The sequence below is a fragment of the Homo sapiens genome, chromosome 4, assembly GCF_000001405.40.
Source record: "Homo sapiens chromosome 4, GRCh38.p14 Primary Assembly".
Classification (NCBI taxonomy): Eukaryota; Metazoa; Chordata; class Mammalia; order Primates; family Hominidae; genus Homo; species Homo sapiens.
The window spans coordinates 67,798,785-68,047,758 of NC_000004.12; the positions used below are offsets into that span (position 1 = coordinate 67,798,785).

The 248,974-nt window shown below is 37.1% G+C and overlaps 2 protein-coding genes and 3 pseudogenes across 5 annotated transcripts, besides 4 other annotated features; 2 read left to right on the forward strand and 3 right to left on the reverse strand.

Moving 5' to 3' along the window:
• Positions 1-22,091: 22,091 nt before the first annotated feature.
• Positions 22,092-85,218, reverse strand: TMPRSS11D (transmembrane serine protease 11D). 2 transcript variants are annotated; one of them, NM_004262.3, is made up of 10 exons: positions 85,142-85,218; positions 60,773-60,894; positions 55,284-55,402; positions 43,774-43,841; positions 39,388-39,545; positions 36,299-36,337; positions 34,420-34,597; positions 28,477-28,736; positions 26,948-27,090; positions 22,092-23,714 (listed from the first exon to the last, which is right to left on the reverse strand). In NM_004262.3, exons 1-10 carry the CDS (start codon positions 85,147-85,149, stop codon positions 23,553-23,555), a joined length of 1,257 nt encoding a protein of 418 aa, NP_004253.1. In that variant the 5' UTR covers positions 85,150-85,218; the 3' UTR covers positions 22,092-23,552. The 2 variants fall into 2 exon arrangements, with proteins under 2 accessions (NP_004253.1, XP_016864340.1); XM_017008851.2 differs by lacking the exons at positions 43,774-43,841; positions 55,284-55,402; positions 60,773-60,894; positions 85,142-85,218 and having other exon boundaries at positions 34,420-34,556; positions 39,388-39,432.
• A 25,392-nt stretch (positions 85,219-110,610) lies between these two features.
• On the reverse strand, positions 110,611-164,709 carry TMPRSS11A (transmembrane serine protease 11A). 2 transcript variants are annotated; one of them, NM_001114387.2, is made up of 10 exons: positions 164,599-164,709; positions 147,666-147,787; positions 145,735-145,853; positions 133,209-133,276; positions 131,096-131,256; positions 125,344-125,382; positions 123,971-124,142; positions 120,189-120,448; positions 115,804-115,946; positions 110,611-112,719 (listed from the first exon to the last, which is right to left on the reverse strand). In NM_001114387.2, the coding sequence occupies exons 1-10, from the start codon at positions 164,607-164,609 to the stop codon at positions 112,558-112,560; spliced, it is 1,257 nt and encodes a 418-aa protein (NP_001107859.1). In that variant the 5' UTR covers positions 164,610-164,709; the 3' UTR covers positions 110,611-112,557. The 2 variants fall into 2 exon arrangements, with proteins under 2 accessions (NP_001107859.1, NP_872412.3); NM_182606.4 differs by having other exon boundaries at positions 145,726-145,853.
• Positions 128,198-128,698: an enhancer, noted in NCBI's record as "H3K4me1 hESC enhancer chr4:68792700-68793200 (GRCh37/hg19 assembly coordinates)". NCBI's record gives its function as "activates a minimal SCP1, AML or CMV promoter by ChIP-STARR-seq in primed H9 embryonic stem cells {active_cell/tissue: H9 hESC(primed)}" and the evidence as "EXISTENCE:reporter gene assay evidence [ECO:0000049][PMID:30033119]".
• Positions 128,699-129,199: an enhancer, noted in NCBI's record as "H3K4me1 hESC enhancer chr4:68793201-68793701 (GRCh37/hg19 assembly coordinates)". NCBI's record gives its function as "activates a minimal SCP1, AML or CMV promoter by ChIP-STARR-seq in naive and primed H9 embryonic stem cells {active_cell/tissue: H9 hESC(naive and primed)}" and the evidence as "EXISTENCE:reporter gene assay evidence [ECO:0000049][PMID:30033119]".
• Positions 173,865-174,386: an enhancer, noted in NCBI's record as "H3K27ac-H3K4me1 hESC enhancer chr4:68838367-68838888 (GRCh37/hg19 assembly coordinates)". NCBI's record gives its function as "activates a minimal SCP1, AML or CMV promoter by ChIP-STARR-seq in naive H9 embryonic stem cells {active_cell/tissue: H9 hESC(naive)}" and the evidence as "EXISTENCE:reporter gene assay evidence [ECO:0000049][PMID:30033119]".
• Positions 174,387-174,908: an enhancer, noted in NCBI's record as "H3K27ac-H3K4me1 hESC enhancer chr4:68838889-68839410 (GRCh37/hg19 assembly coordinates)". NCBI's record gives its function as "activates a minimal SCP1, AML or CMV promoter by ChIP-STARR-seq in naive H9 embryonic stem cells {active_cell/tissue: H9 hESC(naive)}" and the evidence as "EXISTENCE:reporter gene assay evidence [ECO:0000049][PMID:30033119]".
• TMPRSS11GP (transmembrane serine protease 11G, pseudogene) lies at positions 193,028-198,655 on the reverse strand (annotated as a pseudogene). Its single transcript, NR_033737.2, has 4 exons — positions 198,548-198,655; positions 195,738-195,802; positions 195,198-195,331; positions 193,028-193,061 (listed from the first exon to the last, which is right to left on the reverse strand). The product of NR_033737.2 is annotated as a transmembrane serine protease 11G, pseudogene (transcript).
• On the forward strand, positions 205,111-205,217 carry RNU6-95P (RNA, U6 small nuclear 95, pseudogene; annotated as a pseudogene).
• POLR2MP1 (POLR2M pseudogene 1) lies at positions 239,632-243,727 on the forward strand (annotated as a pseudogene).

Genomic DNA, 248,974 nt, shown 5'->3' on the forward strand with positions numbered 1-248,974 from the left:
TTATGTTTGCACATTGTGTGTAAAAATTAATGTCTCAATATTTCTATGGATACTTATACCCATGAAATGTTTTGTCCATTGAAAAAAACCTAAAAAAATCTCACTATGTAAGAACTTAGAGGAAGGTACTTTTTCAATCTGATCAACTCACTATTGAGTCTAGGATAGCGCTTAAAATTTTTGGAAAAAATATTGACTAAATGACATTGTAAACCTATTAAATCAATTTCTTAGGGGTGGGTATGTGCTGTAAAACATCCTCCTCTATACTGATTGGTATATATTTCCATAGTTTCCTCAACGCAGCTTGCCATGGGATAAGCCGCAATGATAGGGTAATAAATAAGTGTGAGATTTTATGTGGCAAGTATTTGGGTTATATTTTTCTATTCTTTTTAACTGTGTCCTTCTACTAGATTGAACTATTTAAAAATTGCTGCTTTTGTAGATGAAAAATTGAATAATGATAAATTTATCATAATTCAATCTATAGATACACAAATATCCTTCATTTATTTTTTCACCTTTGGTTTTGTGTACAAGACAATATAAAAGTGATTCTTGTGTGCAATAATTTGTCTAAGAGAGAGCATCATTTGTCTTCAAACTCCCATCGAACATAAATGTCCTGGAGTAAGAGACTCATAGCCTTTGAGAGCTGGAAGAAACTATGCTAATCACCCATTCCAGTTTTCTAATTTTAAATAAGGGAAACTATGGGACAGTATTTTCACTTTAGGACATTTCAAATCTAGAGAAGATTAGCATTTAAGGTAGAAATTTCTCCTTTAGTTATTATCAGCATATTTAAAGTTGGGATTAGAGTTGGGATTAAAGTTCTTCTTTCCTGATCTCCAGAAGGAAAATTAAACCATACAGTCATTTTAATTTGCAACTCTCACTTATCTTACAGCCCAAATCTAAGATCACTACAGTGACCTATCTATCTTGACTCGAATATGTGAAATTATAGTTAATGAAAAAAAATTAATTTTAAAGGTTGGTGAACTAAGTGTTTATTTCTGTCATTTTAGTCTGCATTTCTAAGATTCAGATGTTCTGCCTACTTGCAAAAGGTTTCATTGAGAAAGTAGTTATCCAGCATGTGTACATGTGTGTGTATATATACATAGATTCAATACTTATGTATACACATACACAAAATACATGTACACACAATACAAAATACATATAAAATTTATGTATACACACAGGAAAATTAGACTTTGTCAACATCCAGATTTTGTTTCTTTAAAGCATTCTCTAAAAACAATGTAATACAATAAATTATATTTTTCCAAAGTATTATTATTATGTGGAATGTTGGTTGAAAAATAGACTACCTATCATTCAACACAAATTGAGTCTTGGGTGGAAGTTAAAGTGAGGAATAAAAATCCTGCTTTGATTTTAGCAACATGCCTTAATTTTCCATATGTGTTTTATTTATTCACCAAGTATACTCTGAAGCCATTCAGATATAATAATAATACAGTGCTAATGATATAAAGGATTATTTAGATATTTCAGAAACTGTGAGTTGTACTTAAAATATTTATTATTCATTCCTTGAAAGGATGAAACCAGGGTCTGTCTACACACTCTTTCTCATACATAGTTTATGAAGCAGACGGAGCTGAGCAAGTTGACATGAAAGACATAGAACATACTACTTAGAAGCCAAGATGAAATATTTTAGCTAGTTTTGTTAATTAAATAAAAAATATTTTAACTTAATTCGATGGGAAATATTTCAAAGTTTCTCTTACAGCTAATTAAGCTAAGTATTAATGTGAATGTGTAAAGTGACTGATTTTTAAAGCTATCAGGAAATTACACTCTGCCAAATATTATACTGCAGCTAGAATCTAGATGATGGCAGGATATGAAAACCAAAAAACTGTCTAAAAATTTTATTAAAAATATGAGTCAGTCTCAATCGGTTTATCAAGGCATACATTTTGTTGGAGTGCCAGAAAAGACCATAATGTGTATGTGAACATTTGTCTTTGTGTTAAATTAATTAGCTTTAGAATAAAAATGTAAAAATTATTTGCCCACCTGTGTGTGCCATAGAACCAATCAGCAATTTGTTTGACTTTCAGGCCAATTGCGATTTAAGCATTAGGCATTGCTAATGGGAAGGAACTAAATACTCTCTAATTGTTGCTATTCTTGTTTCCAACCACAATGTTAAATCATACCACTAACAATGTATAGAAATGAAGCACTGCAGTGCTCCAATAATTAAAAATTAAGACCTAAATTCTGGCTCACCACTTTCTATAGGTAAAATAGAATAGTGCAAACATATCTATGAGTGTCTCTATATCAACATACATCATTAGAAATAGATATCTTGTGTCCTCTTGATTTTCATAGTATGATTATCTCTTTAAAAATAAAGGACATGAACAGATACTTTTCAAAAGAAGACATACTTATGACCAACAAGCATATGAAAAAAAGTTCAATGTCACTGATCATCAGATAAATACAATCAAAACAACAATGAGATACCATCTCACACTAGTCAGAATGGCTATTATTAAAAAGCAAACAAGTAACAGATGCTAGTGAGGTTGTGAAGAAAAAGGAATGCTTATACACTGTTGGTGGGAGTGTGAATTAGTTCACTCATTGCGGAAAGCAGTGTAGCAATTCTTTAAAGAGCTAAAAGCAGGACTACCATTGGACCCAGCAACCCCATTACTGGGTATATACCTAGAGAAATATAAATCATTCTACCACAAAGACACATGCACGCAAATGTTTATTGCAGCACTCACAATAGCAAAGACATGGAATCAACATAAATGCTCAGCAATGACAGATTGCATAAAGAAAATGTGGTACATATACACCATGGAATACTATGCAGCCATAAAAAGAATGATATCATGTATTTTGCAGGGACATAGATGGAGCTGGAGACCATTATCGTTAGCAAACTAACACAGGAACAAAAAAACAAATATAACATGGTCTGACTTATAAGTGGAAGCTAAATGATGAGAACTCATGAACACAAAGAAGAGAACAACAGACTCTGGGGTCCACTCAAGGGTGGAGGGTGGGAGGAGGAAGAGGAGCAGATAAGATAACTATTGTGTATTGGGCTTAATATGTGGGTGATGAAATAACATGTACAACAAACCCCGTGACATGAGTTCACCCATGTAACAAACCTTCACATGTATCACTGAACCTAAAATAAAAGCACAAAAATAATAAAAAAGAAATCTCTTAAACATCTTGAAGTTTCAGCAGGTACATACACACTTTACATGAATGCTCTAATTGTGATTGAAAGATTACTCACAAAAATGAATCAGCCAAACAGACACTAATAATTAAAATTTATCTTAATTACTTTTGTTTTTCTTTTATTTAGGATTTATAGTGCTTCTGTTTCCACAAAAATATTAAGCAAGCAACTCATTTTCAAGAACTTTAAAACACAAATTAAGTTATTTTTACAAATTTGGTCCTTTTAGAAAATTAACCTGAGAAGTAATGGCAAGCCCTCCTGCTATCACCCCCCTTGAGCCCACCTGTCCTACAGAGGTGTCCATGCCAGCTGACTCCACCAAGACTGACCCTCTGCCATCCTCTCCTGAGTGCTGAGTAAGAAGGTCATTCTCTACTTATTTAGTTTATGAGGTTCTGTGACTTTTGTGTTGTTTGTAATAATGACATAATAATACTTAGCACTTATACAACTTTTCATCTTCAAAGTGTTTTCTGAACATTTACTAATTAATTTTACATTAGTAAAACATGAGCTGTGTATATGTCACTCCATAAATAATAAATAATCATATGACCCAAGTGGAGGTAGAATTTAAAACTCAGTGTGAATGAGGAAACCACAGGGCTACCTGGTTTGAGAAGGACAGTGAGCCTTAACTCAGTTTCACATTTTTGTGAATTTGGAGACAAACGGCTGCTCTTCTCACTCCCTAGAATCCACTTCCAAAAATTATGGCAATTTTTTTTTGCTCCTATTTGATGAAAAGCCAATGACTCTCCAAGCTCTAACCCTTCCTTAGCAGCTAAATGTTCTTCAACTTATAATTCTCTTGCCTCCTTTCCTCCTTTTTTTTTTTTTTTTTTTTTTTTGAGACAGAGTCTTGCTCTGTTGCCCAGCCTGGAATGCAGTGGTGCGATCTCGGCTCACTGCAGCCTCCACCTCCTGGGTTCAAGCAGTTCTCCTGCCTCAGCCTCCTGAGTAGCTGCGACTACAGGCGCATGCCATCACGACTGGCTAATTTTTTTTGTATTTTTGGTAGAGACGGGGTGTTTTTTATTTTAAAAATATGGGTTTAACCAGTAATTTCCCAAAGTTTTGGACGGCATTCTGGTTTTTAGCAGCCAATTTTGATACTGCTGTAGAGACTAGATAGGTCATGCCTTAATGTTTAGCTACCTGGAAGGGAAAGAATTTGCTAGACGTCAGAGGCAGCAGTAAAGGAGAATTCAGTTATGCTAGGAGAAGAAGATTCTTGGGTAATAGTCTTTGTTAAAGAAACTCAAACTCAGTATATGATCAAGTAGAATCATTGTCCTACCTCCCTCCTTCCAAAAACATTTACAGGGGAAGATAATCAGGGAAGCCATATTTGCATTAGGATGAAAAGAACCATAATGTCAGTTCTTATATCAGTTATTAATAGGATCTTGATCAGATCATCTACATTTAAGAAGTCTACATTAATTGTATATATTTGAGCATTCCAGACACTATCCTTGGCATGTGTGCAAAATTCCAGTATATTATTCCCACTCTCTTTGTCTATGTAAATCCTGCTAATCCTTCGAGGTTAGCTCAATCCTACTTTCTCCATGTGGGCCTCTCAAAACATATTGCTTTATCATCTGAAGCTCATAAACTCATGGTATCTTGCAGCAAAATGTACACAGGACTTGGAGTGTATTAGACTAGGGAACAGGTGATAAGCTTCCCTAATTATTGTCCTAGAATGATTTTTGGGGATCAATGATCTTGCCACAGATTACCTTCTTCCTTCATTGACCAAAAAATATATATTGCATACCTGCTATGGCATTGATACTATGTTAGTTATAGAATTAGAAATAATACTCTAAGGTGATTACAATCTTATGATGAAAGCAATCAAATAAACTAGAAATTGAAACACATCAAAATAAACACTAGACAGAGCATATGTGGAGCACTATATGAACATAGAAGTGAAATCTAATCCCATTGTTCTGGGAGGGAGTGAGGAAAGAATACTCAGAACATGTCATATCTAACCCAACACCTAAAGGGATGCATAGAAATGTAATATTTAGACAGGTGAAGGTAATGAGTCAGCCTGGTAAAAATAAAGGGAGAACTGCAATTTGGGGTGACTGAAAATTACCCCAAGGTAACGAGCAAGTTGTAGAGGGTGCAGGAGTTTGTGCGTGTGTGTATTTGTGTGTGTGTGTATGTGTGTGTGTGTTTAGTGGATGGCAGTGGTGGAAGATGTTGACAGGAGGGAGGGTGATGGAAATCAGAAGTATCCAGATTCTGTAAGGCATGCTAGGCTACTTAGGGAGTTTGGACTTGATTTCAGAGCAATACAGTGCCAGCGAAGAGTATAAATATGATTAGATTGACATTTAATTAAAATAACTCTGGCTTGCTAATTGGAAATGCGATTGGAAAATGAAAAAACTGGAGTTGAAAGGGAACAGCTAGACAATCATTCAGGTGCTAGTGCTTTGAACTAAGATAGTGAAATGGAGATATCTGGACTTCATTGGATTTAATGATTAATTGGATATGGGGAATGAGGGAGTGGAGGAATCAAGAGCAACACTGATGAATTATTTCACGAAAGTATTGTTTTGACAGAGTTATCTATGGCATCCTGGTGAATGACATAGCAAACAATAAGCTGCATGATAATGCCTTGGTCAGTGACCAGCTTGCTAAACAACTCTATCCAAGTAATGTTGATCAGTAATTGGATATGAGTCCTAGTGAAATTACTTAGTACACACTTTGTTTTGGCTTTGCTTTATTCAATATTTTAATCAAAATTTAGGAAAGATAAAAACATTTAGGTAGGAGTAACTAATATGATAATATACCAGGTTGAGACTAAAAGGAGACATAATACCTGAGATAAAATATTTGAGACACCACTATGTTGACCTATTTTGTGGGGTTTGCCTTTTATAGAAAACAAAACAAGTGTTCAGAATAACATTTTGAAATGTTCTATGTTGTGTTTTTTTCATTTCTGGTAATTTCTTTTATATATATATATATTTTTTTTTTTTTTTTTTTTTTTTTGGAGATAGGCTCTCACTCTGTTGCCCAGGCTGGAATGTAGTGATGCAATCTCAGCTCACTGCAACCTGTCTCCCAGGTTCAAATGATTCTCATGCCTCAGCCTCACAAGTAGCTGGGATTACAGGCATGTGCCACCTTGCTCAGCTAATTTTTGTAGTTTATTTTAATAGAGACCGGGTTTGCCACATTGGCCAGGCTGGTCTCAAACTCCTGGCCTCAAGTGATCCTCCCGCCTCGGCCTCCCAAAATGCTGGGATTACAGGTGTGAGCCACCGTGCCCGGCCATTTCTGGTAATTTCATTTGATCCTATTAGATCCTATTGGTATATTAGATAAGAGACCAGGTGAGAAGCTTCCCTAATTATTGTCCTAAAATGGTTTCTGGAGATCAAAGATCCTGACACAGGTTATCTTCTTCCTTCATTGACCAAAAAATATATATTGCCACCTGCTATGGCAGTGACACGATGTTAATTATAGAATTAGAAATAATACTCTAAAGGCCAGGCACAGTGGCTCATGCCTGTAATCCCAGAAATTTGGGATTTCTGCTGAGGTGGGCAGATCACTTGAGGTCAGGAGTTCGAGACCAGCCTGGCCAACATGGTGAACCCCATTTCTACTAGAAATACAAAAATTAGCTGGGCGTTGTGGTGGGTGCCTGTAATCCCAGCTATTCAGGAGGCCGGGGCAGGAGAATCACTTGAACCCGGGAGGGGGAAGTTGCAGTGAGCTGAGATCACCCCATTGCACTCCAGCCTGGGTGACAAAACGAGACTCTGACTCAAAAAAAAAAAAAAAGAAAGAAAGAAATAATACTCTAAGGTATTAAGGGGAACACTTAATACCTTAATACATTACCCTTAATACATTAAAGATAAGAAGGGAACACTCTTCCCCTCACTTCGTGTTGTAGTTATAGCATTGAGTTCATTGCCATTGGGTAAGGCTTGTCATAGCAGACAATTTTAAATAGGCTTTTTAAGCCTATGGCAGAATCAATATCTTAAAAGAAAAATTTGTTTATTTTTAGTCAAAAGAGGCTGCTGTTCTAATTATCAAAAACAGCTTCTACACAGGGGTATTCAAGGCTATTGAAAATGTTCTGTTTCTTATATGCATTTCTGCTGCTTTGAAAAATTTTTCTCTTATATACATATCAATATAATATGCTTTTTGTATATGCATTATTTCACTACATATGAAATGTATATACTCTTATTTTAAGCTAAAACCCAACCTATACTATAGAATTGAAAAATACTTTCTTGTTCAGAGCCATTTTTCTCCTCATCTGACCAGACTAGATACATTTTCATGGACTGGAAGAGGGAGTAGAATGTCGGAAAGGAAAGCACTAGAGTGAGAAAAAGTCAATGACCTTTAACCCTTCCCATGCTTCTTCCCTAACTCAGAGTTAGTGCTGGAGAGTAGAGACAATAAAACTCAGTAAACATGAAGGGAAATGAAAGTAGAGAGGGCTTATGTCCCCCTTCACATTTGGAGCTGAAAAGTGACAAACTTGCAGAGTTCCTTGTACACCAATGGTGCTTAAGTCTTTGACTAGAGAGAGCCTCTAAGAGTATTGAGGCAGAGAGAACCCGAAATAGCCTTGTTGAGTTTGATGGTGATTGAGAGTAGTAGGGGTTAGTAGACCATGTGTTATATTCCTCTAAATAAGTTCAAGAGAAAGCTGGCAGACCAGTTGGGAGAATGTGCAGTGGTTAACAATATGATCTCTGAGTGAGAGACACGATGAGAACTCAGACTTCTGAGAGGATAGGTATGGAGGGTTGATCATGTCTGAAGACAAGACCAGACAGCACAATGTACATCTCAGGGGATGACAGTGCGAGCAGATGATGACTGAAGATCAGCCCCTCAGCCTAGTGCATTGGCAATGTATAAAGTGGGTCACTTGGAACTTAGAGAAGGATAAGGGATATGGAACTTAACTGAGAAAACCTCATACTGTCTAAGAAAACCCTGAATTGGCAAAATCTACCAAGAATAGAGTGTATATTTGCTGTCCTTAGGCAGAAAGGAGGCTTGAGAGATGTAATTTAAAAAGTTACTTTCTGGGGGGCTTGAGTTTACAGCAAGAAAATATGCCAGATGGAATAGAAAGTTTGATATAAGCTTAAAAAGAAGCAGCTTTTAAAGATCATATTCATTTTTTGTTTAAGAAAAGGGGCTTTTGGCTGGCCATGGTGGCTCACGCCTGTAAACCCAGCACTTTGGGAGGCCGAGGCGGGTGGATCACGAGGTCAGGAGTTTGAGACCAGCCTGGCCAAAATGGTGAAACCCCATCTCTACTAAAAATACAAAAGAATTAGCCAGGCATGGTGGCATGCACCTGTAGTCCCAGCTACTTGAGAGGCTGAGGCACAAGAATCCTTTGAACCCGGGAGGCGGAGGTTGCAGTGAGATAATCGTGCCACTGCACTCCAGCCTGGGAAACAGAGCGAGACTCTGTCTCAAAAAAAAAAAAGAAAGAAAGAAAAAGAAAAGAGGCTTTCATAAAAGTTTTAGTTTTTAAGCAATGAGATGTTTAGAAGTATTAAAAAAAATAGGAAGGTATCTTTAAGATATTCTATGGAAGAAGAATGCCATAGAAAGTTGTTTAAGGAAGTTATAATTCCCTAATATGTGTTTGAAAGTATCTTCTCTATACACCTAACATTTGTGATGATGTATCTTAGAACATTTTCAAAAATAAAAATAAAATATATATTTTTGTTGTTCATTTCTTCTTTTCCTTCTTATTACAATTTTTATGTCCACTTTAAAAGCTACCAGTAAAGTCAACCAACCAACCACTGGATTGAAATTTAGAAGGTTAAAAACCTATTTTCTATAGTATTATTATTTATTTATGTTTTTGTGAATTGACTGGTACATGTTTATTGAAAGGAAACGAAGTGGCAAAGTCTTCTGAATTCATTACTGCTACTAAAGAACATTCACAAAGTGACAATAAGCTCTGAACAGACCAACTTTAAAGTTTTATCCAATACACTGGAAAGCATGGACAGGAAGAATACCTCATCAATATCCCTTTCTTCAGATATGTTGTCAGGACAACATGAAATAATGAAAAAACTATTTTTAAATGAATATTAACTGATGTATTGACATATAATCTAAAAAACAATTTTGATAATTATAATGAAGCAGCAGGGAATGAATGTGAACATATATGAATATAAAGTGAATAAGGCAGAATGCAAATTTTTTTATGATTATAAACCAAGTAAAATTATGTACGTATTTATATGGGAACTGAAAGAGAATATGGAAAAGGAAAATTGCTGTGATTGATTGTTGGCAGTCATCAATTTTTTTTTAAGTTTTAAATTCCTTTCCATTATTATAAGGTTATTTACCCAACACTATCTTTTGAAATGAAGGAGCATTTTTAAAAATGTTGGCTTATTCATTTATAATCACTTTTGAACATTTCAGGTGAAATTTAAAAATAAATCTCTTTTAAAAGTAAGTATAAGATACATTTGCTTTCCCATCTAACTTTCAAATAGAACACTTTTTATAAAGAGAAAATTTGTTAGCAGTGAGGAAGCTACACAGAATAGAACATAAATATATTTCAATTTTAGAAGGCCCTTAGAAAAGAAGAAAATTTATCAGTTTTTAAGCATAAGCAAGCCATTTGAAAAGAAACATGATATGCAAAATTTTAAATTAAAATACCAATAAAGCTAATTTAAGAGTTAATTCTGGAATATATGCAATTCATAATTTGAGAAACAGTACTTTGGGTTTTGTTAACAAATATATATGTGTATACTCATTGTTGATAGTTCATATTTTAACTATTTTTATAAAAGTTACCTAACACGTAAAAAATAGTATTAGTCCAATTCTCTAGTTATTCCTACCTGAGAGTGCTTTCCTTGATTTTTTTAAGTGAATGTGTGACATTGTTGTGTTTCTATGAATACATATAATTCCTTTAAGTTCCATAATTAAAAGTACTATTGGGGGGCGGGGCCAAGATGGCCCACTAGAAGTAGTGGGGATCGGAGGTTCTTAGCAAAAAGAACCCTAACAGTGTGTGCATCCTGCACCGGCAGCCGAGGTATCCAGGTTCTGTCATCAGAACTGACTAGGAGGCTGGCATGACCTATGGAGAGAAAGGAAGAGCATTTTGGTGTGGTGGCCCACCCGAGAGCCACACACGGGGCAGGGGAGCCCCCACCCTCCAGCCAAAGGAGATGGTGAGTGAGTGTTCTACCTAGCCTGAGAAACTGTGTTTTTTCCATGGAACTGTGCAACCCACGGATTGGAAGATCCTACTCATAAGCCCACACCCACGGGGGCCTAGGGTCCTAACCACGGAGCCATGCAAATTCTCAACAGCCACTCAGAATCTGCTTAAGCCTGCGGAGCTCTAGAGGGGTGGCCAGCCTCTCAGCTGCTATTGCCTGCTGTCTAAGCCGTTTGAACTCCCTGGGGGAGGGGTGGTAGCCAACACTGGGATTGCTAGCTGCCTATCACACTAAGCTCCCAGGGCAAGGGAAGGGCAGTAACCATCTCTATAGCTCCAGGCTGCACTTTACCCCTGCTGGAGCCAGGGCGGCTGGACGGCTTGGTTCTAAGCGGTATCCTCCACAGCTCAAAACACTGGCTGTGGCAGACTGCAGTCTGCCTCTTCAGGCCTGACTCTGACCCATCCCTCTTCACTGGGCGGGGCCTCCCTGCATGAACTCCAACAACTCCAGCCAGGGGCTCGAGCTGGACTCTGATCTCGCTGGACCAGAACCCTTAGAGGTAGGGTGGCTGCAGTCTCTGCAGACCAGCAGACTTAGTCTTTCCTCCTGCTAGTCCTGAGAAATCTGTGTAGCCCAGACGAGCGGGTTTCCACCTAGCAAATCACAACCCCTCCACCAAGGAACAAAGTGCTTCATTAAATGGGTCCTACTACCCATGCCACCCAACTGGGTGAGACCCTCTAACAGGGGCTGTCAGACATCCTGTATAGGAATGTTCTTACTGGCATCAGGTCAGTGCCCCTCAAGGTCAGAGATCCCAGGGGCAGGAGTAGGCACCCATCTTTGCTGTTTTCTAGCCCCCTTGAGTGACATCTCCAGGTGCAGGAGTGAAGCAACCAGATGAATAGGGCCTGAAGTGAATCCCCAGCAAACTGCAGCAGCCTTGCAGAAGAGGGAACTGACCATTGAGAGAAAAACAAACAAACAGAAAGCAACAGCAACATCATCTACAGAAAAGTCCTCACAAAAACCTCATCCAAGGGTCAGCAGCCGCAAAGATCAAAACCAGACAAACCCATGAAGATAAGAAAGAATCAACAAAGAAACCCTGAAAACCCAAAAGGCTAAAGTGCCTCTTCTCCTCCAAATGATTGCAATGCAAGGGCACAGAACTGGGCAGAGGATGAGATGGACGAATTGACAGAGGTAGGCTTCAGAAGGTGGGTAATAACAAACTCCACTGAGCTAAAGGTGCATGTTCTAACCCAATGCAAAGAAGCTAAGAAACTTGATAAAGGATTACAGGAGCTGCTAACTAGTATAACCAGTTTAAGGAGGAACACAAATGACCTGATGGAGCTGAAAAACACAGCACAAGAGCTTCGTGAAGTATACACAAGTATCAATAGCTGAATTGACCAAGTGGAAGAAAGGATATCAAAGCTTGAAGACCATCCTGGTGAAATAGGGCATGCAGACAAGATTAGAGGAAAAAGAATGAAAAGGAATAAACAAAACCTCCAGAAATATGGTCTATGTAAGAAGACTGAACCTACAGGCCGAGCACAGTGGCTCACGCCTGTAATCCCAGGACTTTGGGAGGCTGAGGTGGGTTGATCAAGAGGTCAGCAGTTCGAGACCAGCCTGGCCAACATGGTGAAACCCCATCTCTACTAAAAATACAAAAATCAGCTGGGCGCAGTGGCAGGTGCCTGTAATCCCAGCTACTTGGGAGGCTGAGGCAGGAGAATCACTTGCCTAGATTGTGCCACTGCACTCTAGCCTGGGCAACAGAGCAAGGCTCCATCTCAAAAAAAAAAAAAAAAAAAAGACGGAACCTATGATTGATTGGAATACCTGAAAGTGATGGGGAGAAAATGGAACCAAGTTGGAAAACACACTTCAGGATACTATCCAGGAGAACTTCCTCAACCTAGCAAAACAGGCCAACATGCAAATTCAGGAACTACAGAGAACACCACTAAGATACTCCATAAGACAATAAACCCCAAGACACATAATCATCAGATTCTTCAAGGTCAAAATGAAGGAAAAAATGTTAAGAGCAGCCAGAGAGAAAGGCCAGGTCACCTACAAAGGGAAGCCCATTAGACTAATAGCAGACCTCTCAGCAGAAACCCTACAAACCAGAAGAGAGTGGGGGCCAATAGTCAACATTCTTAGAGGAAAGAATTTTCAACCCAGAAATTCATATCCAGCCAAACTAAGCTTCATAAGTGCAGGAGAAACAGAATCCTTTCCAGACAAGCAAATGCTGAGAGATTTCATCACCACCAGGCCTGCCATGCAAGAGCTCCTGAAGGAAGCACTAAATAGGAAAAGGAAAAACTGATACCAGTCACTGCAAAAACACACCAAAATATAAAGACTAATGGCACCATGAAGAAACTGTATCTAACAGTGTGGAAAATAGCCAGTTAGCATCATGATGACAGGATCAAATTCACACATAACGACATTAAACTTAAATGTAAATGGGCTAATGCCCCAATTAGAGACAGACTGGCAAATTGGATAAAGAGTCAAGACCCATTGGTGTGCTATATTCAGGAGACCCATCTCATGTGCAAAGACATACATAGGCTCAAAATAAAGGGGTGGAGGAAAGTTTATTAAGCAAATGCAAAGCAAAAAGAAGCAGGGTTCGCAATCCTAGTCACTGACAAAACAGACTTTAAATCAACAAAGATCTAAAAAGACAAAGAAGAGCATTACATAATGGTAAAGGGATCAATGCAACAAGAAGAGCTAACTATCCTAAATATATATGCACCCAATACAGGAGCACCCAGATTCATAAAGCAAGTTCTTAGAGACCTACAAAGAGACTTAGACTCCCACATAATAATAGTGGGAGACTTTAACACCCCACTGTGAATATTAGCCAGATCAACAAGACAGAAAATTAACACGGATATTCATGATTTGAACTCAGCTCTGGATCAAGTAGACCTAATAGACATCTGCAGGACTCTCCACCCCCCAAATCAACAGCATATACATTCCTCTCAGTGCCACATGGCACTTATTCTAAAATCAACCACATATTTGGAAGGAAAACACTCCTCAGCAAATGCAGAAGAAATGAAATCATAACAGTCTCTCAGACCACAGTGCAATCAAATTAGAATTCAAGATTAAGAAATGCACTCAAAACCATACAACTACACGGGAATTGAACAAGCTGCTCCTGAATGACTCCTGGGTAAATAATGAAATTAAGACAGAGATCAAGAAGTTCTTTGAAACCAATGAAAGCAAAAAGACAATGTACCAGAATCTCTGGGACACAGCTAAGGCAGTGTTAAGAGGGAAATTTATAGCACAAATGCCCACATCAGAAAGCTAGAAAGATCTCAAATCAATGCCCTAACATCATAATTAAAAGAGCTAGAGAAGCAAGAGCAAACAAATCCAAAACTAGTAGAAGATAAGAAATATCTAAGGTCAGAGCAGAACTGAAGGAGATAGAAACATGAAAAACCCTTCAAAAAATCAATGAATCCAGGAGCTGGTTTTTTGAAAAAATTAACAAAATAAATAAATAGACTACTAGCTAAACTAATAAAGAAGAAAAGAGAGAAGAATCAAATAAACCCAATAAAAAATGATAAAGGGGATATCACCACTGACCATACAGAAATACAAACTATCATCAGAGAATATCATAAACACCTCAATGTAAATAAACTAGAAAATCTAGAAGAAATAGATAAGTTCCTGGACACATATACCCTTCCAAGACTAAGCCAAGAAGAAGTCAAATACCTGAATAGACCAATAACATGTTCTGAAATTGAGGCAGTTATTAATAGCCTACCAACCAACCAAAAAAAAAAAAAAAAAAAGCCCAGGACCAGGCGGATTTATAGCCAAATTCTATCAGAGGTACAAAGAGGAGCTGGTACCATTCCTTCTGAAGCTACTTCAAACAATTGGAAAGGAAAGACTCCTCCCGAACTCATTTTATGAGGGCAGCATCATGCTGATACCAAAACCTGGCAGAGACACAATAAAAAAAGAAAACATCAGGCCAATATTCCTGATGAACATCAGTGTGAAAATTCTCAATAAAATACTGGTAAACTGAATCCAGCAGCACATTAAAAAGCCTATCCACCACAATCAAGTCAGCTTCATCCCTGGGATGCAAGGCTGGTTCAACATATGCAAATCAATAAACATAATCCATCACGTAAACAGAACCAATGACAAAAACCACATGATTATCTCAATAGATGCAGAAAAGGCCTTTGATAAAATTCAACATCCCTTCATGTTAGAAACTCACAATAAGCTAGATATTGATGGAAAATATTGAAAAATAATAAGAGCTATTTATGACAAACCCGCAGTCAATATCATACTGAATGGGCAAAAGCTGAAAGCATTCCCTTTGAAAACCGGCACAAGACAAGGATGCCCTCTGTCACCACTCCTATTCAACGTAGTATTGGAAATTCTGGCCGGGGCAATCAGGCAAGAGAAAGACATAAGCGGTATTCAAACAGGAAGAGAAAGTCAAATTGTCTCTGTTTCAGATGACATGATTCTATAGTTAGAAAATCCCATTGTCTCAGTCCCAAAACTCCTTAAGCTGATAAGCAACTTCAGCAAAGCCTCGGGATACAAAATCAATGTGCAAAAATCACAAGCATTACTATACACCAACAATAGGCATGCAGAGAGCCAAATCATGAGTGAACTCCCATTCACAATTGCTACAAAGAGAATAAAATACCTAGGAATACAGCTAAGAAGGGATGTGAAGGACCTCTTCGAGGACAACTACAAACCACTCTTCAAGGAAATCAGAGAGGACACAAACAAATGAAAAAACATTCCATCCTCATATTGATTCTCAGGAAGAATCCATATTGTGAAAATAGCCCTACTGCCCAGAGTAATTTATAGATTCAATGCTATTCCCATCAAACTACCATTGATATTCTTCACAAATTAGAAAAAAAACACTTTAAATTTCATATGGAACCAAAAAAGAGTCCATATAGCCCAGACAATCCTAAGCAAAAAGAGGCTGGAGGCATCATGCTACCTGACTTCAAACTATACTACAAGGCTACAGTAACCAAAACAGCATGGTACTGGTACCAAAACAGACATACAGACCAAAGAAACAGAACAGAGAACTCAGAAATAACAGCACACATCTACAACCATCTGATTTTCGACAAACCTGACAAAAACAAGCCATGGGGAAAGGATTCCCTGTTTAATAAATGGTGCTGGGAAAACCGCTAGCCATAGACAGAAAACTGAAACTGGGCCCCCTTCCTTACACCTAAACAAAAATTAACTCAAGATTGATTAAAGACTTAAATGTAAATCCCCAAACCATAAAAACCCTAGAAGAAAACCTAGGCAATACCATTCAGGACATAGGCATGGGCAAAGACTTCATAATGAAAACACCAAAACCAATTGCAACAAAAGCCAAAATTTACAAATGGGATCTAATTAAAGAGCTTCTGCACAGCAAACAAAACAAAACAAACAAACAAAAAACTATCACCAGAGTGAACAGGCAACCTACAGAATGGGAGAAAATTTTTAAAAAAATATTTTGTTTTAAATTATTATGGGTACGTATTTATAGGGTACATGTGATATTTTGATACAAGTATACAATGTATAATGATCAAATCTGGGTAACTGAAATAAGAATGGGAGAAAATTTTTTGCAACCTATCCATCTGACAAAGGTCTAATATCCAGAATCTATGAGGAACTTAACCAAATTTACAAGAAAAAAAAAAACCTCATTAAAAAGTGGGCAAAGGATATTAACAGGCATTTCTCAAAAGAAGACATCCATGTGGCCAATAAACATGAAAAAAGCTCAACATCACTGATCATTAGAGAAATGAAAATCAAAATCACAATGAGATACCATCTCATGCCAATCAGAATGGCAATTATTAAAAAGTCAAGAAACATAGATGCTGATGAAGGTGTGGAGAAATAGGAACACTTTTACGCTGTTGGTGGCCATGTGAGTTAGTTCAACCATTATGGAAGACAGTGTGGTGATTCCTCAAGGATCTAGAACCTGAAATACCATTTGATGCAGGAATCCCATTACTGGATATATACCCAAAGTAATATAAATTATTCTACTATAAAGACACATGCACACAAGGTTATTGCAGCACTATTTACAATAGCAAAGATGTGGAACCAACCCAAATGCCCATCAATGATAGACTGCATAAAGAAGATGTGGTACATATACACCATGGAATACTATGCAGCCATAAAAAGGAATGAGATCATGTTTTCTACAGGGACATGGATGAAGCTGGAAGCCATCATCCTCAGGAAACTAACACAGGAACAGAAAACCAAACAGTGTATGTTAGCCACCGTGCCTGGCCAGACTTCTTTTGTTTAATTTTATGATTTTCATTTTTGTTGTAGGGTGATATTCTATTGTATGACTATAACAAAATCTATCCATTCTACTGATGATGGATATTTGGTTGTTTCCACTGTTTGGCTATGATTAATAATGCTTCTTTGAATATTCCTGCACATGTACATACATTTATATCGTATTTACTTTAGCATGGAATTCCTAGGTCATAAGATATGTATATGATATCCTTTTTTAGATAGTACCATTTTGCAATTTTATTAAAGCAATTTACACTCCCCCATTCTTGCCAGTTCTTCATATTGGCAACTTTTAATTTTTACCCATTCTGATACATGTGTAGTGGTGATATATTACAATGGCTTTAATTTTCATCTTTCTTATTTCCAATAATGTTGAGCCTTTTTTTCTTACATTTATTGGCCACTTCTTTTTTTCTGATGTGCCTAATCCAACTCTTTGCTCATTTTCTATTATGTTATTGGTCTTTCAAAAATTTATTTGTAGTCGTTTTTCATGCATTCTAGATACAACGTATTTTTTAATTTATATATATTGTATAGAAATTAAAAATATGCTATTCTGGCATATCGACTATTTTTAGTTAAAGCCATTTGAAAACAGCAGGTACAAGATCACTCTGACCTTTGTGCTGTTTCTTAAAAGCAGATTACATTCCCATGTGAAAGATGTACTCCCTCAACCAAAAGGAAAGAACCATTTTATAATCAAGGATGGCATGCTGAGGCTGAGAACATTCTGCACAGATCTTGTTAAAATATCTTGTACTGTAATCTCAGCTCTTTGGTAGGCTGAAGCAGGCTGATCACTTGAGGTCAGGAGTTTAAGACCAGCCTGGCCAACATGGCGAAATCCCGTCTTTACTAAAAATACAAGAATTAACCAGGCATAATGGTGGGCACCTGTGATCCCAGCTACTTGGGAGGCTGAGGCAGGAGAATTGCTTGAATCCGGGAGGCGGAGATTGCAGTGAGCTGAGATTGCGCCACCGCATTCTAGCCTGGGGTATAGAGTGAGATTCTGTCTATAATAAAACAAAACAACAAAATAAAATATCTTCTAGCCTTCTCTTATAATTTACTTTTTTTTTTAAACCTTAGTGCTCTTCAATTCAGTATGTGTTATGTGTTCAACTCTTTTTTTGGCGGGGGGGAGGGGAGGGGACTGAGCCTCGCTTTATCGCCCAGGCTGGAGTGCAGCGGCGCGATCTCTGCTCACTGCAAACTCCGTCTCCCGGGTTCACGCCATTCTCCTGCCTCAGCCTCCTGAGTAGCTGGGACTACAGGCGCCCGCCACCGCACCCGGCTAATTTTTTGTATTTTTAGTAGAGACGGGGTTTCACCGTGTTAGCCAAGATGGTCTCGATCTCCTGACCTCGTGATCCGCCCGCCTCGGCCTCCCAAAGTGCTGAGATTACAGGTGTGAGCCACCGCGCCCGGCCGTGTTCAGCTCTTAACTGTATTTTGGGGTCTTCATTTTCTTATGAAGGCTCCTGTGCCATGTAGAACTTCTATTAACTTTGTATGATTTTCTCTTGTTGATCTGTCTTATGTCAACTTAATTCTCAGGTCTAGCTGAAAAAAACCCTAAGACGGTAAAAGTAAAATTTTCCCACCCTTACAATTGCAAATATCTTTTCTCACTCTGTTATTTCACCTTTTAATCTTACAATAGCGTCTTTTGAATAACAAAAAGTTTCTAATTAAGAAAAATTTAGCATTATTTCCTTTAAATCCCTTTTATTTGTGATACTAAAATCTGTTTTTAAATCATCTTTAAAACTTTTCTTTACCTTGAAGTCATCAAGATATCATCTTATATTATTTTCCAAAAGCTATATTTCCCATTCTCTCTTCTCGTCATTCCAACATGACTTTTTCCCCTACTTCACTGAAACTGTTCTTGTAAATGCCACAAAATTTATATTTCCTATCTCAATCCCTCCCCTGAGCTACAGATATATATTCACAACATTTTACCTGTTCTCATAGCTTGTACATTTCAAATGTATCAGATTCAGAAAGAAACTCTTGATTTTCTACTCTTCAAACTTGGTTCTCCTCCCAGATTTTCCTCTCTCAGTTATTTTCTATCTCAGGACCAAAACTTAAGTCAACTTGGATTTCTCTCTTTTCTTCAGCACCTAAATCTAATCAATTGGAAATTATTATTTTTTTCCTATGGGTATTTCCTAAATTTCAATATTTTCTACCATCTTCACTGCTAGCTCCTTAATCAAAGTCAAGCTCATCCTTTTCCTAGATGACTGCAATGGTCTATTGATTAGTTTCACTTTTACTCTTGTCCTCTGGTAGTTCTCTGTAGAGTAGCCAGATTCATCTTTAGAAAATGGAAAATTGATCATATGATTTCCCTCCATACTCATGTCCTCACATTTAGAATAAAACAGAAACTTAGTTATGTGGCCCACATGTCTATTTCTTCAGCCTCACCTAATACCAGTCTCCCCTTCATTAATTTTGTTCCAGCCACACTGGCTTCTTACTGTTTTCCAAACCCACCAACTTTGTAGTTACCTCAGGAACTTTATACTTGCTTTTTCTTTTGCCTGTCTTGCTCTTTCCCAGAATTCAGTTTGACTGGCCTAGGATAGTATCTGGCACATGGCAAGTGAGCAAAAACTATTGATAAATAAATAAATGGATGGTTAAAAAAATGAATGAATGGATAGATGAATAAATTTTGCAGAAAAATCTCTTTCTGAACATGTCAACCGTCTTAAAAACAATCTTAATTGATTCAGGTGGTAAAAGTATAGTTTTATTGTATAGATATATTGAGCAGTGGTGAAGTCTTGACTTGTCGTGCACCCATCACCTGAATTGTGAACATTGTAACCAACAGGTACTTTTTCAATCCTCACCCACCTCTCCCTTTTGAATCCCCAGTGTCTATTATTTATTCCCCACTATATGTCCATGTGTACCCATTGTTTAGCTCTCACTTGTAAGCAAGAACATGTGTCAACAGATTTTAATTGCACTAGTAATTTCAGTATAACTTGTATGGTTGGAGGTAGGTTAAATGTAATGGCATTCGTGGAAAATGCCCTGTTTGTTTTCTGAATCATCTCATCAATTTCATTTGGTTGCCTTTTTTCCAAAATGGATTGTTACTTAATTCACATTGTGATTGGTTTGATTTCTTTAGGTGATTTGTTTCATAGTTGAGTACCAGATTAAACAAACTAACAAATCGATATCCAAACTCTGAAATTCCTCTTCCTCTCAGAGATCTTATGATCCTCAGAACTGCTTATTATGGGTAGCATCTTAGACTGTGTAGCAGCCTTGGGAATAATCTGATTTTAAGCCCAACTCATTACAGAAATCTTTCAAAACATTTCCGCAAAATATCACCGCAGGTGATTATCCAGCTTCTGCTTAAAAATCTCCCATGATTTAAAAAATGCTCCCATGGAAAGAAATCTCTTTCTCCAAATGACAACTACTTCCTTTATAAATAACCCACCAAGCCTGATGCTGTGGTGCGTGCCTGTAGTCCCAGCTACTTGGGAGACTGAGGCAGGAGGATCACCTGAGCACAAGAATTTGAGGCTGTAGTGTGCTATCATTGCACCTGTGAATAGCCACTGTACTCCAGCCTGGGTAATATAGTGAGATCCTGTGTCTAAATTAAAAAAAAAAAAGACATGCAATGAAACACCAGAAATAGAGAAGGAGATAACCTGTTTCCCCTACAGAAGATTAATCAAACTGACTGTTTTGAAATGAAAAGGACTAGGTTTGATATCTGGATTATGTAGACATGTAATAAATATAAAGAGAAAAATCTATTTTTGGTCTCACTGAACCATTTCATATTTAGCAAGTTGGAAAGAAAAGGAAGTGAGTTGTGTAAACGAGAGCCTGTGAAGGATTTAGATTCATAATCTGAGAAGTTCTTAGTCTCCTTTTCCCTAACCACAGGGAAATTATCATGGTTTGTGGCAAATTGCTGCTCTGAAAGACTGTTTTGATTTTATTACAAATTAAACATATTTTTATTAGTCTTCTATGACCTTCCCATTCTTGTGTTATCTTGTCAGAAATGTTGTACTCTATCATTTCATCCTTTTTGTTATATTGCATAATGTGTTTGTCAACATCACTATTCTCTGCGTGTCTTAAGGGCAAGTATTATGTCTTATTTATCTTCGTTTCATTGGTTAGCAGAGAACCTCAAACATAGTAGGACTCAATACATTTATTAAAGGAACAGTTTACATTCTGTAATTAAGACGTTCAATTAGTGCAATAAGTAGTAAACTGTTTGCTCTAAACTTTCTTGGATAATTCTCTTTTCATTAGTTCTGTTCACTATTTTAAACTCAGGAGGATTCAGTTTTAGTGCCAAATATTCACTTCGTTTGACACATTTTTTAATTGATTAGTATATGTGCTTTTAAAAATTGATTAGTATGTATGCTGAACAGGATTTTCCTTGTTCAATCTTTCTACAACTGAATTAGGGTGCTAGAAAGTTTCTTCCAGAGCTCCCAGAATGATTTTTTAAGGACTGAAAGCATTTATAAATCGCCACTCCTCCATAACTACTCAAAATTACTTTCATGAAGCCATACATAGGTGTCAGGAAAAGTGAATTTATCAGTACATAAAAAAGAAGCTCTTAAAATAAATGCTCCCCTAGTTTTCAAATATCTTTTCACAAAATATGCATATTTTGCTAAATAATTTTTTGTTTTCAATAAATAATTGAATTTGCTCTATTTTCTGCTAAATAATTATCTTCTTTTATATAGCTTTCAATACATAAGAATAAACACAAATATCTCTGCTATTATATGAGGGCAGCTGCACACACAAACACACAAACACACTCAAGCACAAAGTCTCCCTCCCCTTGAGACTTACCCTAAATTACCAGTTCAATGTTGTCTTCACAGGGTGCAACTGAGGAGTGTCAAGCTGGACGCTTGCCTCAATTATAGCGCTGGATTAAAAGGCAGCAGAAAGTGCCAAGCCTTTAGTAGAGTATATGGGGCAGTTCTTTCATTGCAGAACCAATTAAATAAATGGTTTTGAATTGTCCTTCAAAAGTCATAACTTCCATAAATAATTAGGCAGGGAAATTATTTTAAAAAGAATTTATTTGAAATAAAGTATAGCAAAGATTTGTTTGTACAGTTCGCCAAGAGTTGGTTGCATTTTCAACTCCCTTTCCCTAAAAGTAGATGGCTTTATTGTAGGTGTTTGCACAATTTTACATCAGGAAATACAAGAAGTTTTCAGCAAATGTATGGAGCAGTCCTGATGCCCAGATGCAGGGAGTTAGCTTGTAGAAGGAGGAAGCTCTGACGCATAGATGATCATGCATAGGCAAACTTTAGCTGTACTAGGAGCTCATAAAAACTCAGGAATATTAGTGATTCAGACTACAGAGATTTTCATGCCATTACATTTTAGTGGATTTAATTTACATTATATTCTTTGGTGGGGGAGGCATGTGTATGAGAAGGGGAGAGAGAGAGAAAGAAAATGAGAGAGGAAGAGTGACAAAGTTTTTTCTGTCTTCAGGATCATTCTATTGATATTAAGCTATTTAAACTTTTCCTTTGCAAACCAACTCTTCCCCCTCTTTAAACTTTCAATTCGTTACTTAGATTTAGCGTTTGACGACCCTTTTACGCTCAAAAATATAACTGCCAGTGATAGGAAGTCTGTAGTGGGACGTTCTTCCCGATGATTAAATTTTTCATTCTTAAAATTATTATTTTGTTGTTAAAAAGTACTATGTAGTTGTAAAGCACCTGACAAGTTTGTGTAGGTATATTTCTTAGCTTCTCTATAAAATAGATATAGTCTCTCCTTTATGTAGATGAGTGATATTTTTCATGGGTCATCATGAAAAATATCTATAATTCTTTGGGTCTCAGTTGAGGAGTGAACTATTTTAGCTTTTGCCTTAAATAGCTGAAAATTATCCACTATTTCCTATGGAAGCATGTTCTTACAGAATAATTAAGGTTAGGTTATACGTATAGTACAACAGTTTCACATTTTTAATTTTAGGACTCATACTAAGTATAAGATATTGAGTAACCAAAAATTTTAAATACATATTATTTCTCTTGCCTCATACTGTTCTTTTTGTCTTGAATATTATTCTATCACTTTTTCCTTTGCATGTTTCCACAGTTTGCTTACTTCTCATCCTCAGTGAAACCCAGAGAAGACCCCTCTGACCCATCAGACCTGTGCAGGTTCCTCTACTATACATGCTCAAGGTTCCTGTTCTTCTCACTACGGGCATTTAGCACAACTGTAATGAAATTGTTAACTTTGTAATTAGTTTAGTGTGTTTCTTCTGTTACACAGCCACAGTACTATGCAACATTCATATAGTTCTCTGGAGAAAATAGAAAACCTTTAATAATAAAGAAAGGTTAAACAGTGTTTGTTAAACCATATTTATGTAACAAGATGTTAAATTAGGACATTTCTAGTTTCTTTTTCAGTTGAAATGTAAAGCTTTGGAATTTAAGACAGGCACACCTGCATACAGACTTTGCAACAGGGATGCACTTGTTGCACTAGATCCCAGTTTGTTGCCTAATCCAGTCAAGGTAGGCTGTCACTCGAGTATACACTCCTGGCTTATCCGGCAGGCCACACTGATCTCCCCAGCTTACTATCCCCACAATAAACCAAAGCCGCCGTGAGTCTTCTTGTACTAGTGGGCCACCAGAGTCACCCTGTAAAAAAACAGAATGACTGATTACTTAAGTGCAAAGACAAACCCAAAATATTAAGGAGTTTATTTCTATGGCAGTCGAGGAAGGAGTCACATTCATTATACAAATAAAGTCAGCCTATTTCCTTTTGAAATATTATACCAAGTCATGGAAAAATTACTGAAATCCTCAAAGTACCCAAGTCATTCCTTCAGCAAGTCTGAGAAGATGACAAATACATTTTTCAGATTTCCCTCAGTCACCGAGTGGTTGCCTCCTAATCATCCAGGCTTTCTCTCCTTCGGGAAAACTTCTCTGATCAACCTTTTTCCTTCACACTCTCACCCTTTCCAGCTTTGGGCTCAATTGTTCTTCATTGTGTCTTTATATCTTGTGTGTGTCTCTGTCACTGCTTCACTATTTTATAAAAGCATATTTGTGCATTTGTGTGCCTATTTACACTTAATCCCACTGGTCAGTTTTTGTTTGTTTGTTTTGTTCTGTTTTGTTTTGATGTAGCAGCTGCATGTCTCTGAAACACTCACTTGCATTTGTGATATTTATTCAATGTCTGTTTTCCCAGATATACTATAAGGTCCAACACGAAAGAGAACATACCTATTCTGTTCACTGCTGAAACCTAAGCTTCTAGCCCTTAGGAGATATTTGTTGAATGAATGAGTTTCTAGAAGTCTCACTTATCTTCCTAACCTTAGCACCCTGCGTGGTGTCTGATGCATAGTATATCATCAGAAAGTCTTCTTTTGGTGAAGAAATTTATATAGTCATAAGCAAAACACTCCTAATGACATACTTACCACCCAGTCATAATAATGAACCAACCAACCAATAAATATTTGTGCACATAATAACCTAGTTGGGGAGACAGATGGAGTATGTCTTATGTTCTGCACGATGGATTAAGTCTGTGGGTTCTGAAACTAGATAGTCTGGGTTTAAGTCCTCCACTTACCAGCTATGTGACCTTTGGTAAGCTGGTGAATAGCTCTCTGTACCTCTGTTTCCTCATATAATGTTTGTATCAGTTTAAAACTCAAAGCACTTTGAGTACAGCTTAGCATATAGTATAGTCAGTACTAATAAAAGTCAGCTATTATTACCAAGTGTGCTTCTAAGTTAGTCAGCTATTCAGTTGGCTGCTCTTAGTAGCTAGCTCATCCATACCTGTTTAATTACTGGTCTAGGTGGGGAGAAGGGTCAGTGTGTGAAGTGCCAATATGCATGGCAAGTACTTCATGAAGCTGGTCGTCACCTGCTTCTTTTAGATGACATATGCATGCTTCAGTTAACCAGTTCTCAGTTCTTTATATTATTGTTTTTGTAGTGTTTTTTTTTCTATAGTGAGAAATTATTTTGCATGATGTCTGACCAAATGTGGGCAAGCAAATGTTAAAGCAAGAGGGACTTGTAATTTTTCCATATCTAGCCAGCTTCACTGCTTGACTACAGACATTTGAATTTGTGTCCTCTCTTGTAGACCATAGACTTGCTGAATGCAGGGATAGTATTGTTGTGTTAACACAACGTCGGGTGCATAGAAAGTAATTAATATAATTCCTTTGAATTAATGATTGTAAAAATGAACAAAAGAATGGATAAAACAAATAGGATCCTGTAAGCTCTTATGTAAAGTGCTGTGTTTTTTTTTTTTTTTTAAGTGTGAACTATGCATTATAGTATTTCAGTTAAAAATCAGTGAGGCCTAGAGTGGAATATACATGGAAGGTATCATGGTGAGGTACGGCTTGAACTGGGCTTCAAGGAAGATAATAATTTGTATGCACTGAAGGACAGAAGGTAAGGGACGTTATAAATGGGAAAATAATGAATAACACCCTTTTAAAACTCATGTTTATTTTTAAGTCTTAATTAATGCTCTTAGTAGGTCTGGAATTGTCAGTGTCGAGTTGTGTTGCTTATTTGATTGATGGATTCTTTGGAAAGCTGTCATGAAACTTGAGAATTTGTTGTTTCAGGGCCAGTAGTAAAAGAGAAACAGGAAGGAGAGCAAGAAGGGTTTCCTAGCACAGAGACATCTCCACCAAAAGGAGATAAAGGACTGGGTAATTAACAGTATCTTGACAATTGAAAAACAAATCTCCACCTACACACAACTTGCAGTTGATAAAAATGTTTCATTTTGGGAAATGTGCTCATGGATTGGGGGCTTTCCATGAAATGTGAGAACTACTTTTTATCCACTTTTTAAAGACCATGAGCACTAAATATGAAAGTCAGTGACCTTTTGATGCGAAGAATAATTCTTATCCTTCTGTATACAATTCACCCATGAAAACAGCAACAAATTACTCAAGTAAACAGATTGATTTTTTAAAACTCCAGACTAAAAGAATATTTAATTTCTGACACCAGCTGTTCCTGCTACTGTGTGGAGTTGGATTTCAGATATGTGAACAAAACCTATTAAAACATATAACTGCATCAATTATGTTTAGATAATTTAATTTAAAATTTTAGAATTCAAATTTGATTTTAATCACTTTACAGTGAGAATTTCATATTTGTTGTTTGTTTTTGTGCATTTGGTTAAAAATTATGGGCTAGATCCAAATATAATAGTTATTTCTTTTCTTTTTCATTCATACTGTTTCATTATTGTAGGAGCTTTTGTGACTCAAATTACTAGGATTTTGTATAAATTTTCTATCTTCAAGGAGTCCATGAATTATTACGTATCTCTTAAAATTCATTTATTATATATCAATTAATTTTTATAATATAGTGATTAATTTTTTATTTAATCCTTCACAGCAGTTAAAAGGTTGAGGTTAAAGTTATTAACACGAGTGACCATGGTCTACATTAATAATAGTGAAATAGATGAGATTTCTTTGTTGTTTACCATGTGCCTGATATATTTAGTCTTCATTTAACTTTTCTTAGTACCCAAAAAGTTAGGTGCTATTATGATTATCCCCAGCTTTTAGTTAGAGACTTGGTAATAGAGGTTAAGGAATTCAAATCGAGGTCTTTCTGATTCTTGAGCTTTGGATGGTTAACTACTCTGTAATTTGGCCTCTCAGAGTTAATGCTTTCATGATAGATAAACTTCATTCATAAAAAAATTTATTTCTAAAATCTAGATTATAAATTTTAGAGGAACAGGGCTGTGTATTGTAACTGTTACACTTATGTCTATCACATTATCACATACTAGGAAGTGCTTATACACTTCTTGGATGATGACATGGATGAGATTGTCTTGAGCTTACCTGACATGCGTCCACTCCACCTTGAGGTACTCCAGCACACAGCATTCCAGACAAGATGGCTCCATTATAACTATGTGGTGCATTACATACATCATTACTTATTATTCTGACCTGTCCTTGCCTTAGCTCTGGAACTGTGTGGCCTGTTTGTTATAAAAGCAGGAAAAAAATGGACTTCAAGATGTGTACATTATTGACCCTATAATAAATTTGAGAAGAAATAAATGTACTCCAAACATTATTTCATATTTAACAATGAAGGCTTCTAAAGATTTACTTTGGAGTTTCTTCGCAGCCAAAATTCCCCAAGTAGATGAGGATAACCCCTTTCACAGATCAGTTTTTTTTTCTTTTTTTTCTTTAGCTTTGTGACACAGTGCCCCTTAAAATTTTAAGAAAACAAATATCTTAAAATTGACTAAAAGCTTTTAAATTATCCACTGACAGATTTTGGATTGGAAGATTACATATTGAATAACCTTTAACCTAGCAGCAAAAGAGAAACCAGTCTAGTTTCAAGGCTAAAGAACTAGTCTATTTTATATTGATGTACTCTCAGAATGACACCAATAGTTTTTCATGACTGGTGCAAATGTTATCTACTACACCAATTTACTTTGGGCCATAAGAACACAATAGAATGTGTTCTAGGACTATTAAGGCTTTGTATTATTCCTTGGAGAGACAATCTACAACATGGGTAAAAGCCCAGGGAAATTGTCAATGCTACCCTTCCACTCCTTCGCTGATACTCTTACTGGTTCTAGTAGCTCTTGTGCATTGTCCTCATTTTAGTTTCCATTTTATTCATTCAATAAACAAATATGACCAATGTTTATATACACATCGAGTTTTTGCCATATCCCAGAATACTTTAAAGGGCAGTTAATACCTTAAGGATTATTAAGCCCTCATACAATGTCTAATCTAAATCCTCCCATTGCTTTGGGAGGCCAACAAGGCAGGAGGATGGCTTGAGGGCAGGAATTCCAGACCAGCCTGGGCAACAGAGCAAGAACCTGTCTGTAGAAAAAAAAAAAAAAAGCTGGGTATGGTGGTACACACTTATTTATAATTCTAGCTACTTGGGAGGCTGAAGCAAGAGGATTTCTTAAGACCAGAGTTTGAGGCTGCAGTAAGCCATGATTGCACCACTGCACTCCAGTCTGAGAAAGTCTTTGTCTCTAAAAAACAAGCAAACAAACAAACAAACAAAATCTTTTTTATTGTTTATAGGGAAGCTATTTGAATCTTATAGAATCTCTGGATTATTAAAGAACTCGTGTCTTCATAACTTTCTTTTACATTTTCCTATTACTATATTTGAGAATTCCCATAGTTTCTGGAGCATTGCTTTGCTTTGCTAAGGAGACTCAGGGGTAGCCAGAGCTTGGGCTGAGCAGAATATAGAATGGTTCTGTCTGTAGAAGAATAGAAACACCTATTCCAGATGTTTCCTAATTTAAAAAATTACCTAATAGCAAATATAAGACATTTCTATTGTTAATTTTTTTTTCCGAGACACTTACCAGCATATTCTTGAGCGCCCCATCCTGTTACATAAGCAGTAGAGCCAGGTGGAATATTCTGGGTAGCAGCTGGGAGACACACACTATGGATATCTTTGGTAAAGGTGACACTGTTCTCAAGTCTCACAAGTGCAATGTCATTTTCATGAGTTGCAGATTTATAATTGTTATGAATTAAAATATTTCTTACTCTCATTCTTAGTTTAGGAAATGTTGTGGAAATACCAGACGTGGCAATCCAGTCACGAGGATTAGAGTTGCTAAAACATTATGAAAACATGCTATATGAGTAGGGAATTTGTGAACATTTCAGATATATAAATTCATCTTAGCCATCCTGTACCACTATCTAGAAACTATTGGATCCACATCTCTTTGCTATATTTTCCTGCATTATAAGCTGGCAAGTGAGTTTAATTCTTCACTGGCCGAATACATGGTCACTTGTCTAAAGAAATGGAGAAGATTTTAGAAAACATATCGTGGGGTGATCTTGGTGTTTTTCTATTCCAATGAAGTTATTCTGATACTTTAATGATAAGTAGCATAACACAAATATCTTTGATTTCTCTTTTGTCCATACCTCCCTTCCCATTTAAGCAACTAAGAAACCTGAAATAATAAACATTTTAGATTTAACTAATTTTTTTCAATCCCTGTCTTTTCCTTTAGCCAGGAGCTCCATTTAAATAGTAGTGATGATAAGGGGCATTCTTATCTTGTTAATGGATGAATAATTTTTCTGCACTAAGTCTGATAATGGTTGAAGATTTTGGTGTGTGTGTGTGTGTGTGTGTGCATATATATACATATGTATGTATGGGGTCTTCAAAAGTTCATTGAAAATGTATATTATAAACAAACTATGCATGGATTTCAAAGATTTTTGCATGCAGATAAACTCATACTAACTTGTCATACTGAACAAGATCTAGTTTGAGGCACTAAGAGGAATAAGACATGAATTTGAAAAGAGCTCTTATCAAAGCAACATGAATGCTGCTAAAATTGAAGCAAAAAAACGTCAAATTTATGGTGAAACTGGAAGAATGGTGAAATTATTTATGCCTTACAAAAAGTTTATGGGGACAGCATCTCCCCCAATCATCAGTTTACTAATGGATAATTTGTTTCAAGAAAGAAAGAGATGTTGTTGAGGGTGAAGCCCGCAGCAACAGATCATCCACATCAGTTTGCTAGGAAAAATTTCATCTTGTTCATGTCTCAAAGAGGACCAACAATTAACTGTGAGAAACAATAGACAACACCATAGACATCTCAACTGGTTCAGCTTATACAATTCTGACTGAAAAACTAAAGTTGAGCAAACTTTCTACTTGATGGATGCCAAAACTGTTTCGCCCAGATCAGCTGCACCCAAGGTCAGAGCTTCCAATAGAAATTTTAAACATGTCAGATCAAGATTCTGAAGTATTTCTTTGAAGAATTGTAACAGAAGATGAAATATGGCTTTACTAATACAATCTTGAAGACAAAGCACCATCAAAGCAATGGCTATAAAGAGGTAGAAGTGGTCCAGTCAAAGCAAAACCAGACTAGTCAAGAACAAAAGTCATGACAACAGACATTTGGGATGCTGAAGGCATTTTGCTTGTTGACCTTCTAAAGGGTCAGTGAAAAATAACATCTTCTTCTTATGAGAGTAAGAAAGTTAGCCAAAGCTTTAGTAGAAAAAGTGTCCAGGAAAGCTCCACCAGAGTTCTTCTCCATCACAACCATGCTCATGCTCATTCCTCTCATCAAATAAGGTTAGTTTTATGAAAGTTTCAGCAATAAATCACTAGGCATCCACCTTTCAGTCCTGATTTGACTTCCTCTGACTTATTTTTGTTCCCTAATCTTAAAACAATCTTTAAAAGGCACCCATTTTTCATCAATAAGTACTGTAAAAAAGTAATGTAAAAAAGACTGCATTGACATAGTTAAATTCTCAGGACCCTCAGTTCTTTAGGGATGGACGATATGGCTGGTATTATTGCTTACAAAAGTGTCTTGAACTTGAAGGAGCTTATGTTGAGAAATAAAGTTTATAATTTTTTATTTTATCTTTTAATTTTATTTTCCATAAACTTATCGAACTCCCCTCATATATAGGTATATGTATGTGTGTACAAGTATATGTGCACCTATATACATAGGGGGAGACAGAGAGAGAACAGTAGCGTTAAAAAAAAAAAAAGGACATTACCTTTATGACCTAGGAATGGGGACTTTTTGGCTAAACAACAAAAACACAAACTAAAAGGTAAAAATAGAATGAATTCTATTAAATCAAAATTAGATATACCATAGACAAGTTTACCAGATGGATGAGGAACCATGGGAAAATATTGGTAATGTTTAATGTCTAAAATTTTTGTAGAATATATTTTAAAAGTCTGTAAACCAGTAATAAATAAGCAGAAAAACCATTGTAAAATAGGCAAAGAATATTAGTGGCAGTTCATGGTAGGGGAGATCAAAACAGCTCTTAGATATATGAAAAGATACTCAAACTAGTAATCTGAGAAATTAAAATTATAAAAATGAGCATCTTGTGTACATTTAAAAGATTGATAAAACTTAAACAAAAGAATAATACTAAATGTTGATGTGGAGGGAAATGGGGCCTCTTTTGCAATACTGGTAAAGATTTAAGTGGCTGGAAAGTATTCTGGTATATTTAGCAGCCTGCATGTGTGCTTCTGAAATTCCTGAAGGTTTACAGAAAGATAAGTACAAATATTTTGTGTGTACTCTTTGTGGCAATGGGAAGGTAGGTCATGCAACCTAATTGGATGAAGGAAATATGGTGGCTGCATACCATGGGGTGCTATGCAGCAGTGCATCAGATGAAAATTCCAAGAATTGAGTGAAAACAGTAAGAAACAATATTAGACTTTTACACAATGCTACTTATTTAAATTAAAGACATATACATACAAAAAAACACTATAGGTTTTGTAGGTGCGTGCATGTACCTTTAAGACATGTATATTTCGAATATATTAGTATGAGGCATATGGGTGGAAGGAGGGCAGTGAAAGTGAAATCCAGGGATGACAGGAGGAAAAAAAATTAAAATGAGAGAAATGCCTTGTACAGACTGATGAAAATAAGGATCTGTGATGTGGAGGGCTGATTAACTTAACATTGTTCCTAAGGGTTGAGTAAAAACAAAATGTTACCGATAATACCAATTTAGGAGTTTTATGGAGATTAGATAGTGGAGTTAATACAGAAAATAAAAATTCTATGACCGGAAATACTTTTATAAGACACAGTAGTTTGTGTAAGAGTGAACCTGAGTTAAAAATTTTGAAGAAAAAATATTAGAAAACAAACAAACCTATGTTGTTTTTATATTCAACTTCTTTTGCTCGGAGTCTTTACAGTGAAGGTTCTGAAGAGACTCTTTTTTCTTTCCTTCCTTTTCTCTCTTCCCTCCCTCTCTTCCTTCCACTCGTTTATTTTCTTCCTTTCCTTCTTTCCAGCAAGTGAATTAGAGCATCATTTTGGAACCAGTAACATTTATATTTAAATCTTGGCTATGCCACATATGAAAAGTGTTATTTATGACAAGTTAATTAATAGCTCTGGGGTTTATTTACATATAAAATGTGATTGGTGATACCTTCTCACACAATTGTTAAGTATTAATGAGACAAATGTATTATGTCAACTATAGTGTTTGGCACAAAGTGAACTTTCATGAAGGTAGCTATTATTTTCATTAATTATAGTTCAACAAGCCATTGTTAAGTGTCTACTTTGTATAAGGAATAGTATGAGTCTCCAGGAATAAAAATATAAGTAATTATGGTCTCTTTCTTTGAGGAACTCTACACTAGTGAAGGAAACTGACAAGAGGTAAGTCAAATATCACAAATCATGAGGACAACTGTTAAAGGCAGATAAAAAAATTTCTGTGGAACTCAATGGAGAGGAAAGAGAGTATCAGGGAAAGCTACATAGAAGAGGTGATAATTCAATAATCCTCTTTGATAAGACCTCATCACTTCTATGTACTTTGATGTAAGGCTGGTCATGCCCCAAACAAATCCTCACTGATGGTTCTCAGTGACAATCAGGTCTTTAGGGAGGGGTCCAATACAAGGTTCACAGAGTCTGTTAGCTTTAGTGGATCAATCATGGTAATGAATAGAAGGATGTGGGGTGGCAAAATTCAAAGTTCCATGGATTCCTTTGGTAATCGTTGTCGATATTTATAACTGTGGCTTTCATTATAGTGATATCGTTTACTTGGTTTTTGGTGATTGGGACTGAATAGGGCTTAGAATCCAGGGAGGTTTCTATTCCGTTCTTGGTTATGCTAAGTGCCTGATAAGTCCAGGTATTTTAATTCCTGGTTCCCACACTCAAGAGTACGATTGAAATCAATGCGTGCCATTTCTGCTTTTTGGCCTTTCAAGTGGCAATGAAAATTGAAATGTTTTTGTGAATTTTGTCTCTTGGGTTATTTGGGATATAGTAATAAATTTGCCAATCTACATCAGAAAACTGATAATTCTGGGAGTATCTTTTAAAGTTTCAAATTTGTTCACTGCATATAAAAATATTAAGTCATAAAATTACCATAAGAAAAATTTGAAATAATTTGGGATTTCCTAAAACTTTAGTTCAGTAACTACCCTAGTCTTTTAAATCTTTATTCCTTCTAAATTTAACAAATACGTTTGTAACAGTCACTGTACCATGAAGTAGTGCCTATAAATCTGAAAAAACTACTTAGAAATTATCAAAAATTTCATAAAATTCAAATAGAGATGTGGTAAATATATTAACATTTCAAGGATAAGCAGATTGATCAGATACTCATAGGTAGGGAAATGTAGGAAGAGTCCAGGGGAAGAGAACAATGCTGTTTATCTGAAGCTCAAGGTACATGCTTTGAGAAATAAGACTGGATTGATCTGCCTATGGAAGGCTTTGTGTGTGTGATAAGGAGGTCCAGTTTAGAGTAAGAGTCTGAGAAGAAAATTGATATGGTCAGGGGCACACGAGTTCAAATCTCCATTATTTTTCTGGGTGAACTTTTTGAGTTAAGTTCCCAACAACTGTTGTGGTCTGCGATGCCCCAGTAACAAGGCAGGTTTGAAACAGATTTTAGTTATGCTGAAATCTAAAATCCTTCTTTTATGAGCAATGTGAACTTTTCTTTTTACCAATAAGGTAAGTTTATGCAACCTACTCGCCACTGGTAGCATATCACCCTAGTGTTGGCAATAGTTTAGTCACCTCAATTAAGAATTCTTGTAAGTTGCCTACATTAATTTTATTTATGCTACTCATTGTAATTGATCATTATTTTTGTGCATTCTGATTCCAACATTCGAGTGTAAGCTCTTTGAAGGCAGAGGCAATACTTTGTTTATACTAGTAGCTTCTACAATATATAACACTGTGCTCATACTAGATACTCAATAATCTTTATGAATGAATAAATTAATGGCATGGGGCAGTCTCTAGGTTAGCCATCAGCTCCCATGATATAATGTGCAAATCTTCCACAGCAATTCGTTTCGCTAACATTTAACGTATGTTTACATTAGTGTACTCAATGCTACCAGTAACACTAAGTCACAGATAACAGTGTTGTCCCTTAATTTGGAAAAAAAATAAAGCTTATGGAGATTTAGTAAATTTCTTAAGCTTTTATAGCTAGGATTTAAAAAACATTCTGACATATAAATCTTTGTTCTTTACTGTGCTAATATATTATTACCTGAAACAGAGAAATAGCACTAAATTAGCATGCTAAAGGGGAAAAATCCTTTTCCTTTCATGAATAGGAAGAAAATTCTTACTGATTTTTTTGCATTGAATTATTTCTGGCTCAATTCAATCCTAGGGTAGAGGGTGCAGTCTTCATGACCTGTCTATTCTAATTGTTCCCAGATGGGTAGGTAGTGGTGGCCTCACCTTCTGAAGCAGTGAGCTGCTGTCAGGATCCACATGTTATTGATCAGGCTGCCTCCACAGTGGTGGGCATTATTGAGCCGCAGACTGACTTGCCACGGCCAGCTTCCCTCCTCAGCCTCAGTGCCTCCAAGGATTCTCTGCTCAGACAATGTTATTAGGTCTGGACCGGCCCCACATTCTAATGAGAAAGGGCATTAATGTGCTGGGAAGATCATGATTCCTTTACATTTGGAAGAAGCTGAAGAGTCTTTCCATAATTTATGACTTTTATGTCTTATACATTCTTCCTCAGGACATGCTGGATTTTCCAAAAAGCATGATCGATATATTTCTACAATGCATTTGTGACTACTGTTGCTTATAGATAGCATTTTGGAGAACATTTCTGAATTTAGTTGGCATATAGGCTTCAAATTTTGAGCAGCTTCAGAGTTCCCTGGAATTCCTCATGAGTTGAGGTTAAGATAGGTCATTATTGGATGTGCCAGCTCAGGCCACAGACTCCTGGGAAATTTCCTTTTTCTCAATAGTCTTGCTATGCTCAGTGTGGTTTGTGGGCCTGCAGCATGGGCATCCCCTGGAAACTTATTAGAAGTGCTGATTCTTGGAACCACATCATGGGACAAATCTAAAGCTACATTTTGATGTGAGGTTCATGCACACATTGAAGTTGGAGGAAAACTGGTCTCATCCAAAAGACTCCTTAGTGACTGCAGTTCACCTTGTAGAATCCAGTCCACCTCCAAGACTGATGCTGTATTACCAAACATGCCCTCATAAAGGAGTCGCTATACCACAGAATATTCTTGAGGGTGACAGAGGGTTTCTAGTATCTAAATAAGGTTTATTTAAATGTTTTCAAAGAGCTCGTGAATAGTCTACTGGCCAGAGCTGAAACGGGCTGGGGTAGGCTGATCACCCAATTCCTCTCAACTCGCATTCCCATAATTTTCTTCTTTTGTGTGGTCTATTACTAAGAAATTAATGGTAAATCACACAACTATTGCTGGGCTGGCTTTTAAGTAGTGCCCTGGTTTAATAGCACAACCACCTAAAGGCTTTTTTTTCCTAGCAAATTTCCTGGATAAAGGAGGACCAGGCTTCCATTAAGAGATACATGTGTTCCTTTGTGGCATCTCCCAAACAAATACCCTAGTAAATTGCTTATCACAGTTTCATTAACAATAAGCATGAATTAAATACGTAGTGAAGCTGAAAAACACCCATAGGACTACCATCACTTTGTAAAATCACTGAAGTACCTAAGATAGGCCAGCTACCAGGTACATTGAACTAATTTTTAACTGCATTTTTTTGGTCAGAGAAGTAAGTTGCTGTTTTCTAGGGATTGCATTTCTGCTATCCTAGCCTGAGAGTACATAGGATGATGTTGAAGAGTAGTGACTTTTCCTTCAGGTTATAGACCCAAAGCTGGGAAGACTTCTGACAATTCTTTTTTATTATACTTTGTGATTAACCTGAATTCACAACAAAGCAAGCTACTCTGGTGGTTAGGAGAAGCTACATAAACGGTGTCATCAAACATAATTTGTAAGTCTACAGAAATGCCACCTTAGAACCAGGGCAGTAAAAGGTTCTCAAAGCTGCCAAAGAAATTTTCATGAGGGCAATTTTGAGTGCAGAGTGGGTAGTCCTCCACTACAACTTCTTCCTTTTTCTAAAAGGAAAGGGGAAACCTAAAGTCCACTCCATGGGACACTTGGGATCAGCACTGTCTTGTTTCAACACCACCTGAGCGAACTAAGAACAAAGACATCAACTTGATAGATACTGCCTTGGCCAAAAGTACACAAAAGACTTGCACTTTTACTCTTTATGATTTGGCAAATTACAGTTACAAAATAATATTAAAACTTACCATTAATAAGCCAATTTGCTGCAGCCTGGTCAGTAAGTGCTAGTATTAAAAAATGAGAATAAGATAAATACAATAAAGGCTGATATCATTTCACCATAATTTCTTAAAGTACAGTACCCAGACAACAAGAAGCAGAATTACTTGTTGGGGTTGGGAGGTGGTCCTCTAAAATGCAGATTCCTAGGCTTCCTTTCAGACCTGCTGAAACGATCTCTAACTCATGGGCCCTACAAATCTCTTTGTTTACAACCTTTTCCCAATTTGTTGTTATGCATACTAAAGTTTGTACTTTAATTTCTCATTAAATACTTAATAGATATCTCTTTTTTCAAGTTACTCAATTTATATGGGAAAACAGAAACATAAGCAAGTCATTGAGATGCAATGTGATAAATACTATAGGGGAAGTTAATTTATCATGTCCTCAAATATATGTATATTACTCTAATGATACCACTCTATAATAAGTGCTGCAGATTTAACTGCGAGCAAAATATAGAGGACCTGCCCTCACATAATTTACAGGTAGAAATTAATCAAGCAATCATTCAAATAAATGTAAGTGCAAAGTAGAGAAAAGAAAAAAGAGAGTAATTAAATTATATGGAGGAGATAATATTTGAGCTAGAAGAAATAGCATCTGCACTGTATTTTGAAGATCTGAAAGGAATTTTTCAGGCACACAAGAGGACAAAAGAGATTCCAGATAGAAGGTACAGTGGGCACAAATGCTTGGAGGTGTAAGATGTTTGTGGAGCAATAAAGTAAGGAGAGCTAGTGCATGTGTTGTGTTTAGGGAAATGGAGGGTGAGCCTGGAAAGGAAAATATGTCAGTATCAGAGGGTAAAGGTCTGTCTATTTCAATTTAAGAACAGCATACAAGACAGTTTTCTCTGCATGTCCAACAGCCATCTCAAACTCAGTGGGACCCAACTTTATCCAAAATTTGCTACTTATTATATCCTTTTAGTAAAATGACACCACTTCCAAAATCTGAAATTTTCTCAAACTCCTCCTTTCACATCTTATAATCTCCAGGTTCTGCACATCTGTCCTCTATCTTTTGAATTATTCCATCCTCCTCACTCCTTTTGGTACTACTTTAGTTCATGGTTTCATCATTTGACATCAGTACAGTTACAATAATTTTCTAACTGAATTCCACCACTTTTGCTCCTTTTCAGTTTATGCACCTCTACCTTACCAGACTGATCTTTTTAAAAAAATGTTATGTTAGCTCATATCCTTCCTTGATTGAAATTTTTAATTGAGAAACCCATCATTTTTATTTCCTGCAAGTTAAATTAAAACTTTTCAAGACAGGTTTCCACGCTCTCTCAAACCGACTTATGCAAAGTTATTTCCCACTAAAAGTTTCACAAGGTTTGGGTATCACATTTGTTTTGCAAACTTCAGTGGAGCCAAATCATACTTCTGGAGACAGAAAATTTTAAAAAGCTGGCCATTCTTAATTTTTTGAACAAACAGACTTAGTTTGAATCCTGACTGCCTCATATACTGACTGTGTCAGCCTAGGCAATTTATCTTTTCTAAGGGGGACAATAAAACTATCTATGGGATATGTTTGTTGTAAGGATTAATCAAGAAAAAAATTCATATAGGGCATTAAAGCCATGCCTAAAAAACAGTAAGTTCTCATTAAATAAGTGTTTTGATGATGATGGTGTGAATGATGAACACTGATCAATCATTCCAGCAGGTCCCTTTCTTCATTATTCTGTCAAAGCATCGCGTTCAGTACAGACTGTTTGCCTTTTCATGCTTTCCTTCTCTGGGAACTTTCTTTTTCTCATCTCAAAATATGTAAATCCTACCCATATTTCAAAGTCAAAGTCCATTCTCCTTCATGAAACTTTTGCTAGATATCCCAAGCACGCTGGTCTCTTTCTTCCCCAGATTCCTGCAGTGATCATTGCCTGGGCCTCACACTGGGCCCTTGATCATATTCTATCTTGATTGTCAACACTCTTGTGTTGGAATATCTTTCCCTTCAACTAGATTATGGGCTCTGGAGGTGGAAACCGCTATTCTGTGACCATCGTATCACCATATTGTCTAGTATAATGATAAATAAATAAACACTTGGGAAGTGCGTTCGGGAGCATTCCTTAATGTGTGGAAGCAGAGGTAATATTCAACTACCTAACAAACTGCAGTGCGTGAGCATTGGCCAGTCATAAAAGATGCAATCAGGCCATGGAGTTGGAGCAGTGTCTTAGAGTGCTTTGCTTTGCTAAGCATAACTCTTTAGCAGCAGGGGCAGTGGATTTGAAACATCTCGGAAGACAACTTTGTGGGCCTGATGCAGTAATTGTTTACCAACAAATAGGAAAGCATTTCAATATTTAACAGTTAGTACATCTGTAACTGGTACCTACCAGTCTAGTATGGGAATCATCAAAATCCTTTTAATCTTGAGCTCATCGAGAAGAAATAATGGCTTATTAAACTAGCAGAATGTAACCAACTTGGAGGAATGTCCTTAAATTCTATGCATATATTATTTCTTTTCTTTCAGTCATGCAAGAATTATTTATTGAATATGTGTTATATGATGGAGACTGGGTGGTAGGAGGGTAGTAGGATGAAGAAGGTTGACTGGTTCTTTCTTTTAGGATGATTACAGTGTAGGATGAAGCCAAACAATACAAAATTTACACAGATAACTTTGTAATTTCAATTGTGATAAATGTTACAAAGAAAAATGAAGAAGCCTCTGAGGTGGATCATTAATTAAATAGTTCTCTGACCTTGAGCATCTATGTACCCCTCCTATGGCCTATCCACTAATGACATCTGACAGTAACATCACTCATAAGGAATGTTGCAGGGATAATTAATGAGAATTTTTAGCAAATAAAATTTACTATATAAATGCCAAATGATTCTTTAAGTCTTAGAATGATTTACGTTAGGGAGCTATATGGTATATTTAGCTTTTTAATGGATTGTTTTCACAGTTTAGTTTCAAAGAAAGAAAAGTCAGCCTCTCAATTAAAATATGAATTTGAATTGGTAAACTTGAGGGATATATTGAAATAAAATTGTTTATGAAAAATTATACTTACATGTTATCTCAGTTGAAGGGTTTATTTCCAGGTTTCCAGAGTTATTCAGCATTTGTCGTAAAACAGACTCAATTCTGCTTTTCATTGATGCTCCATTGTTATTTCTAGTGAATTGAAATTTCATGACAACATCCGCTCTCACACCACTACCATCTTGCCTGTAAATCATAAAGATATTTTAAAAAACAAATAATATGACAATTTTTCACCATCCTGTTTATATATTCTTCTTGATTAAACCCTTTTAAAGAATTCATTTGTGGAATTTAACTTTAGACAGATCTCTGTAACAGTGTTTGCATACGTAATACTATATCACGATGCTATCTCACTTATTTGATTTCAATGCACAGAACACTGTACTCACTGTAGGATAGCTGATTTTGAAGTTATAATGCCAGAGTTTTACTGTGTAACTTTGGATAAGTTATGTAAGTTTCTTAATCTTTCTATATCTAAGTTTCTTCACATGTAAAATGGGTTATGAAGATTAGATGAATCACTATATGCAAAACTTCAAAGAAGAGTCAATAGCACACAATAAGTGTACTATAAATTTTAGCTATTCTTAGACTTCACCAGTGTTATTAAAAATAATCTCCTAAACAAATTCATAAAGTGATAGGGTTGTAAATTTGTGTGAGTTAGAGACTCAACTTAATTTTTTGATACCTAGACCATTCATCTGCCTGCAAAAGCAAATTTTAACTTTTGTCGTATATTAAGATTTCATCACTCATTTTAATTAATAATAAAGATTCCCCACAATAAACCTTGGTGACTTGATTAAATATTTGGATTATCTAAAACCTCAGTAATTTCTATTTTCTTCCAGGAAAGTTACCTCATAAACCAGTTCCTCCACCTGACATTGGCTGTCTTCTTTTCTGAAAAAGTACATTAAAGATATTTGGCTTTGAGGCTCTCATATTCTCTCTTGGCTTCCTCCTCTCACCTCAATGACCAGCTCTAACTTAATATTCATTCCAGATATGAATTTAATATTTATTTTTAAAAATGTTAGATAAACAACTTCTTGTGCTAGGCACTATTCTAAGCTTCAGAAATTAGCTGGGACTAAGATTCACAGTTGCCATATGGGTCTTGCAGTTTAGATGTAGAAACAGGCACTGAACAAATAATTACAACTTCCATGTCTAGCAATATGGAAGCCTAAATAATTTTAGAAAACACTTTCTGCATAAAACAAATAGAAAGGATAGATAATATATAATAAATTCCATTTCAAATGCAAGACTGGGTTCATAGAAAAGTAAGGAAAATCCTGGAAGACCAAAAACAAAGAAGAATGTGAATAGTATGTGGTGAGACTAGAATATTCCACAGGCTTATGTTTAGCATTTACATAGAGACTGGAGATGGGACCTTGGGCCAGTGCAAAATAGGAAGTTGAACTTGAGGTTTTAGAAAAAGGCCAGGAGTCTCAAAGAACTAAACACCCAATAACAGCATGAACTAGAATGAAAAAAATGCTCGTCATGTCATAAAAAAATAAATTTATCTGTTTCCGAGATCCAGCTTTAAATTAAGAAAAAAGAAAAAGAAGTATCACCTGAAAATTCATAAGCATGGGCCTGGCTGCACGATGTCTGAATCTTCATTAATACTACCTGAATACTCCCAGAACCTTTTTTTTTTTAATTTTATTATTATTATACTTTAAGTTTTAGGGTATATGTGCACAACGTGCAGGTTTGTTACATATGTATACATGTGCCATGTTGGTGTGCTGCACCCATTAACTCGTCATTTAGCATTAGGTGTATCTCCTAATGCTATCCCTCCCCCCTCCCCCGACAACAAATTAACAACAACAAAGTCCATGTGCTGCTGATTCCTCTAGAATGTCTGACAGATGTAACTGCTCTGGAGGTAGATATGTTAAGTCTAGGTTGTACAGGGTCCCAAGTGAGATTAAATTTAAGCATACAATTTCAGTGGTAAACAATACATCATGAGGTGTGTATTAGTTTTTTCTCACGGAGCTATAAAGAACCGCCGGAGACTGGGTAATTTACAAAGAAAAGAGGTCCTGCATGGCTGCGGAGGCCTCAGGAAATTTACAATCATGGCAGAAGGGGAAGCAAACACATCTTTCTTACATGGTGGCAGGAAAAAGAACAGAGCAAAGGGGGGAAACGTCCCTATAATCTAATCACCTCCCACAAGGTCCCTCCCACAACATGTGGGTATTATGGGAACCAGAGTTCAAGATGAGATTTTAGTGGGGGCACAGCCAAACCATACCAAGGTGGAATCAAAGTAACAAAAAGATTATCCTCAAAAACTTCACATAATAGAATCAACAGACAAGTGACTGTATTTGAAATGACAAATGACGTAAAAGAGGGAATCATAAAAATGAGATTAAGTAGAAAACATTATTTTTAAAAGATCACCTAGTATCTGATAGCACAACAGAGTCACTATGGTCAATAATAATTTAATTGTACATTTAAAAATAACTAAAAGAATATAATTGGATTGTTTGTAACACAAAGGATAAATGCTTGAGGGGATGGATACCCCATTTTACACAATGTGATTATTATGCATTGTTTGCTTGTATCAAAACATCTCATGTACTCCAAAAATACATACAACTACTAGGTACCCCCAAAAATTAAAATAAGAAATGTGTTTAAAAGACCAGGAAGATTCTCAAAAGAAACAAATAGAACTTGCAGATAGGAAAACATACTCATTGAAATTGAAAACGCAATAAATGGGTTACACAGAATACAAGTCAAAGCTGAAGAGATATTAGTTATCTAAAAGAGATGAAGAAATTACACAGACTCTACATACATAGATAAAAGATAAAATAGAGGTTGAGAGACATGATAAAGTTCCATGTAAAGCAATGCTAAAAAAGAGCCCAGAAAAAAATAAAGAAGCAGTCATACTGGAAGAGATCATGAGAATTATCCATGTGATGGTACCAAGTAGATGGCTGCATATATTCATGTTTGGAGGCAAAAGAGGACTGGCCTAGAGATACAACTTTGAGAGCACTCAGCATATGGGTGGCAGTGAAGGCCAAGGAAAGGAGAGAGTGTGACCTGAGAAGATGAGAGGCCTAGAGCACAGCCTGATGTTCAGCAACATTTAAGGAATATACAAAGAAGTAAGACCTAGTAAAGGAAACTAAGAAGGAATAGCTAGGGAGGTAAGGGGAAAATCAGGGTATACAAGGCCATGCAAACCAAGGGATAGTCCTATTTCAAGGAGTGACAGGCCAACAGGACCAAATACTGTTGAAAGGTCCAAGAATAGGACTGATGTGGTTTCTTTGGATTTTGTTATCTGGATGTCATTGTTGAATCGGCAAGAGCAGTTGATATTTTATGGTGGTATTGAAGCCAGGTTGCAGAGGATTGAGTGATAAGTGGGAAGTGAACAAAAGGAGAGAAAAGGCAGAAGGCTCATGTAGTCCTACAGGTTTTCAGGGCTTACTCACTTTTGAACATTAGTGGCTGATACAGATACTGACAAGAAAGTACTAAGTGAATGTGCACTGAATTGACCGAAAGGTGTTTTGGAAAATACCCTTCTCATGGACTCTTCTTATCCCTTTAACTCCTCATCAAAACTTACCTGACCAGACATCTGTGCTCCAGATACTTACTAGGTGACTCTCCAGAGAACAAGAATTAATTTTCTTGTGATGCTAGTATTTGAGAAAGAATTAGTATAATTCCTCTTCTACCAAAGAACTATTGCATATTATTTAAAGACTAGAGCAATGTGGTCATTTGAGACATTTGCGGGAGAGTCAGTAAAGGTGACTATTTCAGTTGGAAAGGCTGGTTTTATCACATCATATTTAACTAAGGCAGGAATGGCAAATAACTAGCATGCATGCTGCTACTCCTCCTATTATTAATTCATGATAGACATGCCTTGGATTTGGCCATAATACCCTTTTATTATAGCACATCAGGCAGATAAAACCAAAAAGCCACTTTTGATGTTGGTCATAGTGTCTTGATCTTGGATGGATACACCCAAACCACAGCATTGTACAACTCCAGGAGGGACTGTTTACATAGGCTGCACTGTGAATGATATCCACTGGAGTTTTACAATAGGATGGCCTTGTTACTGTACCTTCACCCCAACTCTCTCTCCACCCCTTCTTCCTCTTCCCAATAAGAATAGATATAATATGGTTATTTACATTAGTAGCTAAATAGATCATATGTTTGGCTTTTTTGGCATTGGTTTTTAAGCTGACTAAAATACTATTTTCATAATATTACAACAACTTATCTGAACATGTCATTTACTATTCATTCTGTGACAAAAAGTCAAGTATGCCACATTGTATCTATACTTAAATATTTTTTCTACAGTTCCACTCACCTCAGTTTGGCAACATGAGCTCTGATGAACTGATTTCTTAAATTTGATTCTTTGAATGTTTTAGTAATCTGTAGAAAGAAAGAGAGGGGGAATCTCTCTGTAAATACAGTTCTTCTTCTCCTTCCTCTCAACCTTGCAACATGAGACATGTTAATGAGGAGTAGAAAACTGAATTTTCACTTTAGTTCAACCTAATTCCATTGCAAAACACATGGGATTGATTTGGGCAGGTTCTATAACCTTTTGATGCAGTACCTATTCCTTTATCTGTTATACAGAGATGATGCTGGACAGGCTGGTTTTTTGCTAGAAGTCATTCTAAACACATCAGATGTTTTACTCAATGAGAGATTATGTTATATGGCTTGGTGGCTTTTACTAAGGGCTTGGGGCAGGAATCATGCCAGCATGAGGGAAGTCCACTGACACAACTCAAAATGTGTGATCCCAACAATTGCTTTTAATGGATGAAACCTGATTAAACCAGACTAAAATGAGTAGCAATGGAAAACTTGAAGAGAAGGGGAGAAGGAAGCAAAGGGCAGTCTTTTTTTTTTTTTTTTTTTTGGTCATTTCTAATTCATACCTAAGCATCAGAGACTATTTTTTTAGCATTAGTTGGTAATTTCTTTTTTATTTTTTAGAAATTGAGTCTCACTATGTTGTCCAGGCTGGCCTCTAACTGTTGTGCTTAAGAATCCTGCAGCCTCACAGGAAAGGTAGTGGGGAAGAGGGGAAAAGAGGTGATGGTTAATGGGTAGAAAAATATAGTTAGATGAAATGAATAAGACCTCGTATTTAATAGCACAACAGGGTGCCTATTCCAAGAGTGGAGGTGGAATGTTCCTAACACAAAGAAAGATAAATGCTTGAGGTGATGGATATCCCAATTACCCTGATGTGATTATTAAACATTATGTGTCTGTATCAGAACATGACTTGTACTCCATGGGTATGTACACCTATTATGTACCCATAATAATTAAAAATAAAATAACATAAAAAAGGATACTCCAACCTCAGTCTCCTGAGTATCTGGGACTATAAGTGTGTACCACTGTGCCTGGCTCAGTTAATAATTTATGGCCGGGCGCAGTGGCTCACGCCTGTAATCCCAGCACTTTGGGAGGCTGAGGCAGGTGGACCTTGAGGTCAGGAGATCGAGACCATCCTGGCTAACACGGTGAAACTCCGTCTCTACTAAAAATACAAAAAATTAGCTAGGCGTGGTGGCAAGTGCCTGCTGTCCCAGTTATTTGGGAGGCTGAGGCAGGAGAATCACTTGAACCGGGGAGGTAGAGGTTGCAGTGAGCCGAGATCATGCCACTGTACTCCAGCCTGGGCTACAGAACGAGACTCTGTCTCAATAATAAAAATAACACTAATTATTAATTTCTTGACTGAATCATAACTATCTCCTTGAATCACTACTCAGTCCCAGCAAGGATGTTTCTCCTGAGGCATAACATTCAGATTCATAGTCAACTGGAAGTGCTGTGGCTGATACAGTTCTCCTGAGATGCAGGGTCAGATGTATTGTGGTTTCATTGAGAAGAATGGATTATGCTGGCTTATACTGTGAGGTGGCACCTAGGTGGATGTGGATATGAAAAGGTGAAGACAAGAAAATTAAGTAGCATGCTGGATATTACATTAAGCCAGGATTTGGAGCAGATTCTTCTCAAAAATGGTAAAATTTATGCAATCTCGATTATACCACAATATATCTTACTTTTTCAATATTCACTCCTATAGGATGATTGATGTCAGACCAACATGATTCTTAACCAAATGATAATTTTCTTTTTTTTTTCCAGAGAACCTTTGAACAATTTTAAGAACAATGAGACTGTTGGTTTTATCAAAGTACTTTATGTTTCTTTTTTAAAAATTCAAGAAATACTAGTAAGTATTAAGAAGAAAGCAAAAAGTCAGGCCAGGCACAGTGGCTCACACCTGTAATCCCAGCACTTTGGGAGGCTGAGGCAAGTGGATCACTTGAGGTCAGGAGTTCGAGACCAGTCTGGCCAACATGGTGAAACCCTGTCTCTCCTAAAAATACAAAAAAAAAATTAGCCAGGTGTGGTGGCAGGCACCTGTAATCCCAACTACTTAAGAGGCTGGGGCAGGAGAATCACTTGAACCTGCAGGGCAGAGGTCGCAGTGAGTCAAGATCGCGCCAGTACACTCCAGCCTGGACAACAGAGCAAGACTCTGTTTAAAAAAAAGGAAAAAAAAGAAGAAGGCAAAAAGTCATTCTAAATTCTATGATCTAGAATTAACCATTGCTGTAATTCGATAAAGTAACTTCTAGTAATCTACTTAGAAGCATGAGCTTTAATATGTTTATTAATATGGAATGTTAAAGGAGATATTTTAATAAAAATATTTAACTTTAATTTTACTTGACTTTAATCGAAGTAGAAAAAACTGTCACAAAGCTGAAGGAATTGTTAAAATTTGATAAGTGGTTCTTGTAATTATATTTTAATTCATGATTTGGCATTGCACTGGCACCGGCTAGACTGGACTAAAATGTTAAGTATCCACCTTAACATTTCTGTTATGTGGACAACATTAAGAGGCAATTTAGTAAGGACTAAGATAATAAGCAACATAAAGAAAGCAAGTTGATTAATTGGTTGATATGCAAATACAAGAATAAAAGAAGAGGCCTATGAATAAGATTTCATATTTCACAGAGTGGGTGAAAATGTTACTACCAACTCTCATTAGAACTTAACAAATGCTTGGTAAGAAAATCAGTAAGGAGATGCTTGAAGAGTATTCTAATGAGATAGTGATAAGGGCAGTAGATGGAAAATACAGAGACAGGTTAGTTTAGCTTGCATCACAAAGTTTAATGAACCATATAAACTTTCTTCCTCTCAGTTTCTCCATCTGTAAAAGGAAAGTAGTTAACGTGTATTAAAATGATTCATCTGTATGCAGTTGACTACTGCAAATCATAGAGACGATGTATCTACTTTTCATAAGTTTTACATTCAATCTTTTAGCCTTTTCCCTCCCTCTACAATTATTAACCTGTTCAAATGAGTTTACTTTAATACACATTTTATTTTGTAACCTGTACTGCTGACACTTTCATTACATTGGACAAAAACTGAGTAAACATTGAAAAAATGAGAACTATTTAATATTTCCCTTCTGATTGAGGTGACAATATTATTTTTTAAATCTAGAATAGTCTAGAATCCTTAATATCCATAATATTCATAATCAAAAGACTGAAGCAAGTTATGGCATGTGTAAGAAAATTCTAACAAAGTGAACATCACTAAATCTGTTAGTAGAACAGGTCACATAAAGGTTGAAACACTGCACACAGGATATCTATAATTGTCACATATTTTTCATGGCTGCAATAGAAAGGTCTTATTAGTTGCCTGTGAATATATCAGATTAATCACCTTCTTTAGTGCATTATTACTTGATAGTTATAGCTTTGCTCATATTATTAGAATAGAAGTAATAGAAGTAATGCTTTTGTCATTTTAATCACTCTTCTGTTACAACTTTCTCTTTCGTTTCACCAGAAGATCTGGAAAGCTCAGTTGTCAAGGAGGAGATAAAATATGTGGCAATATGATCTATCTATTACTATAATGGTCTCCAGACATTTCTGATTATGTGCTCCTATGGGTGAAACATTTTATGCATGAGTAGCCAAAACATGTATATTTACTTATAAATTATATACATGTAATAATACTACATTACTAACAATATCCATTATAATATATTTATGAAATTAGAAATTAAAAAGGCTGAGTTATAAAATAAACACAGGTTTTTTTTGTAATGATATTTTTAATATTATAATATAAGTGGATAGAATTTATAATTTTTGAACATTGTCATAAAATGGTTCAAAGGTCTGATTCTAAGTTTAATTTCAATACTTGGCTTTAAGCATTGAAAAAGTTTCCACATAATTACCTGGCCCCATGTGCATGAAGTTTACCATTGGCATAATTCATTAAATCATGACACTAAGTTGTCAGTCTCACTCATCATGCAAATTTTTGTTAAAATTCAGCAAGTGAATTTCCATTTTCCATGATGTCAATTGGTTATTCTTGCAAACCAATTGAAAGGTGTTGTGTTTTATATATTTTTAAAGAAATGTGTACAAAATCTATTAAACATTATAGTTAATCTTTTCTCCCAAATTTTTATGTGTGCATGTCAGAGAACTTTTACAGATAACATACTTTATATGATTTTCAGTAAAACAAAACAAAAGGAAACTCAATCACCTAATGATGGACACATTGCTAAACATATTTTCATAGTCTTCTCTCTATAGCATGAATTTTATCTAAAAAGTGATTTTTTTTTTTTTGAGACAGAGTCTCACTCTGTTGCCCAGGCTGGAGTGCAATGGGTGATCTTGGCTCACTGCAACCTCTGCCTCCCAGGTTCAAGTGATTCTCCTGCCTCTGCCTCTTGAGTAGCTGGGACTACAAGCATCCACCATCATCCCTGGCTAATTTTTGTATTTTTGTAGAGATGGGGTTTCGCCATGTTGGGCAGGCTGGTCTTGAACTCCTGACCTCAGATGATCCGCCCACGTCGGCCTCCCAAAGTGCTGGGATTACAGGCCTGAGCCACTGCATCCGGCCTTAAAAAGTGATTTTCTGATACATACACCTTGAAGGAAAATGTTGTGTGTGTGTATGTGTCTAGTATGTATTAAATATCTTCTAAGAAGTGTACCACTGACTGGCATTGCTTTACCTGTTAATATGGCTTTAATAGATAAGGAAATATGTCAGTTCTGTCATTATCTTACTGTTCATTACTGTGATTACATATTAGGGTTATTACAAAGTGCAAGTTTTAAAATTTGTTTTTGTTTTGCAGGATTCCTCTCAGTTCCCTTGTTGCTTTTGGGAGGCTTAGTTTTCTTTTAGAACTAGATAATATAATCTTTCAATCTAGTTGTAAACTGCTCATCACTGAAATCTGCTGAGAGGAGGTAAAGGTGTGCTGAAGCCTGGTCAGTCCCACTGTATTACTGTCTACCCTTCCCTCAGATCTCAGAATGTCTTCACACATTTCATGTTCCCCTAAGGCATAAGACCAAACAAGGATGCTAGTGTCAATCCTGTTTAATGATTTAACTATTTGTTAGAAAGTAACAAAGCTAAGTTTCTTTTTTTGTTTTCTGTGTCTTAAGAAAAGTAATTTAGAGAAAAAATACATGTAAAATGACCTTTGAGTATTTTATTTCAGCACTCCAATGAATTGTTGGTCCTCCCTGGGATGCATATCCTCATTTTGGAGATGACTGTGAACTCCACCGTGACTGTAATCATGTCCTTATTTTGTGTTTCTTAGACACTTGCATCATTTATTCACTCAGTCAACAAATATTTGAACACCAAGTATGTGCCAAATTCTCTTCTAGGCTTTCAGTAACAATCAATTCTTGTTAAATGGATGTGCCTGAAAGGAATTTTACCCGAAATCCCTGATGGTATAAGTTATGTGATAAGATTAATTTTAAATTAATATTGCTTTCTTTCTCCTCCCATGTTCTAGTTTGTTTATGGAAATGCCATTCAATATATTTTGGGAAAAAAGTATTTGTTGTTTGCAGACATTTGTTTCAATGTCACTCCTGATGGCAAAGGAGAGATTTAATGACTCAGTTTATCCCAGGTATTAATCCTGATTGAAGTCTTTTGTTTTATTTGGAGAAAACCATGTAAGTAGAATGCATTCATAGTTTTGATACATGTACTTTGTAAACAGGTACTTTCGTTATTTCTAAATGGCCTCATTCATTTACTTATTCAACAATTGTTTTTGAGCATCTCTTGTGTGCCACCACCTCCCGCCCTCCTTCTGTCAGGTATTGGAATACAACGATGGATAGAAAACAGTAATCTGGCCATCATGAAGCTTATGTCTAATGGATGGAAATAGACCTAATCAAATAATCATTCATAATTAAGTAAAATTATAACTGTGAAAAGTGCAGCAATACAGTAGAGGGACCTGAGCCAATTAATGATATTAGAGACATTTCTTAGAGGAAATGCTTATTGAGCTGAGATTGTCAGGAAGAATCAGACTTAGCTGATTGAAGTGGAAGGAAAAAGGCTCCTCAGCAGAATGAATGGCACATGCACAGTCCTGAGGTGGGAGGAAACAGGTTGTACTTAAGGAATGAAAGAAAGCCAGTGCAACTGTACCATGGAGAGCAAGTAGGCTAGGGTGACAGGAAATTCCCAATCATGCCGGTCTTCGAACTTGAAGCATTTGGTTTTATCATAAACAATGGGAAACCATGGAAGTGTTTGAAGCAAGAGGATAATATAGTGGGATTTGCAATTTGAGAACAATCTGTCTTGCTACATATAGATAATCAGTTTTGGAGAAAAAATAATGCAAATGAACAGATTAGGTTTGTTGCTATTTTGGTACCCTAGGGTAGAGGCGATGGCTTGGATAGTCATGCAGCAATGGATATGGAGAGAGGTGAATGGATTTGAAGGAAATACAGGGGATTAAGAATACAGTGGCTGCTGATGGATAGGATATTTGGAATGATAGTAGAATTTTAAGGATGAATTCTAGGTTTTTGATTTGGATAACTGAATAAATGGTATTGCTATTAATAGGGATAGGTATTGTTGGTGGAAAGCTAGGATGGTGTGGGGACATCATGAGTTTGATTTTGAGAGATAATATATTTGAGTTGTTTTGAAACAGCCATGTAAGGATATCAAGCTGGTAACTAGAGTACAAAAGAATGTCTAGGCTGGAAATATAGTGAATCATTGGCGTATAAATACAGGTTGAAGTAATGGGCATGTATGTATGGGATCATCTAGACAGAATGATAGTGTCAGAGGAGAGGTGGACATAAGTAAAGCTTTGAGGTGTTTCAATATTTAATGGCAGTGTAGAGGAGGGGGAGCCTGTAAAGAACACAGAGAAGTAATGACCAGTGAGGCAGGCTGGGAAAATGAGGTGAATGAGTGCCATGAGTATATCACATTAAAAATAACAAAATCATAGATTTTTTGTGTAAGAATGTACTATAGAAATTATCTAGTCCAACTATTTTATTTTACTCGTGAATAAACTGAGGACCAGAAATGACAAGTGAATTGCTAAATAAAATAAAAAATTCTGAGACTATTTCACTGCTCATTCAGTGTTAACACTTTGTCTATGGGATAGAGATAACAATAATACTCATATTATCATGAGAAATGGTATGATCCTTAGATTTTGAGTCAAGAGACCCTGGTTTGAATTCTCATTATACCACTTTCCAGCTCAATGGCCTTTGATGCGTTTCTTAATCTCACAATCTTTACTTACCAGTCTATACAAATGATTTATAATTTTTATGGCATTGTATTAGAGTACTATTCATGTATCATTTTAAATGTTCAAAGTGTTTTTACAAAGGGATACATATGTAAGATTAACTAGGGAACTCATACATCAGAAGAATTTCATGGAAATCTTGAAATACTAAATATATTGTCAAGCCACAGTACTCTAAATATCCTACTGCTGCAAGCAAAGATTACTTACAGAAAGAGATTAGAGTACAGAAAAAAAGACAAAGAAGGATTTAGTGTATGATAAAGGTGACATGACAAATACATCAACTGCACTATTTAACACACTTAGTGTTTAATAGTGTGTTAAATAGGTGTTTTAACTAGAAAGCATCATCTACAAACCAGAAGGTGGCCCCTCAGACACCAGATCTGCTGGTGCATTAATCTTTGACTTCTCCTGTGAGAAATAAATTTTTGTCGTGCATATGCCACCCAGTCTATGGTATTTTGTTGCAGCCGCTCAAACAGATGAAACCAGCAACTGACAATAAACTTTGTGTGGGAAAAAAAGGGTCCCGAGTTAGGAAGAGATAAAACTGCTGGGGGTGGGTGGGGGGAAGGAAGTCCAAGGGATGTTAAGGCTCCTGCAGAGGGAGGAAACACCCTGTCAAAAGCTGACACCCCAGGGAAGCGCAGCAGCAAGGGCTCGGTGCCAGCTCTGGTGGGGTGACAGCCCCAAAAGAGAAGGAGGGTTTATGTAGTAAAGGAGTGCACTTGGACAGGCAGAGCCCCAGGTCTGCATGGTCAGGATATGCCTCCAACGGGAGCTGTGCAGTGTCAGTGTGGGTGTGCACTTGCGTGTGTGCCTTCATTTGTCTTTAAATCCCAGTCAATCAATCTTATATTTAAATTCCTTTCTCCACAATGCCTGACATTTTTAGCATTCAGCCTTAAATAGCCCAAATCCCAAAGTTTCACCATTTTCTAGTACTTTACAACTTATAGATGACTGCACACACACTCATTTCATTATTTACAGCTCAGTAGATCTCACTGGACCCATGTGGCAGGTGAGGAAAAAGCCTGTGAGCCTTCGAGTGACTTGCCTGGAAGTGGAGGAAATCAAACCAGGCCTTTGACTACCTGCCCAGGGCTATTTCTGCTGCCCCAGAGCAAACCTTTGTACACAGACTGAGAACTTTGGAAATGTACCGAAGCGGGAGCTGGTGCTGTCCTGACATTGACTCACCTCCCTACTACTGTATGTGTCTGGGAGGATGCACTGGTTTTAATGGAGATCTATTGCAGCCATTCCGTTCCCTCTGCACATTCACTTAGATGGTGGGTCCAGAGTCACAGATTCAAGAGAAGTGGCATCAATAAATCTGCATTACTTAAACCAACAAGTGGTTCAGAAAATATACTCCCAAACAACTGGGGATCCAGATCTCTAGGCATAATAAATTTCACTCATCTCCCAATTTCGGACTGCACTCCTGTGTAAAGGCAGGCAATGGCTGAGAGACAGCTCTGCAGACAGATGCTAGAACAAAAATTATCAAAAGATTTTAACTCCCTGGAGCCACTGGTGCTTTGCTGTCCTCCACTGAGGGAGGCGCACCTCCTAGCCTCACCCGGACTATAAATCTGAAGCAGCGTGTCTGGGGAGCATGGCTGAGGAGCAGTTCGTTAGGGATTGTTCATCTTGTATCTTTATTGCTGGCTCCAGCTTAGATCTTCCTCTGAGGTGGTCTGGGCATCCATTCCTTTCCCCACTGAATCACTCTGCTGAGATGTCCACAGTGAACTTTTGTCTCCCTGAACAACCTGCTTTCATTTCGGTTTCCTCTTCTAGCCAATGGCACCATTATCTACCGAAGTTAGACATTTCTGTGTTAGTGTTAACCTGTCACTTCTCATCCTGTCTTCTAATCCATTGCCAAGTTCTGTGGATCCTACCTTAAGCCCATCCTTTCCTCTCTATTCCCTGGCAGCACTTCTGGCGCCTGGTGTATCTCTGGTTTGGCCCTTGTAGGGGCTGCTCTGCTGCACTCCCACCCACCTTGGGACTGAGGTTACACCATCAAGGAGGTGGGGCAACTCACACCTAATGGTGAAGGATGGATGCTAAGGGCCCACCTCTACCCCCTGGCTCTGACTCCCTTCAGTCTTCTGTGCCAACAGCACTGTAGTTTGACTATGCCTCTGCCCAATGCTGCTTCCTTCTCTTCCTGAAGGTGTTGGTTGAGAGCACCCCAGAGACACTCCCTGCATGCAAGTCTCAGAGTCTGCTTCCCTGGGAAACTAACCTGTGATACTTGGTGCCTGGATAGCCCTAGGAAGCAAACTCTAAAACGTAGTTAGAGTTGGAAACCGTCCTGCCGGTTTCCATAGAGGACCCTGTCATTGGTGGGAGATGAGCACTGAAAGCTTTGAGTGGGGCTCCGAGAAGAAAAGGGACCAGGCTGCACTGGCAGGCTTGTTAAAACACAGATTTCTAGGCCCCAATGTCAGAATTTTTGATTTAGTATGTCTTGGTGAGCCCAAGAATTTGCATTTCTAACAAGTTTCTAGGTTATGCTAGAGACCATACTTCGAAAACCACTGAGCTAATGTTCAGTGAGAACCATCACAGCTGGAGGACTGAATCATAAGCTTATTTAATACATTTTTTTCTCTAGAAGCAAGCATCATTGAAACCAAGTTATGAGGAGACTGCAGGATGAGCATAGAATAAAGCAAGCGAAGTTAGATATATCATTTAAATGTTTAATGAGATCAGAATGAACAGTTGAATCAGAATGATTTGGGAAGAGACTCTTGGACAGGAACCAGATGTAGGGTTAACACTGGGGGAAATAAGTTCATTATGTCAGAAGTGGGAGACTCCTGTTCCTTCAATAAACATTTATTAAGCATCAACCCGACCAAATGTTGTGGATATATAAAAATGGAATGGATATGGAGCTGTCTTCATGGAACTTAGTCTAACATGGCAAATTAAACAAGTCTGCAAATATTTATAATATAAAATACATACAGGTATGTGGCATGAGATCAACACAGATACAATTTTGTGGCGAGGTGATGTGGAAGGAGGATTAATTATATCCAATCATGGAGAGCAGAGGTAGTTTCTTATAAAAGATGGCTTTTCAGGTTGGCTATAAGAATAAGTGGGGCACACGATGGCTGAAATATGAGCCAAAGCATAGACATGAGAAGGTGCTTAGCTAACAAGTTTGAATTTTATTTTGTAGGCAAAAAGTCTTGAGCTGGAGGTAACATGAAGGAAACAGGCTGTGAGAGATTTGTGTTCAGAAGTGTGTAAATTAGATTAGAAGGAAAAGAGCCTGCACACAGTGAGAACAGTTAGAAGCTCATTGCAGTGGTTCAGAAAAGCACCAAGGGATTAAAAGCCTGGATTAAGGAATATTCCAGAAAATGTAGAAATGCTGATAAAATTTTATCTTGAGCTCACCAAAGCAACCCTGCCAGGTGACTCAGTTACATGCTAAAATTGTAGAACCATTGAATTACTTTATATTCTTAGGACTTTTTTTTGAAAAGGTAAGGGTAAGTGAGTGACACTGAGACTGGTCAAAACTAAAGGGCAGCCCCTAGTTTGTGGTGACACATGAATGTTAAGGGTCCACTCGTGAGGTTTCCTGGCAGGCACCCAGAGGCTCTCTTCAAGTTAGAGCTCAAACTTGCTTTGCATATTTCTGTTCAAACTTCTATGTCTATCATTGAACCAAAGTGTAATGTTGTCCAAACTATGTTACTGCTGATATGGTAAACCTGTTTTTTAACACCTCCTGCTTTGCGTCTTTAGTTGGATAAGGAAGAGGGAAGAAGGTAAAATGAAAAGAATTTAAAAAGACAATGTCAATGCTTAATTAAACAAATAAAAAACTTTTAGTATTTGAATTCATAAACAAATAAAATGCATATTTACTCGTGGCCTTTCTAACACTTTTTACTCATGACAAAGATGTGAATAAGAACCAGTATATGAGTAAACTAACTGGATAAAAGCAGAGAGAAACACATGTTTCACCATTCAAGGAAGGAAAATATGTAGAGCACTTAGCAACTGAAAATATATTACAAAACATTAGGTTTATTATCATATTCATTTTATAATGGAATAAAGAGCAAAGACAAATATTAACTTACCAGAGATTCAATTCTTCCACTCAAAGTCCTGTATTCCTGTGTAGCTGGTGAATTTAACTGACTATTATATTCAACATTTAGGAGTTGAAAACTGCTCCTATAAAAGTAAGATTTTTGATCTGAAAAAGAAATAAAAGGGAAGGTCAGTCTTACTTTACTAAGTTGTTGAACCTTTAATTTATTCAGGATTATGGGAGGTTATATTATAGAATTTCAAAAATTTGCTTTCCTTGAAAGAAAAAGTTCTATGCTTCAGTGTAATTATGATAAAATTATTATCTTTTCAATTTTTAAAAAGATTGGCAAAGCCAGAGTGGTGTAGATGTTTAAAAATCAGAGTGGTATTATTATTTGAGAAATTAAAAATTGTCAGAAATAGTATAATTTTTATTCTTGCTATATTTTAAGGGAGATTTGTGGTGTATTCATTCAGGAAATATTAATGTATGTTTGTAATATACTATTATTTATTTATCATTAAGAAAGAACCCAAAGTAATTATGAAATTTCAAAAATTATTTCAAATAATATTCTTTATTGAGGAGTTAGTAATTCACCATTAGTTTTTCTGGAGTAAGCTAGAAAGTAAGTCATCTGACAAGATATCTAATCTAGTAATCCAATGTAAATTATTTTCATCAAAAGGCACCTTGCAAAATAAAAAACTTGACAGACCAATAACAAGTAATAAGATTGAATCAGTAGTAAAATATCTCCTAATAAATAAATGTCCAGGACCAATGGCTTTATTGCTATTCTACCAAACCTTAAAAGAAGAACTAACATCAATTCTCCTCAAACTATTCAAAAACATCAAACAGGAGGGAGTTCTCCCCAACTCATTCTATGAAGCCAGTATTATTCTGAGAGAAAACCAGACAAGGACACAATAAAAAAAAATACTACAGGCCGGGTGCAGTGGCTCATGCCTGTAATCCCAGCACTTTGGGAGGCCAAGGTGGGTGGATCACGAGGTCCGGAGTTCGAGACCAACCTGGCCAACATGGTGAAACCCTGTCTCTACTAAATATACAAAAATTAGCCAGGTGTGGTGGCAGGCGCCTGTAATCTCAGCTACTTGGGAGGCTGAGGCAGGAGAATTGCTTGAACCCGGGAGGCAGAGGTTAAAGTGAGCCAAGATCATACCACTGTGTTCCAGCCTGGGTGACAGAGCAAGACTGTCTCAAAAAAAAAAAAAAAAAAAATAGGCCAATATTACTGATGAACACAGAGGCAAAAATACTCAACAAAATACTGTCAAACTGAATCCAACAGCATATCAAAAAGATAATATACCACAATCAACTGGGATTTATCCCAGAGATGCAAGAATGATTCAACATATGCAAATCAATAAACTTAATACATCACATGAACAGAATGAAGACAAAAACCATATGATCATCTCAATAGATGTTCAATAGATTCCATATCCCATCATAACAAGAACTCTCAACAAACTAGGCTTAGAAGGGACATACCTCAACAACATAAAGGCTGACCAACCCACAGCTAACATTTTACCAAATGGGGAAAAGCTGAAAGCCTTTCCTCTAAGAACTGGAACAAGACAAAGATGTCCACTTTCATCACTCCTATTCAACATAGTACTGGAAGTCCTAACCAGAGCAATCAGGTTAGAGAAATAAATAAAAATGCATTCAAATTGGAAAAGAAGTTACATATTCAAATTGTCCCTTTTGCAGATTATATAATTTTATACCCAAAAAAACCTAAAGACTCCACCAAAAAACTCTTAGATCTGATATATAATTTCAATAAAGTTGCAGGATACAAACTCAACATACAAAAATCTATAGCATTTCTATACACCAACAATGAAATAGCTGAGAAAAAAATCAAGAAGGTAATTCCATCTTCTACAAGGACAACTGCAAAACACTGATGAAAGAAATGGAAGAGGGCACAAACAAATGGAAAGACATTCCTTGCTCATGGATTGAAAGAACTGATACCATTTAAATACTATACTCTTCAAAGCAATCTATAGATTCAATGCAATCCCTATCAAAATACCAACATCACTTTTCACAGAAATAGAAAAAGCCATCCTAAAATTTGTATGAAACAAAGAGCCCAAATAGTCGAATCACACCTGAGCAGAAAGAGCAAATTTGAAGACATCACACCACCTGACATCAAACTATACTCCAAGGCTATAGTAGCCAAAACAGAATGGTATTGGTATAAAAACAGACACATAGACCAATGAAATAGAATAGAGAGCCCAGAAAGAAATTCACCTACAGCCAACTGAATTTCAACAAAAGTGTTAAGAACAAACAATGGGGAAAGCACACTCTTTTCAATAAATAGTACTAGGAAAATTGGATATCCATTTGCAGAAGAATGAAACTGGACCCTTATCTCTCACTATATACACAAATCAACCCAAGATGTATTAAAGACTTAAATGTAAGACTTAAAACTATGGGAACTATTAAAAGAAAACATAGGGGAAACACTTCATGTCTTTAGTCTAGGGAAATAATTTATCACTATGACCTGAAAAGTACAGACAACAAAACCAAAAATAGACAAATGGGAATTAATTAAACTAAAAAGCTTCTGCACAGCAAAGGAAACAAGCAACAGAATGGAAAGACAACCTATTGAATGGGAAAAAACATTTGCCAACTGTTCATCTGACAAGAGACTAATATCCAGAATATACAAGGACTCAAACAACTCAACACTAAAAAAAAATAAAAATTCCATTAAGGAGTGGGCAAAGAACATGAGCGAACAGTTCTCAAAATAAGACATACAAATCATCAACAGGTACATGAAAAAATGCTCAACATTGCTAATCATCAGAGAAACACAAATCAAACCCACAATGAGATATCATCTCACCTCAGTTAAGATTTCTATTACCAAAAAGACAGAAAATAACAGATGCTGGTGAGAGTGCAGAGAGAAGAGAATTCTTATACACTGTTGGTGGAAATGTAAACTAGTGCAGCCATTATGGAAAACGGTATTGAGATTTCTCATAAAACTAAAATAGAACTACTATATGATCCAGCAATCCCACTACTGGATATTTATCCAAAGGAAAAGAAATCACCATGTCAAAGAGATATTTGTACTTGGGTGTTTATCGCAGCACTGTTCACAATAGCCAAGATGTGGAATCAACCTATGTGTCCATCAACAAATGAACGGATAAAGAAAATATGGTATATATATATATATATATATATATATATATATATATATATATATATATATACACACACACACACACACACACACATACACAATGGAATACTATTTGGCCATAAAAAGAATGAAATCTTGTCATCTGCAGCAACATGGATGGAATTGGAGGTCATTGTGTTAAATGAAATAAGCCAAGCACAGAAAGACAAAATTAGCCAGGCATGGTGGCTCATGCCTGTAATCCCTGTAATCCCAGTACTTGGGGAGGCAGAGCTGGGAAGATCACTTGAAGCCAGGAATTTGAGACCGGCCTGGGCAACAAAGTGAGACCCCATCTCTACTACTAAAAAAAGAGTAAAGAAGAAAGACAAGTATGTTCTAACTCATATGTGGGAGCTTAAAAAGTTGATCTCATCAATGTAGAGAGTAGAATGACAGATACTAGAGACTGGGAAGGATGGAGGGGTGTGAGGGGGATTGAAGAGAGGTTGGCTAACAGATATAAACATATAGTTAGATAAATGGTATAAGTTTTATTGTTTAATAGCAGAGCAGAGTGAAGTTAACAACAATCTATTATGTATTTCAAAGTAGCTAGAAAAGAGGACTTGAGTTGTTCTAATACATAGAAATGATAAATACTCAAAGGGCTGTATACCTCAAATACCCTGGCTTGATCATTACACATTGTATACATGTAACAAAATATCACATGTATTCCAGAAATATGTAAGATATTATGTTTCATTAAAACAACAAAAACAACAACGACAACAGGGGTCTTCCAGAGGACCTATTCAGCTGTGTGAAGGAGATAAAAGTCTCTGAAACATATCTGTACACAACTCAGAAATACTATGAAGATGTACATAACCTAATGGAATCTGTCTAGAATAAAAATGTCTACTTTCTTTTGATCGTTCATATGCATTACTTACGCAGACAAATACCTTGGTAAGGGGCAAGAGTTGGAGATCCTGGGGGAAGGGTGGTTGTTTGTAGTGGAAGATCAAGTCATTTGGGGGCCATAAGTGATCACTGGAACACAGTTTGCAGATGACTTACCAAGGGGCCTACTCTTTAAGCATGACAATGCCGTGTCATTAAGAGTGAAAATTCATTAATTTAACCTGAAACTCCATGTCTCTTTTTTCTACCTCTGTAGTTCACCTTAGGGGTAGGTGACTCCAGGTGATTTGATAGCAAAATGCAGTCAAAAGCAAAAATTTAGCCATAACCTTTACATTTGATTGGCTGAAATGATTGTGTATCATTATTGGTATTTCTAATGTTGGTAATTTTATTGCACCATTGGAAGTATTTCAATCTTTGCATAGTTAAGCATTTTTGCCTGTTTACAATTGGACATACTATAAGTTATATTCTTTCTCTTTTTCTCTTAACACTCACACATACCCATGTACACACCTGCACACCCGTACACATGATTTAAGTGATTTAATAGAATTATATTTGAAATAAAAATAACCTCAAAGTGTATTTTAAGTGAAAAAAATTCTAATATATGATATTATTTAGTAAAATTTGACACATTTTACATATCTATGTTAAAGCATCTGAAAGAGCCTTCACAGAGATTTTTAAGGAAAGTTGTTTATGAATGAGCATGATATGTGTATTCTTTACATTATTTTTTCTTGTCCACATTGTCTATTTTTAGTGATATAATAATAAAAAATTAAACAAAACAAAAGAGACAACTAAAGAACATAATGTTTTAAAAAGTTTGACTTTACCCCTTTTAACATCTCAACTGAAAATTTATCTCCTGACCATCCTAACTGTTAGGCTTGTAAGACACTGTTTTCAGAAGACAGAAGCATTATTTGTTAATAAGAATGGACAAATACTTAGGTACATCCAAATTTTAGATGTTGAAACTTAAGGTTCTTTGAAATATTTCACTGTTATGATTTTATCAGGTTATCAATGAAGGAAATCATAGTATTAATGAAAAACAAAATGAGTAAATTTTAGCATCAGAAAATTATTGAGAGTTTTTTTTTCCTTTGGATAGAATAATTCTTTTTTGAGTAACAATGTTTGGTATACTCAAAAGGTATGTTTGGGGCACTAAAAATGGCCAAAATAGGAAAGAGAAAAAATACTGATTCAGTAAAAATACAGATATGCATCTATATTTGGGGAAGAATTATAAGTAAGATATATAATCACATTATATTAAGAAATAAAAGCCATAGTAAAAGAAAGAATGCCAGACTTTAAATCTGAAATTGTATGTAGCTATTAAATCTGAAGAGTAATAATGTTCTGGTACTTACCAAAAGCTAAAAAGTAAACAAGTAGAGCTATGGTGACTGCCAGGATCACTACCCCTGCGACGACAATGAAACATACTACATATGGATTCAGAAATCTTGAAGTCGAAGTTACACGTGCTGGCCTTACAAGAGAGAGAGATCAAAGAAAGTCATTCATTTCACTGATTTCATCCATCATTTTAGTGTTCATGATTGTCTTCTGTCTTTCCCGGTCTCTTATCTGGGACATGGCTCTAGCCATAGAAACATATTCGTAGATATGAAACTGAACTTAACAAGGCTGTCCGTAGTGGTTTTTCTTTCAAGTTTTTTTTTTCAGCACAAAATGAATGAAATTCAAGTAGTCTGATGGAAGAAGAGGGAAATCTGACTTATGGTTTGGAGTTGCTTTCCTTTCTGCCAATTGATAAAGTTTTTGAGAATAACAACAAATCATTGTCAGTTCTACTGCAATGTCTTCCAAAATTCTATGCTGGACATTACTGTAGTAATCAACCTTGCCTGGGCACCATCCCCAAGGCTGTACTGAAGAGAGATCATTTGGGTGGGAAGAAGTGTCGAGGAAGATAAAGAAGCAGGGGTGGGGTGGTGAGGGGGTCAGGACGGTAGCATTTCTCATTGCAAGATTCCCCATATTATTAAAAATCGGCAGAGGCATAGAGCTAGGATCGGGGAGAATAGCAAGTAACTGAAATGAAACAGAACTGCTCCAATAGCCAATGATGTATTTGATTTATCATATTTTCCCCATGAATTTGTACTAATACATAGTCACACACACTGACACTGGGGAAGTCACCAGGGGAGCTGGATGTGAATTCCAGTTTTACCCTTTGTTTGCTTGGAGGTCATATTGTCATTTATCTGAGATTTTCTTTATCTGAAAAATAGGAATAATAATACCTACCTCAAAAGGCTGTTTTGAAGATTAAGTGGGTCATGTTACGTGTTATAAAGTATATATTTCTAGTTCAATAGGTTATCCACTTGGCTGTGAACACCTTGAAGGTAAAGATAATATTCATGCCTATGTTTAACATAGGCAAACTGTTTAACACTTTGCAGAATGCTTGGGTGATATAGGTGTTTTGTAAATATTTATGATATTTATAAATATTTATCGCCTGTGTTAATTCTTGACATGTTTCAGATTTAAAAGCCTCAATAGAGCTGAGAAGCAATTATATGTAGGCATATTCTAATTTTCATATTTTTGTATTTTGTTTTGCCAACATTCTGGTATAAGTGAGAAGGGTATGTTCTGAGGGTCAGTGCTGTGGGATACATTTCACTGCAATGTTGCCTGGTATTGTTTGGGCTCTACTCAACTCACAAGCCTATAATAGGGCACTTCTTGATATTTTGTATTGTGCCACCTGCACATTGTATGCTGTGGCACTGGAACTAGTAACATTTCAGAAGACTGTTGGAAGCAGACATAGACTTGCCAATTTTCCATTTTGTTGAATAAACACAGGACACTTTATAAAAATTGACCATGTTCAAGCATGATCACTTTTAAAAAGAGCATTTAAGTATATAACATAGAAAATAACCTCAGAAAAATTTATTAAATGCTATAACTTTATGATGTCTTTTTGCTATATTTGTCTTATTTGTTCATTTTGCTACACTAGTGAAAACTGGCTTTCCCTGACATGGGTTGAGAGTCCAGTGTTCAACAACCACTACTGTAGTAATTTTCTAGTTGAAGAAAACTGTCACTTTGACATTTGCTAACTATTTGAGTTTCAGCTTACCCATTTGTTACCTCATGGGGTTATTGTGCCTGTTACATGCAATCACAAATGCATAGTGTCTGGTATTTGTGATTTCAGTAATTAATAGTGGCTGCTGAGTAGTGAAAGAGTTAAAAATAGACAGAGTTGGAGGCAAATGTAACTCCAAAGGCTAAAGAAATCTCAAATTGTTCCTTTCTGCAACAATTAGGGATTGATTTTGTTTCCAGAGATGAGCTGATATGTCAGGATCTGTAAGCGTGGAGTGAGAAGAACTGTAAAGAAGGATTAAGTTGGAGGCTAAAATCTCCAAAAAAAGAAATCAAAAGGCTAGAGTCAATATGTGCTTTAACTTGGATGAGCCTCCCACGGGAATAACATTACAGCCAATTTTGCTTTCAGTTCACGAAAAACGTCTTGAACTCAATAACTGAAAAGCACCATGAGACATATGACTCAACAAACAAAGGGTGTGGAGCCCAAATTACCTTACGCTCACAAGCCATAACTAATTACATAAGAATGAATTGTTCCACCCTATAGAAACAACTGAGGAAATAGCATGTTTCAACTTTCAATAGCATGTTCAACTTCTAGTTGAACCTCTGAACGTTGCTAACACAAACTAAATTGTGTATAATATTTACTCTAAATATGTTTGTAAACACTGAATTTTCATTCATAATGCAATGGAAATCTGTGAAAGAAAATATATTGCTTTTAAAGCAGGGTCTTGGTCAGTTAGATTTTTAGTACTTGCATTTAAAACAGCAAAGCAAATATTCTATTGTGACCCATTTACCCAGTTTCCCTCTCACTCTTTCTCTTTTTTATTGACTTGAAAAAATTGCATGAGGGTGGAAAATTTATCTTTTTATACTTTTATTGTGAAAGCCTATCTGCCAGGCATTGTACAAGTACGTTGTCAATCTTCATGATCTTTTCATAGCTTTGTAAATTCTGTATTACGATTGCATTTTAAATATAGGAAAGGTGAGACTCAGAGAGTGAATAACTTATGTTTATTCAGGAGTGACAGAGCTGGAAACAGAAACCAGGTAAGTTTGAATAAAGACACATGAACTTCCGCTCACATACACTTTGTCCCTAAGTACATTGCTTCACACTACAGAGAATGGAAAAGCTTTGGGTTTCACGTCTCTCCTGACCTCACTTGGGGGAAGCAAAGGGAATCAATAGCTATTAATAATATATTTCTTAAGATATATCTTCAGCCCAGACCTCTCTCTTTGAACTGCACATCATCATTTCCAATTACTAATTGAACGTGTTATGGGTGCTTTACAACCACCTTAAATAGAAAAGTTCAAAACCACAATAGCGAAGACTTGGAACCAACCCAAATGTCCAACAATGATAGACTGGATTAAGAAAATGTGGCACATATACACCATGGAATACTATGCAGCCATAAAAATTGATGAGTTCATGTCCTTTGTAGGGACATAGATGAAGCTGGAAACCATCATTCTCAGCAAACTATCGCAAGGACAAAAAACCAAACACCGCATGTTCTCGCTCATAGGTGGGAATTGAACAATGAGAACACTTGGACACAGGGAGGGGAACATCACACACCGGGGACTGTTGTGGGGTGGGGGAGAGGGGAGGGATAGCATTAGGAGATATACCTAATGTAAATGACGAGTTAATGGGTGCAGCACAACAACATGGCACATGCATACATATGTAACAAAGCTGCACGTTACCCTAGAACTTAAAGTATAATAAAAAAATATATATAAAATAATAATAAAAAAATAAAAATAAAAAAAGGAAGTCACAGCAGCAAACTTAGATCTCAGTACAACTCATAACTCTTATGCTCAAACCATGACCTTGGGCAACTACACTGTGTCTTTAATTAATACATGTAAAAACTGATCAGAATGGAGCTCAGAACCTGATATACATGCAATAGCTGTTGGTTATTATTATTGCCAGTCATAGTGTTGGCAATTATGTCTCAATTTCCTTTTCTAACAAATAGAAAACCAAAACTGGTCTTGCTCAAAAAAAAAAAAAAAAAAGAAAAGAAAAGTTCAAAACCGAACGTGGTATTTTTTCTCCCATTGGACTATAGTGTTTGAGGATATGCCCAGGGTTGTATTAAAGAATTTTTCTGCAAGACATTTTTTCCAATTAAAACATGATCATTTCTTATTTATTTAAAATTTCCTTTGTTCTGATATCAGTCATGTCTTTCAAATGAAGGAAATGAGATATGAAAGATTTCTTTAATTGATTTTAAACTTCTAAGCACAGTGTTTAATTCCTACATCATAAAACACTTCTAAGGGGATGTGAAAAGGGAACTAGACTAGAGCTAGGAGATGTGGATTCAAGTACTCTTTCTGTCAAATATCAGCTATGTGATCTCACATTAATCGTAACTATTTTAAGCTTCAGATTTCAAAAAAATTTAAATGATAAAGACAATACCTTCCTCATAATTTGATTTTTTAAAATAAAATAAAATGGTGTATATACCAATGATTTGTAAACTGGAATTTAAGGTATTATTATAGAGGCAACTGAAGTATAACAGCAAGATACCTAGAACTGAAGATTTTTCTGCCAGTAACTGTTGTATGAGCTTGGATGAGTCCTTTTAACATTGTGGAATCTTAGTCCCCCTGCGACATGTTGGTGATAACAACAGTTATTGTACAGTATATGTTGTGAGAATTAGAGCAGATGGCATGCATGCTGTATAAACTATAAAGGGCTAAATAACCATAAAAAACTTTAGAGAAAAATAAATTTTTAATTAATTAGTTTAATTTATTTATTACTATTTTTATTTAAACTTACACTATCAAGAGAAAAAAGCGCATTTCTTTAAAGTATTCAGTATTACCTGTTTACCGATTTACCTATTTCACTTTTTCTCCACACTTTTTATTTTGCTCTATATCATTCTTATCACACAGGTAACTTTATAGTAAAGAAGAGGAATGTGTTGACACCTATCTCCATTGAGGTACTTTTGGAGTACAAGAGTCAATACTAGTTTTCTATTCTTCTGTAGTAATTAATTTCTTAACTCTCTAGACTGGCTCTGCAAGAAATGCTCAAAGGAATTCTAAACATGGGAATGAAAGATCGATACTCACCTATCATAAAAATACATGAAAGTATAAAACTCACTTGTCTTATAAAACAAAGAAATGAGAAAGAGAAAGAAACAAAATGGCAATATGACAGAACTCCACCAAACCATGGGGCTTATAAAACAATTACAGAAATGACAGAAAAGAAATAAAATGGCTGCATGACAGAACTCCTCCAACTATATGCTGCTTATAAAAAACTTAACTTACTGATAAAGGCACTTATAGACTAAAGGCAGAGGTATAGAAAAATATATTCCACACAGATGAAAACCAAAAGAGAATAGAAGTAGCTATGTTTATATCAGATAAAACAAGGTTTAAATCAACAGTAGTAAAAAAAGACAAAGAAAGTTATTACATGATAACAGAATCGACTCAACAAGAAGACATAACAATCCTAAATGTATACATATCCAACACTAGAGCACCCATATTCATAAAACAAATATTACCACACTTAAGAGATAGACAGGAATACAATAATGATGGAGAACTTCAACACCCCCATTGACAGTACTAGACAGATCATCGAGACAGAAAATCAACAAAGAAACACTGGACTTAAATTGGACTTAGACCAAATGGACCTAATAGACATTTACAGAAAATTCTGCCCAACTATCACAGAATATACATTTTTATCAGTACATGGAACATTCTCCAAGATAGATCATATATTAGGCCACAAAACAAGTCTGAAGAAACTTTAAAAAATCAAAATCATATTTGATATATTCTCAAATTACAATGGTCTACAACTAGAAATCAATACCAGGAGGAACTCTTAAAACTATATAAAAACATGAAAAAAAAACCCAACATGCTCCTGAATGATCTTTGGGTCAATAACAAAATAAAGAGGGGATTTAAAAAAATTTTGAAATGAATGAAAATGGAGACAAAACATACCAAACCCTCTAAAATATAGCAAAAACAGTGCTAAGAGGGAATTTTATATCATTAAATCCCAATGATGTACCTTAAGGAACTAGAAAAACAAGAACAAACCAAACTCTAAACTAGCAGAAGAAAATAAATAACAATGATCAGAGCAGAACTAAATAAAATTTAGACCAAAAAATTACAAAGGATCAATGAAAGAAAAAGTTGGTTACTTGAAAAGATAAAGAAAATTGATAGACCGCTACCTAGACTAGCCAAGAAAAAAAGTGCAGATTCAAATAAACAAAATCAGAAATGAAAAAGGAAACTACAATCATATAGAAATACAAGAACCATTAGACACTACTATGAACAACTCTATGCTCACAAACTAGAAAACCTAGAGGAAATCAATAAATTCCTGGAAACATGTAACCAGGTAGAAATCTACCAGGTTTAATTTACAGATTAAACCAGGCAAAAATAGAAATCCCAAACAGACCAATAATGAGTAGTACAATTGAATAAGAAAAAAAACATCTTTCAACAACAACAAAAATCCCAGGACCAGATGCATTCACAGCCAAACTCTACAAGATGTATAAAGAAAAACTGATGCCAATCCTAATGAAATTGTTCCAAAATATTGAGGAGGAGGGAATCTTTCCGAACTCATTCTATGACTCCAGTATTACCCTGATACCAGAATGAGACAAGGGCACACACACAAGAAGGGAAAACTGTAGGTCAAAATCCTTGATGAACACTACATAAAAATCCTCAACAAAATACTAGAAAACTGAATCCAACAGCACATCAAAATGGTAATATGCCATGGTCAACTGGGTTTTATTCCAGGGATGCAAGTATGATTCAACATACACAAATTGATAAATGTGATTCACCACATAAACAGAATTAAAAACAAAACCATATGATCATCTCAATAGATACAGAAAAGGTATTTGATAAAATTTAGCATCCTTCCATGATAAAAACCCTTACAAACTAGGCATAAAGGGAGCATACCTCAAAACAATAAAAGCTATATATGATAAACCCACAGCTAACATCATACTGTACAGGGAAAAGTTGAAAGCATTCCACCGAAGAATTGGAACAAGGCAAGGATGACCACTTTCATCACGTCTATCAAACACATTATGTGAAGTCGTAAAGAGCTATCAGGCAAGAGAAAAAATAAGATATCCAACTTGGAAAAGAGGAAGTCAAATTATCTCTACTGACAATATGATCTTATACCTAGAAAATCCTAAGACTCCTCCAAAAGACTCCTAGATTTGATAAATGACTTCAGGAATGTCTCGGGATACAAAATCAATGTACAAAAATCAGTAGCATTTTTATACATCAATAATGACCAAGCTGAGAACCAAATCAAGAAGTCAATCCTATTTATAATAGATTAAAAAATAAAATATATCGGAATATATTTAACCAAGGAAGTAAAAGATCTCTACAAGGAAAATTAAAAAACACTGATAAAAGAAATGGAGATGATACAAACAAATGGAAAACCATCCCATGCTCATGCATCGGAAGAATCAATGTCATTAAAATGACCATACTTCTCAAAGCAATCTACAAATTCAATTAAATCCCTATCACAATACCAATGTCATTTTTCACAGAATTAGAAAAAAAATCCTAAAATTCATATAAAACCAAAAAAAGAGCCAAAGAGCCAAAGCAATTCTAAGCAAAAAGAGCAAAGCTGGAGGTATCATATGACATGACTTCAAATTATACTACAAAGCTATAGTAACCAAAACAGCATCATACTGGCATAAAAATAAACACATAGATCAATGAAACAGAATAGAGAACCCAGAAATAAAGCCACTTACCTACAGCCAACGGACCTTTGACAAAGTCGACAAAAACATACACTGGGGAAAGGACACCCCATTTAATAAATGGTGGTGGTAAAATTGGACTGCTGTATATCAAAGAATAAAACTGGACCTCTATCTCTCACCATATGTAAAAATTAAGTCAAGATGGATTAAAGACTTAAATTTATGATCTGAAACTATTAAAATGCTAGAAGAAGATGTAGGGAAAACTTTTGGACATTAACCTAGGCAAAGAATTTATGACGAAGTCCTCAAAAGCAAATGCAACAAAATAAAAATAGACAAATGATACTTACTTAAACTAAAAAGCTTCTGCACAGCAAAAGAAATAATCAGCAGAGTGAACAGACAACCTGAAAATGGGAGAAAATATTTGCAAGCTATGCATCTTACAAAACACTAATGTCTAGAATCTATAAGGAACTCAAATAACAACAGCAAAATAACACAATAACCCCCTTAAAGAGTGGGCTAAGGACATGAATAGACATTTCTCAAGAGACATACAAATAGCCACAAACAAATGAAAAAAATGCTCAATATCACTAATCAGAGAAGTGCAAATTAAAACCACGATGAGATAAACTGTTACACCAGTTGGAATGGTTATTAGAAAGTCAAGGTATAACATGTTGGTGAGGATGCAGAGAAAAGGGAACACTTACACACTTTTGGTGGAAAAGTAAATTAGTAAAACCTCTATGAAAAACAATGTGGAGACTTCTCAAATAATTAAAAATAGAACTACCCTTTGATCCAGCAATCCAACTATTGGGTATCTACCCAAAGGAAAAGAAATTATATCAAAAATTACCTGTACTCATATGTTTATTGCAGCACTATTTATAATAGCAAAGATGTGTATTAAACCTAAGTGTCTATCAACAGATCACTAGATAGAGAAATATATATATATATGAATACTACTCAACCATAAAAGGAATAAAATCATGTCTTTTACAGCAATATGGATGGAACTGGAGGCTATTATCTTAGGTGAAACAACTCAGAAACAAAAAGTCAAATATTGCATGTTCTCACTTATACATGGGAGCTAAATAATGTGCACGCATGGACAGAGAGAGTAGAATAATGGAGACATGAAAGAGTGGGAGGGGAAAGAAGGATGAGAAATTACTTAATGTGTACAGTGTATCCTATTCAGGTGATGGCTACACTAAAAGCCCAGACTTCATAACAGTGCAATACCTCCATGTAACAAAACTGCACTACTACCCCTTAAAACTATTATAAAAATTCCTTCACTCGGAGGAGGGAGGAGGAAATGCCACCAATCTTCATAGAACATGTGACATGTGAGCTATGCCTTGAAAGACGGGTAGGCCCTCTGGGTAAATGAAGAAACGGGAACAGAAGAGGTAGAAGTGCAAAGTATGTTTGGCGAAAAGTAGTTGGCCCAGTGTGGTGGTTATAGGAAAGCAGATGGAAAATAATCTAGAAAAATAAGTCTGGTCAAGATTATAGAAGACTTTGTGAGTAATGGGTTTGGACTCTTTCTTGGCTTTAGGGTATCAATGAGCTTTTTGAAATGAGAAGTTAAAGAAAGCAGCAGTGTTTTAGAAAGGTTAATCTGGTGGCCCAGTTGGGCTGCAAGAGGCGGGAGTTATGAGGCAGGAGGTCTCATTGTGCAGACAAATTTATTAGTCCAGTAATGGGATATGAAGTGCTAAGGGCCATGTAGGGGCTATGTGTGTGGAAAAGAAAGGTTTGAGGAAAATATTGAAGATGAAAAATTAGAACCATTCCCTGCTAGAGAATTCAGTGCCAAGGGCAAGAGTGGAAGTCCAAGATGAAACTTTGAAGATTGAGCTTGCGTGACTGGGGATTTAGTTATACTCGTCACATGACTAGACAATTTGAGTTGTTTTGAGATGTTCTAATAATAATTTTCACTTCAGTAACTGTTAGTATTTTTGTGTTAATTCCCAGCAGTCAGCTGTTAAGATGGGTCTTGGCTGAGCAAAGGTCTTGGGACTGGAAGTGTTCTTTTTGAAGTCATTATCTTAGAGGTAGTATTTGAAGCTCTGAAAAAGAGTATTGGAAACCACTCATTTCACTGCCTTTGGATTAAAAAATACAGGCCTACAATATAAATCTCTAGGCATATTTGTAGACACACATGAATTTGATATAATAAAGAATTTCCCATTACTATAGCCTTAGGTATCTAGTAATAAGAAGAAACAACTGGCAATTATGATTACCTATACGCTATATAATTTATAATAATGTATGTAACCTATAATATATATGCAATATTACAAGTATATAATTTAGGCAGCTATCAATTAATATTTATAATCATATGATCATACCATTACCATAAGTGAAATAATTTTACATGTGAGACTAAAAACACAGACAGTGATTTATGACCGAGGGAAAATGAAACTTTACTGTGGCTTACAAATAGAAAAGAAGGAAATATGAAATTTGGTCTGTACTTCATTTACTAGCATATGCTAATTCTTCAAGAGTTACTAATAATGAATGAAAACAACATAAATAATTACTCATGCTGGCTGCTTGGGTGTGTGGTTATTTAATAAGTTGGTAGAAGGACCACACCTATTACATTAAGCCATCAATCAGTAGCTGGTTATTTTAGGTACTTACGACATGGTATAATGAGACCAAGGTCAAAGGTTTAATTTTATATAGATCTTCCCCATTAGTTCACAGATATAGGCTCAGCCCTTATTCTTATTTGCTATTTTGCAAATCTGTGCTCCTTTTTTTAGCAAACACCCTCCCCTGCCAAAAATGGAAGGAAGTCTCTAATTAAAAAAGATGGTTTTGGCACAAGCTACCCTACCTGTGGTGCTACACTGATCACCCACTAAGGACTTCATGCTCAGTTTCATACGCTTTTCTTGTGTGTGGCAATATCGTTTTTGCATATTTTAAGATTTTCTAGAATATTTAAAGTAAAATTTTTATAGTGAACATGTTTATTAGACATCCAGGATAACCATGGGTATTTATCTTGTAATATTTTGCCTCTTAATTTCTTGGTACTGCATCAAGACACTACTTCCAGGAATTTCTAATGTGGTTCCATATCTCGTTAAGTCTCTGACTTTATGTCTAACTTCACTCTACCTCCATATCCTATTCCAGACATCCTGGCCTCTCTGCCGCTCCTCAAGCACAATAGGCCCTCTCTACCTCTGGGACTTTGTGCTTGCTCTTCCGTCTGCCTGGAACACTCTTACCTCAGGTTTTCACAGGGCTTGCTCCCTGGCCTCTTGTATGTCTTTGCTCAATTGATGTCTTCTCAGTGAGACCTTGCTGACTACTCTATTAAAAATTGCACCTCCGGCCGGGCGCGGTGGCCCACGCCTGTAATCCCAGCACTTGGGGAGGCTGAGGCGGGCGGATCACGAGGTCAGGAGATCGAGACCATCCTGGCTAACATGGTGAAACCCAGTCTCTACTAAAAATACAAAAAATTAGCCGGGCGTGGTGGCGGGCGCCTATAGTCCCAGCTACTCAGGAGGCTGAGGCAGGAGACTGGCGTGAACCCGGGAGGCGGAGCTTGCAGTGAGCGGAGATGGCGCCACTGCATTCCAGCTTGGGTAATAGAGCGAGACCCTGTCTCAAAAAAAAAAAAAAAAAATTGCACCTCCTCTCTCTGCTTTATTATTATTTGCTTTATTATTTTGCAGTACACTTATAACTTTCTAATATACCCCACAATTTACTTATTTTGTTTGTTATCTGTCTCCCTCCGCCAGTTAAGAAGCTCCATAAAGGTGAGGATTTTTATGTTCCTTCCTTCCTACCAACTCATTAATAATGCCTTTATTTTAAAAGATGGTTGAACTCATTACTCTGGCTTCTAGTATATTTAATACATTCAAGAACTGTTCCTAGGAAGGCATTGGCTAGGAGCAGGAATTGATTCTCGTATTGAAAAGTCTATAAAGGAAGGTGATGAATACCAAGCCAAGAGTCTTTATTCATTAGTCAAGCTAATTTGTAGCCTTTTCAGGGAAAGAATTTCTTGACTGCAGAAGACTTATTTAAAGAAACTCAAAGTGTTTCCCTTTCAAGTCAGAGCTGTGATACAGCTCTGCACTCATAATTTGCAAGGCAAGAATTTTCAGATGCTGTTTCTGATCCTCATATGCTGTATATCTTATTTTAAACTGAAGGAGATGGTATATCTGTATTGTCACTCTCATACCTCATCTTCCTCCAGCAATGGTATAGCTAGGAGGATGGTATAGACTGCTGAGTAGGGTTTCAAGAATGCTGCTGACACAAGTCGGTAGTTTGCCATGTTTTCCTTCACTTAGCATATATCCCCATATTTAATAATAGGGTCAGCCTTGCATGATTATTAATAGATGTCTGAAGACTACTTGCCATTTCTGTGAAGAATCAGTTGAAGACTTAAAGACATATTCTGATTACTGCTGTCTTACACTTAATATACACTTACTTTGCTAAGGAAAGTAATCTTTTCTGGCATTTTACATCTGCCCAAAGTGTGGATTCTTGCTTCCATAATTCAGATTATGAGGCCTTTTGTGTCTGCAAATGAGCATGGTGGTAACATGGTAGGGGTGGCACCATCTACAAAGGTGAATCTGCCTAAATGATTTGAAAACAACAGAACAAAGGGAAATATTTTTTTCTGGAACTTTATGATGCTAAGAGTTTAAGTAAATTTCTCTAGGAATCACCAGATTTGCAAAGTGTTGGGAGCAATACTTTGTTGACTCTACTGGTGTTTAAGAACATGTACTGAGTGTTGGTAACCTGTTTCCAAGAATCATAAGAGAGAGAGCCCTGACAGGTTAGTTATGTCCTTACTGATTAATGTTAGTTAGGGATAGCCCAACATGTACTGTAGAGGGCACTGCTGTTCAATGTTAATATTTTTTTCTGAGTTCTACAAAGTGTAGTCATTCATAGAGCCATGAAGCCCATACTAGTTTCAAAACAAGAAACAACTACTTACAGACTTGCTTGCTTCCTTGCCTATTTCCCCCCAAAATGGCCAAAATAAAATTTTTCCCTGTCTGGATTTAGTTTCCAAATAGGTAGGTTTCCTTCCTCCTTTCTTTCATTCTTTATTTTCATTTTCTTTCCTTTTTCCCCCTTTATTTTTAACTAAAGATGTTTTCTAACCTTTATTGGCACAAAATAATTTTGCTGGCTACCGTAAATTATAAAAAAATACTCATGACAGTTTAAATATGTGATATTTTATTGTAAAAATGCTCTTTGGGAAATGAGTACTTGAATATCACGTATATTTGATTATCTTTTGGGATGAGGAAAATATTTTGAAATTGGATTTTGGTGATGGTTGCACATCTCTGTACATATACTAGCGATCATTGAATTGTGCACCTTAAACACGTGAAGTTTCTGTTTTATAATTTTATTTCAATAAAGTGGTTAAAATTAAATTTATCTTTTAATGATTGTTAACTTAGTGGAATAACAAAATTACCAAGTTTCCTGTGCGTAATTGACAATGAGGGTGGACTTAAACTTCCAGAACAGAAAAAGACTCAGCCCATTCAGTTCAGGTTTCAATGCTATTTCCTAGGTAGCAATTGTTAATGAGATATTGGAATACAGGAGTGTGTTAGTATTGATGGCAAGCAATTTGTTACACATAATGGTTAAAACACATCAGAGTTTTGAAATGATTTACTTCTTATACAATTTAAACTGCTTAATTCTGGGATAATATTTCTCCTACTCACTTGCATTTTTGTTTTGTTTTGTTTTCTGGGTGGAATTACAAGTAGTGCATTGGGAATTGCTTTAAACCTGGTTGGACTCATGGAGATGTGTCACATATTTTCATCAACTGTCATGTGTCAGAGTGGATAAAGGACTGAAAAAGCCTAGAGAAAACTTCATGTTTAACCTCAAGATGCCAAATGACAAAAAGCCAATTGCTCTTTGCACATTTCCAATTCTATTTCTTCTTTTCCTTCTGTAGCCCGAACTGATGAAACAGCCCAAACTTACCAAAACACAGAAACATTTATTTCTGAAATACCCAGCATTTTGAGGAGCACAGTATTCCCAGAACTCAGGAATGTGCTGCTCTGTGAGTTCTAACTTGCCAAGGCTTTCAGTGTTTCTGCAGGAGAGGAATGGGGAAATCTATTGCACACTCAGGTTAGAGACATGTTTATTCATATTTAAATACACAAGGAAATGTCTTGCTGTACCCATCTCTTCCATTCTGGGAATCTGGGAAACTAAGCCTGTAACTTGTAGCTTGTAGAATGAATGATAGAGTAGAATAAATAAGAAAGGAATATATCATTAAATGCACAGGTTAAATAAATAAAAATCTATTAATAAAGAGCCTAAAGAAAGAAAGATGACATTTCAGCACATATTGGGTGAAATAAGTTGTTTAGTCCAGCACTTCTCAATTTTTAGTGGATATGTGAATTGCCTATTAAAATGCAAATTTTAAATTAGTTAATCTGGGTTGGACCTGAGTCTGCGTTTCCAACAAGCTCCCAGGTGATGTCAATGCTATTGGTCCAAAGACTATGTTTTGTGTAGCAAGGGTTCTAGATACAATTACATTAGAAAAGATCAGAGAAAAGTGGAGTGATTGTACTGAAGGCATAATAGATCCTTCTCTGTTTCCTAAAGCCCAAGTAAATAGGCAATCCTCTTTGCTATAGGATTATTATGAAATGTTCAAAGCCTTAACTTATTGCTTCATCAAAATATACTGACCCTATTATAGAACTACAGTCATGAAACATATAACAACATCTTTGTCAATCACAGATCGCATGTATGACAGTGGTCCCATATGACTTATACACATTTTTAATGTACCTTTTTTATATTCAGATATGTGTAGATACACAAATATTTACTATTGTGTTACAATTGCCTACAGTATTCAGTACAGTAACGTGCTATACAGGTCTGTAGCCAAGGAGTAATATGCTGCATAGTCTAGGTGTGTAATAGGTTATATCATCTAGGTGCATGTAAGTATACTCTATGATGTCTGCATAAGGACAAAATCGCCTAACGATGCATTTCTCAGAATGTTTCCCTGTCAAGTAACGCATGACTGGTGGATCCATGTTTACTTTCTATAGGACTAAATCAGTGAGGGATTTAGAAGTTCCTATACACAGCTCAGTGTGATCTGATTTGTAATGCGCAATAGAAAGTGTCAAGATATTCTCCACTCATCGTTATCTCTACAAAATGTGTCCCAAAGTGGTGAGAAATTTGGTACATTACACTCTAATGGCAGTGTTTCTTGCTCCAAATGTGTGCATCCTCCAATGTTTGATTTTACCTCTATAGATAGACCTAAACCATAACATTGGTTACAGTGTTAAAAATGTTGGAGATGGGAGTGAGGAGGTGAGAAGGGAGGCACTGTGAATGATGGAGTAGAATAAATAAGAAAGAAATATATCATTAAATGCACAGGTTCAATAAATAAAAATCTATTAATAAAGAGCCTAAAGAAAGGAAGATGACATTTCAACACATATTGGGTGAAATAATTCAGAGGAGATGATAGAGTAGGGAATCCAGAAATTTACTGAAATTATTTTCTCACAGCAACTAGTTGAGGGTCATTTAGTAGAGAGGAGTGGATACTGGAATCAGAGCCTCATTTGTATTCATCATGGTTCATTCTATTTAACTATATCTACTAAATCATAATTGTTCTCATAGAAAAAAAAGGTGACTTTTAGTGAATCATGGACCAAACCCAATATTAGTTCTTTGAAATGTGCTTGAGTAATATTTAGTTGCATCAATATATTTTTAAAAACAACATCTTGCATTCAATCCCTTCTGAATTTAATCCTACTGGCTTCTTGCCTAGATTGTCTTCAGAAACACAGGAAAGAATCAAGCTTCTCAGTTTTATTTTCCCAGGAGGATTTTGTATTATAATGAAATGAACAGAGTTCCAAGGTCTATGGAATGAATACTTTTGATGCCTATACAATGTGTTCCTCAGAGCTTACGAAAGATGTTGCACATATATTCTCTTATCCAGGGAGGCAGTATGCATACTGGCAGGGTGAAAGGGGAAAGCTGTTGTAATCAGAAAAAGCTGCTCGACAGGAGGCAAATCCCTTCTTTGGATTTCAGTTTTCTTCCTTGTCATTGAATGAAGAATCAGCAAGTTTCTTCATCACCTTCACACCGTTCTCTCCATCCTCCCTTCTTAACAAGAAGGTTCCTTCTTCCTTCCCATGGCTAGCCCATGGATAGATCCTCCCACGACTCCTACACACTCTCAATCTTTGCAAACACTTTATTCCCCTGGAAGGTCTGTCTGCTCGTATATTTATTACCTGTCTCCCCATCCGCAACCCGTCCCTACAAATAAACTGTTCCGTGAGAGAGACAGCGCAGCTGAGAGCACAGACCCTGAGACTGGACTAATTGGGTTCAAATCCCATTTCTGCCATTTATTTGCTGTGTGAACCTGGGAAGTCACCTAACTCCTCAATTTCCTTGTTTGCAAAACGGAAGTGACAGTAGTACCCACCTCCTTGTTATGAGTCCAGTGAATTAAAAACTTGTTAACACAACTCAAATAATGTCTGGCATTTGGCCCTATGTCAGTGGTTGGTAAATCAAATAAATGAAAGCAAGCACTGACTGATTTGTTTTCTGCTGTATCTCCCAAAGTATTTAATGATCTGTTCATTAAGTGAATCTGTACAGTAAAAGGATAGGTTAGATGATGGAAGGTAGGCTCTGTCTACCTTGTGAATCTTGCCATGGAATCTAATACTGGCACAAAGAGTCACATAAAAAAGAGATTTCTTTCTGTCTCCTGAACAAATGTACTTGTTTACTCTCTTTCTTCTCTTTTTATATAAAGATTATTATGAAACACTAGTCCTGTCCAGGGGCCTGTGTTTTTAATTACTACACAGGCAATGCAGAAAGGTAATATATTACAATAGTAATAACCATGAGTTTTATAATCAGACAGATCCATGTGATCACTGGGAAGTAACAAAACCTCTCTGAACCTTAGTTTCCTCATTCATAAAATGGAGATAGTCACATGCCTCAGAGGGTTTTGAAGATTAAATGAGATACTGTTTATAAAGTACTTAGATTCTGTTGTATGTTCAATAAATTGTAAATTTGGTAGTCTTTCTATATGTAGAACCTAACTTTGGCTAAAAATAATATATATTTTTAACATACAATAGAATATATACATTTTATTTTTATTTTAAAATATTTAATTGACAAATACAATTTTACATATTCAAGGTGTACGACATGATATATTTTTATAATAACATTTTATAAGATTGACAGCATTTTGTGGAATCATAGCATGTTAGCAATGGAAGAGAGTTTCAAAAATATCCACTCTGACTTTGCTATTATGCAGATAAATAAAGTGATCTGCAGTGAGATTAAGTGGTACCACAGAGGGGCCAGCATTTAGACCTCTTGACTTTTTTGTCTGTGCTTTTTTTCTGAAGCCTTATTGTTTTTTGCAACCCAAGACATGGTGGGTGCTCTATAGATACAGTGCTTATTGAATGAATGTTGGAAAAACTAATAGCTATTGAATACTTATTGCAATATTCTGCCAAGCACTTAGGACATTTTTTTAATTGCCAAATAATTGTCCTTCCCTTGAAGTACTCATGTCTTACTGAAGAAGGATATTACATAGCCCCCTTAGCAGCATTTCCCACCCTTGAATATCCCTTTTTATTGAAACACTCTTTTTCTTTTGATTTCCATAATTCCATACTCTTTTTCTTTCTGACCCCATCTGTTCTCTAAATATCTTTTGGGTGTGGGTAGGTGACGGAGGAAACAAGACTGGCTGCTGAGGTGTGGTAACTTGAAACGGGCGATAGGTATGAGGATTCATTCTATTGTGCTCTGTACTTCGTTATATCTTTAAAATATTCTATAATTAAAAAAATTTTTTTTTAAATCTTTTGCTAATTGCATCTCCTCTAGTCAACCTAAGTGTCTGGTGTTGCTCCATGCTCTGTCCTGGGTGTTCTCCTTTCTCTAGTTGATCTCATTCAGTCAGTTTCAATTACCATCTAAGCCAATGGTTCTCAAATTTTTGTGTGCGTAAGAATTACTTGAAGACTTGGAAAAGTGCAAATTCCTGTACTGAATCCAGTACCCACCCAGACTATTTCAGTAGGTCTGGTCTTGCATCTCAGAGTTCTGCATTTTATACAAGTAGCCTGGGGGATTCAGAGAGAGATAAACCAAAAATTACGCCTGAGAAACATTGATCTGTACGTGATTTTCAGACTACAATATCCAGCTGTATCTTTCACATATCTCTATTCAGTGCTTAGAATTCAGCATTTGCAAAGCTGAATTGATCATCTTCTTTCTGATTCTCACAACCTTCCTTTGCCCCGTCAAATAGGCCCTTTTCTGGCATTTTCTTTCTCAGTAAATGATGCCAAAATTCACCAAGTTACTCATGTGAAAAACCTGAAAATTATACTTGACACCTCTCTCATCCCTCACATCCAGTTGAATGTCAAATCTGGTTCTTTCGACTTCTTAGACATATCTCAAGTTGTATTGCAAGTCCCACCACTTTATCCAAGCCACGTTTATCCTTTTCCTGAAATACTGAACTAGGCTCCAACTAGTCTCCCTTCATCAAAAGATATCTCCTTTCTCCACAGAGATTGTTCTCTATATGAAGCTAGAATCATCTTTTAAAAACCATCATGGCACATGTATACCTATGTAACAAACCTGCACATTCTGCACATGTACCCCAGAACTTAAAGTATAATAAAAAATGAAAACGGGGTAATTTATAAAGAAAAAAATTCTAATGTAGTAACATCTCTGCCCTGCTATGTCTTTAACAATTTTGTGTTTGAGGATGTAATGCCAGATTCTTAATATAGTCTTCAAAAACCAGCATGATCTGTTTCTTGCCTGCCTTTAAGTTTCTGCTTAAACAATGCTTCCTCAGAGAAGTCTTCCATGAGCTTCTAGACTGGTTTAGTTTTCACTATTATAATACTTATTTCAGTGTCATCGTATTAAACAAATCATAATGAAATTACATATTTCCATGTTAATCACTGGAACAGTTGTCTTTTGGATTGGAAGGTTTGTAGTTTTCAGTAAAGACTACCTTTTGCTCTACTGAGATTTCCACAGAGTAAATGTTTTCAGTGATGGTTGTTTCCATTTATCTTGATTACCCAAAGTCCTTAAACTTTTCTTCATAGCACCACAACTATAATTAGATAGGTATTTGTCTAATGTATTTTAGTGTCTGTCTTCCCAGCAAGCACCATGAGAAAAAGGTCTGGGCCTTTTTGTTCCAGTGCTGTATATCTAGCACCTAACAGCTCTTCACTCAAATTAGACACTCAATGAATGAATGAATGAATAAAGTATAATATAAGGAGTAATTGGCCAGGCACAGTGGCTCACACCTGTAATCCCAGCACTTTGGGAGGCCGAGGTGGGCAGATCATGAGGTCAGGAGTTTGAGACCAGCCTGACCAACATGGTGAAACCCCGTCTCTACTAAAAATACAAAAATTGGCTGGGCGTGGTGGCACGTGCCTGTAATTCCAGCTACACTCAGGAGGCTAAGGCAGGAGAATCACTTGAACCCAGGAGGCAGAGGTCGCAGTGAGCCGAGATTGCACCACTGCACTCCAGCCTTGGGGAGAGAGGGAGACTCTGTCTCAAAAAACATATATGGAGTAATTATATATATCATAAAAGATGTATAAGTAGAAATAAAGCACTAGGATATTTAGGATTCAAATGGTTTATTTTGCCATATGATATTAAAAGTTGCTTTGAAGTAAGAGCATTTTGTGTTTTCCAGTGAATGACAGTGGACTTAAGGGACATTAGGGACATTCCCTAATGTCCTAGGGAATCATTAGCTTATGTAATATTGCAAACCATGAGACTGGTGGAATCACACAGAATGTAAGAAGAAGAAAAACATTTAAGGCTGGGCGCAGTGGCTCACGCCTGTAATCCCAACACTTTGGGAGGCTGAGGCTGGCGGATCACGAGGTCAGGAGATCGAGACCATCCTGGCTAACACAGTGAAACCCCATCTCTACTAAAAATACAAAAAATTAGCCGGGCGCAGTGGTAGGCGCCTGTAGACCCAGCTACTCGGCAGGCTGAAGAAGGAGAATGGCATGAACCCGGGAGGCAGAGCTTGCAGATAAGGCCACTGCACTCCAGCCTGGGCGACAGAGCGAGACTCCTTCTCAAAAAAAAAAAAAAAAAAGAAAAGCACTTAAACTCTGGGGACAGGAAAATTAGTAGAATCTAGTAACAGAAACTGAGAAAGTTTGACCCATGGGATAAGCAAAAAACCAGGAAAGAATGGTGTTTTGGAAGCTTTGTGAAGATCACGTTTCAAGAAAAGAATGGTCTCTGGTGGAGTGATTATGTAAACTCACTGAGATCTGACCACTGGATTTTGCAATTTGGAGCAAGACAAGAGCTATTTCAGAGCTGTGAAGATCAGAAACTATTTGCACTGGGAAAAGGGAGGATAGATTAAAGATAAAAATGCATATACCATGTGACTCGGAAAATCTATTTCTAGGAACATATCCAAGAGAAACTCTTGCATGTTTGTACCATTGGACCCGTGTAAGACTATTCAGTGCTACATTATCTGTAATGGCAATATACTAGAAAAGTCGATATTTAAGTTATGGGTCAGGCTTACAAAGAAATATTATACAGCTATGAACATGAATAAGCTATGCACACTTTATTGTATATAACATATATAATATTGATCTCATTTATATGACTTTCAAAGGCAGGTAGAATTAAACCATAAGTTTTTTAGGAATATATCCGTGAATGGTGAAACCATGAAGAAAATGAAAGAAATTAAGATACCATGCCACGTAACAGTTACATTGTGAAAGGTGGGGAAAGGTCAGTTCGTAGACAGGAGGTGCCCATGGGGTCTTCTAAGATACTGGTGATGCTATTTTTATTAATAGATGTCTCGTACCAAGAGGTTCACTTTTTAAAATTAGACTTTAAATGTGATGTGTTTAATAATAAAAAATTAAAAAGCAAAAGGAGAGAATGGAGGAAGAAAATAAAAATAGAGGCAATAGGTTTAGACAGATCTTTAGAATAGTTTTGCTTTTAAGAGCAGGAGATGAGAAATGACACAATAGCTGGACAGGAGATATGGGTCAAGGGAGGGATTTTTTTTTAATTGGGGATAGTATGGCGTGTCTTTATGCTGACAAATATTCAGTAGAGAAGGAAACATTACATCTTAATTTATTCTTGCACTATTAAATTCAGGTAGATATCTTGGCTAAGAAGTAAACTTGTCAGAATAAAAACTTGTCTAGTTTAGGAAAAATATACTCGGTGGCTTTTATTTATTTATAATTTTTAATCTTTTTTTTTGAGACAGGTTTTTGCTCTGTCACCCCAGCTGGAGTGCAGTGGCATGATCATAGCTCACTGCAACACTGAACTTCTGGATCCAAGTGATCCTCCTACCTCGGCCTTCAGGGAATACAGGGAATACTTGTACCACCATGCCCATCAATGACTTATTGCTCCACTGTCTTGAGCCCTGAGTGCATATATTATTTTATTAATCATTGATACGCTTGTTCAAACCTCTGGCAAATGGATATTGTAAATATTCCATAGAATCTGCTTTTTCTTTCTGCTGAATGACTCATCAGTATAAACTTTTCCAAAGTCCATTTTTATTTACAACTATCTTAGGCAGTTATCCAATTAATGACTTTAGATTTGGGATGGTGCTTTTGTTTTACATGTCATGAGCATATACTAAAGCTAGAGAAGGAATACTCCCCAAAACTGTGAAATCATGCCAAGTCTTCTTTGCTCAAAAGAATGGGATCCTTCAAATGGGAGCAATACCTTTTAAGAAATTGGATTGGATAACTGTAGGTTCCCTTACAGCAGTAAATATTGAATGAATCCCTTCCTTATGACTTATTTTAGGGGTGCCAGTCATAGCAATTTGGGAGTTGCAGTAGTGTGTTAAGTAAGCAATGAATTACTGAGAAAATAGATTGGGAGTGCCTTCTGGAAGACAAGTTGGCAGTGGCATGGGATAATTTGCTAGAAAATATATAATCCCAGATGACTGACTGCAGCTGATCTTCCTGTATGCAGGCCCGTCCCACACCATCATTAGAAAAACATTTGGGCCAAATGCAGCAGCTGTTTTAGCATGTGGCTCAAGATTTTATAGGCAACAACTTGTACTAGAAATGCACTATTTTGGGCTTCATGACTGTAAATACAAATTGGTGTCCACCTGCCTAATTTCTATGAAGAAATATGTTCTTTGCCTAATGATTTACAATTTTAAGCATGTTTTTCTGAGTTCCTATAGCAGTTCAAAAACCAGGATTGAAACAACAGGCAGGATTTGGAATGCGTTTTTGACAGCGATGGCTCGTCCCCCCGCCAACTTTTGTCTCAGGTTCTTTTGGACTGTTGGGAGGCAGGGCATCTGATTGTCTTTGGCATGTCTCTGCAGTCAGTTAATCATGTCTTGAGCACAGACAAAAGGGAAGAAAATGGAAACAAGATTTGTTTGGTAGGAGGAGTCCTGCTAAGACTTGTCTGTCCCTGAGCTGAGATATGCTCATTTACCTTAAATCTTTCCATAAACTACATTCCAAATTCCAGTTTATAAATCTTTATCCTATTTCCCAAACCTCATCTCACACGTTTTCTGTAATCTGGTGGGCACAGATATTCCCTTGGTGAACCTGAGAAAATCTAGAGTGACCAAGGATCTGAAATGAGTAACACAGCTGTTCAGGTTCCTGGGCCCTACGGTAGGATTTCCTTCTTCAGACAAGGGAAGAAGGTAGATAAAGAAAGGAGCATTTCATCTTGCAGCAGCATGGAAGAGAGCTGGGAGTTTAATTTTTTATAAAAAAAGCAATCAAACCATCCAAGGCAGCCAATTTTCAACCAAAAGTATTTCAGAATTACCTGAAGATTTATCTAAAATTATGCCAAAATTACCTACAATTACCTAAAAAAAGTATATTGTACAATTTAATTTTCCTTCTGTTATTTGATATGAATACCTAGCTGCTATTTATTAGTAGTAGATACAGGCTATTAAAGAGATAAAATATTCCAAAAAGTGTGATCCTTAGAAACCAAAATTCCACAGAAGAGTTATTTGTAATTGGCAAGGTTGGCTCTGATTGAGTGTCAAATTTCCTGTACAATGATGGATCAACTTAGAAATTTGATTGATTCAAAGCCTTCTGAAATTGTACAACTCTTTCAGGATTTGTATCATTTACATGTCTTCTTTTATTATTTTCCATTGAATGATGTTTTGATATACACTTGACTGCTTATAAGGGCAATATTTTAAAATCAGAGTAATTTCTTTAAAATTAAAATATTTCAGCAAAATACATTTTAAAATGCACTATATTACCCAAATAATATTACACTTATAGATGGTTTAAGAACAATAAAAAATATAATTCATAAACTCACTGCTTTAGTATAACAAACCTGATTAATGTTCTATGTTCTTTATTAGACTTTCTCCCATGTATAGCTTTACAAAGTAGTAGTTGATGAGTAAATACAATTTTGTGATTTGTTTTTTTCACATAAAATAAGAACAAACTCAGTATGTAAATTACTTCATAGGTTTTTAAGCTACTTTAATACATTTCTTGTATCTATTACATGAATATGAAATGATTTTATTTCTTCTATCATTGGAAGCTTAGACAGCTATCCACTTTTCACTCATATATATATATTCAAGTGCATATAACTGTATATATATTTTTATTACTTAAAATGGTTTGACTTTTGATTGAATTTTCCAATGTTCAGGAGATTTAAAATAAATTCAGCTGCACTTATTATAGCTAACACATTGTTCATGCTTTTGTTGATCCTTTCAGCATGACTTATCAGTATCATGTTTTCCTGTAGTCATAGAAAAATAATATGCATAATATATACACTTAAGTGCACACATAAACATACCAAGTTACATAATTATTTCATTGTTTTGAGATGTTAACGTGTGACTTGATTATCTCACAACTTTTTTCTTTCTTTATGTGAAAGTATAGGAAAATACTTATTCATTAACTAAAAAGAAAACCAGAGAGAGATTATTTTCTCTTAAATGTTAGCAAGAACTTTCTTGAAAATAATTCTACAACTATATAAAAAGTAGAAAAATACCGTCTTTACTTTCTAAAAGTGTACTTTAGGATTTATGGCATATTTATTTAATAGCTAGCAATAAAACTGTAATGGAAGTCAAAACACAGAATCCTCGAAAAGTTCCAAACAACACAAGAATTGTTTACTGATTGCAATTTTAAAATCCACACACCACTTTTCGAAATGTTGCACATGAGAAACAAAACCACTTCCTTATTTAAAGATATGTTGTCATAACGCTAAGCTAAGTATTTTTGTGGTTGTTTTATAAAAAATTCAGTTAAGCAACTATGTACCTTATGAAAATAATATCAAGCATATTATCTAAACAATATCTAAGAGTTTCGATGAAGTTTTCAGAGAAGTAACTAGAAGATTGCTAGACACAGTCAAAATTTGCTAAGCTTCTTTATATTTTTCCCATACTGTAAGATATAGTAAAACTTTTAAAGCTACAAAGACAAAAACAGGACTTACCTATACATTTTAATCCTTAATGAAGAGGTTCTTTTTTCTGCCTACTCAACTGCTTTGAGATTCCCACTCAAATGAATGACTCTCATGTATTACGTGTGATCTATAGTTGAGGACAAAGGAGGAAATCTCATGTTAATTAAAATCTAACTTGTTAAACAAGTTTGAGGGAATCAACAAACCAATAGTATGACTTGTGGAAGATAATTGGAAATAGACAGGGAATTTCACAAATTAGTAAGAAATTTATTTATTCTGGTAAATTGAGATTAAACACAATTACAATTGACAGGTATTTTGTGAAAGCCTGTGACTACTTCACAACTGTAGAGTCACTTTTAGTTCAAGAGGATTTGACACTTATTTTGCTCATGTTATCATATTGTTATACACCTCATTCCTCAACACAGCCAGCCAAGATCCATCAGAACATACTTTCCGTACATTAATGGGCACTACCTCTGAATTCCCTCATCTGTATGATTAAATGCAGTTTTTCTCATAATATATGAAACAGAGCATAATTGAGTAGATGCACAAAGTAAGACAAGCAAACAGAATAGTTGGAACTAAAATCCACTTTGTTTTTTTCCAAATATGATCATTTGAAAAAGCTATTCTAACACACTACTACTAGAAGAGGAGCAGACAGAAGAAGACAGTATGAGTGTGTAGGGTGTTAGGGTAAGGATGGAGAGCTCAAGAAAACAGGCAAGACTAGCAGGGAGGGGAAAAAGGGCATTCCTGTCTAACATTGCAAAGAAGCAGGATATAAATTTGGAAGGTTATACTGGGGTTACTTTGTGAGAACTAATGAATGCTAAAGAATTGGAACTTGTAATAGAATTATTACAATATTATTAGTAGTACAATATGAATTCTAGTCTTAGCTTTTTCACCAACTAATTGTGTAGCTTAAGGGAAAAAATTTACTTATTTCTCCATAAGTCACATGTATCTACTAAGAAAAGTGGAAGCTGAATCAGGAGGTCTTAGAGGACTCTCAATTATAAAATTCTATGACTTCATCTTGTAAAGCACTGACAACTAATGGTTAAATTTACTCCAATACTGCAACTTCAGATGTGTTCAGTTACTTGACTTTTTCTATATAATGTGCAAATCAAACAACAGAGACAGGAATAAGTGGTTACTTATATGTTTTTTCCCAAATATATTTGGGAAATATATTTTTTACATACAGTATCTCATGCCTGACATTCTGCCATTGATTTTTTAGCAATAAATAAATAACTATAATAAGATTTAAAAGTTTAAAAAATAAAGTTACCTAAACAAACCATTTTTAAATTTTACATGTTAACTTCAAGTACCTTTAAATATAGTTATATCATGGTATATAATTTTGTATTATGCTTTTTATACTTAATATTATTTCACAAATATATCGCTATTACTAATTTTTATTTTTAGTAGCTATATATTTATAACTTTGTATTTTTATATAATTTAAAACACAAATATGGTACCAAGATTCATTAATTATTAGCAGTTTTAATGGTTGCATTTTAAAAGGTAAATCACATTACATTGAATGGACTTATCATAAAGCACCAAAGTTATTTTCTAATGTGAAGTATTTAGACATTTTCTATTTTTTTATTGTAGATGATTCTTTGAATGACCACCTTCACAAACATAGTTTTTCTTTGTCATCCTACAGTTGAATTTTTCTTCAGAATAAACTGAAGAGGCTTATTGAGCCAAGTGATTTAAATATTTTAATGGCTTATAAAATTATACTTTTGTTTTAATAATTTTTACTAGGATTTAAAGTGTTATTTTCTGTTTTTTGCTTACAGAAATTTTCTCTAATTATGCATGCTCTTTCTTGTATGTCTTTATTTCCTGGAATACTCAGCAGCAAAGGCCTTTTTACCACGTAGGTACTTACTCATCATATGTTGTTTAGATGTCTCATAATTAACGTATTAGTGCAGATCCCAGTGCCCTATTACTATTCACAACAGAACGTGGGGATGAGTCGGGGGAAAGGCATGGGGAAAATTGAATTCAGTCTGAAAGTGACTTCCCGCATGATGAGCTCAACGCAGAAAGGGAGGTGGGGCAGGAAATTATGGTTTGTGAGGCAAAGGAATTGTTCATAACAGGGACCAGTTTAAAGATGTTGACTCTTCATCTTTAGATCCTCAGGGAGTGGCAGGATAGGCCTTGACCTATTCTCTTTTTAAGAGATTGCATGAATGAGAAATGTAGAATCACGTTATACAAAAAATATAAGAGTCCTCTGCCTTCTGGTTACAGGCTGATTTTATTCTTCTGGTTGAACAGTCACAAAACCAAGGCAGCTAGACTGAGAACGAATGACAGGAACAGTTTTCAGGGACATAGCAGAGATCATTTATATTTCTGGAAGATGAACTATGCAATGTAAGAACTATTAAGATTGGTTCTTTTGCCTGCTGATGGAGAGAGAGTGTGGTTAAGAGACCCATGAAATCTTAAACTCTGGACATATTTCCCTGCAAATGTGTATTAACACACTTCGTTTAGAAGGAAGTATGAATCATTCAATGTAACCGTCATAACAATATTAGCAGAAAAAAACAACCAAAAAGCAGATGACCTGAGAAGGTGTGGGCCAGTAGTGTTTTTCTGAATTTGAAGTTTGTTTAGTCGTCAAGTCCAGGAAAGCACAGTCATATGGCTATGGTAGACAATATATTCGTCATGACCTCCCTCACAGAGTTACTGTAAAAATAGAAAAAAAAAAAAAAGATAATGGAGGTGCTCACCATATGAAAGCTATAAATGTTGTTTAAATGCAAGTATTTATATTTGTTATAAATGTAAATTTTAAAATTGGGTAATAATTGGATTTTGCAAGTGTGGCTAAATATAATTTTGTGGCTTATGACATGCAGGTAGTTGGAGGCAAAGGTACAAGTACATTCTATCATTTTTCAAAGGCATTTGTCTATTCAGAAGGCATGATGTAGTAGAAACAGTATTCTCCTTGGAGTTAGAGTACACTTTAAGTAAAATCTTGACTCTTCTCTTTACTACCCAGCAAGGTCAGGAAAATTATTTATCTCTGTAAGCCTGAGAGTTTTTTTAACATGTAAAAATTGAGTTAAAATACCATTCTCATAGAGTTGCAAAAACTACATTTAGTCAAATCAAATCAAATGAACTAATAAATGTAAAGCACTTGTCATGTTCAGTAGTTCGTAGAGTACTTGTTCCCAAGGCAGTGTGTGTGTGTGTGTGTGTGTTTGTGTGTGTGTGTGTAGGGGAGAGCTCATACAATTTGAAACTGGTCCTGGATGTTTCCAAAATACTGCCCCCACCCCCGCCCCGCTTAGATTGGCATGTTCTTTTGCTTCTACAAATTGGTCTTATTCCTAAAGCATTCATACAAACATGGTTTAAGAAATACAACACTCATTACAACCTGTGATGGCTTTCATGTTGACAGTTATTTTCTTATGTTTTCTACAAGTAATTTTTTTTTACCTGCACTTAACCATAGGAGGCCAAAGAAACATCTTGACTAGAGGCATTCTTTAATCTTGTTAAAGAAAGAAGTGTGGTTACTGTAGCCTTGTAGTATAGTTTGAAGTCAGGTAGTGTGATGCCTCCAGCTTTGTTCTTTTGGCTTAGGATTGACTTGGCGATGCGGGCTCTTTTTTGGTTCCATATGAACTTTAAAGTAGTTTTTTCCAATTCTGTGAAGAAAGTCATTGGTAGCTTGATGGGGATGGCATTGAATCTGTAAATTACCTTGGGCAGTATGGCCATTTTCACGATATTGATTCTTCCTACCCATGAGCATGGAATGTTCTTCCATTTGTTTGTGTCCTCTTTTATTTCCTTGAGCAGTGGTTTGTAGTTCTCCTTGAAGAGGTCCTTTATGTCCCTTGTAAGTTGGATTCCTAAGTATTTTATTCTCTTTGAAGCAATTGTGAATGGGAGTTCACTCATGATTTGGCTCTCTGTTTGTCTGTTGTTGGTGTATAAGAATGCTTGTGATTTTTGTACATTGATTTTGTATCCTGAGACTTTGCTGAAGTTGCTTATCAGCTTAAGGAGATTTTGGGCTGAGACAATGCATGGTACTGGTACCAAAACAGAGATATAGATCAATGGAACAGAACAGAGCCCTCAGAAATAATGCCGCATATCTACAACTATCTGATCTTTGACAAACCTGAGAAAAACAAGCAATGGGGAAAGGATTCCCTATTTAATAAATGGTGCTGGGAAAACTGGCTAGCCATATGTAGAAAGCTGAAACTGGATCCCTTCCTTACACCTTATACAAAAATCAATTCAAGATGGATTAAAGATTTAAACGTTAGACCTAAAACCATAAAAACCCTAGAAGAAAACCTAGGCATTACCATTCAGGACATAGGCGTGGGCAAGGACTTCATGTCCAAAACACCAAAAGCAATGGCAACAAAAGCCAAAATTGACAAATGGGATCTAATTAAACTAAAGAGCTTCTGCACAGCAAAAGAAACTACCATCAGAGTGAACAGGCAACCTACAACATGGGAGAAAATTTTCGCAACCTACTCATCTGACAAAGGGCTAATATCCAGAATCTACAATGAACTCAAACAAATTTACAAGAAAAAAACAAACAACCCCATCAAAAAGTGGGCGAAGGACATGAACAGACACTTCTCAAAAGAAGACATTTATGCAGCCAAAAGACACATGAAAAAATGCTCATCATCACTGGCCATCAGAGAAATGCAAATCAAAACCACTATGAGATATCATCTCACACCAGTTAGAATGGCAATCATTAAAAAGTCAGGAAAAAACAGGTGCTGGAGAGGATGTGGAGAAATAGGAACACTTTTACACTGTTGGTGGGACTGTAAACTAGTTCAACCATTGTGGAAGTCAGTGTGGCGATTCCTCAGGGATCTAGAACTAGAAATACCATTTGACCCAGCCATCCCATTACTGGGTATATACCCAAAGGACTATAAATCATGCTGCTATAAAGACACATGCACACGTATGTTTATTGCGGCATTATTCACAATAGCAAAGACTTGGAACCAACCCAAATGTCCAACAATGATAGACTGGATTAAGAAAATGTGGCACATATACACCATGGAATACTATGCAGCCATAAAAAATGATGAGTTCATGTCCTTTGTAGGGACATGGATGAAATTGGAAACCATCATTCTCAGTAAACTATCGCAAGAACAAAAAACCAGACACCGCATATTCTCACGCATAGGTGGGAATTGAACAATGAGATCACATGGACACAGGAAGGGGAATATCACACTCTGGGGACTGTGGTGGGGTCGGGGGAGGGGGGAGGGATAGCATTGGGAGATATACCTAATGCTAGATGACACGTTAGTGGGTGCAGCGCACCAGCATGGCACATGTATACATATGTAACTAACCTGCACAATGTGCACATGTACCCTAAAACTTAAAGTATAATAAAAAAAAAACATTAAAAAAAAAAGAAATGAAAAAAAAAAATAAAATAAGAAAGAAGTGTGTATCCTTTACCCCTCTCCTAAGTTCTCTGCATCAGTCCCCTTTGAGCTGCATAGAGTTGTTTTCTTATATGATGAGTAATTTTCACTTTCCTGCATGCATTCACAAATTTTACTCTTGTAATTTTCCTCCACAATGAGAAAAGCAATCAGAGCACATAAATATAATACATTTAGTATGCAACATCATACATTATTTCACCTACTGGAGGGTCTGGCTGATAAACTCTGTTATTAAAGAGATACTACTATGTATTAAAATAGATACTACATAGTATCTATTTTAAGAATTATTACATTATAAATTTATGACTATTGGTCTTAGCTGGCCCTTCAATACTGCCTAGCAATACAGCTAGGTTTCCCTGGTCAATGTCAAGCATAGGGTTTATTAAAACCATTTCAAATCTTTCTACTCTTCCCCAGTATGAATTTTCCATTCCTTATTCACTGCACTTGCTTTCAACAGATGACTTACCTTTCTACTATTGGAAAAACAAAAGAGAAGCCTTCAGATGGACACTCCCTCCACTTCCTGCTATCATGTCTACAGATCTGTACCCATCTGCCCATATTCTTCCTGTTTTAGCAGAAGAGGTTTTCTCATCCCTTGGGAGCCTAATCTTTTCATTGTGCTCTGTATTCACGTCTTCTTCTTTCGTTTTTCTAAACCTGTTTCTCCAGTATTCCCTATTTCCACAAGTCCACTCCCATTCACCCAGTTTTGAATCCCAGAAACCTAACAAACTAAGGTGTCATCCTTGACTGTATCTCTTTTCTTGGTGCCCTATATACATAAATATTTATTGAACCAATTTCTTTCCCTCTCATCCTCACTGCCACCACATGACTCCAGGCCACTGTAATCATTAGCTTGATTACTGTCACAGCCTTCTGATTAGCCCTTCTGCCTCTAATCCTTTTCCCACTCTGGTTTACTCAGCTGCAAGAATGATGATTACAAATTGAATTATGTTACTATTCTTTTAAAAACTCTTCAATAGCTTCCCGTACACTTAAGATAGAATCTGTTCTCCTTAACATGGGTGGCAACGCTCTGTAGTATCTGGCCCTTGCCCACCTTTCATGCTTATTCCCACCATACCTCTGATACTCTACACTCTATCCATTGAATTTCTTTTAGTTACTTTAATATGCTGTCTCTCTATCCCTTCCAGTTCTGTTCCTTTAGCTTGGATTATCTTTTCCTACCTCTTTCAATAATTTTTTTTCTTAGTTCCGAAATCAGAATGATCACTAAGGCCTACTTGTAGGCTTTTTCTCTTTGGGTAGGTTGGTTCCTCTGCAGTGTGATCCAACATCAGTTTACTTCTCCTCTTATACTCATTACAACACTCAGTATACTTTTTTATTTTATTTTATTTTGAGACAGGGTCTCACTCCGTTGCCTATGCAGGAGTGCATTGGCATGATTGTGTCTCACTGTAGCCTTGAACTCCTGGGCTCAAGCAATCTTCCCACCTTGGCCTCCCTAGTAGCTGGGACTACAGGTGTGCACAACCATGCTCAGCTAATATTTTAATTTTTGGTAGAGATGGGGTCTTGCTATATTGCCTAAGTTGGTCTTAAACTTTTGGCCTCAAGCAATCCTCCTGCCTTGGCCTCCCAAAGTGCTGGGATTATAGAAGTGAGCCACTGTGCCTGGCCTCAGCACACTTTTTTGAAATTTGTCTACACAGTAGACAATAGAGTCCACAAAAGAAAGGATTGCTATGTTCTCAGAGCCTGTCATCCCTATGTGGCATGGGGTTAATCATTCATTTAATAATTTAAATAATTTATATAAATTACTCAAATAATTTATTTGAATAATTTTTGAATTATTCAGTGAGTAAATAAAACGTCACTGCTTTCTGCATACTGCAACTGTGTTTCAGCTGTTACAAAATTCACTCTTATAGCAGACATGGAGATATCCTTCAGATCCTTCTTCAAGATAAAGCTTGGTGCTTAACTGCAAAGAGTATGAGTATCTGTCTTTTAACTGTAGATTTGTTTTTTATTTTGGTATGGTGAGGCTAAGCAATCAGGAGAAGATTGTCAATGAAAAGACAGTTTGTTACTCACAATTCCCAAGAGGAGGGTGCACACCATGCCACACAGTGAAGCACCAGGGTCACTCAGAAGGAAAGGGGTGAAAAAGGTACTATAAGGAAGAGCCTTTATCATTGTTTCTGTGGTAAGGAACAGGTGGGATAAGGTAAGCAGGCTTAGGATTGGCTAGTTTGAATAATTTCAGGGGCTCTCAGGTGTAGGGGCTGTCATTAGTTGCATGATACCTGGCCCTGGAGTAATTAGGGCAAGGCCCTAATAGTGGCTTGGAGTATAAGGGCTCCATAAGGCAGGTGGTAAGGGTTGGCTTGCATGTGACAGGCTAGTCCTAAGCAGTCATTTACTATCTTTAGGAATTAGTTAGCCCTGGGTGGGGCAGTCCCTCCAGGGTCAATAAGGCTGCAGATGTGAAAGCATCAGAAAAAAAAGGACATGCTTAGTACAACCTGACAGTCTAACTGATAGGTTTGTCAGGGCCTTCCTCAGCTTTCAAGCCAAGAACATGTTCTTTTCCCAGTGGCCCCCAAGCCAATGATTGAGCAAGGTGATGATACAAGAGTCTAGCTATTTCCACTCAATATGGATTTCTCTAACAAGTAGTATTTATTTCAGAGTTCCCTGTTGGCCTGGGAGAAATTTTGTCAGATTGTCACTGCTGTCTGACAGCTGCCCCTGCCCAGTCCTGCTTCTTTCCTTCTTCTTTAACAGGTGTTACTTTTCAATAAACTTTTGTACTTTAACTTTGTGTAAGTATTTGCTGTGCTGAAACCCAGCTTGTAATAGCTGATACCAAGACAACTCCAGGAAAACAGGCATCAAGATGAGATTTAGGGACTGGATTATTCACTACCCAACTGGAAATGAGGTAGGTGGCAAGCTGGCAACCTCTAACAAGAGGTGGTAGTCTGTTGAAATTTTCATTAGTAGTGAGGTAGGCCAGCATGCTAGTAGAGGTGAATGCACAAGCCAGTGTGATGATTCACATATTGAAAGGTATGGGGGCTGGGGTGATAAACATAACGAGATGAAATTGCATGGTTGCTACTTGGTTGTTTTATGCCCAACGGGTAGATAAGGAAAAGCTGAGGACAATGAACATAATTGAAAAAGCTGAGTATGTGATCCAGAGACTCCTTTTGGTAGATTATTAAGAAGCCCTAACCTTATTAGTGGGTGAGCAGGAAAAGATGAATACCAAGCACAGAGTTGGATAGAGTGGCTGAATTTCAATGATGGTTAAATGCTCAATTGAAATAGATCTGCTCTTCCGAAGTCAAGGCTCTAGTTAAGAAAACCTGGGACCTGATGCATGGGATGTGGACATCTAGCTAGATGTCCTTGAAGGTTTTGACTCTGCAGACTTCTTTTGAACCCATGGCCTTGCAGAAGTGGCCCCACTTTCTTCAACGAGAGCTGGCACTGTGAAGAGATACTGGGGAGGCCTTTTCCCCACAAGGCAATAGCTCACAAATTAGGAGCTGTGTGCCTCTCCTCTCCTGGTCACCGGGCCTATCAAAGTTAAGCTGGTTATTATCATTACCAGCTGGGAATGTGTCAGGCCTGAAGAGGGAGGAAAGAATCTACATCCCAAAGGTGCTGCATAAAGTAGCCAGCAGGCAGCAGCAGAGACTGTAGGAGTGCCCTCTGTGGGAATGGATCTTGAGGGTGCTTGGTCAAGGGGATTGGAACATAAGACTGGATAAGGAAAGTTTTGTTAATTTGGGAGTAGTCTCTCAGTATACAGGATTTAACACCTGACACGGTGCCCAGGGAATGGTGTAAACTTGCTGTTGGAGTGGCTCTTAGGAGTCTGGAAAAAGTGATGGCCCATGCTGAGCAAGGTTGAAATGCTAGGATTGTTATGGGAGGCAGTAGGGGAAGGGATTAAAGGATTCAGAGAAATGGACATGGTGTAATGTATAATATTATGTGATGCCAGAAGACCCATTAGAAAATTATATCCCCTGGGAAAGTCCAGATAATAAATGAAGACCATTAGGAATATGCTGGTGAGAGGGGCACTAGTAGGGGATCAGTTTGTCTCATTTTGCCTGGGACAATCCAGGCTTTGAAATGGAAAGTATAGCATCCTGGAAACCTCCTCAATCCTAGGCAAACTGGCAAAGTCACCTTAGAGCAGTATCATTAAGTGCTGGCAGGATAGGCACACAAATGATATGGCCACAGTGGGCAAGATGGAGGTCCTGCCTAGGCCCAACAGTAAGGACTCCCACTTACCAACAACGATGTAACAAATGCCTCCTCAGAATGCCAACCTGTCGTCAACATAAACACTACACCTACTGGATAGCTCTGTTACTCAAGGGGGCCAACTGGACAGTCAGTGGCAAGTTAGCTATATGGAATGCCTTCTATCCTGGAAGGACCAGCCATTTCTTCTCACAGGAATAGAAATCTATTCCAGGTATGGGTTTGTCTTGCCTGCCTAGAGGGCCTTAGCCAACAGCACTAACTGGGTTGTTGGAAACATTCTAACTGTGTAGATACCTTACAATTGAAGGGAGCCTCCCTTGTCTCCCAGAGATTTTTTTTAAATAACTAATTTTTTTTTTTTGAGATGGAGTCTCACTCTGTCGCCCACGCTGGAGTGCAGTGGCGCGATCTCCGCTCACTGCAAGCTCTGCCTCCTGGGTTCACTCCAGTCTCCTGTCTCAGCCTCCCGAGTAGCTGGGACTACAGGCGCCTGCCACGACGCCCGGCTAATTTTTTGTATTTTTTGGTAGAGACGGGGTTTCACCACGTTAGCCCAGATGGTCTGGATCTCCTGACCTTGTGATCCGCCCACCTCGGCCTCCCAAAGTGCTGGGATTACAGGCGTGAGCCACCGCGCCAGGCCTTTCATTGTGGTTGTTGTAAGTCATTAAAAATATATTGTCCTGCTCATTTGGAAGTGAAATAAATAAATTATTTTCACTTTTTTAACATGTAGAGACAAATTCCAAAGAAGTCACAGGTTTTTTGTTTGTTTTGCTTTGTTTTCTGCTATGAAATATGTTCTTTTCAGGTTATGACTAAGTATAATTTGAGTGTGACATAGAGTTGATTTTTTTTCCAGTGTCATAACATTTATACCTATCTTTTCATCTTAAAGGAATTCTTGAGCAGTAATAAGGCTGTATAATATAGTGGAAGGAAATCAATTATAATCTTTTAAAAGTCAGAGACATTGTCTTATTGTGTATTGATGTAGCTATATGGTAATATTTTAAAGTAGTTATTTTGGAAAAAAATATCTGTAACTGTGCAGTGTTGTAGTTTAAGGGCCTTAGAAACCATGGTATGAATTCTTATGGTGAGTTCCCCTTTTAGGAACCTAATAGGAACACAAACCAGGCCTCTGGCAAAGATGCTGCTTCGCTGGAGAGGAAGAACAAGAAGTGTGGAAGATAAAATTACATTAAGTTTTGACATAAAAACTGTTTTGTTGCCTTTTGTTTTTAGATGTTTTAAAGGAAGCATTTGTCTGTTTAAAATAGAGTGATTAGACTCTAACAAATAATAATAGTAAATGATAAGTAGTAAAAAGTCTCCCACCAAGGGAGGGAAGTACCTGGAAATATTTACTAAGGTTTCAGTTGCTCTGAGGATGAGTGTGTATTGGGGGAATAAAATATAGATGATTAGGAAGTTCTCAAGAAAATATAAAAAATAAATGGTAGAAAGAAATGTAATAGAAATATAATGTTGATTTTGCCAATATACATGAATTGTTTCAACAGAAATAGTAAGAGACAATAATTCTTCTAATGGTTTTTAAAAGAAGATGCAGTTAGCAGATAACTATGCATTAGCAGATACATAACTAAAACAAAAAAAAAGTTAAGGGTAAGAGGAAGAACAAAAACAGCAGATTACTACACAGACACAGTATAGGTAGAAGTCCAGAGCAACAACATTAATACAGATAAGAAGTACAATTTGTATTGATAAAAAGTACACAAAAATGCAACATTTTAAAAATGAGAAAAACAATGTAACACACGAGATAAGAAATGCTAACATTATGTGAAACTATGATAAAAATAGTGAATCTTAAGAAAATAATTTTATGAAACATAAAAATTATTGAAATTCATTAAAGAAGTAGGAAACTTGAAGTGAAAAATAACCATGGAAGAATGGAAAACATTATATACAATTTTTTTTTTCTAAAATGATCTGGACTCATAATGTTTCCAGAAATAGTTATTTCCTATTGTGTCCGGAATTGGTGGGTTCTTGGTCTCACTGAATTCAAGAACGAAGCTGTGGACCCTCGCGGTGAGTGTTACAGTTCTTAAAGGCCGCGTGTCCAGAATTTGTTCCTTCTGATGTTCACATGTGTTCGGAGTTTCTTCTCTCTGGTGGGTTTGTGGTCTCGCTGGCTCAGGAGTGAAGCTGCAGACCTTCCCAGTAAGTGTTACAGCTCATAAAGGAAGTGTGAACCCAAAGAGTGAACGGCAGCAAGATTTATTGCAAAGGGCAAAACAAAACACCTCCCACACTGTGGAAGGTTACCAGAGCGGGTTGCCACTGCTGGTTGGGGCAGACTGCCTTTATTCTCTTATCTGGCCCCACCCACATCCTGCTGATTGGTCCATTTTACAGAGAGCTGATTGGTCTGTTTTACAGAGAGCTGATTGGTCCATTTTGACACGGTGCTGATTGGTGCATTTACAATCCTGGAGCTAGACACAAAAGTTCTCCAAGTCCCCACTAGATTAGCTAGATACAGAGTGCTGATTGGTGTATTTACAAACCTTGAGCTAGATACAGAGTGCCGATTGGTGTATTCACAATCCCTTAGCTAGACACAAAGGTTCTCCAAGTCCCCACCAGATTAGCTAGATACAGAGTGCTGATTGGTGCATTTACAAACCATGGGCTAGACACAGGGTGCTGTTTGGTGCATATACAATCCTCCAGCTAGACATAGAAGTTCTCCAAGTCCCCACTAGACTCAGGAGCCCAGCTGGCTTCACCCAGTGGCTCCCCCATTGGGGTTGCAGGTGGAACTGCCTGCCAGTCCCCTGCTGTGCGCCCGCACTCTGGCGGTCAATGGGACCAGGCGCTGTGGAGCAGGGGATGGCACTCATGGGGAGGCTGGGGCCGTGCAGGAGCCCACGGTGGCAGGGGTTGGGGGTGAGGCTCAGGCATGGCAGGCTGCAGGTCCTGAACCCTGCCTCGCAGGGAGGCAGCTAAGGCTTGGAGAGAAATCAAGCACAGCGCCAGTGGGCTGGCACTGCTGGGGGACCCGGCACACCCTCTGCAACTGCTGGCCCGGGTGCTAAGCCCCTCACTGCCAGCGGCGGCAGGGCCGGCCGGCCACTCCAAGTGCAGGCCCACCAAGCCCACACCCACCCGGAACTCTAGCTGGCCGGCAAGTGCAGAGCGCAGCCCTGGTTCCCGCCTGTGCCTCTCCCTCTACATCTCCCCGCAGGCTGAGCGAGCCGGCTCTGGCCCCTGCCATCCCAGGAAGGGGCTCCTACAGTGCAGCGGCGGGCTGAAGGGCTCCTCAAGTGCGGCCAGAGTGGGCGCCGAGGCCGAGGAGGCGCCAAGAGCGAGCGAGGGCTGAGAGGGCTGCCAGCACGCTGTCACCTTTAACTATATTAACCATTTTTAAGAATAGAACACGCTGAAATCTTTACAGTTGATTTCATAATGTTCACATTATCTTGATTAATAAAAATCTTGTTAGAACACTCATAAATAGACTAATGTGGCTCTGAGGAATTATTAACTGCATTTAAGTATATACAGTTATTTAAATATGTACAGTTAATAATTGTATTTAATTATATACAGTTATTAATTTCTCAGAATTAATTATTTTCTCTAGATCAGGGTATGTAGGGTTGCTTAAGTGGACTGCAAGTCAAACACTGCAATTCAAAGTATTTGTCCTTATGATCACGTTAGTGTTTCTATTTGGAAATGCTGCCTTTGTTTTGTTTTACTAGAAGGACATAACATGTCCTTCTAGATCTTTAGTCATGTAAACCTTTCGTTGAACTTGGATTTTTCCTGATTTGGCTCTGGGGATCCTCAAGGGAAATTGTATTAAGTATGTTAAGGCAAACTATTTCAATAGCACCTTTCAAAGTTGGTGAAAATTTGCTTAGCTCTGTTTTTAAGGATTCATGCTATTACATTGGACCCACTCAGATAACTTAGAATTATCTTAACTACATGTTAATACTTAATAGCCTTATTTACATCTGCAGAGTTCCTTTTGTCAGGTAGCATAACACATTCATAGGCTTGACACTGGTGAAACTAGATTATCAGGAATTGGTAAGGGAAACTTTTCTCTGGGATATCTAACTTGAGAATTTGAGTCATTTTGCTCCCAGGCTCCAACTAATACAGATGATGCCTCAAAGGTAGCTGGAGAATTGCTATGGATAATAGTGTCTAACAGAATGCCAGAACCTCCTGCAATGGCCCTGGAGGGCCCAGAATTCAGAGGTGGTTTACTTCATGAGGACAGTAAGTCAGGGAGCTGCTCAACCTATGACTTTTTCTGTGCTATGATGCTACCATAGTTTAAACCACACAAAGTATTCAGTAAGTTATGCAAAGATTTTCAAAATACTACATAATATCATCTAATGTGCCCAAACCAATAATGCTTATGTCAAGGCTAAGGACAGATGAGGGTAATCTGAGAAATCACTCTCTTTTTCTGACTGCGGAAGCCTACTTGTTATCTTTGATTTTTCCTACTAACATTGGTATGACATTAGCAAGGAGGTCTCCAACATCCTCATGAAGCTATTAGATACTGCAGTGACCCTCTCTCTGCATCATCACCATCAATTTCCACAGAATTTTAAGCTACATGATATTCAGCTATTAAATTATTTAAGAAAAATACCTTTGGTTCCTATTCTCTGTTTATACCTATTGAACAAGAATTTCAATTTGATTATTACAAAAATTTCTGATTTTATGTTTTCTTTAACAATAAAATTCAGCCACAGAATTCTTCAGCTATAGAAGAGTTAGTTCCCTTATTCTAACTCCCTGCATGCCTTCATCCAGAACTCTATATTCTCCTTTTATACTCCTCTATATTCCACCACATCTCCAAGGGCCTTTAAGGATCTGGTAGCTTTTTGAAAAAGACAGATTTTGGCTGGTCGCGGTGACTCACACCTGTAATCCCAGCACTTTGGGAGCCTGAGGTGGGCGGATCACGAGGTCAAGAGATCAAGACCATCCTACCCAATCTGATGAAACCCTGTCTCTACTAAAAATACCAAAATTAGCCAGGTGTGGTGGCGCACGCCTGTAGTTCCAGCTACTCACGAGGCTGAGACAGGAGAATCGCTTGAACCTGGGAGGCAGAGGTTGCAGTGAGCCGAGATTGTGCCACTGCACTCCAGGCTGGCGACAGTGAGACTCTGTCTCAAAATAATAATAATAATAATAATAATAATAATAATAATAATGATAATAATAATAATAAATAGATTTTATTTTTCAGAGCAATTTTATGTATGTAGAAAAATTAAATGGAAAGTACAGAGAGTTTCCATATATCTTCTTACCACATCACATGCACAGCCTCCCCTACTATCAACATTCTGAACCAGAGTGGTACATTTGTTCTAATTGGTAAAGCTATATTGGTATCATTATCAACCAAAGTCTATAGTTTACATTAGGGTTCACTCTTGGTGGTGTACATTCTATGGGTTTTGACATGTGTACAATAACATGTATCCACCATTATATTATGGTACAGAGTAGTTTCACTTCTCTAAAAATCCCTGTGTTCCATCTATTTATCCTGCCCCACCCAGCAACCCCTGACCACCACTGATTCTTTTAAAATTGTCTTCTTTCACTTAGTAGTATGCATTCAAGGTTTCCATTGTATTGCCACAGTTATTTTTTTAATCCATTATCCTACTAAAGGACACCTTGATTACAACTTGTGATAATTATAATGGCTATAAACAACTATGTGCAGGTTTTTGTATGAACATAAACTTTCAACTTATTTAAGTAAATACCAAAGAGAGTGATTGCTGGATCATACATAAGAGTATGTAGGCCAGGCACGGTGGCTCACACCTGTAATCCCAGCACTTTGAGAGGCCAAGGCGGGTGGATCACAAGGTCAGGAGTTCGAGACCAGCCTGACCAACATGGTGAAACCCTGTCTCTACTAAAAATACAAAAATTAGCTGGGCATGGTGATGAGTGCCTGTAATCCCAGCTACTTGGGAGGCTGAGGCAGGAGAATCGCTTGAACCTGGGAGGTAGAGGTTGCAGTGAGCCGAGACTGCGCCATTGCACTCCAGCCTGGGCAACGGAGTGATACTCCATCTCAAAAAAAAAAAAAATATGTTTAGTTTTGTAAGAAACTGTCAAACTTTCTTCCAAAGTGGCTATGCTGTTACACATCCCCTTGATAGCTTTTTTTTAAGCACTTGGGAAATCTATAGCCCAATACAGGAGTGCCACCAGCATAGTCTCTGGGATACCAAGATGAGGTGCAAATAGCATGTCAATAGTGTGTAAATAGTGTGTAACCTTAGGGAAGACTGCTGTGTAGAGTATATTCTTTGAGGGTTCCTCTGGCCTTTGCCAGGGTCTAGAGGGCTGCTGAATCGGTCCCTCCTAAGTGCTGACAACTATTAATATTTCTCTTGTAACTTGGAGCTTCAGTTTCCACTCTATCCACATCTATTCATTCTTTCACAGTTCTCGCCTATGCCCAGTTCACTAAGAGCTCACTCTGAGTTATATCTACCTATCTCAGAAACATTAACCAGAGGCAGAAAATCCAAGTGTGAGTTAGGTTCTCAGCTAACTACTGTTTCTGCCTACTTGGAAGCAGAAGGGAGAAGTCACTGCAGTTTAACTCACTTCCTAGCTCAGAAATGTAGCAGACACATTTAGGTCTTTTAATGAATAAACCTAAGATAGTATCTTTAACTTTTCCATCCTTATTTTTTCCAATAATATTGTTACTTTATTATGCCTGATTTTACCATTTGTTGGTCTAAGAATTAGCCTTTAAATGCCCACATTCTTTTGAAACTATTCTCTAAGTGGGTTTGGATCCAGATTCCCTTCCCTACCAGTTACAATCTTCAGATTAAAAATGTGTAAAATGGCTTTTGATCGGGCTTCTCTCTAAAACTTGACCTCAGAAATTTTAACATTAGCTCAAAATACTAAGTTAATACTAGCTCAAAATACTAATACTACATTAGTTCACATATAAGTGGTTTTTCAGTTACCGAGTCTTTCTCTAAGTTTGGATGTTTCAGGCACCTCCTTATACGGAGAGTGTTGATACTCTCACTCACTGTTTTCCAGTCCTTTGTTAGCTCACAAGACCCAGATCACTTCCATTGGCATATTTTTTGGATTGACATTTAGTATTTTTCCGCTTTATTTTATTTAGTGACTTCTGGTGTAGGAGGAGTCTCTTGAGTTTAGAAAATATCAAAACAGTTTAAAAAGTTAGTTTACCAATTAAATCCTGATTACAAATGGAAATAAAAGAATAATGTGTTATACAGATAAGCAAAATCTATGAGCAAAATATCATTTTAAAAATCAATTTTAAAATACCTATTTCTATTAGCTTTTAAAAATAGATATCATGTGTTATTTTTAGTTTTATCTCTGTTGTCTCCCATTAGACAAATTCAACAAGGAAGGGCCTCAATCAGAGGAATATAATCATGGATATCGATCATGGTCATTTGGAAGTACTCAGATATGTGAAATCCATAAGAGAAACAGGAAGAAAGAACACTGGTAAATCAACTAAAACCAAAAAAGGGAATGTGAACTGTTGCAAGGCTGAGGTTTGCTTTTGGCCTTGTTTCCAAATATACCTATGGATTTGGAGTATGCTCATGTTAGGGTTTTTTGGGGAAAAGTTCATCAGTTAGAATTCCATGTATGAGTACCACAATTTTTTTTTTTTTTTTGAGATGGAGTCTCGCTCTTGTTGCCCAGGCTGGAGTGCAGTGGCACAGTCTTGGCTCACTGCAACCTGTGCTTCCTGGAGTCAAGTGATTCCCCTGCCTCAATCTCCCAAGTAGCTGGGATTATAGGCGCCCATCACCACGCCTGGCTAATTTTTGTATTTTTAGTAGAGACGGGGTTTCACCATGTTGGCCAGGCTGGTCTCGTACTCCTAACATCAGGTGATCCACCCGCCTCAGCCTCCCAAAGTGCTGGTATTACAGGCGTGAGCCACCATGTCTGGCCGAGTACCACATTTTCTTTATCCATTTATCTGTTGATGGACCCTTAGATTGCTTCCAAATTTTGGCTGTCGTTCGTGAACCATGCTACAACAAACATGGGAGTGCAGATATCTCTTTGATATACTCATTTCCTTTTTTTTTTTTTTTTGGAAGGAGGGCATATACCTAGCAGTGGGATTGCTGGATTATATGGTACCTCTATTTTTAGTTTTTTGAGGAACCTTCAAACTGATCTCCATAGTGGTTGTACTAATTTACATTCCCACAGTGTACAAGGGTTCCCTTTTCTCCACATCCTTGCCAGCATTTGTTATTGCCTGTCTTTTGGATATAAGCCATTTTAACTGGGATGAGATGATATCTCATTGTAGTTTTGATTTGCATTTCTCTGATGACCAATGACATTGAGCACCTTTTCATATGCCTGCTTGACACTTGTATGTCTTCTTTGAGAAATGTCTATTCAGATCTTTTGTTCATTTTTAAATCAGATTATTAGATTTTTCCTGTAGAGTGGTGTGAACTCCTTATATATTCTAGTTATTAATCCCTTATCAGATGGGCAGTTTGCAGATATTTTCTTCCATTCTGTGGGTCGTCTTTTCTCTTTTTTGATTGTTTCCTTTGCTGTGCAGAAGGTTTTCAACTTGATGTGATCCCATTTGTCCATTTTTTGCTTTGGTTGCCTGTGCTTGTGGGGTATTATCGCTCAAGAATTTTTTTTGTCACCGGGTGCGGTGGCTCATGCCTGTAATCCTAGAACTTTGAGAAGCTGAGGCAGGTGGATCACTTGAGGTAAGGATTTCGAGACCACCCTTACCAAAATGGTGAAACCCCATCTCTACTAAGAACACAAAAATTAGCCAGGCATGGTGGCGTACACCTGTAGTCCCAGCTATTGGGGAGGCTGAGACAGGAGAATTGCTTTAACCCAGGAGGCGGAGGTTGCAGTGAGCTGAGATCATGCGATTGCACTCCAGCCTGGGTGACAGAGAACGACTCTGTTCCCCCGCCCCACCAAAAAAAAGAAAAAAAAAACAAACTTTTTGTCCAGACCAATGTACTGGAGAGTTTCCACAAAGTTTTCTTATAGTAGTTTCATAGCTTAGAGTCTCAAATTTAAGTCTTTAATCTATTCTGATTTGATTTTTGTATATGATGAGAGATGGGGTATAGTTTCATTCTTCTGCATATGGATATCCATCCTAGCATCATTTATTGAAGAGACTGTCTTTTCCCCACTGTTTGTTCTTGGTACCTTTGTCAAAAATGAGTTTACTTTAGGTGTGTGGATTTGTTTCTGGATTCTCTATTCTGTTCCATTGTTCTATGTGTCTGTTTCTATGCCAGTACTATGCTGTTTTGGTTACAATAGCTCTGTAGTATAATTTCAAGTCAAGTAATGTGATTTCTCCAGTTTTGTTCTTATTGCTTAGGGTAGCTTTGACTATTCCAGGTCTTTTGGGATTCCATATAAATTTTAGTATTGTTTTTTCTATTTTTGTGAAGAATATCATTGGTCTTCTGATAGGGATTGCATTGAATCTACAGATTGCTTTGGATAGTATGGACATTTTAACAATATTGATCCTTCCAATCTATGAACATGGAATATCTTTCCATATTTGGTGACTTCTTCAATTTCTTTTATTAGTGTTTTACAGATTTCATCATAGAGAACTTTCACTTCTTCAGTTGAGTTAATTCCTAGGTATTTAATTTTATTTGTGGCTACTGTAAATGGAATTATGTTTTTAATTTCTTTTTCAGATTGTTTGCTGTTGGCATATAGAAATGCTACTAATGTTTTTGTGTTGATTTTTGTATCTTGCAACTTAACTGAATTTGTTTATCAGTTCTAATGGTTTTTTTTGGTGGAGTCTTTAGGTTTTTCCAACTATAAGATTATATCATCTGCAAACAAGGATAATTCGACTTCTTCCTTTCTAATTTGAATGCCCTTTATTTCCTTCTCTTATCTCATTGCTCCAGCCAGGACTTCCAGTAATATTTCAAATAACAGTGGTGAAAATGGGCATCCTTGTCACGTTCCTGATCTTAGAAAAGAGACTTTCAGTTTTTCCCCATTCAGTATGATACTAGCTATGGGTCTGTCATATATGGATTTTATTATGTTGAGGTATGTTCTTTCTATACCCAGATTTTAGATGATTTTTATTATGAAGGGATGTTGAATTTTATCAAATGCTTTTTCAGCATCAATTGAAATGATCATATGGCTTTTATCCTTCATTCTGTTGATATAATGGATCACATTAATTGATTGCATATGTTAACCCATCATTGCATCCTAGAAATAAATCCCATTTGATTATGATGAATGATCTTTTTAATATATTGTTTAATTTGGTTTGCTAGTATTTTTGCAGGATATTTGCATCAATATTCATCAGAGATATTGGCCTGTAGTTTCCTTTTTTTGGCTAGTCTTTGTCTGGTTTTGGTATGAAGGTAATTCTGCCCTTGTAGAATGAATTTGGAAGTATTTCCTTCTCCTCTGTTGTTTGTAATATTTTGAGTAGTATTGGTATTAGTTTTTCTTTAAGTGTTTGGTAGAATTCAGTAGTGAAGCCATCGGGTCCCAGGCTTTTATTTACTGGGAGATATTTTATTATAGCTTCAATCTCATTACTTGTTATTTGCCTATTAAGGTTTTAGATTTCTTCATGGTTCAATCTTGGTAGGTGGTATGTGTCTAGGAATTTGTTCATTTCTTCTAGGTTTTCCAACTTATTGACATATGCTTGCTTATAGTAGCTGCTAATGATCCTTTGAATTTCTGTGATATCAGCTGTAATGTCTCCTTTTTCATCTTTGACTTTATTTATTTGAATTGTCTGTCTTATTTTCTTAGTCCAGCTAATGGTTTATCAATTTTGTTTATCTTTTCAAAAAACTAACTTTTTGTTTCATTGATTTTTTTGTATTTAAATTTCATTTTTTTCTGCTCTGATCTTTATTATTTATTTCCATCTACTAATTTTGGGTTTGGTTTGCTCTTGCTTTCCTAGTTCTTTAAGATGCATCATTGGTTGTTTATGTGAAGTTGTTTTTTTTTGATGTAGACACTTATAGCTATAAACTTCTCTCTTAGTACTGCTTTTGCTATATTTTATAGGTTTTAGTGTGTTGTGTTTCCATTATCATTTGTTTCAAGAATTTTTTTTAATTTCCTTTTTAATTTTTAATTTCTTTAATGACTCACTGGTCATTCAGGAGTGCATTATTTACTTTACATGTATTTGTATAGTATGTATTTGTATAGTTTCCCAAATTCCTCTTGTTATTGCTTTTTAGTTCTATTCTATGGTGGTCAGACAAAACGCTGGATACTATTTCAATTTAAAAAAATGTTTTAAATGTTTTATTTTAAGCTGATAACAATTTAACACTGTTTTCATAAACAAACAAACTAGCCAATACAAAACTAACAAAGACTTTATGCCTTAATTTAGTTCCCCTGCTTTTTAACTTTTTATTGTTTCTATTTATATCGTATTGTACTGTCTTTGTCTTGAATAGTTATTGCAGTTATTGTTTTTGATTGGTTCATCATTTAGTCTTTCTACTTAAGATAAGAGTAGTTTACACACCACATTTACTGTGTTATAATATTCTGTGTTTTTCTATGTATTTCCTATTATCAGTGAGTTTTGTACCTTCTTGTCTCTAATTTTATTAACATCCTTTTCTTTCTGATTGAAGTACTCCCTGTAGCAATTCTTGTAGGACAGGTCTTGTGTTGATGAAATCTCTCAGCTTTTGATTGTCTGAGAAAGTCTTCATTTCTCCTTCATGTTTGAAATACATATTCGCTGGATATACTCTTCTGGGGTAAATATTTTTTCCTTCAGCACTTTAAATATGTCATGCTACTCTTTCCTGACTGGTAAGGTTTCCAATGAAAAGTCTGCTGCCAGATGTATTGGAGCTCCAATGTATGTCATTTGTTTCTTTTCTCTTGTTGCTTTTAGGATCCTTTCTTTATCTTTGACCTTTGGGAATTTGATTAGCAAATGCCTTGAGGTAGTCTTCTTTGGGTTAAATTGGCTTGGTGTTCTGTCACCTTCTTGTCCTTGGATATGGATATCTTTCTCTAGGTTTGTAAAGTTCTCCATTACTATCCCTTGAATGAAACTCTTCTACCTCTATCTCTTTCTCTGTTTCCTCTTTAAGGCCAAAAACTCTTAATTTGCTCTTTTTAGGCCATTTTCTAAATCTTGTAGGTGTGCTTCTTTTTTTTTTTTAATTCTTTCTTCTTTTGTTTCATCTGATTGAATTTTCAAATACCCTATCTTCAGGCTCACTAATTTTTTCTCCTGTTTAGTTACTTCTGCTATTAAAAAACTCTGATGCATTCTTCAGTATGCCAGTTGCATTTTTCAACTCCAATTTCTAATTATTTCAATCTCTTTGTTAAATTTACCTGATTGCATTCTGTATTCCTTCTCTGTCTTGTCTTGAATTTCTCTGAGTTTCTTCAACGTGGCTATTTTGAATTATCTGTTTTAAAGTTCACATATCCTTCTTTGTCCAGGATTGGTCCCTGGTGCCTTATTTTGTTCATTTGATGAGGTCACATTTTTCCTGGATGTTGTTAATGCTTGTAGATGTTCTTCAGTGTCTGAGCTTTGAAGAGTTAGGTATTTATTATAGTTTTCTCAATCTGGGCTTATTTGTACCCATCCTTCTTGGGAAGGCTTTCCAGATATTTAACAGGACTTGAGTGTTGTGATCCAAGCTCTATCTGCTTTAAGGGGGCACCCAAGGCCCAGTAACACTTTGGTTCTTGCAGATTCATAGAGTACTGCCTTGATGGTCTTGGAAAAGAGCCGAAAGGATTCTCTGGATTACCAGGCAGAGACTCTTGTTCTCTTTCCTTACTTTCTCCAAAGTGAATGAAGTCTCTCTCTGTGTTCTAAGACACCTGAAACTGGGGATGGTGTAACACAAGCATCTCTATGACCAACACTACTAGAACTGTGCTGGGTCAGACCCAAAGCCAGTACAGCTCTGAGTCTCACCCAAGGCCTGCTATAACCACTCCCTGGCTATGACCTATGTTCATTCAAGGCCCTGGGACTCTACTATCAGCAAGTGGCAAAGCCAGCCAGTCCTGTATCCTTCCCTTCAGGGTGAGTTCCCCCACCCCTGGGCATGTCCAGGGTGCCTTCTGGGAGCCAGGGACTAGAGTCAAAAATTTTAGAAGTCTACCTGACTTTCTATTGTACTGTGCCTGAGCTGGCACTCAAACCAAGAGATGCAGTCCTTCCCTTTTCCAAAGGCAGAGGAGACTCACCCCATGGCCATCACTATCACAGGCCCATGGGAGTACTGCCAGACTACTATTGATGTTCCCCTAAGGCCCAAGGGCTCTTTCGTCAGCATGTGGTGAATTCTGCCTGGCCTGAGATTCACCCTTTAGGGTGAATAGGCTCCCTTCTGGCCCAGGGAAGGTCCAGAAATGCCATCCAAGGGTCAAGTCCTAGTTGGAGACCCCAAGGGCCCACTTGGTTCTCTATGCCCCTGTGGCCAAGCTAGTACCGAAAGTGCAGGACAAAGTCCCCTTTGCTTTTCCCTCTGCTGTTCTTAAAGGAAAGGAGTCTTGTAGCCACCACAGCTGGGAATATGCTGAGTCTCATCTGAGCCCAGCCCATCTTAGAGTCTTACACAAACCCTTCGACACATTACCTAGGTATTGCTGCTGGTTCTTCAGGGCCCAAGGGCTCTTTCGTTACGGGGTGATGAATCCTGCCAGAACTGGGTCCTTCCCTTCAAGGAAACAGGGTCCCTTCTGGCCCAGGGTGTGTTTAGAAATATCATCCAGGAGCTAGGACCTGGAAAGGGGGCCTCGTGACTCTGACCCGTGCCCTATCCTGCTGTGGCTGAGCTTGTATCCAAGATGCAAGACAAAGTCCTCCCCACTATTCTGTCCTCTCTCCTCAAATGGAGGGAATGATTCTCTTTTGGGGCCATGAGTTGTGCAGCCTGGGCTTAGGGGAGAGGTGATGCAAGCACTCTCTCAGCTGGTCTCAGTAGGTTACATGTCCTCTCCAATCCACTCTCTCTGGGCCCAGTTCAGCACTGGGACACACCTAAGTGTTTCAATCCTTGTTGCCTAGCCTGCCTGTCAAGTTTATTTGGAACCGCAGTGCACTTTAGCCCGTGGTGGTGAGGCTCGCAGGAACACAAGGCTGGACCACTGGGGTAGATTATTCTCCTCTGGTTGTGGCTGGTTTACATACTCGCTCCATGGGTGGGTGTCAGCTGAGTTTAGTCTGTGTTTGTTTTCTGTTATAATAGGGCAGCACTGAGTTTAGTGCCTCAAAAATACTGTCATCTCTCTCTGCCTAGCACGCCAAAATATTCTTTGCACCACATCACTGCTTCCAGGGTACGGGGGAGGCATGGTGCCAGTGATTCAGGACTGTTTCTCCTACCTTTTCAGTGCCTCTTTCAGTGATATAAAGTTAAAACCGGATACTGTGAGTTCTCACCTTATTTTTGGTTCTTATGAAGGTGATCATTTTGTGTAGATAGTTGTTAAATTGGTGTCCTTTGGGAAGGGGGACAATCAGTGGAGGCTTCTATTCTGTTATCCTGTTCCACTCCTCCCCAAATGAATGTTAATAATACACTAAATGCTCAGACTTCACCACTGTACATATATCCATGTAACAAAACTGCACTTTGTACCCCTTAAATTTATACAAATAAAAAATATAATAGTGAATGATTATTTGAGAACATTTATTGGCATTGCCGGTCATGATTGATTAGATTGTGGAATCAATTTATTCGACGGGGTAAATGTTTTTTTAAAAGTAGAATAGAATTGAGCAGCATAGAGTACAATAAAGTAGAAAATATTAGATTTCCTTGCATTTTGTAATGGTAAGTATTGTTTTATGAAACTTCTGTTTCAATTTTTGTATGTATTTGGTTGTATATGTAGGGAGCTGTGATGTAAAATGTATTTCCTACTGTGGATTTTGGTCAAGGTAGAGGGTGTTTTTCATAAAGCCCTGTCTTCATGGAAAACTTTAATGGTGCTCTATGACTATACTCTAGTTCAGGCAGAAGCATAAGACAAATTCTTTGAGGACATTACGTGCGGGGAGATCAGTCTGTATTTGAAACAGCCACAGACTGAAGCACCAGTCATGTATTCTGTTATTTCTTTTAGGAACATGATAGTGAATGTTCAGCTTGATCAGAAAACTATAGTTTCTGAATATTTGATGTCATGACTTTGAGTCATCTCTCACATTTCTAAAAATGATCAAGTGAATCCAGAATAGTGGTTCTCAAAAGGGGACAATTTTATACCTTAGGGGACCTTTGCCAATGTCTGGAGATATTTTTTATTATAATAATTTGAGAAAAGGGGTATGCTACAGGCATCTAGTGGGATGCTGCTAAGTATTCTGCAATGAACAGGAGAGCCCCTTACAATAAAGCATTATCCAGATCAAAATATTAATAGTGCCAAGTTTGTGAACTCAGCTTCAGAGTGATCCAAACTAGTTATTTAAAAGAAATGTGATTTTAATGACAGTTGAAAGATTCATGATACTGGCCTAAAACAAACTCAGTGATATTGTTTGTAGAATGCTCTGATCACCAACTTTATTAGATTAAAAATGACATATCAATATCTGCTTACATGTGACCCAAAATGAAATGCTGCACCAAATAGTTTAAAAATACAAAGTTCATAATTCTAAGATCATTTCCTGAATCTGAACATCCAAAGTCAGCATTAAGTTTTACCACCATAATATAGAATAATTTATATGCCTATGTATATTTATATATGAAGAAGAAACTTTGTCTTGAAGTGAATTCAGAGAATTGGCAGCCAGCTGCCTAAATGAATCTCGTCATTTAAAATTCTTATCTTAAGAGTTTTCTATCTTAATACAGGTTCAATAGCTCTCACTTAAAATTTTACAGATCTGATGATTCAATAAAAATAGTTAAGAATTCAATAAAAATAGTTAAGAATATACTCATATTCTTAAACATAACATAAGTATATTGGCCTATGTGACATGCAATCTCTTCTCAGCTTTAAAATTCTATGAGTCTAAATTATGAATCAAGTGTTTTATGAGTGAACTGCATATCTCTTTTAGATATTTTAGGATTATTTTCATGCCTTCTCAATAGCATGTGAGGGAAATTATTATAAAGCAAGTTCATCGTTCCAATGATTTGTCTTATATTTGGGCTAAATGAGTAAATGACTCCCCAGCCTGCAGACCATAATATTTCACAGGCATTGCCAAGCAGAATAATTGCTTCCATAAAGCCTTAATTTAATTGTATTACGAAATACATGAGCCTTACTCTCCTAATGACTTCAGGAGACACGTTGCTGATGGAGTATGTTTTCTCTTGTGGACCACATATAACAAAGTGGTCCAAAAGAGAAAACATACTATATGTTATATGTTATAGCCCCATGTGTTATATGCAGTAGGTGCTCAAATTTTATATTTATTTTCAAATTTTTCTAAAACTAGGGTTTTATGATTGCAATAGTTGGGACATTGCCATAAGCCTTATAAGCTATTTGGCTGTAGCAATGCGAGGGCATAAAATTTTTCTTGCTACGGAGGAACATAATGTTCTTTGATTTTTCAAGGTATTAGTAAATGCTTATTTTTTTCAGGCATTTAACCCTACAATAATAATGCACAAAATTTCCCCCTTGTGGTCAAAATATGTAAGTGCATCTGTGAAATGTCAAATTTCTTATGCCGGTGTTTTGGGACTAATGAAATTACCATCACCTTCTCCCAAATTTTTAACAAATATATAGTTTTGATTAACTAATCACTCTATCTATCTATATATAATTCATTAATCGGGATTTTTCTGATTATATCTGTAGGATAAGAATATCTATGTGACTGTATGTGTGTGTGTGTGTAGAAAAGTCACCAAAAATTAGAGGTTTTATAACTAAAAAAAGTTAGAAGATCTCTGGCTTGTTTTACTATCAGACTTTGTTTCCTACATATGACTTTCTTTTATTGGTGTCTCTCAAATGGGTGTAGAAGTAGAAAATTCATTTCTTATGGTGGAAAGGTACTTTGGAAAATCTGATTGAATAAGGAAAAAGAAAAAAAAGTATTTGTGAGCTCGAGAGAAATGTAGGGAATTATACAAGGGTTTCTTGAACACTTTGTGAGTTCAAAAAGTTTCTCAGTTAAAAGGAGACCCTTGACAACGACATTCTAAAAATCCCATGGACTATCTTCAAAAATATGTATTGAGTCTCACTGGTACTTCAACATTCGTGATTTAAAGAGCTAAGTATCTCTACCGTATTTTTCAAGCCAGATCCATTACTTTACAAATAAAAGTCCCTTATAAATTGGCTAAGGATTATTGGTTGATTAAAGTGATTCTAAATAACTTACGTTGTGTGTTTCATGTTACTAGATCCAGTAATTTAATATCACTTTGTTGTACTACACCCACTAAATAGTTGAATTCTCATGCATATATGACCTGCATACAGCTTTCTTTGTTTAACTTTTATCGTGAATTAGATGCCTGTTTTTGAAGCAATCCAGTTTCGGTAATAAGTCACTTGTGTGTAGACTCCAGGCTTGTCCTTTTGACCACAGTTATCTCCCCAGCTTACAATTCCAATGAGATACCACGTATCTTTCAGATCCCTTGTGACTAAAGGTCCCCCAGAATCACCCTAAAAATAAAAACATAAGAAAAAAGAAAGAAAATTAGCTAAACATAAAGCTCATTATTTAAGATATTTTGATGAATCACATATTTTGTTACTAGACAGTACATGTATAGACTATCAACACAGAATAATTAATTGAGACATGGATTTTAATATTACAAAGAGCCTTAAGGTTCAACTTTCACATTTAAAAAATAAAATTTATTTTGTTAGAGTAAACAGCACTTAGTTAAAAAAGGCAAAAACGAAAAAACATGAAGAGGCTTGAAAAGCAGTTATGTCCCATGTTACCTCACGCAAGCTGTTCTCCAAGAGGTAGCCACTTCATGCTTGTTTAATGATTTCTTATAGTATCTAACTCCTTATCACTAGATAATATGCTCAAATTACAGCTTCTAGGTTTAGACAGTAAATATTTATTTTCTCTTACGTAGTTAGGGATTTAGTTGTTTTACAACTTCTTTGCAACTTTTCCACACCACATCTTTACATTATAGCATCTCTATTTTTGGTTAAATTAACAGCCTACATTTAGTACCAGTGTGTAAATTTTATTAATTGAAGAGTCAAGTAACATATTTGGATTACAGAAATCTTTTTTTGCTTTCCTAGAATTAATAACACAACTCTTTTTTTCATGTGGATAGTTTTCTATGTACCTGGTAAATGCTGAATGCTCCAAAAGATCTACCAACACCTCACAATAATGTTTACTAATGTTCAAGGACATCAGATAGCTTGTTAGTTCTTTTACTTCCTCTGAAGCTGTTCCACCATATCAACACACACACACACACACACACACATACACACATACACATACACATACACACAATCTTTTCTTACTTCTGCTCAAATTCGAGCTGGTTACTTTAAGCCTGGTGCAGAGCTATGGTGTTGGGATTATCTGATACCACTCTTTAGTGTTGGACTAACAGTTTCAGGTCTTACGTCTTCCACTTTCTTGATTTATTCCCTCATTTTGCTGAGGTACCCTCTCAAGTAGTTTCCTAAGAAGTAGGGTATCAGAAGTACATTTTTTTCAGTCATTGCTTGTCTAAACTTCTTAATTCCACCCTCACAGTTGATATTTAGTTAGCATGGGTAGGAATCTAGGTTGAAATAATCTTCCCTTTGAAATTTGAATGTGTTTTCCACCATCGTCTACCTTCTAGAGTTACTGTTGAGGAGTTCTATGTAGTTCTGATGGTTCTTCCTTCAAAGTTTTAAGATTGTTCTCCTTATCCCTGGCTTCTGACCCTTTATGATGGTATGTCTTGGAAAGAAGTACTTCATTTATTGTGCCCAGCACTACTTGGACCTTTTCTTCAATAGGATGCATGTAAGCTTCAGAACTAGGAGCATTCTTTATTTTTTTTTATATTGTACACTCGCGTTTTATGTTTTCAGAGCTCCTATTCATTTGGTGTTGGATCTCCTGAGCTTATCCTCTAGTTTTCTTAATTTTTCTGATTATTTTTCTCCTCTGTGTCTTTTTTGTTGTTGTTGTTCTTTCTGAGAGATTTCCTTGATTTTATCTTCCAATCCTTCCACTGGATTTTAAAAATTATGATTATATTATTGCTACATTTCCAGAGGTGATTCTTACTGTTTGGTTCTAGGGTATGGAGCTAGAAACCAGATTGGAAGCTCTGTGCTTTTGTGCTGGGTGGTGCTATGGTTTGAATGTGAGCCCAAGAGTTCATAGGTTGGGGAAACTTAATCTCCAATACAATAGTGTTGAGAGATGGGACTTAAGAAGAGGTGATTAGGTCATGAGGGCTCTGGAGAGAAAGACTTATGGAGAAAGACGAGGTGTTGGTGGTGCTTGCACTTCTGTTGTATCAGACTAGGCCCCTCACCATGTGCCCCAATTACAATCACTGTATTCCTGTCTTGGATCCTTGTACCTGAACCGCTGCCCTGATAACTTACTGTATTTTTCTATGACTAAAGCCTTGTTTTATCACTTACTTTGCACAGTTAGGCAGCAAGTTTACCTCTGCTCCCCAATCCAGTGAAGCATCTCTATGACCACCAATCCCTCCTAAGGCTTTTCAGTAATGTCATGGTTCACCTGAATTCCCCGGTCCTGTCTGCTCCAAGACTCCTGCACCTTCCACCTGTTCCCCGTGGTATGGACCTTTTGTTGGAATCCCTAAATTCTGCCTGCCTCCCTCCACATTATTAGCAACCGAGGCTGGCTGTGGACCAGATCCTGCTTTTGCCCAGCCTCTATGTCACATAGGTCCCTGCTCCTTTTCTGATAGAGGTCGCACATGTGGTACAGTTTGTGGGACTCTGGACAGGACTTTCTGCCACCTGATATCAATACCATTCCATCATTTCCACATAGAGTGGCCTCCTTAGAGTTCTAAAGTATCTCATGTTAAAAAGCAAGTGTCTCCAGGAAGAAACGTACCTTCGCTGGAAAACATCCATGTTAGAAGGCAGATGAGGGCACTGGGGAGGGCCCATGGAATCACAACATGGCCTAATCCACCTTCTCATGGTTATCTACTTGTTTCTCTTCTCATCCTCCTCATGCTGAGACCCAACCAATTACTTGGAGTTCCCTCAGATATGAATTGTAATTTCACACCTTCATAATTTTGGCTATGCTTTTTGTCTTTTCTATAACATTATTTTCTTATTCTGAAATTGGATGTTATTTATTCTTCAGGCCTTATTTACGTCTCATCTCTCTGATACTTGTTCCAAAAATGTTTCCTTCAAGAAAAATATTTGCTTTTCATTATATTATTCATAACATCACTTTATACTTCTCTGTTTATGATTATTTTCTTTCTTGAATGTGAGCCGCTTGAGAAAATAAACTGCTTTATTAATCTTTGGATTTCTGGTTAAGAAATTCTAATTTTGTTTGTTTGATAGCATCAGAGAAACTCTTACTTCATTTATCTTAATAAAACATTTAAAAGTATTTTGTGCTGTGAAATTTGCATTTGTAACTTTTTTGAGCTGACATGATATCTATGTTTTGTCCTTATGTAAAGAACATATAATATATTCTGAGCCAGATACAAATTTTTGAGTTAGTAATATAAAAAAATCCCTCCAACTTACCCTGCAGGCATCATAAATTCCTTCCATATATCCGGCACAGAACATTCCAGGTTTTATATCATTGCCATACACCTGTGGTTGCTTGCAGACATCATCACTTATGATTTTCACTCTGGCTTCTCGGAGATCATTTTGGGATTCCCCTTAAGGAAAAATAGAGTTATTCTAGTATTTACAATCAGCATCTTTGGCTAGAGTGAAGTGAGCAGACTTTCCTAATATTTTTTTCATGGTAAAATTGTCAATACAGAATGAAGTTAATATAAGCAGTTTCTAGAAAAAAGAATTTCTGGTTAAATCTGGCACATCTAACGATAATTATTGTCCAATCACATTTTTATAAAAACTTCTCAAAGCAAGAAAGCCATTTGGATTCTTTTTCCTGGAAAATCTAACCTTAAAAATAATCAGCTTATATATTTCAGGAAGGCCTTTTATCTTTTGTAAAGCTTTTATTTGTGGGTTCCAGATTGTTCCCAGAAACTCTGCATGCCTAGATGGTTTTCTCCATTGGCTTGATAAAATGCCTATAATACTATGTACATTTATTTTATTATTTAAAGTTTATGATGAGCTTTCACATATATAAGATATATGTGAAATATACATATATTATACATCATATATATATAAATGCATTAAACGGCAATGATTTCACTTCCAATGTATTACAAGTTGGTGGCTGCAGACTGTAAGCTAGGTTCTGAGTTTTAGAAACCATTATTATGGCAGGCTACGTAGAAAACTAAGAATAGCACAAGCATTCAGGGATTCTTTATACCAAACCATATATTGATTGGGAAACCATGACCCCATGGTTGGCAGAATTCTAGGATAGTCCCCAAGATTCCTGTGTGATTCCCCTCCTCCCAAATATGGGCAGGATCTGTGAATATGAGGGATGCCATTCTCATGATTAGGTTATGTTATATGGCCAAGATGAGGGAATTTTACAGATGCGATTAAGACCTCTAATGAGTTTGACTTTGAATTCATCAAAAGGAGATTATCAAAGGTGGGCCTGACCTAATCAGCTGAGCCATTTCAAAAAGGGCGAGCCTTGCTGGAGTTGAGACACTTTCCTAAAGAGTTAAAGCAGCAAGCTGGCATGCATTCTACAGCTGCGAGTAAAGGAATTCTGCCAGCAAACCTTGAGGAGACCTTCAAAGGAGCCACAGATGTGGCCACAACCCCAGCTGACACCTTGATTACAGTTTGGTGAGACCCTGAGAAGAGGACTCAACTAAGCTGTGTCTGAACGTCTGACTCATGAAAACAGTGAGATAAAAATAAATGAGTGCTGTTTTAACTGTTTGTGATTATTTGTTACACATTTATAAAAAACTAATACAAGAATACGATATATCATCAGCTATAGTCACCATGATGGATGAGAGATCTCTTGAACTTTTTCTTCCTAACTGCAAATATGAATTTGTTGACCAGCATCTCCCTAACTCCTTCCCCTGTAAAGACCCCCAGCTTCTGGTTGCCTACTGTTGATATATCGTATTCTTGAGAAACGCTACAAGAGTAGATATTAAGTGTTCTTGCCACAAAAATGATAATTATGTAAAATAAGACGCTTCTTAGTTAACTAGATTTAACACTCACAGTGTACATATACTATACTTCAACACATTATGTTGCACATGGTAAGTACATGCAATTTTATACATCAATTAAAAAAAAAACTAAGTACATTTGAAAAAACCCTAATACACCAGTTTCTTTAGAAGACGATTTCCAAGATTTATTTCTGAAGAAATGTTTGTAAACACATATTTAAAAGTGCTCGGAAGATTTAAGTGTGTAACTCAGAAATATGCTAAGAGATTTTTCAAATTATTCTGTTATTTGAATACAATTGGTTTATATATATTATACACACACACACACACACACACACACACACATTTATATTGCCTACTATATCATCAATTAAAAACATTCATGGCCTGGCGCGCGGTGGCTCACGCCTGTAATCCCAGCACTTTGGGAGGCCGAGGCAGGTGGATCACGAGGTCAGGAGATCAAAACCATCCTGGCTAACACGGTGAAACCCCTTCTTTACTAAAACTACAAAACAATTAGCCGGGCATGGTGGTGGGCGCCTGCAGTCCCAGCTACTCGGGAGGCTGAGGCAGGAGAATGGCGTGAACCCGGGAGGCGGAGTTTGCAGTGAGCCGAGATCACGCCACTGCACTCCAGCCTGGGAGACAGAGCGAGACTCTGTTTCAAAATAAAAATAAAAATAAAAATAAAAATAAAATAATGGTGAGAAGAGTAAGGTGAAACTGACAATCTAAGTATTGTAAGTAGGTGACAGTGCAAATCCACAACTTCTTCAGCAAACTAAACTGGTTGGTAAAATGTATTCCAAGTCATGAAAAGCATAGCCCATAAATTCTGGACATCCCTGAGCTATATCTCATCTTCTGTAAAAATGCTTAATGACATTTCTAGCAAAATATTGATTTTATCAAATAATCAGCTTTTTATTTATCAATTTTCTATAGTTTATTTTTAATTTTATTCATTTCTATTCTTATTCTTATTATTTCCTTCCTTATGTTTGTTTTAGGTTTATTTTTTATTTTTCTAGTTTCTTGAAGTGAGAACTTAATTATTGATTTGATATCTTTCCTTATAATATGCATTTTCTATAAATTTCCCTTTCTACACTATTTTAGCAGCATCTGGCATATATTTATATATTTTTGTTTTCATTTAGTTCTATTTGTTTTTACAAATTTCTTCGAGATATTCTCTTTATTTACATATGTTTTTTAATTGGTAAGCATTTGGGGATTTTTATGTTATCTTTCTGTTACTGATGTCTAGTTAGATTCCATTATGATCAGAGAATATACTTTGTACAATTTCAATTTTAAAAAACTTCTTAAGGTTTGCTTTACAGACTTGAATATAGCCTCTCTTGGTGAGTAACGAATGGCTGCTTTTAATCTATTAATGTACTTAACAGATTAAGAATGATAGGTTAATTTAATCTATTTAATAGATTAAAAGCACCTGTGGGTCACTCACCAAGAGAGGCCGTGTTCAAGTAGGGTGGAGTGCTCTATAAGTGTCAGATTCTGTTGCCACTCACAGCGCATTATGACAGGTATGTTTCTGTGCCAGTCTCAAACTCCTGAAAGTGATTTTTCCCACCAAGCCAAAGGGGATTTGTGATGTCTTTCCCACCACTATGAAGCAGAGAATGCAAGCCCTATCTTCAGAGAAAATCCATCCAAGAGAGTGCAGACCTAGGGAGGTGTCAGGCTTACAGCAGCACTAGATCTACTAGAATTAATAAACCATAGGTAATATTTTCTGTGATTGGTAATACAACCTTAAAGAAAGCAATGCATGTCTCACTCTGTATAAGATAAAACAAAACCACATGGGACATCTGGAAAAAATCTAGAGACCCTAAAACCGATTCCTGCCTATGTGAGTGAAAGGTTATTCCTAGTTCCTTAATGGTAGACTGAGAATCAAAAGCTTATTCTTTATAATTTCTTGTATGTAAATAAATTGTATAGAATCCTGCAAATAGATTTAGTCATTCTCAGAAAGCCCTTTTGCATTTTCTCAAGCCCAGTGTTAAAGAAACTCTCTAGCTTTTGTTATACATATGTACCTGGACCACATGGTAGAATCCAGAGCGTGTCTCACTAAGATTGCCTAGAACATTCAGTAACTAAATCATCATTATTTCTTACAAGACTAAGTTAGTATATCAAGTTGAATACTTTTAGAGGGGACAAATAGTTTGACAATTTATCTCTACACTATTCTTATTCACCATCACACTTAAATTAGCTTCTTCAGTACTGAAGCAAATTTTGCTACATAGGCATAAAGAATATTTGAGTTAGCCACTCAATCTGAGTCCTCCTAGACACAGCTGGAACAATAGAAATTAATGTGAATTCTGGCAAAGAAAAGAAATAAATATTCCTTTCTATGTATTTTTTCTTTGTTGAGGATGATGTGTTGAGGTGTTGTTAGCCACCTCTGACACTAGGTGAAGCTAGCATCCCTCTGAATGAAGACAATATAGAGAAAAGAAGGGGCAAAAAATTCAAATTCAGAGACACAGAGCCAGATGACATCATATAAACCCCTGTGTCTGAAGTGAAACTTACTACACTTTTTTGACTTCCAAATTACATGAGCCAAATTTGTGGAAGTTTTTGTTTCTTTGTTTTTTATTCTGCACTGGTTAATGTGAATTGAATTTCTGTCACACAAAGTAAGAACCCTAACTAATCCAACCAGACTGTGTGGAAATGGCTGTCAGGATAATATTGATGGAGATGAAATCACATTGCCTTAGACAGGGCTTAGCGCTCTGTTAGCTATCCTGAGATACCCACCACCATAGTAAAGTGCTCCAAATCCTGTGATGTGGACAGTCAAATTTGGTTGGAAGGATGCAGAGGCTTCTGGCAAACAAATCTGGCGTATGTCATCCGAAAAGGTGACTCTGGAAGAGACCTGCACAACAGCAATGTCGTACTCTCTTGCTGCAGAGCGGTACTTCTCATGGATAATAAATCTTCTGACATTTCTTTTCATTAAGGGAGGGTTGATTTTTGTTCCAAAACTAACAGTCCATTGATGTGGATTTTTATACCTGGAAAAGGTTAGAAATTAACAGAATATATATAAGCTGCCCAAAGTATATGAGCTAGATTAATTGCATTTAGGCTAATATAAGAGAAATACAATCCTGAGAATACTTGGCTGCAGTTATAGTTTTCTTTTATCATTTAAATATAATCTATTGCTAATGTTTTGAAAGATAAAATCATATAAATGCCATATTAGAACTGATATTTAATACAAAACTATTGAATTTTAGAACTGTAATACACATAAAATATCATTCATTTATCCCTTCCACAAATATTTACTGAGCATCTGTGTGCTGAGCCTTATCTGAACTGCTGGGGATAAAGTGATGAACAGGACCTAAGGTGCCTGCTCACAGGAGTATAAGATTCCAGAGAAGGAAAAGGATCAAAGCAAGCAAACAAATAGATAAATAATCTTAAACATTGATAAAGGCTATGAACAAAATAAAATAGGGTAACGGAATAGAGTACTAACAGGTCATTATGATTATTTTGATAACGCATTTGGGCTAAGACATAGTAAAAGAGGGTCAGTGTGAGGAGATGAGGGAAACAAGTTTCCAGGCAAAAATCCCAAGGTCTTGGGTTGGATGGGCTGCAGTCAGAACACAAGGGAAAGAATGGTTGGGGGTGAGCTTGGAGAGGTAAGCAGGGACTAGATTTTAGAGTGTTTTATAGGTCATGATAAAGTGCTTAAATTTTATTGAAGTGATATGGGAATCTACTGGATAATTAAGCCAGAGAATAATGTAGTCTCATTTACATTTTTAAAAAACATGTTGGTTCTTTCTGGGGAGTAGATTCTTGAAGGTCAAGAATGGATGTGGTAAAGTCTATTAGATGACTGCATAGTCCTTTGAGAGATGATCAAATGTGGTAAATGCGGTTGACTTCTAGCTTGTGGGCTTGGGCAATGGGTGGATTATGGTACATACAGGAATCGGAAAAATCATTTAGTAGCAATGAAAGATCATCTAGTAAAGACTGTGTTTTATACTTAAGGAAAATAAAGCCTGGATAGGTTAAACTATTTGATTCACATCACATATCTGCCTGCCTCTCTCTGCTCTTCCCTTTATAAAACACTGTCTCCCACCAATTTACATTATTTGTATTTTTCAGAAGACTTCCTGCTTTATTTTGTTATGTGTGACACTAGTCACACATCTGTCTTGGTGTATTTAGTTATTGGAAGCATATTTTAAGGAAGACACTGACAAAGTCTCGAATGTTCAGAGAATAAGAACCAATGTGGTAGGGCATCTGGAAGTTGGTTCTGGAAAAATGAGGTAATTATATATATATATATATATATATTTTTTTTTATATATACACACACACATATATGCATATATATACACACATATATATGTATGCATATATATGTGTGTGCATATATATACTTTTTTCAAAGTTCAGGGTTACATGTGCAGGTTTGTTACACAGGTAAACTTGTGTCATGGGGTTTTGTTGTACATATTATTTCATCACCCAGGTATTAAGCCTAGTACCCATTAGTTATTTTTCCTGATCCTCTCCCTCTAGCACTCTTCGGTATAGCAAAGACATAGAATCAACCTAAATGCCCATTAGTGATAGACTGGATAAAGAAAATGTGGTATACATACACCATGGAATGCTATGCAGCCATAAAAAGAACAAAATCATGCCCTTTGCAGGGACATGGATAGGGCTGGAGGTCATTATCCTTAGCAAACTAAAGCTCACAGTAATGATATTTATTTTCACTTATGGTTTGGATATTCTCCCTCATTTTATGTTTGGTCTGAAAAAGAGAAACTAAAGAATAGCTGTTATATGAATGAAGAAATAAAATTGGTTCCTGTTGTTCCAGATTAAAAGAAAAACAAATATTGATGGTAGAAGTTAATAGAGTATAGATTTGGTGTTCAATGCTATAAAGATATTTGCAAAAATAGAACTATCTACCACAAAAATGGCTAACTTTGGCAAAGTAAGTTTCCCATTACTTTGAAAAACCAGACACCAGCATAAGGGATTTCTGGCTTTCTAATATATCAGCTTACTGAGCTCTCACATCTTTCAAACATTAAGAATTTATGTAGATTATTTTTAAAAATATATTACTATTTTTTTAAGATGGGGTCTTGCATTGTCACTCAGGCTGGAGTGCAGTGGTGCAATCATAGCTTGCAGGAGCCTCAAACTCCTGGGCTTAAGGGATCCTCCTGCGTTAGCCTCCCAAGTAGCTGGGATGATAGGTAGGCACCACCATGCCCAATGGGGTTTCACTATCTTGCCCAAGCTGGTCTTGAACTCCTGAGCTCAAGTGGTCCTCTTGCCTCGGCCTCCCAAAATGCTGGGATTACAGGCATGAGCCACCATGCCAAGCCTAGATTCTTAATATGTATATTCTTTGGAATATTAAGAGTCTCTATAAAGATTTATGCTCCTAGGCAAATGAAATTTATTATAGTAACAAAAGTTAGAATTTTATAGGTCAAAAAGAATGTGAAAAGATCTAGCCTATCTATTACCTAATACACTAAGGTTCAATAATTTGCCCAGCTCTCCAACTGCCTGGGACATATTTTTCCCACTAAATCCTGCTGCCACCTATTATATAGAGATACTCAAGAAGTCTTTGTTATTACTGTAATAATTGGCAATGAAGAAGAAAGGCGATACAGTTAATCTACTTAGAAACAAATCTAAAATTCTAAATGTAATAGTGATAAAAATGACTGGTTATTATCTTGAAAAGTAAGATTAAAAGTTATAAAAAGTCATTTAATCATATATTTAATAAAATGTATGCATTCAGAAACAATTATAGGATAGCACAATTTGCTATTCTTCACTTCAGCTTTGTCTTTTGTGTCACTATTGTGAAGAGATGCTCTATTATGGGAAGGTCACATTGAGTGGCCCAAGGGCCTCTATGAATCCTTTGATACTCCGAGGAATCTCTTTTGAAGTGCCTGTCTTTATCATGCTAGCAATCTCTCATTTTGGTTGTAAACTGTTCTGATTCCACAGATCTTCATATGTCAATGCTCTAAATTTGATCTGCAGTTCTCCATCATCACGGTTACCAACTTCCGGCATTTATTGAAAATTTCCATTTTACTTTGGAATTAGTTTGATTATTTAAGATCAGTATGAGACTGGCCCAAGTGTTTGGCAGAAACAGACACTAGTTTTAAGTGGAGAGCATTGTTTGACAAAAGATTAATGGTACATGTTATTAGTGAATATTTTGTGTTAGGATGTCACAAAATAGTTCTGATTTCTTTACACAGTTTCCTTATTAAAAACTTTGAGGAAATGATTGATGGATACTAGGATAATGACTGTTACTTATTCCCATCAAATTTCTGATTAAGTATGCAAGTGTAACATTATTTTAGAAAAGAACCTGAAATAACTTTTTCTTATTTTACTTCAGTAATATTTGAGACATTAATTGTTACCAAGAATATGACAAAACTCAGGGCTTTTTAGCAGAAGTGGGTTCTAACTTAAGGTCAATAACTTACTTCTGGAAGCAGTGTGCTGCAGTGACAAGCCATGTGTTACTAATCAAGGTGGCCCCACACTGATGGATGTTATCATACTGAAGGGAAGCTTGCCAAGGCCAGGCCGCCTTGGGTGCAATGACTCCAGATGCTATTCTGTTGACGTTTAATGGAACAACTCGTTTACCACAACCTGAAAAAAGATGAGATCATTAAGTTATAAGAAACATCTTGTAATTACAGGAAATGACCCCATTCTTACTTGCCTGAAGACATTTTCGTATACTACTCCTCCTGCCCAGGACACTTACCCCACCTGTCACTGGATTCATGGCCTCTTCTCTCTCACATTTCAGGGTTCACTTTCTTACTGTGTGAGAACAGGTTAGCTGACTCTCTGATCAACTCTCATAGCACTATGCACTTCCTCTGTCATAGCATTAATCACATTATTTTCATACTTCCTGATTTATTTATATCTTTCTCTACTTTGGAATTCTAATTTTAGAGCAGGGATCATGTTTTATTCACAATGGTACCACCAACTCCTGGTCTAATTTCTGGCACTTGGTAGATGTTAAAAGATATTGTTGAATGAATAAACACATGGATAAAAATACTTAGGGTGTTTGCAAGTCACAGAGGCAAATGCATGAACATCATTGCTCAAATTCATCACTGTTTTTTGTAAAATCTTTCAAAATTTAGGCCACAGTGATTTGAAGTGATTTAATGAAGCCACTGTTAGCGATTAAGATGAATCTATTAAGCATATTTTTTTCTTCTTTTTTGAGATGGAGTCTCACTCTGTCGCTGAGGCTGGAGTGCAGTGGTGCAATCTTGGCTCACTGCAACCTCTGCCTCCCAGGTTCAAGTGATTCTCCTGCCTCAGCCTCCCAAGTAGCTGGGACTACAGGCACCTGCCACCGCACCTGGCTAATTTTTGTATTTTTAATAGAGATGGGTTTTCTTCTCCATGTTGGTCAGGCTGGTCTCGAACTCCTGACCTTAGCATATTTCACAGACAAATTGTCAGTCACAGACAATGGGTTTTATGTCCTTCCTATTGATTACTTTCTTATTATTTTATTTTGTAGCAGAAAGTACATTTTATGGCATTTTTAAAAATTAGAAAAACAAGTCCAATATTCCCAATCAAAAATAAATGCTTTCTTCAAATTGCCCCAGAAGGTTACCATGGCAATTTTTTTCTTGAACATGACTAAAAGATCAGTCCATGAGTTAGAAAAAAAATGTATTTAAATCTATCGTACAAATAGTTATTATCTCTCAAAGAAAATCTGGAGGACAGATGGGCAAGTATGAGCAAATATTTGAAAATGTCCTTTCTGATGTGAAAATTGAACTTGTTTATATAAGCTAACTTGACTTACTTGCTTGGACAGTTAACTCCCCTGTTGATGAGCTCATTGCTGAAAAAGAAGATAAAACAAATAGTGATAATTTGATATTTTCCTGGTTGGTCTCAATGACCAGGAATAATCAGAGGATACTGACCATATATGGATTCTAGACAGTTGAACATATAGATTAATTAGGAGAATGGCTATCTGATATAACAACATCTGTGTACAGTTTTTGTAGAGACTTATAGGCAGCCTCTAATTAGGTGGATACTATCACAAGCAATGGGTGAGTAAGGCACAAATAGTGGATGACTAAAGCCCACAAATAGTTTGTATTAATAGAGAACTATGGTTTTCCAGCAGTTCGGGGTAAAGCTTCTTTGCATTCCACTTCAGAAGATGGATAAATGGGACAGAGGAAACAGGTTATATTAGTTTGTTTTCACACTGCTGATAAAGACATATCTGAGACTGGGTAATTTATAAAGAAAAAGAGGTTTAATGGACTCAGAGTTCCATGTGGCTGGGGAGGCCTCACAATCATGGAGGAAGGCAAAAGGCATGTCTTACATGGTGGCAAGCAAGTCAGAGAATGTGAGCCAAGTGAAAGGGGAAGCCTCTTATAAAACCATCAGATCTCATTCACTACCATAGAACAGTATGGGGGAAACTGCACCCATGATTTAATTTATCTCCCACCAGGTCCCTCTCACAACATGTGGGAATTATGGGGGCTACAATTCGAGATGAGATTTGGGTGGGGACACAGCCAAGCCATATGGCAAGTAGACTGTCTTACAGGTCTCAAACTCAGCCTCAGCCAGAACAGATCTGCTTTGATCTCTTCTATTTACTTCGAATTTCACATAAATCTTTTTTTTTTTTTTTTTGGTTAAAGGGTTTAGAATGAAAAAACCTTGAAAACTCTTGCATAAATGATATTTAAAATGCTTTTTAAACACAGTTCCTAAATAGTAAAATTGCTTTTTTAAAGAATAAACTGTTATGTGTTTCTTATCCAAAATATACTGAATAGTGGTAAAAGCTAGTTATTGGACACAATCCAAGATTAAATTCTGTCAACTTCCAAAAAAGTGAGGAGTTTGACTAAGGAAACACAAATATTTAAACTTGTATACATGTATCAAAGCATCATGTTGTATACAGTATACAATTTTTATTTGTCAATTATATCTTACTAAAGCTGGGGAAAAATAAAGTTGGTGGAAGGTTTCATGAAAATTTTGATGATTTTCAAGTTAAAATGACTTAGCTTATTGAGCAGATGAGAATAAACTGTTTACTTTTTCCTACCAGTGCCATGTTTCTCAGACACATTCTCAGTATTCTATTCCTCATTATACAAAATAAGATTGTTTCATTCTACTAACTTTCTACAAATTCCACTGGGGAAACTAGTGATGATAAACTCTACAAAGTGGGAGCTTTTGAAAATATTCAATTCAAATATACCCTTAAAGGCATCCCAAATCATTGTATGGTGAAGAGTCAATTGCTCAGGACCATCGATTGCTGTTAGTGGTTATTCTATGGAAGGAACTCAGTTTACCGTCAAATGTAGTTTAAGGCAGTAAATTTATTTCATTTTTAAGAAAACTATATATTTTGTCCTTTGTAATGCAATAAAGTGGAAAATAGCATAAAGTTAGAATTCTTCAATTGAAACTTTGTCAACTTAGTCTGAGCAGGATGCAAGTTAGCCATTTCCAGGAATGATACCAGGATAAGTATAATGGTCGTGAATATAACCGGATTTTAAGGGAGAATGATTACACCTGGAAACAAACTGTCAATACACAAGTAACTAGTTGTTAAAGATTTCTAATTTTGACCAAAGATTTTTACTTTCCTGGTATAGAAATGGAAATAAACATTAACACTTTAGTTTTGAAAGCAACCACCTCCTAACACGGTTCTGAGTTGGGAGAAAGCTAGTTAATATTCAGGGCTCTATAGACTACAAGTATCATGATGAAAAATGAAGCAAAGTCATCTGACACATAGGCAGTGAGCTGCTTGACTACAGCCTTGGTGTTTGCAATGCAAAGAAGTTGATTTTAGCTTTGCTTTGTCACACTGTGTCTCCTGAAGGACCCACACCACACAGTTTTTTTTTGTCAAAACAAAATACAGATTCTTGACAAATTATAAATAAATCTTGGGCTACAGGATTATTTCTAGACTTAATCTAGAATCTCTACAGTTTTCTATTTATTGGTAGTCCATAAATTTTGTTTGCCCAGGAAACAATGTTTTTGCCTATAAAAAATTGACGTAAAGATTTTCCTGAGCTGTCCACTGAATGTGCCTTTCTTAAGTGCTAGTGATGGCAGCTACAGGCTGTCTGGAGCAGTGGTAGCAGGAGCGGATGCGGGAGTAGCAGTGATGGTGGTGGGTCCCCTGTGTCCCACATCCCTGAGGCAGCCGACTGTGCCACCCCCAACCTCACGTGACCAGGCAGGACCTGCTCCCAGGCCTGGAGCCTCTCCTGCTCCGGAACCTGGCCCCACATTGCCATTCTTGACCATGGCCACTGCAGGGAGGGCGTGGGGAGAAGGTGGACAGTCCTTGGAGCCCATCCCTGGGAGCCCCCCAGAGCCTGCCACCCTGGGAGCTACCACAATGGGGCTGGGCTGAGTTGCCCACTGGTGGGGGAGCAGCTTGGTCAGGCACGGAGGGGTGGGCAGAGAGGTGCTGGAGGCAGCATTGGACCCTTGCAGATGGAGAGGTGACTGGGAGACCATGGGACTACCTGCCTGCAGAGAGGAGATAGACCACTCTAGGGCCTACTGCCTACTGTGTGCTGAAAGCTGAACACTCAACAGGACAACCTGCCTGCAGAGAGGAGCTTCTACCTCCAGGGCCTCCTCTTTGCTAGGAGCTGGACACTTGTTGGGACACCCTGGCTATGAAGAGGAGCTGCCCACTGTGGGTCTCCTGTGAGCTGTTCTCTTGCTCAGTAAACCTTTCTTCGTCTTGCTCACCCTCCACTTGTCTGCATACCTCATTCTTCTTGGTCTCAGGACAAGAACTCAGGACCTGCCAAATAGCAAGACTGAAAGAGCTGTAACACAAACAGGAATGAAACATACCCCTTGCTGGCCACATTGTGGGTAAAAAGAGAGAAAAGCTGCAGCCCTTTAGGGATCCCAGACCTGGGAGCTCCCCAAGCCAGGGTTGTGACTCCCTCTTTGGGACCCTGCAGTTCCTGGCATCTCCAAGCTTCCTGGGTGCCACCACATTCCCAGGTGCCTGCCAGGGAAGCTGCTTGCAGTGAGCTTTGTCCAGCCACAGCCTCACAGAGAGACAGCACACCTGTGCCAGTGCCTGGAGCTGCCCGTCATGCTGCAGCCAGTGTGCCTGGCTGTGGGCAGTGGCCAGACCCTGTGCTCGCTCAGACAACCCTCACAGCTCCATGCCTGGGTTGGCCTTGGTGGGCATGGGATCCAGGCTGGTAGCGGAAGGTGGGCACAGTCTGCCAGGTCAAGTGGGCAGAACAAGCCCAGTGGGCCAGAGCAAAACTTGGGCAAAGGCACCAACCACTGGCCACAGAGGTTTCTGGCCAGAAAAGCAACACCCCCTAGGCTCCCATATCACTAACAAACACTGTTCTTTCTACATTGAACATTCTGAAACTTTCAAGGATCTATCTTTCTGCTACTAGTCAATCACTCAAATTAATGATTTCAGGTTTCCAAAGCATATGCACAACATAATAGTTTTCTCATTAGTAACAGCCTCTTTATTTCACATTGTGTTTTCTATTTCCTTGTATATCGTTATAATCTCTCTGTGATTTCAGGAAGAACAAACATTACCATTGGAATTTTACAGATGAGAAAATGAAGACAAAGGCATGAGCCAATTATTTGGGTGGTCCTGTGGTGACTTAGTGGAGTTAGAATTGGTCAGGTAACTCTTTTATTTTTTATTTTTTTGGAGATGGAGTCTTGCTCTGTCAAGCCCAGGCTTGAGTGCAGTGGCGCGATCTTGGCTCACTGCAACCTCCGCCTCCCGGGTTCAAGTGATTCTTCCCCCTCAGTCTCCCAAGTAGCTGGGATTACAGGTGCCCGTCACCAGGCCTGACTAATATTTTGTATTTTTAGAAGAGACGGGGTTTCACCATATTGGCCAGGCTGGTCTTGAACTCCTGACCTCAGGTGATCCACCCGCCTCGGCCTCCCAAAGTGCTGGAATTATAGGCTTGAGCCACCATGCCCAGCCTCAGGTGACTCTCAAATCAGGTTCTCCATTAGCATATCCTACCATTTAATTTAGTACAATTATTAAAATAAGCTGAAGTTTAGAAGCTGAGCCTACAAAAAACAAAAAGACCAGGCAGCCAATGAACAATTTATGCTTTACTCTGGTTTCAGATAGTTCAGGCTTTTACATTCCTGACAAATTAACTATTTATTGGAAATTACACAGAAAGCATCATGTAAATTATCAGAATGCCCATTGTTTCACAACTTCTATTCATTTGCTTCCCCATCTAACAAAGAAGATGGATTAAGCACTTGTCAGGTTCCTCCCTTCTGGCTGGGAGAGGTCCTCAGCTTTATTCCCTAAGTAGCTGACTCGTTCTCACATCAGCAAACATCTGCCCATTCCATTACCTCACATTTTTTACTTCCTTATCTGGTTTCCTCTTGAAGTGTCAGCTAGACCCTTACAAGGGCAGAGTGTCCTGTTTCATGTCTGATAAAAATCGCTTGCCCTGAATCTCTTCTGTAACACTTAGGTCTGGTATCCATTGAAATTTGTAGGAGAAATCTATACTTGTCTGTTGGAAGAAGATGCTGTGCAAACAGCTTAGCGGACGAGGGTAAACAAGTTTCTCTCTAGCTGGCTGCCTTAGAATTTTTAATATGACACTATAAGGAAGAATTTCCAAGAAACGAGTATCAAAGCCAGAATTTTTAAGATGTGTTTGACTATAGAAACCTTTTTTAATTGGAGCCTTTTAAGAAATTAGAGATTTAAATTTGATTCTTAGCTCCTTTTAATTACTGAATTCCTCAACTCTTTTTGTGTGAATTTCACTTCTATAAAGGTGAATTTGCGTACGTCACTGGAATATAAAAAGAAATTAGTTACTTAAGGTAAAGGCCATAGAGATAGACCTTGATAAAGGTTTGTTCTCCTTAATTGAGGGAAGTGATAATGGTATAATGGGCTAAGGGTGAACAAAAAAAAAGAGAAAAGTGGAACAATGTACACATAGTTTCAGTGATGTTTTCCTAGACTGTGATTTTTAAAGCATTAATGGTAAAATGACTCTAACAACTTCAAAGTTGGCTTGCCATTTTCCCAAATGCCCATAGGAAAAAAAGCTAACAAAAATTGTATATCACCATATATAGAAACTATCAATAAAAGTATGGCAACACATGAATTTGTGTTTTAGGAAGGTCCCACCCAGAAAAACAATTATTGCTAAACCCCTAGTATTTTCACTTGCTTAGTCATGGAGGCAGTGCCTGGGTGGGATTAACTCTCTGTTAGTTGTAAATGCTTGCCTATATTTTGGGATGAGTGCCAATCAATTACTGTCGGGAAAACCACTGGATGACTAACTTCAGACATGCTTACGTTAGAGACTAATACACCTTGAAATGTCACATCTTTAACTTGAATTTTTTCATCTGAATTCTAGCTATTATTTGAAATGGAAATAATGACAAATAAATTTGAGATTCGTCAAAACATGGACCTAATAGACAACTTCATATCACATAGAAGGGGACCTCCTTACCATTAACTTGAACTGATGAGGCATTTATTGGCAAGGCTCTTAAATTCCTTATCTTCTGATTTAAGATGCTTTGGATTTTCTTCTCTCTTACTGCCCTTTGTTCAGTAGAGGGGAACTGGAACACCATAATGACATCTACTTTCACACCATCTTCCTCTGGACTGTGACACACAAAAGAAAGGTACATTTTCAAAGAATACACCTGGAATTGTCCTTCAGTCTTACCTGTATCTTCCTCCCCTGAATGATCCCTCAGTTGCTGAGAGTGTCAAGTGCTGATCCTCTCATGTCATTCTGACCCAAGGTCATTTCATATGTTCCCTCTTCTAGCTTTCATTATGTTTTCAGTGCATTTCCCCCATTAATTTGAAGGATTGTTACAGCAGCTAGGAATGACAGATATAAAAAATCATCATCAAAATTACAAGCTCTGAGAGTTAGAAGAAGCCTTCATGTTTTCTTAGGCTAATCAATTGTATATTTGATACCTGAATCACTTCTACAGGGTCCATGACAATTGGCCCTCTAATGACAGTGCAGTAATTAAAAAGATAGTAAGTTTAATTTTCTAAAGAGGCTTGTTTCTCTTTGGTCAGCTCTGCTTTTAAGAGTTCATCATTTTGAGTTGAAATATGTCTCCCTATATCTCCCATTCCATAAGGCTTAGGTCTACCAGTTGGAACATACATAAAATAATTTCCTCCTCTAGCCCAAATATTTGAAGACAACAATATTGTGGTCCCCGAGTCTTCTCCAAATTAAACATGCCCAATTTCTTGAACTTTGATCATATAAACAGGTTCAAGTTCTGTTACCTGAGGAACTAAACTTTTAAATACTGTTAAAATAGGAAAAGCAATTACAGGTTTTTGTTTAAAAAAAAAAACAAAAAACCTTGAAACTAATATATATTGATCTGTTATCTCTCCTTTTTTTTTTTTTTTTTTTTTACAAAAAAAAAAAAAACTGTGAAAAACTCTAGAGGCCCATCTCCCTGAATCTTTTGGCTAAAAGGAAATTCTGAGACAATTTATGTATTTTTGTTCATTTAGGCTCTGGAATATAAAGATCTAAATAACTAGAATTTTATGTCAAATTGGCAAACAGATGACTAATTTTACTTCTTAAATCTGAGGAATTAACATTTTTACCAGGTATTATATAGTGATGGCTACCATCCAAAGGAGTTCACAGGAGTATAATAATGTTGCTACAATAATATGGTAAAGGAGAATTTGAAAACAGAAAACATGAAATCTAGAAAGTTCTAGCATTTATATGCTTTTTCCCTCCTAAGTATTGTAGGAATTACCCAATTTATGTTATAAAATCCTTACGGAAGTCACTAGTTACTCAGTCAAGACATAGAGAACTTTGAGTACACCTGCCAACAAAGCATTATTAGTCTATTGGTGAGAAAGGGATAATTATTTTCTTCAAATAAATCAAAATCTGAATATATTATTTTTCTTTATCTTTAAGAAATATGAGTCATACAGGCTCATGGATTTGTGTATATGACATGCGTGTTCTGCTATGTAGTTTTTCAAAATAACACAATTGAAACTTCTGAGCAATATCTGCAACTGATATGAGTCTTCCCCCTCCACCATGACAGAAAGAAAATTTATTACAACAGGAATATCTTTTTGTTTAGGCATGCCTTATGTCATTCGGTTACATTACAGGTAAAATTTGTGAACCCATTTTATAGCCAAGTTTGCCTGCTTAACGTGGTTGAAATAATATAATTGTCAACATAATATAACTTGGTGCATGCAACGACAAGCTGCTGGGTTTTCCCCACGTCATGGGTTCTGGTAGGTTCCAGGCCTCACAATAAGTTAATGGGGTTTGATTCCTGGTTCTGTCACTTTGGGAAACTGTCAGTTGGTGAACTTTGAACATATTTCTTACCCTTCCTGAATCTTAGTCTTTTTGTTGACAAAACGGTGGTCAGCCCTATACTTCAAGACTGCTTTAAAGGTAATGTTTATGAAAAATTCTAGCCAAAAGCCTAGTCCATGGAGACATACAATACATGAGAGTCCCTGTCTCCTTTGTTCCTTTTCCCTCCAGTCTTGTGATTCCACCTTTGCCCAAACATACATACGTCAGTCTGACTACTTGGTTCTTGATATAATTTTTCTTCCAGGCTGAATCTATAAATATCTCATCCACCTGTTACACAACAAGAGAGAAACTATGTGTTAATAATATATTTTATAATAGGAATATATCCTTGATTAAATGTTAAAGCAATCAAAAATTTTTTCACAGAACTAACATCATTATTTAAATTGGTGGATCTCAGCTTTCACAGTGCAACAGAATCATTTGATGAATTAAAAAAATTTATGGATGCCAGGGATCCTCTCCAAGAATTTTGGTTTCGATTGGTCTAGAGGGGACCTAGGCACTCATATTTTTAAAAAACCTACCCAAGTAATTCTACTGTGCTAGAGTAGGTTTCTGGAGTAGAAGATATCTTGCTAAAACACCATAGAAGGAGTAGCAGAGAGATACAGAGCAGAGATAGGATATTCAGAGAGGCTTTGAGTGGTGACAAAGAAAACCCTGCCTCAGTCCTGGATTTGAGCGTATACTACTTTTCCCAAACTGGGCAATCTTGGCAAAGTTACTGAATCAATTTGAGCCTCAGTTTTCTAACCTGTAAAACAAAGATATTGATCTGCTACTCATAAGGCTATGAAGGTTAAACAGATATAAAATGTTGGGTAAGTTTTGGTAGTTAATTGCTGATGGTCCTCTAGCCTCCATCCTGGCATTACAGGTCTTAGCTCTGCAGGTCTTTGCTTGTAAGGTGTAAGGAGGAGGCATTAGGGATTTAAGAGAGAGCCAAAATTTTTAAATTATTGTCAATTGTGGACTCTAGGGTAAATCAGGGAGGAAAAAAGAATTAGGTGGTATTCCAGTATTAGGTCAAATTTGTTACTCAGTTTATGTCACCAAGGTAGGAGAAGCAAAGCCACTGCTTTTAGTCCATATGCACAGCTTTAATCTACTGCCACGGTATTGTGATGCTGTGGTCTCTCACACCTGGCATTCGGCTTGCAGTATCCCCTAGCACTCACTTGGTAGAAATAGTGTCATCTCAATGTGGGTAAGGTACTACAGTTCATGTTGGACAGAAGAACCAAATGTGCGCACAAAATATCCTAAATTCTCAAGGAATGAGAAGAAAAACCAACTTGCATGACTGAAACACACACACACACACACACACACAAATATAGGGAAAGCTGTTTCAGGGATCAAGAAACAAGTTATAACTTCCTTAGCATGCTCAGGAATTCATAAATACCTCATCAGGAACCACATTATTTGTTATCTTCTTTAACTCTAATGACAATTCTGCGAAGAAGTATCTTCATTCCTGTTAGAAATCTGTGACTCAGAGGCATTATGTGAATTTCCCTGGCATCACGCAGATACTAGTAAGCTGGGACTGAAACCCAAGTCTTCTATCTGTAGGGTCCGCCTCTTCCCACTCAATCACACAACCACCCTGTTAAATGTGATGTAAATTTTACTTCGGTTTCTTTTGTAGAACACATAGTAATAAGTTATCAAGTAATTTATTGACCTAAAGTATAAAACTTGTAGAGATATAGATTTGGTAATAGCCTTAAACTTAAGATCAAAGATAGCATTTGGAAAATAAATTGCTAGTATCCAAAATATGTCTTTATTGGTACTTAAATAAAGAAAGCCCCATTTAGCTGAGGTGGTGTGGGGTTCATCTGCTAGAAACAAAATTCTTTTGGAAGACATGTTTTTGAAAGGGTGACTTTGTTATAACAATTTCTCTCTCATCACCCACAGCCAGCTCTACTACTCAGTATGGAGGTGAGGGATTCCAAAAAATAAAAAGGCAAACAAAATGGAACAGGGAGAGAAGTGATACAATTTAGAAGGAAAAAAGCAAATAGCAGTTGGGTATTTAAAGAAGTTTGTTTTGTAATTACCCTCTGAATAAGTTCAACCACATTTGATTCCTGGCCATTTGTAACTTTTTGGTGAAGGCATTGGATGAAGTTTTTGACTCTGGATGACATCATCAATCTGGCACCGTGCCTGCTATGAATGTCTAAACCAAGCACCAATTTTATCTTTGAATTGTTAGGTTGTCTGGGAAGATAGGAGCTGTAAAAATAACATGAGAAGAATCTAGGCAGAAGTAACTTTGGTGATCACAATAATAAAAAGGATCCTTCTTTATAAAATTCTAGGACTCTCTCTCTAGAAAAGTCTCATTTACTACATCGGAGGAGGCCTTAGAATCTTTAGGTGATACAGGTAGTCTGAGGACAACGCTTTGAGAAATGGGGCAGAGGGACTGGTAAAAAGAATTCTGATAAAATGAATTTACAGCAGGAGGAAAATCAGAAAAAACATGAACATAAGTTTTATTGTAGAATGGAGCTTATGTATAAACTAGCTTTCTAAAGACCCTGAAATTGTTTCCATGGCAGATGATGGCTTTCATTATTAGAAGCATTCTTTTTGCCAACGTTCTGGCATTCCAAGTTCCCAGAAGTTTCAGAGAAACTTATATATTTAAAGTTGTGTGCCAGGTTGTTATAAATCTATTGTTATCTATACAACCTAATAGCATTAGCAATTTGTAAATCTATCCTATCTCTCTCTTTAGGGCATTTCTAGAATTTTGTAGTTGGAGTTTGTCTCCTAGCATTGAACAAAAGACCCTCTTTCAGGGTAGTATCTCTTTCTGCTTGATAATTTTGACATGCTGGAAATTACACTGAGATTAAGTTCCAAGAGGGCAATTGAAGGTTAGTTGGATATTTAATGAAAGAGTGAGGGAGAGGCTGTCAACTCAAACAAACAGACTCGCCCAGCCATTCAGCTTTCATTCCTGAATTAACTCTGTTTATACATGTTGCCTGCTTTTCTCTGCAGGTGCTTCCTGACTGGCTCCCCTTACAGCAGTCAATGTATTCACTTAGGGAGTGTTTTGTGGCTAACACTGTAAACCTCAGATAGATATGTCACTGCAGACTGGCATATGGAATATAAATGAGATATAAAAGCTGTTTTTTCCAACGTAACACCAGGTGAGCTCCTTAGAATTAAAGAAACCAAAACCATGCTGTGAAAAAAAACTTTAGATCCTATTGCTTTCTCCTAATTACAACAAGAGTAACATGCAAAGGATATTATATAAGAGGGATTTTTAAAAGACACTTTTAGCCTTAAATAAAGCTTCACTGAGGTTTCATTGCCACAAGGATTGAACTCAAGGTAAAAATAGGGAATTTGAGCCTTTGAGCCTCTGTCCACAATGTTAGACATTCAAGGTCCTCTCCCTCTGTGACCAACTTGCCTGGCTCCATCTTCAACACCACCAGTACTTTCAGGCATGGCCCTCATTTTCCTGCATACTCACGCCTCTCAGGCTGTTCCTTTGGTCTGTAACAACCTTCTCATTCTGCAAGTTCTGTGTTCCTGAATCACAACTATCCTTCAAGGCCAATCTCAGATAATACCTTCTTTGGGGATATTCGTTAATCTCAAACTGACCTGTCTTCCCTCTGTCTCAATTTTTCTTATCCCTCTTATACCTTTTATTCTTTAATGTAAACATATATTATATATTTATGCAATATATTCACTATATATTTATGCAAATATATAGTCTCTTTTATTAAACGGCAAACCCTTTATGCATAGAGATGGCAATTTATCTTTTCATAGTCTATAAAATCTAACATAGTGCTTTGCATGCTGTTGGTATGTAGTATATTTTTGTTGAATTAACAAATTGATAAAAAGGTGAGAATTTATTTATCAGAAAGTTTTGCATTTACCAGGAAAATTTTATAAGACTTTTTAAAGTGCTTGCTTTACATCAGGTTGAGATCAATGCTCCTAGAGAAAAAAGAAAATTACACATGAATTATCGGAAGAGATTTTTTTTTCCTGTTTTTGGACATTTTAGGTAATTGATTATTTGTGGAAAGCTCCTCCTTGGTAAGACTGTAATAATTATAATAGTGGGAATCACTGTTGTCTGCCATATATGCACCAAGCACAGATGTCATTGTGTTTGAGCTCATTTGCTTTCAAATCAGCCCTCTAAGGTGAGTACTATGATTATTCACGTTTCATAGAAGAGGAAGTGACTTGCCCAAGTTGACACCACAGAGTTCACTGAAACCAGGGCCATGTAGCTTCAGAGCCTGTTAACGCCTTCACAGTGCCTACCTCAGGATGAGCATGCAGGTAGGTTCTCACTAAGACCTCCTACCCACTGATGGGCAGCAAGCAGTTTGTAAGAGGATCAGAAACTGTTGCACCCCTCTCCAAAGGCAGCCTATTTTCTTTACTCTCCAAAAATAAGAATCATAATCTTGGTAGTTTTTAGTGCAGTCCTTTTAAGTTCGTATCATATCTGTATAAAACTCTAGGTGTTTTTTTTTTTTTTGGATCCAAGAAGTCAGCTATGAACCATTCTCTCAAGCCTGGATAGAGCTTAGTCAACCTGAGCACTGAGTGATGCTCACAGAAGGCTTTTTGGCCTTCTTGGGGTCAAGCCTAACTGCCACATCTTTAAGTGCTGTGTCTATTGGAGAAAGCAGTTGGATCCAGTGTCATACAAGGTGTGTGGGTGTGGAGGGTGCCATGAAACTGTGACTTTCTGATCACCCTAAACAAAAAGGTAATCAGATCATCAAATGGGATGTGATATTTTGTGATGCCATCAGTCATTTCTTTGATTGCACTGGTCCTTCTTCAGTGTTTCTTTGTGGAATGTCAGAAAGAAATGGACAGACATCTGTCACTACTCACGTGTAACAAGTAGCAATATATTAGATATCCATATCCCAAATTGGCTTATATTTCTGAGATCACAAGGCAAAATATTTATAGAATTTAAAGATTTGCAATTAAGGATTTTAAAGAAAAAAGTATTAATTCTCAGTGTACAACAAAAACCTAGATCTTTGAATTGCTTTTGTAAAAGAGGAAAATATCTCATTTGGATCTATTTAAAGCTGTACTAAAAATATTTAAAACCAGGATACCCAAAGCAAGGGAAGGTCATTATTTAGAAGGTTCATGTCCTCTCCAGATTTGTTGTCTTCTAAATCTCTAAATTGGATTAGTTTATGAGAGAGAGAGAATCATTTTTCTTAGCCTTTTGTAGTGCCTAACATCATGCTGTATTTGCTGAATGATGATGATAAACTAAATAGATTCTCCTGTGAAGACTATGCTGTATTTACAACTTTATCAGGAAATTTAGAAATAGTTCATATTACTTCTTTTCTCAAAAACTTCCCTCAAAAAGCATACCCATCCACACCTTTCTTCCAACTATAGATTGTTCACACTAGATGTACATACACATGTCAATATATCCATCAGCTTCCTTCATCTTTCTCTATTACAGTTCCTCCTACCTTTGCCTTCCTCACCAAAAACTGATACAGGGAAATGAGAAAGAGAATATTTTTCTCTAATAAGTATACCTAATGTATCTGTCAAGAAAAAGTTAGCTAGCACAGCATAGAGGATTTATAATCTTCATGGATTTAAAAAATGAAATGAGAGAAGAATTGATTTAGATTTTAATAATTTTATCTTCTGTCTTAGCTGAGTCCCTTCCTGACAGTAGAACAATTTAGTGGAAAGAGCACATGTGTGGAGTTGCCTAGATGACTTCAAATCTCCCCTCCATCATTTTCCAGCTATGGACCTTAATTTCAGAAGCTTGGTTCTCTTACCTGTAAAGAGGAGATAAAAGTGCCTTCCTTGTGGTGTTACATCCATGTTGCTGCAAAGGACATGATTTCATCCTTTTTTATGGCTACATAGTATTCCATGGTATATATAGATATATATACATATATATCTCACAGTTTCTTTGTCCAATCCACCATTGATGGATATCTAGGTTGATTCCACATCTTTGCTATTGTGAATACTGTGGTAATTAATGTGAGAGTGCAGCTGTCTTTCTGGGAAAAAAGTTTATACTCCTTTGGGTATACACCCAGTAAGAGGATTGCTAGGTTGAATAGTAGTTCCATTTTAAGTACTTTGAGAAGTCTCCAAACTGCTTTCCACAGTGGCTGAACCCATTTACGTTTCCAACAGTATTTAAGCATTCTCTTTCCTCCGCAGTCTCATCAGCATGTTATTTTTTTAATCTTTAATAATAGCCATTGTAACTGGTATGAGATATTATCTCACTGTAGTTTTGATTTGCATTACTTGGATAATTAGTGATGTGGAGCATTTGTTCATATGTTTCTTGACTGCGTTGTATGTCTTCTTTTGTGAAGCATCTGTTCATGTTCTTTGCCTACTTTTTAATGGCGTTACTTGGTTTCTTTTGCTTGTTGAGTTGTTTAAGTTCTTTACAGATTCTGGACATTAGACCTTTTCAGATGCATAGTTTGCAAATATTTTCTCCCAGTCTGTAGGTTGTTTGTTTACTCTGTTGATAGTTTCTTTTATTGTGCAGAAGTTCTTTAGTTTAATTAGGTCCAACTTATCAATTTTTGTTTTTGTTGCAGTTGCTTTTGAGGACTTAGTCCTAAATTCTGTGCCAAGACTGATGTCTACAACAGTATTTCCTAGGTTTTCTTCTAGGGTTCTTGTATTAATTGTTTGTGGTCTTACATTTAATTCTTTACTGCATCTTGAGTTAGTTTTTGTATTTAGTGATAGGAGTCCAATTTCATTTTTCTGCTTCTGACTAGCTAGCTATTCCAGCACCATTTATTGAATAGAAAGTTCTCTCCCCATTGCTTATTTTTGTTAATTTTATTGAATATCTGATGGCTGTAGATGTGTGGCTTTATTTCTGGGTTCTCTATTCTGTTCTATTGGTTTATATGTCTGTTTTTGTACCAATGCCATTCTGTTTTGATTACTGTAGCCTTAAAGTATAGTTTGAAGTCAGATAATGTGAGGCCTCTGGCTCTGTTCTTTTTTATTAGGAGTCCTTTGGCTATTGGGGCTTTTTTTTTTTGTACCATATGAAATTTACAAAAGCTTTTTCTAACTTTGTGTGGAAAATTATGTTGGTAGTTTGATAGGAATAGCATTGAATCTGTAGATTGCTCTGGGCAGTAGGGACATTTTAACAATATTGATTCTTCCAATCCATGAGCATGGAATGTTTTTGCATTCATTTGTGTCATCTCCGATTTCTTTCAATAGTGTTTTTTTATTCTCCTTATAGAGATCTTTTACCTCCTTGGTTAGATGTATTCCTAGGTATTTCATTTGTGTGTGTGTGTCGCTATTGAAAATGGGATTGTGTTCTTGATTTGGTTCTCAGCTTGGACATTATTGTTTAGAAATGCTACTGAATTTTGTACATTGATTTTGTATCCTGAAACTTTACTGAAGTTGTTTATCAGTTTTGGAAACTTTTTGTAAAGTCTTTAGGGTTTTCTAGGCATATAATCATATTGTCAGTAAAGAGAGATAATTTGACTTCCTCTTTTCGTATTTGGATGCATTTTCCTTCTTTCTCCTGCTCGATTGCTCTTTCTAGAACTTCTAGTACTATGTTGAATAGGAGTAGTGAGAGTGAACATTCTTGTCTTTTTCCTGTTCTTAAGGATAGTGCCTCCAGCTTTTGCCCATTCAGTGTGATGATGGCTGTGGGTTTGTCACAGATGGCTCTTATTATTTTGAAGTATGTTTCTTCGATGCCTAGTCTAAGTGTTTTTATTATGAAGGGATGTTTAATTTTATCAAAAGCTTTTTCTACATATATTGAGATGATTGTATGATTTTAATTTTCTTAAATTTTTAATTTTTTTGAGATGGATTTTTGCTCTGTCACCCAGGCTGGAGTGCAATGGCACGATCTCGGCTCACTGCAACCTCTGCCTCCTGGGTTCAAGTGATTCTCCTGCCTCAGCCCTCCGAGTAGCTGGGATTACAGGCACCTGCCACCATGCCCGGCTAATTTTCGTATTTTTAATACAGATGGGGTTTCACCATGTTGGCCAGGTTGGTCTCGAACTTCTGACCTCAGGTAATTTGCCCACCATGGTCTCCCAAAGTGCTGGGATTACAAGTGTGAGCCACCATGCCTGGCTAATTGTATGATTTTTGTTTTTAATTCGGTTTATGTGGTAAATCGCATTTATTGATTTACATATGTTGAACCAGTCTTGCATCACAGAAATAAAGCCTACTTGATTTTGGAAAATTAACTTTTTGATGTGCTGCTGGATTTGGTTTGCTGGTATTTGGTTGAGGATTTTTATATCTATGTTCATCAGGGATATTGGCCTGTAATTTTCTTTTTTCATTCTGTCTTTGTGAGGTTTTGGCGTTAGGGTAATGCTGACTTCATAGAATGATTTAGGAAGAAGTCTCTTCTCAATTCTTTGGAATAGTTTCACTAGAATTGGTCCTAGCTATTTCTTGTACGTCTGGTAGAATTTGGCTGTGAATCCATCTAGTTTGGGCCTTTTTTTTTCCTTTTGGCTGGTAAGTTTTTTAAATTACTGATTTAAGTATGAACTCAATATTGGTCTGTTCAGGGTTTCAATTTCTTTCTGATTCAATCTTGGAAGATTGTGTTTTTCCAGGAATTTACCCATTTCCTCTAGATTTTCTAGTTTATCTACATAGAAGTGTTCATAAGAGTCTCAGACGATCTTTTGTATTTCTGTGGGATTGGTTGTAATGTTACCTCTATCATTTCTGATCGTGCTTATTTGTATCTTCTTTCTCTTTTTTTCTTTGTTAATCTAGCTAGCAGTCCAGACTGGTTTTGGCTGACTCACAGAGGATGCATAGTAAGGGTTTTGTGTCCTCTGCTTCACCTTTGAACATCAAATGGCTGAAAACTCCACCCTTGGATCATGCTAATGCCACCATTTTTTGAACATGCAACACATGAAGAGACATAAAGCTCAATTGCACATAGTTATGTTTCTCCTTTCATAAGTATTTGTGACTTCCCCTAGAACTTATTGAACATGTATACTTAGGCAGCTTATTCAGCATAAATTCCTGGCTTATCCTTCCCTCCCTCAAAGTGCATGCTGTCAGTTTCTGCTGGATGCCATGCTTCTCCACCTGCAGGATGGCCAGCCGGCAGTAATCAGACATCAGTAATGTCTGATTAATGGACCCTTCTCTGAAGAATGATATGAGAGATGAGATATGTCTGCTCCACTATCTCAGGGAACAGGGGCGGATTATAGCAATATCTAAATATGAACTCATTTTACTTTTGCATCTCAATTTGCATTCAAATCAGTAAAGCCCAATGTGAGGAAGAACAGGACGTGCAACCTGTCTTCCTTGGTTGTCTAATTAGCACCCATATAGGACAGAGAGAAGAATCTGGTTGTATTCATTGGGATTTAGCAACAACAAACAGGTGTGGCTCAGGATGAGGCATAAACTCTTCCTGTAATTCTTCTAAAGCTAACCTGGTGCGGGATGGGAGGAGAAAAACACCTGTCTCATTTAAACAAAGGTAAAATAATATAAAGCCTTTTCTGACCATGGGAACCCTTGTTTGGTTTTGAAGTTTTTCTGTACTTACTGTCCTCAACATGTAATTTAGCCCTTAATTATATCATGTCATGATATTCAATTCCATGTGTGTTACTCACATCTTTCCAAAAAGATTGGAAGCAATTTGAGGAGACAGATTCATGTTTCCTTTTCTGCAAGACCCAGGTGCCAAGAAATGCATGCAATGAACTCAATAATAATACCATATATTAGGAAAAGCCAAGATATTTTAACTAGTTATATTCAAAAACTGGCTCACTATATGAATTAAAAAACTGAATCTACCTAACACATCCAAAGGTGGATTCCACATGTATTGGAGACCTAATGTAAAAGATAAAACTATAAGGTTAATAAGTAACATAGTAAAATATTTTTATGTCTTAGAAGGGAAGAAGGACTTCTTAAAGAAAAGCTTCAAAATACAATCATAAGGCAAAACAGTGAAAAAATGATTACTTCAGTTACAGATTTCGGTTTCATAAAGAACAACACGGTCCATATTAGTAGAAGACAGAATGGATAAGCGCAGTGTCCACAACCAACACACTATCAATATCCAGAAAATGTAAAGAACTTCTGCAAAGCAATACAAATAAGGTGAAAAAGCAAGTTTAACAGAAAAATAGGCAAATAATATGTACAGGCAATTTATAGAAATGAAAGTCCAAAAAGTTAATAATTATACGTAACAATGCACAAACTCATTAGTAATTAGAAACATGCAAATTAAATCACAAATAAAATACTACTTTATACATATTAGGGTGGCAAATTTAGAAAGCCAAATAATACCAAGTGCTGTGGACTGAATGTTTGTGTTCCCCTGAAATTTATATTTTGAGACCTTAACTCCCAAACCGATGATAGAGGAGATGGGGCCTTTGGAGGATAGTTAGGTCATGAGGGTGGAGTTCTCATGAAAGTCATTAGTGTCCTTACAAAAGAAAGTTCTCTTATGGCTTCTGCCATGAGGGACACAGCAAGATGGTATTCTATGAACCAGGAAGCAGGCTCTCACCAGACATCTGCTAGAGCCTTGATCATCTTCATCTTGGAATCTTCAGCCTCCAGAACTATGAGAAATAATTGTTTGTTGTTTAAGATACCCAGCCTATGGTACTTTTTGTTGTAGTAGCCTAAACATACTAAGACACTAAGTGTTGGTTAGATGTGGGGACATAGAAATCCTCATGCATTGTAGATGGGCGTGCACACTGAGTCAGCCATTTTGAAGAGCAAACCTGCACCAATTGGTCAAGTTAAGTATATGTACATTCAATGACCTAGTAATTCTGCTTGCAGAAGTACTTGCATAGGTCTATAAGGGGGTAAGTAGGAGTCTGTTTAGTGTGGCATTTCTTGGCATGACAGGCAGGTAAATATGGAAGATACACACTATGAATTAGCAGCTAACAGCAATAAACTAAAGGTATATTTAGTAACATATATCTTTTAAAAAGTTCTCAGTAAAAAGAGATGAAACAAAAGTGATTTATAACACAAAATGTAAGTTAAAAGCAAGTGTACGCAAAATAGCAAAACATATTTTTGTAAGAATGAATACAAACAAAAGAATACCACATGAAACATAGAATGATTTCCTGCAAGGGGGGAGGGTAAGGGCTTATGCTATGGTGATAAAGGAGGATAAATAAATAATGACAACCAGAGAAGGGCCTTGCAGGTACCCATGATGATAATGTGTCCTTACTTAACTTAGCCTTAGCCTTTGAAGGAACACATGCTTAGGTGAAACTTAAAACTCCACTTTTAAATAGAGTTTCTGTTCAACATGCACCTCCGCATTTCTCTCACTTCTCTTAAGACCTATTGCATTCTTCTCCGTTTACTTCAGTAAAGACAGAATTGCTTAGTTAACTTACAACAACAACAGTAGCAGTAATGTTGGCCATAAAATATAAATGAAACAAATTTCAAAATTTCCCAGTAAATTGTAACATTTTCCATCATTCAAAGGTGTGTTTATCTTTTTAACTAAGGCAAGTTAAGAGTTTTCTCTTTTTGCATCGAGGAGGTTATGTGGAGTCACTTAGGACTGGAGGAGTAGAGAAGGTATTTGGGTGTATTGGTGCAGGCTCCCCGTTCATCCTAGCATAACTTAAGAACTGATTGCAAATGCTCTTTTATAAGATGCTCTGCATGTGAAAGAATGCAGAATCTATATCAATCTGTAGACATTAATTATTGGTTGGGAAAGATGAAACCACAAAATTAAGAAATTGTGAATGATTTAATGTTAACTGAAAATAGAGATTATAAACTCTACAATATTATTGTAAATATGATGCCATTAGGTATACTATGGACAAAGAGCAAATGATGACAGGAAAAAATGGTAGATGATTTGGGAAAGAAAGTGTCTTAAAAATGGTTCTTTGATTAAAACAAACCAATACATTTGTCATTTCTTTCTTTTTAAAATAAGTCTCTGCTTCTGTGCTTCCTTGTTAGAAAAATTAATTTGAACCTAGTTTTTGAGTGAGAATTCATGGGCATTCTGAGTGGAATGATTATACAACTGAGTGTGCTTTTTTTCTTTTTGGGAGCAGTCTTGCACTTTAGCTTTAACAAAATTATTAGCATTTGACTTGATTACTACAAAATAAGTCTGGTTTTTTGTCTTTATCAATATACTTACAAGATGAACGTAAATTCTGAAAATACTCAAAATCTTAAAATGTGGTCTTACAAACAAGTGTGTGGACTTATAAAAACTAGTTTTGATATGATTAGGCTTTTCTACAGGGGAAACGTGGTGGAATTGGGGAAGAAATGGGCTAGGATATCTTGGCCTCAATTCTCTTACCTTTAAATAAGGTAGCTGAGTTAGAAAGAGAGGCTTATTAGAATCACCCATTTGTTAGACATGCAGATTCCCTTACTCTCCTCTCCCCACCTACCCATCTCATCATACTCTGATTAAGCAGGTCTGGGATGGGGCCTAGCAATCTGCAAGATGATTCTAATGTTGGCGGTCTGAAAATCATGTTTTTAGAAATGGAGAAATGATCCACAAAATCCCTTCCACTTGCATTATTCTATGATAAAAAGAAGTTTACCTGACTCACCAAATTTTCGGTCGTCTCTCGTAAGTCCTTAAGTTGATATGTGTTGCTTTGTCCGAAATTGTTATTGATTTGTGGATCTAAAATTTTAAAGGAGCCATGATAGTACTCCTTTTTTTGGTCTGCAATGGAAATGAAAAATAGGAAACTAAATGGTTTGGACAAAGATTTCAGAACTCAATTACAATGGGGCCAATATAAATCTTGAATATGTCCCTGAGCCTCTTCATAATTGAGTTTTATTTAAAAAATAACAGTTAATGTTTTATATCAATTATAATAGCTGCCATTTATTGAGTTTCTACAATATGGCAGGCACTGTCCTGTGCACTTTTTATGTATTAGCCCATTTAATCCCCACACCAGCTCTCTAAGATTGGTATCACCTTCATTTTACAGATAAGGAAATTAAGGCACAGAGGCATTAAGTAAATTGTTCTGTAACTAGTAGGTGGCCTGTCCAAGTTTTAAATCCAGTCTAGCTGTAGAGCTTGAACATTTCATTGCTACATTGCTCCTTGCTGAGTTGAAATGTGTACCATCATACACTCTAGTGGAAGTAGAGATAAGTGAATGTCCTTGTGAATTTTGATTTTTAACAAGAGAGCCAGGCACACTAAGAAAAACCTGAAAAGAAAGTGTAGAGAAGAGCTGTCTGAGATTGAAGACAAGACGAGCATGAAACAGGGATAAATCTATTAGGAAATGTAAGAAAGGAAAGCAGTTGAGACTCCTAAGGAATTTGGTAATCTGAGGAGTAAGGCCCAGAGGGAGTAAGAAAGATACAGAGTTAAAGATAGAGAATGGGAAAAATACAAAACAACCTCAATCCTTGAGAAGCCTGGCTCAGGGAAGAGGGAGTGGGTTTCGAGACTACAAACCAAGGAAAGAAACAGGGATATCAGGAAGGCATATGTCTTAAGTGGGAAATCTCTGGACCTTGTAATACATTTTTGGACATCCTGATTACTTACCCATATAATCCATACTGTTAACAAACCTTACTCTCATTGTAAAGAGACTTTTATGCAACCAAATAAAGTGACCTGAGAATCTTTTGCCAATGGTATAAACTACAGCTGGGGTTATCATATAAGGCCTAGGACTATGATCTTAAGCCCTTTAAGGCTCCAAGTAGAGTCTTTGCTCCCCCATTGACTCTGTGAAGGTGACAGCAGATAAGAGCGTTAAAGTGAGCAGCCTGAGTTATTTGTTTTATCACATACATCCATGTGAGAGTCACATTGTAGAGATTTGTGAAAAAATGTAAATGGCTTGCATTCTCCCCAGAAAGAGACTGAATGTAAAAAGAGAATCTTGAAGTGCATTATTTGTGTAATTACAAATATATTAGTTGATAAAAATATAATCCCTGAATATTGTTTTGGAAAGAGTAAAATTTTTTTTCTCTAAAAATAAATGATAATATTGTGTCATACGTATAGGTTTTCAATCATTTTGAAATTCCTTATTTTATTAGACAAGTGTTTTTCTTTTGCCTTAGAAATGTTGGACAGAAAATGATGGTTCATGAGTAAAAGAGCCAATTTTAATAACTAATTTATCATAACTTTTCATTTTAATATATAATAAGTGATGAGTTGTTTATTATAATTACTAGTAAGTTTCAGACAATTACAATTTTTGATCTTTTTGTGTAGATTCTCAAAAGAATTCTGGGTTGAGAGCTCTAAGGAAATTAGAAATCTGTCTACTTTGCTTAAAGCTGTATCTTGAATATCCAGAAAAGTACTCACATATAATAAGAATTTAGTACTTGTTTGTTGATGAAATGACTGAAACAGTTAAATATACTCTGTGGAAATTTGAAGGTAAATGTGCAATTTTTTAGATGAAGTTACATTTACATATATGTAAATGGAGCTTTGCAGAAAAATAAAATCAAATAGAGTGAAATCTTTAATTTTACCTACCAAATACTAGGAAGTGAACCAGGAGACCTATGGTCACTGCCACCACTGTCAGGGACAACACAATGAGAACGGCAATCATCCATGGCTTCAGATTTCTGCTTCGGGTGCCAAATCCCACTGTCCTGAGAAAAGGAAGGGCCCACTGGTTACTCTCAGATAGCAATGCTTGCAGGTTTTCCAGCTCTCCTTAGACAAGTTCAAGTTGCTGTAGCCTACCTTTCCCTGCAAAAAGGTCTTTAATTTTGTTCAATGTCATCTTGGTCTGAGAAGATGTGTTAAAAAAAAAAAATCAGGATCTGGGAATCCTAATGTTGCTCCTGCTTTCTATTTTAGAGGCATTTGGTGGCCTCTTTGTGGTGGTCAGGAATGGTTTCTCTTAGCAGCATGGTCCAAGGTGGCATACATGCTTGAAAAGGGACCATTCCTCCTTTCTCCAGCACTTTGTTATCTCTTTTATCTGTCTATCCTTTTAGAGTTTACAAAGTGATTTTAAATCTATTATCTCATTTATTTTTATCTTTTGTCTTTTATTTTTAAGTATTATGAAAATGTTCAGACATAAAAAATTACTAAGAATAGTATAATTGAACATCCATATATATATCACATTATTATATCAATTGTTGAAAATTTTACTGTATTTGGCTCATTTATTTTTTCTGCTGCTATATTTTAATGTGAAATAAAACATCGTGACTTTTTACCAAATCATTATTATAGACAATTAGGATATATCCAACATAACCATGATACTCTTAACACTCCTAAAAAATTAATGATATTTCTGCCATATCATCTAATACCCAGTCCATCTTCAAGTTCCCTCCATGGTTTCATTATAATTACACATGATTTGTAAAAGCCAAGACATAATCGAGGACCATGCAGTGCACTTGTTTGTTATGCCTTTTTAATCTCTTTTAATCTAAAAGAGTCCTGCTTCTTTTTTAGTTTTTAATGACATTGACCATTGAAGAGATCAAGCTAAACATCCTTTAGAATATCTTACTTTCTGGACTTGTCTGAATGCTTTCCTGTGGTATTATTTAACTTGTTCTTTTATATCCCTCATTTCCTATAAATTGGATTACTTTTAGATTTTCTTTAGCTCTGAAGTCTTGATTAGATTTTGGTTAAATTCATTTGGCAAGAATACTTCAAAGGTGGTGCTGTGTATTTTATATTGCATCACACCAGGGATAAAAATTTTTCCACAATTTTGGAGGAAAAAATAACTCTTTGCTGTTCTTCTGGCACCTATGATCAGCAACAGTGCTTCTCACATTGAATCAAGTATTAGTTTGCATGTATGTTCACTTACAGATAGCTTCTCAATGGGCTGCATTAGCCTTGTTCATCTTTTTACCGCTAAGACCCAATAAGGCACCTGGACAGAGTAGGAATCATATAAATCTATGAGAGTCAGGCAGGAATGATACCAACATTACACAGGAAATAACACAGGATGAGAGAGAGGATATCTGTTTAAGGGCCCAGGTCGACTAACTCCCGTGCTTGTTCTCTAAAACTTGCTATTATAGTGAATTTTATTTATCCAATTTATCAGAGTTTATCTCTTTATGTGTATATATTGATAGCCTAAATTTTTTTGGAAACAGAGGATATTTTTCATATTTTCTTCACAGGATTGGTTGATTTATAGAAAGTTTTTCTTTTGACTATAAAACAGTTTTTTTCTTTTTTTTTTTTTTTTTTTTTGAGACGGAGTCTCACTGTGTCATCCAGGCTGCCAGGCTGGAGTGCAGTGGTGTGATCTCTGCTCACTGCAAGCTCTGCCTCCCAGGTTCACGCCATTCTCCTGCCTCAGCCTCCTGAATAGCTGGGACTAAAGGCGTCCACCACCACGCCCGGCTAATTTTTTGTATTTTTAGTAGAAACAGGGTTTCATGGTGTTAGCCAGGATGGTCTCCATCTCCTGACCTGGTGATCCACCCACCTCGGCCTCCCAAAGTGCTGGGATTACAGGCATGAGCCACTGCACCCGGTCTTACAAAAGTTTTTTATATATAAATGCCAGGATAAAAGTTAAAACTGTTTGGACCTAAAATAGTTAAGAAGATAATAGTTTTGGCATAAGTAATAAAATTAATCAAGAATCCTCATGGAATTTGGGAAACCTGAATTCTATTGAGTAAATATTGACCATATGTGCACCGACTGATTAAAAATAATCTAGAGAACTGGCTGCGGAAAGGCAGCAGGTCCTGTGATAGAAACAAGCTAACATGCTTGAATAGAACAACAAACAGAAGTCCCATGGGACATGACATTATTTAACCTCCTAAATGGCTTAAAACATACATTTATAAGTGAAGGAGACCTTAAAGATTGTTTAGTGTGATTGAATTACTTTCCATATGAGAAAAATGAAGTCCAGTGATGATTAAGTAATTTCTCCAGTATAATAGAACTACTAGTTATCTCAAACTCAGGTCTTCTTACTTCTAGGACACAAATTTATTCTCGGTGCCCCTCTCGATTGATTTCGTTCAAATTATTTAATAAATTTATCATTTATGTATTAATCTATTCATTCACTCATACATATTCAATTTGTTCAACTCTTCATTTTCTCATAGAATCTTATCAATGTGTCTTCAAGTCATTTGAAAAGAAAAAAAGACCAAAGGAGAAAAGTTAAAACTCAAGGAAATTTATAAGCTTTCAATCTATTTCCCTATTAGAGCACAGTTCCTCTGAGTAAGATAAATGGAGAAAGTAGATAAAAGAATCACATCTCCCACCACCAAGACACATAGTCACACTGAAAGGAACTGAACCGTGGGATCAGAGCTGAAGAGTGGTTCAATACCCATTGACATACTGATCAAGTGTCATGGAAGTCATATCTTCAAATCCCACGGAAGAAGCTGTGAGCATCTGAGGGAAAATGGTGGCCAGCAGACTAGGGTGATAAGTTGTTAGAGTGTTTCTCCTTTTGAGGAAACATTTAGATAATATAGCAGATGCGCACTGCCAGATTACAAAAGCTACAGAAGCCATAGGTTAAAGCTGCAGCTACTAAATCCTATATGAATAAATCTTCAACTTACTGCCTACTTTTATGAATATAAACAAGGAATACGTAAAAACAAAAATGTATCACCACCGGGCATGGTGGCTCACTCTTGTAATCCCAGCACTTTAGGAGGCTGAAGTGGGCAGGTCACTTGAAGTCAGAAGTTCAAGACCCTCCTGACCAACATGGTAAAACCTTGTCTCTACTAAAAATGCAAAAATTAATTGGGTGTGGTGGTGTACACCTGTAATTCCAGCTACTCGGGAGACTGAGGCACCAGAATTGCTTGAACCCGGGAGATGGAGGTTGCAGTGAGCTGAAATGGCGCCACTGCACTCCAGCCTGGGCGACTGGGAGACTCCATCTCAAAAAAAAGTATCATCACCTTCTCATTCTGCAGAGGCCATATTAGTCATTTGTGTAATATTACTTCATATTTGAAAAAGAAATACACTTGGTAAATCCTTTTGGGATCTAACCTTTTTGAAATTAAAGATGCACCATTTTGCTCCTGCATTTTTTTGTGCTTTGCTTGTGCTGATAAAACAAACACAGGTGTATTAATTTTCTATTGTTTTGTAACAAATTACCACAAATTTAGCAGATCAAAGCAACACCTATTTATTAGCTCACAGCTCTGTATGTGGCATGGATGGGCTTTCTGCTCAGGATCTCACATGGCTGAAATCAAGGCTTTGATTGGGCCTGCTTTCTCATCTGAAATTTGTGATCCTCTTCCAAGCTCATTTAGGTATTAGGCAGAACTCAGTTCCTTGAAGCTGAACTGAGGTCTCTGTTCTCTTGCTGGCTGTGAGTCAGAGGCCTCTCTCAGCTCCCAGATGCCATCCATTACTTGCCACTTGGCCATCTCCTTCTTCAAAGCCAGCAGTGGAGAATTTCCCTCACATCAAATCTCTCTCACACTTTGAATCTCTCTATTGGGGAAGCCCAGGCTCTTTAAAAATGTCATCCGATTAGGGTAGGCCCATCAGGGATACTCTCCCATCTTCAAGCCAATTGATTCGGGAACTTTATTACATCTGCAAAATTTCCTCACAGCAGCACCTAGATTAGAGTTTGACTGAATAATTGGGATAAAGTCTATGTACACCGGAGGGGGGAATCTTGGGGGCCCTCTTAGAATTCTGCCTACCATAACTGAAAATATGCCTTTCAGGAAAATGAACAGAAATCTACAGCCTTCAAAGAAAGCATGTGAGATTTAAATATTCTTTTATTTTTGAGGGAGAACTATTCGATGAGAAGGGAATTTTATGGTAAGCATAGAATTAAAAATAACTAAGGGATATTTTACTGAAGTAGTAATTTTGGAAATACAAAGTAAGTGCTTAAAAATTAAAATAGGAAGAAAGCTAAAAGTAATCCCTGATTATGACTACTTGGCACTCTGCAGTCTTTGGGGATGTAAAGGTGGCCAAGAAAGAGCCCCTGGTGAGGTGGAAGAGCCTTGGTGGGCCAAGGCCAAGGCAGGCATCACCTTTGGCTGTCACCTGGCCAAACAAGAGATGGGGCAGACCCCTGTGGCACAGACAGCCCCAAAGGATGTGAGTCCCCAGAGTACAGATGATCCTTATTCACAGTAACACATTATCCTTACTCAGAGTAACACAACCTATAATTTCCATGAAATCCAATTAGACCAATCCAAATCCATTAGACCTTCATTCAGTTTGATTATTTGGGATTTAGAAAGATGTAGTCATGCCAGGTTTTTTCTAAAGATGCTGTCAATGAAAACATGGTAATAATTTGAATAATTTCATGACTTTGCTTTCTGCAGTCTTGTAGACTGAAAGACACATTCATTGAAGAATATATAAAGCAGTATGGATTGTTAATGATCAGAGCTGAGAATTGCAGTTTCTCAGTAACAAAGTTCTAAGTTGGCAACTTCTGTGTATGTGAGTTCAAAGATGACTGGAGTCAAGACAAAGAGATTGTAAACCCTTTACTTCCCAAGGATCTTACTTTTCCTAGAAAAGCCTTCCCTGAAGGCAGCCACTTTGGCCACTCCAAGATCAACCACATGCTTTTGTCATTTTATCTCTAAGCTCCAAGTCTCTTCTTTTGGGGGGATATTTTTTTTTTTTTGCTTTCTTGTACATATATATTAACAGTGTATAAATGTAGATGCATGTGACTATTACACAAATGCCAATTTACAGACAGGATATTTTTTCACAAGTCTTCATAAAGAAGTCCAAAATACACTATCTGATTTTAAAAGGGATTATTGGTCAGCTTTCCAGGCCAAACTACAAGTCTACTTAACTCCTAATGTAACTGAACAAAGGTGCTAAGGTACTAAATTCCATGGAGCCATTTCACCTAGAAAGCTTTGCTTCCCTTTTCCTAGCCTAGGACCTATTTCTGAAAGAAAGTTCTTATAGAAGCAAAGTGATAACTCTCCTTTTACTAAAGGAAATTGTGGTTCTTTTTGAGGGACTGAACTTAGTCATTTTCTACAAGGAAAGCAACCTTCTGTGGTGACTTAATATACTCTGATATGTGGATATCTGTCTGGGTATGCTATGACTCTTTTAGAATGACCATTTAATACCTGAAATGATAGAATATAGAACTGCTATTTAGGAAGTGCTGACTTTGTAGGGATTGTTGATATATTTTCCCATTTTATTCTCCAAACACTGCTGTCAGCAGAATTATTTGTCATCATTTTATAGGTGAATAACTTGCTCTGAGAGAGCAATAACTTGCTCAATTCATGCAGCCAGTACGCAGAGTTAGAACCTACTGTGTGGCTGCTATGACTTAGAAGCCTGTTTTCTCTGTTATGTCAAACTGCCCTTGAGAAAGATTCTTTTTCCTTCTTCAGAATAGGCTTCCTTTTAACCCAAATGAATAATTGTGGAACTTCAAGTAGCATAAAAGGTAAGTGAAAGGATTTATAGAATCAGTGTAGAGGTGGTTTTACTGATATGAAGCTCCACCAAATCTTCATTGTGATTATGTTTCAAATTTGATTTTGCTTTCATATCTCCTCCCTTTCCACTGGCTTTAAATTCTTACATACTTTGAAAAGGTTAGAATTCCTTTCCTCCCCATCCCCACAGAGGTTCCCATAATGGTGGCCAAAGTAATGTCATTGAAAGGAGGCCTGTGAGATAAGTGTGTATGGAAAAATCAGTGACCATATTTGAGGTTGTTTGTAAACTTCAAAGGCTTTTATTTAATTTGATGCTTTTTTCTATGCTTCCAAATATTCTCTATATGTTTTAATTCTTGATATGTTATGTGTACACATATCTTCTTCCCCCTAAGTGTGCAAGATCCTGAAGATGGTGAATAAATCATACACAGCATTGGGGCATTTCTCAAATAGTGTTTCCAAGTAGTGGAGGGAGGAGAGGTTTCACACATTCAGATAGATTTGGAAAAAATGGTTTAAATCAGCAGCCCCAACCTTTTTGGCACCAGGGACTGGTTTTGTGGAAGACAAGTTTTCCATGGACAGGGGTAGGGGGGGTGGTTTGGTAATGAAATTGTTCCACCTCAGATCATCAGGCATTAGATTCTCATAAGGAGCATGTAACCTGGGTCCCTCGCATGTGCAGTTTACAATAGGGTTCATGCCTCTATGGGAAGCTAATGCCTCTGCTGATCTAACAGGAGGGAGAGCTTGGGTGGTAATGCTCACTTGCCTACTGCTCACCTCCTGCTGTGCTGCCTAGTTCCTAACAGGCCATGGACAGGTACTGATCTGCAGCCCGGGACTTGGGGATCCCTGGTTTAAATGAAGTTAAATAGAATCCTCACTTATGCAAGTCTTAGTGCCTTTAATGGTTTCAAATGAGATTAAAGATGAGCAGCTTTTCTTAGTTTTTTTTAATATATCTGATAACTAATACAACCCCAGGGCCTAATACACCACCTAGCTCTTACAGACTTGAAAACTACTTGTTGAATTAGATTGAAGTAAAAGTTTTCCAAATGTACTTTTTTACTCCCATCTCTACTGGGATGGTGGTAAAAAATTATTTCTTGGGGCCAGGTGTGGTGGCTCACGCCTGTAATCCCAACACTTTCGGAGGTAGAGGTGGGCAGATCATGTGAGGTTGGGAGTTCGAGACCAGCCTAACCAACATGGAGAAACCCCGTCTCTACTAAAAATACAAAATTAGCTGAGTGTGGTGGCACATGCCTGTAATCCCAGCTACTGGGGAGGCTGAGGCAGGAGAATTGCTTGGACCCAGGAGGCAGAGTTTGCAGTGAGCCAAGATACCATTGCACTCCAGCCTGGGCAACAAGACTGAAACTCCATCTCAAAAAAAAAAAATAGTATTTCTTGGGATCCTTCTGTTCCACAGAACAGTTTTGAAAAGGTGGCTCTAGATGTATTCTCATGGGATATCTCGTGGTCAGATAGGTCAACACAAGAGGAAGAAACAAAGAAAACATTTTCTATTCCTTCTGCCTCTAACTCCCAGATATGAGTAGGGGTGAGGTGGAGCAAAGAGGGAATTGCAGCATTAAATAAAATACCACTGTGAATCCAGACCAAAGGCAATTCTCTGTGGAAAATGATGAAGAGACTCAGGCTGAGCTGAGTTCAAGGAACTCAGGGAAGGAAAGTTAGGAACCAAGAAAAGAAAATACTTCATTTCCTCACCTATCTAGAAAAATGCCTTCATCCTGGTCCCAGGGACAGAAATTAAGCAAACTAACCAAAATGAAACAGAAAAAGGGAAAAATTAAAGCATAACTCAGGAGATTGAGGCTGAAGGGGACTGAGAGCACCTTTCCTGGGTTCCCCATGGATGTACTTCATCCCCATGGAGGGATACTTCAATCCCCTGCCACTTCAGGACAAGCCCACAGATACTCACTGTTGATCACATCTGGCCTGCCAGGCTGGAGTTACTCCAAATTCTTGTAGCCCTGTCTTTCCTCTAGCATCCATCTGACCCTAATCAGTGAAATTAATTTCAGTTCTTATCCCTTCTAGATCCCCCTGCCCTCACTCAGTTAAAGGTCCCTCTCTAGCTGTATCCTGAGCTATGACTGGCATTTAACTCCCTCTCACCTTGAGATATTAGCAAAATATGGAGTTTTATCATCCTAGCTTATAGCTGCAGAGGCTTTCTTAAATAGCATTGAACTTAGACTTTGAATTAATGATAGAGCATAGTCACATATTAGTTTAAATTAATGTGACATGAGTGAACGGACTTCTAATTGGGAGTGGTATAGCATTAACAATAAGAGCCAAAATCTGGAGCCAGACTGCTTGAGTTCAAGTCCGAGTTGGCCACTTGGTAGCTTTGCAATGTGAGGCAAAGCATTTGGCCCTTTTGTGTCTTAGTTCTTCCATTTGTAAAATGCAAATAAAATTGATACCTATCTCATAGGATTTGTATGAAGATTAAATGCATGAATACATATTAAATGTAACCTACATAGAGTAAATAATATATAAATGTGAGATGTTATCATTCTTTTTATTGTTATTATTATTACAGACTTGATAGAAATCAGCCATGCTGAGAAAATGAGCATTTTAGTGTGAGGATACATTTTGTATGTAATTTTGATGACAGTAGCACTTTAGATTTTAAGATCATCTTGGAGTTGCCCCATAGGAGGGAGTTTAGATAGGTAAGGTGTCAGGAAGTACCAGAACATTATTAATGCAACATTAACCAACACAAAGTATACTCCAGTGTGGCTTAGAATGACATAATAAAAGGAAGATGCTGTTTAATTAGTACAATATTAAAAATGGAATAAAGGGTTGAGCCACAAAGTAAAACTTATTATAAAATGTTCTACTTTTCTAGAAATGGTAGGTAGTGCTTAACATTATGCAGTATTCGTGTGTGTTTATGTTTGCACGTGTGTGTACGCACACTTAGCTTTAACATGTTTTGGCACTAGGTACAGTATCACCTATTAAAGTTTGTACGATATGGTATCAGGTTGGAGGTTTAGGCTCATGCTGAAATGATATGCCTGCATGCAAAAGGAATTGTTTGTATTCAAATGCCTGTGTCAGGGTCCTGTACAACATAAATATGCCTTCACAAACTACTTCTATGAATTTACCAGCCATTACAATATTTATGATTTCTTCTTTGTCCTTTCTTTTGTCTGTCTCAGGATCCATTTAACTGTCCATGTATCCATCCATCCATCCACTCATCCACGAATTTTTGTTTCCCACAATGTTTTAGTGGGCCTCTACTATATCTTAGGTGCTGTGTTTGGCTTAGGGAGGAAGGGATGAGTAAGACATGGTTTCTCTACCCTCATGCAATTCATGGTACAATCTTTAGTACTTTTTTCTCAAGCTGTGCTATGACATTGAAACTCATGAAGCATTGTAAACTTATTTTCTGTAAATATTTAAAATAATGCAAATAACAAATTTCCATTAAGTTAACAAAAATGAGAGTTTAAGATTTTAAAAAAGAGGTCTTCTATAGGCATCTTGGTATTGCAGATATGGAACTGCCTTTTAGGGTCAGTAGACTTTGGTGTCAGTCCTTGCTTATGACTCTAACATGTATCTTGAGAAGTTTATAAAACCTCTCTAGTTTTCAGTTTTCTTCCCTGTAAATTGGTGATAATAAATACTACCTAGAGATGTAAAGCCATGAAATAAGCAAATGAGGGACTCTAGCATAAGTCCTACTCTAGGTCAGGAGGTGTCATATAGGTGATCTCGTGTAATTGTTGCTACAGCTTGATGTGGTAGGCTTTATTATTAACAATTTACTAATGAGGAAACTTGGGTTCAGAGAGGAAAAGCAACACAAGTGGCAGAGCTAAGATAAGGGAAGGACTTATCTGTCTGACTTCAAAGCCATCTGTTCTGTTTGTAAACAGATCACCTTGATAATGATGTAAAAAAGCCTTTAATAGTGTATATTCAGATCTTGCTTATATTACTTTCATATCTCCAGTGGGTCAATTTCTTGTCATTGCCAGAGATATTTCAGAAACATATCTATGAATCTGTTGGGAATAAGGAGATATGGATAGCTTCAGTTTAATGTCCAGTAACTCTGTGATCTGAGGCAACATTTTCCCCCTATAAAATAGGGCAGGGACAGGGACTAACTCATATGAAGATTGTAAGAAATAAATGAGATAATTTGCACGAAATGATTCAAATTTAGTAAGTGTATAATAAATGGTAGCTGTTGATGCACTACAAATGAATCATCACCCACTGTGGAATCATATGCTTATCTGATCATAAATTCTTACAAACTAGGCTTCCAAGTACTTTATACACATTTCTGTCATCCTCTCTCTTTTATCTATCAACTATTATTCCTTATATGGCAGTGATACAGTTTGGCTCTGTCCCCACCCATATCTTAGCTTGAATTGTACCTCCCACAATTCCCATATGTTGTGTTGTGGGAGAGACCCAATGGGAGGTAATTGAATCATGGAGGTGGGTCTTTCCCATGCTATTCTCATGACAATGGATAAGTCTCATGAGATCTGATGGTTTTATGAGGGGGAGTTTCCCTGCACAAGCTCTCTTCTCTTGTCTGCCACTATGTAAGACATGCCTTTCATCTTCTGCCATGATTTGAGGCCTCCCCAGCCACATGGAACTGTGAGTCCATTAGACCTCTTTCTTTTGTAAATTGCCCAGTCTCAGGTATGTCTTTATCAGCAGTGTGAAAACGGACTAATACAGTAAATTGGTACCAATAGAGTGGGGTGCCACTGAAAAGATACCTGAACATGTAGAAGCAACTTTGGAACTGGGTAATATGCAGAGGTTGGAACAGTTTGGAGGGCTGAGAAGAAGATAGGAAAATTTGGGAAAGTTTGGAACTCCCTAGAGACTTGTTAAATGGCTTTGACCAAAAACCTGATAGTGATCTAGACATGAAATCCAGGCTGAGATTGTCTCAGATGGAGATAAGGAACTTGTTGGGAACCAGAGCAAAAGTGACGCTTGTTATGTTTTAGCAAAGAGGCTGTTGGCATTTTGCCCTACCCTAGAGATTTGTGGAACTTTGAACTTGAGAGAGATGATTTAGGGTATCTGGAGAAAGAAATTTCTAAGCAGCAAAGCATCCAAAAGGTTACTTGGGTGCTATTAAGGCATTCAGTTTTATAAGGAAGACAGAGCATAAAAGTTCAGAAAATTTGCATCCTGACAATGCGATAAAACAGAAAATCCCATTTTCTGAGGAGAAATTCAAGCCGGCTGCAGAAATTTGCATAAGTAATGAGGAGCTGAATGTTAATCACCAAGACAATGGGAAAATGTCTCCAGGGCATGTCAGAGGTCTTCAAGGCAGCTCCTCCCATCACAGGCCTGGAGACCTAGGAGGAAAAAATAGTTTCATGGGCCAGGTCCAGGGTCCCTCTGCTGTGTGCAGTCTAGGGACTTGTTGCCTTGTGTCCCAGTTGCTCCAGCTGTGACTAAAAGAGGCCAAGCTACAGCTTGGGTCATGGCTTCAGAAGATGCAAGCCCCAAGCCTTAGCAGCTTCCATGTGGGGTTGAGCCTGCAGGTACACAGAAGTCAAGAATTGAGGTTTGGCAACCTCCACCTAGATTTCAGAGGATGTATGGAAATGCCTAGAAGTCCAGGAAGAAGTTTGGTACAAGAGCAGTGCACTCATGGAGAACCTCTGCTAGGGAAGTGCAGAAGTGAACTATCAAGTCAGAGCCTCCACACAAAGTCCCTACTGGGGTGCTGCCTAATGGAGCTGTAAGAAGAGAACCACCGTCCTCCAGACCCCAGAATGGTAGATTCACCGACAGCTTTCACCATGCACCTGGAAAAGCCATAGACACTCAATGCCAGCCTGTGAAAGCAGCTGGGAGGGAGGCTATACCCTGCAAAGCCACAGGGTTGGAGCTGCCCAAGGCCATGGGAACCCACCTTTTGCATCAGTGTGACCTGCATGTGAGACAAGGACCCAAAGGAGATCATTTTGGAGCTTTAAGATTTGACTGCTCTGATGGATTTCAGACTTGTATGGGGCCTTTGGCCCCTTCATTTTGGCCAATTTCTCTGATTTGGAATGGGTCTATTTATCCAGTGCCTGTCCCTCTGTTGTATCTAGGAAGTAACTAACTTACTTTTGATTTTACAGGCTCATAGGCAGAAGGGACCTGCCTTGTCTCAGATGAGACTGTGGACTTTAGAGTTAGTGCTGAAATGAGTTAAGACTTTGGATGACTGTTGGGAAGGCATGATTCGTTTTAAAATGTGAGTACATGAGATTTGGGTGGGGCCAGGGGCAAAATGATATGGTTTGGCTGTGTCCCCACCCAAATCTCATCTTGAACTGTAGCTCTCACAATTCCCATGTGTCGTAGGAGGGATCTGATGGGAGGTAATTGAATCATGAAGGCAGATCTTTCCTATGCTATTCTTGTGATAATGAATAAGTCTCACAAAATCTGATGGTTTTATAAGAAGCTCTCTTCTCTTGTCTGCCACTGTGTAAGAAAGACAATCATGCCTTTTACCTTCTGCCATGATTGTGAGGCCTCCCCAGCCACATGGAACTGTGAGTGCATTAAACCTCTTTCTTTTGTAAATTGCGCAGTCTCAGGTATGTCTTTATCAGCAGCATGAAAATGGATTAATACAGGCAGAGATTTGGAAAAGAAGGAAAACAAATCAAGAAGAGGATGTTACAAATCTGCCTTTAAATCTGAATGATAAGCACATATATTTCAATTCATTGACTATAGACAGAACACTATGGAGTGACTAGTATTGTGAATATTTTACTCAAATTATAGAAAGCCTAGGAAATAACCTTCTTAACATCAACCCTGGTGAAGAATTTTTGGTGAAGAATTCCAAAAGCAATTGCAACAAAACAAAAATTGACAAGTGAGACCTAATTAAACTAAAGAGTATCTGCACAGCAAAAGAAACTATCGAATAAACAGACAATCTACAGAATCAGAGAAAATAGTCACAAACCATGCATCTGACAAAGGTCTAATACCTAGAATGCATGAAAAACTTAAATCAACAAACAAAAAACAAATAACCCCATTAAAAGTGGGCAAAAGATATGAACAGACACTTCTTAAAAGAAGACATACAGGTGGACAACAAACATGAAAAAATGCTCAACCTTACTAATCGTCAGAGAAATACTATCTCACACCCATCAGAATGGCTACTATTAAAGAGTCAAAAAACAGCAGTTGCTGGCAAGGCTGCAGAGAAAAGGGAATTTTTATACACTGTAGGTGGGAATGTAAACTAGTTCAGCCACAATGGAAAGCAGTTTGGAGATTTCTCAAAGAACTTAAGACAGAACTATTTAACACAGCAATCCCATTACTGAATATATATCCAAAGAAAAATAAATCATTATACCAAAAAGATACATGCACTCATGTTTATTGCTGTGCTATTCACAATAGCAAGACATGTAATCAGCCTAGGTGCCCATCAATAGTGGATTTCAGTTTTTTAAAATGTGTTACATATACACCATGGAATACTATGCAGCTGTAAAAAATGTATGTCCTTTGCAGCAACATAGATGAAGCTGGAGGCCATAATCCTAAGCAAACTAATGCAGGAACAGAAAACCAAATACCACATGCTCTCACCTATAAATGGGAGATAAATATTGAGCACACATAGACATAAACACGGGAATAATGGACACTGCAGACTACTAGAGGGGCAAGGTTGGGAGGAGGGCATAGATGGAAAATCTACCTATTGGGTGCTATGCCCACTACCTGGGTGCAATATATCTATGTAACAAACCTGCAGATGTATCCACTATAGCGAAAATAAATGTTGAAATTTAAAAAAATTAAATTAAAAAACAGTTATTCTTCTCTTAGAAATTACTAAAAAGAAAGAAAGAAAGTCAAGTTACCCTATTCGTTAAACTCAGGCTCTGGCTCTATTTTTCAGGTTGAAATTCCAGCTCCTTCACTTACTAGCTTGTGATATTGGGCTACTTTCTTCACCTATAAAATGGAGATAATATTACCTAAGTCATAGGATTGCTGAGATAATTAAATGCACCAACATAATGTAATATGTATATTATAGTTTGAATGCTTATTTATAGTAAGCACTATGAGTTTGCTGAAAACTAAACCAAAAAGTAATTTTTAATTGATAATTTATAACAAGTTTAGTAATTAGTAACTAACATGGTGAGTTTGCTATTTTTGTTTTAATTCTGAAGGTATAATTTTAGAATATATTAGGAATTGCTCATGGCAAATTAAAAGTTGATTAAAACAATCAACTGAAGTGAAATTAAAATGTAAAACATGAAAGCATACAAAGGACCTGCCCAGTACTATCTTTTTGTCTAAAGGTGATGAGGAAGAGGAGAATTCTGATTTTTTGCATTTATTAAACAATGCTGAAAATAAAGAGCTATGGGAAAAAGAGATGCCAGACTTCTGGGAACAGGATAAGAATCTCACCTGAAGAAGTCATTTGGTATTTTATCTTTTGTAACAAAGATAATTGAGGTACTTAAGTGAGTGAATCATGCAATTAACAAAAGTGTAGGAAAAAGTAGGTGTATGGCTATTCTTAAAGGAAAATTCAAACAGATTCACACCAAAACAGAAAGAATCCCTGCAATACACAGAAGAGGGTAACAGAACCCATAGAGAAGAGATCCAAGGTTCATGATAGCAGAAAGAGCAAGGATACAAATCGAATATATTTGACAAGGCTTCCATATTATGTTTCTTGTTAATGGAGAAGTAAGAATGGCTAGCATGACTGTAGAACATATTGTAGAATGACTGTGGGTGAGACATAGGGTATTGTAGTAATTATTAACCATCTGCTTTGCCTCAATCCTTAAGCCTACTTGTTGGTGTGACCTGACATCTCCTGCAAATCTTCCAAATCCTAAATTAATATTGCATGAATTTGGCTTAAAGAAACCATAACCATTCAATGTTTCCCACCATTTCCTTTCTTTTTCCTTTCTTTTCTTTTCTTTCCTTTCCTTTTCTTTTCCTTTTTTTTTTTTTTTTTTTTTTTTTTTTTTTTTTTTTTTTTTTTTTGAGACAGAGTCTTGTTCTGTTGCCCAGGCTGAAGTGTAGTGGCATGATTTGGCTCACTGCAACCTCCGACTCCCAAGTTGAAGTGATTTTCTTGCCTCACCCTCCCAAGTAGCTGGGCCTACAGGTGCATGCGCCACCATGCCCGGCTAATTGTTGTATTTTTAGTAGAGATGGGGTTTCACTATCTTGGCCAGGCTGGTCTCTAACTCCTAGCCTCAAGTGATTTGCCTGCCTCGGCCTCCGAAAGTGCTGGGATTACAGGCATGAGCCACCACGCCCAGCCTGTTTCCTTTATCAGCAGGTGTCACTGATGTCTGGAACAATGGCATTGACCACTGATTCTACCCTTGTAATTTACATCCCTAAGCTGCAAACACTCCTATAAATATATTAATGTTCATAGAAAAGGACACTTTTGGTGCCCATAATTATGAGCTTGATATTTTAAAAGAGTGATTTGGAGAATATGAAATATGAAAAACTGGAAATCCTGTTTTACAATATCATGATTCTATAAACATGGATATGCATTTTCACATTCAATATACTTTAATAATTTAATAGTAAATTATTAATTTTTAAAATAATTTTTTAACAGTCAAACATTAATGCTAGATATTTACATCTGCTTGCCCATTCATTTGTTCAACAAATATTTATGGAGTACTGGTTATGTTTGAAGCATTGAAGACCCTTTCTGAGGGTCTCAGAGACTTTTTGTCAATTACTATGTGATTACTGAAGGACTGATGCAAACATGCATTTTGTGAGTGGGGAAGGAAACCTAGTGAAGTTCACTAACTTAGTGGCCAATCTCGTATCAAATTATCATCTCTGAAATTCACTGGATGGAATCCTTGCCACCCAGACAGGCTGCAGTAGCTGATAAGGAAGACTCGACTCCAAGGAGTTGAGGACTGCAAGGAATTATAGCCATGATTCTGGCTTCTGACAGCCCTCTAGACCTGGAGACGTCCCCTAACTTCTGTTTTCCTCAAATTCCTTGCTTTAAAATGGGAGTTAACGATACTTGTGATACTTGTTCTACTTAGCCACAAGGCTGTCTTGGCTATTAAAGGAAATAACATACATAAAGATGTTTCAAAAATAGTACAAGTCTAAACAATGGTGAAATATTATTATCATCATGGCTGTTTAAAATCACTATTTTAACTGTATATAAAGTTATGCCAAGGAATCTTATTTTTTCATATTCTTTGCACATGGCATACCCCATTTTGAAAAACAATACCCAAATAATTCATGTATTTTTTCTTCAAAACGTAATAGGAAGAATTGTAGAGAATAGGCATGTTTTCCCAGTATTGAGCTTGTTTTCTCATTCTCCCACATGGAAGCCCTGGGTCTTCTACAATGGAGGCAGGTGTCTCTGCAGCTATTTACCTCTCAATCTGCATTAGTCCCACAAGGACCCACCATAAGGGACAAGTAAACACAGCGAAAGAGAAAACGCTATAGAAGCTAAATTTTGTCAATATTGCTGAAAGAAGGCTTGTTTTAAAACATATAAACACCCTCCTTCCACACACACAAAAAAATCAAAACCAATTAAGACACAATGTAATATAGTTTTTCATTAACCTTTTCTAAAATCTTAACTATTGAACTTGGCCACATGAAATAATGCTAACAATTTTTATACAAAAACTTTGATTTCAAACACAGAAATTAATTAATCCAGGATGCTATGATAATTCCAGAAATTTAAAAAAATCCAGTGCAGATTGAATCCACCAAAGACACCTCACTAGCAGTCCTCTTACACATCAGGAATCCGGCCACTGACAGACAGTACATCAAACAAGCCATCTATAAAACAGAACTGAACTTACCGATACATCATGTACAGGAGGAAGAATATGATCTTGCAGGTCTGCACCCACTGAACTCAACTTTCTAATCAACTATATGACATCTCTAGATGTATTAGAAGTCTACGGCTCAAAGAAATAAGGAAACAAATTACAAGTAGTTGAAATGAAACTAGTTTGACAAGTCTGAACAGAGAAGTTTCAACCCATAGAAGGCCTTGAAGAAAGCCAGAGACAGGATAGTCCCAACAAGAAAGCAATATTTTTTTAGTATGGACTAATTTTGTTAAAGGAGGAGAAACTGGTTACAAAGATTAGAATGAGAAATACCTTAGGAATGTACTAGAATTAAGAATTTAAAGAAGATTATGGTAGGTATATAAGTATTTTAAAGAAACTGTCACATAAAAGCTCTAGATAAAAACAAACAGATCTTAAAATCTAAATACATAATAAAAATATAACTCAAGAAATATTCCATAAATTCATGTTGAACAGCAGGTATCTTACAGAAGCATAGTGAATTTACTAATACATAATAGTTTTTTTAAATACCCACTTCTGAGAGTACAGGCAAATAAATTAATATAAAACTATATGTTTCCCCAAATGACTTAATGTGATAAAACATTGACAGACATTTATCAGAATGAAAAAAAGAGAAGAAATAAACATTTTCAATTAGACAAACAACATATTAATACATGTTCTTTGTAAAAAATGAGACTAAAACCATGTTTGACAATGTCCTACTCTTGGTCCCTTTCCTTCTCCCTCAGAAGCACCTAGTGTTAGGAGAAGGGGTGTTAATGCTTATAATGCATAAAAAACATTTATGCATTTTAATTTAAAAGTATCACATTGTATACATTATTGTGCAGTTTGGTTGTATTCGTTTAACATTGTGAATATCATTCCATTTTGGGGAAAACAGATCTCCCTTATTCTTTTTATTTTTGGAGACGGAGTCTCCCTCTGTCGCCCAGGCTGGAGTGCAGTGGCCCCATCTCGGCTCACTGCAAGCTCCGCCTCCCGGGTTCACGCCATTCTCTTGACTCAGTCTCCCAAGTAGCTGGGACTACAGGACCACGCCTGGCTAGTGTTTTTTTTTTTTTTTTCTATAGTTTTAGTAGAGACGGGGTTTCACCGTGTTATCCAAGATGGTCTCAATTTCCTGACCTGTTGATCCGCCTGCCTCGGCCTCCCAAAGTGCTGGGATTACAGGCGTGAGCCACCGCGCCCGGCCCAGATCTCCCTTATTCTTTTTACCAATTGCACGAAGGACGAAAATATTTAGTGTTTCTTGTTCATACCTTATAACCAAATGGTACCCATTTAAGGGGGAACACTACTTTAAATAGAGGTTTTCCAAGTCATTGCTTCTAGCACTTGGAGAAAGCACATTTGAAATCTTTTTACACAGTACAGCAGAGTGCTTTAAGTGCATAGGCTCTCTAGGAGTGCCAAGGTTCAAATCTCAGAAGTTTCCATGTCTGTAAAATAGGAATAATATTAATTATCATCTTTTAGGGTTTTTGTGAAACATATATGAGTTAATGCTGTGCATGTAAAATGTTTAAAATAGTGCCTCTTGCAATGGAAGCAAGAAGAAACATCGGCTATTATTATTAGGACTGTATTTCATTTGCATATGTTTTCTTACCTAATATTTAACAGACAAAACCTTAGTGAAGGTTATTCTAGTGAACTATACAAGGAACACACATAGGAACATTCTTTCCTTCCTTTTCCTTCCTTTCCCTCTTTTTCCTCCTTTTCTTCTGGCATAGTGCTTCATGGAATAGTGAATAGGGCATGGACTTAGAATGGAATTCTGACTCTGCTAGTTAATTTGAGCAGATTACTTAAATCCCTTGAGCATAATTTTTCTCCTATTTAGAATGGGTTGATACCATCTATATGCAGGACCTTTGTGAGTGTTAAATTGCATAATGTATGTGAAACTGTCTAGCAAAATGGCAATAAACAACGGCTTCCATTGTGAGTGGCAGAAGTCCTCATAGACAGAGCTCTAACTTTGGAGAGAGATATACCAGCCTGCAAATCCTGGCTTTACTCTCTAGCTGCTGGTTGGCATTTTTGTGTCTTAACTTCCTTGTCCGTAAATGGAATGAATAATAGCTTTCCAGACTATTGTAGGAATTATAGGAAACAGTATATGCAAAATGCCCCTCACACTATCTGGTACAAATAAGAAGGGAATCATGGACTACATTAAGGTAAAATGATGACTGCTATGAATGTCAGTGTGGCAGAACATAAGAATTTTGTTCAGAATCTCTCTGTGCATCCTAATACAATCTGGCATCTTAGCTTTCTGTCTATTTCATTGCAGGAGTGTAGAAGACTAAATGTCTGAATATCAGCATAAACTCCAGAATTGGCAGTGGGAGTTTAATAAGCTATAGGCCAACAGGAGGCAGGCAATATGACATAGCAAACAAGAAACACAACTTTGAAAGAACCAGAACCAAATTTCTGTCTTCTAATAATTATGGATTTGAGTAAATTACCTAACTTTCTGTACTTAATTTTTCTGCACTAAGAATAGTAATATATGTACAAACTAAATGAGAATAGCTCAATGGTGTTATGCGGAGTAAAAGAATCCAGATTCAAAAGTTACATATTGCATAATTCCATTCATATGACATTTCTAGAAAAGGCTATACCGGAAAGACAAAAACAAATTAGAGTTTGCCACAGTGTGATGATGGCAAAGAGGGCCTTTATGACAACGAAATTTTTGGGGAGATGAAATTTTTCTGTATCTTGTGGTGTTGGTTTTAAGACTATATGTGCTTGTCAAAAGTCATAGAACTATTCACTAAAAAGGTAAATTTTATTTAATGTAAGTTATACGTCAATAAAATTTACATTCAAAATAGTAAAACAAATGAAATTATAATTATTGCAAATAAACAGTACTCATCAAAGGCCAGCCATTGCCATCACTACTTTACATGCATTATCTTGTTTAATACTTCACAGCAGCCCTTTGGGGAGGAATTAACCTCATTTTACAGAAATAGAAACTGAGGCTCACAGATGTGAAATAATTTGACTAGTCTCATATGTCTGTAAATGATAGAGCCAGCATTTCCTTCCAGGTCTCTCTGACACAAAAGGCTCTCCCCTTTATCATTTAGAATTACTATGTGAATGGTGCTTGACATAAATCTAGCTCTAAAAAATAATAGTTTTTTTTTTTTTCCCCATCACCAGCTGATTATGGAAGTTGGCGGTGGGGGGGAATAGCAGCCCTTGTCTGCTATTTAAGTCTATCTTTTATGCTGTATCCCCTCAAACAACTACAATGTCCCAATATAACTTCCCTGATGTGATGGGAACAAAGATGTAAACTAGTATGATTGTCAACAATCACATTTTTAGTATGGAGGTAATTATTTTTTGTTTCCCTTTAGGCATCTACTTGAGTAGCTCTCAGTAATTCATAGTATGTATAAATTACCTGGACTTGTTTATGCCTAAACCTTACTTGTACAGTTGAAATTTATTGCAGAAAATCTTTCTTAAGATTGTTTTAAATTGTTAATAATGTAAATAGGCATGCTACTGCTCTCCTATTATCTCATATTAATGTGCCATTATAATGAAAAAATACTACAGTGCATAGGAATTATATCATGAGACAATAGCAACAACATACTTTCCTTGAGGAAGATGTAAGATAACTTCTCTGATTGAGATTTTTCTTCAACCGATGTTATTGTCATCCCTGAAAAGGAGAAATTACAAAACTGACACCAGGTAACAAGTAAAGTATTCTCATGTTGTAAATGAAGAAGTGGGAAATAGAACATAGATTAGGAGTCATTGCACATAGTAGCTCAGACCCTATTGTGTTATGGTATTTCAGAGAAGCCTAATATGGTAAACATCATGGAATTCCACAGATATTTGTTCAGTTCTATGATATTCCTATGATGTACTTTAAGATTAAGACAGCAAAACAAACATCATTAAGATCTGCTCCTTACATGTATAACATCAACTCTTTTTTTCTTCAACTTTTTTTTTTAATTATACTTTAAGTTTTAGGGTACATGTGCACATTGCGCAGGTTAGTTACGTATGTATACATGTGCCATGCTGGTGCGCTACACCCACTAACTCGTCATCTAGCATTAGGTATATCTCCCAATGCTATCCCTCCCACCTCCCCCCACCCCACCACAGTCTGCAGAGTGTGATATTCCCCTTCCTGTGTCCATGTGATCTCATTGTTCAATTCCCACCTATGAGTGAGAATATGTGGTGTTTGGTTTTTTGTTCTTGCAATAGTTTACTGAGAATGATGATTTCCAATTTCATCCATGTCCCTACAAAGGACATGAACTCATCATTTTTTATGGCTGCATAGTATTCCATGGTGTATATGTGCCACATTTTCTTAATCCAGTCTATCATTGTTGGACATTTGGGTTGGTTCCAAGTCTTTGCTATTGTGAATAATGCTGCAATAAACATACGTGTGCATGTGTCTTTATAGCAGCATGATTTATAGTCATTTGGGTATATACCCAGTAATGGGATGGCTGGGTCAAATGGTATTTCTAGTTCTAGATCCCTGAGGAATCGCCACACTGAATTCCACAATGGTTGAACTAGTTTACAGTCCCACCAACAGTGTAAAAGTGTTCCTATTTCTCCACATCCTCTCCAGCACCTGTTGTTTCCTGACTTTTTAATGATTGCCATTCTAACTGGTGTGAGATGGTATCTCATTGTGGTTTTGATTTGCATTTCTCTGATGGCCAGTGATGGTGAGCATTTTTTCATGTGTTTTTTTGCTGCATAAATGTCTTCTTTTGAGAAGTGTCTGTTCATGTCCTTCGCCCACTTTTTGATGGGGTTGTTTGTTTTTTTCTTGTAAATTTGTTTGAGTTCATTGTAGATTCTGGATATTAGCCCTTTGTCAGATGAGTAGGTTGCAAAAATTTTCTCCCATTTTCTAGGTTGCCTGTTCACTCTGATGGTAGTTTCTTTTGCTGTGCAGAAGCTCTTTAGTTTAATTAGATCCCATTTGTCAATTTTGGCTTTTGTTGCCATTGCTTTTGGTGTTTTAGACATGAAGTCCTTGCCCATGCCTATGTCCTGAATGATAATGCCTAGGTTTTCTTCTAGGGTTTTTATGGTTTTAGGTCTAACGTTTAAATCTTTAATCCATCTTGAATTGATTTTTGTATAAGGTGTAAGGAAGGGATCCAGTTTCAGCTTTCTACATATGGCTAGCCAGTTTTCCCAGCACCATTTATTAAATAGGGAATCCTTTCCCCATTGCTTGTTTTTCTCAGGTTTGTCAAAGATCAGATAGTTGTAGATATGCGGCGTTATTTCTGAGGGCTCTGTTCTGTTCCATTGATCTATATCTCTGTTTTGGTACCAATACCATGCTGTTTTGGTTACTGTAGCCTTGTAGTATAGTTTGAAGTCAGGTAGTGTGATGCCTCCAGCTTTGTTCTTTTGGCTTAGGATTGACTTGGCAATGCAGGCTCTTTTTTGGTTCCATATGAACTTTAAAGTAGTTTTTTCCAATTCTGTGAAGAAAGGCATTGGTAGCTTAATGGGGATGGCATTGAATCTGTAAATTACCTTGGGCAGTATGGCCATTTTCACGATATTGATTCTTCCTACCCATGAGCATGGAATGTTCTTCCATTTGCTTGTATCCTCTTTTATTTCCTTGAGCAGTTGTTTGTAGTTCTCCTTGAAGAGGTCCTTCACATCCCTTGTAAGTTGGATTCCTAGGTATTTTATTCTCTTTGAAGCAGTTGTGAATGGGAGTTCACTCATGATTTGGCTCTCTGTTTGTCTGTTGTTGGTGTATAAGAATGCTTGTGACTTTTGTACATTGATTTTGTATCCTGAGACTTTGCTGAAGTTGCTTATCAGCTTAAGGAGATTTTGGGCTGAGACAATGGGGTTTTCCAGATATACAATCATGTCGTCTGCAAACAGGGACAATTTGACTTCCTCTTTTCCTAATTGAATACCCTTTATTTCCTTCTCCTGCCTAATTGCCCTGGCCAGAACTTCCAACACTATGTTGAATAGGAGTGATGAGAGAGGGCATCCCTGTCTTGTGCCAGTTTTCAAAGGGAATGCTTCCAGTTTTTACCCATTCAGTATGATATTGGCTGTGTGTTTGTCATAGATAGCTCTTATTATTTTGAAACACGTCCCATCAATACCTAATTTATTGAGAGTTTTTAGCATGAAAGGTTGTTGAATTTTGTCAAAGGCTTTTTCTGCATCTATTGAGATAATCATGTGGTTTTCGTCTTTGGCTCTGTTTATATGCTGGATTACATTTATTGATTTGTGTATATTGAACCAGCCTTGCATCCCAGGGATGAAACCCACTTGATCATGGTGGATAAGCTTTTTGATGTGCTGCTGGATTCGGTTTGCCAGTATTTTATTGAGGAGTTTTGCATCAATGTTCATCAAGGATATTGGTCTAAAATTCTCTTTTTTGGTTGTGTCTCTGCCCAGCTTTGGTATCAGAATGATGCTGGCCTCATAAAATGAGTTAGGGAGGAGTCCCTCTTTTTCTACTGATTGGAATAGTTTCAGAAGGAATGGTACCAGTTCCTCCTTGTACCTCTGGTAGAATTCAGCTGTGAATCCATCTGGTCCTGGACTCTTTTTGGTTGGTAAACTATTGATTATTGCCACAATTTCAGCTCCTGTTATTGGTCTATTCAGAGATTCAACTTCTTCCTGGTTTAGTCTTGGGAGAGTGTATGTGTCGAGGAATTTATCCATTTCTTCTAGATTTTCTAGTTTATTTGCGTAAAAGTGTTTGTAGTATTCTCTGATGGTAGTTTGTATTTCTGTGGGATCTGTGGTGATATCCCCTTTATCATTTTTTATTGCGTCTATTTGATTTTTCTCTCTTTTTTTCTTTATTAGTCTTGCTAGCAGTCTATCAATTTTGTTGTTCCTTTCAAAAAACCAGCTCCTGGATTCACTAATTTTTTGAAGGGTTTTTTGTGTCTCTATTTCCTTCAGTTCTGCTCTGATTTTAGTTATTTCTTGCCTTCTGCTAGCTTTTGAATGTGTTTGCTCTTGCTTTTCTAGTTCTTTTAATTGTGATGTTAGGGTGTCAATTTTGGATCTTTCCTGCTTTCTCTTGTGGGCATTTAGTGCTATAAATTTCCCTCTACACACTGCTTTGAATGCGTCCCAGAGATTCTGGTATGTTGTGTCTTTGTTCTCGTTGGTTTCAAAGAACATCTTTATTTCTGCCTTCATTTCGTTATGTACCCAGTAGTCACTCAGGAGCAGGTTGTTCAGTTTCCATGTAGTTGAGTGGTTTTGAGTGAGATTCTTAATCCTGAGTTCTAGTTTGATTGCACTGTGGTCTGAGAGATAGTTTGTTATAATCTCTGTTCTTTTACATTTGCTGAGGAGAGCTTTACTTCCAAGTATGTGGTCAATTTTGGAATAGGTGTGGTGTGGTGCTGAAAAAAATGTATATTCTGTTGATTTGGGGTGGAGAGTTCTGTAGATGTCTATTAGGTCTGCTTGGTGCAGAGCTGAGTTCAATTCCTGGGTATCCTTGTTGACTTTCTGTCTCGTTGATCTGTCTAATGTTGACAGTGGGGTGTTAAAGTCTCCCATTATTAATGTGTGGGAGTCTAAGTCTCTTTGTAGGTCACTCAGGACTTGCTTTATGAATCTGGGTGCTCCTGTATTGGGTGCATATATATTTAGGATAGTTAGCTCTTCTTGTTGAATTGATCCCTTTACCATTATGTAATGGCCTTCTTTGTCTCTTTTGATCTTTGTTGGTTTAAAGTCTGTTTTATCAGACACTAGGATTGCAACCCCTGCCTTTTTTTGTTTTCCATTTGCTTGGTAGATCTTCCTCCATCCTTTTATTTTGAGCCTATGTGTGTCTCTGCACGTGAGATGGGTTTCCTGAATACAGCACACTGATGGGTCTTGAGTCTTTATCCAATTTGCCAGTCTGTGTCTTTTAATTGGAGCATTTAGTCCATTTACATTTAAAGTTAATATTGTTATGTGTGAATTTGATCCTGTCATTATGATGTTAGCTGGTGATTTTGCTCATTAGTTGATGCAGTTTCTTCCTAGTCTCGATGGTCTTTACATTTTGGCATGATTTTGCAGTGGCTGGTACTGGTTGTTCCTTTCCATGTTTAGCGCTTCCTTCAGGAGCTCTTTTAGGGCAGGCCTGGTGGTGACAAAATCTCTCAGCATTTGCTTGTCTGTAAAGTATTTTATTTCTCCTTCACTTATGAAACTTAGTTTGGCTGGATATGAAATTCCGGGTTAAAAATTCTTTTCTTTAAGAATGTTGAATATTGGCCCCCACTCTCTTCTGGCTTGTAGGGTTTCTGCCGAGAGATCCGCTGTTAGTCTGATGGGCTTCCCTTTGAAGGTAACCCGACCTTTCTCTCTTGCTGCCCTTAACATTTTTTCCTTCATTTCAACTTTGGTGAATCTGACAATTATGTGTCTTGGAGTTGCTCTTCTCGAGGAGTATCTTTGTGGCATTCTCTGTATTTCCTGAATCTGAACGTTGGACTGCCTTGCTAGGTTGGGGAAGTTCTCCTGGATAATATCCTGCAGAGTGTTTTCCAACTTGGTTCCATTCTCCCCATCACTTTCAGTTACACCAATCAGACGTAGATTTGGTCTTTTCACATAGTCCCATATTTCTTGGAGGCTTTGCTCGTTTCTTTTTATTCTTTTTTCTCTAAACTTCCCTTCTCGCTTCATTTCATTCATTTCATCTTCCATTGCTGACACCCTTTCTTCCAGTTGATCGCATCGGCTCCTGAGGCTTCTGCATTCTTCACGTAGTTCTCGAGCCTTGGTTTTCAGCTTCATCAGCTCCTTTAAGCACTTCTCTGTATTGGTTATTCTAGTTATACATTCTTATAAATTTTTTTCAAAGTTTTCAACTTCTTTGCCTTTGGTTTGAATGTCCTCCCGTAGCTCAGAGTAATTTGATCGTCTGAAGCCTTCTTCTCTCAGCTCGTCAAAGTCATTCTCCATCCAGCTTTGTTCCGTTGCTGGTGAGGAACTGCGTTCCTTTGGAGGAGGAGAGGTGCTCTGCTTTTTAGAGTTTCCAGTTTTTCTGTTCTGTTTTTTCCCCATCTTTGTGGTTTTATCTACTTTTGGTCTTTGATGATGGTGATGTACAGATGGGTTTTTGGTGTGGATGTCCTTTCTGTTTGTTAGTTTTCCTTCTAACAGACAGGACCCTCAGCTGCAGGTCTGTTGGAATACCCTGCCTTGTGAGCTGTCAGTGTGCCCCTGCTGGGGGTGCCTCCCAGTTAGGCTGCTCGGGGGTCAGGGGTCAGGGACCCACTTGAGGAGGCAGTCTGCCCGTTCTCAGATCTCCAGCTGCGTGCTGGGAGAACCACTGCTCTCTTCAAAGCTGTCAGACAGGGACATTTAAGTCTGCAGAGGTTACTGCTGTCTTTTTGTTTGTCTGTGCCCTGCCCCCAGAGGTGGAGCCTACAGAGGCAGGCAGGCCTCCTTGAGCTGTGGTGGGCTCCACCCAGTTCGAGCTTCCCGGCTGCTTTGTTTACCTAAGCAAGCCTGGGCAATGGCGGGCGCCCTTCCCCCAGCCTCGCTGCCGCCTTGCAGTTTGATCTCAGACTGCTGTGCTAGCAATCAGGGAGACTCCGTGGGCCTAGGATCCTCCGAGCCAGGTGCGGGATATAATCTCGTGGTGCACCGTTTTTTAAGCAGGTCAGAAAAGCGCAGTATTCGGGTGGGAGTGACCCGATTTTCTAGGTGCGTCTGTCACCCCTTTCTTTGACTCGGAAAGGGAACTCCCTGACCCCTTGCGCTTCCCAAGTGAGGCAATGCCTCGCCCTGCTTCGGCTGGCGCATGGTGCACGCACCCACTGACCTGCGCCCACTGTCTGGCACTCCCTAGTGAGATGAACCCGGTACCTCAGATGGAAATGCAGAAATCACCCGTCTTCTGTGTCGCTCATGCTGGGAGCTGTAGACTGGAGCTGTTCCTATTCGGCCATCTTGGCTCCTCCCCATTTCTTCAACTTTTATTTTATGTTCTGGGGTACATATGCAGGATGTGCAGGTTTGTTACACAGGTAAATGTGTGCTATGGTGGTTTGATGAACAATCAGCCCATCACCTAGATATTAAGCCCAGCATACATTAGCCATTCTTCCTGATGCTCTCCTTCCACCCACCACCCCTGATAGGCCCCAGTGTGTGTTTCCCACTACTATATGTCCATGTGTTCTCATAGTTCCATTCCCACTTATAAGTGATAATATGCAGTGTTTGATTTTTCTGTTCCTGCAGTAGTTTGCTGAGGATAATGGCTTCCAGCTTCATTCATGTCCCTGCAAAGGAAATTATCTCATTCTTTTTTATGGCTGCATAGTACTCCATGTTGTATATGTACCACATTTTTTTTAACCAGTCTGTCATTAATGGGTATTTGAGTTGATTCCATGTCATTGGGCCATTGTGAATAGTGCTGCAACGAACATACACATGCATGTATCTTTATAATTTAATTAAATCCCATTTGTCAATTTTTGCTTTTGTTGCAATTGTTTTTGGAGTTTTTATAATGAAATATTTGCCTGTGCCTATGTCCTGAATGGTATTGCCTAGATTTTCTTCTAAGGTTTTTATGGTTTGGGGGTTAACATTTAAATCTTTAATCCATCTTGAATTAATTTTTGTATAAGGTGCAAGGAAGGGGCCAGTTTCAATTTTCTGCATATGGTTAGCCAGTTCTCCCAGCACCACTTATTAAATAGGGAATCCTTTCCCCATTGCTTGTTTTTGTCAGGTTTGTTGAAGGTCAGATCTTTGTAAGCATGCAGTCTTATTTCTGAGTTCTCTATTCTGTTCCATTGGTGTGTCTGTTTTTTACCAATACCATGCTGTTTTGGTTACTGTAGCCACGTACTATAGTTTGAAGTCAGGTAGCATAATGCGTCCAGCTTTGTTCCTTTTGCTTAGGATTGTTTTGGCTATTTGGGCTCTTTTTTGGTTGCATGTGAATTTTTTTTTTTTTTTTTTTTTTTTGAGACAGGGTCTCCTTCCATCCCCCAGGCTGGAGTACAGTGACATAATATCATCTCACTGCGGCCTCCACTTCCCAGGTTCAAGTGATTCTTCTGCCTCAGCCTCTGAAGTATCTGGGATTATAGACAATCTAGTGGGTGTGATTGATGTCAAATTTTGTTGAAGCATTTTCTGTGTCAATTGACATGATTATATGTTTTTTCTTCTTTAGCTTGTTAATATGGTGTATTACATTAATTGATTTTCAAATATTGAAACCTCCTTGAATACCTGGAATAAATTCCATTTCATCATGGTGTATTCTTCTTTTTATATACTATTGGATTCAATTGGCTAAAGTTTTGTTTAGAATTTTGTGTCTAAACTAATGAGAGATATTTGTCTGCTGCTTCCTATTTTTGTTGCTCTGGTTTTAGTATCAGGATAATACTGTCTTCATCAAATGAATTAGAAAATGTTTCCCTTTCATCTGTTTTTTTTTTTTTTTTTTTGGAAGGGGTCATGTAAAATTGGTGTTAATTATTTGAATATTTTGAAAAATTCACCAGTGAAACCATTCATGCCTGAATGTTTTTTAATAGAATTTTAATTATTAATTCAATTTATTTAGTAGGAATATTTAAATTATCTATATTATCTTTGCTGAGTTTTGGTAGTTTGTGGTTTTCAAGGAATTTGTCCATCTCTTCTAAGTTGTTAAATTTATTAATGTAAACTCATTTCTGGTATTCCTTAATTAACATTTGAGGGCTGCTAGCTCTTTTGTAATATTCCATCATTTCATTCCTGATCCTGGTGATTTCAATCTTCTCTATTTTAATCTTTGTCAGTCTTCCCAGAAGTTTATCAATATTATTGATTTTCTCTTAAACAGTTTTTTTGTCACTAGTTTTTTTCTGTTGTTTCTTTGTTTGCAAATTTATTAACTGAGGTTTTTATCTTGATTAATTTTGCTCTTTATTATTTCCTTCCTACTCCTACTTAATGTTTATTTTGCTCTCATTTGCTTGTTTCTTGTAGTAGAAACTTAAAGTATTGATTTTTCCCTTTATCTTTCTATAATGGGTTCCCAGTTTTACTCCATTACAGACAGAGCACCTACTTTGTATGATTTTAATTCTTTTAAATATGTTGAGGATAATTATCCAGAATATGTTTATCTTGAGAACTGTTACATGTGTGCTTGAAAAAAAAAAGTGTATCTTGCTGTTGAGTGAAGTGTTTTATAAATGTCAATTGGACCCTATTGGTTGATAGTGTTGTTTAGATCTGTATCCTTGCTGATTTTCTGCCAGGTAATTCTATCAATTATTGAAATCAGAGGATGTTGAACTTGCCAACTACATTGTACATTTTTCTTTATCTCCTTTTACTTCTCTCAGTTTTTGCTTCATATATTTTGAAGCTCTGTTGTTTGGTGTATGAACATGTAGAATTGCTAAATATTATTGGTGGATTGATCCTTTTAGAAGTACGTATGTGCCTCTTTGGCCCTAGTAAGTTTCTTTGTTTTAAAATTTACATGTTCTGATAACAATACAGCTATTCCTTTTTAAAATAGTTTTTATGATTTATCTTTTTCCATCCTTTTATTTTCAACTTATCTATGTAGCTATATTTGAAATGAGTTTCTTTTTTGTCGATTAAAAAATAAAATAAAACTTTTTTTCTTCAACTTTTAAGTTCAGGGGTAGATGTGCAAGATATGCAGGTTTGTTTCATAGGTAAACATGTGCGATACTGGTTTGCTGCACAGAACAACCAATTGCCTAGGTATTAAGCCCAGAATCCATTAGCTATTCTTCCCTCCTCCCATGCCCCACCGTCCAACAGGTCCAAGTGTGTTGTTTCCCCTTATGTGTGTCCATGTGTTCTCATCATTCAGCTCCCACTTATAAGTGAGAACATGCAGTGTTTGGTTTTGTGTTCCTGCATTAATTTGCTATGAATATGGCTTCCAACTCCATCATTGTTCCTGCAAAGGACATGACATTATTCCTTTTTATGGCTGCATAGTATTCCATGGTGTATATGTACCACATTTTCTTTCTCCACTCTATATTTAATAGGCATTTGGGTTGATTCTGTGTCTTTGCTATTGTGAATAGTGCTGCAATGAACATACATGTATGTGTACCTTTGTAATAGAATGATTTATATTCCTTTGGGTATATACCCAGTAATGGGATTGATGGGTCAAATTGCATTTCTGCCTCTAGATCTTTGACGAATTGCCACACTGTCTTCCACAATGGTTGAATCAATTTACACTCCAACCAACAGTGTAAAAGCATTCCTTTTTCTCTGCAACCTCACCAGTATCTGTTGTTTCTTGACTTTTTAATAACAGCCATTCTGACTGGCATGAGATGGTATCTCATTGTGGTTTTGATTTGCTTTTCTCTAATGATCACTGATGTTGAGCTTTTTTTCATGTGTTTGTTGGCTGCATGTATGTCTTCTTTTGAGAATTGTGTTCATGTCCTTTACTCACTTTTTAAGGAGTTGTTTGTTTTTTTCCTTGTACATTTGTTTAAGTTCCTTGTAGACTCTGGATATTAGACCTTCGTCAGCTAGATAGATTGCAAAAATTTTCTCCCATTCTGTAGGTTGTCTGTTAGCTCTGATAATAGTTTCTTTTGCTGTACAGAAGCTCTTTAGTTCAAGTAGATGCTATTTGTCAGTCTTTGCTTTTGTTGCAATCGCTTTTGGCATTTTCATCATGAAATCTTTGCCCGTGCTTATGTCTTGAATGGTATTGCCTATATTTTTCTTCTAGGATTTTTACAGTTTTGGATCTTCCATTTAAGTCTTTAGTCCATCTTGAGTTAATTTTTGTTTATGGTGTAAGGAAGGGGTCCAGTTTCAATTTTTTGCATGTGACTAGCCAGTTCTCCCAGCACAATATATTAAGTAGAGAATCCTTTACTCATTGCTGGTTTTTGTTAGGCTTGTCGAAGATCAGATTGTTGTAGATGTGCAGTCTTATTTCTGAAATCTCTATTCTGTTCCATCAGTCTATGTGTCTATTTTTGTACAAATACCATGCTGTTTTGGTTACTGTAGCCATCTGGTATAGTTTGAAATCGGGTAACATAATGCCTCCAGCTTTGTTCCTTTTGCTTAGGATTGTCTTGGCTATTTGGGCTTTTTTTGTTCCATATGAATTTTAAAATAGTTTTTTTCTATTTCTGTGAGAAATGTCAATGGTAATTTAATGGGAATAGAATTGAATGTATAAATTACTTTGGGCAGTATGGCCATTTTCACAATATTGATTCTTCCTATCCATGAACATGGATTCTTTCTTTCCCCAAGTTTTTCCGTTTGTTTGTGTCCTCTCCAATTTCTTTGAGTAGTAGTTTGTAGTTCTCCTTGAAGAGGTCCTTCATTTCCCTTGTTAGCTGTATTCCTAGGTATTTTATTCTTTTTGTAGCAATTGTGAATGAGAGTACATTCATGATTTGGCTCTCTGATTGCCTGTTGTTGGTGTACAGAGATTTTTGCACATTGATTTTGTGTCCTGAGACTTTGCCGAAGTTGCTTATCAGCAGAAGAAGCTTTTGGGCTGAGACAATGGGGTTTTATAGATACAGGGTCATGTCATCTGCAGACAAAGATAATTTGACTTCCTCTCTTCCTATTTGAGTATCCTTTATTTCTTTCTCTTGTCTGATTGCCCTGGCCAGAACTTCCAATACTATGTTGAATAGGAGTAGTGAGAGAGGGCATACTTGTCTTGTGCTGGTTTTCAAAGGGAATCCTTCCAGCTTTTGCCCATTCAGTATGATATTGGCTGTGGGTTTGTCATAAATTGCTGTTATTATTTTGAGGTGTGTTCCTTTTTTGTCTTTATTTCTGTTTATGTGTTGAATCACATTGATTGATTTGTGCATGTTGAAACTCCCTTGCATCCCGGGGATGAAATGAACTTGATCATGGTGGATAAACTTTTTGATGTGATACTGGATTCAGTTTGCCAGTATTTTATTGATGATTTTTGTACCTATGTTCATCAGGGATATTGGCCTGAAATTTTCTTTTTTGGGGTATCAAAAAAAGTGAAGCCTTTGGTATCAGGATGATGCTGGGCTTTTAGAATAGTTTCAGTAGAATTGGTACCAGCTCTTCTTTTTACCTCTGGTGGAATTCAGCTGTGAACCTGTCTGGTTCTGGGCTTTTTTTTGGTTGGCAGGCTATTTCTTACTGCCTGAATTTCAGAACTCATTACTAGTCTATTCAGTGACTCAACTTCTTCCTGATTCAGTCTTAGGAGGGTGTATGTGTCCAGGAATTTATTCATTTCTTCTGGAGTTTGTAGTTTATGTCCATAGAGATATTTATAGTATTCTCTGATGGTCATATTTCTAAGGGTCAGTGGTAATATCCCCCTTATCATTTCTGATTGTGTCTATTTGATTATTCTCTCTTTTCTTCTTTATTGGTCTAGCTAGTGATCTATTTTATTATTTTTTTCAAAAACACAGCCCCTGGACTTACTGATTTTTTTGTGGGTTTTCTTTGTGTCTCTATTGCCTTCAGTTTTGCTCTGATCTTGGTTATTTCTTATCTTCTGTTAGCTTTGGGATTGTTTGCTCTTGGTTCTCTATTTTTTTTTTTTTTATTGAGATGGAGTCTTACTCTGTCACTCAGGCTGGAGTGCAGTGGCACAATCTCTGCTCACTGCAACCTCTGCCTCCCAGGTTAAAGTGATTTTCCTGCCTCAGCCTCCCGAGTAGCTGGAATTACAGGTGCATGCCACCAAACACAGCTAAATTTTTTTGTTTTAATTTTTAGTACAGATGGGGTTTCACTGTATTGGTGAAAACATGGTCTCCAACTCCTGACCTCAAGTGGTTTGCCTGCCTTGGCCTCCCAAAGTGCAGGGATTACAGGTGTGAGCAAATACACATGGCTGATTCTCTATTTCTTTTAGTCGTGATGTTAGGTTGTTGATTTAAGATCTTTCTAGGTTTTTGATGTGGATATTTTAGTGTTATAAATTTCCCTCTTAACACTGCTTTAACTGTGTCCCAGAGATTCTGGTATGTTGTGACTTGGTACTCAAAGGTTTCAAAGAACTTCTTGATTTCTGCCTTAATTTCATTATTTATCTAGGAGTCATTCAGGAGCAGATTGTTCAATTTTCATATAATTGTGAGGTTTTGAGTGAGTTTCTTAATCTCGAGCTTTCATTTGATTGTGCTGTGGTCTGAGAGACTGTTATGATTTCATTTATTTTTCATTTGCTGAGGAGTGCTTTACTTCTGATTATGTGATCAATTTTAGTGTAAGTGCCATGTGGTGATTAGATGAATGTATATTCTGGTTTTGTGTGTGTGTGTGTGTGTGTGTGTGTGTGTGTGTGTGTGTGTGTGTGGAGAGTTCTGTAGATATCTATCAGGTTCACTTGACCCAGCGCTGAGTTCAGGTCCTGAATATCTTTGTTAATTTTCTGTCTCAATTATCTGTCTAATGTTGTCAGTGGGGTGATAAACTCTACTATTATTGTGTGGGAGTCTAAGTCTCTTTGTAGGTCTCTAAGGATTTGCTTTATGAATCTGGGTGCTCCTATTTTGGGTGCATATATATTTAGGATAGTTAGCTCTTCTTGTTGAATTGAATCCTTTACCATTACGTAATGTCCTTTGTCTTTTCTGATCTTTGTTGGCTTAAAGTCTGTTTTGTCAGAAACTGGGATTGAAACCCCTGCTTTTTTCTATTTTCCATTTGTTTGGTAAATTTTCCTTCATCCCTTTATTTTGAGTCTATGTGTGTCTTTGCATGTGAGATGGGTCTCTTGAAGAGAGCATACTGCTTTTTCTTGACTCTATCCAGCTTGCCATTCTGTGTCTTTTAAATGGGGCATTTAGCCCGTTTACATTTAAGGTTAATGTTGTTATTTGTGAATTTTATCCTGTCATCATGATGTTAGCTGTTTATTTTGCAGACTTGTGTATGTGGTTATTTCACAGTGTCACTGGTCTGTGTAGTTCAATGTGTTTTTGTAGTGGCTGGTCATGGTTTTTCCTTTCCATATTTAGTGCTTTCTTCTGGAGCTTTTGCCAGGAAGGCCTAATGGTGATGAATTCCCTCAATGTTTGCTTGCCTGAAAAGAATTCTACTTCTCCTTCGCTTATGAAGCTTAGTTTAGCAGGACATGAAATTCTGGGTTGGATTTTTTTTCTTTAATACTGTTGAATATTGGTCTCCAATCTCTCCCGGCTTACAGGGTTTCTGCTCAGAGGTCCGCCGTTAGTCTGATGGACTTCCCTTTTTAGGTGACCTGGCCTTTCTTTCTGGCTGCACTTAACATTTTTTCTTTCATTTCGACCTTGGTGAATCTGATGATTGTGTCTTGGGTTGATCTTCTCATCGAATATCTTACTGGGGTTCTCTGGCTTTCCTGAATTTGAATGTTGGCCTGTCCTTCTAGGTTGGGGAAGTTCTCCTAGATGATATCCTGAAGTATGTTTGCCCACTTGGTTCTGTTCTCCCTGTCTCTTTCAGGTACCCCAATTAGTTGTAGGTTCAGTCCTTTGTTTTACATAATCCCTTATTTTTTGCAGTTTTTGTTTATTTCTTTTCATTCTTTTTTCTCTATTCTTGTCTGCCTGTCTTATCTCAGAAAGCTAGTCTTCAAGCTCTGAGATTCTTTCCTCAACTTTGTCATTCTGCCACTGAAACTTGTGATTGCATAGTGTAGTTCATGTATTGTGTCCATCAGGTTCATTATGTTCCTTTTTAAAGTGGCTATTTTTGTTATCACCTCCTGTATTATTTTATTATTATTCTTAGCTTCTTTGCATTGGGTTAGAACATGCTCCTTTAGCTAAGTGAAGTTGGTTATTACTCACCTTCTGAAGACTACTTCTGTCAATTTAGCCATCTTAGCCTCAGCCCATTTCTGTGCCCTTGCTGTAGAAGTGTTGTGGTCATCTGGAGGAGAAGCAGCACTCTGGCTTTTTTAGTTTTCAGCATTTTTGTGTCATATTTTTCTCATCTTTGTGGGCTTATCTACCTTCGATCTTTGAGGTTGCTGACCATTAAATAGAATTTTTGTGAGATCTTTTCTGTTGATATTGTTGTTGTTGCTTTCTGTTTGTTTGGTTTTTGGGTTTTGGGTTTTGGGTTTTTTTTGGAGATGGAGTCTCACTCTGTCACCAGTGTGGAGTGCAGTGGCACAATCTCGGCTCACTGCAACCTCTGCCTCCCCAGTTCAAGCAATTCTCCTACCTCAGCCTCCTGAGTAGCTGGGACTACAGGCACGTGCCACCATGCCCAGCTAATTTTTGTATTTTTATATACTCCAGACCCTAGTTGCCTTGGTCCCTCCCACACCTGAAGGTATCACTAGTAAAGGCTGCAAAAGAGCAAAGATTGAAGACTGCTCCTTCCTCTGGCAGCTCCATCCGAGGGGGGCACCAACCTGATGCCAGCTGAATGCTCCTGTTGGAGGTGTCTGGAGACCCATGTTGGGAGGTCTCACCGAGTCAGGAGGAAATAGATCAGAGACCTGCTTAAAGAAACAGTCTGGCTGCTCCTTGGCAGAGCAGGTTTGCTGCACTAACTGCCTAGCCTCTCCAGAGCTGGCAGCCTGGAAAGTTGAAGTCAGCTGAACCACAGAGATGGCAGCTGACCTTCCCCTGGGGCTCCATTTCAGAGAGACCTCAGAGTTCTGTACATATAAACCTGGCTGGAGTTGCTGAAATTCCCACAGGGAGGCCCCGCACAGTAAGGAGGGATGGTTCCCAGTCCCTCTTAAAGAATCTGTCTGGCCACGATCTGCAGGGGAATAGTCCATCTCAGGCAGTCTCCAGCTGGCTGCTGCTGGCCAGCTCGAATTCCAAGCCAGTGGGTCTTAACTTGTGAGGTGCCGTGGGAGTGGGGCCTGCAGAACCATGCCACTTGGCTCCCTGTATTCACCCCTTCCTAGGGGAATGCATGTGTGGATCTCTCACCTTGCCATAATTCCTGGGTATGGAACATGCAAAACTCCTGGATCTCTGTGAGTGCCAGTTAGTGCAGTTAGTTACAAGTATTTATTATAAATATGAGATTTATTTACATTAAAAGTTTAGTGTTCAAAACCTGTCTGTTTATATTGCCTACAACTCTGAGAAATGAAATTATGTTGGATATTTTGGAAAGAATGCTAAGGTAATTCTTTACTCCCTACTCCAACAACCTTGAGATGTTTATTCAGGGTGAGGAAACCTCTCTTCTTCCTTCAACAATTAAATACAAAGATACATCATTGATTCTAGTCTAATCTGAAGAAAATGTACTGGAATACAATCTGAAAGTGACTTAGTACATGATATTGGGTGTTGCAGAATTCCTGGGTCATAGAGCATACGTTTGTGTAATTCGACTAAAATGTACTGCTACTACTAGCATTCTGTGAAGGTTCCACATCCTTGCCTACACTCAACTTACTCCCTTGGTTTATTAGGTATAAAGTGATGCCTTAGTTTTGTTTTAATTATATTTCTCTGAATACTAGTTATTTGAGCATTTTTATATGCTTGCTAGCTTTTTGTTTTTGTAAATTTCCTTTTCATGTGCTTTACTCCTGTTTCTACTGAGATTACTGTTTTCCTAGTTGATTTGCAAGGTTATTTTGTATATTGTAGATATCAGTACATTGTCAGTTTTAGATATTTTAAGTATCTTCCTCAATTCTATCCTTAATGTTAGTTTGTTAGTTGCATAACAGAAATAGTCAAATATGTCTTATTTTTGCCTTACATTTAATACTTTCTATGTTTTGCTGTAACAATCTATTCCTTATCCTATGTTGCAAAGATATTCTTCCTTTTTTAATATTAACATGATCAGTTTTTCCCTTCTTACTTAGGTCTCTAATCCATTTTTGGAGTCTGCCTTTGTGCATAGTTTTAGGTAAGGTTCTATTGTTGTGGTGATCCTGAAAATGTGTCTCTTAGAATATTATTGACAGGTGGCTCAACTGCTGTGCTTTGAGCCCAAAGCTGCACTCACACTGCAGCCACATTTCCCATGAGCTCCTCCCAGCCTGTGACTAAGCACAGGAGGGTTTTTAAGGTAAGCCCATTTCTGGGAGATGTGGAATTCCTTTGATGAGTAACTTTGACGTAAGGACTCCCCAAAGGCTTGGCCAAATCTTCTTAAAACTGCACTGCAATGTGGAACTCTTCCTACCCAACTGTTTTTACGTCCTTCTGTACTACACAAGGATCAGAGCTGCATGGCATTCTGAAGTGTCTTTATGACTCTTCCAACAAGCATACTTTTTTCTTCACATATGTTTTCCTTAATAATTATCTTGCACCTCAGATTCCATCTTGAGGTCTGATAGAGTGGTCTTAGAAAATCTGGAACTGATTAGCTCACCTCAGTGTGTGTTGGGCAGAGGATGCCATGCTGAATGGCTGCAGGGCACAGATAATCCCAGGCATAAGGTGGCAGGTGCATTGTTAAAGATTTCACCAGCAGTAGCCCGGGAAAACTTTTTGGTGCTTCCTGATAGAGGGGACACCATTGCAGGTAATAGTTCAGACAGCTGAAAGATAGGAGGGAAGAATGCCTCTTACAAAGATATTGGAGTTGGCTAGTTACTGTTAAATTGCATTGTTGTCCTACATAGGGATAAGGAGAAACTGAAGGCCATTTAAAATATGTTAAAGGCTAAGCATGAGAACCAGTTACAAAAAAGCTTTTATTTCATGCAGAGGAAGAGTAGACACAGCCAAGCAGCAGGCTAAAGATCTAATAGTTAGATACCCAGAGTTTGAATGCTTAGTCAAAGCTGATCGGCTATGCTTTGGTCAGGGTCCTAATTGGGAAAACCCAGGAACTTGAAATATAAGATGGGTCAACTGGATTGATGTCTTTCGGGATGTTGGTTCTGCAGACTCCCTGAAACCTCAGAGTTTATAGAAGTAATCACTGTCTCCTTAGTAAGAGCCAGCTCTTCTCCCCTGCTGAAAGATGCTATAGAGCTGTTTCACCCACAAGGCAACAGGTGCTCCTCAAGAGATATTCTTACCTCCTCAACTGACAACCAGGCCAATGGCTCAGCTAGTAACATGCTGGGCTTGAAAAGATAGAAAAAGAGACTATGTACTAAAGAACTGTAAGAACTGGTGCGTATCTATTGGCTCCTGACATTAGGTTTTGAGGGTGGTTGATCATGGAGGGGTGAATGAAAGACTGGATAAGTAAGAATTCATTGACTTAGGAGCACTTTCTCAAGACATGGAATTTGACAACCTAGCAAAAACCCAAGGAGCAAACCTGCTAGGGTGGCTCTTAGCATCCTGGAAGAAGCCATATCCAGGATTGAATACAGATGAAGTGTCCCAGTTGCCTTAGAAGACAGCGGAGAAAGAAATAAAGAGGCTGAGGGAAGTGGGCATGTCAAAATGGATATATTATGTGAGGCCAGAAGACCCACCAGGGCATGTGTTTCATCAGGAAGCCCAGAGGACATATCATTTATGAAAGTCACTACAAATGAGCTGGTGAGAGGAGCTTGAGAATAACTAAGAAGTTCAATGATGGCTCTCGTTGCAGATGGAGGCTGCAATAAGGGAAGCACCTACAGTCCTGAGATTGTCCATAGGGATGATGGAATCCTGAAGTAATAGATGCAAAGTGTCAGTGCTAAACTGCCAAAGCCAGGAACCCACAGTGAGCTTTAACAAATGGCAAGGTTGGAGGGACAGCTATGGAAGTTTTTCCCACAAAGAATTGTGGAGACAGTTCAAAAAGTATGGTGTTTTTAGGGGAAAATAAACAGGCAGCTAGCCAGCATGCTGATTAACATCTACAACCAAAGAAGAAAAAATGCAAAAATGGAAGATCAGGAGGCTCTAGGTGATCACCCCAATAGAAAGCCATGATCCCTTTCTTAGTTCTTAGACTTGAGGCAATTTTCAGATCCAGAATCCATTGGCTGAAGAGGTGGCCAAGTCCCTAGGAGGAAGAACCCTGTTACACCATGATAATTATATACAGTGATGATTCCCTAAGTGCTTCTCCAAAGGGACCTATAACTTTTTACTTACTGGGTGACTATACAAAAGGCAAAGGGAATACCCAGATATTTCAAAAACTATTAGAAACAGGATCTGAGTTGATACTGATACCGGAGACATATAGCATCATTATAGCTCCTGTTAAGTGTGAAGATTTATGGGGCCCAATTATGTCCTGGATTTGAGATTCTAGGTATATAGTTCCTTTCCTTTAATACTTTAAAAATATTACTTCAGTGACATCTCATATCCAGTATTGCTGCTGAGAAAACTGATGTCCTATGCTTCTTGTTTCTTTATAGGTGAACTGCTTTTTCTCTCTGGTAGCTTTTATAATGTTTTTAATTTAAAATCCACTTTAACATATCAAGGTATGGGTTTTTCCTTATTTCTTCTATTTGGAACTCTATAAGCCTTTTTTATATACAGTTTTAAAATTTTCTTTTATTATTAAAATCTTATCTTCATTAGTTTTTAAAATATTTCCTCATCTCAATTTTTAATTTTTTTCTGCATTTGAGAATCTTGTAATTGGGATATTGGCATCTCTACTTCTCTATCTTTCATATCTCTAATTTTTTAAAATTTATTTTTATATTTTTATCCTTCCCTTCTTCCTTTCTGAGAGAGTTCTTCAATTTGAACTTGCAATTCATCAATTTATTTTTCCGTCATAACTATCCTATTATCTATCTAATCAACTGTGCTTTTGTATTTCAACTCTTATATTTTCCATGTCTAATATTTTCATTCTGTTTTTATGCATGCTTCTTCTTGTTTCAGATGATTAATGTGAGCAATGACAAATAGCTCATATCTTCCCTTATATCTTTAAATACTGATATAATATGTATTTTACATCCTTTGTTTATACTAATGCTTCTGTTTCAGAGGCTATATGTTTTCTTGTCTATTGTCTTTCTTCTGAAGAAGTTGTACCATTTGGAGTTTATTTATTTTAGACTATGATTTCATGTTTCTCCAGGAGCATCAGCTGCTTTATCAGGCAGCATGGGCTATGGAAGGGTCAAAGGGCAGGTGTTTACTTGTGTCAGTCAAAGTGAATTTAAGGAACAGATTGGGGATGAATCCTAGGGTAGAGAGTCCCAGAGCCCACAAAACCTATTATTGATCATTCTCACTCATTGACTTTCTATCAGTTGACTTTTCCAGTGGGAATTTCACTGACAAATTCTTAAGAGTGAAGCAGCACTAGAAGGAAGAAGGTTCTTTTAATTTTAATGCAACAGCCCTGGAGATGTGGAGGGTAAGGTGAGAAGACAGTACCTGAAAGCAGCTAATTAGTGCTACCTTTTCCAGAAACTTCTCTCCTCAGCAGGCTTTTTCTCCTGTCCTTTCAAAATTGGTGGTCTGAATTGCTAAGACTAATTTCTGGTATGATAAGAAGGTAAACATTGTCTCAAAGCAATGTAGGGCAAAACATGGTGTTGGGAGATGTAAGAGAAAAACTTAAAAAGCCTTTCTCTTAACTATCCTCTCATTCTACTCTAGACTTCAGCCACCTACCTCCCTACACACTCTATCTAGTTCAAGTTAGCTCCAGTCTCCTAGTTCTGGCCTAGAATCCAGGTTTACTTCTTTCATCTGTAGTGTGTCTAGGGTTGATTTGGAGAAAGGAACAAGTGTCCTATGCTAGTACACCATTTTTATAGACATGAAAGCCTATGTGTGTGTGCATATGTATGTACTTACCAAATGATCTTATTTTTGAAATGAAAAGTGTATAAATCATTTGTTAGTGAAGATATATATTTATTTATTTAATAAGTCCTTCATTAGTGAATAGATATATTTATTCATGTTTGTATAAATGTAAATAATGTAAACGGATATATAGAAGTTTAAACTTTGATTTGCTTAGGAGAAAATCAGGGAGAGATTGTTAGAATTTTCTTTGTTGGGAAATAGCTCACATAACTTTGTAGCTTGAATTACAGTTGACCCTTGGACAACATGGGGGTTAGGGTTGATGGCCCCACATAGTCAAAAATTCATGTATAACTCGCGACTCTCTCAAAACTTAACTATGCATAGCCTACTGTTGAATGGAAGCCTTTTTGATAAGACAAAGAGTTGACTGACATATATATTTTATGTTATGTGTATTATATACTGTATTCTCACAATACAATAAGAGAAAAGAAAATGTTATTAAAATCTTAAGGAAGAAACAATATATTTACTATTCATTATGTGGAAGTGGATCATCATAAAGGTCTTCCTTCTCATTGTCTTCCCATTGAGCAGGCTGAGGAGGAGGAAGAAGAGAAGGGATTGGTCTTACTGTCTCAGGGGTGCCAGCTGTGGAAAAAAATCCACATATAAGTAGCCCTGATATGGTTTGGCTCTGTCCCCACCCAAATCTCATCTTGAATTGTAGTTCCTATAATACCCACGTGTCGTGGATGGACCCAGTGGGAAGTAATTGAATCATGGGGGCAGATCTTTTCCATGCTGTTCTCATGGTAGCGAATAAGTCTCATGAGACCTGATGGTTTTATAAAGGGCAGTTCCCCTGCACAAGCTCTCTAGCCTGCCACCATGTAACACGTGCCTTTGTTCCTCCTTGCCTTCCACCATGATTTTGAGGCCCCCAGCCATGTGGAACTGTGAGTCCATTAAACCTCTTTCCTTTATAAATTACCCAGTCTGGGGTATGTCTTTATTGGAGCATGAGAACAGACTAATACAGGTCCAGTGCAGTTCAAATCCATGTTGTTCAAGGGTGAACTGTAAAATAAAATATATTTTTAAAATAACATGGACCAGGGGCCGGGCGCGGTGGCTCACGCCTGTAATCCCAGCACTTTGGGATGCCGAGGCGGGCGGATCACGAGATCAGGAGATCGAAACCATCTTGGCTAACAAGGTGAAACCCCATCTCTACTAAAAATACAAAAAATTAGCGGGGCGCGGTGGCGGGCGCCTGTAATCCCAGCTACTCAGGAGGCTGAGGCAGGAGAATGGCATGAACCCGGGAGGCAGAGCTTGCAGTGAGCCGAGATAGCGCCACTGTAGTCCGGCCTGGGCGAAAGAGAGAGACTCCGTCTAAAAAATAAATAAATAAATAAATAACACGGACCAGCAGATGGCAGCACACTGTAACACATTTGGTCAAACTTTATTGCTTCTCCTGAACAACGTGAGTCCTAGTGACCTGCTATTTCCACATTTGCTTGATTTAACTACAATAAAATGACATTAATGGATTATGCAATCCAATTCTTGTTGTATTTGGGTTGGCTGCTTGCTTAAATAGTCATCTGTGGTTTTTAATCTGCGTGGTTTTTAATCTGTGTGACTAAGTCATTCTGATGCTCTTCCATCAGTTGTTACTCTCCCTTGGTTGCCATTAGCATATCTTCCTGGCTTAGAAGAAATACTCTCTTGATTTAAAAAACAACAAAACCTCTTTTTGATTCTTTAATATCCTATTAATTAGAGAAGTTATTTCATCTTTTTCTAAGGTCAGTTGAAAATCCAGTTTCTGACCATTTCAGCCTCAACTATGAGTCTCTGGTGGCCCCTTTTCCACTAGTGGACTGGCGCCACTAGAGGAAGAAGGGTCTAAAAATAATGCTATGCTTGGCCAAACACAGGCCCAAAAGAGTATGCTACTTTAGACAGCAGCTATCAAAAACACTTTATGTGGTTTTGAGAAAGGAGACTTACATACGATTGTATATTCAACGGCTAGAATACTCAGTATCTGACACATAGAGGTTTAAGAAATGCTTGTTGGATGAATAAGTAATTAGGTAAGTCGGCGCCTTGAATATTTTAGGTCAGTGATGTCCAATACAACTTTTTTTTAATGATGGAAATGTTCTATATCTGTGCTGCCCAAAATAGAAGCCACTAAGCCCATGTGACTATTTTGTGCTTAAAATGTGATTAGTATGACAGTAATGACAAAATGTGATCCGTATGAGGAAATACATTTTATTTTATTTTATTTTAATCTAAATAGCTTCATCTGGCTAGTGGCTCGCACATTGGATAGTGTAGCTTTTAGTGCTTAGTGATGTTATGCAATTCTGTATGCTCCACTGTTAAGTGTTAATGGATGATGATGGGCTGAAAGCTGAATACATAAGCCCCCTTTTTGAATAGTGTCTGTCTACGCATTCTGAAGATATTAAACAGAGAACACTTGGTGCAATTATTCAAGATTTAGGCATTTGACAGATAACTCCCTATATATTCATGTATATTTGCCTGTAGGAGCTCAGCCTTCAAACAGTCTTCTTTCTCTAACTTTCTCTAATCAGGAAGATCAGTTTCCAGATGATCCTAATTTGGCTAGGATGGTATAAATATGAGTGTGGTCATACTAGGCTTTTTTTTCCCTAGCGTTTTCAATGCATCAGTATTACAAAAGAGAGAGAAGAAAAAATTTTCCAAACTCATGTAAGGAAATTGTGAGCGCATGGTTTTTAACAGTGATTTTTTTTTTCCTATTACTATTGATCCCATAGCAGTATTTCTTAACTGGGGGTGATTTTGCTCCCCTAGGGACATTTGGCAATGTCTGCAGTAACTTTTGGGTTGCAACTTGGTAGGGGAGTACTACTGGAACCTAGTATGTAGAGTTAATGAATGTTGATAATATCACAATACATAGGACAATCCCTTCCCCTCCCCCAATAAAGAATTAACTGTGACAAAATGTCAATAGCACTGAGATTGAGAAATCCTGCATTGTAGTGATGACTCAAACAGATGAATTTGAGTTTGTTGCCATATATATATATATATATATACATATATATATATATATATAAACATACACAATATCCTATTATGTGGAGCAAGAGAGACTCAAAACCCCTCAAAAGATGTTAGCACAGCAATTATCTCACTAACTAAATTAATTTTAAAAGGGAGGTGGGAATAAAGGTTTAGACACTCAGAGTAAGTGTGAGTTTTGTTAAATACTAGTCCACAATCATGTACAAAATATGCAATTAAATACATATAAAAATGACTTTAACATAATAATTAAGCAATTCAAAAGATGTTTTCTTGAATATCTAAATATTTTCTATAAATAGTAATCTGCAAAAAAAATGCTGGCCACCTTTTTCTAGTAAATGTAAATATTACACAATAAGGTCTTTACCAAAATCTTATCAAATTGTTTGTGAATGTCTAATTTTATAATGGCTTCTCATGTAAGTTGTTTATAAGTATCTAATTTATATTGATTTCCCATTCTGCAGATCCCTTAACTGTTCTGAAGTTTGTTGAAAATTGTTTAAATAATACATTAAGATAATTTAAAAAGTGAAAAGTTTACACAAAGATTGAAACGTCTCTCATTTTAAAGATGAAACTGAAAGTAGCTCTTTCTCATTGAATCCTTGCCTTTTTTCCTTTCAACTTAAAAATGCCAAAAAGGCTGCCTTTAATTTATGAGTACATAAAGGCATTTTTACATAGTTCAGAGCAGAATCCTGTACAAAGCAATATTGCCAGTTCTCTTGCTGCCTGATCCAGGGATTAATTGCTCCAAAATAAACATCAGTGTAATTGTTTAAAGAGACTAAAATATACATTACTGAGTGTAAATATAAATGTCAATCTTTTTCAAGTTTCTAAGAAAAGTTAAATGCACATCTCAGGGCAAAGGGGAATAGATTCACAGTAGTGTCATCTCTTAAGTCCTAGTTTCATGCCTAGTGTCCCTTCCATCATTTGTGTTAATGTTGGTGAAAATTAATAACCTTGACTTATCTAGTCCAGTGAACCCACACATTCTTAATGGGGAATATTTGACAAGAGAGACTAAAGCTGTGGAGCCATCAGGTACAGGAAGTGTGCCATTTCAGCGAAAAAGTAGAGAATGCTTAGCCAATTGGTACTTATCTGATTAAACTGCTGGCTCACTCTGAAAGGAATATTGTATGTCTTAGGAAAAGAAAAATGAATAAATCAGAGACACTTAGCAGCAATGGTAGATCTTTGTGTAGTTGAAATATCTTCTGTGCTCACAGGAGCAAAACACTTCAGATGATGTGAAAGCAAGCCTGCCTTCTTCATGTTTAAGGGGAAAGTCATCAGATCACACTTTTTTGGATTTTGAACTTGATGATAATACACATGGTGGCACACGCTAAACACACTTTTTCTAGAGACCACACATGACATTTATAATTTGGATTTGAGATGATTGTTGCATTAGATGTTAGTTTTAGATTTAATCCAGTCCCAATAATGAGTCACTTCGGTATAAAGTCCTGGCTTGTTTTATTTTCCACAGTCTATTCCCCAGCTTACTATTCCAACAAGGTACCAGGCATTTCTATCACGTGCAATAACCAGAGGACCTCCAGAATCACCCTGGAAAAGAAGAAGAAAACAATACGGTCAATGTAATAAATAAAGGGATGTCAGAAATGGGTTAGTTGGCATCTGAATGTCTAATAAACTAACACTTTGGATTGAAATATGTAAAATCATTCTATTTTACTTACCATTAGTGTTAATATGATAATTGAGCTTATTACTTACTCCCTGTTAATGCCTTCAGGTAGAAGGTAATGTGAATAAAGCTAAGATTTCAGGTTTATCCTTGTAAAATTTTTAGTTTTGCTGTCTAAAATTTTTAGTGTTAGTTTAGACAGAGCAAAACTAAATTCTGTGACACTAGGCATGAGACTAGGAAAGCTTAACTAAGACACAGGACTATGTTCTATGTCTTACATAAATGATAACTTCAAGACTCAACAAACAAGTCATCTCGTCCATAAGCCTCTCCCAGATTCATGCCTAGTGTCTCTTGCATCATTGTTTCTGTTAGCTAGAGGGAGTCTCTGGCTGTGAATTTGAATCTCATCTTGTTCCACTCACATTAATTGACAGGAAAGTGTCCTGGATATCATATCACTATGTCTCAGTAGGTTTGAGAGGAGCAACATATGCAAAGGGCACACCATGCAAATATGCGCTATTTATTGCTGAAAATATTCTGCTCCCAAACTAAGGTGGAATCCCTAGCCCTAGTGGACTGGTCTAAAGTCATGAGGACTTCCCTCTTATCTTTAAACCTTGGTTTAGACAAATGATTTTAAATTGATCTTTTAACAATGTACCTATTCATTCAAAAGAACACTATGTGGAAGTCATTATAGAGTCTTTAAACAAGAGAAAAAATTCTGTTTGAAGAAGACATGGGCTTCTAGAGTCTTGTGCCTTGCCTTTAGCTCCCTTCCCTTCCATTTTCTTGACATACTTCTTGATCTCCTACAGTGTCGGTGGACAGAGTGTGAAAACCTTGGTCTACCAAAAGAAGTCCTCCTTAGTTCCTTTTCCTTAGGCCCATATCCTAATTTAGGTCCTTGGTATTTTACTATGCTAGCAGCGAAAGGAAGCAAGGGTATATGAACCAGTGGAAAGAGAGATCTGCTTTTACATAGATTTATTTGTGTTTCTCTTTTAAACCATGTGATCTAGTTATATCTTGGACCACCCACATTACTTCTCCTTCCCCCATGAAGGGAAGTGAGTGGAGGGAGACCATGTATTCTAGAACATGTAGCCAAACCCTCGCCTTTCATTTGTTTGTTTTAATTATTTGTGTGCTATATTATTAGATTGTAAATTCATTGTGGATTCATTGTGATTTTAACAAATGCTTATGTTTCCTTCAGTAACTGCTACAGTATCTTGCAGTTGACAAAAAGTGGAATGAATAAGTGAATATTTATTACCATCACATGACAGACAGCCAATGGCAGCTCAACAGCGGCGCCTTTGCATATAAGAAAAGTGCACATATATATCAAATTCTCAAAGCCATTCTTAATTCTTCAAAAAATCACTAAACTGTTCCCAGTTTCAAATGCTACAAGTTAAAACTTTTATTATTTTATTGGCTTATTTTTAGTCCTTTACATAGCCAGAATTTAAAACTTATATTCTCCTAAAATGTTTAATGCTTATATTATTTATTTAATTAGTTTCTAAATGTGATCTGTGAGGTAACACTTTACTAAGAACAAATGTAGATAAATATGTACTTTTTTGTTTTGTTTCTAATAGCATAATTATGTCTGGAAGTATTTAGGTACCTGTGGGACCTGTGGGACCTGTGGGACGCTGCTTCACTGGCCATAGATGTAGCTGCAGGTCCCATCTTGCAGTGCCTTGCAATTAGTAGTGATTAGATACCTAACTGTTGTTATGATTGTGGCTTGAAGCAATGATTGTATGGCTTACTGACTTGGTTTCTACTATCCGCTTCCAGTATGTTTCTCTAATGAGAGTCCTAATTTGTAGCTGGTGACCATGATTTGGGGATAGTTCTCCTCAATAGGGTGTTAAATGAGAATTATGTCTTATGATTATTCCACTCCCTCATTTTACAATCTCCTCCACAGGTTAATTTCATGCAGTCATGTGAAGTGATATTGTTCTACAGTCAGTAAGGCCATTCCTACTAAACAGTCATTTTTGTGGATTTGAACCTATTCTTACCTTACAGGCATCTAGTTTTCCTGACAAGAATCCAGCACATATCATTCCTGATGATACATACACATGAACTTGATTACATATATCATTACTTATGATCTCTACCTCAACTTCCCGTAGCATATTGGGAAAGGGACCTGAAAGAAAGAAAAAATAAATAGATGAAGAACTTCTACATTGCTGCCATGATAGTTAATTGTGTCTTACAAAGAATGGACCAGTGATAAAACCTAAGTCTTGAAGTTGTAAGATTCTGGACTGAATGACAGTGCTCAGAATCAAGTTACATTTATTGGGTGGCTTCTATTTACTAGGTACCATATTTGGTTTGTTTACTTCTGCTACCTTATTTAATCCTTGCAGCAGCCACCAAAGAAAGACATAAATATTCTCTTTTTCAGTTGAGGAAACTAAAGCTTACCTGGTTAGGAGTCTTATCATGATCACACAGTTAAGGAATAATGTTAGAAGCTTTTTAACTTGATGTGATCTTTGTAAAACCAGAATATTTCTTACCACCTGGGAGAATATGCTACAGCTTACCTTAACCTTACTTGGAAATCTTCATTACTTTACAAAGGACACAGCTATTTTGGGAACCGTGAATCCTGAGGAAAAGCAGCATAGAACACTACTGTACTACCAGATTTAACTTTAATACAGATGCAATGCTATCACTTCATAGGAAAAACCACGCTTACTCTGATAATAGCTTCACTTGCTATCCAAAACAAATACCAGAGTAAGTAACACATAAAGGTAGCTTATATTTTATTAACTAACCACACACTTATTGATTGCATGTAACATTGTTTTAACTATTATATTCTTCTCATTTCTTTAAAATAGGAGCAACTTCTATTTTAAAGACTGTACTAATCTTTCATATAAAGACGGATGCTTTGTTTACAACAGGGTCAAAGAATTGAGAGGATAAGGGAGGGCAGTAGTACTGATTTGAGCGATGAATTAGCGTAATTATGTGCTTAAGGGCCTTGAATTTAGAAGGAGCAGATATAAGTTTGAACACTATTTGCACAATTTACAAGCTATATGTGACTTTGGGAAAGTCGCTAAGCATCATTTAACTCACCTGTGAAAAGAAGAAAATAATGCCTTGCTCAGACGTTTATAAGTTAAAAACAATGAATATAATCAGTTATGACAGTAGCTTGCCTCATATTCAGTTCTTAAAAAATAGATGCTATTAGACTAAATTGTAGAGATTAGGGTATATACTTAAGATCCTCAGGGTCTTAAAGCTGCACTTTAAGGTTTACGTTGGATGGAGAGAAAGTTAGAGCTTTTATAAGGAGAGATCTAGGTTTCTGGGGATTTGGCCATTCGCTGTCAAGAAAACTAATTGTTTTAAAATGAGTAAATTCACTCACCTAAGATTGCCAGTCTTGCTGAGAAACTAAGTCCAGATTCTCTACAGTCATTAAAGATTTTGTAGGGTCTTGTGAATTTTTCCATCTCAGTCATCATCTTTAAAAGGGTCATTGTATGGCCATTTTCTCTTTTATCTCTGATTCTGCTTGAAATGTTCCCAGTGAAGCAGTCTGCTCACCAACTGCTCTTTATATAGATTTTATGCAATCTATTTATTTGAGTAAATGCCTTAGCAATATTCAATACTATCTATTTTGTTGTGTATAATGTCATTAACATTTTTAAGATATTCTCAAGTTTTAATCAATTATATTTCCTATTTGTAATTTCTGTGTGCAAATTTTCATTTTAGCTAATTGGTCTAAAATGCTTAGTCTCAATTTTCAAATGCTTACAATCTTTTAGTCTCAGCTTAAAAAAATAAATTCAAGTGCTCGACAATGTAACAAAATACTTTACATTACCAATTATTTAAAGAAGAAACTGTCCAGAGCGTAGAATATTTCTGTTTTGCAAGCTGTCTGGTAACAAGATTTCTTTTCTTTTTTAAAAAAACTTATTTTAGATTCAGGGATAAACTAGTGTTTCAGGGTTTGTTGTATAGGTTATTTCATCCCCCAAATATTAAGGCTGGTACCCAATAGTTGTTTTTTCTGCTCCTCTCCCTCCTCCCACCCTCCACCCTCAATTAGGCCCCAGTGTCTGTTGTTCTCTTTTTTGTGGTAACAAGATTTCTAATTAGATATGATTGGCTAAATCTTGGGAGGTAGGAGAAGAGAACCTTAGTAGGTCCTTGTCTCCATTTCAAAGTGCAGGAAAATAAAAAAATACAATCAAATATCTATTAATTTACTTTGATGCCTTACAAACCCACAATGTTATTGTGAAATGTATTCAACTTATGAGAGTAGACAGCTCATTGCACAGTATTCTGCACACTATTGGGCTTTGAATGATTCATGATGAAGTAGCAAATCACTCCCAAGCTCTGGGAGTAGGAGGTGTTAAGTTTAGTTAAGATTATAGAGGTAAGCGTAATGGTGCTACTCAAGTAGTAGATGTTTTCCTTTTCTACTTTTATCAGGAAGTGGCTTTAAGTCTTAAAGGATTTAATTCCCCTTTATACTCATCACCATTTCCTATAGAACAATGCAGATCCCTCAGAGATGAGGAAAATTTGATTATATAATCTGAGATTATAACGATAGTGCATCCACCTAGACTCAACATCAGAATTTTAGAGTGTATATTGGAGGGAAGCCGACTTCTATAAAAATTAACTGATTAGACTCATATGACTTCATAATAAGAGCTTGAAACAAAAATTAGAAATTTGAGGGCAGATTAAACTCTCATATGTAAAAAGTCAACCAATAGACATAAAAATGGGAAAGTCATATCAGGATCTAAACATCTATGTTTGTAGTTTATTGTCAAATTTATAAAGTTTCAGGTTGAAGAACAGCTCCATAGATACACGGATCAGAGGGATCCCATTTAATATTTAGGGCCAGGTAAAGAATAATCATTCAGTTTATTCATTTAAGGCTCTTTCTGTTTAGTTGCATGATGCATTGCAAAAGCTTATCATTACTAGTGCTTGCAAATTATACACTTTATGAATCAAGCAGCCATAGCAGAAACTACACATATGAAAGAAAGCATTTGAAAGAAAAAATGATGTAAAAATATGCTTTAATAAATTTGGAAAATAAAGCTCTAACCAGTTTCCAAAATAGTCCATATAAAGACAATAAATATAGGTACCGTGTAATAGTAATGGTGCTAAAGTTTTTGAAATTCACCACATCTGTTTCTTATTTGTTTGTTTTTGCCATATTTATAATGGGACATCTGATTTCATCTCTTATTTATTTTGATTTTGTATTTTATTTCATATCTCTGTTCAAATGAAGGATAGGTTTATATTTTTTGCTTTGTTGTTTTACTGAGATACTCACCATCTAATTTAAGTGCTCCCCATCCAGTGACAAACACTTTACTCTTAGGCAAGGCTTCAAAAGTAGCTTCTGGAAGACAGACTCTGTGCACCTCATTGGAAAATATGATGGGGGTGAAGAGCTTCACTACAGCGATATCATCCTCGTGTTTATGGGCAGCATAGTTCTCATGAATAATAATTGACTCCCCCTTTCTTCTCATTAGTGAGGGATTCGGGTTATTCCAAAACTAGCCATCCAGAGTTTGGGTTTTTCTTCACTGATCACAGAGTAAAAGGAATACAGTTGGTTCATTTCTAATTTAAATTTGCCCAGGACTGTGGATGGGCAGGGGACATAAATGTGGGAGAAGGGCAAATTTTTTAAGGTAATAATTGATTGGGACCATCCCACCTTCTTATCTGAGGCTTCTCTCCTAAGACTGCTTTGCTTTCATCTACTTGCTAACAAACCGCCATTCCAAGGTAGCTTAAATTACTGTCCTTGAGGGAAGCTTGTATTTTTATATTATTCCACATTATCCTATATTATTGCCATTTTTGACTATAAAAATAATACAAATTAATTTAAGAAAACAAATAATTATAAAGTAGACATATATACACGTAGATTCACATATACACTCATATCAAGGCACAATCATATAAATGTATGTATAGTTATAAAGAGAAAGAGAGGTAAAATTGGAGCGATATTTTATATATTTATATTGTTTCCTTATGCTTTCTTTTTATTTAGCATCTTATCCAGAATATTCTCCCATTTTATATAAATTTTACTAGGGTTACTGTATCTCTTTATTATTTCCAAGTGTTCTATATGTTAAATTGTCGAAAAATATACAAAGAATAAAAGCACAGCACCAAAGGTATTCATGTGGGATCACCAGATATAACCTATAGTTTAGAATACTATTAACAGAGTTTTTTTTTTAATCTAAAATATCTCTCAGGAGAACTGGTGAGTGTGTATAATTTTTCACAATGCTGGCTTGTTCCTACTTAAAATTGAGATTGTTGGAGTGTATATTTTCAGGTGGAACTGAAGATACTCTTTCTAATTTTTTCTGCTCTTCTTCAGTTAACTGTCTTTTATTCCTAAGCCTGCTGGACAATCATAAGTGGCACCGGGAGGCCTAAGATGTTTTCTTCTTTGGGTGTTTGTTTGTTTGTTTGTTTTTTGAGATGGAGTATCACTCTGTCACTCAGGCTGAAGTGTGATGGTGTGATCTCAGCTCACTGCAACTTCTGCCGCCCGGGTTCAAGTGATTCTCCTGTCTCAGCCTCATGAGTAGCTGGGACTATGGGCACGTGCCACCAAGTCCAGCTAATTTTTGTATTTTTAGTAGAGACGGGTGTCACTATGTTGGCCAGGCTGGAGCCTAAGATGTTTATAAAGGAAATGTAAAAGAGAGAACTATAGGATGTGAAGAGATGAAAAAGAGGTGAAGCTGGTGATCCCATGGGTATAGACTGGGAACTCACAAGTCAAAACAGTGACCCGCTGTCAGGAGCCACTCTTCACTGATCAAAGATGCACCACACAAATGGATCCCCTCCACCTGCAGGCTAGCTTGCCAGGCCAATCACCTTTTCTTGCAATCCGACCATCAGCAATTCTTTTGGTGGATGGAAACTCCTTCCCTAAACCACAACCTGTGAGAAGGGAATAAGATGGCTAATTCCAGAGTTATAAACATATGTAGATATGTTTGGCACATAGTTAAGGACAGAAATATCTACAAATGTGTCTTACCCTAAAAAAATTATTGAAATTAATGTTAAATAAAGTAATGGTAATGCACATTGATAAAATGTGATTATTCACACTTTAAATAAGTATTAACGTTTTAAAAATTATTTAACACTCTCTCTGGTGAATTTAAAACAACATCATTTTAAAATTTGGCTTTTCACATTTTTTGGGGTCATGTTCTTATGTGCAGCAGTTTACCCTAATAATATATTTTGAATGCCAAGTGTACACTATTTATTGCAGAAAATAACGTATATAGTCTTTTAAAATACATGTCTAGCATTACAACCAAAATACTAATATAGCATAAATGTCAAAGTTTCTATATTAAAGTTTTTGGGTGTCATTTAACCCTAAGCAAAATTTACTACTTTAACAAAGGAGGCCAAATAAAAATAAATACAATGAAATAAAAGAAAATTGTTAAAGAAGACATTAGCGAAACTTTCTGTGAGGAAGAGCAAAAATTTTCAAGGACTACATATAGATTTCTCAATTATGATTAGTAATTTTTCCCTCTGAGGGCAATCAAATCACATATCCATCTAGAGATATTATATACTTTTGAGAAAGAGTAAACATGGGGAAAGAGAAATGCTAAATGTGTTGAGTTTTGTTCTTTGATTTGTAAACATCTTAGTGATATTCTTGAACTTACAGCTGTTCAGAATGTGTTCTGCTTGTGCTGCATTCATATCTGAAAAAAAACCCAGGAGATACTCAGTGATGAAATTATTATAACTTAAAATACTATTCTTACATGATATGACCTTTTTCTGGCTGAGAGGAACTGCATAAGTCAGAAATTTTTAATTCAAAGGCAAAAGAATAAAATCCTACATAAAGGAGAAGCCTGGATGTAAATTGAACTCTTCTGACTGTATGTGGACTCCAGGAAAATCCTGGTTTCTGGTTATAAGACCATTGGCTTAGAGAAGGATACAGTTTGCCATAAAGGAAGGAGTCTTCTAGTTAATCAATGCCAAAACAATATTTTAAACTGTAAGTTAAAACAGAAGAGTCCAAGACTAGTCTTACATGTGCACTACTATATGTCAGGAAACCATTTCCTTCTGTCCCCATTAATGCATCTTAGAAGCCTGGCAATCTACACTTGGTCCATGTATGCTCCCTGTGGAATCAAAATTCACCAATGTGCTAACAAAACCTATCTTGTTAGTCTTTTTTTTTCAAAATGTGAAATAAAGAAAACCATAATCAGTGGCTGTTTCCCCAAATTATTTGAATTGCTCTGTATCCTAATTAGTATAATGAGCAATCTAGACCCACATTTTGTTAAGATGAAAGCCAATGTGGAGTTTTGGTGAGCCTGAAAACTGATGAGTCTTTAATTTAGGTAAGACTCTAAAGCGGTACATTGAGTTCATCTGCAGGAAACTATACTTAAGGATTTTATCAGAATAAATCCCTTAGAATTAAATTTTGCCACTAATGGCTTCCGTGGCTTCTAGAATAAACCAAACTTTCTACCTGGACCTACATGATATGGTCCTTATTTATGTCTCTGATGGCAAGTTGCCCTGCTACTGCTCTTAGCATGACTCAATGGCCACCTTGGCCTTCCTGTTTCTTAACTGTGCAAAGGTATTCCTGCCTGCAATCTGTGTTCTAGCTGTGCCTTTTGCCAGGAATGCTTATTTCCCTTGGCCTTTTTATGGTTGGTTTCCCCTTGTCACTCAGATCTCAGCTTTAAAATACCCTCCTCAGAGAGGACTTCCATTACAACCAAATCTAAGGTAGCTTTTTACTCTCTCTGTTCTCTGCATGGAGTTTCAAATTATCTGATATTACCTTGTTTATTTTTTATCTAGTTATTATTTTCCTTGCCACAATTAGAATATTAGTTCTATGAAGCAGAGACTTTAATTTTTGGCACAAATAGTTTCTCCATAAATACTTGCTGAGTGAATAAATAAATGGTAATCATAACAAATAATTTACTAAGCCTTGTATATTAGGTTCTATGACAAAATTTATTTGCTTATTATATCCTCACAATAATATTATGAGGCAAGTTTATTAAGAACATGATTTATTTTTATTTTTTTAGGGACAGGGTCTCACTCTGTTGCCCTGGATGGAGTGCAGTGATACAATCATAGCTCATTGCAGCCTCAAACTCCTGGCCTCAAGCAATTCTCTAGCCTTGGCCTTCCAAAGTTCTGGGAATATAGGAGTGAGCTGCCATGCCCAGCCAGGGCATGATTTAATAATTCTTGAGGCAAAAGCTTGTCCCGCATACATTTCACTGTAACATCAATTAAGTTTAGCGCCATTCTCTGTAGGTTATGGAGCAGTGGGAGGGGGTAGAGTTACAATTAGTTCACAGCTAAGTTTAGCTTAATCCTAAACTCATCTCCATTTATGTAAAAACTATTGTTGAACTTCCACGATGGTGCTATATATCATGTGTGAGCATTACGTAATACACGTGTTCCACCTGCAGGATAAAAGAGGTTGAATACCTCCAGTTCTAGAACAGGATTGTGTAGGCTCACTTTTCCCTGTTCATCTCCTATAAAACAACTAGGTAATCTAAAAATTATTCATCAGATAACAATAAAAGAACTCTGAAAGCTGGAAGGAAGAAGACAGAATGGCTAGAGACTTCAGAATTTGAGGAAGGACAAGTGGTGCGTGTTCCTGGATTTTCTTTTTATTTCACATATATGCTGGACTGAGGACCAGAAAGACCTGCAATTTGTAATCATCAACAGGAATAGACAAAACGATCCCAATACAAGTCTGTTCTCTCTATCCAAAGTACTGGGAAAGGGAAAGCACAACAGACAGCTAATGGGAAACTCAAACCTTCTGCTTCACAGCCAAGGCCTGGCAGTCCATTCTGCCAGCAGCAGTGACAGCCGAAAGCCCTTGACCATCCCAATCCACACTTCAAAACCAGGAACTACCTGGCAGACTGATACACCCACAAAGACAGTGGCAGCAGAGACCTGCATCTACTCAGAAACATAAGAAGACTCAGGCCCAGTGCACCCCTCCACAAAGGGTGGCCCACTGATTCAAGGCAGCCGAGGGAAGCATGTTCTACTCCCACAAAAGGCACGGGAAACAGTAATTAAGAGGAAGTGCAGAATAGTACTGGAAGGATATGAAAACTAAATTGTCACTGAAACAACAAAAGTAAGAATCTGTACTCTAAACCTAAACAGGTTGCCTATTGGTTAAAGTAGAAGAATTAAATAGAACCAGAAGTCTCCTAATGTAACTAAAATGTTCAGGATACAAAGAAAAATTGCTCACCATACCCAAAAACAGGAAAACTATAATCTAAATGAGAAAAGACAGTCAACCAGTGCCAATCCTGAGATGAATAAGATGTTGGATGTGCCTGATGTGTATTTTAAAGACCTGCCATAAAAGTGATGTAGAAATAAAGTATAAATTATCTTGAAACAAAAAAAAAACTAGAAAATCTCAGCAAAGAAATAGAAATTATAAAAAGGACCAAATGAAAGATTACAGGACTGAATAATACAATAAGCAAAATAACAACAATAATAATAATGAACAAATTTGATGGATGGTGCTAATAGTGGAGTAGAAAAGATGGAGAATAAAGTTAGTAAACTTGAATATAAGTCACTAGAATTTACTTAGTCTGAAGACAGAATATAAATGGATTGAAAAAAATGAACAAAGCCTCTGGGATCTGTGGGGCAGTAACAAAAGATCTAACATTGGTATCATCAGATTTTCAGAAAGAGAGGAAAAGAAGTGTGAGGCTGAAAAATATTCAAAGAACTATTGAAAACTCCCCAAATTTGGCCAACGATAGAGACCAATAGACTCAAGAAGATGAGTAAATCCCAAAGAGTATGAACTGCAAGAATCCATACCAAGACTCATTATAATTAAAGTACTAAAAATGAAAGAAAAAAATCTTAAAAGCATACAGAGAAAAATGATGCATTACCTGAGCAGAACACCAATTCAGTAACAGTGGTTCTCATCTGAAACCATGAAGGCCAAATGAAAGTGGCACAGCATTTTTCAAGTTCTGAAAAAAAAGAACTATCAAACCTGAATCCTATACCCTGTGAAACTGTCCTTGAGATATATAGAAGAAATAAGTATATTCTCAGATGAAGACAAACAAAAAGAAGTTGTTTCTAACAAACCTTCTCTTAAATAATGAGTAAACAACAGTATTCAAACAAAAAGCAAATGATTACAGGAGACTAGAATGTGCAGAAAGAAAAGAAAGATACAGAATGGGTAAAAATAAAAGTAAACCAAACAGACTATCTTTCACTTAATGAGTTTCTTAAAGAAATATATTTTATGGTTGAAGGAAAAACTATGACACCAACTGATGTTGTGCTGAATGTATATTGAAGAAATATTTAAGATAAGTATACTTTAAAAATGGGTAGGTTAAAGAGACCCAAACTGAAGTAAAGTTTCTACATTTCATTTGAAGTGGTAAAATGTCAGCACCACTAGGCTGTGATTAGTTATGTATATATATGATAATACTCACAATAGTCTCTAAGATGACTACACAAATTGATAAATTTTAAAAAGCTATAAATAAATCAAAATAAAATTATAAAAAAGTATTCAAGTTACTCACAAAAGGATAAGAAAAAAGGAACAGAGAAATAAGACACATCAAACAATAAACAAATTATAAAATGAAAGCCTTAAACCCTAACATATCAATAATTAGTATGTAAATGGTTTAAGCACAACAATTAAAAGCCAAGGGTTGGCAGAATGGATTTTAAAAACATAACTCAACAATGTGGTTTATAAGAGACTCAGTGCTCACTTCGGCAGCACATATACGAAAATTGGAACAATACAGAGAAGATTATCCTGGCCCCTACACAAGGATGACACAAAAATGTATGAAACGTTCCATAATATTCCACTACAAGCACACTGAAGTACACAGTCCAATGACACTAGGAAGCAACACATAGACAAGTCTGCAAAATAACCAGCTAGCATCATGATGACAGGATCAAATTCATGTATAAACAATATTAACCTTAAATATAAATAGGCTAAATGCCCCAGTTAAAAGGCATAGAATGGCCAGCTGAATAAAGAGTCAAGAGCCATCAGTATGCAGTCTTCAATGGACCCATCTCATGTGCAAAGACAGACATAGGCTCAAAATAAAGGGATGAAAGAAAATTTACCAAGTGGAAAACAGAAAAAAGCAGGGGTTGCAATCCTAGTTTCTGACAAACTGGATTTTAAACAAAGATAAAAACAGACAAAGAAGGGCATTACATAAAGGTAAAGGGTTCAATTCAACAAGAAGAGCTAACTATCCTAAATATATATGCACCCAATACATGAGTAGATTTATAAAGCAAATTCTTAGAGACCTACAAAGAGACTTATATTCACCACAGTAATAGTGAAAAGACTTCACTGACAATGTTAGACAGATCGAGACAGAAAATTAACGAAGATATTCAGGACCTGAACTCAGCTCTGGATCAAGCAGACCTCATATATATCTACAGAAATCTCCAGTCAAAACAACAGAATATACATTCTTCACATCGCCACATGGGACTTACTCTAAAATTGATCACATAGTCGGAAGAACTGAAATTATAACAAGCAGTCGCTCAGACCACAGCGCAATAAAATTAGAACTCAAGATTAAGAAACTCACTCAAAACCACACAACTACATAGAAATTGAACAACCTACTCCTGAATGACTCCTGGGTAAATAATGAAATTAAGGCAGAAATCAATAACTTCTTTGAAATTAATAAGAACAAAAAGACAATTTACCAGAGTCTCTGGCATTCAGCTAAAGTAGTGTTAAGAGGGAAATTTATAACACTAAATGCCCACATCAAAAAACTAGAAAGATCTCAAATCAACAACCTAACATTACAACTAAAAGAATTAGAGAATCAAGAGCAAACAAACCTCAAAGCAAGCAGATGGCAAGAAATAACTAAGATCAGAGTAGAACTGAAGGAGATAGAGACACGAAAAACCCTTTAAATAATCAACAAATCCAGAAGCTGTTTGCTTTTAATTAATAAAATAGATAGAAGGCCAGCTAGAATAATAAAGAAGAAAAGAGAGAAGACTCAAATAGACACAATCGGAAATGATAAGGGAGATATCACCACTGACCCCACAGAAATATGAACAACCATCAGAGAGTACTGTAAACATGTCTATGCACATACACTAGAAAATCTAGAAGAAATGGATAAATTCCTGGACACATACACCCAACCAAGACTGAAACAAAAATAAATTGAATCCCTGAACAGACCAGTAATGGGTTCTGAAGTTAAGGCAGTAATAAATAGCCTATCAACCAAAAAGAGCCCACGACCAGACAGATTCAAAACTGAATTCTGCCAGAGGTACAAAGAAGACCTTCAAACAATACTACAAGGCTATAGTAACCAAAACAACATGGTACCAGTACAAAAACAGACACATAGTCCAATGGAACCGAATAGATATCTCAGAAATAAGACCGCACATCTACAACCATCTGATCTTGGAAAAGCCTGACAAAAACAAGCAATTGGGAAAGGATTCCCTATTCAATAAATGGTGTTGAGAGAACTGGCTAGCCATATGCAGAAAGTTGAAACTGGACCCCTTCTTTACATCAGGCACAAAAGTTAACTCTTGGGAGGCCGAGACAGGTGGATCATGAGGTCAAGAGATCGAGACCATCCTGGCCAACATGGTGAAACTCCGTCTCTACTAAAAATACAAAAATTAGCTGGGCATGGTGGCGCATGCCTGTAGTCCCAGCTACTCGAGAGGCTGAGGCAGGAGAATAGCTTGAACAGGGAGGTGGAGGTTGCAGTGAGCCGAGATTGCACCACTTCACTCTAGCCTGCTGATAGAGCAAGACTCCATTTCAAAGATAAAATAAAATAAAATAAAATAAAATAAAATAAAATAAAATAAAATAAAATAACACAAGATGGATTAAAGCCTTAAATGTAAAACCCACAACTATAAAAACACTAGAAGAAAATTTAGGCAATACCATTCAAGACATAGAAATGGACAAATATTTCATGACTAAAAAGCCAAACCGATTGCAGCAAAAGCAAAAATTGACAAATGGGATTTAATTAAACTAAAGAGCTTCTGCACAGCAAAAGAAACTATCATCAGGGTGAACAGAAACCTACAAAATAGGAGAAAATTTTTACAGCCTATCCATCTGATCCATCTGATAAATGTCTAATATCCAGAGTCTACAAGGAACTTAAACAAATGTACAAGAAAAAAACAATTTCAATGAAAAGTGGGCAAAGGACATGAACAGACACTTCTCAAAAGAAGACATATATGCATTCAAGAAACATACAAAAAAGAGCTCAACATCACTGATCATTGGAGAAAAGCAAATCAAAACCGCAATGAGACACCATCTCACACCAGTCAGAATGGCTACTATTAAAAAATCACAAAACAACAGATGCTGGCAAGGTTGTGGAGAAAAAGGAATGCTTTTACACTGTTGGTGGGAATGTAAATTAGTTCAACCATTGTGGAACACAGTGTGGCGATTCCTGAAAGACCTAGAGGCAGAAATACCATCTAACCCAGCAATCCCATTACTGGGTGTATACCCAAAAGAATAGAAACCATTCTATTACAAGGATACACATGCGTATGTTCATTGCAACACTATTCACAATAGCAAAGACACAGAATCAACCCAAATGCCCAAAAATAATAGCCTGGATAAAGAAAATGTAGTGCATATACACCATGGAATACTATGCAGCCATAAAAAGGAATGAAATAGTGTCCTTTGCAGGGACATGGATGGAGTTGGAAGCCATTATCCTCAGCAAACTAACACAAGAACAGAAAACCAAACACCACATATTCTCATTTATAAGTGAGAGCTGAATGATGATAACACATAGACACATGAAGGGGAACAACACACACTGGGGCCTGTTGGAAGGCGGGTGGTAGGAGGAGGGAGAGCAGCAGGAAGAATAGCTAATGGACGCTGGGCTGAATACCTAGGTGATGGGTTGATCTGTGTAGTAAACCACCATAGCACATGTTTACCTATGTAACAAACCTGCACATCCTGCACATGTACCCCTCAACTTAAAATGAAAGTTGAAGAAAAAATGTTTTAATGTTTTATTTTTTAATTGACAAAAAAGAAACTTATTTCAAACATAGCTACATAAATAAACCAAAAGTAAAAGAACGGAAAAGATAAATCATAAAAACAATTTTAAAGAAGAGTAGCTGTATTGGTATCAGATCATGTAAATTTCAAAGCGTGGAAAATTACTAGGGCCAAAGAGGCATATTATGTAATGATAAAGGATCAATCCATCACGAACTAGAGTAGCCAAAACAATTTCGGTAGAGGAGAATAAAGTGGGATAAATCATTTTTACTAATGTTAAGGCTTAATATACTGTTGCAGTAATCAAGAAATTATGGTACCAGTGAAAGGATAGACCTAAATCAATGGAAAAGAATGGAGAACCCAAAAGTAGATTCATACAAATATTCCCGATATGCCTAATTAGTTTTTGACAAAGGAGCAAAAGTAACTCAATGGAAGATGAATAACTGTTTTATAAATGGTACTGGAACAATGGAACATCAATTAAAAAATTTTAAAAAGCCTCTACCTAAATCTCACAGCATAGAAAAATTAGCTCAAAATGGATTATAGACTTAAATGTAAAATATAATGTAATGCAAGACTATGAAACTTCCAGAAAAAATATAAAATGTGGAAAAAGTATAAGTTTAAAAAGTACAAAACTTATAGAAAAGAGCCTAGATACCTGAGAAAGTCCATAAAATAACACATTAAATTTATTTATTTTTTCTTAGTAATTTTGAAAGCATTTTTACACCTTCCTAAAGGGTAAGTTCTACATTTATTATCTTAATTTTGCAAAACAGGAACTGATGCACAAAGTTTCAGCAACTTTTGCAAGGCTGGACTACTGTTATTATTGCTAGAATACAGGTCTTCTGAGTCCTAGACTAGCGTTCTCTCTACCATCATCTGCAGTCTCTCTGAATGCATTCCATGCATTTTTTCTTTATATTCTTTAAATGATGTTTCTTATCCTATAAAATTCAACTCTAGTTTTAAAATTTTGAAATATGCAACCTCTCACTTTTTCCCCCTATACAGTTCTAAAACTTTATGTGGAAAGAGAAATGATTTTAAGGTCTTCAGTTTTCTGTTGTATTATTACTTTTAAAAGTTCCCTCTTTTGGCCGGGCACAGTGGCTCACGCCTGTAATCCCAGCACTTTGGGAGGCCGAGGCGGGCAGATCACGAGGTCAGGAGATCAAGACCATCCTGGCTAACACGGTGAAACCCCGTCTCTACTAAAAATACAAAAAAATTAGCCGGGCGTGGTGGTGGGCGCCTGTAATCCCAGTTACTTGGGAGGCTGAGGCAGGAGAATGGCGAGAACCCGGGAGGCGGAGCTTGTGTGGAGCCGAGATCACGCCACTGCACTCCAGCCTGGGCGACAGAGCAAGACTCAGTCTCAATTAAAAAAAAAAAAAAAAAGTTCCCTCTTTTTTCCTGCCCACTTTCAAGAGATTGAGTTGTTTTATACAGTTAAAGATAAAACATCTCACAAATACCATGTTCCTGTCCTGTGTTGAGCTCTATGCTAACGCTGGGGATGTGCTTGTGACTACAGCAGGCATATTTCCTGTGTTCAAAAAGTTATATCTTTTGGAGAGAAACATGAAATAAAAAATATGCAAATCAAAGCAACTCCCAAGCACCCTTGTGAAGTACATAAGTATAAGGAATTACCACTGTAAGGAAGCCTTTGTTTGGGAATGAGGATCATCTCAACAATAACTTGCTTAGACAAGCAACTGAGTATCTGGTGATGGGTGATGCATCACCAGTAGATGCCTATACGAACCAATAATGAGACCTAAATCACCCCCTCCCCCCACCCATCCGACAACACTGTGAAAGGATCTAAGTCCCTCTAGAACCATAAAGCAGGTGTCAGGGTAAGAGTGAAGGATAGATCCACAAATAATGAGTTTAAGATTTTAACATTTGACTTAAAAGTAAAGTTACACTTGACAGATACCTATACCTCCTCAACAAAACATTTCCTTCAGGAAGTCTTGTCTCTGCTACCTATAGTCCAGTGCTTTGAATTCAGAGTCTATTCTGTCCTGTCTGCATAACTAATGGAACTGAATGTTGGGTATTACTCACAGAGACTACTCATTCTTATCTTCAAGCTATTTTTTCTTCTTTCTGACTTTTGTCAAATCTATAATATAATTTTCTCTTCTGTTAACATACTATAATGTATATGCTCTAGCCTCCCAGGATAGTTCTGGGAAAAGGTACTGAGTGAAGATTTACTGATAATTAGTAATTTTCGATCAGTCTTATAATCTCATTGCAAAAGTTAAACAAGTTCTGCTAAAACATGACGACTTCAAAGCTAATTCCTGAGAGGCAGCTAGTAGTTTTAGAATTACAATGAGCTTGATTTAATTTCATATCCTGAACATTTATCAATCAGTTCTTTGTGTCTGTGTTGCAAATAAGATGGTGTCTTTATGTCTGAGACAGATACTATCCAAGTCTGATGTCTTTCTTGTCCTTCTCCCCACTCCATGTCCTGGGCCAATCCTATCCTGTGTGCTGCAGAGAGGGTATGAGAGTGTATCCTACAGTGCCAGGGCTCTTTCCTTCTTCCTACCATATTTTGGTTGTGCCCTACATATTGTGGTTTGTGCATCCATACCACTTTCACATTCTGGATTCATATTGGAAAGAGTATTTCAAGAGAGTCAGACACTATAGATTACTACTGTATATCAACAGCAGAGTGTTGGTTTTTATCATATATATGCTGCATTAATACAAACAATTCCACTGAGATCTTTTTTAAAAAGGAAGAAATGCTATTATACTTGGGTTACCATACAATTCTTATTTTATAATTATTTCCATACTAGCCAAAAGAAGATAATCTTCCTTATCACAATCAAAAGATGTGTTCATTATCAAGTAAACAAGAGACTTAAAATGAAAAGTAGTTTTCTTTATGGTGAAATAAAGAAGCTCTCTTTGTAGATGAGAAGATTATTAAAATGAGTAACTATAATATGAAAGAAAAATAGTATTCCTTGCCTCTAAGATAAGGTAATGAAGTGTCTGTCTTCAAGAAGCTTTCATTTGATTTCAACTTCTGATGCAAAATGTTATCAGCTTGTGTTTTTATTGCGTTCTCATTGTTAGGAATAAACTGAAATTTAAGCAATACATCTGCTTTCAAATTGTCATTACTTGGCCTGAAAAACAAAATAACCAGAATGAACGAGGCCAGAGCCACAGTAATTCTTATGTCATACTTTATTACTTAAATATTAGTTATATCTTCAAGAAAATACGACATAAATATTTTACACATTTTATTGTCATAGATTCTCTCCTCTTGTGTCATACAAGTATTAATAGCTAAATTATTCCCTGCTTGTAAAACTTCATCATATTTAGGAAGGGGAGAGTATCTGACAGTTCTAGAATTATCTTTTCTAAAAAAGAAATCAAAAGCACTTGTTATGTCCACCAACTTTTTATATATATATATCATAAACTACATATGTGAATATATATTCCTGTGATTCAAAAATTCATAATAGCTGTTTATTATTTTCTAAAGTCAGTAAAATTGAGAGCAGTAGTTAATAATTGTAAGAATCTTCTGTATGAAATGCAAAAGACTTTAAAATGACAACCAGTAGAATATATTTCATCACTACTCAAGAAACTCTCTCACTACAGAAACTATACAGGAGGAATCACAAATGTAATAATATTAAACTATTTTTGCTCTTGATATAGCTAAGATCTTTAGACCTGTTTACAAAGCAATTAATTGAAGAATAACTATATAATACAAAGCTGCCTTTTATAATCATACAAATTTATTAACTGTGATTACCTAAAGTTGACAACTTGACACTTTATGTAATGATGGTTTAAATTGGATCTCTGAAATATCTGAGAAAAGAAAAAAACAACAAATTAGAGCTTTGTTAAATATGAATTTCACACATTTCAATATATCACAAAAATGCTTACATAAAGCTTGCTGTGATACAAATAACATTTACTTCAATGTTTATTTACGGTTATCCCCCCAAACCTCATTTGAGCATGAACTCGCCATCATAAAGATTATCTCTATAACTGGATGATGATACTTGAACAACTTGTCACATGGTCAAAGATGACTATCTAAAGAGTTGACTTAATGCAGTATTTCAACCTCTATTATAAAATATACATGGAGCAGGAGGCACAGAGATTTGAAAGTTGGATATATATGGACACATCACTCACTCATCACTCAGTATCATTCCAGCTCAGTTATCATCCTCATGGATGTGATTGAAAGATCAGCTTTTTAGGCTCTAAATAAATTCTTTTGGCCAGATTTTGATGCTGTGGCAAATGGGAGAAAGGAAGAGAATATATATTATTGAACACCTCTCTAGAATCATCATACTTACCAATAAAAATGCATGAAAGGATTACTTAGAATAAGATAAGACTGTAAATGCCACTGGTGTCATTTTAGACTTCCTACATAGGATAATTTATCTGTGGTATAAATACCTAGGTCAAATTATTTCTTAATAAAACCACAGCTTGTTACAAAATATGTGGTCTTATAAGCCTGTTTATAGACTCATCAAGCTGACTTGTCAGAAAAAAGACTGACTATATATTGAACCTTAAGTGAACCTGAGTCTGCATAGTGAGTTTCACAAACCACAAGAGAAGAGCTGCTAAGTTGTGAAACTGGGTGTATGTCAAATAAGTGCTTTTCATTCATCTGACTTGATTTATGAAATTTTCTTTGGTGAAATGCCATGTAATATCATCTTGAATAGCATGGTGAGCACAAGTTAATTAATAAATCAATAGTTACTCAAAACAAATGGCTATATGTTTTTCTTCTAATTAACTATGAAGCGAAATTTGTTTTTGAAGAATATATTTTTATATACACATGCACATTTATATGACAAAACTAATACATATTTATTGTTAAAAAATTTTAAAGTAAACAATATAGAAAATGTATTGGAAAGCATTAAAGTCATTTTTAAATCACTGTCTAGAGAACTTGTTATTTACATTCTGGTATATATGCTTCCAGATTTTATATTTACATGTTTATATATACATAAAATATATTCTCTCTATATATACAAATATAGATGTTTATATAATATCTATATGTTTTCTGCCTGCCTCCTTCCATTTTCTTTCCAATTTAATAATTTTTTTTCTAGGTAAATCGCAGCTTCATGAGTCATGTATCATCCATGGTAATTGAGCACATAAACAGTCCGGATTATTGAACTCCTCAAGAAAGTATAAAATGCATTTTAGGTACAGGTTTTCATCTTTTTCTTTTAAGAATATGTTTGCTATAACTGTAACTCAGTTCTACAAGGATTGGCAAACTATAGCCTGTACACAAAATCGAACCTGCTACCTGTGTTTATATTGCTCATGATCCAAGGATGGTCTTCATGCCTTTTTAATAGTTGAAAAAAAGAATAAGAAGGGTATTTTTGATATCCAAAAATTTTACAAAATTCAAGTTTCAGTGCTCATAATAAATTTTTATTGAAACGTTGTCACACCTACTTGTTTATGTGTTGTCTATGGCTGCTTTAACACAACAATAACAGCTGTGAGTAGTTGCACAGACACTGTGTGTCCTGCAAAGTTGAAAATATTTACTATCTTGCATTTTATAGAAAAAGTTTGCATTTACCTCTGGTCTAAATTGCTGCATTGCCTTTCTTTATATGTTATCTCCATTTATGCATTAAGGGACAGGACCAATATTAGTAAATTGATCATTTATTTACTAGTCATCTCCTTGATGAGTATTTATATGGGCCTACCATGTACAAACACTGTGAAAGGCACAAGAAATATAAGAAGAAATGGAGTTAGCTCCAGCACAAATTAATTCACAAGTTAAAAGGGGGCATAGACATATAATATTTTCATAATTTATGATCAGTACTTTAGAAAAGGTACACAAAAAGTTCTGTGAGAGCATTGGAAACAGATGCTAACATTTATTAGGATATTACCTTTCATGCTTTGTATTCATTACATCTAGTGATCCTTAAAATAACACTGGGAGTTGGGTGAAATTATCCCCATTTTGTAGTGTAAACTTTTAGGGGTCAAGCAACTTTTTGAAAGTTATTAGAATGACAAAGGATAAGACTGGGATATCCTTTGTGGCATCTAGATGTCTATGACTTCGAAGTTTGGGCTGTCTCTAATTCAATATCTTAATTCCTGTAACAAAATATTCTTTACACTGGCCTGCTTTTTTCCCCCTCAAAGAAAATGTCCTTAAGATGTATTTTTGAAAAGGCATACCCACTCCACTCCGTAGCATTCTTCAAACCATTTCATCTGCTTCTGGTTTGGGTTGTGAAATGGCTGAAGAAATATGTCTGAATGTGGTAAGAGTGATCTGCCTTCTTTGATTAGTGAATGCTGGGCTGAATAGTGGCTGCGAATACGACTGAAGTCTTCAGAGGAAGAGCTAGTCTGTGTGTTTCTGTGGTATATTTTCAAGAGCAGCCTAATAGGACATATATCAGGGTCATCCATAGAAGGTACTTAATAAATGGTATGTGGTAATGTTATTTGTGCCTGAATAATCGAGTTAAGATTTTAGATAACTCTAATCATTGGTATTTGCATTTTAATTTTTCTGTTGGGGCCAGGCATAGTGGCTCACACCTGTAATCCCAGCACTTTGGGAGCCTGAGGCAGGTGGACCACCTGAGGTCAGGAGTTCGAGACCAGCCTGGCCGACATGGTGAAACCCTGTCTCTACTAAAAATACAAAAATTAGCTGGGCATGGTGGCAGGCACCTGTAATCCTAGCTACTCGGGAGGCTGAAGCAGGAGATTTGCTTGAACCCGGGAGGTGGAGGTTGCAGTGAGCCAAGATCATGCCACTGCACTCCAGCCTGGGCGACAAAGGCAAGACTCCCTCTCAAAAAAAATTCTGTTGGGCTTATGTTGTTCAGTCTCTGATGCCATTATCATTTGTCTAGCATATTTTTCTAGGTGTCCTGAGATGGTGTTGGTGATAGGTTTTAGCTGTGTCCCCACCCAAATCTCATCTTGAATTGTAGCTCCCACAATTCCCACGTGTCATGGGACGAACCCAGTGGGAGGTAGTTGAATCATGGGGGCAGGTGTTTCCTGTGCTGTTCTTGTGATAATGAACAAGTCTCAGGAGATCTGATGGTTTTATAAAAGGGAATTCTCCTACACAAGCTCTCTTTTGCCTTCAGCCATGTAAGACACCTCTTGATCTTCCACCATAATTGTGAGGTCTCCCCAGCCACGTGGAACTGTGAGTCAATTATCTTCTCTTTATAATCTTTAATAATCCTTAACAATCTTTCCTTTATAAATTACCCAGTCTCAGGTATGTCTTTATTAGCAGTGTGAGAACAGACTAATACAGTGGTTACAGTTTCCAGAATTAGCAAATAAAAATACAGTTAAACTTGAATTTCAGATAAACAATGAATGATTTTTTAGTACAAGTATGTTTCAAATACTGCATGAAGATATTTTCAGGACGATCTGAAATTACAGTTGAACTGGGCATTCTGTTTTTTTTAGGAAATTCTAATGTACGTGCAAAAAGCAGTGCTTTCAACTCACCTTTCATCTTAATTTTCACAAAGTATTGTCAGGATAGGAATGATGCCAGCCAAGATTTAGCTTACCTCGTTACTGACTTTTTGTTTCAGGTCGGTGCTAAGTTTTGAGTGTTCTACTGAAAAATCAGGATTATATTCAATACTGGGGATCTGGAAGGAGGTCTGGTAATAGTAAAACTTCAGGCCTGGAAGGGAAAGCAGACAGGGATGGTTTCTGTTTAGTAAATTTGAGTTGTATAATTATGAGAAGTAGAGGGGTTGAAAACAAAAAATGATACAATTGGTGAACTCCCAAGAGTTACAAATGCTATACCTGTAGTCTATACCTCCCTCTAACTCTTTTTTAGGACCACACATTTTCATAGTCACCATGGTTGTCAGTTATGTCATAACACAATTATCACCTGTTAGTGATAATTCATAAATTTAAGATGTTAATTAAGTAAATGTAGAATGTACGATATTCTCATAAGTTGACCTCAAATTTAGAATTTCTACTAAAATAACTTTTTACTCTTAGCATATTAACTAATATTATATCACAAAATTACATAGGATATATTTATTGCACTGTTCAAGAAATAATATTATACAAACCACATCAAAATTTAAACTCTAGACATAATTTTTATACATAAGAGATTATTTTCCCAACTGTATATAAATTTATTCAGATGGAAATTGCATTCTAAAATACTAGAAAATATTAAAGTTTTGAAATAAGTTAAGTGGGTCTTCAAATATTCGAAATAAAACAATTAATAGATACTTACCATATGCCAAAAAATAAACAAGGAGACCAATCAGTATCACCAGAATCAACACAACAGCTCTGACAATAAGGGCAAACATCCATGGTTTCAGTGAACTCACTCTTCTACCCAGTGTCATTGGCCTTTTGAGAAAGAATTGTGTGTTAAAAATGAATAGGATTTTAAGACTAAATGTTCCTTTTTCTGTAGAATTTTTTTCTGGAATTCATATTTAGCTCATATTGAATTTGGTAACACTTAAATATATTTTCCATGAAATTTTTTTAAATGCTATAAAAATATGATTGACATTTAACATTATACTTTCTTTTTTTAAAGTCAGCAGTATTTTACCATTCACTACCTTTTCATATACTTCCTGGTCCATTATACTATATGCTCTAATTTTTTTATTTGTAAATGAACTAATAATATATATTTGATTCATGTGTTTCAAATCACAATGAACCTAAGAAAACAAGAGTATCTGGGTCACTCTTCTCATTCTAACATTAAGACACAGAGGTTCAGAGATTACCAAAACCTCAAAGTCGGATATTAGGGAAGCCAGAAATAGGACTTGGGCCGTTTGGGCTCCTTTTACACCTCTATACTTAAAAAACCTACTACACCGTTTACAGTTCATGCAACTCATAGTGCATATGAAGAGCATCTATAATAAGGCTGATTGAAAAAAAATAAGAGAATTATAAGGAAAAAATAATTAGCCAAACAAGAAGAGATCATTAATATGATGAACAAGCAAATCAATAGTGGTAGCTCAGGACTTTAGACCCAGGAACTCTGTGTTGTGATAAATATCTATTTCATAGGGTCATAAGACATCAAACCTGTGATTTCAATAGATGATATTGTTTATCATAAAGCCAAATTTATTTGAATGAATTAAAAATCAATTTTAAGAAAATATCAAGGCAATAATAGTGCCAGTATGCAAATATGGCAAAAGCATAAAAGTGGTATGCAAATGACTGACATTTGGGAATCCCTTGTGCAAGCAGGAAAACGTGGCAAAACTCTCTCCTCATCCCAGTGCCAGAGCCCACAGTCTAAAGACAAAATCTGAACAGTTACAGAGTTGAGGCAGGCCAAGATAACACCAACATGGGTTGTTTAAAGAGATTTAATCCATAAGGAGACTGGACAAGAATATGGTTCTGAGAAGGGTGCTAGTTCTTGTCCTGTCTGTTAAAATTACACATGGAAAAGAAAAGGAGGGAATTACCTTTCCTGAGATTGGTACCTGATAGTAGTAAAGTGGATAGCAGGCCTCAGGTTATAACTGAAGATATCAGTTGACTCTCCTCTTCAGGCATCACTGAACTGGAAGGAGTCAGGCTTCCCCTGATATTCTTGGGTCTGGGCAAAGGAGTACATAGACGCAATTTCTCCATCCCAGAATCATCAACCTGAGCTCTGTTAAGTATTCAAGTAGCACTAATTCTGAGTTCAGCTGGTATTCTAGAAGGATCTTATGTTACTCTGTCCTGTTACTCTTAGGTGGGTAGCAAAAGAAAAGCATAGCAACCTGGAAATATCTGAAGTGTCTCTAGAATCACTGAGTTGGAGCTGGAGCACAGGCAAGAGCTGATGAACATATCTGTCACCTTCACTAATAGAAGACCATGGAGAATCATGAGCCCATTGTCAACACTCACTGAGTTTCTTCTGTGTGCCAATGAAACACTTCTAGAGATTAAGACATAGTCTCTTCTCTTAAAAGATGTATAATCTAGAGACACATAAAGTAACTAGTATAATACAAGTCTCAAAATGCTATTACAGATGAGTGGATACAAATGGTTTTGCCTTAGAGAAGCTGTTCTTAGAACTAGGTCCTAAAGGCTGAGAAGGAATTGGCAAGGGTCGTCTGTGCATCAGGCAGAGAACACCATAAGCAAAGATAAGAAAACTTGAGAACCAAGGACATACTTGAGAAAACCGTATATTAATCAGAGTAGAGGTAAACTTAATTAATGCGTTTATGTGTTAGTTAACTCAGCAGGCATTTTATTCAGGATTACTATGTACAAAACAAGGGAATGTAAAGACTCTTCAACAGATCTTTCTTTTGAGGAACTTATAGTCTGATAAAGGAGGAACACAGTAGACACAAATTGCTATCAGAATTGCAGAAAATTTAAACGAGAATTTCAAAGAAGGGCTAACAATTCCTCTTTGGAGGAAATAATGGCTGAAATAAGGATACAGTTTTTTTTTAAGCTTAAAAAGGGTGGACACATCTTCTCACTATTTTCCTCTCTGAGCCAGACACAGAACACAATTCATAAAGGGGAGTTTCCTTTGCAACAGAATTCTCATCTTCAAAAATATGTGGTTACCTGTTGAATTATTCTATTCCTAACACCAGAATTAAAGACTGAATTAAAGTCTTATATGTCAAAGTGAGAAGTTGTTTCAGTTTATTTCCTTCCAGACATTCCCTGAAATATTTATTCCTCAATGTTGTTCAAAAAATAACATTTTTCTCTCTATTTCTTTTAGTACTAACCTAATTTTAGCTTAAACATTGAAGAATTTCCATGGCTATTCTAGACAGGTGGGGAGTTTGCTTCATAGAAGTACTTGGTAATTATTTGTCTACTGAATGAAATAATGTATCATAAAGTAGTAGACAACTCTAAACCATTTGCAAAACAAACAACTGTTTTTAGCAAAGAGTATTGCTACACCTGCATTGCTTTTTCCATGGCAGGAATGGAAATGAGATTAAGCATTTACCTGGAATCAAGATACAATTTAAAATTTTGTACAAAATTTGTACTTAATAATCACTAAAGGATAATTCTCTCTTTGTCTTTCTTTCTTGGCTTCTCCCTATCCCTAATCCTTCCAATTCAAGGAATTCAGCTTTAGTACGACTATCCCAGAGAGACTACTAAACAAGTTCACTACAGTGCACGAAAATCCAGCTTTGGAGAAACTTCTGACCAGCAAGTCAGAAGTTTCAAAGAAAACTTCTTTGGTTTCAAAGAAAAATGTAAGTGACTTCACCCTTGAGGAATACCTGAGGCAGGGTTGTTTTTAAAGAAAAAACAGTTTGTTTGGCTCACGGTTCTGCAGGCTATACAAGAAACGTGGTGCTGGAATCTGCTGGGCTTCTGATGAGGGCTAAAGACTGCTTCCAGTCAGGGAAGAAGGCAAATTGGAGCCAGAGTGTGCACACAGCACACAACCAGAGAGGAGGAAGATGGGGTGCCAGGTTTTGTTTTGTTTTGTTTTTTTGTTTAACAATTAGCTCTTGTGGGAACTAATAAAGTGAAAACTCGCTCATCTTAGGAAGGGCATTAATCTATTCTTGAGGGATCTGCCCTGATGACCCAAACATCTCCCATGAGACCCCACCTCCAACATTGGTGTCAAATTTCAGGATGAGGTTTGGAGAGTCAAATATCCAAACCCTAGCACCCATTATGTGGGATCATAGCAATGACTGAGTTAATATATATGTAAGAGTACTTCAAACAGTAGTTGAAACATGGTAAGGATTTAGGAGGTTGGGTTATTTTATGACTATTATTATCCAGGCCACACTAAAAATAACATCAAGTTTTTCAAAAGCAGCTAGGAAAAGATACTGAGGAGTCTGTGAATAGATGGAGTGGAGTGAGCTAGTAGATGGTGAAGGCGCTGCTCACGAAAGAAACAGAGGTGGTGCCCAGGTCTTCAGAATCTGAGTGACGACACTGGACACAAACTACTCACTGACTGGGGAGCAGCTGAGAAGCCTAGCAAATCCTGGCTTATCCCCCGAGAATGTTCCAGCAGGTAAGAGATTCTAAGCTTGGGGGACGGGGAGCCTACAGGAGAAACCACAGGTTCAAAAGTAGGCATTATATGGTGAGCACATTTTGAAGTGTCCACAGGAAAAGAATTACTGGATGAAGATAATGAATATGGGAAATTTTAGAACAAGATGGGTGAATCATCAATTAGAATTTTACTTCATTTCCTAGGTAAAACACAGTAACTTTGGAATAAAGTCATTGTCATGCAAATACCAGGAGGTGATGGTGTTACTATTCATAATCACAATGGCTTAGTAATAATGATGATGATCATTCTAATTGTCCCACCAGATACAAGACTGTCATAAAATCGGTAATGTGGACAGAAATACTGAAAGTTGTGTAAAAGATTAAATGAGGTTTGTGCTTTCTTTTACGTTTCACGTTCTGACAAGCTGTGTGTCTTGTTTCCATAATCCCACATTACACAAATAAGAAAGACATAATGGTTCATAACTGGAAAGTTGATTGATATCATAATTAAAATTATTAAAATAACTGATGTTTTAGTAGATAAGAGTTCAAAAGGAGATAATCAATGTCAAGAGTGCTACGCTTCAAAGTTCTGTTCATAAATGCAAATTTACATGGGGAAGTTCCATGAGAAATTATTCCTTGAAGGAATTGAGATAATTAAAACCTCGTAAGAATAAAAAAGAATGCATAGGCCATTGACCTGAGCTATTGAAAACAATGTGACTGGCCAGAGCAGTACTTTCCAACCATTTTTGTCAATGTTGCTTCATATCTGGAGGGGGTACATTTTTCTGCTTTCTTACCAATGTCTTCAATTAAGCATCATTCATCCTTAGTCATCTCTCTTCCTACTATTACTTGATAACAAATTTTGACCTCCACAAGAAAGCAGGTATTGTTTTGAAAGTTGTAACATGCACAAAGACATTATTTGCAAATCTTTTCTAATGAACAAGTCTTACTGTCACTGTATCTAACCATTGGGAAATAGTTTTTCTTTAAAAAATAAAAGATGAGGCCGGGCATGGTGGCTCACGCCTGTAATCCCAGCACTTTGGGAGGCCAAGGTGGGCGGATCACCTGAGGTCAGGAGTTTGATACCAGCATGGCCAACATGGTGAAACCCTGTCTCTACTAAAAATATAAAAATTAGCCAGGCATGGTGGCACAAGCCTGTAGTCCCAGCTACTCGGGAGGCTGAGGCAGGAGAATCGCTTGAACCTGGGAGGCAGAGGTTACACTGAGCTGAGATCACGCCATTGTACTCCAGCCTGGGTGACAGAGTGAGACTCCATCTCAGAAAAATAAATAAATAAATAAATAAAAGGGATGAAGTTTGAAAAGAAAATCAATTAAGGTCTTCCTTGAGTCAGGAAGGACAATTTAAAGAACTATTTGAGAAGTCATGTAAGTCACAGCTGAAGTCACATAAGTGCTAAAGAGGAGGGATAATGATAGAGTATGACTTTGACACTTCGGTGAATAATAGCTGTGGGAGCTTCTATATTGAATGAAGACACACTTTTGAGTTTCCAGAACCTTTTGATCTCTTCTTTCCTGTCTTTATTTTTCTTTCCTTTCCTCCCTTTTATTCTTTTTATTCTCTAACAGCTTTATGGAGATATAATTCACATATCATACTGGTCACCAATTTAAAGTGTGCAATTCAATGCTTTTCAGTATATTCATAAAGTGCAATCATCCTATTTTCTAATGTTCTGTCATCCCAAATAGAACTCTCAAAATGAACAAAACAAAGAATAAGTTTTGTCATTAAACACATTAGAGAGTGATTGCAGGTTGAGGGACAGAGGTAATGATTACTTAATTAAGCAGCAGCGATTTGTCACTGAAGAAAAGCTATTTGGGCTGAGAGGTGAATCACAAGGAAACAATTTCAAGATGTGGGGAGACAGCAACGAGGTGGCAGCAAGTTCTGAGAACTGGAACAAGAGTGAACTTGTTGAGTCACTGGAGGAACTGAGGCCAGAGTGGTTAGATTGCAGTGAGTCCCAGGAAGGGTGGAGAAGGTTAGCCAGAGAGGCAGACAAGGATCACATCAGGGGGTGTCTGTAGGCCATAGTGAGGTATCACTAAATCTAAGGGTTATAGGGATCCACTGGACAATTTTAAATGTGAAAAACATGATATAATTTACTTTTTTTTCATTGAGACAATGTCTTGCTCTGTCACCCAGGCTGGAGTGCAGTGTCATGATCTCAGCTCACTGCAGCCTCAACCTCCCATGCTCAAGCCATCCTCCCACTTCAGCCTCTCCAGTAGCTAGGACTACTAGCCTGCACCACCACACCTGGCTAATTTTTGTAGTTTTTGTAGAAATGGAGTTTTGCCATGTTGCCCACGCTAGTCTGGAACTCCTGAGCTTGAGCGATCCACCCGCCTCACCCTCCCAAAATGCTGGGATTACAGGTTCGAGCCACTGTGCTTGGCTGATATGATTTACATTAAAAAAAATAGCCTTCCATATATTGAGTCAAACTTACTTTTGCACTCTGAAGGTATAGTACTTCTCTTCATGTATGCTCTTCTGTTCCTGACATTCACCCACTCCTTTGTTTTGATAATAACACCTCCTCTACCTAAAACCTCCTCTCTACATCCCTTTTCCCAGCCACTAGCATTTCCATTTCTGGAAATCTTTCAGTGTGCTGCTGTATACGTTTTCCCTCCTTTAAGAACCAGCTCCGTTCACAGCTATCCCCCACCCAGTTAGTAGCTCTCTTGAAATTTCCTATCCAGTGTTGTTGCTAACTGTTTTATTGCACTGGCAGTGTTCTACCTTCTATCTCTTTGCACCAATAACCTTGCCCTTCTCCCTACTTTTGCTGCCCACTCCCATAATCCATGCTCTATATCTTGTCATTACCAATAGCTGCAATTTCATCATAATCTAAATTTTGATGTCCCAACTGTTTAACCACTACCACCCATTTTCCCAGCTCACTTCCTTGGTACCCTGACTTCAGTCCCACTGGGGTCTATAATCCGCTGATCCTCCCACTTGCTCACTGACTCCCATCACCCTCAGCTTGCATTGCTCTCCTTCCTTAGCCTACATCCCGCGATCCCTCATCATATTCATTCCCTGGCATACACCCTCAGACCTGTAACTCTACCTCACTTGGCCCTAATCATCTAGGAAAACCCAATCCCTGATTAAATACAACTTTCTGCCTATTTTATGTTACACAAATGTGGCTGGGAAAAAAATAAAATCATTTTAAATCCCCGACCACTATCCTGAAGTTTTCCCTCAGTGATTCCTGACCATCATACTATTTAGTTACTCTTTCTCCTAATGTGAGAAATAGTCAATTATTTTATCTTCTCTTTTCAAAGCTGCAATACCTTCTCTGTAATCATCATTCTCAGCCAATTACATTGATTTCATTGCATAGAGAAAATATAAATAACCAGAACGGAACACACACAAGCTCTCACTAACACATCTGCCGCAGTGTTATGCTCTTCTTACATCTCATTTCTGGGCCAGCGTTCTCTCCGTTTGCTCTTGTCACTACACTAATGTTTAGCATAGTGCTTGGCTCAAAGTGGGCAATACATTCTGTTTTCTGCAGAGACCATGCAATGTTAGTGAAGGGGATATGAGATAGGGAGTGAAAAGAGAGATAGGGACTGGGTTCTAGTTTTCTTCTCCTACCATTGGTCAGAATCACTTTGAAAAGGGGAAAACAAGAGTTAAGATAATTATCTAGATAATTAGTAGGAAAAAACTCTCATGTTCTCTTAATATCCAAGATGGTTTTCTCAATATTCCACTGATCTGTACAATCTTGTCTGTATGTGACTTATCACATCTTTAGGTTACTGTTGGCTAATAAGCAAGAATGAGGCTGACAGTTGTCTATTTACTAGTTTGCATCTTTTTCCCCCTGAGCTTTATTAAGATATAATTGACAAATAAAAAAATATAAGCTAGTAGTGGTGGCTCATGCCTGTAATCATAACCCTTTGGGAGGCCAAGGCAGGAGGATCTCTTGAGTCCAGGAGTTTGAGACCAGCTGGGCAACACAGGGAGACCCCGTCTCATTAAAAAAAAAAAAAAAAAAAAAAAAAATTCCCAGTCTACAGGCATGTTGGTGTGTGCCTGTGGTTCTAGCTACTTGGGAAGCTGAGCTACATCCCTTGAGCCTGGGAATTTGAGGCTACAGTGGGCCATGATCAGCCAACTGCACTCCAGCCTGGGTGGCAGAAGAAGACCCTGACTCACAAAAAATGTATATATTTAAGGTGTTTAACATGATAATTGATAATATGTATACATTGTGAAATTACTACTACAACCAAACTAACATATCTATCACTTCATGTATTTACCATTTGAGTGTGTGTATGGTGAGAACGTTTAATAGCTACATTCTTAGCAAATTTCAAATATACAATAAAGTATTATTAACTATAGTTACCATGCTGTACATTAGATTTACTGGGTTGCAGGATGGATGAGGTGGCTAATGCCTGTAATTCCAGCACTTTGGGACGCTGAGGCATGTGGATCACCTGAGGTCAGGAGTTTGAGACCAGCCTGGCCAACATGGTGAAACCCTGACTCTACTAAAATTTCAAAAATTAGCTGGGTGTGGTGGTGCGCACCTGTAATCCCAGCTACTCAGGAGGCTAAGGCAGGAAAATGACTTGAACCCAGGAGGCGGAAGTTGCAGTGAGCCGAGATTGCGCCATTGTACTCCAGCCTGGGTGACAAAAGCAAAACTCTGTCTCAAAATAAAATAAAATAAAATAAAAATATTTACTGGATTGCATCTTCATGTGTACATTGAACACTATCCTGAGTCAGGCATATAAGAAAGATGTTTGAAGACAATGCAGTGATATACTATTTTATGCATCAATAGAATTTGGGAACAAGAAATGCATTTTTACGTGATATTTCACCTCTTCCAGCCAGTTCTGCATATCTCACATTACTGAACGGAAAATAAACAATATTTCTCCCACATTTACCTTTTAAGAGTTTGGTCACAGCAGCCTCACCAACTCTCCGAATAGAGGTTGCATGTATGGTAGAAAAAGCCTGGACTGTTTCAGACAGAATTCCTCGGCACTCACAAGTTATATGGCCTGGCATCACATACTGGAGCCTGAGTTTATTAATCTGTAAAATACAGATGATATCTACAGTGGCATTATGAGAAAGAAAAGATTGGAAGTACTCATTCAATGTTAGCTCTTATTAAACTTGATTAAAGAAGTGGCTGTGAGTGATTGATCTGGCTGAACAAAACTAGATGGTTTGGAAAGTGTAAGCAGTTGATAGCTGCTCTGACCAAAGCAGTTGAGCCACCACATAGAAGTCGTGCTTATTGTGGAGGTTCGTGACAACACTGTAATGAAGGAATTTCTATCCAGATAGTTCTCATCTCCACTTTTCTTTTACTCATCCTCACATTTTAGTGACAAAATACCTGCCACAGGGTGGCTTTAGCTAAATATAGATATAAAAATATAAATAGAATTTTCAAATGTCTGATAAGCTATCTTAATTGTTGGAGTTCTTTCTGCTTGTGTCTGATACATTTGCATGGTGTAAGCAGTCTTATGAGGGTGGTGTTAGAAAGCTGTAGGGCCCTGAAAAGGTAGGGAGTGGTCCTTTACTTATGGTTGCCCTACCTTATTCCAAACACATTTGGGAGAACAAAGGGTGAGGCATAAGGATGAAGTACATGTCACTCTAATTATAATCATGATAATAACTTTTATATATCACTTTACAGTTATAAAGATCTTTAACATATCCTATAACAGTTGATCCACCCAACATCTATATAAAGTTTATATGGTAAATATAATTATGCCCACTTTTCAATTGAGGCAACTGAGGCTAAAAAGATTTACTCCAAAACATAAAAGTAGTAATTAGTTTTGCCCACCTAAATTTCTTGTCTTCTATTAATTAACATTTTCCTCTGTACAGTCATTATAGGTTCTAATACAGAATTCACATCACAATGGCCAATGTGGCATGTGAGAAAAATAGAAGCTTGAAAAGAGAGAGCAAAAAATACTAAGAAATAATTTTATTATTTTCATCCAAGATCCAGGAATCTGAAAGAGCCCCAAAACTCGTAAAAGTAGTGTGTAGCAGTGCAATTAGGAACTTCTAGTACTATGGGGAATAGCCATGGAGAAATGCCACTTGCAGTGGAGTCACCCAGCAGACCACGAGGGAGAGATATGCCTGAGTTACATGATACATGTCTCAAGATAGTGAGGCCACCAAGTATCTGGGCTGTGACCCAAGGTCGAGATCAGAAAATAATTATTCCTCTTGGAGAGACCTAAAACTCTTTGGTGAAAATAATCATTTGCTTACAAATAGGACACAATAAACCATTCAGGATCTGTTCTCAGGTACCTGAATAGGAATTCAAGGAAAAAAAGGACAGTAAACCCCTAAAAAGTAAATGGGCCATTTGTTCCATAGGTGCCTCTGGCACAAGGGTTATGATCAAACCCTACATTAATATACAAAACTCTCTTTTCAATGGAGCCTCCATTGGGTCCATTAGCAATGAAAATCTTTTATTGTTTTGTAGTTATTGTATTTATCCTGGGTACTAATACAGAGATAGAAACAGGTTCACAGAAGTCTTGGGTCTGGTCTAATGACACATAGCTATTAACTAGAGAAGTCTTGATTTAAAATCAGGTGTTCTGACCCCACACCCTGTGTGTTTTTCCATGTTGTCTGCTCAAAACTGCTATTTATTTCCTAATGGGAGCATTTCAGTAATCAGGATTGTAATTTAATTTATTAGTTATAATAAATCAGTATTTTAATTTATTAGTTTATCATCAAATAGAGAACCTGAATTAAAGAATTATAGTGGATTTCATTTGTATAAACTGGAAAGGGTTATGCCAGCTACTCTCAAAGTAGTATTTAATTGTAATAATTATAAAAACAACAAAACTTAAAAATCAAGTCATTCATAGAATTTTTTCTGCCTTATGTGTGATATATTTTTATGCCTGCTGAGACATATAATATCTTCTATAACAAATTTCTAAAATGAGCATTTGTTTTAATGAAAACCTTATAATTTGCATTTTTCTTGAGAATGTCAATCTGGTGCAAAACAAAATAAACAAAACACCTGTTACATTAATGAAGGTGGGCCCCTGATTTTAGACTTTGTTAGTCTGATAACCCATCTAAAATTGCCCCCCTGTACTTGTCTACTTATGAACAACATACCTTTAAGACGGCACCAAATGCTATATTTGAAGTGCTCATTTTCCGTCCTATTTAGAATTAATTTCTCTTTCTTATTTGTTCATTTACTTATTTTTAAATTGACAGATAACATTGTATGTTTTTTATTGTTTACACACATGTTGCTCTTCTTTGCATATATAGCCAATAGTGGAACTGATGGATCATACAGTAGTTCTATTTTTTAATTTTTTTTTGAGAAATCTTCATACTCTTTTCCATAATGGCTGTAGATATTTACATTCCCACCATGTGTATCAGTTCCCTTTTGGTCAACCTGCTTTAAAAAAAAATCTTTTTGACCTATCGGTTGTTTAGGAATGGCTGAAAAACCAGAGAAAATCAGGAGAAAATTAGAGGAGATAAGAAGAATAAGTGTGATACAATAACAAAGGATAAAGAGTAATATGATAAAAATGTAGAATATACACTGAATTAAGCAACAGAGAATCATCGGTGATCATGACAGGAAGAGGAACAGAGTAGTGGGATCATAAATCACCTGTCTGCGGGTTGGAGAACATGTTGGAAGTGAGTAAATGGGACAAGTGAGTATCAACAATTTTTTCATGAGTTTATGGACGGGAAGAGAAGAGAGAGACAAGTCATCAACGTTTATGGAGTTGATGAAGGATTTTTGTTTTCTTGTGGATGCGACAGTTTTCAGTATACTTAAAATAGTGTAACTAACCAGTAGATTGTCTGAGGTTGGGAGGTGAATTGGACTCACATAATATTTGAATAATCGTGGATTCTAAACTACTAGGTTCACCCACATGAAATTACCTTTCACATAGGTCAAAAGTTGTCATTCACTGACATTTTCATATGGTTCAATGTAACAGACTGGAAAACTTGGACACACTGTAGGCATCCACTTGAGAACATGAATGGATGCATGTAGGTTTGTTGATTCAATATCAGGAAGCTGAAGGAAATGTCATCTAATTCATCAATCATATTATCTCTTTGAAGTTGCAGAAAGATGAGATGGCAGGTGATGAGAACTGGAAATTTGAGGAAGCTGAATAAACTTGTTCAATGTGGAAAATAGTTTAAGGGAATGTAGTAGGAATGGTGGGCAGAATTGAGGACTTAGATGAAGAGGCACCTCCTCAACATTTGTGTAGCATATGTTACACATGCTATACAAATACTACATTTCTGTAGCATTTCTCAGTGGTCTGAGCAGAGGTTAGCCATTTTTCAGATAGTTATGTCTTCCCTATATTTTAGCCAGTATGAAGAATAAAAGAGATACAGGGAGAGAGAATTTAGTGGAGTTCAAGACATAGTTAAAATTTTTGTTTAAATCATTAACCTAAGGATCACAAGAAAAGCAAAGACGAGTGTGTGTGTGCGTGCACACACACACACACACTGAGAGTGGCTCCTGATGGATATGAAGAATTCAAAGATTAGAACAGTGCATTAGTAAAAAAATAAAAATAAAAAACCTTGATGCATTGTAAGTAACTAAGATTGCTACAAAGGAAGGTTAGAATAGTGACAAAGTCCAAAGTTATGATTCAGATAGAATAATTCCAAATCATCACAAAGTCCAGGGTGTGCAGAGAAGAGTATTTTTGGAAGAGAAAATTATAGAGATAAGAAGTTGAAGGAAATAAATGACTAAGATGTCGAACATCAACCACAAAAGCACTGATGCTATCTAGGGTAAGTGTAGGAGTTGTATTAGAAAAAGAAATAGAGAAGCAAGTGTCAGAGTCTCCAGTAAATGGAAAGCATAACTCTGGGGTCCATAAGGACAGCAATGAGTAAAGAAAAAGGGTGGACAGAATAATTGTACGAACCTCAACAAAACAAGGCAGTTTTACAAGGGTGTGAAGAGTAATAGTCCAAGATGGCATGGAGGAGAAAGACTAAGTCTTCAATTCTGAGGTATCTTGAAGTATGGGAGAATGAGAAACCCTTATTCCAATTATCCAGGGGTATAGAGAATAGTCAACGAAAAAATAAATTTAGAATATAGTTTATTAACCAGGAATGACATTTCAAGAACAGTAAAAGTGTTTGTGCCAAAAAGAATTTATCCTAAGGAAACAATTTTGAATGTGCACAGCAATTAGCCAGAGGAAAGGCCATTATTACAGATAATAATGTTTCCAGAACATTCATAAGTGCAGTACTGACTTCTATGTGTGTCAATTTTACCAAGATGCAAAAATTTAAAAATAACATGTTTAAAGATTATCATAACATTTTCCTGTAAAAATACTTAACATTAGATTAATACAGATTGGTTTATATCTTGTTAAGTCTTATTCAAAAATATATATGAAGAAAAAAGAAAATCTAAATTATATATGTATATATATGTATGTACGTATATGTTCTGATAAAACTTTCATTGCATTTTTAAACTTGGAATTGTGCTACTTCAGAGATACTAATTATTCTTATTCAGTTTTGGGACCATCTGTCTTTTCTCTCCTTTTTTTTTTTTTTTTTGGCATATACTCCTAGTCCTACACTAACAGTGCTAAACTTCTACAGATCAAAACACTATCATAGAAGATGAAGGTAGTCTCTTATTTAAATGACAAATTTGGTTGCGAAATTACAATCAATAGACTCTGTTTTCTGCATTTACATGTTTTCAATTGGCAAAGTTCTTTTATTCTCACTATCATAAAATCAAAACTTGACTTTAATAGTCAATATGGGAAATAACCTAAAATTCAGTGATAGATGTTACTACATGAAAAGAGACTCTAATATATTTCTGTGTAAGGCAAAGAGAAATGTAAAACTACTCAGGACCCCACTGCAGGACTTTAATCTCAGGAATCTATTCCACAATTACTCATTTGTAGAAAAATATAATGACTAAATACTGTCTATTAAATGTAATATAAATAAAGACTAAAGATTAAATACTATAAATGTATTTACATGTATATACATCATTATATTTAAATACAGAGTGGCTTCCTAGAAAATTAAACAAAATATTTCTGTGTAAAAAAGAGTCTTTCAAGATAGTATTGAAATCCATTTTAGTCAAGTGGAGAAGACTCAGACAACCAGGAGCAGATAAGTTATTGGCTGAAAATTAAATGGTACCAAACAAATTTGAAGAACAATTAAATGCTTCAACTAATATATATGGGCCAAGCATTCTACTAAGTGCTGAAATGTACAACAAGGAATAAAATTGTCTTTTTCACATTACTTAGAGATGAAAAAAACTAATAAATAAAGATGTTTGTGTATTCCAAATGAGGAAAACCCTCTGAGAGCTATTTACACTGAGGCATTGATTATCAATGGTAAGAGTAGAGATGGCTTTTCAACAATGCTTCCTCTACCCATAACACTACTCTCATCCCTCACATTCCTCTGAGCCATAAAACCAAAGAAAACCAAACTCAATGTTTCAAAAAAGATATAAACTAGTCATACTGACTTATCTGCATAGAGAATGGGAATGCGGAGTTTTCAAAAAGATTTAGGACCAGGAGAAGATAACTTTAAAAATCTTGAAAGGTAACAGAAATGCAGAAGTTTAAATGAGTTCTTGGGCTATTGACCAGCCATAGATCTTTTGCTTTTCCCAGATTTTTATTCCACTCTACTTTTCCTTTCTCTTTCTATTTATGTAACTTTCATTTGTTTCTTTACACTTCTGGTATGTCTCTTTTTCCTTGAACTAACCATTCTACAGAATTGACATTCACATAACCCTCAAAGAACTGTGTTTTTCACTCCTATGTCCCCCCAACCTGCCCATCACCACAGTGGCAAGAATGGTGCTGGAACATAATAGAACTTGAATAAAGGCATGACTATTAAAGATATTAAAGAGATAAAAAGGACTAAATTATTTTTATTGGTATGACATAATCAGCTTTTTCCTTACAGATTAGAGATCATTTTAAGTAAAAATAAAAATAATAATAAATAAAAATAATTGTTTCTATTACTGTCCATTTTAAAAGTAAATCTTAATGTGTTAAGTGTGGAAAGTGTTTTTTGGTTATTTGTTTTTAACAACCTAAATCTTAATTTGTGACTTTAAGATGAGCAGGTGAAAGAGGAACATTTTTAATGATCGTACTGAGTAAAATCTGTTAGGAGGACTGTGATCTAGAGATCCATACATTTAATTGAATTTTATATATAGAAATATTATTAACAATGGAAAAACAAAGTGCAACTCTGGTTAAACACCACTAGAAAAGATATTGGTAATTCCCTCATCATCCTGAGTAATTTTTGTCAGGCCTCTGAGCCCAAGCCTGCACATATACATCCAGATGGCCTGAAGTAACTGAAGAATCACAAAAGAAGTGAAAATGGCTGGTTCCTGCCTTAACTGATGACATTACCTTGTGAAATTCCTTCTCCTGGCTCAGAGGCTCCCCCACTGAGCACCTTGTGACCCCCTCCCCTGTCTGCCGGAGAACAACCCCCTTTGACTATAATTTTCCACTACCTACCCAAATCTTATAAAATGGCCCCACCCCTATCTCTCTTTGCTGACTCTCTTTTTGGACTCATCCTCCTGCACCCAGGCGATTAAAAAGCTTTATTGCTCACACAAAGCCTGTTTGGTGGTCTCTTCACATGGACGCACATGACATTTGGTGCTGTGACTCAGATCGGGGGACCTCCCTCGGGAGATCAATCCCCTGTCCTCCTGCTATTTGCTCCATGAGAAAGATCCACCTACGACATCGAATCCTCAGACCAACCAGCCCAAGGAACATCTCACCAATTTTAAATCAGGTAAGCGGCTTCTTTTTACTCTCTTCTCCAACCTCTCTCACTATCCCTCAACTTCTTTCTCCTTTCAATTTCTGTGTCACCCTTCAATCTCTCCCTTCATTTCAATCCCTTTCCTTTTCTGGTAGAGACAGAGGAGACACGTTTTATCTGTGAACCCAAAACTCCAGCGCCAGTCATGGACTTGGGAAGACAGTCTTCGCTTGGTGTTTAATGACTGAGGGGATGCCTGCTTGATTATTCACCCACGTTTCAGAGGTGTCTGATCACTGTGGGGACGCCTGCCTTGATCCTTCACCCTTAGTGGCAAGTATCACTTTCCTGGGGGGGGGCAAGCACCCCCCACCCCTTATCTCTGTGTCTCTACCCTCTCTTTACTCTGGGCTTATCTCCTTCACTATGGGCAACCTTCCACCCTCCATTCCTCCATCCTCTCCCTTAGCCTGTGTTCTCAAGAACTTAAAACCTCTTCAACTCACACCTGACCTAAAACCTAAACACCTTATTTTCTTCTGCAATGCTGCTTAACCCCAACACAAACTCGACAATGGTTCCAAATAGCCAGAAAATGGCACTTTTGATTTTTACATCCTACAAGATCTAGATAATTCTTCTCATAAAATGGGCAAATGGTCTGAGGTGCCTGACGTCCAGGCATTCTTTTACACATCAGTCTCTTCCTAATCTCTGCTCCCAGTGCGACTCATCCCAAACCTTTCTTCTTTCCCTCCCACCTGTCCCCACAGTCCCAACCCCAAGCGTTGCTTTCAATCTTCCTTTTCTACCGACCCATCTGACCTCTCCCTTCATCCCAAGATTGCTCCTCCTCAGGTAACTCCCCGCCAGGCTGAGTCAGGCTCCAATTCTTCCTCAGCTTCCGCTCCTCCACCCTATAATCCTTCTATCACCTCCTCTCCCCACACCCAGTCTGGCTTACAGTTTTGTTCCGCGACTAGCCCTCCCCCACCTCCCAACAATTTCCTTTTAAAAATGGTGGCTAGAGCTAAAGGCATAGTCAAGGTTAATGCTCCTTTTTCTTTATCCGACCTCTCCCAAATCAGTTAGCATTTAGGCTTTTTTTCGTCAAATATGAAAACCCAGCCCAGTGCATGGCTCATTTGGCAACAACCCTGAGACGCTTTACAGCCCTAGACCCTGAAAGGTCAGAAGGCCGTCTCATTCTAAATATGCATTTTATTACCCAATCTGCTCCCAACATTAAATAAAGCTCCAAAAATTAGATTCTGGCCCTCAAACCCCACAACAGGACTTAACCTCTCCTTCAAGGTGTACAATAATAGAGAAGAGTTGCAATTACTTGCCTCTTCTCTGAGAGAAAGCCTAGCCACATCTCCAGCACACAAGAACTTCAAAATGCCTAAACCACAGTGGCCAGGTGTTCCTTCAGGACTTCATCCCTCAGGATCTTGCTTCACGTGCTGGAAATCTGGCCACTGGGCCAAGGAATGCCTGTGGCCCGGGATCCCTCCTAAGCTGTATCCCATCTATGAGGGACTCCACTGGAAATCGGACTGTCCAACTCACCTGGCAACCACTCCCAGAGCCCCTGGAACTCTGGCCCAAGACTCTCTGACTGACTCCTTCCCAGATCTTCTCAGCTTAGCAGCTGAAGACTGAAGCTGCCCGATCACCTCAGAAGCCTCCTGGACCATCAAAGATGCTTTAGGTAACTCTTACAGTGGAGGGTAAGTCCGTCCCCTTCTTAATCAATACAGAGGCTACCCACTCCACATTACCTTCTTTTCATGGGCCTGTTTCCTTTGCCTCCATAACTGTTGTGAGTATTGATGGCCAGGCTTCTAAACCTCTTAAAACTCCCCAACTCTGGTGCCAACTAGGACAACATTCTTTTATGCACTCCCTTTTAGTTATCCCCACCTGCCCAGTTCCCTTATTAGGCCGAGACATTTTAACTAAATTATCTGCTTCCCTGACTATTACTGGGCTACAGCCACACCTCATTGCCACTCTTTTCCCCAGTTCAAAGCCTCCTTCGCATCCTCCCCTTGTATCTCCCCATCTTAATCCACAGGTATGGGATGCCTCTACTCCCTCCCTGGCAACCACACGCCCATTACTATCCCATTAAAACCTAATAACCCTTACCCCACTCAATGCCAATGCCAATATCCATCCCACAGGAGGCTTTAAAAGGATTAAAGCCTGTTATCACTCGCCTGTTACAGCATGGCCTTTTAAAGCCTATAAACTCTCCCTACAATTCCCCCATTTTACCTGTCCAAAAACTGGACAAATCTTACAGGTTAGTTCAGGATCTGCACCTTATCAACTAAATTGTTTTGCCTATCCACCCTGTGGTGCCTAACACATACACTCTTTTGTCCTCAATACCTTCCTCCACAACTCACTATTCCATTCTTGATCTTAAAGATGCTTTTTTCACTATTCCCCTGTACCCCTTGTCCCAGCCTCTCTTTGCTTTTACCTGGACTAACCCTGACACCCATCAGTCCCAGCAGCTTACCTGGGGTGTACTACCACAAGGCTTCAGGGACAGCCCTCATTACTTCAGCCAAGCTCTTTCTCATAATTTACTTTCTTTCCACCCCTCTGCTTCTCACCTTATTCAAAATATTGATGGCCTTCTACTTTGTAGCTCCTGCTTTGAATCTTCTCAACAAGACAACCTCCTGCTCCTTCAACACTTATTCTCCAAGGGATATCCAGTATCCCCCTCCAAAGCTCAAATTTCTTCTCTGTTACCTACCTCGGCATAATTCTTCATAAAAACACACATACCCTCCCTGCCAATCATGTCTGACTGATGTCTCAAACCCCAACCCCTTCTACAAAACAACTCCTTTCCTTCCTGGGCATGGTTAGATACTTTTGCCTTTGGATATCTGGTTTTGCCATCTTAACAAAACCGTTATATAAACTCACAAAAGGAAACCTAGCTGACCCTGTAGATCCTAAATCTTTTCCCCACTCCTCCTTTCATTCCTTGAAGACAGCTTTAGAGACTGCTCCCACACTAGCTCTTCCTGACTCATCCCAACCCTCTTCATTACACACAGTGGAAGTGCAGGGCTATGCAGTGGGAATTCTTACACGAGGACTGGGACCGCACCCTGTAGCCTTTTTGTCCAAACATCTTGACCTTACTGTTTTAGGCTGGCCATCATGTCTCCATGCAGCAGCTGCCACTGCCCTAATACTTTTAAAGGCCCTCAAAATCACAAACTATATTCAACTCATTCTCTACAGTTCTCATAACTTCCAAAATCTGTTTTCTTTCTCACACCTGATGCATATACTTTCTGCTCCCCGGCTCCTTCAGCTATATTCACTCTTTGTTGAGTCTCCCACAATTACCATTGTTCCTGGCCTGGACTTCAATCCAGCCTCCCACATTATTCCGGATACCACACCTGACCCCCATGACTATATCTCTCTGATCCACCTGACATTCACTTCACTTCTCCATATTTCCTTCTTTCCTGTTCCTCACCCTGATCACACTTGGTTTATTGATGGCAGTTCCACCAGGCCTAATTGCCACTCACCAGCAAAGGCAGGCTATGCTATAGTATCTTCCACATCTATCATTGAGGCTACTGCTCTGCCCCCCTCCACTACCTGTCAGCAAGCCGAACTCATTGCCTTAACTTGAGCCCTCACTCTTGCAAAGGGACTATGCATCAATATTTATACTGACTCCAAATATGCCTTCCGTATCTTTCACCACCATGCTGTTATATGGGCAGAAAGAGGTTTCCTCACTACACAAGCGTCCTCCATCATTAATGCCTCTTTAATAAAAACTTTACTTACAAAGGAAGCTGGAGTCATTCACTGCAAGGGCCATCAAAAGGTATCAGATCCCATCACTCAGGGCAATGCTTATGCTGATAAGGTAGCTAAAGAAGCAGCTAGCATTCCAACTTCTGTCCCTCATGGCCAGTTTTTCTCCTTCTCATTGTTCACTCCCACCTACTCTTTCACTGAAACTTCCACCTATCAATCTCTTCCCACACAAGGCAAATGGTTCTTGGACCAAAGGAAATATCTCCTTCCAGCCTCACAGGCCCATTCTATTCTGTTGTCATTTCATAACCTCTTCCACGTAGGTTACAAGCCGCTAGCCTGCCTCTCAGAGCCTCTCATTTCCTTTCCATCGTGGACACCTATCCTCAAGGAAATCACTTCTCAGTGTTCTATCTGCTATTCTACTGCTCCTCAGGGATTGTTCAGGCCCCCTCCCTTCCCTACACATCAAGCTCGGGGATTTGCCCCTGCCCAGGACTGGTAACCTGACTTTACTCACATGCCCTGAGTCAAGAAACTAAAATACCTCTTAGTCTAGGTAGACACTTTCACTGAATGGGTAGAGGCCTTTCCCACAGGGTCTGAGAAGGCCACCACGGTCATTTCTTCCCTTCTGTCAGAAGTAATTCCTCGGTTTGGCCTTCCTACCTCTATACAGTCTGATAACAAACCAGCCTTTATTAGTCAAATCACCCAAGCAGTTTCTCAGGCTCTCAGTATTCAGTGAAACCTTCATACCCCTTACCGTTCTCAATCTTGAGGAAAGGTAAAACGGACTAATGGTCTTTTAAAAACACACCTCACCAAGCTCAGCCTTCAACTTAAAAAGGACTGGGCAATACTTTTACCACTTGCCCTTCTCAGAATTCGGGCCTGTCCTCGGGATGCTACAGGGTGCAACCCATTTGAATTCCTGTACGAACGCTCCTTTTTATTAGGCCCTGGTCTCATTCCAGATACCAACCCAACTTGGACTGCGCCCCAAAAACTTGTCATCCCTACTATCTTCTGTCTAGTCATACTCCTATTCACTATTCTCAACTACTCTTAAATGCCCTGCTCTTGTTTACACTGCCAGTTTACACTGTTTCTCCAAGCCATCACAGCTAATATCTCCTGGTGCTATCTCCAAACCGCCACTCTTAACTGCCTCTTAGAGTGGACAGATGATCTTTGCTGACAAGGTACACTACAATACTCTCACCCTGATGAAATCCTATTCTTTACTTTTATACTCACTGTTATTCTTGTTCCTGTTCTTATGCCACCCTCTACCTCTCCCCAGCTATCTCCACCGCACTATCAATCTCACTCACTCTCTCCTAGCCATTTATAATCCTTCTTTAACGAACAATTGCTGGCTTTGCATTTCTCTTTCCTCCAAAATCTCGGAGGCCTCGACTTACTCACTGCTAAAAAAAAAGAGGACTCTGTATGTTTTTAAGTGAAAAGTGTTGTTTTTACCTAAATCAATCTGGCCTGGTGTATGACAACATAAAAAAAACTCAAGGATAGAGCCCAGAAACTCACCAACCAAGCAAGTAATTACGCTGAACCCCCTTGGGCACTCTCTAATTGGATGTCCTGGGTCCTCCCAATTCTTAGTCCTTTAATACCTGTTTTTCTCTTTCTCTTATTCAGACCTTGTGTCTTTCATTTAGTTTCTCAATTCATACAAAACCATATCCAGGCCATCACGCATCATTCTATATGACAAATGTTTCTTCTAACAACCCCACAATATCACCCCTTACCACAAAATCTTCCTTCAGCTTAATCTCTCCCACTCTAGGTTCCCATGCCACCCCAATCCCACTCGAAGCAGCCCTGAGAAACATCATCCATTATCTCTCCATATCACCCCCAAAAATTTTCGCTGCCCCAACACTTTACCACTATTTCGTTTTATTTTTCTTATTAATATAAGAAGACAGGAATGTCAGGCCTCTGAGCCCAAGCCTGCACATATACATCCAGATGGCCTAAAGGCCTAAAAGTAACTGAAGAATCACAGAAGAAGTGAAAATGGCCGGTTCCTGCCTTAACTGATGACATTACCTTGTGAAATTCCTTCTCCTGGCTCAGAGGCTCCCCCACTGAGCACCTTGTGACCCCCACCCCTGCCTGCCAGAGAACAACCCCCTTTGACTATAATTTTCCACTACCTACCCAAATCCTATAAAATGGCCCCACCCCATCTCCCTTCTCTGACTCTCTTTTTGGACACAGCCCGCCTGCAACTAGGTGATTAAAAACTTTATTGCTCACACAAAGCCTGTTTGGTGGTCTCTTCACACAGATGCACGTGAAATTTGTATTAATTAACCTCATCTTTGTAGATGAAAAATTAATGTTCAATAAAGTATAATCCCAACACTTTAGAAGGTCGAGGCAGGAGGATCACTTGAGCCCAGGAGTTCAAGACCAGACTGGGCAAAATAGGGAGACCTCTCTCTCTACAAAAAATTCAAAAATTAGCCTGGTGTGGTGGTGCATGCCTATAGTCCCAGTTACTCGGAGGCTGAGGTGATAGCATTGCTGGAGCCTGGGAGGTCAAGGCTGCAGTGAGCCATGATCATGGCGCTGCACTCCGGCAAAAGACCAAGACCCTGTCTCAAATAAATAAATACATAAATAAAAGATTTATTTTCTATAAACGTCCTTCCAAATCTATTAAAATACAAAAAATCTTAAGATCCTTTATTTGCTTTTCACTCTTTATATTCTTATGTACAAATTACTTATATTGCTCTTTAATTTTTTTATCTTAAAAGGCAAATGATTTATCAGAGTATTAAAATCTGTATTTTTTTGAAGTTTTAGTTATATTTATCAATTGCAGAATGAGGGTTAAAATACAATACTTCCTATTCCTTGCTCCATTCTATTCCTATACCAGTCACCTCAGGCTTTCTATTTTTCCTCCCTCTCTTTGTGATCATGGCATCCTTACAATAAACTTTTCAACTAAAATCCAATGTGTTACTTTTCAAATCCTAAATATAAAATTATTAGCCTGGTTTCTCAAAATAAAGACTAACATTACTTTATGTTTTCCAACAAAAGTGAAGGGGGAAAAAAGTTTAGATTCCCAATCTGAATAATTTCCAATTTGCATTGGGGAAACCACAAATATGAAACAAATCTTTCGCTTCCGGGAAAATGGCGACTCCCGCTCGTGCCCCGGAGTCACCGCCGTCCGAGGTCATCCGGCGCTAGTAGCGGAGCCTGCCGAGGAAGCCGAGTGCCCCCCGCCGCGCCAGCCTCAGCCCGCGCAGAATGTGCTTGCTGCCCCGCGGCTTCGAGCCCCAAGCTCCCGAGGACTTGGCGCAGCGGAGTTTGGTGGAGCTGCGGGAAATGTTGAAGCTCCAGGAGAGACTTTTGCGCAACGAAAAATTCATTTGCAAATTGCCCGACAAAGGTAAAAAGATCTTTGACTCTTTTGCCAAACTGAAAGCCGCCATTGCAGAATGTGAAGAAGTTAGAAGAAAAAATGAACTGTTTCACCCTGTTAGTTTAGACTGTAAGCTAAGGCAAAAAGCAATTGCAGAAGTTGATGTGGGTACAGATAAGGCCCGGAATTCTGACCCGATACTTGATACTTCATCACTAGTTCCTGGATGTTCCTCTGTAGATAACATCAAGTCATCTCAAACCTCACAAAACCAGGGACTTGGACGTCCTACTCTTGAAGGTGATGAAGAGACTTCAGAGGTTGAGTACACAGTGAATAAGGGCCCAGCTTCCAGCAACAGAGACAGGGTACCACCTTCATCTGAAGCTAGTGAGCATCACCCGCAGCATCGTGTTTCAAGTCAGGCAGAAGATACTTCCAGCAGCTTTGACAACCTTTTTATTGACAGGTTACAGAGGATCACCATTGCGGACCAAGGTGAACAACAGTCAGAAGAAAACGCAAGTACTAAGAACTTGACAGGCCTTTCTAGTGGGACTCAGAAGAAACCTCATTATATGGAAGTGCTAGAAATGCGAGCCAAAAACCCAGGGCCCCAGCTGCGTAAATTTAAAACCAATGTGTTACCTTTTCGACAAAATGATTCATCTAGTCATTGCCAGAAGAGTGGGTCTCCTATTTCCTCAAAAGAGCGGCGGCGCAGGGATAAGCAGCATCTTGATGACATCACAGCAGCTCGGCTTCTACCACTTCACCATATGCCCACGCAGCTGCTCTCCATAGAAGAATCCTTGGCACTTCAGAAACAGCAGAAACAGAATTATGAGGAGATGCAAGCAAAGCTCGCAGCGCAAAAATTAGCTGAAAGACCGAATATTAAAATGCGGAGTTATAATCCAGAAGGGGAGTCTTCAGGGAGATACCGAGAAGTAAGGGATGAAGATGACGATTGGTCCTCTGATGAATTCTGAAGATAATCTCCTAAATCACTGACGTTGAGATGTCATCATCTTACATCAGACTTTCTAACTAGTATCAAGATCAGTGTCAGATATTGTTGAGGGAGGTAATTTTATAAAGTTACACAAAGGTAGTTATAAAAAAAAGCCCAGTTTGTCTTTCAGAAGATGACTTTCATGTGCTTGAAAAGTTTAATATTTGAATATGTGTTTAACCACATGGTATTAAAATTTTGCAATATATTGTGTATTGGTCTGATATTTTAGTATATAGTAGAACGTACTTTTTTTTTCTTTAAGCCAAATGAAAAGAGGTAACTTTGCTTTTTTCCTTTTTCTTACCTATCAAATAGCATTTATTACATGTCTTTCAGTGAAATACTTAGTTGTTCCAGGCACCTAAAATCAATTAGGAAGACATAGTTCCCTTCTTTTTTGGGTAATGAAGGGAGCAGTCTAAAGAACTGTATGCATGTTTGCATGGGGTTATTGAGACATTGGATGTGAAACACCTAGGAAGACATGCATGGAGAATGCTTAACAAATGCTCTTCACCTTTTTCTATCTTCCCTTAGGAAGAACGTTATCTCTCTTCTGATTAGGAAGGACTTCCCTTTTGAGTAGATGTTGGAAAGTGGAGGGTTTTTTTGTTGGTTTGTTTGTTTGGTTTTGTGTTTTTTTTTGAGACGGGGTCTTGCTCTGTCGCCCAGGCTGGAGTGCAGTGGCATGATCTCGGCTCACTGCAACCTAGGTGGAGGTCTTTTTAAATAACCTCATGTTACTTCAGGCAAATCTGGTACAGGAGAAGCCCAAGCTAACTGAGCTGGGTGAAGGCTTGTGCATCACCTGGCTTGAGTTCCTTGCTGTCACAGATGATAGGTTCATGTACACAACATTAATGTTTGATAAGGAAAGCATTTTTTTTGTTAAAATTGAATTGTCAGTACTTTACTTTTTTCCTCCCAAAGAGGTATATATAGACTGCAGAAACTTCAGTCCCATATATAAACGTTCATGTCATTTTAGAGGATTATATGGTTGTCTCCAGAGAAATTAACTTACATTATCAAAAAATTCTTTGTCTAATATATTGGAGTCTTTAAAAATGTTGAAGAATAAAATATTAATTAGAACAACTTCAAATGCTAAGGTGATGTTTTACCGGGACTTAATTAAATATAACTTTTTCCTTTCGAAAAAGACTGTTCACATTTGCTTCCAGGTGTAATTATTGCTTTCATTCCTTACCCCCCTCAAGCAAATGTGAAAAGTATACTGACCTAAGATTCTCATTAGTTTTAGTTCTTAAAACGAATAGTAAATGATTTCACAGCGTAAATTCTGGAAGCTGGATGATATGGAAGAGTTCATGTGCCTGGACACACAGTTCCCTGTAATCCTACCATCTAGGGAGATAACCTCTGTTAACATTTTGATGTTGTGTTTTTGCTTATTTTTCTATGCATAGTTATGCATTTATATTCTCAAAAATGAAATCATAATGTACATTGCTTTGCAGTCTGCTCTATATATTGTCAACATGTTCCCATATTAAATATTTTGCTTTTTAGACAGCTGTAGGATATTTTATTTCATGGGTATACCATAACTTTAAGATTTATTTCCTATTCAGCAATTTGATTATGTATTATAATGTAATCTGTAAATAGTGATATGATTAACATCTTAATCACATCCATAGAAAATGACTTATTTCCAGAAGATACCGCTCTAAAAATGAAATTGTTAGGTGAAAGTGTTTTTGAGAATTTTTATATATATTACTCACTGCAGAGATCATGTTCATTTACATTCCCATTAGCAATATATCCAATGCTCAGAATTGAAAGTTACTACTTAAAATCGTTGCAAATTGAATAATTACAGAAAAGGGCTACATTTAAAATTTGTATTTGTTTTTCTTACTTAGTGAAGGTTGTGTTTTTTTTCATATTCATTGGCCATGCTATATTCATTCTTTTGAGAATTGCTCATTCATATTTTTTCTGTTGCTTGCTTGGATAATTTGCTCTTTTTTTGGCATATAAGTTCTTAAGAATGTCCGTCCTTTGTCATATATTGTAACTTTTTTTAGCCTTATTTGTCATTTAACATAGTTTGTGATATTTCAGTATAGAAGTTGTTTTCTTTAGGAGTCTACCTTTGTGTATGTGCTTGAAACTATTTTTGTAATCCAAGAATGGATAAATGTCCTTATTTTCTTCTAGTATTTTCTTATTTCACTTTTACACCTGTCTTTAAAAGGAATTTAAATTTTGTTTATATACATTAACTAAATCAATACAAGTTTGGGGTGAAAAGGAAATTTTTAATCCATCTCAAATGTATTTGGGTATATTATATAAGGTAGGGATTTGATTTTATTTCGAAGAATTTACCAATTGGTTCAGTATGTGAAACCACCATTTCCCCTCTGATTAGTAATGCTATTTTTATAGAATATTAAATTCTTATGTGTCTTTTGTGTCTTAGGCCAATTTCTGGGCCTTCTGGGTTTTTCTATACTGTCAATAATTATCGCTTTAATTGGTGTTAATATTTGGTAGTACACAGGATCTCCCCTGTTCTTTTAAATTTTGTGAAATATAACTTACAAATAAGTACTTAAAACAGAGTTTAATGGGTAAAGCAACAGCTGTGTAATCACAAACTAGATGCAGAGGAGGTCTTGCCAGCACTCCAAAATCTCTGTGTGTCCCCTCTTGACACTCACTGTTTCCCCGAGAGCTAACTATCCTGACGTACGGTAATTCTCCCTCTGTCCTTTTAAGAATTATTTTACCAGTTATGTGTATAACAATATGGTTTACATTTTGCTCACTTTTGACTTATATAAAAATAGAATAATACTAAAAAAAAAATCTTTCAAACATGAAATAAAACTAAACTTACCAATTCATCATACACTTTTGAGAATGCCAACTCTTCTACTTCGTGCTGCTTTGTGATGTATGGTCAAATGAATAGTATCTTCGGTATTCTTTCTGACTTGTAACCTGACTAAAGTAAGAATACTTAAGGATTTAAAAGAAACTAGTTTAACAAGTTGGGATGAGTAACCTTTAACCAATATTGAGGTGAAGAATCCTTGATTAAGTCTTTGCTGCAGGAAGTAAGAATTTCCTCTTTCTGGCTAATTAAAATTAAGTGAGAAACAATATCAAAGTTTCAAACCTAAGCAACACCCTCAAGTACTTTCAGAAGTTTTGTATTTGTCTTTCAAAAGGTGGTGCTCTTCATTCTGAGTCAGTACAAGTCTGGTCTCAGGCCCTGATATTCATCTCTTTCAGAGGCAAGCTTTTAACACACCAGAGGTTTTCATAAAACATTCTATGGCCCTTGATTTGCTTTTCTTCAGGCAATGATACTTGTGCTGATGATATCTGGCCTGGCAATTCATTTGTGTCTGTTCTTAAGGAGGAGCTGCCTTTAAGGTAGAAAAATTAAAATATATTTTGAACCAACTACCTTTTCAAAGGGCTTCATCAGCTGATCATCATCTGTCTATATGCTTACAGTTTATTAGGTTGGTGCAAACAACCTAATAGCTACACTATCATTGCATTCTTTGACTTACCTGAATTTGTTGTTGTTGTTGTTCTCAGTCTAGGCTTTTTCACCCCCACTGAGACTTTGCCCCTTGTTCCTATAATGTTTTTTCCCTCCTTTTTATTACAGTTTTCAATTCAAAATGCCTCTCACTACAAGGTTCAAGTCATTTAGTTAGAACCTGTCTACACAGGGTCCATGGACTCTGAAAGCCTGCGCTCAAAGGTTAATTCCTGCAGGATTATTTCCATTAATTTCCCCAGCTTCCATACTATCTGTACAACCCATTACCCACACTTTCCCCTCAAGTAGGCTTCTAGTTTTAGTTTTGCTTATTTTCAGATTTAGATACCCATTTCTCCTGTTAGATATGAATGATTTGAGGTTCAAAACTCTGATGTCTTCATATGCACTTACCAGCACCTCTGCAAACACTGTGGCATTCAATACTTACTAAGTCTTTCTTTTCGTCATGTGACAATTGATATTCTCATTTATTTTTCAGCCTTTCTTTGATTTTGAAAAAAAGTTTTTGGTAAAACAGAAACATATGTTAATTACAATTAATAAATGAACACATAGAAAAATGTTCCAATGATTAATAAGTACATAATTCTAAACTTGTATCAATTTTCTTTACTATTTAACAAATTACCATAAACTTAACCACTTAAAAACAACTGCCTCTTATTTTCCATTTCTATTCTGTAGATCAGAAGTTCAGGCAAACTCAACTTTGTTCTCTGTTCAGGGTCACAAATGATAAAAGTAAGATACGTGTCTGGCTAGGCTTTAATCTGGAGGCTATGGTGAAGAATTATACTTCCTAGCTCATTCAGGCTGTTGACAGATTTCAATTCCTTGCAAAATGGACTAAAGTCACTTTTTTCTTGGTCACTGTGAGTCAGGACTGCCCTCAGCTTCTGGAGACTGGCCACACTCTTTAACAAATGGCTCCTTCCATCTTCAAGTCAGCAATAGTGCATATTTTGAAACTCGCAATCTCTGACTTTTCTGCTACTAGGAAGAGAAAATTATCTACTTCTAATGGTTTTCATGCTAATGTACTAGATTAGGCTCACCTGGGTAATATTCTTTTTGATTAACTCAAGGTCAACTGATTAATAACTGCTATAGTCTGATTTTTTGTCTTCCCCTGCTCCCAAATTCATATGTTGAAAATCAAATCACAAACATGATGTTACTGGGAGGTGGGCTTTTGGAGGTGAATAGATCATGAGGGTGGAGCCCTTCATAAAAGAGGCCTTAGAAATCTGTCTTACCCCATCCACCATGTGAGGATACAGTAAGAAGGTGCTGACAATCCCATTACTGGGTATATACTCAGAGGAAGAGAAAGCATTCTACCTTAAAGACACATGCACAAGAATGTTCACTGCAGCACTGTTCACAGTAGCAAAGACATAGAATCAACTAAATTCCCATCAATGACAGACTGCATAAAGAAAATGTGGTATATACACACCATGGAATATTACACAGCCATAAAAAAAGTGAGATCATGTTTTTTGTGGGAACATGGATGGAGCTGGAGGCCATCACCCTTAGCAAACTAGTTCAGGAACAGATAACCAAATACCACATGTTCTCACTTATAAGTGGGAGGTAAATGATAAGAACTTATGAAAACAAAGAAGGAAAAAACAGACACTGGGGTCTACTTGAAGGGGGCAGGTGGGAGGAGGGAGAGTAGCAGAAAAGATAACTATGGGTACTGAGCTTAATACCTGGGTGATGTAATAGTATGCACAACAAACCCCTGTGACATGTGTTTATCTGCTGGGTCTGACCTGCAGACCCAGGCCGAGTGATGGATAAGAAAATGTACGCAGACACAGATTTTTTGCCTGGGCCCATGGCTAGGGGACCGGGCCACTCACAGACACCAAGGAGGGTGCCGTAAAGAGTCACAACAGCCACAGCCCCTACAAGCCAGCACTGTGGGCATTTATTTAGTACAGATTTAATGACAAAGGCTTTGAGGTGACACAACTTGTGGATAATTAACATGGTTGCCCCCCTAGCCCCCAGAGAGCAGTCAGTCCTGCACACGGATTATTAAAGGCCAGGTTCCAAGGCCTAAGTAAACTAACTTATGTAGATCAATTCCCACACTTGCTTGTTATCTACCCTGAGAGAATTCAGCTGCCTTTAGCCAAATCCTCTTTCGAAGCCTTTGCAAAACCTCCTGGCCTTCCAAGAAGGTTTGCATCTTTTTCCTATAATTTCTCCCACTACTCCGACCAATTTTCTATATCTATCTATGTAATAAACCTTCACATGTACCCCAAAACTTAAAACAAAAATTTTTAAAAATGAAGGTGCTGCCTATGTCTATTCACCAGACATTGAATCTGTCTGGCATCTTGATCTCGAACTCTTCAGCCTCCAAAACTGTAAGAAATAAATGTTGTATATAAGCTATCCAGTTTATGGTAGGTGTTTTTATTATAGCAGCCAGAACAGACTAAGATAGTAATTTTATTCACATCTACACAGTCTCTTTTGCTATGGAACATAACAAAATTAGGGGTATGGTATCTCATCATATTAGGACAGAAGACTTTGGGGGACCATTTCAGAATTCTGTCTACCATAATGCCAAACTAAATATTATTTTTTATGCTTTAAACCATATGTTTAAAATGCATGCGTGTGCACACACATGGACACACACACACCTATAATTGAAAGACACCCCACATTTCTGTTAAAAGTTAATGGAAATGAAGATAAAATTTTTCTATCTAAATTTTGGGGCTCTAGATTAAGTAACTTTGCTTTAGGAGGTGAGAAAATGAAAGGAATTTGAAACAGAGGTGCAGGAGAATGAACTAGAGTGGATCAAGAATGCAAGAATGCAGAAGGAAGATCAGTTTAATATTCTTCCAACATGAGATGGTGGGAATATGAACAGAGCACAAGCCAGCAGGAATAGAAAGAAAAGATTCAAAGAGAAGATAATGACAGAAATTACTGATAGAGGTGAGGAATAGGGCAGAATCAAAGCTAATTTCTAGGTTCTTAGTGTTGTTGTCAAGGGCACAGGTTCTGAAAATCGTCAGTCCTTCTTTTCCTTCTTTTCTTCCTTCATTTTCTTTCTTGATAGAAGAATGTAGAAAATGTTTATAGCTTAATTGGAAGGAAACAGCAGAAAGAGTGACAGAATGAGAGAGATGGAGACAGAGGAGAAGGAGAGAGAAAGAGACATTTAAATACTGGAGAGAGAGGGTAAGTGATGAACCAAGATCTGGGGCAGAACAGGAGGCAATAATAATAGAACACAGCTTCTGGTCTTTCATTGAGAGGAAAGCACTTTGGTAAGACAGAATAAAAGGAGACAAACAATAATATAAACATTAGTGTGAAAGTGAATTGTTGAGTTGGGAAATTTTGGATAATCTCTTCTGTTCTTAGTATGGTTAGCACCAAGGTGAGAGGAGAGAGCATGGGCTAAGTACCAGTGCTGAGGTGAGTGTTGCCTTGTTGGAACAACAGGGCAGAAAAATGTTTTTAAAAGAAAAATAATTGGCCAGTCATGGTGGCTCACGCCCTTGATCCCAGCACTTTGGGAGGCTGAGGCGGGCAGATTACCTGAGGTCAGGAGTTCAAGACCAGCCTGACCAACATGATGAAACTCCATCTCTACTAAAAATACAAAAATTACCTGAGCGTGGTGGCGCATGCCTGTGATCCCAGTTACTCAGGAGGCTAAGGCAAGAGAATCGCTTGAATCTGAGAGGCAGAGGTTGCAGTGAGCAGAGATTGCACCATTGCACTGCAGACTGGGTGACAAGATCCTGCCTCAAAAAAAAAAAAAAAAGAAAGAAAAGGAAAAAAGAAAAAGAATTATCTGGTGTCATCAATAGCACAACTGAAATGAGACAGTCCAAATTACTATGGTGTTAATACCTATGGTTGAATTAATTTTCTGTAACTTTGCTCACTTCTACCAGGCACAGAAGAAGAGCCACTGAATTATGAGATTGACCTAGGGCTGAGAGTTTGTTGGATTGGTAGCCTGCAAGCTAAGGACTAGGAAGGTGACCATTATAGTGATAGAAAACCAGTTTATGACATCTAAAATGAAGTTCCACAGGTTTGTATGAAAAGTGTGGTTTTTAAGAGTTAGACATACTATGATACTATGGAGCCTCTGAGACATTTAATAAATCAGAACATCAGATATCTAGAGTGAAACAAAAGTTAAAGTCATTTGAATTTATGAGCTCAAAGAATTAAGGATAGGTGTGGATCATCCGCTTGGATTTTGAAATTGACCACGATGAAGAGATGAGTTGGGTGGAGAGGTTTGTGTTGAGTCAGGTGCCTAGTCCCTTAGTAAATGTGGGGAGTGAGCAAGAGGGTGACCGTAATTAGGGGTGGCAATGTGTGGTACAGCTATAGGCATGAACATCAGGGAAATACATTTTTATACTACTGTGCAGCAAAAATTGTTAGAAGACTACACAAGTCTTCTAACAATTTGAAAGCTTGTAGTTGGGTGTTGGAAGAATTCTGACTTAGTA

Coding starts and splice junctions, on each gene's coding strand:
- TMPRSS11D (NM_004262.3), bottom strand. Junction 55,403..60,772: donor TGTTTACTTTTTAGCTTTTG/GTAAGTACCAGA, acceptor TTTCTTTTTCAG/ATCAAAAATCTTACTTTTAT. Junction 34,598..36,298: donor AGCAAATTGGCTTATTAATG/GTAAGTTTTAAT, acceptor CTTTCTCATTAG/AATGTGGGGCCGGTCCAGAC.
- TMPRSS11A (NM_182606.4), bottom strand. Junction 131,257..133,208: donor AACCAAGTAGTCAGACTGAC/GTATGTATGTTT, acceptor TGTGTGTCACAG/TCCAGAGGAAGATGGTGTGA. Junction 115,947..120,188: donor TGGAGCACTTTACTATGGTG/GTGGGTATCTCA, acceptor TTTTTCCTTAAG/GGGAATCCCAAAATGATCTC.